This window comes from Perca flavescens, chromosome 1 (genome assembly GCF_004354835.1).
Source record: "Perca flavescens isolate YP-PL-M2 chromosome 1, PFLA_1.0, whole genome shotgun sequence".
In the NCBI taxonomy this organism is placed as follows: Eukaryota; Metazoa; Chordata; class Actinopteri; order Perciformes; family Percidae; genus Perca; species Perca flavescens.
Genome location: NC_041331.1, coordinates 9259746 through 9548103, shown reverse-complemented (window position 1 = coordinate 9548103; position 288358 = coordinate 9259746). Strand labels below are relative to the sequence as shown.

The 288358-nt window shown below is 40.2% G+C and overlaps 6 protein-coding genes and 4 long non-coding RNA genes across 15 annotated transcripts; 3 read left to right on the top strand and 7 right to left on the bottom strand.

Moving 5' to 3' along the window:
• Positions 1-4240: 4240 nt before the first annotated feature.
• LOC114559562 (uncharacterized) lies at positions 4241-5403 on the bottom strand. The gene is made up of 3 exons (XR_003693128.1): positions 5265-5403; positions 4480-4539; positions 4241-4356 (listed from the first exon to the last, which is right to left on the bottom strand). It is a non-coding gene; the product is annotated as an uncharacterized LOC114559562 (long non-coding RNA).
• A 14578-nt stretch (positions 5404-19981) lies between these two features.
• LOC114559770 (uncharacterized) lies at positions 19982-28645 on the bottom strand. Of its 4 annotated transcripts, XM_028584861.1 has the most exons (10): positions 28563-28645; positions 26801-26894; positions 26262-26399; positions 25820-26004; positions 25612-25736; positions 24888-24980; positions 24414-24752; positions 24169-24334; positions 23951-24075; positions 19982-22785 (listed from the first exon to the last, which is right to left on the bottom strand). In XM_028584861.1, the coding sequence occupies exons 7-10, from the start codon at positions 24570-24572 to the stop codon at positions 22462-22464; spliced, it is 774 nt and encodes a 257-aa protein (XP_028440662.1). In that variant the 5' UTR covers positions 24573-24752; positions 24888-24980; positions 25612-25736; positions 25820-26004; positions 26262-26399; positions 26801-26894; positions 28563-28645; the 3' UTR covers positions 19982-22461. The 4 variants fall into 4 exon arrangements, with proteins under 4 accessions (XP_028440662.1, XP_028440489.1, XP_028440581.1 ...); XM_028584688.1 differs by having other exon boundaries at positions 24888-25736; XM_028584780.1 differs by lacking the exon at positions 26262-26399 and having other exon boundaries at positions 24888-25736.
• A 5906-nt stretch (positions 28646-34551) lies between these two features.
• Positions 34552-93455, top strand: ano9b (anoctamin 9b). 2 transcript variants are annotated; one of them, XM_028577618.1, is made up of 24 exons: positions 34552-34783; positions 41352-41417; positions 43327-43449; positions 43583-43722; positions 46191-46240; positions 46438-46496; positions 46951-47030; positions 47718-47852; positions 53869-53962; positions 65297-65357; positions 67269-67351; positions 68200-68304; positions 68403-68567; positions 75858-75894; positions 76982-77093; positions 84203-84257; positions 84359-84456; positions 84625-84821; positions 87622-87774; positions 90793-90937; positions 91098-91217; positions 91335-91428; positions 91520-91632; positions 93080-93455. In XM_028577618.1, exons 1-24 carry the CDS (start codon positions 34763-34765, stop codon positions 93111-93113), a joined length of 2340 nt encoding a protein of 779 aa, XP_028433419.1. In that variant the 5' UTR covers positions 34552-34762; the 3' UTR covers positions 93114-93455. The 2 variants fall into 2 exon arrangements, with proteins under 2 accessions (XP_028433419.1, XP_028433428.1); XM_028577627.1 differs by lacking the exon at positions 68403-68567.
• A 4191-nt stretch (positions 93456-97646) lies between these two features.
• On the top strand, positions 97647-103398 carry LOC114560588 (uncharacterized). The gene is made up of 3 exons (XR_003693203.1): positions 97647-97720; positions 102714-102757; positions 103218-103398. It is a non-coding gene; the product is annotated as an uncharacterized LOC114560588 (long non-coding RNA).
• A 26655-nt stretch (positions 103399-130053) lies between these two features.
• Positions 130054-149525, bottom strand: LOC114555009 (intestinal mucin-like protein). The gene is made up of 21 exons (XM_028577104.1): positions 149446-149525; positions 149251-149324; positions 146265-147191; positions 145016-145278; positions 143858-144029; positions 141510-141757; positions 141164-141347; positions 139952-140168; positions 138399-138571; positions 138179-138248; positions 137662-137783; positions 137511-137542; positions 137262-137427; positions 135422-135517; positions 134920-134960; positions 133502-133960; positions 133183-133281; positions 132775-132903; positions 132625-132664; positions 132354-132474; positions 130054-130307 (listed from the first exon to the last, which is right to left on the bottom strand). Exons 1-21 carry the CDS (start codon positions 149523-149525, stop codon positions 130106-130108), a joined length of 3915 nt encoding a protein of 1304 aa, XP_028432905.1. The 3' UTR covers positions 130054-130105.
• Positions 149526-152285: 2760 nt separating this feature from the next.
• Positions 152286-157813, bottom strand: LOC114554993 (50 kDa gamma-zein-like). Its single transcript, XM_028577103.1, has 2 exons — positions 157739-157813; positions 152286-152405 (listed from the first exon to the last, which is right to left on the bottom strand). Exons 1-2 carry the CDS (start codon positions 157811-157813, stop codon positions 152286-152288), a joined length of 195 nt encoding a protein of 64 aa, XP_028432904.1.
• Positions 157814-157899: 86 nt separating this feature from the next.
• LOC114554979 (mucin-5AC-like) lies at positions 157900-265940 on the bottom strand. Its single transcript, XM_028577102.1, has 30 exons — positions 265796-265940; positions 264281-264376; positions 241929-241982; positions 241545-241806; positions 190004-190118; positions 188884-188968; positions 187012-187118; positions 186340-186550; positions 186128-186253; positions 185898-186015; positions 184195-184333; positions 181520-181630; positions 181334-181403; positions 180908-181045; positions 180593-180757; positions 180380-180474; positions 180163-180289; positions 178157-178459; positions 176440-176549; positions 176194-176345; positions 175255-175393; positions 171204-171314; positions 170777-170953; positions 169897-170136; positions 169303-169459; positions 169065-169193; positions 164088-164235; positions 159430-159473; positions 159168-159291; positions 157900-157921 (listed from the first exon to the last, which is right to left on the bottom strand). The coding sequence occupies exons 1-30, from the start codon at positions 265938-265940 to the stop codon at positions 157900-157902; spliced, it is 4020 nt and encodes a 1339-aa protein (XP_028432903.1).
• LOC114562084 (uncharacterized) lies at positions 224432-225605 on the bottom strand. Its single transcript, XR_003693441.1, has 5 exons — positions 225483-225605; positions 225077-225227; positions 224938-224981; positions 224619-224847; positions 224432-224515 (listed from the first exon to the last, which is right to left on the bottom strand). It is a non-coding gene; the product is annotated as an uncharacterized LOC114562084 (long non-coding RNA).
• LOC114561963 (mucin-5AC-like) lies at positions 235841-241632 on the bottom strand. Of its 2 annotated transcripts, none has more exons than XM_028588182.1 (6): positions 241423-241632; positions 240094-240247; positions 239057-239167; positions 238789-238858; positions 236891-236988; positions 235841-235927 (listed from the first exon to the last, which is right to left on the bottom strand). In XM_028588182.1, exons 1-5 carry the CDS (start codon positions 241461-241463, stop codon positions 236897-236899), a joined length of 468 nt encoding a protein of 155 aa, XP_028443983.1. In that variant the 5' UTR covers positions 241464-241632; the 3' UTR covers positions 235841-235927; positions 236891-236896. The 2 variants fall into 2 exon arrangements, with proteins under 2 accessions (XP_028443983.1, XP_028444063.1); XM_028588262.1 differs by having other exon boundaries at positions 240094-240232.
• A 15767-nt stretch (positions 265941-281707) lies between the features above and the next one.
• On the top strand, positions 281708-283118 carry LOC114558496 (uncharacterized). Its single transcript, XR_003692968.1, has 3 exons — positions 281708-281846; positions 282574-282633; positions 282757-283118. It is a non-coding gene; the product is annotated as an uncharacterized LOC114558496 (long non-coding RNA).
• The last annotated feature ends 5240 nt before the right edge of the window (positions 283119-288358 follow it).

Here is a 288358-nt window from a genome sequence, read left to right as displayed (position 1 = left end):
AGCCGCAAAATAAATCACAGTCTATCTGTGTAGACAGAATGTAACGTAAAACACTTCAGAAAATAAAATATGAGAGCTTAAAACACTGTTTGCTACCAGGGGCGTAGCACAAGACCCTGGGCCCTATGCATAGGCAGTCCTGATGGGCCCCCATGTTCCTCAACACCCCCCCCCCCAAAAAAAAAACAAATAAAATAAAAAATATAATAATAATAATCGGGCTTCTGTACACATGAATCTGTAGGCCTATATGTTTATAGGGTGACAACTTTTAACTGTAATGCTTAGAGTAGCCTGATAACACACATTTCAAACCTCCTTTCTCAACATTCTCTAGCCTACTTTACTGTGGTTAGTGCTACATTTTGTTTGTTTTCTCTGTACCTTTACTTGCCAACCTGCATACTATGGTGTCTCTCTGATCATCTGGCAAAAACTGGTCTGCACTGCTCTGCCTACTTTCCAGTTCCTCAGCTCTCATTTCCACACTGTGCTCAGAGCAACACTCGTGCTCCCAGGTGTCTTCGCTCCCATCATCCTCAATCAGATGTTCTCTATCATCTTTCTCTATGAAGGATACATTTGATGTTAACCTCTTATCCTAATTGTAACCTAATATAATAAAACGCACTAAGATGTTAGTGTTACTTAACACCTTTCAGTCAAAATGGCTAAACATGGTTTGCTTTAATTTTGATATTTGCTCACCTTGTCTCAAATCCAAAGAGGAGGATGCCCCTCATCCTCCTGTTTGGTTGCTGCTTCACTCCCTGGTGGGACAATTTTTGAAACTGAGGGCCATGTGTTTCACAACGTTTCTACTAAATCTGACATACAGTACAGGCCAAAAGTTTGGACACACCTTCTCATTCAATGCGTTTTCTTTATTTTCATGACTATTTACATTGTACATTCTCACTGAAGGCATCAAAACTATGAATGAACACATATGGAATTATGAACTTAACAATAAAGTGTGAAATAACTGAAAACATGTCTTATATTTTAGATTCCTCAAAGTAGCCACCATTTGCTTTTTTGATAGCACTGCAAACCCTTGGTGTTCTCTCAATGAGCTTCATGAAATGTCACCTGAAATGGTTTTCACTTCACAGGTGTGCCTTGTCGGGTTTAATTAGTGGCATTTTTTCCCTTATTAATGGGGTTGGGACAATCAGTTGTGTTGTGCAGAAGTCGGGTTGATACACAGCCGACAGCCCTATTGGACAACTGTTAGAATTCATATTATGGCAAGAACCAATCAGCTAAGTAAAGAAAATCAAGTGGCCATCATTACTTGATGGCCACTTGTTGACAAATGAAGGTCAGTCAGTACGGAAAATTGCGAAAACTTGGGTGTCCCCAAGCGCTGTCGCAAAAACCATCAAGCGCTACAATGTAACTGGATCACATGAGGACCGCCCCAGGAAAGGAAGACCAAGAGTCACCTCTGCTGCTGAGGATAAGTTCATCCGAGTAACCAGCCTCAGAAATCGCAAGTTAACAGCAGCTCAGATTAGAGACCAGATGAATGCCACACAGAGTTCTAGCAGCAGACACATCTCTAGAACAACTGTTAAGAGGAGACTGCGCGAATCAGGCCTTCATGGTCAAGTAACTGCTAGGAAACCACTGCTAACGAGAGGCAACAAGCAGAAGAGATTTGTTTGGGCCAAGAAACACAAGGAATGGACATTAGACCAGTGGAAATCTGTGCTTTGGTCAGTCCAAATTTGAGATCTTTGGTTCCAACCGCCATGTCTTTGTGCGACGCAGAAAAGGTGAACGGATGGATTCTACATGCCTGGTTCCCACCGTGAAGCATGGAGGAGGAAGTGTGATGGTGTGGGGGTGCTTTGCTGGTGACACTGTTGGGGATTTATTCAAAATTGAAGGCATACTGAACCAGCATGGCTGGCATCCGGTTTGCGTTTAGTTGGACCATCATTTATTTTTCAACAGGACAATGACCCCAAACACACCTCCAGGCTGTGTAAGGGCTAGTTGACCAAGAAGGAGAGTGATGGAGTGCTGCGCCAGATGACCTGGCCTCCACAGTGAACCCAATCGAGATGGTTTGGGGTGAGCTGGACCGCAGAGTGAAGGCAATAGGGCCAACAAGTACTAAGCATCTCTGGGAACTCCTTCAAGACTGTTGGAAAACCATTTCAAGTGACTACCTCTTAAAGCTCATCAAGAGAATGCCAAGAGTGTGCAAAGCAGTAATCAGAGCAAAGGGTGGCTACTTTTAAGAAACTAGAATATAAGACATGTTTTCAGTTATTTCAAACTTTTTTGTTAAGTACATAATTCCACATGTGTTCATTCATAGTTTTGATGCCTTCAGTGAGAATCTACAATACTATACTATAATACTCTACTATAATGTTGACATGTTATGTATCTACTGATGAGCTACCAAGCCTATGACACTGATTAGCCTATTATTGCTAATTATAGACATTATAGCCTATAAATTTAATGTTCTAAATTAGGCTATTACAATGGTGTGTTGTATGCAAACAGCATTGTTAGTGTAGTTTATTTATTTAGCCTTTACCTCAGATTACATGTATAACCAAATTATCTTTTTAACGTGTATGTTCTGTTCCTTCAATGGGTTGTCTCAGTTCGTTTTTAGCACTAACAGTCGCGCAATATTGAAGCAGTTTAGCACCATGGATTTTGTTTTTTTAGTTTGTGCTCACCTTTCTTTAAAAAGAAGTCAGTTCCCAATTGTTTTCCCTCATTTTGTTTTCTCTACTTCACCTGTCTTTCCTTTCTTTTTTGGTAGCATGATTTGACTTTCTTTGAGAAAGACATTTCTACAGCAGAAGTTTGCGCTCCACCCAAGGGGGTAAGCTTCGCTTCAGAACTCGAGCCATCATGGCGCCATTTTGTTGCTAACTCGCCATCACCTCCTGTTAGCATTCCGCTGACCGCCATTTTATTTTTACGTCACTTGACTGCGAATAACTTTACATCTGAAGCGTTCAAAGACTCTATTTGTCCGTTGTTTAGTTCCAAAGAAACACGACAATGTATAAAAGGCTCCATTACCTTGTACCTCACGTTATGGCTCCGTAGCAGACGTTTTTGTAAAAATAGGCTAACGATTGTGTCATAACCAAGTGACTTACTGTCGCATAGTAGAGGAATTACCGTATAGTACAGGAGAAGCTCGCAGGCAGTTTCGACTTACATGAGATGTTTAGGTTTAATTACTAATGTTAACTAGCATGTTAGTGATCAATAATTAGCCTGTGCCCATGTTATCTCCTTACATACACCTACAGTCTCCGTATCTGTAAGATTGGGAATGATTGAGATTTCTCTTGGCACAGCTACCAGAAGACTTACAACTTTCAGACACGTTGCTCACGTCACATTCTCTCAGTTGGAGGCTGCGCAGTAAAGCTGGCCATCACCGGAAAAGTGCTTCTAATAGCCTTCACTGGTCTCCGTCCAGAGCAACGGGGTCTATTGGTCCATTATATACTGTCTGTGGCTCCACCAGATGCTCAACTGAACTAACATAAACAACATGCGTGCAGATGGACTAAACCATTTGGCACATTAGCAAGGGGTGGGTGAGACCTTAGTCTTTTTTGTATACAAAATGTAGTCAGTCAATCAACCAAGTTATTTTAATTAATTTTAAATTTAAATAGGAAATGAAAATATCCAGGTAAAATCAAATATATTGCAGACTTTTCAAGGGCCCTCTCTCCCCTTGTTCCCTGGTAATCAGTACTGGTTTTACCCAGGGCCGTTTGAAGGAATTTGGGGGCCCCAAGCAAAATTGACATGGAGGCCCCCCCAACCCCCCGCCCCGCACGCACGCAAAGCCTACAGGAACCACAGCATAGCCATAAAGTTTAAGTTCACCCACACTTTATATAAATAAAAAAAGGTTTACAGTGCATAAACTGCTGTTGCATAAACTGTGCATAGATCAAAAATGTTTAAAGTGCAAATACTCGTGTTGCATATACTGTGCATAAATAAAAAATAAAAAAGTTTTTATTAATATAATCCATCTGTCGAGGTACAGAATGCATCACTGAGTGTCTGACACCTAGAAAATTGACAGGCACTACTGTATATTAAAAATTCTGAAATGTCCATGGGCAAAAGTGACTGGTATTTACACAGTTTGGTGGGAATTCAATAGTGATTTGCACTGTTTTTTTTTCTAACAATGTGACAGCACACACTTCTCAGTTTAAACTCTGGGCTGTGCAGGATATCAGCTATAATTATAGAGATTGTGGTGGTGGTATTGTGCTATAGAGGAAACATCAGCACTGAGAAGTGATGCATCTGTTGATGTTGAGGATGAAGTTGATGGTGTAGCTGGAAAAATAATTGAAAGAAAAATCTGAAATTACCTGTGAAGTACGTTTTACCATTTCACTGTTAGCATATTGAAAGAAGTCACTATTAACAGCTCAGCTCAGTGAGAGAAATTCACTCTACCTTCATCAGTGGAGGTATCCTTAGGAAGAGCCTGAGGGCTGAGAAATTTAAGCAAAGCACCTTGAGGGAGAAAGAAAAGATGGTAACACTTTATAATAACAATCATTAATAGATGGTAAATTGATAGTTAATTAATCTTTAGTTAATTGTCATTTAACTGTTAGCAAACAATCTTTTTACTTTTAACAAACAATGAAATTATAATTAAATGTTTACTAATTATTGGTAGTGCTGTAATTAACAGTTTATTGTAACACGCATTATATCTATCATATATTAGGTATCGGGTAATGATTAAAAAATGTTTGTAAACCTTTAAGAAACCATTTTTAAAACATTACATAGATAGACGGAGCAGATATTCCTAACACTTTGTTAAGGGTTACTAATGCTTAAAAACATCCCAAGCAAATTTTTTTGATGCACGGAATTTATTGTGTGGTTTTCCTAACCCCCATTTGGTAAATAGATTATCACGGTGGAATAGTTAGTATAGCATGCAAACGTTATGCCACTTTCATCAAAACCTATTACAAAGCTATAGCAATGTCTGGAACAGATCTGCGTCTTCCTCATCCCGTTAAAAAACATATTACAGTTGTATGTAACCATATTCCGTCCGTTCGAAAAAAAAGTTGCACTAACTGTTCGTTACAAGCAGCATTTGCCGTCAGGCAGGTTACAGGTAACGTTAGCTAACATAAACATATTTTTGCTAGCCTACCGGCTGCAAAATTACACCAAGACAAGTAGAGCTATTTTATCCAGTGTAATTTATCACTTACCACTATCTTGTTTTTTCTTATCCTCCTCTTCCTTTCTCTTCTTCCTTTTCTGGCTTCCTGAAGCATAATTCCGTTTCATGAATGACTGCCGACCGAGGAGGTTTTGTATTTTGCCGGCAGCAAAGATCACTAGAGGGGCCCCTTGAGGGGGATCCCGATAACAGTGTCATTGCACTTTACTGCATTGACTATCAAAGGGGCGCTCACAATTTGTCGTTGCATTTTATTCTTAACCAGTTGTTGTCTTGGGGTCCCAGGCCAGCTCGGGGCCCCAAGCAATTGCTTGGTTTGCTTGCCTTGTCGCGACGGGCCTGGCTGTGTGTACGTTTTGAAACCAACTGTTGGAGGGACACCTAATCAGACTGTAAGCAGAGGCGTAACTATCGGTAAGCAGGCTAAGTGGTGCTTACGGGCCCGGACCAATCAGGGGCCCGCCCGACTGGAAGATATTGATTGACAGCCGGGGGCCCCTATCTCATATTCATTACTCGCGACCAGGCCCTTTCACTTTGACTGTAACAGCTAGGTTCCTGCTCAATGGTGTGTCCCTCTTTAAGAATGTCATCTGACTACATGAATACATATATAAAGTAATTAAGCAAATTTATTTGAATAAATAATATTATTTATTCATATAAATTTGCAACAACATATTTTACTAATGATTAAATACATGTTTGAAACGAACAAAGATGGATTTTGATGTAATTTGTTTCAAATTGGGACTGGGATTGTGGGATATGGTAAGTGAACATGCGTATTGCATGCAAAACAGTAAAAACATTGAACGTGAGACAGACAATGTCGATATGGAGTCGTTGTCAAATTACAAACACAAAAGTGGCTTTCAAAAGCGAAAACGAAAACAAGAATTGGAGAAAGCAACGAGTAAATTACCAAAAATAGGAAGCTTCTTTAAAAAGATAGCACAGGAGGGGGAGAGTGAAGAGAGTGAAGCACCTGCAGCGACCATTGGCAGTAGCAGCTACAGCTCCCTGGCTAATGCTAGCACCAGTGGATCAAGCAGCATCGATGTAGAAGGTGAAAATGTTGAGGAAGGGAGTGAGGCACCCACTGCCAGCTTGGTGGCTTGGCTAACACCAGCGGGTCATCCGACGACAGCATTGAGGACAACATTAGCTTGGAAGAATCGCTGCCTTCTACCAGCTAGACTCAGCCACAGCTAACGGTAGCTAACGTTAACTTTAGCGAAGTTGTTGTGGAAAAAGACAGAGATGAGGCCGGCGGTCATCAGCATTACAGAACAAGGTAATGGCCCCTCAGGTACCATCATCTCTGAAGGCCCTGCACTACGGGGACTGATTACAGAGACCGTCCGGGAGGAAGTTATACCCAGAGGGATATTAGCCTTTCAGAATCGGCGGCTAAATGTCCAGCATCTCGGAGGGGGGACGAGGCTGGCGGCAGAAAGACCCGCTCTCTCACTAACGAGGCACTGACCCGACACCTTCACAACGGTGAAACGGTAACCCGGGAGTGGATTCTATATTCACTGTCCACCGCAGACATTTGTCGCTTTGCCTGTAAAGTGCTACCAACACACAGCAGCGCATGTGTAGTAGGGGTTAGTGAACTGCTGAGGGAGCTGGACTTTGAGGATTTGATCTGCGACTTTGCGAAGAAAAAGACAAGAAATTAGAACTTCTAAAGGTTAGAGCTATTATGCTATCTGTAAATTGAGTAGGTTAATATAATCTGTTGTGACCGTGTGACCAGATAATGTACATATTTTGTTTAGTTTATTGAAATGCCATGCATATCAGACGTATTGCATCATAATTTTGTGATGCTGCTATAGGCCTGTATGAGACAGTTGTCAAGTGCAGTAGCCTATATGTTGGCTTTTGCAGTTTGTGAAGTTGCAGCTGACTAAGTGACTGTTATTTTACAACCTGCACTCAGCTGTGTTGTGTGATGGCATTGTTGTATCTTCAGTCAATCACGTTTCAGAATTACTATTGTGCTTTCTGCTTGAGTGATTTTTGTGAATACTATATCGCCATAGTCTTGAGCCATACAACACTTTGGTATGATTTAATTAATTGTAACATTGTCTTGTGATGTGTTAATCAGATGGCAGTACTTGGTTTATTGAACTGGAAAGGCATACTTGATACCTGCTCAGCTGGACTAGTCATTCATCTTTTTTTTTTATTTTTTTTTATTCGATAGTGACAGTGGATAGACAGGAAAGGGGGAGAGAGAGGGAATGACACGCAGCAAAGGGCTGCAGGTCGGATTTAAACCCGGGCCGCTGCAAAGGAATCTTTTGACCAGTAGTGATTGGCATGTGATTTAATGCCCATTTAGTTTGCACCATATGTAGCGTACTTCATGGAGGGGGGGGAGGCAGAAGTAGAGTCGTTGTCGTTGAGTCACAGCTCTATTGAGCCATCTATTCCTATGGCTCTGAGTAGTGACGACTTCATGAGCTTCTTTAATGATAAAATTATAACAATTAGAGATAAAATTCATTACCTCTTGCCCTCAACTTCTAACGGTTCACCTTTAAACGCAGGACCGCTAGAAAAAGAACGACAAGACCTGACATATACTTAGACTGCTTTTATCCTATAGACCTTCAACAATTAATGTTAATGGTCTCTTCAGCTAAGCCACTTACCTGTCTCTTAGACCCCATCCCAACTAGGCTACGTAAAGAAGCGTTACCCATGGTTAACACTTCATTACTAGATATGATGAATATGTCTTTATTAACAGGTTATGTCACTCAGTCATTTAAAGTAGCTGTGATAAAACCTCTTCTGAAAAAACCCACCCTCGATCCTGAGGTCTTAGCCAACTATAGACTTATATCTAATCTTCCCTTTCTCTCCAAGATCCTTGAGAAGTTAGTTGCTTAACAATTATGTGACTTTCTACATAGCAATAGTTTATTTGATTTTCAGTCAGGATTAAAAATGCATCAAAGCACAGAGATTGCACTGGTGAAAATTACTAACGACCTGCGAACTGCTTCAGACAAAGGACTTGTCTCCGTACTTGTCTTACTAGATCTTAGTGCTGCATTTGACACTATTGACCATACCACCCTGTTACAGAGACTGGAAGATTTAGTTGGCATTAACAGAATCACACTAAGCTGGTTTAAGTCCTATTTATCTGATCAAGCTCAATTTGTTAATGTAAACGATGAATCCTCCAAGCACGCTAAAGTTAGCCATGGCGTACCACAATACTTGGACCAATTCTATTCACCTCTAGGCAATATTATTAGGAAACACTCAATTAACTTCTCCTGTTATGCGGATAACACCCAATTATACCTATCAATCACATAAGTTAGCTAAACTTCAAGCGCATTAAAGATATAAAATCCTGGATGACATTCAATATTCTGATGTTACTCAGACAAAACCAAGGTCCTAAACACCTCATTATCTAAAGATATAGCTATTCTGGATGCCATTGCCCTGGCCTTTAGCACTACTGTCAGAAATCTAGGAGTTTTTTTGATCAGGATATATCCTTTAACTTAAAACAAACTTCAGGAACAGCCTTTTTTCACCTTCATAACATTGCCAAAATCTAGCCTAGAGTCTCTAAAAGTAAAATGGGAGCCAGAGCCTTTAGCTTTCAGGCTCCTCTCCTGTGGAACCAGCTCCCAGTCTGGGTTCGGGGGGCAGACGCCATCACCACATTCAAGAGTATACTCAAAACTCTCCACTTTGATAAAGTTTATAGTTAGGGAGTGAGGAGTTGCAGCGTTCGCCTAGACCGGCGAGGGAGGGTGTGTAGCCACAGTCATGGCGCGCCCCCTCCCTATCTCTGCTTTTCTTCATAGAAAGCTTATATTTAGGGAGTGAGGAGGTACAGTGTTCTCCTAGACCAGCGGTGTAGTGTGTGTAACCACAGTCATGGTGCGCCCTCTCCCTATCTCTGATTCTCTTCAGCTCTTAGCTATGCTGTTATAGTTTTAGACTGCCGGGGGACTTCCTTTGACATACTGAGCTCCTCTCTCCTCTCTCTTTTCATCTGTGGCCAAATGCTTGTTACTAACCTAGCTCTGGGGAGCTTGTTCCCCGGAGCCCTTATGTGTTCTTGCCCCGCAGTTTTCCCTGGATTAGGGTGGCACCTAAATCATGGTTGCAGCTGTCGCCGTAGTCCTGCTTGGCGTCCTGCTATTGGCTGCAGAGACACTTTAAGCTACGAAAAAAAAAAAAATTATGTTGCAATAGGGTTCCCAGCACCGCTGGTAATGGGATCTGTGTTGCCTTGCATACACAGGATCCCAGCCCGCTCAGGCTTGGACCCTTTAGAAGTAAATATTTAATTATTAAACTAATTGTGAAAAGTGTATACCCACAGTTACTTTTTTTTCTATAAAGGGTGCTATACTCTACCTATACCCTAACTACCCTGCATAGATAATTCTTTCTTCTGTCCGATAGCTGTAAGAGAAACAGAAAGAAGAGGATAGAATTAGAGAAAGAAAGAATAAATATCCATGATGCTACACTGTGGCCTCCAGCAGTGACAGCATCTGCAGACCTTCATCATCAAATACTTGCTGTCCATGAACAGAGGTAAGTATGCTTCTTAGTGAGTAATCAGTAGCTCCCAAATGCCACCTTGATGTGAGGCTGCTGGTGTGTTGAAGCAGGGGTATTCCTGCATAGAGAAAGTTTTGGTGTCCCCCCCCAAAGAGGTTTTAGCCTGCGCCAAAGGAATATCACGAGTGCCAAAATGACTGATTTTGTCTGACACGGCGAGTGGCGTTTAGACAAATAAGCTCTATTTTTGTCTCATCAGACCACATGACCTTCTCCCATTCCGCCTCTGGATCATCCAGATGGTCATTGGCAAACTTCAGATGGGCCTGGACATGCGCTGGCTTAAGCAGGGGGACCTTGCGTGCACTGCAGGATTTTAATCCATGACGGCGTAGTGTGTTACTAATGGTTTTCTTTGAGACTGTGGTCCCAGCTCTCTTCAGGTCATTGACCAGGTCCTACCATGTAGTTCTGGGCTGATCCCTCACCTTCCTCATGATCATTGATGCCCCACGAGGTGAGATCTTGCATGGAGCCCCAGACCGAGGGAGATTGACCGTCATCTTGAACTTCTTCCATTTTCTAATAACTGCGCCAACAGTTGTTGCCTTCTCACCAAGCTGCTTGCCTATTGTCCTGTAGCCCATCCCAGCCTTGTGCAGGTCTATAATTTTATCCCTGATGTCCTTACACAGCTCTCTGGTCTTGGCCATTGTGGAGATATTAGAGTCTGTTTGATTGAGTGTGTGGACAGGTGTCTTTTATACAGGTAACAGTTCAAACAGGTGCAGTTAATACAGGTAATGAGTGGAGAACAGGAGGACTTCTTAAAGAAAAACTAACAGGTCTGTGAGAGCCAAAATTCTTACTGGTTGGTAGGTGATCAAATACTTATGTCATGCAATAAAATGCAAATTAATGATTTAAAAATCATACAATGTGATTTTCTGGATTTTTGTTTTAGATTCTGTCTCTCACGGTTGAAGTGTACCTATGATAAAAATTACAGACCTCTACATGCTTTGTAAGTAGGAAAACCTGCAAAATCGGCAGTGTATCAAATACTTGTTCTCCCCACTGTAAATATGTACTACACTACTCAGGCTTGCATTGTCAATGCTACTATAAGCATGTGGTTGTTGTTACATGTTCTGTCCACTAGGGGGACTTCTAACATGGCCTTGAAGGGGACCTACGTCATGGCGCATTGCATTTCTGGCACACTGCTCTCTGTTTACATTATTTTACACCACGCACACAGCAACAAAAAGAAAATAAACAGAGAACTCTGTAATGAAACATTATCTAACAAGTGTATGGAAGCGGCTCTGTTGTAAAGGCTAATGTTGCTTGGTTAGCACAATGACATCATGTTAGAAAGCACAGCCAAAACGATTTGACATACTAAGTAACAACAGTGATGCAGCAATGATGCTAATGGCATTGATAACTAAGCCAAACAATGCTGCCACTACTATTTTTGTGATTTATAAGCAACCTGTTTCTTGCAGATTGCCACATTACTGAGAATACAAATGTTAGAAGGTAATATGAATTCAAAGCTAACTCTGACAGTTGTAGGGCAGCTAACATTAACTTTAGCTAGCTGTCTCCATGAAGCTCCCAGCTAAGCTCCTATAACTTGCAACGCAGTTAGGAAGCCAGAACGAGCTAACTATTGATAACATAAGCATTTTGGCTCGTTGGTTTCTAAAGTCATTTAAATCTATTACTCATCCTTCTGAATTCCAGTCTATCACTCCCCCCTGTACTAACATTACGCGGTAGCTCACAATGCCTTGTGTTTCTCACTCCCATAACTTATTGTTCATCAGACGTGACATGAGAAGAGGGAACTAGCAAACGTTTGTCAACCTATTTATAAAAAAAAAAGATCACATTCGATTAGTAATTTCAGCATTCGAATAGTATTGATTTTTTTACTATTCGAATTATATTTGACTTTCGGAATTTGTTCCAACAGCCCTAATACACATGTGGCTGGCGCCAATTTAACTGGATCTGAACGCTCCTATATAGCGCTAATGGGATCTCTGTTTGCAGAGTCAGGCTATACCGGACTCTCCCGGTGACCATGCTGCCGTCTTATCAGTATTAAATTGAGATAGTTTCATAACCTGTAAAAACGTTTCAGTTTAGTTTTGAGTCTAGTTTATTTTAAACATGTAAAAAAAATAAAAGATAAATGTACAATGATAAACATGTACTGTACATTTCAGCACAATCTTCCCAAAATTACTTTTTCTGGTCCTTCTCCCTTTTTCTATTTTTATACTTTAGTTAAATAGAAAAAAATTTGATGCTTCTCATAGTAGTGTTAAATACTTTTTCCTGTGTTTTGGTACAGTTTGTTTTAACACTTGATGCGAGCCGGACGTTAGTACGCATGAAAACCAAAGTGCTTTAGCGGCATTGACCTAACTCCTTGAACGCCGTCTCGCTCCGCCTTTCTGCTGAGCCCCATTCAAGTAACTGCAGCAGATAAACTGTATATCACACTATGATGGTTAGCCTATATTTGCAATTAATCACACATGCAGGCCAAACCGTAGTTGCAGTCCGTTACCCTACTGTAGGCCTATAGTAATGTATTAAATTTGATGCTCAAAGCTCTACTTAATTCCATCTTGAATCAAGGCACCTTGGATTTTCACATTATTCCAAGCAGCACGACTTGGCTTCAACTCTTTGTTTGCTCTGACAAAATGTGTGCCATTATCAGACCATAAATTTGACACAGGACCTCTTCTACAAATGAATCTCCACACAGCATTAATGCAGTAGTGTGTATTAAGTGAGTGACTTCCAGGTGTACTGCATGACTGGTCAGGTGAAAAGTCCTCCATACCTTTTTAGAAGACTTTGTTCTCTTTTTACCAGTAGGGGGCCAAAATAATTAACTCTCACATTTGTGAAAGGAGCCTTGTCTGCCATCTTTTGCTCTCCAAGTTTTCCTCTGTAACATCTACACAGAATGCATTCTTTAATTGTCCCTGCAGCAGAGTTGGCATTAATTATCCAATATCTCTGTCAAAGTCTGTTCAACATTTGGTTTCTACCAGCGTGTCCTAGTTGTTGATAGATATGATGGAAAATCAGTTGGGAAACATGCAGGTCCTTTGAAATGATTGGTTAGTTTCTGCTGGTAGTGCTGACCTGTGAAAGTGACCACCAACTCTGAGAATGCCATCCTCTAGTATAGGACCAACCTTGTACATTCGACTGTCCTTGGAGACATTACCTATCTACAATGTTTTCACAAAGTTTCTGTTCGACATAACTTTAAACTCCTGTTTTTGTCACTTTCAGCTTTAAGTTCTTTTCTCTTTCAAAAGCAAAACAACTTCTTCAGGCTTGAGGAACCAGGCAACATGTTTTAAGTTTCCTCCAAGATGGGAAGTAGTTGATAAGTGGATTTGTGGGATCTTCTGAGTTTTTAACCATTCTTAACAAGCATTCACTGATGCTTCTCTTTTGACATCTGGGTCATCATCTGAAATCACAACTGGATTCATGTCAGATCTATATCTGGCCTATGCCACTCCTTTTCTGGCAAATAGAGGAACTCTGGACCTTTAGCACGATCTGATATCACCAAGTAATTAACAGTCCAGGATCAATGACAAAGTTGTTTGCCCTGGATTAACATTTTAACCAACCAATCAGTGGCACGTTTTGCTTGTGATGTCATTAATAGTGCGACGTGATGGCAAATTCAAAAAAGAAAAAAAAACGTCTGGCAGTTTCACTATCGTAACAGCCGTCCGTTCCAGAGCTGCCGCCGATGCTTCACTATCGTGCTTAAAAGGTAAGATTTAGCCTACTTCCAAGAGTTTGAACGTCTTCAAAACATTATAGAGTTGATGTTTAGCTAGGCTAAACAAGTTAATAAGATAACTAGCATGACCAGCTAGTGTGCTAGCAGTTATTAAATTGGAAAGGGCTGAGCTACCAAGTGTGATATTAATAAGAAATAAAAATGCCCAGTTAGGTTAACTTTAGCTGCTGAGTTATTTATTAACTCTATAATGGAAAGTATTGTAAGTAAAGTCTGTGGAGGTAAAACCATGTGCTCTTTTCTTTCAGAAATGGAAGATATTTAAAAAGCGGTCATCAATGAAGAAAAAAGAATGTGGATCCAAGAAAGCCAAACTTGATGTTTTTGTGATGCCACATCAGCAAGGTTCACAGTATTCAAATGGAAAAACTGCAAAACCTGGACTCTTATTTTAACCTGCTGCTGCATTTTACCTTGACCTCAATTGCTGTCTTCCAGGAACACCACCCTTTGGAGTACAGGACAATAAAGTACTTGAACTTGATTAGACAGTCTTCTTGTGTGTATTAATTTGCACATAGATGAAAATGGATGAAATGATAAAAAAAACTCAGAATGTTTATTAAATGTTTTCATTTATAAACTAAAACTGTAATTGGTCCAATTTCCCGATTAGACACCAAGTGTCCACAATCCACATCATAAACTGTTGTTCTCCAACATCTTCAACGGAGGTTGTCTGTGGAAAAAACACAGCAAAATTAGTTGGAACCTCATCTGAAATTTACAAGTCCTCGAATAGTCTTGAGAGAGGAAAATTGTGTGAGGTCCGCACGTTCCCACAAGGTAATCTAATAATAAAAAAAAGTAAAAGGATATCTTTAAGGATATACTTTGAAATGCACTAATGGTTAATTACACTTTATTACGTAACCTTTCACGCTTACCAGACATCCAGACAATCTATGTTTTCTGAAACATAGATTTGAGTGATTACAATAAGGTGTGGTCAAGATAAGAATGAATGTCACTCTGTGTCGGTCCAGGATGAATGTAATACTGTAGTGGTCCTGGATCAACACTTAATGACAGCACAGAATAACTGACTGATTGTCCAGGACAAACAATAAAGAACTGTCCAGGATGTATGTGATGTTGTAGTGGTCCAGGATCAACACTTAATCACTTGCAGCTAATTGTAGCATTGCACATATAAGTTGCTAATGTTATCAATTAAAACACATTGCAAAAAACGTCTACAGACTCACACAGGCTTAGCATGAACATTTTAGTAGTAAGCTACCTTTAGGCTAGTTCATACCACCACAAGTCTGCTAGCACACTAGCTGGTCATGCTAGGTAGCGTGTTTTCATAGGATTAAAGTGGTTAGCCTAATGACAGACATTCCATCTTGTTAAGAGATAGAACTGGACAGTGATATTTTATTTCTTATCAATATCACACTTGGTAGCTCAGCCCTTTCCAATTGAATTACTGCTAGCACACTAGCTGGTCATGCTAGTTATCTTATTAACTTGTTTAGCCTAGCTACACATCAACTCTATAATGTTTTGAAGACGTTCAAACTCTTGGAAGTAGGCTAAATCTTACCTTTTAAGCACGATAGTGAAGCATCGGCGGCAGCTCTGGAACGGGCGGCCGTTACGATAGTGAAACTGGCAGACGTTTTTCTTCTTTTTTGAATTTGCCATCACGTCGCACTATTAATGACATCACAAGCAAAACGTGCCACTGATTGGTTGGTTATAATGTTAATCCAGGGCAAACAACTTTGTCATTGATCCTGGACTGTTAATTACTTGGTGATATCAGATCGTGCGTATGAGGGCGTGCCATGCTAGTAGCTTATAACGTGTGTTCCGTGACGCATGCTCGTCACGGAAGTAAAGGCTGGACTACAATAGAGCTGTTTGGAGCAGTTTGTGAACAATGTTTTCTGTTGGAGATGATAAGTCCCTTTGGGGTGGACTTTGGGCTTTTTCACTTTGTAAACCTTTAACATGCACAAAAAGATATATAACACAATACAGGAAAGGGGAAAAGCCAGAAAGCATAATATGAGTACTTTAAGATTAATGATTTATATTGCTAGACTTCACCAATATGCCTGAGGTTATTTTAGACAGCTTACTGTTATTGTTATTAAATGCATGCCATATATTGATTAATTTGGGCTTTGAGAGAAAAATGGAGGAAACTGTGTTCTATTTGATACATTTAACTTTTTACAACTTGTGTGTTCAAATTTAAAACATTTGCTATTCATCTAACCTCCATACACACAGAACAACCAGCCCCACTGTTCTTTTTGAAAAAACACCACTAAACATCAGGTTCACTTTATAACTTCTGCCAATATAAGTGAGCTGCACAGAAGGGTTCCAACATTTCGCTGTTGCAAATAAACTAAGGCTGCTCACTTATATTTTTTCCATATTTATAACAGGGTATGCCATTAACTATACAACTACAATTTACTTGATGAAGATAACTTCAGAAATCGTTATTTGAACACTCATTTCATTTCACCCACAATATCTTCATTTAAAAGGATTTTTTTTGTTCATAAAAAACAAGTAGGTACACATTATTGGTCTTATCTAATTCATGTATTTTATTTTATTATTACACTGTAAGCGCTATTTTACTTTATTCAGGTGCTCTTCTTGTTACCAAAAGACTGCCAAACTGGACATGTTCAACACTTCCATAAGCCAATACATGGGTTACTATTATAGGTTTAGATTAAATTGCAGTTAAAATGAAATCATATGCAGTTTTGTATGATATGATTGTTTAAATATGTGAATAAAAAAATCAGTTAATACATGTGTGGATCTTGCATTTTTTTTTATCCGTTCTTACAAATAGTGTAGGACAAACAAAGTAATTTGTTGTGTGTACATATATTCTGTTAGAAAGAATTGAAAATATTTAGTACATCTTTGATGTGTGAAATAGCTACCATTATATCTGCACTGTCCTCGAATTATCTGTACTTTCTACTCCTTACATTTTAAAAATGTTCTCGTTACTCCTATTTCAGTTTGGCTTGTTTTCATTCCGGCTTGTCATTGTTAAAAAAAACACACACAAAAAAAACCTATCCAGATAAATCGCACCATCCGGATAGAGTGAATTTAAGTATAAACCCTATTGGTTTGTACACGATCCATCGCACCTGCTAATATGGCACCAGTGCCTTAACGACCGTTATCTACCGGACCAAATAGCAACACGGATTTCGGTGCCTTATTAGGTGCCACTTAAATGCCTGCGCTTCTCTCGGATGCTCCTGAATGGACGTTAGAGTCAACTGAAACATCGCTGCACGTGACGCTAGTTAACAGTACACTCGACAGCAGGTAACGTTAGACTACCGTTAGCTAGCAGCTGGAGTAAACACGGTAAAATACTGACAGCTAAACGGTGTAAAAGTGTGTCTGTATTTCACTGTAGAGGATTGTAACACCAGACTGTAGCTGCCATTGTGTGAAAAACACAGACTCAGCCTGAAATAGGTTATCGTTATAAGTTATTATTACATTTTTAATAAATCATTTAATTTTGACCATGTGGCCTTAGCAATACACAAGCCGTTCTTTAATGTCGCCTTGTGCTCCTTTTTTTTTAGATCAACTTTTTATTGTTTTATATTTTTGAACAAATACAATTGAACAAGGTACTCCTTTTTTAAATAGAGAGAGAGAGAGAGAGAGAGAGAGAAGAGAAGAGATGTGTCACCTTTTTCAGCCCTTCTGAGTTTGCAGGTATGATTTTAATATAATATTATAGTCATTATGGCCTTTAGAAAAATGTTTTTTTGTGGAGGTGGGGTTTTGTCTTTAATGGCATTTTTTCCCCGTACATGGGGTTTACTTTTATACTTTAAGTAGTTTTGAAACCAGTACTTTTACACTTTTACTTAAGTAAAAAGCTTGAGTTGATACTAGTATTACTTGAGTAATGAATGTGAATACTTTTGACACCTCTGATCACATGGGAAGTCCTTGAACACGCACTCTTCAAGGCAGACTTGAACCTTCTCCAGGTCCACATGGTGCAAGCAATCTCTGCTACCGTACAGTTGAGGGACTGCATGCATTATGCAGGGACGTCCATGAGGTGATTGGGAGTTGTGGACTTGATGGACTCTGTGGTTGTTCCAAGTCAATACAACCTCATTAAGTTCTTCCTACAAGGAAAATAATAGTCAGTGAGGCAGATATTTCAAAGCCAGTGTATAAAAAATATTGGGCATTGGTGAAGTAGTCCTGACCATGGTTTGTTTAATGTGAAATTTGTCTTCTGGTTGTAATATGGTGGGTTGGAAAAATAACATAAATATCTGCAAAAAGTAATTTGCTGTAGTGCAACTAATGTTGCAATTACATTTTCGCAGCTATCGAAACGTGGTGTATAACCCAAAATGAGAAAAGGGGCTTTGGCATCATGCAATTTTTTGCACAGGGCAATTCTTAAATAATGCCTACTTATTTGATGCAAAGCTACTCTGAATACTGTACCTTAACCCACATATTGTTTTTGTCAAACAGAAAAATAATGTATTCATTTTCTGCACCAAACACATGCAATGACTTTACATGGTAATTTGTGGCTTTTGTGTGCAATCCTTTATCTCATAACGTGACAATTACCTGTATTGTTTGAAGAAAGCAAAACTGGATCAAGGACTTGTCTGAGAAGTAGCCATCTTCTCTTAGTTTGTCTTAGTGCATTCAAAACTGGACACACTCACTTTGCAAGATCAACCACCATCGTTCAGTCCGTTGGTTTCCAGTGCTTGGACCAAAGGTTACACTGTCTGTTTCAGCTTGGTTTTCAGAAAAGTGCAAAAACCGCTGCATTTCAGCCATATGGCCATTTTCTGTTCCTAAATCAAGTCTGAGTCTGGCAGGGCACCCACCAGCATTGATCATAGAATCCATAAAGTAGCCAGCAATGATTGGTCATTGTTTGTTTTGTGATGAAGACCTTCATTTTTGTTGAAACCTTTATGGTTTATTTGTTATTTTGGTTGTTAGGCTCTAGGCAGCCATTAAGACACCTTTGCTGCCTAGATTTGCCTGAGATTGAAGTGGTTTTTCTATTTATTTTCCCTCCCAATAATTGGATGTTATTCTCCCACAGTTGCTGAGTGCCGAAGGTGGTGGTGTCTCCCTCCCGTGTGCTGTGTTTTCCCCCGTTTGGTTTATTTAGAGTTTTTCACCACAGTGTGTGTGTGTTCACGTGTTCACGTGTGATTGGGGTGATCCTTCCCTGAGACCCCACACACCTTGACCCTGTCCCTCCACCGGTAAGGCCTCGAGCACTTATTTCCCATATTTAGTAGGTCTGGTATTTTAAATAGTATTTTATATTTGATGTTTTAGTAATTGTATTAATAAAATCATTGTTTTAACGGAACTACCTGTGTGCTTTCTGTATTTTGGTGATTTAGCTATTTAACTAGTCAAATCCTATTCTCGGGGTGAATTTCCCCGGGTGGCGTTGCCGGTGTCTTCCTTGGGTCTGGTTGTTGAGCGGGCCAAAAAGGTGCTCCACACCAAAAAGAGTCCCACTCGCCACAATCTGGCGTTGTCGGCAGGATTATGCATTTTTGAAAGCCATAGACGTTTGTTCCTGTTTTGTTTTACTGTATTTGTATAGTGTAACTATTGTATTGTGGGTTACTGTGTTTAACCTTGTTTTTTTGTGTTTTTTTTGATTTAGAGACAAAACAGCAGCTGGCTTCTTCCCACTTTTGCGGCTCTCGACGAACTGCTGTTAATTTCCTGTTCGGCCCCATTGTATCAGTAGGGCTTAGTTATGGGCGAGGAGTTACAGGAGTTGAGGGATTTAGTTGCACAGTTAAGAGCGGATAATGAGAGGATGCGCCAGGAGCAGAATGTCAATGCGCCTGGTCCCAGCTCTGCGGCCCCTACACAGCAAATTTGTCGGTGTTAAATTAACACCCACAGTGTTAATTTTAACACCAGCAAAGTGTCTATATGCATCCACACTCTATCGTGTTAAATTAACATTTTTGAAAGTGTTAGAAAAGTAACACCCAATTTTAGTTGATTTAACGCTCTATATTGTCAAAACTTAACACTACACCAACACTATACAACACTTTATGGTGTTGTATTCACACTACACTGGTGTTAGTGTTAAAATAAAATGTTAAAAAGGAACACTGCTTTCGTCAACACCAACACCAGAGTAGTGTTAAGACAACAAAACTCAGTGTGGAAAATGAGTAATAGTTAACACTACTAGGTGTTAATACCAATAACACTATCGGGTGTCAAATTTCCCCATACCCCACTAAATGAAATAAAAAGACAAATGGCAGAAATCTTAGAGAAAATGACCTTTGTATTGAATCCATTTTGACAATTCAATGCACATTTCAGACAAAACTGCAGTAGGGCACAATATACATTCTTTCATCATTTTCAGGTGAAAACTGCCTGTCATAAGGTCTGTAATATATCAGATCAGCCACACAAATTACACTGAATACATCATCCACCTCCTCAATGATGAATGCATTCAGATGATCATCGAAATGCATGGTGATAACTTTAGTGGCCAAAAGAAACACTTCATCATCTTTGATAATGATATTGATAATCTTATCAAAAGTAGGCATTTCATTTTCAACACTTGTACAGACAAACATTCCAATCTGGTACTCCGTTCCATGGATTTTCACCCAGGAAGTAGTGGAGACAATAGACACATTCAAAGTTTGACAAGACCTCAAGACCACACTGCCCTCCAGATCACTAGTTGAGACATGTTGAACAGGACCAAACTGTAATCTTTTGAAATAAAAATTCTCCCAATGAAAAGCCAACTGATGCTGATGTTTCTTGACTAATGTTTTGGTTAAGTTTTTTAAATTCTTCACCGACTTCTTGAAGAAGTTGTGCTTGCCTTCGAACCGCATACACCACATGTGTATAAGTGGACCTATTTTCCTAATACATCTGGGGTAGTGTATCATCAGATGATGCTTTGGGATGAGCCTCTTATCTGTAAACACCAACTTAAAAAGTTTGTGATGGTCAGAAATGAGGTGCTTCAAATAATAAGTCATACCATCTGTTATTTTTGGTGAGAATACAATGTTGACGATCTGAATCAAAAGCATTATCACATTCCAATAACTGTTATTCTGGTCAACTAGGTCTCCAAAAATCAAGGGAGTATTTCGCAGGAGGCACCAAGACTGGATGGCATTGAGCCCGAGGTCATTGCTATCATCATTAACTTTGACTCCACTGGGTCTGTTCTTTCTCTCACTGTATCCATAGTTAAAGCTCTGAATCCTTTGAGAGAGGGCATTTAAAGAAATGAAGTCCTTCACCAAATACTGAAAAAGAAGCTTTAACTCATACTGTACTACACCTTCTAGTAGGTCGTGCATAATATCCACTGCATAATTGTCTGAGGAATGAAAGAATTGCAGTGCATTTAGGGGACAGGTTCTCTTAACACCAAATGAGTGAACTAGAGTGGGATTTTGTACCATGGCATTGCAGTGTTCTGAATAGAGCTCCTTTGTGCGAAGAATTAAGCCTGGATCATCCTCACTAAAGACTGACTGCAAACAGGTTTTGTCAGTTAAACAAAATCGACAACAGTACGTTGCACTGAACGATTCAACCATACCAAAAAGTCCATGCATAGCTAAATTATCCCCAGTAACCTGAATAACAGACCCCTTTAATGGTGTATCTGAAAAGGGCACCTGGATTCCCTGTGTCTCCAAAACTTTTAAGTCATGAACAAGAGGCTGTAGGATTGGATCAAAACCATACTTCTTCAAGTCCTCTGAATGAAAAAGCGCCACAAGATGAATGTTCATCAAAACTGAATTCAGCTTCATTGGCAAATTTCTTAAAATAAAGTAAACACAGCCAAGTTTGTGAATTCCCTTTTTAGATCCTAGCGGATTGGCCGTTTCAAAATCATCATAATAAAGCTGAATTTGAAGAGCATGTTCTTGCTGTGAAAATAATGGATGATTTCTGAAATATGAACCATCATTAATGTCTTTGAAAATACCATCTTCATGATGCTTTACTTGCTGGAAACAGTTGCTGAGTTCCCGGTTGGTAAACATTGACTCAAGAGTTCCCAAAATAGCACATAAACAAATTTGTCATTAACAGGAATTTGACTGTATACACCAGTAGTTCTATCCTTGCGTAGATCATAACGCACACCAAGAACATGCTCTTTTGGTTCAACGATTTTCCATTTTTTCTCAAAATGTCTTTGCCTCTTAGTTTCAGTATTGAGGAATGAAAATGGATTTTCAAGATGCTCAAAACACTCTTTAACTTTATGTAGAGTTTGTTCAGTTACCTCAGATGAAAGACATTTAAGAACAGTGTCCTGTGCTTGGACATGGATGTCATTTACAAATTCCTCCATTGAACCAACTAAAGACTGCACAGTACTTTCAGAGACTCCAGATGCTTTTACTTGAGCGACAATAGAGCTACACATATCCAGTAACTTTCTCTTTTCAAGAGGAGCTGGGTAACTGACGAGAGAAACTGCACTTGGCAGTGGATAAGAAACACAAACATTACTGTCAACATTGTCCAAAGGATGAACAGAACTTGAAGCTACACAGTCTCCATGTACTCTCAATAAATGTTTCTTGAATCCACAATGTGTAAAAAACAGAAGAACACCCATTCTGGCCACATTTCAAACGCAATGTGCGTCCTGGGTACAAAGCATGACTGAACTTCAAATGTTGAAAAAAAGCAGAACAACTTTTGTGCTGTACCTTGCAAATGTAACAGGTGAACATCTTCAAACCTCAATATGATCTACTTTTGCCCGGATTTCCTTGACCCGTGGACTCTCTTTTGTAGTGCCGACGTCAATCCCATACACTGTAGTCTGAATGAAGGTGTAGAAGTTGCACAAGGACTCATCGTAGGATACAGCAAAGACGAAGTGGGCCTTAAACAGTTTGTCGAAGGCAGCCACAGCTGTCTGCGCCACGCAGGGAATGGCCTTCTGATCGAGGATGACGTAAAACTTCTGGATACTACTCTTCTTTTGTCCAACACAGATGAGGAAGGGCTGTGCTGATCCAACTCTTTCAAGGACTGTCACCATGCTTGTCCCCACCTAAAAGTGTTGGAGGAGAAATTAGGAACAGTATTTTGTTATTTTGTACACACCAAATTGGCAGAAAAATCATTTAGCTGGATGGGCAGGTAACACCTCTAAATGACATGGCACATAAAAAGCAGAGCTTTCTGGGATCTATTGAATGTCCATTCAACCAAGGGAAACATACATAAAAAAAATTCTATTATCTTGGCCTCCTGGATTACAGTGCCACCACAGCAGTGAATAAAATATCACCAAATCATTTTATGTAAACAATATACTTCAACCATTTGGTCACCAGACTGCAACACTAAAATATATGCAATGAAAATTGAATGATGGATTAAACAAGATGAAATATCCCATGTCTACCTATCTTTCACTAAGAGGAGTTTTCTTTTAAAGGAACATGCCAATATTTTAAATGTTATCCCCCAGAGTTGGATAAGGTGATCCTTACCCTTCTCGTCACTGTGCGTGCAGTAACTCAGTCTGATGCACCCACCATTAGCCTAAATTAGCCTTAACTCATTGACCAACTAGCCTATCTCCCAAAAGTGACAAAAGAACGCCAACATCGTCCTATTTGCATAATGTGACTAATATAATTACAGTGTGTACAAATTTAAATCTGAAAAGAGACTCAGCTATTTTTGAAGTGTGTACATGCTTGGAACTACATTCTCATTCAGGCAAAGCACTGCTACTTGGGAATTGCAGAAGTAACACAGGATTAATAGTACTTCGCCTGAATGAGAACATAGTTCCAAGTATGTACAGTATATGCTTAGAAAACGCTTAGTCTCTTCTTACATTGGTATTTATGTTGTAACTCTACAAGCCACAACATGTTAATGGGAAATGTTGGAGTTCTTTTGTTACTTTTGAGAGCTATAAGGCTTGTTGCTTCTGCCCACCTCAATAAGCCATACTAAACTAGGCTAATAGTGGGTGTGTCAGACTGAGTTACTGCCAGACAGAGACAAGAGGGGTATGTATCATCTTATCTAACTCTGGGGGAGATGATGAATAAGCTAATTTCTCTAAATGTTGCCGTGTCCCTTTAACTGCTGTAAGGGGGAGACACACACAGCTGACAAAGAAAGTGACAAATCATGGGTCAATTAAGTGTTCAAAGAGGTGAGGCAACATTCAGTCACCATCTATGTCCTGAACGTACCTTCATGAACTTGACCACATGGTCATTAGCTTCAGTGGCACTGATTTTCCCATGTCTTTGTCCTTTTGCGGTTGGAGGCAAGAGATGAACGAGCAGGAGGATAGCTGCCAAGTCACTGTCCCAACCTAGTGGATTAGTATGACAACACCCACATCCCATGAGTATACACAGTCATAGCTCATGAAGAACACTGGCAAACACAATCTGTGTACACTTACCATAATCATTTGATTCTTCTTGAGCAGACAGAAGGTCATCCACATGAGTACCAGGGCGAAGGCCTTTGCAGACAGTGATAATCCTAGGTTTGTAGAACGTTGGCCATTTTGCAATAAACTTGCCCGAGACGTCTTCTCCAAATAGCATTGTGAAGTCTTGGTTAATCTAACACAGACAGAAACCATGTCAAAACATTTAACCCATTTCATAATTAGTACATCAAGCTAGTCTCTATATTTCTTACCAAGCCTGGTGTATCCAAGAATCGGGGGAAGTCATCTAGGATGCCTGAAGACTGGTCTGGAACATGTAGCATACTCTGACGGTGCTTGAAGGTTGCCTTCATTTTCTCCTTAATGACTGGTTGGTCCGCTGAATGCTTCATCACTGACATCGCTGACATCGCTTCTCTGCATTCATCACCTGACAGCTGCTCAGATGTTGATGTCTCACGCAGGGTCTTAGGGCCACGTTGTTCAGCAGACTTGGAGGTCCTCTTGAAGTCACTTGTGGTATTGCGCTGAACCGTTTTCAATCTGTAAGCCAGGTAACCTTGGCCACTGTGAGGATCGTAGTAATGTTCCTGTCAGACGAGAAAACAGACAAGACCCACTGTCAATATTAAAATCCATCAAAGCTGGTGTCTGTATCAGGACGGCTTTTCTCTATACATAACCAAATTAGACTAAATGAGAGGTTCCTGTTATGTAATACTCACATAACCAGTTGGTGAAGCCGTGTCCTTCAAATTGGGGAAAAGGGTGACTATTCCAAGGGCATAGGTCACGCGGACATTGATTGGTGGGACCCTCTACACCATAGCAAGATAGGGTCGGTTTGAAATGTAGTTCAAATAAATTAACATGGCTGGTGTAAAAGCTTAAGAACAGAGAATGGATATTTTGACAAGTATTTCAGTTATGAAGTAGACTATACAACCCCAATTCCTAAAAGGTTGCTGCAAAAAGGACATAAATGTTGACAAATACAAATTTGAATATTTCATGGAAAAAATAAGCACATTTTGATTTGGTTGATGAAGTTGTGTTAACATAGACAACAAAAGGAGGAACATTTCACAACTAGGTTAACTGGCATCATGATTGAGTATTAAAAAAAGCATCTAAGTCTATCAGAAGTGCAGATCTGGAGGTAAAGGTTAACCTTTTGTGTGGTCAAATAATGAAACAATATAAGAATGTTTAACATGAACTTGAGAAGAAGTTTAGGGGATTTCATCATCTACAGTACATAATATCATGAAAATATTCAGAGAATCCAGAAAAAAAGCCCATGTCCCATCTTTTTTGAGACGTGTTGTTGGCATCAAATTCAAAATTAAATATATTTTCCAAAAAACAATAAACCTTTTCCTCTTAACATAATTTGTAAATAATAGCATTCTGTTTTAATCAACATTTTACACAGCGTCTTTAACTTACCCATGACTCTCAATCATATCTCTCTCGAGTTTCCTTCTTGTTCGATCAGAAAGGCCTTTGGTCGCATTGTACTCTTTGAATATGTCTTCACCCCCGGTTTTTTGATGTAGAGCTACATAGACCATCTGTAACATAGAGGTTGCATGTAAACGTGCTATGCATTTTGAAAATGGTTTGACATTCTACCAACAACCTAAGAACAACTTACATCTTTTGCTGCCTTACTGTCAGGTGGTCCTTCTACCAGTTGCCTTTTCCGTGCTTTGGTGCATTCTGTAATTACAGTGGAGCCTGAACTCACAGACTCAACTGATGAGAATGACCTCAAAGACTCAATGGGTGAGAATGACCCCTCATCTGAGCAGAAGGAGGCCTCAGAGACCTCTTTCTCAGCTAAGGGAAGAAAATGGGGAGGGGAGGCAGTTTTATAATATTTAACTTTATTTGGAAAATATATTTTACATAAGGCAACATCACCACAGTGGCCTGATCTTGCATATTTGCTCTCAAACATGTAGAGTTGTACCAATAGCAATATTGTTGTTTCTGTTCCTATTGACAGATGTACTAATTTTAAGTCACTCTGGACAAAAGCGTCTGCTAAATGCCCTAAATGTAAATGCAATGGGAGGAGCATTTCTGTGTCTTACCAGAGTACTCATTAGACACCTTGAAAGATACTGCAGCAGATCTCAATAACTCATCAAAAATGTCAGCATCTACATCAACTCCTGAGGAGTCCTGCAGGTTTACATCAGGTTCATTTGGCAAGTTGAATTTAGCTGAAACTGAGATCCAAAACACTTACTGTAATTTCCCAACTATTAACCGCAGTTGATACAGTAATTTTGTAAAATTCCTGCATCCCTGCAACTAATACTCGGATGCACCTTATACATGGAAATGCCTTTTTATCTCATTGGACTATAAGACACCAGGTTGTAAGTAATTCACTACTGCGAGAAGGTGGCAGTAATGCACTTAAAAGCTGTTTGGCAACAGCACCACAACCACATCTATATGATATGATGAAATAACTTCGGATAAACTGTCTGGTTCTGTTTTAGAAAATTACATAACATAAATCATGAGGTTTATACACTTTGCTGTTAATAATCAAGAACTGACTCATATTGGCATGCAATAATAGGTGTGATGTGAAAAATTGGTGGGTTACCGTTTTACTTACCTTCTTGAATGAACTGAAAGTAATCGTAGCTGTCATCCTTAACTGGTATTCGAACCCATTTCAGGACACCCTTGCACCACTTGAACCAGCATTTCTTTGTTAAAAAATAAATAAAATACAACACAAATCTCAGGCCAACAGTTAAACATGCCAATGCACCAGTTTCAAAGATTAAGAATGATTGACATTTACAGGAAACAAGATATTAAAGAATATCAGCGGCTATTTTCAGTTCATTATATTTTTCTAGATTTTGTATTATGCACTGTCATATTTGCAATTAGCCTGTATAACAAGTATCCTGCAAAATTTGGCAAATCCAAATATGTCCATGGTGACCTGAGCCTGACTCCATACTCCCTAATACTACTACTAAAACAGCCCATTTTCACTTCCACGAAACCCAGCATAGCCTAATCAAATATATTCATATTTGAAATATCTGACTGATGGTCAGTGGGCAAATGTTTTTGTTTTGTACTTTAGATTGTATTCTGTCAAAATTAGCAGGCATGCAAGTCAAGCTGTCGTTTACTACAGCTATATCAGCGTTTCCCACACATAGACTAATTTATTAACACTATTAAAACACTCGTCTTTATTATGGTCTTCCACAGGCAAATTAGATTTACAGTGAAGCAATTCCAATCAATAACAATCATTACCTTGGAGAAACTTTTGACATAAATGATTGCATCTTGTGGATTAATTCACAACATTGTTGACAGTTGTAAGTTGTTCCTTTGCAGAGCAATGAGTAAAGCCATCTACAATTATAATAAATAATAATAATTTCCTTTTTCGTATTCGTTCAAAGCATGTCCTTTCCCTGCTTTCCCTCCGTCTCTGTCACTAACGCGTCTCTCTCTCACTCACTCACTCACTCACACACACACACACACACACACACACACACACACACACACACACACACACACACATACCCTACCCCGTGCACACCGCTTATGTCTCCATGTCTCTCACTACATTCCTTCTCAAACTGCAATCTCAGAATGCCATCCTGTTCTTCCTTTACCTTTCTTTGTTGTTGGTATATTTACTTGATGAACTCGGTGGTTGGAAGAACATTCTGCTTTTTCCGCGGGCCCTTGACTTCCAGAGACTAGCGAGTGCGTGAAATAGCGCAAAACCGCTAACGTTGATGGGAGGTGTAGTTTTTAATGCTGCATTTGCAACGTCTTTCTACAATTCGCACCAAAATGCTTCTCGATGTTATGGTGTAGTTTTTGTAGACAAATATGGACACGGTTAGATGATAAATCAGACCAATCCTGTCACTGATGGCTAGCATACATGTTTTCACTATCTCAGTTTGCAGCAACCAAATGTGGCTACGTTAGCTTATCTTTAGCCAGCTTGCTTAGCTAGCTAGTTAGCAATAACGTGCTACTCCCGCCCACTCCACATTGCAACTTTCAAATCTGACATAACTAGTACAGCCTAATAACTTCGCTTTTTTTTCAACGATATATTCCCGCTTACACACTAGGTTCATTATCAGGGAGTAAACTGTTCACTAACGTTAATGTTATAACCTGAGAGTATTGAGTCATGCTAGAATATTTGCTATAACCTAGCATAGCTAGCTAGCTACTACCTAACGTTACCGGATAGTACCGGATATAAGTGGAATTCAATACAACAGACGGTCACTTAAATAAGCACAACTTATGAAGCAAATATAAATTATCATAAAATATCATGCGTGTGACTCAGTCAGACAGTCAAATTAAGCACTTACCTTCTACCGTCTTGCCGTCTCGCGTGTGAAAGAAAATGGCGCAGGAGAAAGTTTGTTGTTCTTGCTCACGTCCTGGACAACCGTTACGTGAGGGCGTGGCTTAGATCTGCCTTAACACCGTTGGCTGTATAAAAAAGCTTAACACCTTGATTTGACAACGTAAATAAGTCACAGGCAACACTAGCAGTGCTATATTATCACTGTGTGGTGTTAAAATAACACCAACACTCTTTATTCAACACCGTCCCTAACATTTTAACACTCATATATTTGCTGTGTACTACTGCCATGGTTAATGCCCCTGTAACTGAGCGACTGATTGTTGTACCTCGAGATAGAAAATGTCCTACGTTCCGGGGTAAATCTGGTATAGGGCTCACAGAGTGGCTTGATGAGGTGCACGCCACCTGTCTTTTTCCGATCAGGCCTTTTTCTTGTTTGATCATTTGGAGGGGGAAGCGCACAAAGAAATAAAGCATTGGCCTAGTACAGAGCGAGGTGACCCAACCAAAATTATAGCGGCATTACAGGAGTTGTATGGCTGTTACGAGTCTTACGTAGCCCTCCAGGAAGCTTTCTTTTCTAGACGGCAGCAGGAAGGAGAGACACTGCAAGAGTTTTCCCTTGCCTTGATGAGTCTTATGGCATCCGTAAAACAGAGTGCCCCTAGTGGCATGCCAAATTCCGAAGTATTGTTGCGCGACCAGTTTGTGGAGCATGTGCTTGAAGGTGCTCTCCGCCGTGAGTTAAAACAGTTAGTGCGCCGGAAGCCTACTGCGGCTCTACTCGAGGTTAGGGGCGAGGCGATCCGGTGGGAGCGCGAGGGTTTGCCTGGGGGTGCTAGGGGCCGAAGTCATTCCATCCCCTCTGCCTTAGGCATGCAGTTTGGAGTCCAGTGTGGTCCTCAGGGTTTGAGTACTTCCACCCAAGCGTCTGATCTGAGTGAGATGAGAGAAATGTTGAAGCTGCAGCAAGAGCAACTAAACCAGCTTACTCAAAGCATTTCTCTCCTACAAAAGCTCCCAGCCATGCAATCGGCCATCTTATAAGTGCCCTGTTATATGTCGGCGCTGTCAGCAACCGGGTCACTTTGCTAGGGAGTGTGAGGGGATAAGTGCCCCACCTAACACTCAGCCTGTTCTGCCTGCTCACCAACAGTCTAGTAAGCAATTGCGTCACCTTCCGGCTTCGGAAAAAACTAGCGCCCGCCATATTGCAGAGTCACAATTCGGAGGGGGCAGCCACTGGTACGGAGGTTATCCCAAGTGTTTTGGAGGAAGTTCCTAAGTTGATTTCCTCTTGCCCACATCTGGATGTGACTATGGGAGGGGTTGATGTTCCTTGCTTGGTGGACACTGGATCCATGGTGTCTACAGTTACAGAGAGCTTTTTCCTCCAGCATTTTGAGCCGTGGGGTAGAGAGAAACTACAATTTTGCCACTGGCTGCAGCTCCGAGCAGCCAATGGGTTGGCCATCCCTTATATTGGCTACCTGGAGTTGGATGTTAAACTCTGTAGTAAGTCGATGGCAAGGTGTGGTGTGCTGGTGGTTAAAGACCCTCCCGGTGATATGTCACTTCACGTCCCAGGTGTGTTGGGAATGAATATCATCCGCAGGTGCTACAGAGAGCTTTTCGGCCAGCATGGTTTGGCCTTGTTCAATCTGCCCTCAGTATCTAGGGCTCCAGAGCCTGTTGTGAAGGCATTGCAACGGTGTCACCAGACCAGCGAGCAGTCTCCCCAGGATGTTTCAGGCAAGGTGAAGGTTCGGGGTAGGAAGTCCTGCCGCATCCCTGGTGGCATGATGAAGACCATCGCTGCAACCTGTTCAGAGCAGTATTCTGGTTGTACTGTACTGTTCGAGCCTTTGGCTCTGGTTTGCCTGCTGGACTGCTGGCTTCTCCGGCCCTGGTTCAGGTGGTCGGGGGTACTGCTTACATACCCATCGTGAATATTGGGGCCATTGATGTGATACTGTACCCTCACACTGTCGTGGGTACCTTGGATAAGGTCCGTGTTGTCAGCTTGCCTGCAGGGGTCACTGAAGTACCATCTGTGGTTGCCACGTTGAGGTCCCATGCTGTTCTTCCTGGGGTGCAGGACCAGATTGAGGCCATGGACTTGTCCTCACTGCCTGCTGAAGAGCATAGCCGGGTTCGGTCCTTTTTGCAGGACTATACCTCTGTCTTTGCCACCCATGATGGTGACCTGGGGTGTACAAATCTGACTGCTCACGACATCCCTCTTTTGGACGATGTCCTTGTTCGGCAACGCCATTGGCTGGTCAAGGACCACATTAACCAACTCTTGGAGGCACAAGTAATAAGGGAGAGCAGCAGTCCCTATGCCAGTCCCATTGTGTTGGTAAAGAAAAAGAATGGGAGCCTGCGTATGTGTGTCGATTACAGGCAACTTAACAACAAAACGAGGAAGGATGCTTTTCCTCTTCCTCGGATTGACGAGTCCCTGGATGCCTTGACGGGTGCCCGCTGGTTTTCCACTTTGGATCTGGCCAGCGGCTATAACCAGGTCCCTGTTTCTGAGGCGAATCGACCCAAAACAGCATTTTGCACCCCATTTGGCTTCTTTGAGTGGAATCGTATGCCATTTGGGCTTTGCAACGCTCCAAGCACTTTTCAGTAGGCCAGTTGGTGTGGTTGCGGAACTTCAGTACATGAGGTCGTCATAAGATCCAGGATCTGTATGATCCTGTGTCATATAGAGTTCTGAGGGCACCAGCTGAAGGTGGAGCGGTGTAGACAATCCGACTAAGTCCCGGCATGTTAATCGTGCCCTGCTGAAGGCTGTGTTCGGGTTAGACCCTTCTGGTGACCCTGCTGCCTTTCTGTCACCCTCCTTAGATCACTCCGAATCAGAGGAGGAGTACTTTGGTGACGGTGATCTGTTGGTTCTCAGGCAGGAGCCTCCTTTGGTGGTTACAAACTCAAACCAACCCAGTGTCCCCGGTTTTGGACTTTGTTGGGGCTCCCAGCACTGCGAACGCAGTCTCACCAACCACCCATTCTGACACCAGTGAAGTTGCAGTCCGTCGGACAGCCCGGCCAACAGCAGGCCACCATTCTAATATCAATCACCTCCCGAGGGCCGTGGGGGTACCGGCAGGTGGTGCAGTAAAGCTTCCGGACCCTCTGGTCAATTCTTTGTCAGCCCTCTTTAGACCATGGGATTAGTTGAGGCCAAAACGGTTGGGTTTGCTCTATCGTCGGGGCGACGATCCAAAAGTTGGGGTAGATTGTAGCAGGTTGATTGGTCGAAGGTGGTTTCAATCACACTCACTCTCTCTGGACCAATCTGGAAGTAACTGCATGCTATATAGGCACGGGGTTTGACCTCTTGACACTCTTTGTTGCTGGAAGCACATTTCCGCTCCGGGTCCTTTCGCGTTTGCGGTGCAGTCACGGTTGTGAAACAGTGTCTCCCTGTTACAAACCTGATCTTTCCTGTAACGGAACCGGGTTGAGTGTTGCTGCTGGCTCTGTGTAGCTGTACTATCGGCACTGTCGGTGTATTGGTGCGAAGCTCCCTGACAGGGTTGTAAAATTGCTTCGCTTGCGCTGGTATCTGCACTAGCCCCTCCCTTCCACGCTGCTGTTTTGTCTCAACTGACTTCTGTTTCAACCACTGTCAATGGGTTGTAGCTACACCAGCTTACTCCAAGCTTTGAACACCTCTACGCGCCTCACAGCGCCAGGATCTGTGGCCCAAAGTGTCCGACAGGGCTGTTTGAGTGATTGTGACACGGACAATAGCTTTGCTTTATTTGGCTTGACCGTGCTTGCTAATACGTGTATGGAGATTGGGGTCTATGTTTATGGGTTTATTTGTTAAATTATGATTTAGTAATTTTTGATTAATTTCTATTTCTTTAAAGTTTTGATAAAAATACTTTCGTTTCTGTTCTTGGTTATTTTTGTTGGCTCTAGGCCGCTAGGATTAAAGGAACAAGCCGACTTATTGGGAATTTAGCTTATTCACCGTAACCCCCAGAGTTAGACAAGTCGATACATACCCTTCTCATCTCCGTGTGTGCTGTAATGCTGTCTGACGGCTCCAGCAGCATCAGGCCAGCACAGAACATGCAGGTAATGGTTCCAGTAATCCTACTGCTCCGAATAAGTGACAAAATAACGCCAACATGTTCCTATTTACATGTTGTGATTTGTAGAGTGACAGCGTGTACAAAAAACAACATAACATGAGACACAGCCATTTTCTAACCGTAAACAAACCGGGAACTGTATTCTCAGGCGGAAGAATATAGTACTTGGGCGGAGTGATATGCTCGCAGCAAGCCTGTCTGAGAATATAGTTCCCAGTTTGTTTACTGTTAGAAGATGGCTGTGTCTCATGTTACGTTGTTTTTTGTACACACTATGACTCTACAAATCACAACATGTAAATAGGAACATGTTGGCGTTATTTTGTCACTTTTGTCACAATTCGGAGCAGTAGGCTAGTTGGAACCAGTTACCTGCAGAATCTGTGCTGGGCTAAGCTAATGCTGGAACCGTCAGACAGCGTTACAGCACACGGAGATGAGGAGGGTATGTATCGACTTGTCTAACTCTGGGGGTTACGGTGAATAAGCTAAATTCCCAATAAGTCTGCGTGTTCCTTTAAGTGATTTTTGGTTTTTCTGTTTAAGTTGTGATAAAGACCTTTATTTTTGTTGAAACCTTTATGGTTTATTTGTTATTTTCGTTGTTAAGCTCTAGGCAGCCATTAAGACACCTTTGCTGCCTAGATTTGCCTGAGATTGAAGTTGTTTTTTCTATTTATTTTTGATTTATTTTCCCTCCCAATAATTGGATGTTCTTCTCCCACAGTTGCTGAGTGCCGAAGGTGGTGGTGTCTGTGTCCCCGGTGGTGGTGTCTCCCTCCCGTGTGCTGTGTTTTCCCCCGTTTAGTTTATTTTTAGTTTTTCACCACAGTGTGTGTGTGTGTGTATTTGTGTGTTCACGTGTGATTGGGGTGATCCTTCCCTGAGACCCCACACCCCTTGACCCTGTCCCTCCACCGGTAAGGCTTCGAGCACTTATTTCCCATATTTAGTAGGTCTGGTATTTTAAATAGTATTTTATATTTGATGTTTTAGTAATTGTATTAATAAAATCATTGTTTTAACGGAACTACGTCTCTGGCTTCGTGCATAAATCGAACCTGTGTGCTTTCTGTATTTTGGTGATTTAGCTATTTAACTAGTCAAATCCTATTGTCGGGGTGAAATTCCCCGGGTGGCGTTGCTGGTGTCTTCCTTGGGTCTGGGTGTTGAGCGGAGCAAAAAGGCGCTCCACACACAAAAAGAGTCCCACTTGCCACATAAGCTTCAAGTCATATCATCTTTCTGGAACACCCATCAATGCATCCACTGATTGCAATTCCAAATGGCTTAAGCTTGTTGTAGCCGTCAATGTGCCATACATAGTTTGGACCAGCTGTGGTAAACACGCCTTCGCAGTCTGTTTCTTGACCTCAGATCAACACCTTCACCATCCAATAACTGTATTCATACTGTTTCTCTGTCAGTCACAATTTCATGTAACCAACATTTTTGGTGCATCCATCTGTAACCATGACACTGACCAGATGTTTACAGTTGCTGTTGGTTAATATCCTTTCAAGAGTGCGTTTGCTTAGTAAAATCCCATGTGAATCAGCAAGCAAATGCAGAATCTCGTCTATTGTAAAGCCACGTTTAAAGTAGTCCTCAATGTACTCACAATCCATTTCTGTCTAACTGAATAGGAAAACCTCTGCCAAATAGCGGTTTCTCTCATAATTATGACTTTTTATCTCATAATTCTGACTTACCAAGGATATATTTTTATTATCAAGACAAGGTTTTCATCAAATGTTTTATTTTTCACTGGCGGAAATAGGCTCCAGGTGGCGTCAGCGGCGGGTGAAACGGCACACCTTTAACTGTACACGCGCGCACTCAGCAGCAGTCACCTGTAGATATGCGGAAGTGAAGCAAGTAGCATAGATATCGAAGATTTGGCATGGATCTATAATGTGAGATGTGGGCTACATGTTAAATGTTTTGTGTTTGGTTGACTTTAAATATGGAGTGAAGAGTCATACGGTCGGACAGAGCAGCAGAAGGGAACACTTTCTTGTTGGATGAAGGATACTTTTCTCTAACTGAACGTCACATCAATACTGGAACAACTTCCAACATGTTCTTCAAGACTGTCGAGGTAAACGCTGGGTCTACACATTAACTTTAATTTTGCATTAGCAAGTGTTGAAATAAAACGGAGGCTACACGGACATAAATGCTAACTTTGGTAGTTCATTATATTGGACCGAAGTATTTACTGTAGCCAACTAGATCTACTTCATACTTTTACTCCACTACATGTAGGTTCTTGAACAGTTGCAGTCACTTGTTACTCTGCAGGCTCCGATACAGACAAAACATATTCTGATCTGTTATAAAGTGTGCTTAAACATATTAAAAAACTGTTTTAATGTATATGGATGTAGAAAAATGAAATTGTCTCTCTAAATACTGAAAACTGTTTATTATCTATCAGTAATAAATCAATATCAAACGGCAAATTCAGACTGCTTGAAAACTTCACAGGCCTAGGCATTTTATTTTCTACTATTTTTCTTTATGTTATAACCCAACCACTTACAGTAATTCATATCAAACAGAAAGAACCAAAAGGGTATACTGTTGGTTTTTCAGCACAGTCTCTCAGCTTTGTCCAAGACACTAAACACATTAGGTGGGGATTTTTCTTAAATGTTAGGGTTACAAAAGTTAAGTATTCTTACCTTTTTCAAAGTGAACAGGAGAACTAAATCACATGCACACCCATTGGCTTCTGTCATTGCATTCATTAGGACAGTTTAAATGTTCCTGTGAATAAATACATTTTCATCAACATTTAATCCTAAAGCAGTTTCAGAACATCTACATCAAATGTCCTGTTTCTACTTCACATCTGGGAATGACCTGGTAATACACATGTAATAATTCATATTTCTGCATCATCATATAGTTGGTGTTGAAATAAGTAGAATAAAGCTGCAGCTTAGATACTTCCATAATCAATTAACCTGCTGGTCTATAAAATGTCATAAAATAGTGAAAATTGACCATCACAACTTTTTCAAAGCCCTAGGTGACATTTTTAAATGTCTCAAGTTTCCAGACAGTCCAAAATATTGAGTTTAATATCATAGAAGAGTAAAAACACAGGAAATGTTCACATTTTAGAAGCTATTCCAGAGACTGTTACAAAGGATTTAAACAATAAACCTGCCATCAAAATTGTTGTGGATACATTTTCTGTTGATCAACTAACTGATTAACCATCTAATTGTTTTAGATCTTCAGATAGATAGACTTTATTTATTGTCCACAAAACTGCTCAATATTTGGTTGGCACAATTCGGAAATGCGCAATTAAAAGTCTTTTAGACAACACAAAGCTACGCTTGCTGCATTCCGAAACAACAAACTCCCTGGAACTTCCCACTTGCATTCAACACTATAAATATCCATAGTTCCATACACAGTCGCACAGACACCTTACAAGATGTCAGAACTAGACTTCTCCCTCTTCTCATAATGTAATCTGACACATATAATAACAATCTGAGGCAAAACAAGCCCTTTTTTTGAGGGTGCGCATTTGCCCTATAGGGTTACATTGCAGCCTGTTTTAAGGCTGAAGTGCTCTTGCTTAGTATTGACCAATTTCAAAATGTGTTGCTCCCATTAGACACTTAGACACATAAACATGGGAAAATAGTGTCCTGGTTGAAAATTAGTAAAGTTTTCCCATAAATTCAATATCCAATCCAATCCAAATGTACCCCACAAATTGAAATACACATACTCTTCATAGTGGTACAAACATACAAATATTGTGAATGTGAGAACATGTTCAGTTCTTCCAGGCAAAGGGGCCAAGGTGATTCCAGTTTGTTAAGAATGAGTAACATTATATTATGTGTGTTTATAAATAAAACTAATCAACTAACGGAGCCGCTAGTGTCTTGTAGGGGTGCACCGATCCGACTTTTTCAGTCCCGATACCGATGCCAGGGCTTTGTGTATCTGTCGATACCCGATACCGTTGTTGAGTTAATAATACACTGTATATATTCTTTCCACAATGTGGAAGAAACTAAAGGCATCAGATTTTCCTAACTAAACATTACTTTCCTAACTAAGACAAAATAACATAGATGGGATGTATTGAATTCTTATTTATTTGTTATTTAAAAAACAATTGTGCATTCAAATCGAAAATAGAATGTAATCAAACTTCTTAAAATAAATTTAAATAAACAAAATATTGCAGTAGAAACAAAATAGTGTGATGGTCAAACATACAATAGTAATCAAACAGTTACCAAAAATTGTAAACATGTAAAAAATATATTAGGTCCAAAGTCCTGCAAACGCATTAAAAAACAATTGTGCATTCAAATCTAAAACAGAATGTTATCAAACTTCTTAAATTAAAATAAATAAAATGTAGCCGCAGAAACAAAACAGTATTGGTTGAACATACAACAATAGTAATCAAACCATAACCCAACATGTAAAAAATATATTATGTGCAAAGTTCTGCAAACAGGAATTCAAAATAAAACCTAGCAGATGAACCTGAGAATAAACTAATACAAAGTTGGTCAAACAACAATTTGGTCACACATACAAATAATAACTAAAACTTGTAAACTTGTATGTAGTGCAGTGTCTCACACCACTCACTTAACCTGTGAATGCTCACTTAACTTGTGAATGCTCACTTAACCTGTGAATGCTCACTTAACCTGTGAATGCTCACTTAATCAGCAATGTCAAATTCTTTCTCATGAAGACAAGCATTTCTGCTCTCTCTACTGTAAGTCTATTTCTCTTTTCATCCACAATGTTGGAAACTGTGCTGAACACTCTCTTGCTTTCTACACTAGTGCAGGGGGCAGAAAGGTATTTTGTGGCAGTGGCAGCAAGACAAGGTAATCAGTCTTTGTTGACTCCCCAGTACTGGTATGGGTTGTCTGAGGCAGCGATGGTTTTCTCTGCAAGATATCCATGCAGTTGGACTGCAGGGCTCGAGCTGCTTGCTGCACTGGGATCTTCACACTCCTCCACAATTTGGTCAAACTCTTGCATGAAGCTGCTTTTACTTGGTGGTGGTGCTGCTGCTGCTTCCACCTGAGGGAACTTTTCTTGTGGCTCTGCAGCCTCTGATGCTCCAGCTGTGCTGCTCCTCAAGTCTTCCTCTAGTTCCCCTGTCAGTGCATCTTTTGCACGCTTTGCAGATTGTGCACTTGTAAAGTATCTGAAACAGAAATAAAACATAGGTTAGGGTAAATATGAAAAACTTGATGACACTAAAACTTTAGGCTGATTAGAGTAATATACAAATGAAAATATATAATATAATATATATATATATAAATTAAATATCTTCATTTGTATAAACTATATAAAAAATGTAGGCCTATATCATTTATATATATAATGTACAGCATGGCATCTCATCAATTACAGTATTAGTGTTACTGTGGAAAGTAAAACAATCTATAATATAGACCTAATGTAATTAGTTAGTTTACAATCTTACCTGTCTTTATATCTAGGGTGGCAAGTGCATATAGGGATTCATCTTCCACAGTGTCAAAGCGTTTGTTGACAGCTTGAAGCAGGGTTTTTTTCATTGTTTTGATGCCAGTATCTGCATCGCCTTCTTTAGCCAGGATGCGTTTGAGGACGGTGACAGCTGGAATGACGTCGGCGGTGGAGGCAGTTGAAGGACATCACATTTCAATAGCGGTGGGACGGGGAACGGCGCACTTTGTGTTTGTTTACTAAAAATGTTGTGTTTTTGGGGTGATGAGACAATATATGACAGAGTTATTGGTCCAAAAAGAAAACTAAAACTACTCCACAGATATGGAAACCTTTTTGGATTTTAAGAGTTGCATTACTGTCACCAAGTCGGGAGTTGCTACACTGTCAATTATGGGCTCTCCCATCAGTCTCACTCAGGAGCGGTTGAGTCAAGGCACCCAATGGCGCAGACACCCAGTTTGGCTTGATATCAAACTGGTTTGAAAACTTTTACATAGGCCCAAATCTATTGTGTGTGTGTGCGCTTAGTAGGTCAGAAGTGAAACCTGTTTAAAACCTGTATCACTGGGAGCAGTGAAGGTCACACCCTCACTGCAATATATCTGGACCAGTATCTCATTGCTCTTCCAGAATAGAAACTAGGTTTATCTGTCTGCTTATCTGCAATGTAAATGGTATGGGGGCAGTTAAAGGTGTGTGCCGCCCATGTGTGTTGAACAGAACAAATCAGAGACTGCGGGTGGGAGACAACAGGAGAAAACAGACTGAGGCCTAGTACACGGTTATTTTTATAAACTAAAGTTTTTCCTCCTTCAATAAAAAAATAAAATAAATCATCCACACAAGCAAGGTTTAAAAAAACCTCTGTCTACATGAAAACGTAAAAACACGCTATCAAGTGTTGTCAAGGGCATGCCAAACCAACAGGTGGCGATATAACCCTAACCATTAAGCCATGTTGGCTAATCAGTAGCCTGAAGTTCCCGTAGAGGTCCGACCGGGTCTCCTCCAAAACCAGCGACGATGGCGGCGAGTTCTGTTTCGTGGGAGTGTAGTCATAAGCAGTGACTTGTGGAGTATTGCATTCTGACACCTCTGTTCCAATATAATGGGAGAACTGTGTGCATGTATCTGTATGTAACAAGCCCTGTTAGCACAGTAATTAGCAGCCGTATCTTAGCTACGTCCGCCATTGCAGAGATTCGTCTCATGTAAACAAAGGTGTTAGCGGCGCACAAGGAGTCAACAGTGCGCACTCCGTTGTCACAAGTCAAAATCTCCGTTTTCACTGGCTACATACACCAATTTAACTGGAGTTTCTAAAAATCTTCACCCTGGCAGGAGTTTTCCAAAAAGTGACGAACGGCCTAGCCGTATAGGAAAAGCTACAGTTTTGAAAATACCTGTGTTCTTGTGGACAGGGCCTGAGAAGCTGAGCGTGTCGGGCAGGTCTGGACTTGCAGCCTGCTAAATGTCTGTTAGAGAGGACCACTTCTGACAGCTGCGCTAACAGCTGTGAACAACCAGAGGATTATTTAAAATTTTGCAATTCGACTGGTTGAATGTTAATTGAAGATGTTATTTCACATTACCAACAGTAACTGCAGATATTTCCCCATACACAGTTCACAGTGTTTGAACACTCTGATCCGTCTTGCAAGCAAGGATATATTATTTTCCCCCCAATAAAATACAAAAAAAGAAAACAGAAAAAAAGCTAATTTCTTAATTTTGGGTAAACCAGCACTTCATTTAATAAAGAGCAACCAACTTTTCTAACAATAGCCACACATATTTGCTAATATTATCCACCACACACTAACTGGTCATACAAGACCAAACAAGGCAGTAAAACCCTTTATTTTAGCAAGAGTACATTTTATTGCTTATGAATTGAACTTTTCAGTTGAGTGAATGAGATATTTTAGTACTTACACAGCTAGCTTTAAATCTACCGAGGAGCAACAGAGGGCTCATCATGCCTTTTGTAGAGATCTTAAAGGTTTCTTGTAAACTCCAGCTCACTATTTTAACTCCAGATAAGATGATTGTGACCAGTAATATCTTAGAGTTGAGATAACTCCCCTATTCTTAATTGTGAGAGAGTAATACCTAGTTATGACTCATCATATTTAAATAGAGAGGAATGAGATTCATGGCTTTTGGAGTCAAACTGAATTGTAGCTATCTTTAAAGCCAGACTTTGTTACTTTTTTGAACAGCAGCCAATGCAACTACAAATGACAATTATGGAATAATGCTTAATGTAACAGCTGTTACATTAAGCATTATTCCATATAAAACAATCTGCTTAGCATTTTGCTCAATTGCTAAGCTATTGTTACGGTAGCACAAGTGGAGAAGAGACATAAAATCAGCAAACTGATACCTCTTTCACACACCCAGGTCTGACTTTGTGTTTGAAAGGGTTAACCCGCGTCCGACCCACCTCTCAACCTGGATCGAAGAAGCCGATGATCAACAATGTGCCGATTGGCTTGCACAAATCTCTCTTTCTCTCTGTCTTTCGCAGATGTTTTTATGTTTGAAAAAAGGATCTTACTCTTTAACAGAAAGGTTGACCTCCATAAAAATCCTTTTCTATAATGTTGTCAGACACTTAAAATAATAATCCGAGCCTGTCAATGGCAAAACAAGTACTTTTGTGAACGTAACAAAGGTGCACAATTCCCCTATAACTTACATTGTAGCTTGTTTTGCTGACTGCCGACTGCAACGGTCTTGTTTAATACTGGACCAATGTCAATGATTGTTGTTCCCATCAGTCACTTAGACAGAAAAACATACGGTGGCGATAAGTCCTCTACAACAGATAACCGGCTTTCTTCCTGTGGCTCCATGTTTAGCTGCTGTCACTCTGGCCCACCTAGCGCTATCGGCTACTTTAAGCGTCAATCAATATCCGAGACAAGTCCCTCCCTAGCTTCGTGTTTTTACTGGAAAGTTTGAATGTTCAGAATATGTCGGGGGCAAAATGAGTTTGGATTTAATTACAATCATCTGTAATATGACCCTATCAAGTCAGTATGGTAAAACAACATGCTTGTACTGTACTGTGTATGTAGATGTATTGCTAACCTAATCTGTATGTGTGTGTGTGTGTGTGTGTGTGTGTGTGTGTGTGTGTGTGTGTGTTAAAGGAAAGCATTGAGCTGTGCGATGGACAAAAGGACAGTTACAGCACTGATCCTTTACTTCCTTCAATGGTAAGAACGCACATCTCTCTCCTCCAGTCCACTTTTCATATATAAACAAGATAACTGTAGATATATCTCATCAGTAACATGCAAACAAAGAGTCTGTGTCTGTGTTAGACAGATAAACCTGTATGCTATCAGACATGAACAGACACAGAGTTTTATTTTAAAGGTCCTTCTGTCACTGTTTAAGATGAAACCATAAACCTGTTCATGTCAGCTCTCTCATTTTCATCTAGTATCTTGTGTAATGGGTCTGTTAGGTGTGCTCACTCCTGTAACACGATCTGGGCTTTATTTGTTAAGTAAAACCTAGTTTTGCATTGCCAGACCTATCTCCACAGTGCTGTGGAGGAAGGTCTGGCTAGTCCACACAACATTCTGTGATAGGCGAAAAACATGCTCTGGTTTATTGGCATTTCTTTAAACCAATCATAATCAGTGAGTTTAGAGTTTAGAATGCCAACACAATGAAAGCGGAAAGTGAGGGACATCTGGCCGAGAATGAGGGACATCCGGCAGAACTTTCGGTGGCACCAGAACAGTTTTTTTTTTTAAACTGTGGTGCTAGCTTTTACTTAGGTCAGGGCTCTGTGTGCCCAGTCAAGTTCTTTCACACCAAACTGGGAAAATAAGGATTTCTTTATGAAGCTGGAAACTGTCTTCCTTCTGTTGTCATGAAGTCAGAAAAAATATAGACAATGAAATGTGGGTAACACTTTACTTGAAGGTATCTACATAAGAGTGACATGACTCTGACACAATCATGACATATGAACCCTATCCAATCCATCGATGAGCCATATCAGCTGATAAATAACCAATACGATTGTTTTTGTTTTTCGTTAGAGGCAACTGAAACATCGCCGGACGGGACGCTAGTTAACACTAAACTTGAAAGTTTGACAGGTTGTTTAACAGGAATTTACTGGTGAAATAAGTTATTGTTAATCAATTTTTAATAAATCATTTAATTTTGAACCTGTGGCCTTAAGGCGCTGACACACTAACCCGATAATCGGCCGTTGGACAGTCTGGCGAGGTCGGTGACTCGAGTCTGTTCTGTGTGTTCCATGCCGTCGTCCGTCTGAGGGGCTGTCGGCCTTCATTTTGGCTGACCTGACATGTTCAGTCAGAGACAGGGAAGTCGGAACTCACCCGGAAATGGCGAGCGGAATGAGCATGACTAAAGTCTCTCAAAATCTGACGAAAATCTTTTAAACTGACCTTTCTTGATCTGAAATGAAGACAGATTCAGCAACTGCATGGCCTATTTCTCGCTTAAAATGTTTTCAGAAACATGTTTCAGTGAACAATTTTAGTACAATATGAGATTGTATTCAGAGCAAGCCACCATGACATGGCTTTGAATTTCCGGAGAAAACAAACCCACGTGACGCGTTTGTCCAATCAGCTGCCGGTTTAAATTTTTTGAGCAACAATACAGATTAGCGCCGCCTGATGTTATGGAGTCTCTTCAGTGTGTTCTGAGGCACTTTTTGGACCAACTCGGTCAAACTTGTTGGTTTCTTTTACTGTGAACAACATGCTTTAACTTAGTCTGTTTAATCAACAGAGCAGTACAATGAGACGGGATGATGAGCCTGTGTGGAAAAAAAGCTGTTTTTGTACGTGGTCGTTATGCACTTAATAACAGGTCAAATAGAGTTTTTAACCCTGATGTAACCAAAACCAGTGATTTTCTCTATACAGAATGTCTACAGTGCTCTGTTAAATAGTTCTGGTCACCATAGACAGCTGTGGGTAAAAGATATCTGCTTTATTTCTTTTAGTTGAACAATTGGAGTATAATACCTCTTTTGAGCTGCTTAATGTGAACAATGTAAATGTATTGTGTGTGTGTGTGTGTGTGTGTGTGTGTGTGTGTGTGTGTGTGGGGGGGGTTGTCTTTCAACAGCCCACCCAGAGGACATTTGACTACGTACTGGTGGCCCATGTGGTGAACGATGACACGGACCAGAAGGCTCAGAGACAGAGAGCCTTTATCCAGCAGCTAGAAAAGAAAAAAATCTCTGTCACTGTGAGTCTTTTCTATCTTCACTGACCAACATTTCTTCAAAACACCCTGACCTAACACATTATGTAATATAGTGTGAATGATTGTATGAATCAAATTAGACAGAATTTCACAGATGTGTGTGTTTTTGTGTTAGCGGATCGTCCATGATGAGAAAGTGTTTTTCGGTCTCCGTGCTCCCAGTGAGATGTTTGAAGACTACCAGTACCTGCTCAAAGTCTCAGACTCCTGCAACTGGTGTGGAGATGAAAGGGGCTCCGTCACACAGGCTACCAGGTGTGTACACACATACTGTATATACACTAGGGGTGTCACGATTTTGATTTTAAATTGAAAATTTATCGGAATGAGCTTTCGATTTCGACTGTTAAAATCAAAATCAGAATTTCCACAGGGCTCGACAGTAACGGTTGCCGGAAACCAGATTGAGTCATTTGGCAACCGTTTTGTGGTCTCTGGTTGCCCCCTTTGTTTGTTCAATATAATACGGACGAAATAGCAACGCAGATTTTGGTGCCTCATTACGGTGCCACTCAGCTAAATGTCTGCGCTGCTCTCTGATGCTCCGAAACCCATGTTAGAGGCAACAGAAATATTGCTGCATTTCAAGTTAGTAAACACTAAAAAAATTCTGGGGATGGACCCACAGACCCACATCATATGTCACCAAACAAATCTGGAAACACAACCTTGGCCTTTGGGTTGCCAGGCCAGTTATGATTAGGCCAAATAGTGGTGCCATCTAAATAACATCTACAAACTGGTCAGCTACAATGAACATACACTGGTTATTAACAAGCTGGGCAAGACAATCGCTGTTTTGCATTGCATTCAGTTTATTTAAATGGTCCGAGCTAAGCCCCGAATATACTCAAGTCCTAGAAACGCCCCTGCCGTTAAGCTACAGTAGTAACTGGATTAAACACGGTTAACATGCTGACAGCTAAACAGTGTAGAAGTTTGACTGTATACCACTGTAGAGCATTCCAACAGTGGAATGTAGCTATGAGCTAAAAGACACAAACTAGCACTGGTTACTGTTGTTGTCGGAAAGACAACACAGATGGGATAAAATGTTGCGTTTAGTGGTAAACTGGTAAATCTAGTGGTGCATTCAAAGTTATTGTAAAATACCCTTTTTTGTTTCTTTTAACAGCAATTTACTGGTGAAAGAAGTACTTATTGTTAAAAGTTATTGTTATTACATTTGTAATAATCACTTAAATTCCCTCCTTTTTTGTGCTAATCCAAAAATGTATCTGATTCATGTGTTTTGTGATCCGTTGCACCCCTATTTGAGTGGGATGGGAAATTATTTTGCAAGCCATTATCTCATTCTTTCATTATTAAAATGTGTGGAATAGTTACATAAGAAATGAATTGCTCCAAATATAGGCAGTTTAAAACATGGCAACCGTATTATCAATTATGGCAACCAAAAGCTGATGCCTGGTTGCCTTAAAAAGTTTGAGTTGAGCCCTGTGCCAATATTTTCTCTCTTCACTCCCGCCTACCTGTGCAAGTTTGATGAAAACAACAACAGACACAGCGTAGCTTACCGGCTAGTAGCATGCAGCTAAAGACACAGGGTAACGTTAGCATACCGGTACCCTGCAGCTGCTCTTTTCCAGAAACCATGCCCACTGTCAGAGTGTGAGATAACGGAGAAACTACAGAACTGGAAAATCTTCCGGCTTACCTAAAGTCACCGTGTGGCAACATTTTGTCTTCCCTTTGAGTGAGTTATAGAAACAAATGAGATTCCATGGTGCGCTCATGTACATCTCGGTAAACTAATGTTGTTTATAACTGCACTTCGTGAAAATTGAAAAACTCAAACTGTTGTTGCAAAGTACCCTTCTGCCATCTAGTGGCTGTTATTGTGGCATTGTTGTTATTGGTGGAAAAACACACCCACACAATGGTAAAACCTGTAGTTGCAGAAAACAGGTGACAGTTGTTCATTCATGAATTCATGAATATGTAGGATATTACTACTGTCACAACTTCTCCTTTTGCTTTTTATTAATCTCGCATTGCCAGACCTTTCCACAGTGCTGACAACGCTGGACTAAGCTGGAGAGCCTGAGTGGTCAAATCATCGGCTGTAAAACAGTTTAATTTCCTATGATTTCTCACATTAAAAGTCCCCTGTTGTTTTGTGATTTAAAAGATCTTATTATGAAGCAGCAAAATTAGGAAATTTTGGGTCTTCATCAGTTGACACTTAACGCGACTCCTATAAGTGAACTTCAAACCACAGTGATAAGGGCTGAACACACAGAGACTGTTCGGCGCCCATCTGTAGACATCCTTATGTTGGCACACAGAAAGACTGTGGGCAGCGCTTTTTCATCAGTTCTCGCACGTTTCTAATGTATGATTTACTGTATATGTGAACGATTATATGTAAATATATATTTGCATAAAGAGCGGGGAAGTGAGATCCGATCACAAATGGTCACTGAGGACGCATTTGGAGACATTCTGTTGCCATGTGTAAATACACGTACTTAGAGCTGTCCACTTGCGATCACTCAGGACGTTTGTTAAAACCAGGTCAAAACAGGCTCTTAGTTTAGTTTTCATAGACAGATGGATTCACTGATTTTAGGCTGCATGATGTATGTGTATAGTGTATAACAACACCTTTGCAGTCAAAATACATAACGTCATAATGTACTCATTCTGATCCAGCCAATAGACTTTCTTCATTTTCCTTGAACTTTTTATTATTTTTCCAGAATCCGAATGGTCAATTTCATCCTTCAACATACCTACATCAACACAGGAGGTGAGTGTAATTGGTTTAATATAATTCAATAGTATCATCCATAGATTTGTAGACCTTCAGCAAACATACAGCAGACATAACAACATATTATCCACGCAGAATCTGAACAGGCAGCCATGAATATTGAGTATCGAACATGTTGAGATATGAGACAAACAACAGCCTCTCATGCAGATATGTTCTGTTTTTTCTATCAGAAAACCTGGAGGAGCTGTTGATGAAGCATGTGTTTGAAACCATGTTCTGCCTCCATGAGGTGAGTCAACCTTTGACTGATCTTATTAAACTGCTGGAGCTTTTACACAATCAAGGTTTTTGGCTAAGATCCTTTAATATTGATTATCTGCTGATACAATACAATCTGATACTAACACAGCTGCACACAGTACACTCAACTACAACCTGAACAGGAGATTAGATATCACTTTGTTCCTTCTGAAAGAATTGTTTGTGCCCAACATGCTCAGAAAACACATTCAAAGATATGACATGTTGATTAAATATGTCTGAAAAACCTTTTTCACACCTTAATCCAATTACATTGATTCAAATAGATGATGGTGTTGTTATATCAGTTTAAGTAATTAATTTGAAATGAATAAAAGTATAATTCAAGGCTATCGTTTTGCCCAGGTGTTGTAACGTTGATGTGAAAGAGTGTAATATCATATAGGATGATGTCTGTATGTTGTTTTCTCCATGATTTTCAGAGAAAGAAGCAGAAAGATCTGAAGAAGAAGTGGGCTCGATGGTCGGGTCTGTTTACAGAGCAACCATTTAACGACATCAAGTCAGTCAGTCTTTTTTTGTCTAATTCTGTCTGTCAGTCTGTCTGTCTGTCTGTCTGTCTGTCTGTCCGTCTGTCTGTCCGTCTGTTTCGTTGTCCGTCCGTCTGTCTAACAGTGTCTCTGTGTCTGTTACTTTTAAGGATGTTAACTTAATAGATTAAGGAAAGCGAAATTTAAAACCTGTTGCATTTGTTTAGACCAGTGGTTTTCAAACTGAGACAAAGGTACAGAGGTGAAAGGGACAGATGCATGCAGGTGTTGTAAAAACAACAGGAAGTTAGTTATTGTAGTTTGGCTGCTGATTTGAAAGCTCACCAATATAGTCAGCTACACACCAAGTATCTTAATCGCTTCCATTAGGAAGCGATTAAGATACTTGGTGTGTGATTGCTGCAATTTGCGTCAAAAACTTTGCTTGTTCTGGGATCCATAACTCAGTCTTAACACAAATCTGAACACACAGACATAATACACATTTCTTTAACTTCAGCGTGACTTACACGTCTGAGGGTCATTGCTGATGTCCATCGTTAATAAATATCTATAAATCCACTTAGAAATTATAGACACATTTTTTTTCCTCATAGCTTCAGAACTTGCCTGAGAATCTTCATGTTTAAATTGTATTCACTATCAAAGTATCCAGTGATTGATTACATCATGTCTGCCTGTGCGTTTCTTTCCTGCAGGTGTTACTTTGGAGAGAAAGTGGCTTTGTACTACTTGTGGCTGGGCTGGTATACCAAACTGCTGGTTCCAGCTGCTGCTCTGGGTGTTTTAGTGTTCCTGTATGGACTCGCCTTTTTTAACACCAACCCTCTCATGTGAGTCAGATGCTGTTGAAGTTATATGTGGTAAATTATCTAAAATATGGTAAACACTGGTTAACTTTGTTAGGAATTCTTAAATCTATGAATTCTCGTGGTGGTATTAAAATACACCGGGCCTAATGCAAGAACATATGCAGATTTTTCTTCTAAACCTCACCAAACTCTCTTAATTGGACATAGTTGTTTTAAATTTTATTTTTAACAAACTCCACAGCACTAACATTGCCATATAAGTATTTCTGATCCGATCTGTGTGTGGGAAAGTTTCATTTAATCAAAAATGTTACCAAAGAGTAAAACGAATAATTTTACTCTGTGGAGCTTGAAGTCCTGCTGTCAGAAATCAGCAGACAAGATTTAGCAGTGTTGAGGAGCTGAAACAATTATCATATTATCATATATATAAAACACATATCATATATCATATAATATTAAAAGTACTGGTGTAAACAGCATGTCATCAGAGCAGAGCTCTACTGCAACAGACATAAACAGGGAAATGTTTGACATGAAGTTAAGATGTTAAAATGTCTTTCCGGAAGCAAAGCTGTACATGATTATTTATACAACAGTCAATAAGCTATTAGACGGGATATTACAGCCAGTAAGTAATGCAGCACTGTCAGGTGTTATAACAGAGGATGATATTACAGCCTACAGGAGGTGCTGTAGTCAGGACCACCTTGTCGAGTCACAAGACAAGAACTAGTCGAGACTGAGTCCAGAGAGGTTCAAGGTTTGTAACAAGTAGCAAGCAACACAGGTGTGACAAAAATAAATTGACATGTTCCTATTCTTGAACTTATTACTTGTCCTGAAGAATCCAAATATAGTTGCCAAAATATAGTGGCCAAAATGAAATTGAATGATGCCTCCGTGTGCATGAATGCCTTAAATTCTCCTACAATACGCCTATGGGCCACATAAGAACAAATCTGTTTGCGCGACTGGAACTTGCATGAGGTCCAATATCTCTTGACTCCTGCCTCTCCAACAAGTATTTATGCGATAAGTATTTCTTACCGGCTGTTTCTTACATTCTCATTCTGGAGAGTCCTAAGAAGCCAGCACTTCCGTTACAGTTTCTCTCATTTGCTTTGGCATAGTCGTCAAAATACTATTAAACTTTGTCAAACTATATGACTATTTATATGAACATTAGGTCAGTTGTTCATATGACTATAGTCATTTATAATTGCTTTGGCACAAAATGCACTGAGTGAGCCTTGCAGGTCAAAATGGTTTGCATTCATTTGCTATTGAATCCTAGCAAATGCAACTGTGCACATGTTCATTGTGTAAATCCCTACATGCTAAATAGAGCAACAACAATCACAACAACCTGTCACACATATATTAGAGACGTAATAGTTATGTGAAATACGCTTTTTGTTTACCATTCCTAAATCCCATTTGAGGAGTTCTTTTTCGCATGAAGATGGAAGGTATATGATGACTGTCCTCACGACCAGTTGGCCTTACTTAGTGCAATGGATACTGGTTGTAAGGATATCACAGCAGATTATTGTAGGGGGTGGCTGCATCATGCCAAAAGATTTTTCTCTTGTTTCATTACAAGGGAGGATATCAGGTGTGATGTCGATGAAATATTATGGCCAGACAGAGAGGAGAGATTGGATGACCCAGGAGATTGATACATTTTTAGCATTTGTTTTTACACATATTGTACAGTAGTTAGTGATAATTTTTCTGTTGTATTTTTTTTTTCTGTGCCGTACTACAACAATCAAAAAACAAAAAGCAAATGATATGACAGTATCACAGTAGCAGCTCGCCTATGTCTTCTTCTTTTACAAACCGGTCAAATGGCCTCCAGATTTTCTCATACACCCCCAATTCGTCTCTCCATTGACCTAGCTTTAAATTAGAGTTTGATATTTTCTTCCAATCATTTTCTGAAATTTACTAAGTCAGCCCTCCATGTCTCACATCTAACTATTGATGTTTCTTTAGAGCCAGATGCAAGCCAGTTATACAGTATATTGGTGAAATCAAACCAATCTCATTGCAATTGTTAAATAAAATTCCTCACTCAGAGATATTTAAAAAAATATTTCCTTGGAATGTCATACATTAGAGAGATTTCTTCAAAGATCATTAGAATCCCTTCTTTAAAGAGATTGCCTACTTTACTTATTCCTTTATTTGCTCATATCATGAATCCTGAAGCCAGCTTGCCTGTTTTAATGAAACATTGCCCCACACTGGACTGAATTGTGACAGAGAGTCCAATATGGTCATATATTTTTTTACCTCATACCATACATTAACCATATTAAGAACTATAGGAGGAGCAGTATGTATTCTTAAGTACTTTAGCTTGGCTGGATGCAGGTACAAATGCAATGGTACCTTAAAGGAGCATGGCTCTATGTCCATCTAAGAATGAGAATCTCCAGAAGAAAAATAAAACATTGTAGTTCTCAATTGTGTTGCTAAGTAGGACCAATAAAGATTTGGACATTTCAGCCCCCTAGTATCAAGTGGAAGATACAGCAGAGATAAGCGGATTCAAGGACATTTCTTATTCCATATAAATTTCCTGAAGAGTGCTGTGATTTTCTTAAACATTCCTGCGGGTGGCGCGAGAGGGATATTTTGAAATAAATAACATGAATGTAGGCAATATGTTAATTTTTAATATAGTTATTCTCATTGATATAGTTAAGGACATCCACCTTTCTATAGATTTATGTACTGAGTTTATTATTACTTCATAGTTTGTTGGTGCTATAGTTTCTAAATGAGGTGTTATTTTGATGCCCAAATATGTAAAATTAGATGAGATCTTGAAAGCAAATAGGTATTGGTTTATATATTGTCTTTCATTTTCATTAAGCAGCATTAGTGGTTATTTTGAAGCATTTAATTCATATCCGAAGACACAACCAAACAGGCCCATTAGATCTAACACTGCTGTATTTGCCTACTAAATCTAATTGCTATTGCTAGTAGTTCAATAGCTAGTATGAACAGAAATGGTGATAAAGGTGAACCTTGGGGGCAACCTCTTGTGATATTGAAGGGCTAAGACACCACAACATTTGTCAGTACCACAGCTATAGGGTTGAGATGTAATAGTTTGATCCAGTTAGGGAAACCATTTCCAAAACCAAATCAAGCTATAACGTCAAAGATATAAGTCCACTCAACCCTATTGAAGGACTTCTCTGCATCAAGCGAGAGAAGAGCCGTGTCTATTTCTTCTTTTTGGCAGTACAGTACATTGAGAACGCGCCTTACATTATGAAATCCTTGCCTTCCCTTTACAAATCTATTTGGTCATCCCCCACAATACTTGGAAGCCTCTAGCTTTTCACCAAAAAATTTACTGAGGATTTTTGTATCAGTGTTTAATAAAGTTATAGGTGGCATATTCTCACATTAAGTCTTAGGTGTTCCTGGTTTTGGAAGCAGGATGATTAAGGCCTCTCTTATTGAGGCCGAGTGGTAGCCATTTTGGTAGGATTCTAGATACATCTCATAATTTATCTTTAAAGTATTTATATAAGTCAATTTGGGAGGCCATCTGGCCCTGCTGCTTTCCCACCCTTTATTGCAGCTATAGCTTCTGATATCTCAACCATGCTTAATTGTTTATCCAGGCCTTTTTTACTTTTCCTCAGAGTCTGTTTAAAAATTCCTTCTGGACATCCACATTAGTAATATAGGCTACTGTGATTTGTAGATATTTTCATAAAAACTTTTAAAAACTGTATTAATTTCCAGTGGGTCAACAATAGTATTTACATTTGCATCCTCAATGAAATATATTGCCCTTTCGGTTTCCTTTTGTTTACCCACCATGCAAGAAGTCTACCCGGCTTTTCTCCCTGATCATATAATAATAATAATGTAGCTTTAATAAGTTTGCAGCAGCCTTATTGTATCTTATATCATTATATTGAGTTCTAAGAAGTCGTAACTGATTTTAATTATAATTTTGTCCATCCTGCAAGCTTTTGTTTTCAAGCATTTTGATTTTGGATTCCAGGGGCCTGTTTCACAAAAGCAGAATATATAAATCCAGGATAACAGATAAAGCGAGGCTTGACCTAGTCTAATCTGTGCATCCTGGCTTGGTGTGTTTCATGAAGGCCAAGCCAGGCTGAGGAGGAGCGACTAGGTTGAGCCAGGCTGAAGTAATTCAGATAGATGTGCGTCCACGGCTTTCCTCAAAAGACCGCGAGGTCGATCACAGATCTGATGCCAAAATGGAGAATACGCATTGTACATACTTTATACAGAGTGAGCAGCAGCTTCTTGTGGAAGTATGACGTGAAACACATCATTTGTATAAAAAGAAAAGAAACCCGGCCGCTGTAATGAAACAGCGAGAGAAAGCGAGGCAGACGATTGTGGACTGACTGAATGCGTAAGTAGCCTAAACATATACATTAACTGACCACTGCTCTGAATTGAAACCGTCATAATCCTACCATTCAAAGATTAGGCTACTAATCATTTTCACAAATTAACAGTTGTACTCTTTGCCTTAAAAGTAAGCAGAAGATAATGTTACTCAGAAAATTTACCATGAAGATCAATTTTCTACAATGCTAGAATATGATGCGTAAATATCTCTTTCACTCTCTCTCTCTCTCTCTCTCTCTCATGGGCTAAAATATAAATTTCCTAAGTCCTATTAACTTCCACTGCTCGCTTTTAATGCAAGTGTACAACTGTTCGTTTTTGCCAATGACAGTGACTCATTGAATGGTTTCAGTTAAGAGCAGTAGTTCATAAATGTATATTTTTACTAGCATTCAGTCAGTCACGTTTTTTTATATTTTTTTTTTATAGAGGATGAGTTTCCTTCTCTACATATTGTATGTATATGTTATTATAGAAAATAAAGACACTGAAGAAATTGGACTCTAAAATCTAGAAACTATAAAGATTATTAAATTATAAATTCCATGCACACTGTAAACATGAATGGAACAGAGTATATTCATCAGTTATTTCCCCCCAGCAAAATATAAGGTCAAAAACCATTGAGGTGTCCTCTTCCTGTTGTTACATGAATGTACATCACTAGATAGTTACTGGTCCAGTGAACTAAGACTATAATTTGAGAGGATTGTACAATTAGTATATGTTCTTAAAATTGTACAATCCTCCCATATTATAGTCCCAGTTTACTGGACAACACAAATTGTGTGCTAAGAATGCCAAATACAATGTACATGGAAAGCGGAACAAACATGATCCTTATTGTTAGAGAATAAAAAAAAAAATTAATCAACTAAAATAATTCAAGGTGCATTGGTGTATATATATATATGTATATATGGCCTATATATATATATATATATATATATATATATATATATATATATATATATATATATATATATATATAGCATTGTATGTATTGTCCTTGGTAACAGACTTCATTTAAAACACATTTGAAATGTTATCAGCCTTTTCTAATTATCTCAACAACTGCATAACATATTCATCAAATGTCTAACAACAATATGAACAGCAGTCTTCATACAGCAATATAACAGTAACAAAGACTTCTAATAAATCCCTTCAAGGCTTCATATCTAATTGTGGCCATTGTCTGGGATGTGTGTAACTCAAAGTAAATATACATTTGTCCTGCATCAATTTTATTTGAAATAACCATTTAGGAGATTTGCGTATAAACTTTGGCTCCAAATAGAAACCTTTTGTTTTGATCACAATGATTTATTCATTGATGGATTTATTTACATTTGAAACATGAGTTAATTCAGTTAATGAGTAATCACCTTTTGAAGGTCACAGAGTGGTGTGCTGAATGTACCAAGTGGTGTGAGGATTGTACTTAGTTTTGAGAATTGTAAGTTTGTTTCAGTAAATGTGCCAAATTGATTGAGAAAAACTGTAATCATGTTTTTTTTCTGAAAAAAACATGCTTTTTCTGAATTACTGGCACAACACGAGTAACGTTTTATTTCCAGGAACCTTTAACCTTTATCTCTGTGTGTGTCCTCAGTACGGAAGTGTGTCAGTCCGACATAATTATGTGTCCTCGCTGTGATAAGAGATGTACAGTGTGGCAGCTGTCCGAAACCTGCACCTATGCTAAGGTAAACTCATCTCATGTCACTTTATTCTGTTGATTTGATCTTCACCAACTGATTTCACTTTAGAAGTGTGAATATAACTCACAACTTCATCCATTACTCACTTAAAATGGATTGTAATACACAAACTAGTTCTGAAAATTATCACAAATTGAAGATAATGACAACAGCTCTGTTGGTATTCAGATATATTGACATTTTTACTGATAACACAACTTCAACTTTTAACCTTCTCGCCTGATAAAACCCATGTTTGTAATGCAGGCTTTATGATAGAAATTTTATATTTTAGGCCAAATCCATATAATATTTTCTCAGCATTTGGAAAGCTCCTCGAGAACCATTGAAGAGGACATTATATGACTATTTTGACAGACTGTGTAGTAGTAGTGCTCAACATCCTCCCGGACGCATTCTGCATAGGCCAAAAGTTTGGACACACCTTCTCATTCAATGCGTTTCCTTTATTTTCATGACTATTTACATTGTAGATTCTTACTGAAGGCATCAAAACTATGAATGAACACATGTGGAATTATGTACTTAACAAAAAAGTGTGAAATAACTGAAAACATGTCTTATATTCTAGTTTCTTCAAAGTAGCTACCCTTTGCTCTGATTACTGCTTTGCACACTCTTGGCATTCTCTTGATGAGCTTCAAGAGGTCACCTGAAATGGTTTTCCAACAGTCTTGAAGGAGTTCCCAGAGATGCTTAGCACTTGTTGGCCCTTTTGCCTTCACTCTGCGGTCCAGCTCACCCCAAACCATCTCGATTGGGTTCAGGTCCGGTGACTGTGGAGGCCAGGTCATCTGGCACAGCACTCCATCACTCTCCTTCTTGGTCAAATAGCCCTTACACAGCCTGGAGGTGCGTTGAAGAAAAAAAAAAAAAAAAACAAGCAAGCAGTTATGACGGGGCCCAAGCCTCCGATGCCAGTCGCCTCCGATGCCAGTCGCCCCAGACGCCCCGGGGAGCTGCGCAAGTCGCCCCCGATGACTCGAGGAGCTGCGCCAATGCAGGACCTGAAGCACTACGTGGGGGGGGCAAACATTGGCGAATATCGAGAGGTTTGATGCCCAAGGTCTGCGTTACTCTGCTGTTGCAAATGTAGTGGTTAACAGTTCATCTCCACTCATATACAGACTACCTTTAACAATTCTATACGATAAACAAACTTCTTAACCCCCCTGACCACAGGGGAGAGCAGAGAGAAATGAGAGAGTGATTGAAAGGGTGGAGGGGGGGGACGCAGGTGTGGTGGTTGAAGGAGCAGGGGAGCTGGTCAGGTTGTTGTAAATTGAATTGAATTGAATTGAAAAAACTTTATTAATCCCGATAGGGAAACTGGTTTGCCACCAACCATACAGCAATCGAACACAATACACAACTAACAGACAAATAAACAAACAAATAATTCTGGACTAGTAGACCAATAGAACCTAATAAGGAGACACAATTTCACAATACATGAATAAAAAAAAAAAAAAAAAAATTATAGAAGACAAGAATAATATCCAACGGTTAACATTGTAGGTTAAAATATCTAACCGCAGCGGGAACAAAAGACCTTCTCATGCGCTCACTAGAGCACCGAGGCATTACCAATCGCTCACTGAAAGAGCTTCGGAGTCCTTTGAACAGTGGGTGTAATGGATGGCCTTCAAAAAGCAGGACAATTTTTAGTTTTGAACTAATCCTCTTCTCTACAATAACCTCCAGTACATCCGGGTTAAGACCAATAACTGAACCAGCTCTCTTGATTAACTTGTTTATCCTATTTTTGTCCTCAACAGATATACTGCCTCCCCAGTACAGTACAGCATAAAAAAGAACACTAGCCAAAATCCCTTGATAAAAAACATTTAAGAGCTTTGTGCTGATGTTGAATGATCTAAGTTTTCTCAAAAAGAACAATCTCGACTGAGCCTTCTTCATTAGGACATTCGTATTCTCCTTCCAGTTTAATTTTTCGTCCAGGTATATACCTAAGAATTTATATGACTGCACAATTTCAATCAACTGCCCATTAATTGTAACTGGAAGGACCTTCTCTTTTTTCTTCCTAAAATCAATAGCAAGTTCTTTGGTCTTTCCTACGTTCAGTTTCATAAAGTTAGACTCACACCAGGTGTAAAAAGACTGCACCTCTCTTCTGTAGGCAAGATCATCACCCTGATTAAGTAGACCCACTAAAGCAGTGTCATCCGAGAATTTTTGTACCCAACAAGATGGCTGACTATGCCTGTAGTCAGCAGTATAAAGTGAAAATAAAAAGGGAGATAAAACTGTGCCCTGAGGTGCTCCAGTATTAGTTAGAACGGTATCAGAATGTTTGTTACCAATCCTAACAAACTGTGGTCGTGCTAAAAGGTAATCTAAAATCCAGGCAATAGTGGTATTATGCAATTTAAAATCGATTAATTTACTAGCTAAAATATGTGGCTGTATAGTATTAAAAGCACTCGAAAAGTCAAAAAACATTATCCTAACGGAACTGGCAGTAGTTTCTAGATGACTGTAAATATTGTGAACCATATATAATAGTGCATCATCTACCCCCACACCTTTCCTATATGCGAACTGCAAAGGATCCTGAAAGGCAGACACCTGCCTAGTCAGATGATCTAGTACAACCCTCTCGAAACACTTCATAATGTGCGAGGTCAGAGCTATAGGCCTCAGATTTGAAAGACTGTTAGACACCTTAGCTTTTTTGGGAATAGGGACTAGACAGGAGGTTTTCCACATAACCGGGATTTTAGCAGAAGACAAAGACAAAGAAAACAGTGAGTGGAGAACGGAGCACAGCTGGTCAGCACACACTTTTAGGGTACGTGGGTGCACACCATCAGGGCCTGCTGCCTTATTTGATTTAATACGCCTTAACTGCTGACGAACCTCTTCAGTGTTTAGAATAATAGCAGGGCTACAGTCCTCAGAGCTGCTCTGCCTAAGATTAAAAAGAACATTCTCATGAAGTGTAGAGAAGTCGGATTCATCAAACCTTGCAAAAAAAGTATTGGCATCGTTAGCCTGTACACCCAAATTACATAAACTGGGTTTACTGGACCCATATCCAGTAATAAACTTCATACCATTCCATAGTCCTCTTGTGTTACTACAGGACATGTTTCCTTCAACCTTTTCCTTATACTTTAATTTACCCTGTCTGATAATTACTTTCAATTCTCTTTGGGCATTTTTAAATGCCTAAATGGTGTCATAGGCGCCGATTGTGGACAGCGGCTGACACGAACACACGCGCCTATTAACTCGATAATTTAGCCGTAAAGTAGGCTTTTAACTCAGGACAGCCCCACTTATCACAAATACAGATAGGATTGGAGATGAAAAGATTAACTGGCACGTAACCGCAAGCAGATTTGTGGAAAATTAAGAATCAATGACACCAACATAATCAGTGACACCGTTGGGGACCAAGAAGCTGGTTAAACAGTCATTTGGCTCAGATTGAGCTGACGGCAGAGACACAGGGAAGGCAAGACAAAGGATCTTGGCCTACATGTGAATCCCAAAGCCAGTTTCACCAAACTCCTACAGGCAGAGTCGCCAAGATGGAGAATCTACCTTCACCACATGCTAGGCAAGGCAGACTGGTGGTGAGACAAAGAACTGCTTCACACCTGTGACAAAGTTGCAGTTTTCCCATTGGCTGTCGGGCCTTTGAATGCACCAACCCGCCACTAGGAGGCGGAGGAAGGATAAAAGCTGTCGGCTTTTGTGCTTCTGGGCTTTTCCACGGTGACCCAGGTTGCTGACAGGAAGCACTAGTCCGGACTAGCTAGCCAGCATCGCCTCGCTGGTCAAGTTTGGAGCTGGGACAACTTTATATCGGTCGGATATACAAAGGGGATCCGAGGAAATACTGGCCGAGTATTCCCTCATCTGCAGCGGGTTTAATCAGCCTGGATTCAAGAAAAGGACGGCGTTCTGTTTCTTGCTTGTCGACCTGGATCACGTCTCGTCCCCTGCTCTGGACGAAACGGATCGTTAACCTCTGGCAAGAGATTAACTGACAAACAACGCACAGTAAGGCTGTACACAGTTCTGGGCAGACGTTAGAACTAGTGCGTTTTGGTTTGTTTATTAATGAGCAAAGGGTTCGCTACCGCTTGTGCCATTAATGTGATCTGATTGTAATCATGTAAAGATCCATATATGATTATTAATCTGTTTTCTGTGAATGTATCAATAGATCACGATACCGTTGATTATGTTGTGTTAAGTAGCTGGGTATAACTGTAATCGCTACCTGCTAAATCACTTTTTTCACGGAGTTTAGTTACTGTCCGCGAGATAATCGCGATGAATCAGCTGTTAGCCACTGAGCTGGCCGTTATCAATATCTAAGATCAGAGTGTTTCTTTTCTTTTCCTCCTTTATTCTGTTCCTTTTACTAACACACACACGGACATATAAGCTAGCCACGTTGCTCCCGAGCTAACGCTGCTATCTTAACCACGTGGAGTTTGTATAGAGCTAATAGGTGACCTATCATATGGTATAAACGTGCGCGTTGCCTAGCAACCCCCACCTCGGCTTCTTCAGCCCCTCTCCGTGCACCCAGCACCACTACCGCCCTCTTGAGGCTAAATAGTTTTGTGCAGCTCACAGGAGTAGCCATTTCTGTAGTTTGTAGTTTTGTGTTAGAACTACATTTCGACACCGCCCCTCCTCTTCACTCACTCTCTCTCTCACACACACACACACACACACACACACACACACACACACACACACACACACACACACACACACACACACACAGACACGTGTCCACAACACATGCTGTTTTGTTTTTGGGTTGTGATACTGAAGAAGGTATAGAAGTTTATTAATGAAGGATTATTGATTAGCTACTGATAATTGTGACGTTAATAAATCTTATTATACTTAATTAGCAGTTGCTTGTGATTATTTTATTTGTGTACTTGTTGTAATAATTGCTGGCTAAAAAGGTCCGTGCTTGAAATGACCCCTTCCTTTGTTTCCTTTTAAAGGATTTTCACAGAAATGAGACTGTTCCACAGTTTGATTATTGGTCCCTGACTTGCAGGGTGGTGGCCCGTTTTGATTGTCGATTTGATACAGTTATTAATAACCATATTCATAACTTTATTAATATTGATAAAACATCTTTTGATAATTTGCCAATGATCAAATCTGTACCCTAAGGGAATCCAACAACACTATGACAGATTCTCCACTTAGCATGGTATCGGCGCCTATGAATGGTGTTGATTTTGGATTGAAAAAGTTAGAAAAGAGTTACATTTGTCCACTGTGAAGGTTGTAGAAACTTTGTCAGGTGGGTTAAGAAGTTTGTTTATTGTAGAACACCAGGGGAGCACGCGTAACAAAACATAACACTAGGAGATAAACATCAGTAAATATTGAGAAGTGTGAGCTGCAAGGTCTGTGGCACAATCCCATTGCAAATATGCCATTAACATTGATTAACAGGGCAAAACAAATACGTTGATTATAGCGCCCCCCTAATGCCCGATCTTTGCCAAATTTGGTACAAATCCTCAGAGCGGCATGCTGAACGAGCAACACATCTATATATATATTTGGAGTCATCCAGTGCAAAAATAAACATATAGAACATCATAATTCAAAGGGCAAACTATTTACATTTCTTACACGCAGTGTATCAATCTTGGATGTAACAGTATGGATTGATTTCACAAAGACCCGAAAAATCTCTGGACTTCAAGGCTGGATGCAAAACCTTTTGTAAGGGCAAGGAAGACAAAAAAAACAACAGCAGAAAAGGGCCACTGTTAGCTTTTAGCTGCAAAAAGACCCTAAGTTTTGACAATTTATAAATAATAACTTATAAGGTTATGAATCAGATGTGCCGTTTGGCATTGTATACAACATGCTCGACCTCAGAACGGGTTAAAAGGCCCAAACTGGTATATGTTGACTATATCTCCCCCTAATGGCCGATCTTTGCCATATTTGGTACAGAGCCTCAGAGCAGCATTCCGAACGAAAGTTTTGTGTTGATTGCTTTTACTTTGAGAGAGATATTGCAATATCAAATTTCCCATTTAAATCCATTGAGTTATTGGCCAATACAAATTAACGTTGCTTATAGCGCCCCCTAAATGCCGACCTTCACCAAATATGGTACAGAGCATCGCAGTGGGATGTCGAACAAGGATCTCAAGTCCTTTGCGGATAACATTTAATTTGGCCAAGATATGATATGATATGTGTGTGGTAGTTAGCTAGGAAAATTTGTTTGGTCGTCAAATTCGCATACTTTAACATAGCAAAATTCTTTGTACAAGATCAGGTCCATCTGGAGATGCTATCTACAAGGTTTCGTGCAGATCGGTCGCACAGCCTAGGACGAGATCGAAAAAGTTGGTTTTGCACATTGCGCGATATTGCGGAAAAAGTTTTGCGCGGAAATGGGCATGACCTATATCACGTAATTCAACTTGATTCAAGGATCATGTGGATGTAAGAATTTCTAATGTGTGATGTCTATTGTGGAGTTAATGACAAAAAACCATTATAGCGCCACTTAGTGGTCCACATGTGTAATATTTGGTAGGTGTGGTCCATGGCCCATTGTTCATCTACCCTGTAAATTTAAAGTTGTTCACATTAGTGTAAGTGGTGAATTAAGACATGGGTCCCATAGGCCACACCCACTTTGACCCCTCAGTACCCCACTCTAGGGTTTGCCTCAGGAGTGGCCCTAGATGGTACCCATCAAATTTTATATAAATCTGATGAACCGTTCATGAGATATAAACTTTTTGTACTGGCAGCGCCCCCTAGTGACCAATTTTTGTAAAACGTGTGGGGAACCTCCAAAGGGTCATGGCAAAAAAGAATCTAAAGGTTGGCGTTGATAGCATTTATTTTGGACGAGATATGGAAAAGTTGGTGTTTTCATAGTTAGCTACATAAATTAGTTTGTGCGTTATATGCGCAATTTTTATTGTATAAAAATTATTTTTACAACTTTAGGTCAGGTCAATCTGGAGATGCTACGGTCCGAGTTTTGTGCAGATTAGTCGCACGGTCTAGGAGGAGTTCGAAAAAGTAGGTTTTTGATAAATCGCGATTTTTCACGCATAAAAGTCTAGGCGGAAATTGGCGTGGCCTATATCACGTGATTCAGTTGGATCCAGTGAACGCGTAGATGTATGTTTTTTGACTGTCGGAAGTACGGTGTGGGAGTTATAGGGCCAAACAAATTTTTTCTGCTATAGCGCCACCTAGTGGTGGAAATGGGTCAATTTTTGTGCCTGAGGTCCTTGCGGTTTTTGGACCAGTCCTGAAAATGGCAACCCCCCACCATGTACGGTTTAGGCTGCAGTCGGAGTTTTAGGCGGAGAAGAATAATCAGTAGAAAAACAATAGGGTTCCACGCTCCGTTGGAGATGAATGTGAACCGCGTTGCTTTGCAACACGTGGTTCCCATGCCCCCTCGGGCTTGGACCCATAAAAATAAATGATGGTCCAACTAAACGCAAACCGTATGGGATGGCATGTCGCTGCAGGATGCTGTGGTTGCCATGCTGGTTCAGTATGCCTTCAATTTTGAATAAATCCCCAACCAGCAAAGCACCCCTACACCATCACACCTACTCCTCCATGTTTCATGGTGGGAACCAGGCATGTAGAATCCATCCGTTCACCTTTTCTGCGTCGCACAAAGACACGGCGGTTGGAACCAAAATCTCAAATTTGGACTCATCAGACCAAAGCGTAGATTTCCACTCAGGGGCGTAGCACCAGGCCCTGGGCCCTATGTATAGGCAGTCCCCATGTTCCTCAACACCCCCCTCAAAAAGAAAATAATCGGGCCTCTGTACACATGAATCTGTAGGCCTAGTTGTTTATAGGATAATAACTATTAACTGTAATGCTTAGAATAGCCTGATAACACACATTTCAAACCTCCTTTTTCAACATTCTCTAGCCTACTTTACTGTGGTTACTACTACATTTTGTTTGTTTTCTCTGTATCTTACTTGCCAGCCTGCATACTATGGTGTCTCTCTGATCATCTGTTAATTTATCTGGCCATAGTCCTGGATCCTCTGACAAAAACTGGTCTGCACTGCTCTGCCTACTTTCCAGTTCCTCATCTCTCATTTCCACACTGTGCTCAGAGCAACACTCATGCTCCCTGCTGTCTTCACTCCCATCATCCTCAATCACATCTTCTCTATCATCTTTCTCTATGAAGGATACATTTGATATTAACCTCTTATCCTAATTGTAACCTAATATAATAAAACACACACAAGATGTTAGTGTTACTTAACACCTTTCAGTCAAAATGGCTAAACATGGTTTGCTTTAATTTTGATATAAGCTCACCTTGTCTCAAATCCAAAGAGGAGGATGAGGGGTCTGTTGCTACTCCACTCCCTGGTGTGACAGTTTCTGAAACTGAGGGCCACGTGTTTCACAATGTTTCTACTAAATCTGACATAACCATAATGTTGACATGATATGTATCTACCGATGAGCTACCAAGCCTGACACTGATTCGCCTATTATTGCTAATTATAGACATTATAGCATATTAATTTAAAATTAAACATGTTTTAAATTAGGCTATTACAATGGTGTGTTGTATGCAAACAGTATTGTTATTGTAGTTTATTTATTTAGCCTTTAGCTCAGATTACATGTATAACCAAATTATCATTTGAAAGTGTATGTTCTGCTCTTTCAATGGGTTGTCTCAGTCCGTTTTTAGCATTAACGGTCGCGGAGATATTCAAGCAGTTTAGCACCATGGATTTTGTTTTTTAGTTTGTGCTCACCTCTCTTTGAAAAGAAGTCAGTTACCAATTGTTTCCTCTCATTTTGTTTTCTCTCCTTCTCCTGTCTTTCCTTTCTTTTTTGGTAGCCTGATTTGGCTTTCTTTAAGAAAGACATTTCTACAGCGGAAGTTTGCGCTCCACCAGACACTCAACTGAATTAGCTAACATAAACAAAATGCGTGCAGATAGACTAAACCATTTGGCGCATTAGCAAGGGCTGGGTGAGACCTTAGTCTTTTTTGTATACAAAATTTAGTCAGTCAATCAACTAAGTTATTCAGCCAATACACTAACTTTTATTTAAATTTTAAATTGAAATATGAAATGAAAATATCCAGGTAAAATAAAATATATTCCAGACTTTTCAAGGGCCCTCTCTCCCCTTGGGCCCTGGTAATCATTATTGGTTTTATCCCCAGTCCGACGCCCCTGTTTCCACTAGTTTAATGTCCATTCCTTGTGTTTCTTGGCCCAAACAAATCTCTTCTGCTTGTTGCCTCTCCTTAGCAGTGGTTTCCTAGCAGCTATTTGACCATGAAGGCCTGATTCGCACAGTCTCCTCTTAACAGTTCTTCTAGAGATGTGTCTGCTGCTAGAACTCTGTGTGGCATTCATCTGGTCTCTAATCTGAGCTGCTGTTAACTTGCGATTTCTGAGGCTGGTGACTCGGATGAACTTATCCTCAGCAGCAGAGGTGACTCTTGGTCTTCCTTTCCTGGGGCGGTCCTCATGTGAGCCAGTTTCGTTGTAGCGCTTGATGTTTTTGCGACTGCACTTGGGGACACATTCAAAGTTTTCGCAATTTTCCGGACTGACTGACCTTCATTTGTTAAAGTAATGATGGCCACTCGTTTCTCTTTACTTAGCTGATTGGTTCTTGCCATAATATGAATTCTAACAGTTGTCCAATAGGGCTGTTGGCTGTGTATCAACCTGACTCCTGCACAACACAACTGATGGTCCCAACCCCATTAATAAGGGAAAAATTCCACTAATTAACCCTGACAAGGCAAACCTGTGAAATGAAAACCATTTCAGGTGACTACCTCATGAAGCTCATTGAGAGAACACCAAGGGTTTGCAGCGCTATCAAAAAAGCAAAGGGTGGCTACTTTGAGGAATCTAAAATATAAGACATGTTTTTTAGTTATTTCACACTTTTTTGTTAAGTACATAATTCCATATGTGTTCATTCATAGTTTTGATGCCTTCAGTGAGAATCTACAATGTAAATAGTCATGAAAATAAAGGAAACGCATTGAATGAGAAGGCGTGTCCAAACTTTTGGCCTGTACTGTATGTTTACAATCTATCAATAATTTTGTCATCCTAATTGTCTATACTGTAATTGTTATATGTTGGTCTATTCTGTACACACAACATCTTTTGCATGTCTGTCTGTCCAGGGTGAAGGGTCCCTCCTCTGTAGCTCTTCCTGAGGTGCCGCTTTAAATATAATGCTTCATCATCCATCAAATCCATTCAACTCATCAGCTAAAATCCATGCAGAAAAAACAGAAATGAAAGAGCAGCATTTTTCTTGTATTGTGGATTAGCTAGTTAGCCCTAATATTAGTGTGCAGTATAAACAGGAAAAATAATAATGCAATTTTGTTCTAACACAACCCTATCTGCAAATTTAAAAAAACAACCTCAGTCACAAAGGTTGGATTTGTGCTTTATTCATGTTTTTCAGATTCAGATTTCAAACAGAATATTAATGTTGTAAGTTACAGCTACTATGTTGGAACAGGAATTTACCACAAACCAGCTGACACAAGCAGGATGCTGCAAATATGTCTTAAAGTATATCTCATATTATGGTCATTTTCAGGTTCATAATTGTATTTAGAGGTTGTACCAAAATAGGTTTACATGGTTTAATAAAAAAAAAAAACATATTTTTGTTTTACTGCAGCTCCTCTTTTCACCCTGTGTGTTGAGCTCTCTGTTTTAGCTACAGAGTGAGGCAACGCACTTCTGTTCATCTTTGTTGGGAGTCGCAATACGCAGTAGCTTGGTCAGCACTACAAGCCAGTCAGAAGCAGAGTATGAGGGCGTGCCACGCTAGCAGCTAGGCTAGCATTATAACGTTTGTTACAAAGTGACGCACAGTCGTCACGGAAGTAAAGGCAGGACTACAAGCAGCTTGGAGCAGTTTGTGAACAGTGTTTTCTGTTTACCATCTACTACAGTGTATTTTGCGATGACAAAATTACTGTTTATTTAAATGGAATTCGGTGGCTAGGGATGTTTTTGTGTGATACAAAAAGGATCTTTTCCTTTAATAAAAAGGTGGACCTCTGTTGGGATAATTTCTATAATGTTGTCAGATATTTAGTCCATATACTGTATTTGAGTGATGAAGAGGTTAGTCAGGACTTTAGACACAAACATATCCCTAGTTCAATGAAAAGCTGGTACTGCTAATTATGTGTTTGTGTGGTATTATATTTATAATATTTCCTCTTGATGGGACATATGATGTATGTATGTATCCATACAGGTCAGCCACCTGTTTGACAATGAGGGCACTGTGGCTTTTGCTATGTTCATGGCAATCTGGGGTGAGTGTGATTTAAATTAATCTGATGTATTGTGAATTGTGATCTAATGTGATCTACTCTGGTTTCTAATAGGGATGTAACAAAAATTTTTATTGGCCCTTATGCATCCCTGTGTTTTGGCCCTATTTGTAACAAGAGCTCTTCTTCCACATATGGTGTGGTCACGAATATTTAGATGAGCTGCGCGCTGATTAGTTTAGCGAATCCCCCATACACACACATTAGAGACGCGCGCTGATTGGTTGAGCGAATCCCCCAAACACACACATTAGAGAAGCGACAGAATCTCATATTCCAAACACTGCATTGTTTCATTACCAAATTCACTTCTGAGACTTTTTTATGCGAGAAATCAACTATATAAAGCTCAAATATGGGCCGTTTTACGAAAATGTATGGCTAATTGCAAATTTGGAAAGACGTGTCGGACTTTAGGAGCTCCACACAGTCTGATGAGAAAGCAGCAGCCTGCTGGGCTCCATGCCCAGGGTAAAGTCACCCTTTGTGGATTACTGCACTACAGGGCTCTGCGGCCGGCTGCCGGCATAACTATAATATATTTACAGTTTGAATTTCGTCACGGCACTTATATCACAGCTACCCCAAGGTCTTACAAAGCTAACGTTGTGTCCGTTTTCAATGTAAGCCATTTTTATGAACGTCAGGCGTTTTGGTGGTTTTGGAGGAGCAGCTAGCTAGCTATATGTCCCATTCAATACAATGGGAAAATATCGCTGCTAGTTAGCTACACTTTCGGCATAACTATAGTAGCTATATTTAAAGTTTGAATTTCGTCACGGCACTTATATAACCTCTACCCCAAGGTCTTATAAAGCTAACAATGGTGTCCGATTTCAATTTTATAATTTTTTGTGAATTTCAGAGGAATTCTAAGAGGAGGCTAGCTAGCTCTCATTGATAGCGCTAGCTCCATCCAGCCGCAGGCTGTATTAATGAGACTCGCGCACAAGAGGCGTTTATTTCACCGATTGTTTGTTTAAATAACTCAACACATTATAATTACACACATTATAAGATTAACTGGAACCTGTGGTAAGAGATTGCTGGCGTAACAAGCTCGCTGACCGCGCTCTCACTCCCACACACGGGACATTTAGCAGGAAGAGGGGAGCTGAAGGCCCTGGAGCTCTGTCCAGGCAGCGGCGTTTGGCAGTCCATTAACCCACAAAACGGTGACTTTGCATGGGTATGGAGTGCCGTGGGCTGCCATCCCTGACGGAGCTCAATCTACCTCACAGCAGGCCAGGGTCTGTGAAGGAAGGCAGGCCAGGCGGCGAGGCAGCTACACAGGCAGCACCGGCCACTAAACTCCGACACACAGTCGGACAAAATTTGCCATTAGACATAAATCTTTGTAAAATGGCCCATATTTGGCATAAAAAAGTCTCAGAAGTGAATGTAATGGTAAAATAGCAGATGAACAATGTATACAATTTCTGAGATCTGCCCGACCTAGATTCAGAAGACTAAGTGATCTCAGTCAGTTGTGTAGCCTTTGTAAATGTTGGGGCGTGACAAAGAGAGAGACTAGAGCCAAATGAGGAGGAGCTGCAGAGTAGACGTCAACTAGACGGCTTGTTGAGATTTGCCCGTTTTCAGAGGCAGTTTCAAATTGTGAGATTTGCAGAGGAAGGAGGTGTCAATGGGATTTAGAGGTTCTACGTATGTCCTAGTTACCCACCAAACTGTTATTATTCAACTATGACAAGGTAAAATCAGTTATGCATTCTATCACCCCTTTAATGCTACTTAAAATCATGAATGTAACGATGGAATCGGGAGTTGTTACATCCCTAGTTCGAATCTAAAGTTACCTACCCTGGTGTCTAATCTGACTTGATCTAACAAATCTAATGTCATCTACTCTGGTGCTCGTCTCTGTGTTTTCAGCCACTCTGTTTCTGGAGCTGTGGAAGAGACAAAGAGCCAGACATGTTTCTCAGTGGAAGGTCTATGACTGGTGTGAGGAGGAGGTATGACAGACAAATCTGAGTCTAGATCCTGTGTAGTTATCTGTAGTGTTCTGTTGCACCTCACAAATTGCACCCCTACAATATCATGATGTGCAGGTTCCAAAAAAGAAAGTCCATTCTTTATGGGGTCAAACTGAACTTAGTGGAACCTAAAAGTAAATGTCTGTATTATATTATATTTGAATCATGAACATGAACCCAAAAACATAAGAAGAAAGAATAAATCTGGGAATGAAAACCATAATTCAAAAACAAGAAAACTGCAGTCATGCTTATTTAAATGGAGTTCGGTGGCTAGGGATGTTTTTGTGTGAAACAAAAAGGATCTTTTCCTTTAATAAAAAGGTGGACCTCTGTTGGGTTAATTTCTAGAATGTTGTCAGATATTTAGAACACTAATCTGAACCAGTGGTAAAACAAGCATTTTGTGGACGTAAATTGAAGATGTGCAATTGTCCAATAACTTACATTGTAGCTTGTTTTGGTGCAGCCAGGTTGAAAATCCAGAGTTACCCTTTAATATTCAATAAAGTGTATACACGATATCCAGTTTTAGATTACTATTTTTTCATTTGTGATATATTTTTTTACGTTTAAATTCCACTGAGCTCAATTTAACAGCATAATTCTTGACCTTGGAAAAATCTAAACTCAAGGTCTACTTACTGGCTTTTCCGGAGCTTTTATCCACATCTCACGGTCTTTATTATTGCATAGAGTTTTCTAAAGAAAGTCCTCTCCTCTGCGTGTTACAGCTCTTGATAAAGCACTTGATTCCAGGACAGAAAAATCCTTAATATAACGTTAATGTGTGAGTTGGATCTCAGCTTGAGTGTGTATGTTGACAGGAGGAACTGATTCTGGAAATAGTCAATGATCCAAACTGTCAACCCAAACAGTTCAGACACTCCTACCTGCGCAGCACTCTGGTCCTCATTCTAGTAACTCTTATGGTAAGACACACACACACACACACACACACACACACACACACACACACCAGTGTCAGCAGGAAGAAATAGCGACATGTTGGTGATTGTTTGTGTTCTAGCTGATGCTGATCATCGGTCTCGCTCATGCCCTGGTGGTGTTTCGAGTGGTTGCCGCCCCTTTGATGTCTGAGGGCAAATGGGATTTTATCAAGGACCATGCCAACATTGTGGCTGTGATACTTGGAGCTGTGCTGCACTATCTTACCATTCAGATCATGACCAGGGTTTGTATACTTGTATCCTGATCCTTATGCTCATGCATTCACACAATGTTGCTAGAATAGAAAGAACAAGAAAAAAACTCCTTATTCCGACTTGGGAGTGTCAACACATTATTTCAATATCACACCAGATAAGCAGCTGGAAGCGTTCTGTTTTCTGTTTGTGATACGATTGTAGCCCAAGTAGTATATGTTTGAGCAGGCTTTAGTTGCATACAGTACCGTCTGACAACAATTTAGATTTTTATTTTTATATGCAGAGATCTGTTCATAGAGACATCTCTCTCTCAAGTCCAATTTCATTCTCACGCCTGAAATTGCTAATCTGACCCGGTGCACAGTAGAGGAAGTCTTGGCCTGGGTGTCCGCTGGGTACACTGGAACCCTTGAAATATTGGCCATCGCCCACAGAGGCTAAAAAGTGGAAGCTAGTTAGCTACAATATGGCTTGCTAACATGACACTGACTTCCACTATGTTACTTTTTATTTTATCTGAAAACCTGCTGACTCATCAGGTCTTACACACTGACAGATTAATTCACAAAGAATGGATTGCGGCCTCTGACAGCACCATGAAATGCTTATAACTTGCAACCACTATCTGCCCCGTCTTAAGGTCTGACTAACAAAAGATATTGCGCCATGGCCATAAGGTTTTGCAGCTGAGTGCAATTTTCCTTTTTTTGCGTCTGATTGTAATTATCCATGTGGAGTATTTCGAGCCACAGGTGCTAAGTGCAGAGGCATTTAAAGGTGACAGAGAGATTTAAATGAGTTTGATTTAAATGTTTAAGGGCAATACTAATTTTCGAACACACAAATATTCGATAGCAATTCATCAAAGTCTGGAGGACAATATTTCACTTCGACATCACTTACACATCACATTGGTATAGCTCAGGTATACATATCTTCAGAAATATCAGAAATGACACTGGTTTAAGAAGTTTCTTTTTTTTTTCTTAAGTCCTATTCAACTTGTTACACATCCAATAATTAACTTAAATTAACAGGAAATAATCTGCATTACCTAAATGATGTGTCTCTGTAATTTATAAGGATCTGTTAGAATACAGGTAAAATTTTACAGGTTCGTAATCATTATCCACCAGTGTCTAATGGTAGGTTAGCATGAGAGGCAGAAGACACAAAATGGTGGAGGGATATCGCACCGTCCAGCTGTGTCAGTGCATCTTTTGTCCCCGCCAGTAATTGCACCAAGGTCGGGAACCAAGATGGGCTTGTGCACTCTGGTGACACCTGAATGCGTGCCAGGAGGGGAGACATTAGGGGGACAGGGGAAAAAAGCGTAGAGAAGGGCTTTGGGCCACAGTCACTGAGAGAAGGCATCCATTTTTAGAGGCAGGTTGTACCACAGGAGAACCACAGTGCGCACTATGCATTCTCTAGTGAGGCAAACAGATCCGCTTTCGCCCTCCAGAACCTGTTCCACAGCATCCAAACGAGAGTGTGATTCAATTTCCACTCATTGTGGGAGGGACACCCCCTTTTTTTTTATTTAACCTTTATTTATCCAGGTAAGTTGATTGAGAACAAGTTCTCATTTGCAACAATAAACTGTAGTCCTTGTATGCATGTCTTTATGGTGGGAAGAAACCAGAGCACCTGGAGGAAACCCAAGCAAACACGGGGAGATCATACAAACTCCACACAGAAAGGCCTGGAACGACCTGGACTCGAACCCAGAACCTTCTTGCTGTGAGCGGGTGTTGTGGTGCCGATGTTGTGGCTGTGGCACCGCTCTTCAGGAGGTGTGTTTCTGCTTCCTCTGCCGCTTCTTTCAGGTGGGTTATGGTGGTCTGAAGGCACGGTCCAAACATCCCATCCAGGACTGCCCAAGAGCTCACACCTGGTCTCGGCAGGGAGCTGAGACATAGCCAGATGTTCCGCTGTGCTATCGTCTGCCACGCCACGATTCTGGACAGCACAACCGTGGAAGCCATGGTGAGGGTCAGGACGGCGGTCATGGCTTTGCCGATCTCGGCAGCTCCGGGGGAGAGCCCCAGGCTTAGTGGCCATGGCGAAGACAGCCGAGGGCAGCAGAGTAATGTTGTTCTGCGCCGCGATCACCTAAGCAGCACATTGTGTTACTATGGATCCTGGTGAACGTCACGTAGGGGTACACCGGCTCCTTCAGTTTCCCCGGATCGTAGAAATTCTCCTCAATGTAGGGCTGGAGCTCCACAAAGTGCATCCACAGAGGAGTTTGTCAGGCCACTTACGTCTTGAGGCGGAGGAGAAAGCATGCGCGAGGAATAAACCCCAATAACAACAGCTCAGGCAAAGCCAATACGAAATAGAACTAATGATTGACTGTGCTCATTTATTTTGTCTTGTGGATTTGAATTGCAAATAAATGAATAACACATCACAAAAACAAGAGATTTAAATGACAATGATAATATTCTCCGTATTTTCTGTCATATACAGTGTATGTATGTATGTGTGTATATATATGTGTGTATATATATATACATATATATGTATGTATGTGTGTATATGTATATGTACATATATATATGTGTGTGTGTGTGTATATATATATATATATATATATATATATATAGTATTATTATTTATATTATATTATATGTTACAATGACGAATGTTCATATTAAATGTAATTAAAAAGCTTCAAATAACAAGGTAAACATATTTAAAAGAAATCCTTGTGAGGCAAAACCTCAGATTTCACACTGTTCTGAACTCTCGGTTTCAACCCTTGTTCTGAGATGGCGCCGCTTAGGGGGGCAGCCTGTTGCAGCAGCTCTTGCTCACTTGTGAGCTTTTTCTTCTGTTTTCACTTTCTTTAACTTTTACCGAGCCGGGGCTGAGTTTCGCGCTAAGAAACATCGCTACAAACCAGTCCTTCCCTTGGTCATTATGGGGAATGTAGCTCTCTCCCCAATAAGATGGATGAGCTGGCGGCGCTGACTAGGCACCAGAAGGAATCTCGGGAGTGTAGCATCATGCTGTTTACGGAGACATACACGGACATTACAGTGGACGGTTTCCAGATGGTACACAGGACAAGTGAGAGTGGTAAGAGGAAAGGAGGAGGGCTGGCAATGTTTGTTAATGATAGATGGTGTAATCCTGGTCACATCTCTATCAAAGAACAACTCTGTAGCAGGGACATTGAGCTGTTAGCTGTTAGCATGAGGACATTCTACATCCCAAGAGAATTCTCACATGTTATTGTGATAGCAATGTATATCCCCCCCTCTGCTAATGCTGACTTAGCTTGTGATTTCCTGCACTGTGCTACAAACAGGCTACAGACACAAAACCCACAGGCCCTCTTTCTCATCTCTGGTGACTTCAACAATGCCTCTCCCTACATTCGTCTCCCGACATGCGACATGCCCCACCACAGACAATAAAACACTGGATTTATTTTTTGCCAACACCAGAAAGGCATCTCCTCTTCCTCCCCTGGGAAGATCATACCACAAAATGAACCACCTCCTGCCTGTGTACAAACCACTGGTCTGCAGGCAGCCAGCTGTCCCAAACACTGTGAAGAGATGGTCTGATGAGGCTTGTGAAGCCTTAAAAAGGGGAGGACATTCACAGTCTCACACATTGTATAACAGACTATATCAATTTCTGTGTGGAAAACGTCGTATCGACCAGAACTGTACGGTGTTTTCCCAACAATAAACCCTGCATTACTCCTGACATAACGACTTTTCTTAAGGAAAAAGGAGGATTTTTGGGTCAGGAAATGAAGAGGAACTCAAGATGATACAGAGGGAACTGAGAGGGAAGATCAGAGAGAGAAAAAAACGCTACAGGAGGAAGATGGAGGATCAGCTGCAACGTAAGAACACCAGGGAGGTCTGGAAAAGCCTTAAAACTGTCTCAGACTACAAAGAACCAAAACCTCAGACTGTGGGGGACACAAATTGGGTGAATGATCGGAATCTTTTTTTCAACTGATTTGATGTGTCATTTACCCCTCCCCCTGTCCAGTCCTCCCTGCTGCAGCAAACACCACTGTCTGCACCCACTGGGGTTTGTCACACCCACGCCATCACTTCCCTACGGAGCCCCAGAGGTGACATGGAGAAAAAAAAAAAAAATCATGTACTGGGGGCAAACACTAAACTCGAGATCTCGACTTTCAAACTTGAGATCTCGACTTTCAAACTCGAGATCTCGACTTTCAAACTCAAGATCTCGACTTTCAAAGTTATCCAGATGTCAGCGGGAGACGGAGATTTCCGTGGCTGGCGGCAGCGTCTCTTCCCCCAGGCAGGAACACAGCTTTGCCTCGTTGCTGCACCGGTCCCTGCTGATCCAGATGGCAGCGGTAGGCAGAGATTTCCGTGGCCGGCGGCAGCGTCTCTTCCCCCGGGCAGGAACACAGCTTCTCCTAGCTGCGTGGTGTTGGCCACCGGCAAAGGCAATGGAACTTCCCGCCGAAATCGACGTATAGGTCGTCCTGGACTACGTGGAAGATCCTCCCGATCACCACTGTGTCTTTGACCGGTCCCATCTGGATCAGCGGGGACCAGCGCAGCAGCAAGGCATAGCTCCGTGGCCGGCACCAGCGTCTCTTCCCCTGGGCTGCCCCAGACTTAAACCCCATTGAGCTGGTTTGGGATGAACTGGACAGAAAAGTGAAAGCAAAGCAACCTACAAGTGCCACACATTTATGGGAACTTCTGCAACAGAGTTGGGAAGAACTTTCTGAAGAATATTTGATTTCCATTGTAGAAAGAATGCCCCGAGTGTGTTCAGCTGTTATATCTGCCAAAGGGGGCTACTTTGATGAGTCAAAAATTTAGAATACATTTTGGTTTATAAATTGATTACATGATTTCTTTAACTTAAATTGTTCATTTGTTCTATTCTGTCATTTCAGAGTACAATAAGACATTGAACTGCATGAATTTCAATAAAAATCTGGTAAAATTGGGGTGTTCTAAAACTTTTGACCGGTAGTGTACCTGTAGCAAGCTCCTTCGTAGTAACAAGCGGTAAAAAAAACATTGAAGAGGAGCTCCACGCCACACAGCGCGATTGCTAGTTGTTTAAGCCGCTACAGACATCCATCACAGCTCGGTCGTATCAGCGCCTTTTAGTAGATGGGTTGAGCCGCAATAGAGTTCCTCAACACCGGGTCCGGTGCCCCATGGTGCTCTGTCAGGTCAGCAGTAGTTTGTGGTTCAGTTATCCGAGAATAAGTGACTTTGAGCACCATGAGCTGCCGGTCATTTTGGCGGAGATTACGGTTAAGTAAGTAATGAAACGACTAGTTAAGAAAATAACTAATATTAGCCGCTTTCACTGCCATGTTGTTTGTTTATCTCCATGGCAAATGCGTGGAGGGAGGGCTGGGCCCATTCGGAACTACGGGAGACCAGATGGGACCGTCAGTGAATGTTAAGGAGAAAAAACAACACTCGATTGGCAGCCGCTTAGTTTGCTTATGCCTCGGGCCGGCTTTGTCTACAGCCCCGTGGCACTGTCATCCCACCTGATGAAGACTCTGGAAAGGCTGGTCCTGGTCCATCTCTGCCCCCTGGTGGACCCACTTCAGTTTTCCTATCAACCTGGCACTGGAGTGGATGATGCCATCTTATACCTTATCCACAAATCTCATGTTCTATGATTTCTTCAGCGCTTTCAACAACATCCAACCAACGCTTCTGAGGGAAAAGTTGGAGCGGACGGGGGTGGACTTCCACCTCACTGGATTGATATTGGACTACCTCACCAACCGACCTTAGTTTGTAAGGAAACAGGGCTGTGTGTCTGACACAGTTGTCTGCAGCACAAGGGCCCCAAAAGGAACAATCCTGGCCTCGTTCCTGTTCACCCTCTACACTGCAGACTTCACCTATCACTCAGGAAACTGCCACCTACAAAAGTTCTCTGACTCCGCAGTTGTTGGCCTCATTGCAGATGGGGACGACAGGGAGTACAGAGAACTTAACAAAGACGTGGACTGGTGCCAGCAGAACCACCTCCAGATCAATGCTGGGAAAGACGAGGTGGTAGTGGATTTACGCAGGAGCAAACACTCTCCACCTCTGCCGGTGAACATCCTTTTTTGGGGGTGCAGGGGGCACTCCTGAGGACATTTTATGACTCTGTGGTGGCATTAACCATTCTCTATGGAGTGGTTTGCTGGGGCAGTGGCATTGCAGTGGCAGACAGGAAAAGACTGGGCAGGTTGATTAAGAAGGCCAGCTCTGTTCTTGGTTGCCCCTTTGATGCCGTGGAGGTGGTGGGAGACAGGAGGATAGTGGCTAAATTATCCTCCATGATGGACGACTCCTCCCACCACATGCAGGACACTCTGTCAGCACTTCTGTACAGCTCCTTCAGTGAAAGGCTGCTGCACCCGCACTGCGTCACAGAGAGATACTGCAGGTCTTTCCTGCCTGCTGCTGTCAGACTCTACAATCAGCACTGCTCCCAGTAGACCACATGGACAAAACACACACACACCAGGACTGATAAAACGTGCAATAAAACATGTGACTGTGCAATATTGTAAATCAATTTTACTATTTTAATATGTATTCTCTTTAATTATAGTTATTGTGTGTTAACATGTGTATTCTACTTTTCCTCTTATCTGTTGCTGCTGCAACTGTGTGGATTTCCCAATTGTGGGATTAATAAAGGATTTTGAATCTTGAAAAAACAGTTTTTTTCTTTTCAAGCCTGTTTTAATAAAATGGTCATCTGCTCCAGGCAGGCACACGCAATGTTCATGTTACTTACACTGCTGCATGTAGCTACATGCTGAGGTCAGGGAAACCTGTAATCTTGGTTGCAGATGTTGTCATTTTTGCCCCAATGTGGGATCACATTCCTGCTGATTGTGTTGTTTTTGGTTGGAAGCCGCTATACTGTAAGTAATTTTTGACGGTAGAAAGTGTACACGGTAGATTCAAGAGATTGTGTTGCCATTTGCACAGGTACAGATTGATCATAGAGCCCAGAAATGAAATTAAATGCATTAAGAATAGAATGATATTAATATACAATTGATACATGATATAATAAAGGAAATGTATTAACTGCATGTAGTTTGAAGTATTTGAAGTAAATGAAAAAGAAAATTTAGAGATTGAAAAAAGATTTTCATACTAATTAACATTTGCAGTATACTATACAGTTATTTTCATGTTATATGTTGTGGATGGTCATTGACATTTTATTATGGGTCATGAACAAATATTGAAAATGTGTTGGAACCCTGTATAAAGTTCATGTCTTTCTTTGTCTCTCTCTTTCAACATCACGTGTAGGTCAACAGATGGGTGTCCCTCAAGCTGTGTGACATAGGTGAGAACAAAGTAGGATACTTTATTGATTATGTTGTAGCAGGTATACACATGCAATAAAAGATATAGAAATGCATTGATTTCTTTGGAAGCCAAAAAGTGCCATCCTTGCAACAATTTATTTTAATGCCGTTATCATAATCATTATTTCGTTATATTAATAAAAGAGCTTTGTTATCTAGACCCACTGGGTCGTTGCTGACCTGTTATGATAATTTGGTTTGTTTTAGCATTGTGCATTAAAATACAAAAGTCTTCTTTTATTCAATAATTCAATACATTTTACGGAAACCATGAGCATTAAAGCATGGTTAATTCATATTTACCGGAATAATAAACAAATGAAAGTCTATCAAGGTATCCATATACAGTAGGACTGTTTTCTTTATTGATAGAGTGTGAGAATGCTTGATTTTCAGTATGGATGTAGTCAGAAATGTCCTCAACGCAAATGTATCGTTATTAGGATTTTTATTTCACCAACCCCAAAATCAAAGAATAAAGACATTTTCCTCATGATTTAGTGGTATTTTCTTTTTAATTTATAAGGGACACAGGTAACATGTTTTATTTTTATGTTTTATATCTCATGAATATAATGCAATTATTCTTATTTCCGTATTTTGTATATGCTCTTAGTTAACACCTTATTTTGAAAACTGGACCGTAGTTACACATCGTATCCTTAGGCTAACTTCACCAAGTCCATCACCGTCAGTTCGATCTAGGCCGTTTGAATGCATTTACTGTCTGCTGATTTGACCATTAAGATGCGAATGACAGTGCATGACTGGAATGGCACTCCTGATCTCTGATTAACATTAAGTAGGCCCTAATTAAAGGAGATATTCTTTTGTTTTCTCTTGATATTGGGTTGATTATCTTATTTTGTTTAGATACAAAATCATGATCTCGAGATTATGGCATTAAAAAAAGCAAGCAGAGCCTTTGTCAGCTTCCATAGATTTCGCCATAGATTAAAAACGAAGTCTACTCAAAATATCAAAATACATTCTAATTTTAAATTTAAGACAAAATCAAATATTTAAAGCCATTTTCATATGCTTTTTGTGTGTGTTTGTTTTCAGAGAAGACAAATTCATTTGCTGCCACAGAGAGGAGCTTTACAGTCAAGATGTTCACCTTCCAGTTCTTCACTCTCTTCTCCTCACTCTTCTATGTGGCCTTCTTCCTGGGCAGGTACTGTCCGTCCGTCCGTCCGTCATCAACTTTGCCATATCTCGGCCAAAATAAATGCTATCAACGCAAAACTTTAGATTCTTGTTTGCCATGACCCTCTGGAGGTGCCCCACACATGAAAATTGGCCACTAGGGGCGCTACAAGTACAAAAAGTTTATATCTCATGAACGGCTCATCCGATTTTTACAAAATTTGATGGTTACCATCTAGGGACACTCTTGAGGCCACCCCTACAGTGGGGTACTGATTGGTGAAAGTGGGCATGGTCTATGGGACCCACGTTTAGATTCACTACTTACACTAATGTGAACAACTTGGACACGTGGAAGGTTGGATGGATCCTCATAGACGATAGGTTGATGATGGACTCAACCTCAAAGGGACCCAAATACCGGGGCGACAGTTTACGGGACTCGGGAGTGCACAGGGGAATATTTCTGGAAGAGAGACAAACTTTCTGACCCGGTTGGAACTGGGGAGCAGAAATCCTGCCTCTGTCCGCCACTCTCTTATGCCGCTCAGTGGTCTGGAGAAGAGCCTCACTGGTGACATCCCAAACCTTGCGGCAGCGGACAAAGGTTTTCTTAAACCGACGGGACGGCCAGTTCCTTCTTCTGCGATGGTAACAAAGGAGGTTGGTATCCCAAAGACACCTCGAATGGAGAAAGGCCGGTGGCAGAGGAGGCGAGGGAATTGTGGGCGTACTCAACCCATGGGAGATGTTTAGCACGAGTGGAAGAATTCTGAGCTGCCACACAGTGAAGAGCAGCCTCCAGGTCCTGATTGGTTCTCTCAGTCTGGCCCTTGGACTGTGGGTTGAAACCTGAGGAGAGGCTGACAGCGGCACCCAGAGCAGAACAGAAATCTTTCCACAAGCGAGAAATAAACTGTGGGCCTGTATCGGAAACAATGTCCACATGGGGACCGAATACATGTAGGACAAAGAGGTCAGCTGTCTCACTGGCAGACGGTAATTTTGGTAATACAACAAAATGGGAACAAAATCCACGATGGTAAGTATTGTGTCATTACCTTCAGACTTTGGAAGACCAGTGACAAAATCCAAAGCCACATGGGACCAGGGATGACCTGGGACTGGGAGAGGATGCAACAGGCCCGAGGGAGACTGGTGAGATTCTTTATTCCGAGCACAGATGGAACGTTCCGCCACATAGGACATCAGCTTCGACGGACGGCCCCCAGAAGTGTCTTTTGAGCAGTGACAGCGTACGGTTCATACCGGGGTGACAGGAGAAGCGGGAGGTGTGGATCCAGTTAAGTACTTGAGACCGTACGGCAGAGGGGACAGAGTAGGTTGGGGGGGTCCATCGGCCGGCCCAGGTTCTGTTTCTTCTGCCGTCCTGACCAGGGACTCAATCTCCCAACGGACAGATTCAGGGTTACTGGTCTCTTCAGAGTCTGTGAACTGGCGGGAGAGAGCATCAGGCTTGATGTTACATGTGCCAGGACGGTACGTTAAAAACATTAAACCTGCTGAAAAAACCGGCCCATCTGGCTTGATGAGAGTTTAGTCTCTTGGTTGACTGGATGTAGGCCAGCCAATGCCTCCACTCCTCCAAGGCCAGCTTGACTGCAAGTAGCTCCCGGTTTCCCACATCATAGTTCTTCTCTGCGGGGGATAGTTTCTTAGAGAAGTAAGCCACAGGATGAAGCTTTGTATCTGTGGGTGAGCGTTGAGACAAGACTGCTCCCACCCCAGAATCAGAAGCATCCACCTCCACAATGAACTGCAAACTGGTATCAGGATGAATCAAAGTGGAGAACAGTGTCTTTAGAGTACTCACGGCCAACTCTGCTTATGGTGACCATGGGAACAGAACCATGGGGGAGGTGAGCTTAGTCAGGGGGGCTACCACTCAGCTGAAGTCTTTGATGAAGCGGCGGTAAAAATTGGCAAAGCCCAGAAAACGTTGCAGCTGTTTCCGTGATGTACAGTACAGGCCAAAAGTTTGGACACACCTTCTCATTCAATGAGTTTTCTTTATTTTCATGACTATTTACATTGTAGATTCTCACTGAAGGCATCAAAACTATGAATGAACACATATGGAATGATGTACTTAACAAAAAAGTGTGAAATAATTGAAAACATGTCTTATATTTTAGATTCCTCAAAGTAGCCACCCTTTGCTTTTTTGATAGCGCTGCAAACCCTTGGTGTTCTCTCAATAAGCTTCATGAGGTAGTCACCTGAAATGGTTTTCACTTCACAGGTATACCTTGTCAGGGTTAATTAGTGGAATTGTTTCCCTTATTAATGGGGTTGGGACCATCAGCTGTGTTGTGCAGAAGTCAGGTTGATACAACTGTTAGAATTCATATTATGGCAAGAACCAATCAGCTAAGTAAAGAGAAACGAGTGGCCATCATTACTTTAACAAATGAAGGTCAGTCAGTCCGAAAAATTGCAAAAACTTTGACTGTGTCCCCAAGTGCAGTCGCAAAAACCATCAAGCGCTACAACGAAACTGGCTCACATGAGGACCACCCCAGGAAAGGATGACCAAGAGTCACCTCTGCTGCTGAGGATAAGTTCATCCGAGTCACCAGCCTCAGAAATCGCAAGTTATCAGCAGCTCAGATTAGAGACCAGATGAATGCCACACAGAGTTCTAGCAGCAGACACATCTCTAGAACAACTGTTAAGAGGAGACTGCGCGAATCAGGCCTTCATGTTCAAATAGCTGCTAGGAAACCACTGCTAAGGAGAGGCAACAAGCAGAAGAGATTTGTTTGGGCCAAGAAACACAAGGAATGGACATTAGACCAGTGGAAATATGTGCTTTGGTCTGATGAGTCCAAATTTGAGATCTTTGGTTCCAACCGCCATGTCTTTGTGCGACGCAGAAAAGGTGAACGGATGGTTCTATGCTATGCTTCTATGCTTGGTTCCCACCGTGAAGCATGGAGGAGGTGTGATGGTGCTTTGCTGGTGACACTGTTGGGGATTTATTCAAAATTGAAGGCATACTGAACCAGCATGGCTACTACAGCATCCTGCAGCGACATACCATCCCATCCGGTTTGCGTTTAGTTGGACCATCATTTATTTTTTAACAGGACAATGACCCCAAACACACCTCCAGGCTGTGTAAGGGCTATTTGACCAAGAAGGAGAGTGATGGAGTGCTGCGCCAGATGACCTGGCCTCCACGGTCACCGAACCTGAACCCAATCGAGATGGTTTGGGGTGAGCTGGACCGCAGAGTGAAGGCAAAAGGGCCAACAAGTGCTAAGCATCTCTGGGAACTCCTTCAAGACTGTTGGAAAACCATTTCAGGTGACTACCTCTTGAAGCTCATCAAGAGAATGCCAAGAGTGTGCAAAGCAGTAATCAGAGCAAAGGGTGGCTACTTTTAAGAAACTAGAATATAAGACATGTTTTCAGTTATTTCACACTTTTTTGTTAAGTACATAATTCCACATGTGTTCATTCATAGTTTTGATGCCTTCAGTGAGAATCTACAATGTAAATATTCATGAAAATAAAGGAAATGCATTGAATGAGAAGGTGTGTCCAAACTTTTGGCCTGTACTGTAGGTGTAGGCCACTCAGTAACCGCTCTTATCTTTTCTGGATCTGGTAAAACTTGCTCCCGCTCAACAATAAAACCCAGGAAGGGGACTGATTGACGGTTAAACTCACACTTCTCTGCTTTTACATACAGTTTGTTCTCCAAGAGGCGTCGGAGGACCTGATGGACGTGGGAAATGTGTTCTTCGTGGGACTTGGAAAAAAACAAAATATCGTCTAAGTAGACAAACACAAAACAGTGGAGGAAATATCTTAATACATTGTTTACCATGGACTGAAAAACTGCAGGGGCGTTGGTGAGACCGAATGGCATGACGAGGTACTCAAAGTGAGCAAGAGGAGTATTAAACCTCATTTTCCATTCGTCCCCCTGTCTGATCCGGACAAGATGTTAGGCGTTACGCAGGTCGAGTTTGGAAAATACGGTGGCACCCTTAAGGGGTTCAAACGGCGAGTTAATGAGAGGCAGGGGATATGTATTCTTGACCGTGATGTTATTAAGTCCTTGGTAGTCAATGCAGGGGCGTATATTATCTTATCCTTCTTTTCAACAAAAAAGAAACCAGCACCTACAGGGGATGATGAGGGACGGATGAGGCCTGAAGCTAGGGAGTCGCCTTTGTAGGTCTCCATTGCTTCCCTCTCAGGCCGGGACAGATTGTAGAGCAGGCTAGAAGGCAAGGGGGCTCCAGGCAGTAGATCAATGGTGCAATCATATGGTCTGTGAGGTGGTAAAGAGAGTGCCTTGGTCTTGCTGAACACCTCAGTTAAGTCCAGGTATTCCTCGGGGACAGACAAGAGATCAGGGGGTTTGTCTGGAGGAACAGGGGAACTTTCAGAGGGCAGAATAGCAGATCCGAGACACACAGAACGACAGTGAGTGCTCCAACTGTGGATCTTGTTATGTTGCCAGTCAATATGGGGATTGTGAAGGCTAAGCCAGGGGAAACTGAGGATCAGTGGGGAGGTTGAGGAGGTAACTACTTTAAACTGAATAGTTTCTCTATGATTGCCGGACAGAATGATCCAGAGTCAATTAGAGCAGATAATGGACTTTTTTCACAGCAGACATTTTGACTTGTCATAGTAGGAAAAGCACAGCTGAAATTGATAACCTTAACAATGGCTCAATTCCATCAAGTGTCCCAGTAAGCTATTACAGTGAGTCAGCGTGCACAATACCAGGGCCTCTCCTAAGTGGAATGCAGCCATCATTAATGGTTTTGCATACACCTGTGCTTTTCCTACTATGACATGTCAACATGTCTGCTGTGAAAAAGGTCTATGGAAGAGACAGATTTTTGAATTGGAGTGTAACTGGGATTACTAGTTGGGGAGCTGTGGGTTCCAAATTAGGAGTAGGGCTCGCAAGTACAACCACATTTACCTGTGAGCCTTGTCTTTTGGCCGAACTGGGCAATTGGCAAGGAAATGAGTGTCGTCCCCACAGCACATGCACTCACCCGCCTGAATGCGCTGTAGTCTCTCTGCTGGGGACAGTTGAGCACAGCCCAGCTGCATGGGCTCGTCTTGTTCCTTAGTTGAGGAAGCAGAAGTGGGTGAGCGCTGTCCAATAGGACGTGTGGCCCGGATGGTTGAAAGTGAGAGATCTCCACCCGCAGTGTGAGCCCTACCGCTCCTCTCCCGTAGCCTGTTATCAATCTTTATAGCAAGGGAAACGAGAGAATAAAGATAAGTTGGCTCATCTCGGACAGCTAGTTCATCCTTCACTGTGTCACTCAAACCATTTCCGAACGCTCCCTGAAGAGCCTCCTCATTCCACTTGGAATTGGCAGCTAATGTCCAGAATTGCCACACTGCCCGTGCCCTTCCTCAGCTTCAGGAGTCTCTTGGAGGCATTACAGACATGGTCCGGGTGGTCAAACACAATTCTTAATTTGAGAGAAAGATAAGATAAACCTGCAATCTGCTGATTAGTACAAACCCCCTCTGCCCAGACTAGAGCTTTTTCCCTGAGACATCCTAAAGCAGGGGTGGCAAACCTGTGGCTCTTGAGCCACATGCGGCGCTTTGCCTGCTCCTTTGAGGCTCTTACTGTGTGGCTGGGGGCTGTGTTATTGGTAGATATATTTTTTACTTTTTGAAACATTTCAGATAAGTTTAAAAAAAAAAAGCATTTGAATGATACATTTGCCAATTATTTTAAAATAAAAAATAATGCAGCAGAGTTTTTTTATGGACAGATTCTGCAACCTGAGGAAAAAAAGCGGCCACAGATCACCTTCCTCATTAACCCTTTTACTGCTGATTGTTTGAAAGCCCCTCTAGTGACAAATGAGTGAAAGAGTGGCCACAACAGAGTACAACCAGACTTAAAAAGGATTGTGGATAACAAAGACTGTCAGGTTTCCCACTGAGTCAATCTAAGTAAGAAAAAAAAAAACTATGAAAACTGCTATGTATTATGACTTTCATTAGATCTGGAAGTCACTGTTGCTGTGTATGTGTTGTGTGGCTTTGGATGGCTCCTCCCCTAACGCATGCAATCTCACTCCAAACTTTGATAAAACTTGAGAACCCTGGATACCGCATTGGCTGCCATTTTCAGACAGACATGCTATCATATTGCTTGTGTGTCTATCCACAATTAAAAAATTAATTTCTCGTTTAATTTCCAAACGATTTTCAAGCAGTTTGCTTTGCTACAAAAAAGACATGTATTTATGATACAGTACACTTGGTTGAATTAAAAATACGGGTTTTCAAACCAAAATACCTTATCTTGTGTAGATAGTAACAGTACGCGGCTTTAAGCCTTTATATAATTAAACGTGTAAGTTAAAAAAAACAATTCAGCATTCAGCAAAATTCAACAGCTTTGGGCTGAACTGCAGTCCTCGAGTGGCCGCTTGAGGCATGTCAATCCTCATAGTCCTCAACTTATCAGCTGAAATAAACGGCATGGTTCCAAAAACGGTTCCGGTCTCTATAGCTAATTTCACCCTTCATAACAACTGTACGGGTTTGAAGTTTTATATAACTCACCCGTCTAAATAATATTAAGGCTAAAAGTTGCGTATACTGTTACTGTCTACACAAGAAAGGGTATTTTGTTATCAAAACACCGCTTGAAAACCGTTTGGAAATTCAGCAAGAAATTATTATTTTAATGTGGATAGAGATCCTGCCTCGATAGACATAGGCTACATGCGAGCGGCATGTCTGTCCCAAAATGGCAGCCACGTTGACGTATCGCTCAAATGAACAGCAGCGGCCAATGCGGTATCTACGTACATATATCTACGCCAAGATCAGCTCTTTTGTCCGAATATGGCGACGGTCAAAATGCTAAATGCTGGGCTATAGAATGGCAGTCCGCAAACCAATGGGTTTGTTTCTTCTCAGATTTCTGTGTTTACTGTGTCTACTATGTAAGTTGAGATGGCTACAGCTCATTCGTTTAAAGCTCCACCTTTTTATATATAGTTGCTTGTATTGTTGTTAAACTAGAAAATCTGTCTCCAGTTTAGAGTTTAGTTTAGATGGTTAAATGTTGATTGTTGATGTGAAGCTAATGTTTTGTTGTCACAGGATAAACGGCCATCCGGGGAACTATGTGCGTATCGCTGGATGGAGACTGGAGGAGGTGAGGAGATTTGAGGACACTTTTTAGCTTTTAGTCATTTATACAGCATGCATGCACGCACCACAGTACTAACCCTTAGATGTGTTCTGTGTGTGTTATAGTGCCATCCTAGTGGTTGTTTGACAGACCTCTTCATCCAGATGGCTGTGATCATGCTGCTCAAACAGACTCTCAACAACATCTTTGAGTTTACTGGGCCGTGAGTTTTCATTCTTAAAGTGCTGTGTTTTCATTCAACATCTCCTGTAGGCAGGAGGTGGTGATAAGTTAGTGTCCAGTCCTACATAGTGTCAACCCAGAACTCTTTGGAAAACAAAGTGTAAACATGTCAGACTTTGCATTCATGTGAACATGTTGTGTTTTCCAGCTGGTTGAAGAACTGTCTGAGTAGAAACCATGCAAAGAAGCTGGAGAGGAAGTGTGGTCACTGTTACAGGAAGGCCTGCCGTGATGAACAGGGACGTGTTGAACCATGTGACATCTGCAAACTTCGGGACTGGCTGCGTAATTACCACCTGGCAAACACGGATGCCTTCAGTCTGTTCAATGAGTACTTGGAGATGGGTAGGTCCACAGTCTCCCCCTGACCCTCACACCTTAAAACCTGACTCACTAGGTTGATAGTATCCTTGCACAAAGTCCCGACAGTACCCTGACTAAGACATGTTAGCACTAGTGTTAGGGTTAGTTATTTTTAGTAGTGTTAGTTATCATTAGGGTTAGAGTTAGGTTTGGAGAGGGATGGGCTACACTCCAAGAATTTAGTCCATGGTACAAGTAAAACTGAATATAAAAATCAGTGCCCTGTCCAATCCTCTTGGTTTTGTTCAGGCGCAAGTCTTGGCATGCTTGAGTGAACCAGTCCTTGCTGCATTATTAGCGAACAGCATGTCCAGGATGATAAGTGGTCTGTCCTTTGCTTTCATTCGAGTAAAGAGTTTACCGGTGATTCTGGGTAGACAGATGACACTGTAGTTGTTACAGTTGCTCCAGTCTTCCTTGTTATTGTACAGAGTGACGATATACACTCACCTTAAAGATTATTAGGAACACCTGTAAGATTTCTCGTTAATGCGATTATCTAATCAACCAATCACATTGCAGCTGCTTCAATGCATTTAGGGGTGTGGTCCAGGTCTAGACAATCTCCTGAACTCCAAACTGAATGTCAGAATGGGAACAAAAGGTGATCTAAACAACTTTGAGTGTGGCATGGTTGTTGGTGCCAGACGGGCTGGTTTGAATATTTCCCAATCTGCTCAGTTACTGGGATTATTTTTTGCTGTTTTAAATGTCTTATGTATCTGTAGCAGGTCCCGACTAGGTCTCTGCTGGCAGATATATAGATAACCCTCTGATAGGAGTGCTCTGGAAATATTAGAAATATTACAAAGAAATCAGTGACGCAGGACAACAGTTGCTCATTCTCCATTCATTTATTTTCAACTTCATTTTAACTTCGTATCTGCAATCATGAATTATTTTCTGTTATTTTTGTCTGCTTTGCGTTGAAGCACAGGTTATATCCACATTTGGATAACATGAAGCCATATATTCTTCAAAGGTCTGTTTTCACATAAATTATCCTCTCATATTTCCAAACATTAACTTATCAAAATCTGTATGAAACCAAAAACAAACATTTTCCCTTTAAATCACATTTTTGGTCTATCATCAATCATATCTGCACTTCTTCCTTTAGACATCTGTCCTTTTTGTTCTCTTACCCAAAGAGTATTTTTGTAATAACTGTATATTTACACAGAATAATTCTCATTTGCAGTTAAGCTGTATTACATTTACACTATAAGAACACAAACTTCAATAATATACACATCTGCCTCATAACTTGGCGCTCAACTCTATGAACTGAATCTGTATTATTGTAATATTAACACACGTGCGCCCTTAAACAAGGCCGCAGCCGTTACTGGTCTTACGCTGTACATTCACTTATTAACACACATGCGCCCCTTAAACAAGGCCGCAGCCGTAACTGGTCTTACGCTGTACATTCACATTCACTTTTTACTTTTAACATTACACACATAGCTGTTTTCCACACACACTGAAATAACCCACAAATGCCCCGGAGCCGTAAGGAACAAATAAAATAATCAATCTGCGGGCGTCGTCCGCCATTTTCTCAACTGCGTACTGTCTAACTTAACTGTTTACACATTTGACATACTTTTAGCTTACAGAGCACACATCACTGGGGGTTCATATAAGCTTATAAATATCTGTAGTCACATAAAAGATGTGTAACCAACCTGGAAATATTAGAAATATTACAGAGAAATCAGTGACGCAGGACAACAGTTGCTCATTCTCCATTCACTCGGATTATGAGCTTATCTTGCTCTGTGCATCGCTATATGTCCCAGTGTGACGCTGCTCGTGCTTACTGCCACCCTGTATCCATTTTAGGAAATACATGTAATTGGATGCTTCTTCCGTAATTTCTCATTAGTAATCAATTATATGAATCAGAATAAAATAAAATACTATTGCAATAGAAGAAAAGTAAACAAAAAGTACTAATCTCCACAAAACTTATTTTGTGGGTGTCACATATCCCTGTACGGTGTCCTTGAGTGCCGAGAAAGGCGCCTTTAAATAAAATGTATTATCATTATTTTATTGAAATACACTTCAGCAACCTCCATTGAGATCAAGGCAGCACTGAGAAAAGTCAGCCAGCTATCATAGCTACAAAAAGGTGTGATGAAGAAAGAAAAAGGACATAGGAAGTACACCAAACTGTCCATACCAGAAGCATTGAAGACTGCCAAACAAAGACTCAGAGCTCTGGCTACTCACCTGAAGAAGTAAACTACAGAACTAGAAGCCAGGAGAATAAACATAATGTTTTTTATTCAAAGTTAACTCTCAATGGTAAGGCAGTGACGGGAAAAGAACAACAATACTTAAATAATACAAAACGGAGACTGAACGGGACTCAGAAAGGAATTTGCAAAAACACCAGTGCAGCCAAACAACAGCTACTGTAAGAACAGACTAGCCTCTGACTCGATGCCGCACTCATGGATACTAAAATGCATTGGAACTTTATAACATCAACAGGACACTAGGGCTGTTGGAATGAATTCCGAAAGTTGAATATTATTCGAATAGTAAAAAAATCAATACTATTCGAATGCTGAAATTACTATTTTTTTTTATAAATAGGTTGGCTAACGTTAGCTCTTCTCATGTCACGTCTGATGAACAAGTTACGAGAGTGAGAAACGCGAGGCATTGTGAGCTAACATTACGTACCGAGTAACATTAGTACAGGGGGGAGTGACAGGCTGTGGCTGGAAATCGGAAATTTTACTAACTTATGGTCCATCCCCTACAGTGGTCCAGTTCAGCTTCACCACCATATTTGTGGCAGCGTTCCCCCTCGCCCCCCTTCTGGCTTTCATCAATAACATCTTTGAGATCCGCCTGGACGCCATCAAGATGGTCCGCTTGGAACGGCGGCTGGTTCCTTGGAAGACTAACGACATCGGTGAGCTGTGTGTTGTCTGTGTTGATATATGTGTCAAAGGTTTCTGTGTTGAGTGAGGTGCTACTGCATAACATTTACATTACTGAATCATTTCAATAATACATGATAACAACAGTGCCTGAAATGGGCCAGTACTGAGTTCCGGAACTTCTGTTACTTCTTATAGCATACCACAACGTCCTGTGGTTAGTAGGTATGCGCCCCTAAACACCTGCAAAACTGCATCTCTGTGTAAAAACATAGCAGCTTAACACTGAGAAAACAGCGCTGAAAGTCTCCTAGTTAACATGGATCATTGTATTAGAGAAACATATTATTGTAACCCTGGTCTCTGGAGGCTACTGTGCCACTCTGCCCCCGCCCGACACAGGAGGCCCCCTTTGATGCAGTGTGCAGCTGAATATTTCCTATATAGCCTATATTTAATGTAGTCTTGATTTTGGTGGTTATTTATGCCTACATTTGCAAATTTAGTTCTTTAAGTCAATTGTATCACACCACAGTCAATTTTGATCAAATAAAACATACTAATTTCCCACAAAATTGTAGTTAGTAAAATGCTGTGTGGCTAACTTTGGAAAACCACTAGCCACAGTGGCTGGTAAGCGAACAAGTTAAAGTCAAGCCCTAAATGTTTGTAAGGAAATGCATATAAAAATACATGTTAAGTGATATTTTACCAAGATATGCGTAAAATAGAAATATATCCAAGACACATGCAATGATCATGTCATGAATAAAGCTACTGGCACCTTTAACGGTCCAATTCAGGCACTGGCAAACAGTGGCTTTCAAAAGTCTGAGCCAAGAATATACCAAAACTCAGTGAAGAACATTTAATATAAGAACACAGTGCTCAAATAAAATCCATGTATACTAAACATGAAATGAAAACATTATATAAATGTAATAAATACAAATATGACAAAATAAAAGTATTTTTCAGAAAGTGTGACGATAATGAAGATTTTTACAGTAGGTCTTGTTTGTCTGGTCTTGTTAGACAGCAAGACAGCGCAACAACTAACACAGGGTTTGTACGGTTGCTTGAAATCTTTGAAAATGCTTGAATTTTTATGTTGTGTTTTCAAGGTTTGAAAAGTGCCTGAATTTTGGATAAAATGCTTGAAAATGCTTGAAATTGTAACTGTATTTATTTCACAACAAATACCTAACTTACTGAATAGTTTGTTTATTAAATGGAGAAATAAAATGTTGGAGAGCCTAAGATTAAACCTGCTCGCTTGTGCATGTGTGACTGAAATCTGCCACCACGCCAAGACCCGCCCTAGGAAGCAGCTCGATTGGTTGGGGTAAGGCATTTCACCTCGAGTGGTTAAGATTAGGATAGCCGATTGGTCACGGTTACGCTACCTTGCGTAAGCATCATGGACACCTGGCCAATAAATGGTATTGAAGGGTGGGTCTTGGCGTGGCCATAGTGGGATTCGTAATAACGCTGCCGAGTGCCGACAGGTTGTCGTTTCAATGAACGTTGGCTGGAAGATGAAAAATTATTATGGATTAAATGGGGACAAACCCTACGAGTTGCCTCTTGTAAAGTCTACAAAAAAGACATGCAGCTTTTCACAATGGGCGAGTCTGCGCTCTCGAGTCACATGAAGTAAGTTTCAAGTAAGCCAACTGAAGTAGCCTACTGTACACGTTAGCGCAAGTTAGCGCCTATTTGTTTACGCTAGTAACTTCTAGCTAGGAATTTGCAGGCAAGCTAAGTGAGAGTACTTGGTGTGATAATGTAATGTTAGTATTGCATGTTCGTTATGGCACGGTCATTTGTGGAATATGCAGTGAACATAGCCAAAGTTATCACAATAACTGTAATGTTACTACCCGCCAATTAAAACCTGCAAACATTAGCCCAATGCATAACAACAATCGTTGATTGCTGAACAGAAATCGTGTCAGATGGAGTGTCATACAAGTAGCCTACTGTAAGGTTGAGGATGGCTCAACCTTGCACTGCTCTTTTCCAGTAGATAAATGTATGTATTGGCAATAAAGTACCCCAATTAATATAGGCTATTTATCATGCAGGTGCCTGTGCACTGTCAGAGTCTTCTGGGTTAAAATGGAATTACAGGTTGTTGTTGCACTGTCTCAGATTTTGTTCAAACCTTGTCTATATCAAGAATGTGTCCCACAAACAAGGCCTGTAAAATATTTCTGTTAAAATCCTATGTCTTCATATTTTTAGCCCTTGAAATTACTTCAGTTTTACAGCCTGAAAATCACATTATCTTGGAAGCAATATTTGGACATTAATTCATAGGCAGCCCAAACTTTGTAGGTTGGAAGACAAACATGTCAATATGACTGAACCATTACAAGTTTGTACGGCATGCCCTAGATTTGGAAAAAAAAGTGTGATAGGACATTAAGGGTAACATAAACTTTGAGCAAAATCTAAGGGGGTGCACCAACTGTTTTCCTGGATTTTGACCCAGAATGACCCAGCTGCTTGTCATTTGGCTCAAATCCTCCCACTCAGTGCTCCTCTCTATAGCTGTCTTACTGTATGTTATGTTATGAACCATGAAGAGAAGGTGATAATTCAGGGTTAGTGAAGTGAACATGTCGAGGGGATTTTGTTTGGGGTAATTGTTTTTACATTGACTCAGGCAGGTTAGATAGCTTAGACAGTGATTCATTTTGAAAAATAAAACTTGTGTTTTGCTTAAATATCTGATCCTTCTGCTATTACGAAACACAATTTGGGCTGTTTATTGTATTATGTCCTTTAATGTGACAAAAACACTAAATAATAATTTTGACTATGTACTGGTATATATTTTACGGTGGTGTAAGGTGCTGGAAAAGGCTTTAAAATGGACCTTAAAAGTGCTTGAAAAGTGCTTGAATTTGATTGTGTACGAACCGTGTAACAGATTGTAATGAGATTTAACTTTTGGGGTGCTGATAGTGTGTGTGTGTGTGTGTGTGTGTGTGTGTGTGAGAGAGATATCACTGTGTTCTGTGTTCTGTCTCTCCTGTCTGCAGGTGTGTGGACGAAGGTGTTGGAGGTCATCGGTGTGTTAGCAGTGATTGCTAACGGTCTGGTCATTGGAATCACATCAGACTTTATTCCACGCCTCGTCTACCGTTACCTTTATGGCCCCTGTACCAATGGAAGCACTCAAACACAGTCAGTCATGTTTAATTTAATTACAGTTTTTAATTTATACTTTTTATTGATCCCCATTGGGGAAATTACAATTTACAAGTTACAGCTGGTAGAAACAGCTAATGACACTTGAGCAGCCTGTGTTGTATCGCATCATGATTGTTTTGTGCTCTTGTTGCAGCTGCATGCAGGGCTACATTAATGACACTCTGTCCACGGCTTTTATGACACACCAAGCAATTAAAAAGGACTTTGGTTTAGAACAAATGGTCTTAAATGGCTTCAACGTCACTCAGTGCAGGTAAGAACACCTTACTCTTACTGTACTGTACTGGGTCCAAACAAAGAATCAGTCACAGTCAGATCTGATAAACAGGACAAACTGTGTGTGTGTTTGTGTGTATGTGTGTGCATGCAGCTACAGAGACTACAGGAGTGATGAGGACTACGCTCTGACTTCTCAGTTCTGGTTGGTTTTAGCTGTGCGCTTTGCCTTCGTCATCTTGTTTGAGGTTTGTACTCTTTCAGTTAGACAGTGTTGTCTCTTTGAACTGAACCTACAGTTAAAAAGTTTCTGTGTATTTCTTATGTGTTTTTCTGCAGCATGTTGTAGTGGTGTGTAAGTTCATAGTTGCCTGGTTCGTCCCCGACAATCCCACTCAGGTGAAGAATGATCGGATGCACGACAAACTGGCTCGGCTAAAAGAGGAGATACGGTAAGTCAGCAGTACTACAGGACCAAGATCAAGAGATGAAGCTAAAGCTCTGAAAATACAAAATCATGCAGTGGTAGCACTGTCAGAACATCTTCTAAAGCTGTAAAACGTTATCCGCAACTGACAGAAACTGTAGGCCAGTAATTACCAACCAGAGGTATGTGTACCCCAAGTAGTGCTTCTACAGTTGCCGGGGTTATGTGGAAAGAAGTAGAGCAGCTCAACTAATTTGAAAAAATAGAAATTATGATTTGATTGGAAGGATATATACACATATTAACACAAAGTCAACTGTAACACATGGACACTACATCTTGCCGTTATGTAAGAGTGTGTGAAAACTAGTGAGCAGGCGAGCACAAAAGTTTAGCTAAAAGTAATGTATAGTTAGTAGAAATAACTATCTAAAAGTAATGACTAAACAGTTCGAATGATTAGCTAAAGTAATGGAGAAATGGTTAAAATACTTAAAAGTAAAAAAAAAAGATAGCTATTGGTTAAAATAGTTTGCTAAAAGTAATGGCTTAAAGGAATACGCCACTGTTTGTTGAAATAGGGCTTATCACCCTCTACCCTGGCTGTAGATAGGTGGGCCAACGCATTATTTGTCTCAGTTTCAAGTAATTAGGTTGTTTTTTTGTCTTTTGTTGGCTCACTTTTACTCACAACATGCAAACCGGCAACATAGGATTCCATTCACTACGCTAAGCGAACTAGCGGCGGCGCTGCCGGTGTTGCACCGGACTAAAACAATGCAAGCACAAAAAATGCGTTGGCCCACCTATCTACAGCTAGGGGAGACCGTGATAAGCCCTATTTCAACAAACAGTGGCGTATCCCTTTAAAGTAACATTAATGGATATATGGTTGAAACATTCAGCTTCACTCTAAGTAGTAGTATGGTAGTGGGATTGCTGACCAAACCAACCTCAATATTGACAGTTCAATTGTATGAAAAAATTAACAATATCCGTTTTTATTAAATCAATTGTGTTATACATTTAGAACATACATTGTGAAGGATGAAGGGGTACTTGTGTTCATCTGACAGGGCTGTGGGGGGACCTCAGACCTCAGAAGGTTGGGAACCACTGCTGTAACTGTGATGAGGTGGAAATGTTAAACGGCATGTTAGCATTAAGACAACAAGACAACCACTACATACTATTGTACATAGTTCATATCTAAAAACGCTTGTTTACTTGGTTATGGCTTGTCTTTATTCAAATAAATCATGTAAACCACAACTGTTAATCCAAACACGATTGTTTCCAGAGAGGATTAGTGTCACTATGTTCAGAGACTTTTCTCACATCTCTGTGGATCTCCACCTTAACCCAGCTGACAGTTTGACTTTTTTACATCATCACAATCTCACAGTGACACCAGTGTGGCTCCACACTCTTCTTCTTATTCTATAATGAGTGCGCTTTTGTTCTTATTTCAGTGAAATGAAACGCAGCAAATCAACAGAAGTCTGACCAACAGCGGACCTCAGATCTGCTTTCACTGATGAGTCCTGACTGGTTTTTCATGTGTCAAAGGGAAAGATGATGTATTCTTTTTATAATTTATATTTGAGACTGGACTGTATTAAACTCCAATGTGTGAGGTATCAGGATTTCATTGGAATTGTTTTACTCTGCTGATTTGTCATTACACAACCATTACCCTACATGTAACAACACCTAACAATCATGTGATGTTTTTTAGGGATGCACCGAATATTTGGCCGCCAAAAATGGCCCAAAAGGGCATTTTCGGCTGAAATACTTTTATCACCGAAACAATACGGCTGAAATGTTGTGATGACGCAAACAGAAACCGCGACCTGCACGTGTGTCAGTACCCGATCCGTTCCACCTTCAAAGCGTCTCCTAAGCAAAGAGGTTGAGACGGACCACGGAGTGAAAACAATGAAAAGTACGCTCTTAGAGTCTGTCAGCACACGTTTCAGTGAGATCTATTCGGATCCTCTGCACTTCATCGCAACTGTACTTGATCCACGTTAATCCACATAAAGACGATTACTTGGATGCGGAAATAAAGCAGCGTGCACGAGAAATGATCCAGGCCGCGTGGAGACGGAGACGGAGCAGCGCCCAGCGCAGGAGAAGGAGATCAGAGCGCAGAAAAAAAGACTTGTCTCTCTGCACCAGATGAGGGGCATGCACCCTCGTTGTCTGATATGTTAGCCATATTTCTGCCAGATATTTTTTTAATTAAACTTTAATATTAATTTATACAATTGCAATGCCTTGATTTTAGTAAAGTTAGTGCACGGTCATAGCCATAAATGCAATGGTACTAATAATTGGCATAATTTCTTTTGGTTTTTCGGTCTTGGTTTCCTCTTTTTCGGTTTTCGTTTTCGGCCAAGAATTTTCATTTCGGTGCATCCCTAATGTTTTTATATTAAAATGTAAGATATATTATTGTTATTTAATATAGTTAATAAGTTGTTATTCCAAGAACCAGGGTCAGAAAGTTATCTTGGTAGAGGAACAAATCAACAACCTAACCAGTTTTAACCAAGGTTAGATGAAAACCTCATTACTGCACATCAGGGCCACCAGCCACAGGCTTTTATCAGCCAATTTGTTTTTATCTTATAAAGGTGAAATACAGGAAATGCATGAGCATCATTCTTAAACTTGTTACACATTTTAAGTGCTGTCCAGTTAATATGATGTTTGTGTCTATGTGTGCGTATGTTGAAAAGAGTGGGGGCTTAAAAATGCCTACTGTTAGCTGGACTTCCTAAGCAAAAAACAATGGTACACACTTCCTGTCTTCTAAATGGGCATGGCCTTGTTTGAAAGTGTTATCTGTGTTGCCAGATCTCACAAGAGTTTGTTTCTGAGACAGAAACAGGTCTTAAACAAAGTTAATTTTCTCCTGATGTGTCCGTAAATATTAGACATGGGTCTAATATTTACTTTGGTGACTATGGGGCGAAAGAATCGGTCATTATCTGTGTGAACATTGAGTTCTTTCCGACCGGAGGGATTTTTGCAGTTCCTAGCACATAACATTCCTAGAACCCTTTTTTTCTTGTGTTCCGACTGGACCAATTTGGGGATTATTAAGTTCCTCTGGCTGCAGTTCCTTTAACTCTTTCAGCTCCTACTTCAGGGCAGGTTATTTTCCCTTTTCCCTTTCCTGCATGTGGTGGTTAGATGGCTGTGATTATAATAATACATACATACATATATATATATATATATATATATATATATATATATATATATATATATATATATATATATATATATATACACAGTAAAGGCCAAAAGGCGAAAAAAGGGGTTTCTCTATTGGGAGAGAAAAGTTTTTGTGGCCACGACTATGCACCGGAGATCCTCAGAAAGCGCCGGGAATACGCGGAGGCGAAGAAGGTGTTCCAAACTCCTTTCCCAGCCAGAATGAGGGTGTTTTATGAGGGAGAGACATGTCTGTACAACTCGTGAAGAGAGGCCTGTCCGTGACGATATATAAACCACCAGCGAACTGGGCTGATAGAGTTCAAAACCTGATGTGGCGCAAAAGCCGGTCCTCGGGAAGAGGAGAGCAGCAGCCAGAGGCTCCGCGGGATGGTTTTAAAAAGAAACTGGACACTTTCAGACAGACTGATCTGTAAACTTTTGTTGTCTCGGCACGGATTCCCCATGGTAAGGTGGCATAATAGTAGTGACTGTGGAACAAAAAAAAAAAAAAAAAAAACTGACATGAGAGGTGTTTGGGTTAGTTTAATGTCATTAATAATATAATATGTAGGATCGGGGAAGATCTGACTAAGCTAAAAGCATGGATTACTTTGAAGACTTGGAGGGCCCTCCACAGCTAGAGACTTAAGGAGGCTTTCCCTCCGAGCCGGCAAAACATCTCGGCTCTTTTAGGGTCACAAACAAGACCTCAAAACAGGAAGTTCAACTTGACACTGGTGAAATGTATTAAGTTCACGTTTTTCTGGATCTGTTCTATTCATGTTCTTTTTGTATATATGTTCTTACAGAGTTCGAGTGGAGGGGGGGTAGTCAGACATTTTTTATAATGGAAAGTCAAAAAGTTCCACTTAGGTTGGCTTCTTGCAATGTGAAGGGTGTACTTAATCCGGTAAAAAAAGAAGTAAAATTCTGGGCAAATTGAAAAAAGACAAGGTATATATAATATTTCTGCAAGAGACCCATTTAACTGATTCCGAGCATGCCAAACTTAAAAGGCAGGGCTTCAATCAGGTTTACTCAGCCTCATATAAAACAGGACACAGAAGGGGGGTGGCAACACTGATATCGAAAAAAGTAATCTTTGAAAAGGTAGCAGAAATCATGGACAAGGAAGGAAGGTTTAATACGGTTGTAGGAAAATTAGAAGGCTCAGAAACCACTCTCTTCAAAGTCTATGCACCTCCAGGTGCTACGTCGGGGTTCTATAGACAAATCTTTGACCTAATGATTACGAAAGCCCAGGGAATGGTGATTTGTGGTGGTGACTTTAATCTGAGACTGAACCCAAAATGGGATGTGTCAAGATTAGCTCGGACCCAGAATAACATTGTAGGCAAAAATGTGAGAATGGTGATAGGAGAGATGGCTATCTGTGATATATGGAGGGAGCTCAATCCCACAATTAGAGATTACACCTTTTATTCCTCACCACATAAAATTTATTCAGGATTGACTATTTTTTTTATGTACAGTAAAGATATCGGTTTTGTAAGGTCATGTAAAATTGGGTTAATGGACCTGTCGGACCATAGTCCGGTGTACCTAGATTTAAATCTAAAAAACAGCAAAATACTTTTTCCTGGAGACTGTTTTGAGAGGGAAAATCATTGTGAAATTGGCACTACAAAAGAAGCTCAGACAGTTGAAATTGGATAAACTAGAAAAAGAGTTGGAACACTTGGAAAAAAAGATACCCAATTGGACATTAGCCAGAAAATTGGGGAAATTAAAAATCTGATCAAAGAAATTTATGAGGCAGACATTCAGAAAAAACAAATCTTTTTGAAACAGAAATCAGCCAAAATTCTGGCATACAAATTAAGAAAACAACAAGCAGGACTATATGTCCGGATGGCCTGCAATCACCTGAATCTCTGCTTGCATCACTTAATCTCCCAAACATTACAGAAGAACAGAATAAAGCTTTACTGGCTAATGTGACTATAGGAGAACTCCAAAGGGCATATCTAGACTCAAACCTAATAAGTCTCCAGGCTCTGATGGGTTTACAGCGGAACGGTATAAGACTTTTAGTGACTCTTTATCACCATTGTTGCTCAGAACTTTCAGTTGGGTCATTAAGAAAGGAGAAATTCCTCCATCTTTGAGGGAAGCAATTATAACTGTAATACCAAAAGAAGGGAAAGATGGGACAGACTGCTCTAACTACCGTCCAATTAGTTTGTTGAACCAGGATTATAAACTCTTCACATCAATTCTAGCAAAACGCTTAGAAATAATATTTCCAGATATTATAAAGTTGGATCAAACAGGTTTCATTAGACAGGGGCAAACACAGGATAAAGTTAGGACAGAGCTGCCAACTCTCACGCATTGGCCGTGAAACACACGCATTTGATTGGTTTCACACGCTCACACGCCACACCCCCAATTTCTCACGCTGAAGTGTCAACCCGGTCAAAAAAAAGAAAGAAGTGTCAACCCTGTCGTAAAAATTACGAATCCCACTATGGCCACGCCAAGACCCGCCCTATGAAGCAGCTTGATTGGTTGGGATTAGGCATTTCACCTCGAGTGGTTAAGGTTAGGGTTAGGGGATTGGTCAGGGGCTAGGCCCTGTACATGTAAGCATGGACGTCTGGCCAATAGTAGTGTGTAAATGCTACTGAAGGGCGGGTCTTGGCGTGGCCATAGTGGGAAGAAAATATCACAATACGGTCGGCCAAATGCCTGAAAGATGAATTTATGTTTATCTATAGAGCTAACTGTCGAGCCGCTCGTGATCGACTAGTTATGCTTTCAGAGACGGTGAGAGGGTTTTTTTTTTTTTTTTTTTGAAATGTCGCAAATGTGAGAACATTTCTTCACGAGCCATCCCAGGCGCATTCCCCCGGCTTCAGGTATGCTTTGAGTATTACAGACCCGTCCGTCGCTTTGTGTCCACTCTCTCAGAGGTGAGCAGCGCGGCTGGGAAGTGTAGCAACTTCAGTTAATTGTAGTGGACTCGCTCTGATGTGGGCAGTGACGCGGTGCGTCCGTGCTCTACCTCTGATGAAGAGCAGCGTACAGCCGCCTCTACACTTTGTCAGAGACCAGAGACCCAAATGGGTCTCTGTGTCTGTCAGACGGTCTGAATGAGATACTACCATATCAGCAGAGCAATAACGTGCACAGCAGACTATATTACAACTCTCCAAATTTCGGAGAACACAGATGGGAGGAGGTTTATTTTGAATGTGCACAAAGTTGTAAAAAAATCTGATGTAACACATCTGAGCTATTGAAGTCCAGGGGTTTATAAATTAATTAAAATGACTTAATGTATGATTCACATGAATAAGTGCCACATGCACATTTAAATAGATTTACTTCCCCAGAAAAAGACGCAAAAGAGGAGGGAAGAGTAAATTATTGACTCAGCAGACATGACGTTAAATTAGAAAAGGTTGATCTACTAGACTAGAGAATAGTTGAAGTAATACAGCATGCCTGAAGGCCTTATTTTTATATATTTGCAATTGTTTCCAGCATTAATTGATGTAGAAAAGGGTAGAAATAGGTGTTAAAAATCCAGTGTTTAATGCTCAAAATTATGTCTCCTCACAAAATCTGGAAACAAAACTGATGCCATTTGGTTGCTAGGCCATGCAGCTGTGACTGGTCCAGATGTTTGTGCCAGCTCACCTCTGTGCATCTCTAAATGTAACTGTAAATAATACATTAAATGTTTCATAAAATGAAAAAATAGTCTTTCTTTTTCCAAAAGAATTACATTAAGTGGGGCACAGAGGACAAGGGCCAAACATTACTGGGCCTTGGCACAAAAAAAGTTTGAGAAAGGCTATAACACATGCACAAAATGAGCCATGCTGTGTCTTTTGTCTTGCTGTTGGTATTTTTCAGTCTAGTTTCTGCTGGACCTTTTGGTGGGGAGAGGCCTTGTTTGAAGAATGATTTTCCCTCACTGCCTAATCTAATGAGATTTGGTCTTTGGCCACCAGTCCCCTTGGTACCCAAAAAATGGTTATTTCTATTTATTTAGTTTTAAAGGATTAGAATGTAAATCAGTGGTTCTCATTCTTTAGAATTTCAGTGGTCCTAGTAAATCCCTTTGGTAGACCAATGTTAATTTAACTTTGGGTCCCTGGTCCCTACACTGAGAAGCATTCGTGTGTGTGTGTGTGTGTGTGTGTGTGTGTGTGTGGTGTGTGTTGTAGTAGTAAAGAGAGAGAAGGGGAGAAGGAAGTTTGTGTGAGGTGGACCTGGTCACCACAGACCCAAATCTTCTCAGCTGTTGATACTGTTATATGCTGCTGTCTCTTCATGTAGCACATTATGTTTGGAACATTGTATGGGTCACTTCTTATATCATAACAAGGTAATACAATGTGTATCATCAAGTGATGACTGATTAACAGTAATGTTAATGCTAAATGCCCTAATACCTGTTGAGACTACAACAATGCAAATTTAGCTGTTTTGCACATATCATGTAAGACTCGATTTCTCCATTTCTTTGCACAAAACTCTCCAGAAAGTGCTTTTTAATGGTTTATTTTCAAAAAAAATCCCGGGGGGGCATACCCCCGGACCTCCCTAGGGAGAACCCCACCACATAACCACTCACAATTTAAACCCTGACAGTAATGATGCTGAATGAGCCAAAGACATTTGCTTTGTACGTAGAAAAAGTTTGGATTCGCCCCACCAAATCTCACTCCAAGGTTTGGGGAAAAGTTGGCAGCTCTGTAACTTATAACTTATTTCAGGCTGAGTCTGTGTTTTTCACACAACGGCAGCTACAGTCTAGTGTTACAATCCTCTACAGTGAAATACCGACACACTTTTACACCGTTTAGCTGTCAGCATGTTACCGTATTTAGTCCAGCTGCTAGCTAACGGTAGGCTAACGTTACATGCTGTCGAGTGTAGTGTTAACTAGCGTCCCATGCGGCGATGTTTCAGTTGACTCTGACGTCCATTTAGGAGCATCAGAGAGAAGCGCAGGCATTTAAGTGGCACCTAATAAGGCACTGAAATCCGCGTTGCTATTTGGTCCGGTAGATAACGGTCGTTAAGGCACCGGTGCTGTATGAGCACCCAACCCGGTCTCACGGCAGTTCGTGTAAATGTCCACGTTATTCTTAATCTATTGATACGTGTTCACGGAGACGTTTTTCTCGTTTTTTACGTGTAAATGTCACATTATTTTTTACGTGTAAATGTCACATTATTTTCTCGGGGAAAGGACGCCGGGAGGCGCCCGCGAGTTGGCCCGCTGGGGACCTGCTGGACGAGGCGGCCGGGAGGCGGCCGAAAAGGACGCTCCATAAGCCGGGAGGCGCCCGCGAGACGGCCCGCAAGGCGGCCCGCTGGGGACACGCGGGACAAAACGCTACAATAACGGGATGGCGGAGGTTGGGTTTAGGAAAAACTTACGGGGAAAGGGCGCCTTAAACGGCGGGAGATGCGCCACAGTAACACAGTAACAGGCGGGACAAAACGCCACACGCAGGGACGCCATCCCCGGGAAACAAAGCGCTGCACGCGGGACACGATCCCCGCTCGCCCGGGTGAAAGTCCTGTGTTGTTTGACCCATCCATCACCCCGACCAACCTCCCTACGCGGATTTTCCGAGTGTCAGAATGGTATATGTTTATACTTAAATTCACTGTATCTGGATGGCGCAATTTATCTGGATAGGTTTTTTTTGTGTGTGTTTTTTTGAACGATGACAAGCCGAAATGAAAACAAGCCAAACTGAAATAGGAGTAACAAGGACATTTTTTAAATGTAAGGAGTAGAAAGTACAGATAATTGCGTGAAAATGTAAGGAGTAGAAGTAAAAAGTCTGCTGTAAAATACTCCAGTAAAGTATAGATACCCAAAATTTGAACTTAAGTAAGGTAACAAAGTATTTGTACTTCGTTACTTGACACCTCTGATAAGGTGTTACAAGAGGTAGAGGGGAACGATACTGCATATTAGGGCTGGTCCGAATACCATTTTTTGAGCTTCGAAGCTTCGTTAGTAATGTATCGAATATTCGAAGCTTCGGAACATATTATTATCTCTAATAAAGGCAGGAATCTCTATGTGTCTGTCTGTTTGTTTGCATTTTGATTATTTTGAGAACCTTTCATCCAAACGACTTCACAAGGGAGTGCATTGTCGTATTTGGTGCAATATAGATAGACAGACCAGACGCGTTCAGAATTAATAAACTTTTAACATCTCAAGGATCACTGTCCCGTCAACGAGACACTTTGTGACTGGGGCGTCGCTGTAACCTCGATAAAACTTCCACTCATGAGCGTTTTTATAACTTTAAAGCATTAAGTCTTTAAAATATAAAGCCATGTACACAACTGTTACAAAGTAACAGAAAATAAAACAATTCAGCCGTAATCTGCGCAGCCGAGAGTGCATACATACCTGTTTTCGTTGTCCTTTCAGCAACAAAGTGGTATTTGACCAAAACTTGATTTTCATAAATCCCCATGAGTCCAAGGAAATGTAATATCCAAGCTTTATATTCCAAAACGATCTCTTCGCCTCACAATGTTGAAGTTTCTGGCCGAATCACAACGGAAAAACGCGAAACAGTTTTCCATTTCCGCATTTGTTATCGCCGCTTCTCTGCCCAGCTTGCTAAATGCTCGAAGTGGGCGTCATCGTGTACCGACCATAGACAGTATATAAGGTACCGACAGTATCTTCTTCTTCTTCTTTGTAGTTTATTGGTGGTTGGCAAACCAACTTAAATGTGCATTACCGCCACCAACTGGACTGGAGTGTGAACGAGAGATAAATGCAGAAAAATAAATAAACCAAAATTAAAAATTAAAAAAAACAAATATTCGAATGTCAAATTTTCAAATCGAATACCAACCCACCGAACGAATATTCGAATATTCGGGTCCAGCCCTACTGCATACATATAAAGGAAAAATGGGAGAAGGAGAGTAACATCGTGATGCAGATGGTATATGTGGGAGAAAATAATTTCACAACAGTGGAGAAGTACATCTGCTCTGTCCTGGAGAAGTGTGGAAGAGTATAGTTAGGTTTTTTTCCAGCTCAAACAATTTCTCAGGGAGCAAGTACATCCTGTTGGAGATCCTGTGGTGAGAATAAGGCAACACATTTTCATGTGTTTTGGGACTGCCCGGCCATTTCAAAATATTGGAAATAAATTAAATTGACCATGGAGAAAATCATGAAAATAGTGATTCCATCAGAGTTCGTGACTTTATATCTGGGATTAAGACCGGACACTGTGAAGGGTTCTGAAAACAAATATATGTATATGCAGCAGTATGAGTTTCAGCTCATACTGTACCTGCGCGCTTCTGGCCAATCAGAATGGTGGAGCCCCGTATAAAAACAGCCAGTAGTCCTCCCACTCCCTTTCGTTCGTTGGTGACGGGAGCACGCTTGCACTTCCGGGTTGTGCTCACTGTGATTTGTCTGCTCGGGCGTCAGGTAAGGTGGTGGTTTGGTATGGGATTATTTTTGTGCCGCACGCAAGCAAAACTTCTCAAGTATCAACCAAAAAACACAAACTCAAGCAAAAAAAGTGTCACCTCAAAGGTAAAATTTAAAACTTGCAAACAAAACATTTGTGTAGTTGTAAACTATTGGTCTTATATTTGTTTGATATTACGTCCTTTTGTTTACAGTTCCCTCTGCTTCTTTCTCAATGATCAGTCTTTTGCTCTCTCCATCACGTTTGCAGTCATGCTCCCAGCTTTCTCATTTGCGCTCCCAGATTCTTTGTTTGCAAAACTTGTAGCCAGCTACGTTACTGAGCTAATTTGCCATGGGAATCATGTATTCTTCGTGAGGCCTTACTCAATGGAGCTGTATTAATTATTGTCTTCTCTCTGTAGAGACCTGCAGGACGAGAGCAGAGCTAAGAGGTAACGTGAGCTAGGTCAGTAAAGTATTCTATTAGGTCTATTAGGAAAAAATTATTATCCAGCTAACTACAAATTGTTGTGGTTGCTATTGGCCTGATAATACTGGTTAAGTTGTACAATGTAGAAGCTGTGAATGTAATATAGTATATCTAGAGGTTGACATACAGTACAAATGCAGTGCTAGCATTGCTTAACTGGTTCATCTTTATAGTTTTGTGTTCATCTGTACTTTCCTAGTTATGACAAAGACTGGATATCTTAACTCTTAATTACATGTTTTATGTTGCATTTGCAAGCAGGTCAGCATAAGGAAAATGTTCATAGTGTTTTTAAAGCCTACACATTTGCTAATGGTTACTTAAAAGCAAGTTATTTTAATTGTAAATCACCCAAGCTTAGAAGCCGCAGTTATCAATATGAACTTTGTTACCATTTGATTTGTGTAAGGAACTTTGTTATAATTTTCTATCACAGCTCACATCAGGCAGCAGGCAGCAGGCAGACCAACCAGAGGACATGGGAGCAGCAGAGGGAGAGGAGCCTTCGGTCTCTCTGTGGAGGAAACACTGTGTGCTAAGGCTTCAAACAGCCACATACACTATAGACCAATAGTGTATGTATTGATCATATTTTGCTGAGATACTCAATGAACACTTACAATAACCTTTTTCTGAAGTTATCATTGGTGTAATTGTTGTTTCTAAGTCCATTGTATGTCAATATATCCTACTATAGTATACTGTCCTGTAATTTAATTTGTGTTTACATTGTCTTACTGTAATTATATTTTAAAATGCACATAATATATTAAAACATTTTTTTACATTCAACCTTGTCTGTTTGGTTCATTATATAATACATGAAATATTGAGACTATTATAATGCTTTATTTTTAGTCCAATATAAAACTTCACATACATAATGGATATTTGAACGTATTTTGCTGGGGCCCTGGTGGTAGAAGAAGCTGGAACTCCGTGTCAGTCATTATTTGCAGTACATCACAGGTCAGGATCCGTTTTTCATTACCAACAATACACAAACATACTGAGTAATTGGGTTATGTATATATTTCACATATTCAGTTTCACCTAAGGCAAGCTGTATTTCTCTGCTGACTTGAGTCTGAGGGTGGTGCAGGAATATCACACACAACTCCTGCCCAGCTAACAATTTTTGGTTCCCAGAACGTTCTGGGAACGTTCGTTTTTGGTTGTGCGAACGTTCCCTGAACGTTGCAACCTTTAGAGAACGTTCCCCTAACGTTCCACTAACGTTGTAACCTTTATGGAACGTTCCCCAAACGTTCCCCTAACGTTCTTTTTTACATTCCCCTAAACCTTAACAACAATGATACCAATTGTATTATTACTTTAAACCGTCTGCATGAGCAGGAATGAATTATTATATATTAGAAGGAATGAATGAACAGGCAAACTTCATTGGGATTTAAAACTTTAATTTACAATATACAAAGAAGAATAAACAACATACAAAATAGATAAGGATGTAGAGTGCAAAGTAATAGTGCAAATGTATTGTGCAAGATGCATATTGGAATGATAAAGTATGTAATGTGTAGGTGAATGGTCAAAGTGGGGATGACCCCACTTATCAGCAGTTCAGGAGAGTGATGGCAGTGGGAAAGAAGCTGTTCTTGTGTCTGCTTGTTTTTGTGTGCAGGGATCTGTAGCGCCAGCCAGAGGGGAGGAGGCAGGAGGATGGCAGCAGTGTAGAAGATGGCCAACAGCTCTTGCTTCTGTAAAAAAAAAAAATAGAGCTCCATGGGTTTGAAGGCTCAGTCCTTCTCAGCTGACCTAAAAAGAAAGAAACAAAAGTTTGATATGTCATACTAAGAATAAACACATTAACAAAAGCAAGACAAATTGCCTGACTAACAACCCTGTTTTTATTCTGATCACAAATATTGATAGTTTTTGATTATTATGATTATTATTAACATCACAGAAGAATTTCAATTTACTGTCTGTGTGGGGCGAACTTCAGCACCTGCCCAAACAAGTCCTTTGCTGCAGTCAGCGCGGGGAAGTTTTTCTGGGAGACCGCTAGAGTAGAAGTCAAAATTAAGCAACGTTACAAGTCAAATTAAAACCTCTTATTAGCCAAGCTAAGCATAATACTGATGTGAACAATAAAATAACACCTGCCTGTTATAACCCTGCAGATAGTCAGGTCCTGGAAGGCCTTCTTTCCCTTTCTGCCCCGCAGGATATACTGTTTTAGAACATCATTGGTTGCTTGCAAATGCCATTGCATAACTACTCTGTTACATTAGAGAATTGCAAAAAACAAACTCACATGCAGGTGGAGGCAGTGATGTCTACTGACCTGGAAAAAAAGGCAGGAAGAGACAAATTCATCAGAACAGTCATATGATAAGCACCAGGTTGAGGGTCAGTAGTTCCATGGTAGGAATATGACTCTGGTTTCTTAAATGCATGTATAAATGTTAACTTACGGACAGGGCTTCCAGACACACGCTCCGTCCTGGAATGCTTTCTTGCTTGTGGACCAGAGTCATCTGAAATAAAAGACCATACAATTTGTACTTATTTTTTCGGCCAATAAAAGTGTTAGGCCTAGATTGGCGGCCCATTGTTTTTTTTTCAATTGACTCTGGGCTGGCCAAAAAACTCTTTAGTCAAAAATATCACATAGACTATTTTTTTCCATACACCCCCTACTTTCACATTGAAATGGACTAGTCCATAACGGTGCGCGGCGCAAAAGATAAACACACAGTGACAGGAGAACTCAAACAGAGACGAAGCAAGACGAGTCTAAACGCAAAAATTAAACGAAGTTACCCGAGCGGCTCAAATAAAAGAAAAAAGATGCCGATAAGTATTTGGCAACGCTGGCAAGAATGACAAACTTTCTTTACGACTACTGTTGGGGATATAGACATGATGAACAACGCGATGAACATGCCGCTACAGCAGCAGCTGTGAAGTGGCGCTAGGTGAGGATACCAAGACAATGAAGAGGACAGCATATCTTTAAACGGCACCCTCTTTGGGATTTCTGCATGCAGTTTCGTGTGTGCATCTGCCAGGCTAGAACAGTGATAGAGATCATGGAGAAGAAACGCAAAGGAGGTGCAGAGAAGCTGCGTGAGAAAAAGAAACGCTGCCAAATGTGTCAAATGGACAGACATGTTTTCGTGTTTTGTTTTGTTTCCGTTTTATTATTAATAGGCTATATTAGCCTGCCTTTCATTCAACAAAGTAGCCTACATATTAATAATAAGCAAAACACCACCTTAAGTTTCATCAAACTTTAAACTTGTGCTTGTGCATTTGTGTCCTTAAAGTAGCCTAGATAAACGTTGCACATCATGCAAACTTTCTTAATGAGAATTGTAGCTTTTCTATCTGCATTGGCAGACAAAAACTCATGATAGACCTCTTCAAATTAAAACACAGGGCCTCTTCAGTCATGAAATGATTATATATATATATATATATAGCTTATTTTATGATTCATGAGGAGTATACCGTTTTATTGTATTAATAAATGGCACTTTTTTGAAGTATTTAATATTTCAACTCTCACTGATTCTTGCTTACTCATTATATGGCGTTAGTATTTTTAAGGAGTAGGAGTTGCTATACATATTCAGGGGAGAGCAAGGACGGATAGTATTTGTGATCTTCTGTGGTGTGGTCTGGGCCAAAATGCCAGGGCCAATTTTTGGTCCCAGTCCGTCCCTGCTGCTACCTATAGCTCGGATCCTGCATGTGAATTCTAAAAAAGAATTCTAAAGGCGTGATGATTATGCAACAATATGTAGCCTACATGTTGTGCTGCTGTTACATTATTGTTGTTAATAACATTGTTATGTGCTGCTGCTGCTGTTTTTATTATTTTTATTTGATTCACAGTTTAGTGTATTGCACAGTGGTTTGTGTCTCAGTAATGATCAGTGGTGGAATGTAACTAAGTAGGCTACATGTACTCTAGTACTGTACTTGAGTCCAAATGTTGAAGTACTTGTACTTTACTAGAGTCTTTTCATGCCACTTTCTACTTCTACTCCTCTACATTTCAGAGATAAATCTAATACTTTTTACTCCACTACATTCATCTGTTACAGCTTTAGTTACTAGTTACTTTAGTTACTAGTTACTTTACACATTAAGATTACTGCACACAGAACACATGATGTTTGATTCTAAAGTAAACTAGCCGACAATATAATGGCTACAAGTCAGCTGAGATGATGAGACCATTAAACACTAGTTGATTGACAATAAATTTGTTTGGTTTGTTTAAAAAAATGAGGATTTTTCGACATTCAGTACTTTCACTTTTAATATTTCAAGTACATTTTCCTGATGATACTTACATACTTTTACTTAAGTAACATTTTCAATGCAGGACAGTATGGTATTAGTACTTTTACTTAAGTAAAAAGATCTGAATACTTCTTCCACCACTGGTAATGATGTTGTGATTTTGCCTGAGTAAAGCTGGGTATTCTGCACTGATGCAGATGCTGTAGCCTACCTGTTGGTTTAGAAAGCTAAAAGTGATTACCAGCTTGCTGTTGAACTGTGAATCCAGGGAATTCTGCTGCTTTGCTGTTTAGTTACATTTCCATTGTAAATGTTTTGGTGCTGTGGTGGCAGAGGATAATATCTGGTATTCTTTCCACTTACATCTCTGTTAATGTTAGTTTTATGATGTAGTTTTCTTATTTTACCTATGTGGTGTGGTGGTAATTGGTGCGTGTGTGTGTGTGTGTGTCTAAATACATTTTTCCAGTAAAGTGCAATGATTAAGGGGGGCTCACATAAAGAGCAGCCTAGGGGCCCCTGACCACCTTAATCCTCCCGTGTATATATGCAGTAGATTTAAAGCGTAACTCTCGCCACAATGCAACCTAGGATCTTTTTGTGAATGTACCCGAGTCAAACTTTAGTTTAAAACTATAATTAGGACGGAAAACGCCACTTTTAAGATTAATCGTATTGTCGTTTTCAGGTCAAATGGCCTTTTGAATGGGAGAAGTAGGGGCTACTTTTATCGCATCAAAATCACTATATGTAAAACTCTAAGAAGGCTCGACACAACATGAAACTTTGCACAAAGTCTCACCAGGGGATTTACACATGAACTCGAGCATTGACAACATTGTTTGTGCACAAAGAGTTTACCAAAAAGAAAAAGTTTTTAACAAGTCGCTGCTTGACTGGCAAGATGGCGACGAGGGGAAAAACAAATGCTGAAGTGAGTGGTTGAACCTTTTTTGGTCAACCTGATCAAAACCGGAATATAACAAAGCACTACGAGGGAAAGGGCTTACGGTTAAACCCAAACCGTTGCATTACAACCATAACATCATGAAACTTACTTTTTCATGAGATCATTTGGTGAAGCAAAATTAATCTTATTTCTTTGTTCGTGTATATCCAAAGCCGGTCTACGGACGGAAGTCCGGAGGACAGGACTTGAATCGTTCACCTGAGAGCAGAGGCACGGTCTTCCCCTACTGGCGGGGGGGTGTAATGGTTGGATTTAAACACTGAACTGATTGAGCCTATTGTTAGAAGTGAAATGAAAGAAGTGAATTGTCTTAGTTGTGAAAATCTATAGATTCTTGAAGTATTTTTACCTAATACAGTTAAAGCACAAAAGTATAGTTTTTAGCTAAATTGATATCAGCCTAAAAATAAATATATTATCTTGCTATGTTGTTTATCTTACTTAGATTTTATTAGACCAATCATTTTTGAGTGAATCTAAATCAAGTAACTGCAAACCTTTTATATGCTACTTCAAAAACGTAAATGGAGCTGGTTTAAATAAACATTTCAAAACCGCACTCAGAACAACCAAAAACAACCAAACGGGAACGTTGTGTGGAGGTAACAGTGCAACAACAGGAGAACGTTTTAGTTGGTTGGTTCCCCTAACGTTTAGGGAACGTTATAACCCTAAGGGAGCGTTCCCTAAACGTTAGTTTTTGGTTTGGTTCGAACTAACCTTTAGAGAACCAAAAACTAACGTTCCCCAACGTTCCCTAAACGTTCTGTGTTAGTGGGGTGGATGCCTGGGATCATCTGGTCTCCTGAGCTCACTGATGGCCCACCGCTCTAGTCTGAACGACAGCCTTTTCTGCAGGACAGTTCTCTGAATGGCTGGGATGTGGCTGTAGTCCATCAATTCCTTGACTTCTTATTGTAAAGCTTGAAGTACCTTACTGGATGATAAAAAAGTGTTTGAAATTAGCTCAATAATAAATAATTGTAATAAAGCCTGCACTCTAGAAACATTTGTCTAGCATTCCTGAACACTACTGGAACATTTATTTCTGGAATATTGTTGATCACACTTTCTAGATCCCTACCTCCACGTTGACTACATGTGTAAAGTAAGATATGGCTTCATGTTGAATTTAGCCAGCCACCAGGACACATGCACATCACATCAAACCATAAGGATCACTAAGCAAAGTATTTGTCAAGGGCCTGATGTGGTAGTTAAAGTACATAGTTTGGACAGTAGTAACAATATGCATTAATTCTAAATATTGTTGACATTTACAGCGCTAAAATATACAAAAAAATACATCTGTTATCTGCCATCTTGAAGTAGTGCAAAGAAAGAAGAAACAGTGTGTACAGATGGAACATTATCTAATGTATGTGTCAACCTCTAGATATATTAAAGCTGTGAGCAGCGATGGACGGGCCCTCGCGCCTCTGCGCGCGTCGGGATTAGCGGCGGACGCTGCTCCTTGCGACCGTGCATTCGAGCGGCACTCAGACGCCGCAAATCGTCAACAATGGAAAGGGAACTCCCTGCTGAGTTCAACGATAGCTGACACAAGACTCTACGTCACACGGTTCATTAGCTGTGAAAAGGGGCGTGGCAAAAGCGTAGGGGGCGGGCCAAACCATGACCAATGAAAAAAGAAGTCTCTGCTGAGTTCGTTGATACCTCACATAAGACTCTACCTTAAACGGGTCACAAGTTATTAAAGGGGGCGTGGCTTAAGTATAAGGGGGCGGGCCAAACCATCAGCAATGAATAAGGAAGTCTCTGCTGAGTTTAATGATACCTCACACAAGGGTCTACTTCAAACGGGTCATTAGTTATAAAAGGGGGCGTGGCTAAAACTTAGGGGGCGGGTCAAACAATCACCAATGAAGAATGAAGTCTCTGCTGAGTTCAATGATACCTCATACAAGGGTATACCTTAAACGGTTGAAATGTTATGAAAGGGGGCGTGGCTTAAGCATAGGGGACAGGCCTTTATTTGTCTTCAGGGTTGGACTCTTATGAATCCTGAAAAGTTTCGAGGTAATCGGACAATGTACTCTCAAGTTACACCCGCTTCCTGTTTCGGCGGCGAAACGCACAAAATGGCCGCCCCGCCACGGCCACGCCCTATGACGAAAAGTTTTTCTTTTAACAACTTTTCATCTTTAACTTCTTAAGATGGCACAGACCGAGTTTGAAGTTGATCGGATGAAATCTCTAGGAGGAGTTCGTTAAAGTACGACATTTTTGTGCGCCTATTTCCGAAACCCTTAAAATACGTGACTTTTCACCAGACTTGATGCAACCGCCAATTTTGGTGAGTTTTTGAATATGTTACGCCCCTCAAAAAGCCAATTCATTTGACAGGAAAAAGAAAGAATAGAAACAACTAGAAAATGCATTTCCTGCAGAAAATGCGTGGGAATGCTGAATAGCTAAATTGCTAAAGCTAAACTGGTTGAATAGCTTAAATCTGTAAGAAGAAGTTGAAATAGTGAAAATAGTTGAAAAAGCGGAAATCGTTTTAATAAGTATGAATTTCATTAAAAAGTTAAAAGTTTATGCTAAACTGAACTGTTTGCTTTAAAGGTTGAATAATGACAAAATATGTAGAACATTGTGAGGTCTGAGTAGATTTTCTAACTGATAATGACTCACATATGCAGAAATATGAAACAAATTAATACTGTAATACTGTTAAAGATGAAAGTTGAAAAGGCTGAAAGAAGAAATATTTTTATTATTATCAGATATATACACTGCATAGAACGAAAAAGCATCAATCTAGCTGAGATGAGATGTGAAATATATTAGGTGAAAAGAATGGGTCTGAACAAGAAGAAAGAGAGGAAAGAGCGGAGAGAAAGAGAGAAGAAAGGAGAGCAGGAGAGAAGAGATGAGAAGAGAGAAGAGAGAGGAGAGAAAGAGAATAAAGAGAGGAAAGAGAGGAGAGGAAAAGAAAGACAGCAACTTTGACTAAAATTGACTAAAAAGGCTCAAAGTGTAAAGACTTTGTATTATTATCAGCCATATCCATTGCGTAGAACAAACAAGCATGACCCTAAAGAGCTGAGAGGTGGATATATTGCCTGAAAAGAAACGGACTATATACATGGATGAAATCACAAATGACCCTGGAGGGAGAGACAGAAGGAGGAAGGGAGAGAGGGAGTGAGAGAGAGGAAGGGAGGGAGAGAGAAGGAGTGATGGAAGGAGAGAGAGAGATTGAGAAGGATGGAAGGAGGGAGGGAGAGACAGAGGGAGGGAGAGAAGGAGGGAGGAAGACTAAAGGAAGGAAGGAGTGGAACAGAGAAGGGGGAAGACAGAAAAGAGAAAGAAGAAAGGAGGGAGGCATAGAGAAAGAGAGGGAAACAGGAGGGAGGGATACAGACAGAGGGAGGGAGGGAGACACAGACAGATAAGGAGACAGACAGACAGACAAACAGACAGACAGAAGTGGAACGCAAATGATATAGCCTGATGATCATAGTTAGTCTAGTTAGTTGACTGCTACAGCAAGCCTGGAGTAATCAGGTAGACTGTCTGTGAAAGGGTTGTCATGGTTACTAAGGGCCTGGGCCATGTTTATAAACATCTCTTTGATCTGTTAACGATAGCACCTGCTCTTAATGTCTCCTGTAGCACACCGCAGCAATTCAGACACTGAGAGCAAGCTCTCAAACAAAGCCTCGGACTGGCAAAACTATACCTGCTATCAGTCAAATGACGTGATCCTGAGCACCACAAGGCCTTTGTGAACGTATCGGTATAAAATTTATATGGATAAACATAAAAATGTGGGCGTATCAGCGATTTAAAAAAGTGGTTCGCTGTGCGTTTCGCTGGGAAATGCAAAGAAAGTTATACAGGAGAGTGAATGGAGGGAGTTGTGTTACTCCTGTCATTTGGAAGCTCAACCAGCCAAACGTAAAAGGCATATCACAACACTGAGCAGACTTTCGGAATAAGAAGAAAAAAAATAAAGAACAGGATAACAATAGTTGGAATGCTGTTGAACAGCATTCCCACTAAATAAAAAACAGGATAACAATAGTTGGAATGCTGTTGAACAGCATCCCACTAATAAAGAACCGAATAACAATAGGTGGAATGCTGTAGAACAGCATTCCCCCAATAATTCCTTCAGTTTCAATAGGGCCTTCGCTGCTGTCGGCGCTCGGGCCCTAATAATTTCTTCAGTTTCAATAGGGCCTTCGCCGCTGTCGGCAAATTAGCTCAGTAACGTAGCTGGCTACAAGTTGCTAACAAATGCTAACTTACTGCTAATTTAAATGCTAACTTACTTAGCTACTAGCTAGCTAGTAACTTAACACAACGAAACAACAAACGTCTAGTAACCATGCTTGCAACGTAGATCACAGATAACATAGATGATCAATACTTACACTTTATTAATCTTGTAGGAATCCGCTGTGGAGTGGCTTGTGTGTCCTCCAGACAAGACTCTGAGTCTATAACAGGGATGGCGAACCTGTGGCTCTTGAGCCGTATGCGGCTCTTTGCCTGCTCCTTTGAGGCTCTTACTGTGTACTGTGTTATTGGTGGATTTTTTTTTTTTACTTTTTGAAACATTTCAGATAATCCATCCATCCATCCATCTTCGTCCGCTTATCCGGTGTCGGGTCGCGGGGGGAGCAGCTCCAGCAGGGGACCCCAAACTTCCCTTTCCCGAGCAACATTAACCAGCTCCGACTGGGGGATCCCGAGGCGTTCCCAGGCCAGGTTGGAGATATAATCCCTCCACCTAGTCCTGGGTCTTCCCCGAGGCCTCCTCCCAGCTGGACGTGCCTGGAACACCTCCCTAGGGAGGCGCCCAGGGGGCATCCTTACCAGATGCCCGAACCACCTCAACTGGCTCTTTTCGACGCAGCGAGCAGCGGCTCTACTCCGAGCTCCTCACGGATGAGTGAGCTTCTCACCCTATCTCTAAGGGAGACGCCAGCCACCCTCCTGAGGAAACCCATTTCAGCCGCTTGTACCCTGGATCTCGTTCTTTCGGTCATGACCCAGCCTTCATGACCATAGGTGAGGGTAGGAACGAAAACTGACCGGTAGATCGAGAGCTTTGCCTTCTGGCTAAGCTCTCTTTTCGCCACAACGGTGCGATAGATTGAATGCAATACCGCACCCGCTGCGCCCGATTCTCCCACCAATCTCCCGCTCCATTGTCCCCTCACTCGCGAACACAACCCCAAGGTACTTGAACTCCTTCACTTGGGGTAAGGACTCATTCCCTACCTGGAGAAGGCATTCCATCGGTTTCCTGCTGAGAACCATGGCCTCAGATTTAGAGGTGCTGATCCTCATCCCAACCGCTTCACACTCGGTTGCGAACCGATCCAGTGAGTGCTGAAGGTCGCAGGCCGATGATGCCATCAGGACCACATCATCTGCAAAGAGCAGCGATGAGATCCCCAGCCCACCAAACTGCAACCCTCCCCACCCTGACTACGCCTCGATATCCTGTCCATAAATACTACAAACAGGATTGGTGACAAAGCGCAGCCCTGGCGGAGGCCAACCCTCACCTGAAACGAGTCCGACTTACTACCGAGAACCCGGACACAGCTCTCGCTTTGGTTGTACAGAGATTGGATGGCCCTGAGAAGAGACCCCTCACCCCATACTCCCGCAGCACCTCCCACAGTATCTCCCGGGGACCCGGTCATACGCCTTCTCCAAATCCACAAAACACATGTAGACCGGTTGGGCATACTCCCAGGCTCCCTCCAGGATCCTTGCGAGAGTGAAGAGCTGGTCCGTTGTTCCACGACCAGGACGGAACCGCATTGTTCCTCCTCAACCCGAGGTTCGACTATTGGCCGAACCCTCCTTTCCAGCACCTTGGAGTAGACTTTACCAGGGAGGCTGAGAAGTGTGATACCCCTATAATTGGCACACACCCTCTGGTCCCCCTTTTAAAAAGGGGAACCACCACCCCAGTCTGCCACTCCTTTGGCACCGTCCCAGACTTCCACGCAATGTTGAAAAGGCGTGTCAACCAGGACAGCCCTCCACACCCAGAGCCTTGAGCATTTCTGGACGGATCTCATCAATCCCCGGGCTTTGCCACTGTGTAGTTGTTTGACTACATCAGTGACTTCCGCCTGGGAAATCGACGACAATCCCCCATTATCCTCCAGCTCTGCCTCTAACATAGAGGGCGATTAGTCGGATTCAGGAGTTCCTCAAAGTGCTCCTTCCACCGCCCCTATTACCTCCTCAGTTGAGGTCAACAGTGTCCCATCCTTACTGTACACAGCTTGGATGGTTCCCCCCTCCCCCTCCTGAGGTGGCGAACAGTTTTCCAGAAGCACTTTGGTGCCGACCGAAAGTCCTTCTCCATGTCTTCTCCAAACTTCTCCCACACCCGCTGCTTTGCCTCTTTCACGGCAGAGGCTGCAGCCCTTCGGGCCCTTCGGTACCCTGCACTGCCTCCGAGTCCTCCGGGATAACATATCCCGGAAAGACTCCTTCTTCAGTCGGACGGCTTCCCTGACCACCGTTGTCCACCACGGTGTTCGTGGGTTACCGCCCCTTGAGGCACCTAAGACCCTAAGACCACAGCTCCTCGCTGCAGCTTCAGCAATGGAAACTTTGAACATTGTCCACTCGGGTTCAATGCCCCCAGCCTCCACAGGGATGCACGAAAAGCTCCGCCCGGAGGTGTGAGTTGAAAGTCTGTTGGACAGGGGCCTCCTCCAGACGTTCCCAATTTACCCGCACTACACGTTTGGGCTTACCAGGTCTGTCCAGAGTCTTCCCCACCCTCTGACCCAACTCACCACCAGATGGTGATCGGTTGACAGCTCTGCCCCTCTCTTCACCCGAGTGTCCAAAACATACGGCCTCAGATCAGATGAAACGATTATGAAATCGATCATTGACCTTCGGCCTAGGGTGCTCTGGTACCAGGTACACTTATGAGCATCCCTATGTTCGAACATGGTGTTCGTTATAGACAATCCATGACTAGCACAGAAGTCCAACAACAAACAACCACTCTGGTTTAGATCAGGGAGGCCGTTCCTCCCAATCACGCCTCCAGGTGTCTCCATCATTGCCCACGTGTGCGTTGAAGTCCCCCAGCAGAACAATGGAGTCCCCCACTGGAGCCCCATGCAGGACTCCAGTCAAGGTCTCCAAGAAGGCCGAATACTCCGAACTCCTGTTTGGTGCATATGCACAAACAACAGTCAGAGTTTTCCCCCCACAACCCGCAGGCGTAGGGAGGCGACCCTCTCGTCCACCGGGTAAACTCCAACACAGCGGCGCCAGCCGGGGCTTGTGAGTATCCCCACACCCGCCCGGCGCCTCACACCCTGGGCAACTCCGGAGAAGAAAAGAGTCCAACCCCTATCCAGGAGTATGGTTCCAGAACCAAGACTGTGCGTGAGAGGTAAGCCCCACCAGATCTAACCGGTAGCGCTCCACCTCCTGCACCAGTTCCGGCTCCTTCCCCACAGAGAGGTGACGTTCCACGTCCCCAGAGCCAGCGTCTGCTGCCCGGGTCTGGTCCGTCGAGGCCCCTGACCTTCACTGCCACCCATGTGGCATCGCACCCGACCCCAACGGTTCCTCCCACAGGTGGTGGGCCCATGGGATGGAGAGGGAGTTGCCACGTAGCTTGTTCGGGCTGTGCCCGGCCGGGCTCCGTGGCAAACCCGGCCACCAGGCGCTCGCCGACGAGCCCACCGTCTGGGCCTGGCTCCAGACGGGTGCCCCGGGCTTCCTCCGGGCAGGGTCACTCCATCTCTGCTTAGCTTTTTCATTGGGGTTTTTGAACCATTCTTTGTCTGGCCCCTCACCTGAGACCACTTTGCCTTGGGAGACCCTACCAGGAGCACAAAGCTCCAGACAACACAGCCCTCAGGTTCACAGAGACACACAAACCTCTCCACCACGATAAGGTGATGGTTCACATTTCAGATAAGTAAAAAAAAAAAGCATTTGAATGCATCTGCCAATACATTTGCCAATTATTTTAAAATAAAAAATAATGCAGCGGAGTGTTTTTATGGACAGATTCTGCAACCTGAGGAAAAACAGCTTCATGATTAACCCTTTTATTGCTGAATCTGATTGTGTGAAAGCCCCTCTAGTGACAAATGAGTGAAAGAGTCGCTTAGAGTGGCCACAACTGAGTACAACCAGACCTAAAAAGGATTGTGGATAACAAAGACTGTCAGGTTTCACACTGAGTCAATCTAAGAAAGAAAAAAACAAACTATGAAAACTGCTATGTATTATGAATGTCATTAGATCTGGAAGTCACTGTTGCTGTTGTAATGTGGACGTGCATGTGTTGTGTGGCTTTTTGCTATGGTGCGTGTTTTTTTTGTGGCTCTTTATGCTAAACTGGTTGGCCACCCCTGGTCTATAACGTTAGTTTACCTGCACTTAGGCTGAGCTGTCACTCAAACTTTCCCTTAACACTCATTAGCCAATGGGGACGCACCCCTGTAAGACCTGCCCACGCGAGAGCTTTGAGTCAGAATCGCAAACAAAGAATCTGGGAGCGCAAACGAGAAAGCTGGGAGCATGACTGCTAACGTGATGGAGAGAGCAAAAGACTGATCATTGGGAAAGAACTGTAAACAAAAGGACGTAATATCAAACAAATATGGGTAACACTTTACAATAAGTGTACATTAATTAGCATTAGTTAATGCATTACTAATCATTAACTAACCGTTATTAAGGGTTGAATAAATTGTGTAATAAACATTTATTAACAATGCTCATGTTAACTAAGGTATTAATTGATGCATTATTTACCATTAGTTGATGCTTTAACTAACTGTTAATCACAGTTAACTAAGGTTTCTATTTTACCATTACTTAATGCAGTAATAAGCCCTGACTATTAAAAACAATTAATTAAGGTGTCTATTATATCATTACTAAATGCAATAATAAGCCTTGACTGACTTTTAATCACAGTTAACTAAGGTGTCTATTTTACTATTAGTCAATGCAGTAACAAGCCTTGACTAACTGTTAATAACAGTTAACTTAGGTGTATATTTTAACATTAGGTAATGTACTAAAAAGCCTAAAGTGGAAATAAAAGCTACACCCTTAGTGGATGTTGATGAAGGTTTTTCCTAATATTACTTGGTGGTTGATAAAGATGTTTGATAGCATGTATGTCTTAAGGTTCACGGCCAAGCCATGTCATTATGAGAAAACTTTTTTTATTGTTTATTTATGGGTTATGGTAGTCCACATACCTTTGTCCACTATATTTGTCCATCCTCCAACATATGACTTACTTTTGGAGGGTGAGATCAGGGAAAAAACTCCATAGTCTCCATGCAGAGGTTTGCTTGTTCCTTTGTCTTCATATAGACATTAACTTAAAGCACAACCTATATAAATTATTGTGCATGCTATATAAGCATTACTTAACCTTAAACGGTCACTTAATTAATGTGTAACAATACTGAATAAGCCTTAATAAACCATCAATAAACAGTTATTAATGCTCTTTGGTAGACTTATTGTAAAGTAGAGAACATATGCATCTTAACTAACACTTAATCACTACACGATTGCTGACCAAACCAACCTAATATTGGCAGTTCAAAAATCATGAAATACATTACATATGTGCCCATATAATGAAAAATCACTTTTTCTGGGATTTGGGGTGTTCTTTTGTGTCTCTGGTGCTTCCACACACATACAAACTTTGAAAAAAATCCATCCATGCTGTTTTGAGTGGTATACGGTTTCTGAATGGGTCCTGCCTTCAGTCTCCTAGTGAGCTGTTCAAAATCGGCGTCACAGTCCGAAATGAGACACACAAACACAAACGTTAGCTCGTAGCTAATGCTACATCGTTCTCAATAGCAAAGCACTGCTACAACACACACAAGTTCACCATAATCTACAAAAGAACTACTTACATATGCACCCTCGTTTAGAAGTCTCCCAGCTAAGACTAGTCCTTCCAAGGAAGGATCCTTCAGAGGCTAGGCCAGGCTCCTCCTGAACATTCGGAGAGCATGTACATTGGAACAGGCTAGCAAGTGCACGTCATTGCGTGCTTGCGTCATTGAAAATGTTTTACCGCCTTCACTTCCGCGCTGCATTTCAAAACACTGGACAAAATGTCAATGCGAAATGGATGTGGAACTGTGAAGTTCAATTTTTTTGTTGAGAAGGTGAATCAGCGTCAGTCTGCTTGCAGGAGGAGAATATTCTGTCGGCAACTTTGCCGCAACGTGCCAAGGTAGGTAACGTTACCGACACTGATAGGCTAGGTAAGCAATAGTCGTTTTCTCTCATTTATCCCATGTCAATAAAATGAAAAATTTGTGGGAGTTCATGTTTGTAGTTGTCATAACACTTAACTGGTAAGGAAAATTGCATTAATTAATCTTAATTACATTAAGCTTACAGTAGTTGTTTACAATAGCTTGTAGTTTACTGCATGTAACATTAGCTCATTGTCCAGTAGCTTCTAGCTTTCAAACAAATGCAGTGCAAAATATGATCAGCAACTACAAGGTAAACACTACCAGCTAATGAGCTACCACAGGCAGTATGATATGCAGTAAACTGCAGGTGAGAAAGGTTAAATGGTACTATAGACAGACAAGCAACAAGGCCACAACCAACATATGAAAAGTCATAACAACACCATTGATAAACACCCACTAACACAGTAAAGGTAGCTAGGTGTAAGTGTGTTAAATGGTCAACAGTTGTAAGTTAAGACTATAATGGAGACCACTACACAGTTACATTAAGTACCTTAATGTTACAGTATGCTTAGATATATTTGTGATACAATTCTAATCTTACCAGGACGGGTTGAATAACTACTGGACTAACCTAGAGCTTTCTCCTTCTGTCTGCAGTCTGGAAACACCATCATCAGCAGCTGAGTCTGATCGCCGCTTCATGTTGAATATACTTGTGTACAGTATATAGTAATGTTTGAATAAATGTTATAATAAAAGATACACGTTTCGTTAATGTCTTTTTAGAGCTTCTATACCTTACAAGTTATTGAAACAGGTACCATCTGAATATAATTATTCAGTTAGAAATAGACATTGAAAAACAGTTTATATTATATACACACCCAAAAACGTAATGACACAGACAAACCAGTTCATTTAATGCATTTATTTTCAGAATGCCAATCTCTAAAAGGTTTTAGCAAATAATCTAGCTATTCATCTCTCTCTGGCCTCTGTCTCCCTGCTTGTCTTTTGCTTTCCCATCCTCAGTGACCGCCTCCGTTTGTCCCTGTTAAAAGACAGCAAAACACAAGATAAATATGTTTACCATTATGAATGCTATAACGTAACGTTATATGAAACGTTATACTTTTTACATGGGAAACTACTCATACATTTTAGCCTTCATGTAACATTGATAGTTAAGTAAATAAGGTGCAGCGTTACCTACCACCCTGCAGCTACAACTGATAAACACACACATTTCTAAATCTCTGCTAACGTTACGCATATAGAGTAACAACGTATAAAATAGATGAAAATGCCACCGGACATTAAACTTTAAAAACACAAATGGCACAAAAAGACCGCTAGCTAGCTAGCTAGCCAACAGCCTAATGTTAATGATAGGTTCGGTTAGCTTAACGTTAGCTCGGGTGTATCTACCTAATTACTATAGCAATCTGTACCAGCATTAAAGCGTTAAGCTTTACATTGATTTAAAACATTAACGGTGATGACACATGTACGACAAATACTAAGGATACTTACGTTTAAATGATTATTTTGCCGTCAGCGATGCCGCTCCAACTCCCGCTTAGGTCCGCCATTTAATTTTTTTAAACAAACCGGCAAAGCCGCGCGCAAAGGATTGTGGGTGATCTGGGAGCGCGAAGGATACACATATGCATCCTTTGCCGTCTATGGGTATTTCTCCGAATGAAGGACTCAGTCCTTGGTAGAATTCGGAGGATCCTCGACATCGGAACGGTCCTTCGACGGACGTCGATGACGTAGCATCCTCAAAATTCTGGCTTCGAAGGATCCTTCCTTGACATTGAGAAACACCTACAGGCTTTCTTTTACTGTCTCTAGAGTTAGCTAGCTGACATGCTCTACATCTGAGCTACTGAGCATGTGCGAGTGCAATCAAAGATAGTACAGAAGAAGAAGATGAAAAGAAAAAGAAAAAACTCTGTAGCTAAAACAGAAACCAGGTGAAAAGAGGATCTGCAGCAGTGAGAGAGAGCTGTGCAGTACAACAAAAATATGGTGTTTTTTGAAAATTAAACCATGTAAACCTATTCTGGTACAACCTTAAAATACAGTTATGAACCTGAAAATGAGCATAATATGGGCGCTTTAAGAACATATGCACCTTAACTTACACTTGATAAATGTATAAGAGGGCTGAATAAGCATTACTAAACAATGATTCATTGTTTATTAATACTCTTTGACTTAAACATTCACACAGCTTTTAAACATTTGTGAAACATTGTCAATGTGAAATCAAATCTTCATGAAAACCTTCTTTTATGCACACATATTCAAAATGTAAACAAGGTTTTCATTTGATTCTGAGACAGTTCTCATCTTTCTTTCCACTGAGACTATAGAGAGAGCTGAGAGCTATAACAGTTTAAATCCTGTATGGAGATTACACTGGAAATTGTCCCGCTCTCGTCATCTTCACTGTCATGTCTTCTGGATAGTTTTCCTATCTTGAAACCTAACAAACCAAGTGGGATATATCAATTTCTTTTAAATGCATGCAAAAGTTACGGATGCAAGAATTGATCGTTCACTAGATCAACATCAAATCTTTACACATATTGTATAAATAACAACAAAACATGATAGGGCAGCCTTAATGGTACACACTCTACCTAGTGAGTGGTGAGCTACCTTGACGATCATGATTATCCATTATCTAGATAGTGTCCAGAATATTAATGCATTGATGCATCTGATATCCAGCAATCACAGCATTCAAATGTTTGTTTGTATAGATCACAGTATACTATGGACCATAAATAATCATTATCATAGTGTAGCCTCCCCAGCTGAAAGATGGTCTTCATGGTTGGATAGTTTATTCACTTTCTATGCATAAATCAACCTAAATTAAAAGCAAAATACAATATTAAAATGATTCTCCTTTGAACCTTCTGTCACATCCAATATACCTTAGTAATTGCATTTCTATCTCTCAAGTTACACACAGTTTCATGTAGCTAAACAGGCTCATTAGCCTGGTAATTAACTGCAGGCTAAAGTATGTTGACATGCTAGCTTTACTTGCTCATCTCCAAGTCCGTAAAATTCTTAAATGGCATATCATAAAGTGACTGACAATACAAACGATATTAGAGTAAACACTGACAAACCTTGTTCTTTTATCAGCCAGATGATAAACAAGATAAGCATACACCATGTTTTCTTTTGCAGAGTATCAGCAGCACATGTTGCCCGTGGCCTCAGCCTTTTCGGTTTCGATCTTTTCAAAATAAAAGCGCTAACTAGCAAGTTAGCTAGCTTTAGGTAACCAAAATGACCCTGTTCTCTGGCAGATTTTTCTGCGATTAACTTATGTTAGAGCTAACATAACAGCCAAGCTAGCTCTAAGTGACCCACATATTAGTTTTTTTCACTCATTTAATAATCTATAGCAGTTTCCTGTGTTAGCGTTTTTATTTTGAAAAGATCGAAACCGGAAGTATATCTTTGTTCCCACAAGCGGTCAAAGTGTGCAGCTCATACAAGCAAAACGTTATAAAACGGTTTTATGTTTAACTTGTTTAGCAACTGGTTGATAAAGGGATAAGGTTGGTCATTGTTTCCTCTAATATTGTTTGTATTTTGAGTCACTTTATGATATGCTGTTTAAGAGTTTAACGGACTTGGAGATGAGTAAGTAAAGCTAGCATGTCAACATATAAGCCTGCAGTTAATAGTACAAGGCTAATGAGCCTGTTTAGATAAAAGGGTAACTTCAGAGATAGAAATGCAATTACTACAGTATATTGGATATGACAGAAGGTTCAAAGGAGAACCATTTTATATTTAATTGAATATTTCATTGTAATTAAGGTTGATTTTTGAAAAACAAGTGAATAAGAATGGGAAGTAACACTCAATTTAAGCACTCAAAGGGTCATTTACAATAATATTATTATAATGTGTAAAAGGGGTTAAAATAAAAAAAGATGGATATATTTAAACTAAAAGTATTTAGTTTTTGTTGTTTTCTCAGCTTTTACATTGGTTAGATTCACACTAGGTTATCAAACTTTTTCGGTCATTCCCCACTTTGGACAAGGGGGAATTTTCAAGCCCCACCTGCCCCCATCGCCCCAACACAATGCTAATGAAATACGCAACAAGTTTAAAATGTTCCAGTTTATTGAAGTAACAAGTTGTATCGAAATACAACTAACTATCTCCATCAAATAACAGCAAATTCAAAAATAAAGAAATTAAAAGCGCAGCTGTGTCAAAATCTGTATCAAGTTCAAAAATATAAAAGAAATAAAAGTGCCACTTTGCAATCTGTTAAAAAAAGAAAAGAACAGAAATCCATTTGGCAAGACAGGTCTATTTATCCCTGCATTAATGGCTGCAGTGAGCCTGTTTTGCATTGCACAATTTCGGGGGTGATCGGTCTAATAAGCGGCAACACACAGCTATAAGGACGGTTTGCTCTCACACGCTCTGCATTTATAGTCACACACACACACACACACACACACACACACACACAGTCACTCTGTAGTCTAGTGGAGCGTCCTAAGCTGTCCCGTATCATGCCGAGGCGTATCCAACGGTAAATTCAGAGGGTCAAAAATACGAAAATCGAATTATTTTCCAGATTGAGTCACGGGTCCATGGGCGTCAGTTTGGTTTGAAATGTGCTGGACAGAGACGCATTTGGAAGTACATTTCCAGAAGTGCTGGATACAATGACGCATTTATTATTTTGTTTTTCTCTTTCACGCAGGTCATGTTTGAAAGACGCTGTCCTGTAGCTTAGTAATGAATAAAAACGTGGTTTAATGTACGTAAACAATTATCAATGATTACCAAATTTCTCTCTCATATTGCTCCTCATAACCACAGAAAACTGTTAAAAAATCGAAGCCAAAGTCCTATTATTATGGACGTTATCTGAGCTTAACGTGGTTTAATGTACCTCAACAACGATCAATGATCACCAAATGTATCATGGCCATATTGTAATGAACACTTAGGCCTGTCAAAAAAACTAAACCGAAATCCAACGATTATAACTTATCTCACATTAACATTTTATTCTTTATTGGCGCCTATGACGAGTAAACAGCTTGTGAGCTTTCTCATATTGCTCCTCATAACCACTGAAAACTGTCAAAAAATCTAACCAGAAATGTGGTGATTGATCGTTGTTTAAGTACATTAAACCACCTTAAGCTTTTTCACGTTAAGCAGAATGTTCCGACAGGCAGTGTTGTGAACAGAGATGTGTGCAAGCCAGCGCAGCAGTAGAGCGGCTGTGGGGATAGAGATTGCTGTGGATTTTTTTGGCATCTGTCGCTCAAGAATTATATGTATTAGTAATAAAGTATTAAAATATTTTAAAGTATTTTATTCCAGACGCCAGCTTTTATTTTGAAAAGTCGATGCTCGGGGACAGCACCAGGTGGGTCGGCATGAGACGGGTCGGCATGACATGGGACGCTCCAGGCTGCAGCCATAGAGTCTTGGTCTAGTGCGCGGTCTTGCTCCAGATTCCGGGTGATTGGATCTCATTTGCGGGCGTCAAGGAGCCGCTATCAATATGCGGGAGACTCCCGGAACTTCTGGGACAGTAGGGATTTCTGGATAAAGATATAAAGGCATAAAAAGGAAAATTTCCTCCTGTTTGGCGCGCCCCACCTGTCACGTCTCTATTCTCCACCAGTGGGGCACGCCCCACACTTTGAGAACCGCTGGGTTAGATGCCGTGTGAAAAGAAAAAAGAAAGAAAAAGAAAAATTAAGTCTTGGTGAACCATTAGTTAAAGAGAGCTCGACCATCTTTCACACTATGATAATGATTATTTATGGTTCATAATATACTTTGATTTATATAAACAAACATGCAAATGCTGTGATTGCTGGCATCAATGCATTAATATTCTGGACACAATCTAGATAATGGTTAATCATGATTGTCAAGGTAGCTCACCACTCACTAGGTAGAGTGTGTGCCATAAAGGCTGCCCTATCAAGTTTTGTTGTCATTTGAGTGTACAATATGTGTAAAGATTTGACGGTGATATAGTTAACGATCAATCCTTGTATACGTAGCTTTTGCATGCATTTAAAAGAAATTGATATATCCCACTTGGTTTGTTAGGTTTCAAGAGAGGAAAACTATCCAGAAGACATGACAGTGAAGATGACAAGAGCGGGAAAATATCCAGTGTAATATCCATACAGGACTCAAACTGTTATAGCGCTGAGTCTTCGGTGGAAAGAAAGATGAGAACTGAGTCAAACTCAGAATCAAATGAAAACCTTGTTTACATTTTGAATATGTGTGCATAACAGAAGGTTGTCATGAAGATTTGATTTCACATTGACAATGTTTAAAAGCTGTGTTAATGTTTAATTCAAAGAATACTAATAAACTGTGAATAATTGTTTAGTAATGTTTATTCAGCACTGTTATGCATTTATCAAGTGTAAGTTAAGGTGCATATGTTCATAACTCTACAATAAGTCTACCAAAGAGCATTAATAACTGTTTATTGATGGTTTATTAAGGCTTATTCAGTATTGTTACACATTAATTAAGTGTCAGTTAAGGTGCATATGTTCTCTACTTTACAATAAGTCTACCAAAGAACATTAATAACTCTTTATTGATGGTTAGGTAAGACTTGTTCAGTATTGTTACACATTAATTAAGTGTTAGTTAAGGTGTATATGTTCTCAACTTCACAATAAGTCTACCAAAGAGCATTAATAACTGTTTAGTAATGGTTTATTAAGGCTTATTCAGTATTGTTACACATTAATTGTTAGTTAAGGTGCATGTTCTCTACTTTACAATAAGTCTACCAAAGAGCATTAATAACTGTTTAGTGATGGTTTATTAAGGCTTATTCAGTATTGTTACACGTTAATTAAGTGTTAGTTAAGGTGCATATGTTCTGTACTTTACAATAAGTCTACCAGAGCATTAATAATTGTTTATTGATGGTTTATTAAGGCTTACACATTAATTAAGTGAACATTTAAGGTTAAGTAATGCTTATAGCATGCTCAATCATTTATAGGTTGGGCTTTAAGTTAATGTCTACATGAAGACAAAGGAAGAAGCAAACCTCTGCATGGAGACTATGGAGTTTTTTCCCTGATCTCACCCTCTACCAAAAGTAAGTCATATGTTGGAGGATGAACAAATATAGTGGACAAAGGTATGTGGACAACCATAACCCGTAAATAAACAATAAAAAAAGTTTTCTCATAATGACATGGCTTGGCCATGAACCTCAAGACGTACATGCTATCAAACATCTTTATCAACCACCTAGTAATATTAGGAAATACCTTCATCAACATCAACTAAGGGTTTACTTAGACACTTTAGTTAGCTTTTATTTCCAGTTTAGGCTTTTTAGTACATTACCTAATCTTAAAATATACACCTTAGACCTGTTATTAACAGTTAGTCAAGGCTTGTTACTGCATTGACTAATGATATAATAGATACCTTAATTAACTGTTTTTAATAGTCAGGGCTTATTACTGCATTAACTAATGGTGAAATAGATACCTTAGTTAACTGTGATTAACAGTTAGTTAAGGCATCAACTAATGGTAAATAATGCATCAATTAATACCTTAGTTAACATGAGGATTGTTAATAAATGTTTATTAGACAATTTATTCAACCCTTAATAACGGTTAGTTAATGCTTATTAATGCATTAACTAATGCTAATTAATGTATTAATTATTATAAAGTGTTAGACCAATAGTTTACAACTACACAAATGTTTTGTTTGCAAGTTTTAAGTTTTATCTTTGAGGTGACACTTTTTTTGCTTGAGTTAGTGTTTTTTGGTTGATACTTGAGAAGTTTTGCTTGGAATTAAAGGCACAAAAATAATCCCATAGTTTGGCTGCCTCTGCACTCATCATTCGCGGCCGTTATTTTACTGTGTATCAAACGTTTGTAGATCTTCGGCTGGCAGGTTCATCATAACAAAGTAATGCAAAGCGAGTTGCACTGATAGCTGTCTGTGCACGTTGCATTCTCGGAGCGTCTTCCCTCCGGATCGACTCAAACTCTGCTTGAACGGTATGTGGGCTAAATGTGGTAGGAGTTACCTTTTGGGTTTATTTGGAGTTAATCTTGTGTTAATTTCTTTCAGTTTGCTCTTTTTATTTTCAATATTGATTTGACTCTATTGTTGGGGAGTGAACCCCTTTAATTGTGTATTTCCCATTTCTCCCCCCATTTTTAGTTGCTGAGAGCCGAAGGTGGTGGTGTTGGTGTTGGTGTCCGGGTGGTGGTATCCCCTTTCCTGTGTGCTGTGTGTCTCCCCGTTTTCATTTGCTGTGTTCACTGTTTTTGTTTGCGTGTTCACGGGTGACTTTCCCTGGAATCCTTTACCGCCCTCTTTCCCTTCTCCCCCTCCACTGGTATAGCCTTGTGAGACCGTCCTGATCTCGCAAGCTCCAGTTTTCCACTCGCAGATCAGTCTGGCATGTTGAGGCAGAGAAAATTTGGAGCCGTTAGCCATACGACCGGGCCAATCAGCGTTGGTTTTGAGGTGGGTTAGGTGGTGATAGACCGATGGTTTATCCAATCAGCTAACCAGTATTATCATTATTATATTTTTTTCTCTTGGATCTTTCTTTTGGAATATGGTGCGGGAACCTGAAATGGTGCCTTTTATTCCTAAATTCTCGTTACACAAATGGCAAATATCCTTTACTGACATGTTGCATGCATGCTGAGCTTAGGAGCTATGCTTTGCCTGCAGCAGCAGGTGCGGGCTTGTGGTTGTATTTTCATACGCTTCGTGAATCTGATTTGTTGATTTGGCCCGTCTATCAACCATCTGTCTATCACCAACATAGGTGATAGACAGATGGTTCATCCAATCAAATAACCAGTATTCCGCCCCTTCCCAAAAGTTCTCCAACGGAAAGTTCCCAGATGGATATGCCGAGCAAATGCGAAGCAATCCATCTGGCGGAGTCAGGTTACCACTGGTAAGCCTCAGCCCTAATTATTATTCCCCCCCCCCTTTTGGTGTGAATGTGTTTTTAAATTGATTGTTTTTAAATTTATTGATTCTTTATTGAAATAAAATGTATTCTTTTTGAAAGTTGAACCTCGTCTTTGGCGCCTTTTGTAAACTGACCTGTGTGTCCTTAAAAATTATACTGATAGCATTACAAGTAGTGATTCAAACTAATTCTCTGGGCGAAATTCCCAGGGGGGTGTTGTCGGTGTTTGGTTTTGTCAGCTCTCGTGCCGCCACATTCTGGTGTTGTCGGTGTTTGGTTTTGGCAGCTCTCGTGCCGCCACATATAATATCTTATTACTAGCGAGCAAGAAAGCAATCACAAGGAAATGGTTGGTAAAAGACAATCGAGGACTGGATCAAAGTGGTTCAGGATGTTTTTATAATGGAGAAGCTAACCTTCACTCTCAGGCTTGAACAAGATAAGTTTGAGAGCTACTGGAAAACCTGGACAATCTTTATAAAATTTTAAGGCAAGATTCTGGGTAATGTGAAAAATCCCCCTAGTTTTTGACTCCACTCATCTGGTTCAGTTTTATTTCTTTGTTTTAGCAAATAGAGTTATACATCAACTATCTTACTTAATCTATAATTACCATTTGTGTTGTTGATTTGCCATCACAGTTATTATCACCCCACCATAGGATATTATTTGCAGGAAAAGTTTATGAATGAGGAAAGGTACATATGGAGCAGACAAATGTATTAATTTTACAGCTGTTATTGTCTATTTTACTCCCTGCTGTATGTTTACCTACTTTATTTATTCTATTTTTATTTTTGTAGTTATCACTACCACTTCTTATTTTTTGGATTCTTAGTCATGGTTGTATGTTTCCTGTTTTATTTTGAAGTCTCTGGTTTTTCTTCTTGTCTTGTTTTCCCGCCTTTTTTGATTGTTCTCCCAGCCCTAATGTGTTTCACCTGTTCCCCAGCCTAGTGTCACCTGTTGCTTGTTTTCTCATTACCCTGTGTAATTAGTCTCTGTTCTGTCTTTGTCTCTTGTTGGATTATTGTTTGCTGTTCGGTGTTCCTCGTTTGTCCTTGTCAGTGGATTGCTTGTCACTGTTCTGTATTTTGCCTGTTCCTGTTTTTGTGATGCTGCTTGTGCCTATTTTTGGATTTGCCTTCTGTTCTCGGGACACCTTTTGTTAGTATGGACTTTATTTGTTTATTAAATCCTCAAAACTCCCACTGCCTGTCCGTCTCTGCATCCTCTGAAACCGTGACACTTAAGCTCCCCACCAGTCCAGAACCGGTATAGAAGTACTGTGATGGGAGAGTGTGTGGGTGCTTTTGTAATGATGTGAATTTTTCTTTCTTGATCAATGGCATGTAAAACTAAAAATCCCTATCCTTACCAGAGTCAATACAGTGTGCAGTAACTTCTAAATCATTTTGATTACTCACTGACGTCCAGTGATCACCGGTTAATGAGACCGCATTTGCACTTGGCAGCAGTTCCAGTTGGCCTGCTTTCTCCGTGGAGTACAGGCTGTGTGCGCGAAACTACTGTCCCCCTCGACGGCAATGTATAAGAACATGCCAACCGTAGTACTTCTTTAAGACCTGAGTCTTCTACGATGCTGACAGGTCTGCAGTTAGTTGCCAGCCATTTTGCAAGAGCTTTAGTAATTTTTTGGGATTTGGTTTCAGCAGTACTCTCCAAAATAGTGCTTTGCCTGAGCATCAACCTTAGTCACGTTAACTGTACTATGCTTAGCTCGTAGATGGTAGCTCCAAGCTTGACGTGCTTCGGTGATATTTTAATTCTGCTTTACACAATGTGCATTTGGCTTTCGACTTGTCTACAAGCCGTCCGGGAGTTTTGGAAAATAAAAAGCGCCATTCAGAATTGTGTTGCTGCTTTCTCCATCATGCTTGCAGCAGCAGGATGTGTTACGAGGAAGTATTGCAGCTTTATGATAAGTAAAGGTGCGGTTAGGGTAAAAATAGTTAGGCACGACGCGAAGCCGAGTGAAGTGTAAAATAATTTACGTGTTATTTGGCCCTTAATCGCATCACGATTAACGCGTTAATGCTGACAGCCCATATATATATATATATATATATATATATATATATATATATATATATATATATATATATATATATATAATTAAATCCAGTAGCGCCATTACTGAAGTGTGTTTGCTGCAAGTTTGTCAAGTGCAAGACACAAATAGGTCAGCAACTTCCTGATTACACAAATATGAAAATCACAATTCAGTCTGTGGCCCTCGTTTCCTATTTTTTAAATTACCATAACATTTTAAGTATGAAAAACAAGCCGTTATTAGTTTTAAATGTTGTATTTACAACAAAAGTAAGTAGTAAGGTATTACATAATAGATTTGCTCTGCAGTAAACACAGGCAGTGTAATTAATAATTTGGTAATGTTTAGATTGATTAAGGACACACTCCTCCATCATACTCAAATTCCATGGAGCGCAAAAAAACCCCACATACACTGGACAGGAACTTGAATAACCTGGGCATAGCATCACACAGAAACAGCAAAAAGTCATGGACATGCAAAAAGCAAAACCTACGTCAGTTTAAGCAACAGTTTTCCTCATAGAAGACTTCAAAATGTTAATTATTCAATTAATTATTCCACATGGATCAAGAATAAAGTATCCATTCCAGTGTTCATATTGCAGAAATATTTTATTAATTATCATCTGAGAATTCCTTAAAATTAAGAAAGTTTACATCACAGTAGTATGTTGTGACACTGAAAAAGAGCACGTTAAGCTATAAATAAAACCTGACAAGAATTAGTAAGTAGTTGATCAGCGTCTCCTGCGGCGCTGTTGTTTGGAAGTTGTTCCCGCCACGCACTCTGCTTTGCTGCAGTGGCACGTCTCCACCACGATGTAGCTGTGCTGGACCTTGGAGCCGTCGCCACAGGCCAGCTCCACCTGCTTCTGACTGGTCGTGGCCTCTTGGCAACACTCACACTGATGTATCATCTCATTAGCTGCTGCAGAATATCTGCACACACACAGACAAAGAGAAAACAGCTCTTATCCTCCACTGATTACAGTAGTTCCTTCAACAGCCAATGAGTTGAACATAAAGGGTTTTTATCCGTGACCCTGTTTTATAGGTGTGTCTTGGGTCAAAATCCAGCTGTAACATCCTCTTAAATTTAGTATTGTGCTGACATGATGCTTGTTGCTAATTAGTCTCCTACAGCAACATTCTCCTAACAGGAGTGACAAAACTTTCAAATCAGGGCAGTAAAATGTGCTAGTTAATATGGAAGCTGTGGAACTTTTATTTTTTAAATATTTAATTAGATATTGTTTTGTCTTATAATGTCTGTCATATATTCAATTATAATCAAGAAATCAGACAAATATAACCTTGCAATCTAGCCTAGCAAGATGTTTCCTGTTAGTGAGCTGAGAAGTTTTCTCTTTGAAGTAAAGCTGAGATATGATCTGTATAAAACTATTAAACCTCACTTGTGCATTGCTATGTTCCAAGGTAATATGATCAGTGACACCAAAATGATTAAGGTCTTTTGACATGTCTAGTATCTCCTATGCCATGCTGAAGCTAATATAATTAATTAGTTATATAATCCAGTAGAAATATAATCGTTTGATATGACCGCTGTGGTAAACCAGGACGGTTAGTAGCCATACTCTCCAGGATGAAATAAAGTGAATTGTACACCATCTGTTGACTAGTATGTACGTTAGTAGCTAGCCGACAAAGAACTGTCTGGGTCACAACGACCCAGGCGTATTCAAGAAAAGGAAGATGAGAGGACTGTTAGAAGTAAAAATATCACCAGTTCAGGGGCCTCATTTATAAAACCTGTTACGCAAGAAAAAGTTGCATGAAGCAGGGTGAAATTTGTCGTCGCAACATTCCTTGCAATAGTCGGGATTTATAAAGAATTTCCATGCGTACAAATTTTCCCAGTTTTCCGCAACCTTTTGACCACACGTGTGATCGTGCGTAATGCTCCCAAGGTTTTAGTGAACTCCGATGGTATGCCCGTTTTCCGAACCTAACCGTTTTCCGAACCTAACCCAGTTTTTGTTTTCCTGAAGCCAACAATCCCGTTCTTGCTAAACCGACGCAGAGCCGGTCGCGGCGCCCGGCAAGGGGCTGCCAGCAACGGGGAGAGGCAGGGGATCCTCCCACACCGTGCAGCGGAGGAAATAAATCAGAATATTGTTTTTGGGTACGAAAATTCTGACTTTTTTGCGCACAAAATCTTTCAGAATAGAATCTACGCACAGTTTTATAAATAAGGACACAGGTCCATCTAAAGATGTAACAAACATGAGGTAATTGTGGACATAAATGTGTTCAACTGACACCGCCCAAAACGCTATATAAGAAGAGAGTCACATGAAACTTAGGTTCAGTTGTCTATACGATTGACTATCGCCTGTGGTCAGTTGATGTATCTGCGACAGCTTGGTTTGTTTGTTAAAATGTAACAAATAAATCAGCATGGAGTGAAAATCAACAGTCTCTGGAGTCTTCATGGAGTCATCATATGACAATTTCTTATGTACGAGGCCACTGTGGGGCATACGCAGTTAGCAAGGAAAAAACTAGGCCCTAGTAGTTTAATTATCTAGCAAAGTAAAATTAAGAGTGAAATGACAACCAGAAGTATTCATATTAAATTATATTTTGACTTATCATTAGGGCCTGCAGTGGGTATCAGGCAGTGCCATCATTAATGTACTCTGACAGGCAACACCAGTACTGTCTATTGGATTACAGCAGCTATAGATGACATGATCTTTTTTGCTCCATTTTAAAGAGCCCATAAATTATTTATTGCTGTTGGGGTGTGAGGACCATTTCATATATAAAAAAACGTGTATATTGGAAATAGTTACCAGCCCTGCCTCTAAGGAGTGCACAGTGCTGAAGCAGGCATATTGCTGTGAGGCAGCCACTGCTGACAGCCACCTTTCACACAAACTTTTTTGTGTGAAAGGTGGCTTCAAACTGAGCTTCAAATCATAGTGGTTTTGCCACTGAAGTTGAACTTAATAGACTTACATGGACGAGCTGCCACAGTGTCCCCCGCAGGACGTCACGTTGACCAGCTGCGTGCTCTTACAGTTGTTTACCTTGATGAACGTCTGTTTTCTCTGGACCTCACAGATGCTCCGCAGCTTGCCTGGAACACACAGCAACTGTTAAGCTCAAACAATGGCACATGCTAGACAGATTTGTCCTCCAAAGCCAACTTCCTATTCTTAAAACCAATTCATGATTTTAGATTTAGTAGCTACTATCTGCAGTAAATACTGTGACTTTACTAACTTACATGTTTTGCAGCATCCATTCTCGTCAGTTGTCTCGGTGCCCTGGAGGATACACACGTCATGTGAGTTAGACGGTTGTGTGTGTGTGTGTGTGTGTGTGTGTGTGTGTGTGTGTGGGGGGTTAAGATAGTGTTAGGTTTGGATAAACTCACAGGTTCACAGTCCAAGGGGTTAAAGGGTGGACAAGTGCTCTTGGTTTCCTTGGTAACAGGCTGTCCATTGATCTTCTCACAGGTATATTGCACACACTTGTCATTTGCAGGTACAAAAGTGTTGCCGACCTGTACCAACAGAAAGAGCAAAAGTTAAGTCAGATATTCAACAACAGTTATTATAACAAAGTTAACAAAGAAATCATTTTGTATTCTTTAACATAGCAACACAACTTATTTCTGTAGTAGAAAAAGTCTACCAAGAACTTATACCATCAAAAGTATTTAGTTTCATTTCAAACGTAAACAACTTAATTTTCTGAAATAAGTAATACAGTGAAAATCTCTTTGTTCATATTCCTAGTGATTACAAATGTGAAGAAACACTCACAAAGCTGCAGTACTGACCTCAATGATAATGATTGTGTTGTTAGGTGTGCTGACACTACAGCTCTTTGGAACACACTTCCCGCAGCACTTGTCAGGTACAGTCTGATATTCATAACCCTGGAGACAGTGAGAAAAAAACTCTTGCTTTGTAAAACATTTCAATGGATAAAGCATTATATATACACATACATACATATATACATACATACATACATATATACATGTGTGCGTGAACACACACACACATATATATATATATATATATATATACACACACACACACACACACACACACACCAAAGAATGTTGCCTCTGAGTGAATGTGTCCCAAACTTACTTCAGAGCACTTTGTGTTGCAGACAATGGGTTTGCAGGTAATGATGTTGAGCTTTGTGATGGGATCCATTTTGGGGCCACAATAACATTCCTGGCAGCCCCCAGGAATAAAAGACTTCTCTGATATAGGGCCCGATGGTGCTGTTGTTGTTCCTGATGGCTGTCCCGCTCCTGATGGGGCTGTTGTACTTCCTGATGGTTGTCCCACTCCTGATGGGGCTGCTGTTGTTCCTGATGGTTGTCCCGCTCCTGATGGGGCTGCTGTTGTTCCTGATTGTTGTCCTGCTCCTGATGGGGCTGCTGTTGTTCCTGATGGTTGTCCTGCTCCTGATGGGGCTGCTGTTGTTCCTGATGGTTGTCCCGCTCCTGATGGGGCTGCTGTTGTTCCTGATGGTGCTGTTGATGGTGCTTCTAATGGTGGTACTGATGGTGTTTCTGGTGTTGGTATATTGGCACCAGGCTATAGAATACAAATCAACCATTTATTTTAAACATCAATTCAGTATTTAAAAAGGAAGCTTTCACACTTGTACTTAAAGGGTAACTTTATTTTTTTTCAACCTGGACCCTATTTTCCAATTCTTTTGTGTTGAAGTGACTGAACAACAATCTTCCAAATTGGTCCAGTATTAAGCAAGACTGCTGCAGTCAGCAGCAGCAAAACAAGCTTCAATAAATTGTAAGTGCAATGAAAAATTAAAAAACAAAACAATCACCACTCTGGTTTAGTTTAAATAAAAACTTAATTTACCCATTTACATGTGAAAATATGTTGGCTCTATACACGCTAGAAGTAGTGTTTATTTGGAGTCTAATTGGATTAGTGATAGTGATTTTGGAGCTGTTTCTGCACCTAAAGTTTAAGTATGGTGTGAAAGCGTCATTTGGTGTGGATGAACAAATACATACCTCTGTTTGTGTTGTAAACGCACAAACCACAGCACTGTGATACAGGAAGTATGTGACATGAAAGTACTGAGATTAGTACTGAAATTTCCCCTCATACACCAGAAATGAAAAGGGTTTAAATCAGAAGGGTGTGTTGTGCTGTACTCATCTGTTTTTTTTTTGTTATTTGACAGCAACTATTATAATTCTCGTCCTGTTTCTACCTGTCCGTCAGTCTTGACTACTAATGCTCCTAACTATCTATGTCTTTGTAAGGTAAAATAATGTATAAGGCACTGTAAAGTCAAAGGAATAAAGTCTGTTTTGATTTCCCCACTTAGGTTCATGTTGCACTGCTGACACAGAATGACTGTCCAAGCTGTCCAATGAATAAGTTACCTGCACACCCATACGACCTCATGCTTACAACTCTTGTTCATTCATAATAAGTAAGTGTGGAATCCTTATAATGTTGTACCTGAACTTCGACAGATTGTTATTAGATATCTGGAGTTTGGACTGTGTCCTTACCTTGTACTCGGTCATGTCATAGACACATACACCTTTAGGAACTGCAAAAATAAAAAAGAGACATGAGGTTAACACTGACACTACTTTATTAGATTAGTAATATACTGTAGATGTGTGCTGCACTAGGCTAATATCTGTACTGAAAGCACAGAAACAATGATATTGATCTTCTATTGTGTGTAATTTAGATAAGACAGTGAACAAGTGCTTAGTTGAAGTGAAGATAAATATATTGTAGCTTACATATTTGACAATGTAAAACCTAAGAATCCATCCACATTCAAAAGCTTTTTTATTGCTGCTTTCAGCTATATTTTACATTTCTTTTCATTGGTAAAAACAGGAATGCCAGATTCTGTTTATTTGTCTGATATTTTTCAGTTGTTGTAGAGTTCTTTATCAAAAATCTCTTACAAGCTTACTGAGTTCTTCAGGACATAACGTTCTGCGTTACATATTGTACACCAGCAGATAATGTTATAATGTTGATAGAGTCGCATACCACACTCATAGGATTGGCAGCAGGTGCTGTTGGTGACGTCAAGTTGGAAGCCCAGCGGGCAGGTGATAGGAGCAGGACACAGGTTTACATTGCACTCTGTTGGGGACAAAATAATGGGATGATAATATATGAATGTCAAAAATAGCCTAAATTTGTCTTTGATGAAAATAACTTACAGAACCATAAAGGAAGTTCTGCTTGTTTAGATTAACTGCAAGTTAGTGGGAGACTCTGCTGAGACTGAGGCTCTCTTTTTCATGCACCGCTATTACACAGATCAACACCTGACTGAAATACCTCAAAGCCTGTCCTGAATGCTATTGTATGACATACCGTATATACAGTGGTAGGTTCTCACTTAAACAGTAGTTGAGAACAATTAAATAGTAAAGTAAGACCCAATCTCCAACTGGTATTTACATGCGACCTGTAACTCAATGGGCCCTATCTTGCACTCAGCGCAATTGCCTTTGTACACCGTATCATGTATCATTCCTATTTTGCACCCGACGCACATCGGACTTTTCCCTCCACAGACGCACGTCGGTAAAATAGGGAACGTCTTTGCGCTGCAAGGGGGCGGTTCAGTGAAAAGAGGAGGCGTGTTCCGGCGCAAACGTTACTTGGTGTATTTTGCAGTTTCAGAAAACAAAGTCAAAAGTCAGTGGCGCTAGTTTAAAGTCAGTAGCGCGTTATTCATATGCTATTTTAGGGGCGCATTTTTGGCCAGAATGTAGCGTGTGCACAACGCACATACACTTCTCTCATCTAAACGGACGCAGCAGTTCCCATTTTTGCAAACCATACATAATTACAAAGGAAACTATTACTGAAAATGCGCTTCAGGTGTTTGGATAGGTCAGGAGGCACTTTACAGTACAGTCCCCAAAAAGTCGCAGCATTCTTTGTGGCTTGTTGTGTTTTACACAACATTTCCATGAATGATGGATGTGTTGATGACATAAATGAGGAAATATTAGAGGACTTAAGGAGACGTAATGTTGAACTACGGCGGGATCTGGTCCGGGAGTAATGCGCGATGTGCTTCTGATGGAGCGGGTGGACGGAGATGGAGTGGGGGAAAGAGGAAGAGGCACAACAGGTGCAGGTGGTGCATTTGGAGGCCCACGCACCATGGCTGCAGCAATCCTCTCCAGACTTGAGGAGATGCGCCCGAGGGGCCGCAGCAACATCGCCACCTGGCCAAGACGGGCATTTATTACTTTGCCGCATCTCAGACAGCTCCCGCTGGCGTGCGCCAGGCAAATCCGCCGTCATAATAGCAATCCGCCATGGAACAAGCGCGCCTGCTCTTAAAGGGAATGTGAGATGACTCTCTGATTTGTTTATTGCAAGTTACGCCCAAACCACACCTAGCTACTTCAGACCAACCCATTTTAGATTTGCGTCGGGCGCAAGACTTATTTATCCCGCCGGTATAATAGCAACAGCGCCCGAGATCCGCCCACAAAGCTACTTGCGTTTTGCGTTTCATACTTGCGTTTCAGATCGTTAAAATAGAGTCACTGGTTAGAGAAGCTTCCGTGCAAAAAGCACAGATTCAGTCAGCGACGGTAAGGATTCAGTATATTCACAAGTAGACTCAGCTCTGCCCAAATTAAAAAAAAAACTACTAGCATTCAGTTTGCAGTGTTCTGTGTATATTTACACCTGCATTAACATGTGTCAGATGCAGATCACATTTTAATATCAAGCGCAGAAAAGATAAAAAATTCTACACCAATCCCATGAAAAGAAAGCCTTTGGGTTAATCTTTGTCTGAGGCAGATTTGACTGTTGTGGCATAAACAAAGTTACATGCTGTTCCACTACAACTGACCACATGAAGGTGTAGTGCAGCAGCCATCTGTCTTGTTGACCAGCTGCTGGCCAGGTCTGCAGTTGGGGCTCTGTACTGATGGGCACTGAACAGGCTGACATTGGATGCTCATGGAATCCTTGTCACACATACAGGTGTTGCAGTCACTTGTCCATGTGTCACCAGGCTGTTTAGAAGACAGAAAGCTGTTGAGACACACTCACGCTTTGCTAGTGTACATGAATATATGTGACAGGCACACGTTTTTACCTGTTTGGGTTTTCCATCAGGTCCAACACAATCTAAAATTCAAACAAAAACAAGTATTTGTAGATTTGAACGTGTGCTTCAAGATAATGCTTTTGAGAAAAAATATTCAATGAGTTAATTAATATTCTGGAATTATTGGATCTCCTCTTACCACAGGAGGTAACACATGTGTCATAGACTGTGTTGAATAAGATGGTGTCATGAGGACAGAAGCAACCCTCTTGAGTGTAGTTAGTCGCTGTGTGGCTATCTGCCTGGAACCTTTTGTTGTATCTGATGTCAGAAATGGAATTACTGGTTATTACAGTGGTGTGAAGATGTAAAATGTTTTAAGGAATTGTCACTTAACATGGCTCAAAATCACACATAATTATCCTTATCACACAATGACGAGAACAACAAAACAACCACCACAAAGGACATTAAACATTTAATTCACTAGTGCAGTGCCCGTTGGGAGCACGTGCCTGTTCAGAACGGGCAAAAGTGTGCTGCGTGCGACTTTTGCGCATGGATTGTTTGAAAGACACACACGCACGCACAGAGTTCTCAATTCATAGTTAGATGACAGTGGAAAAGTGAGCACATGAATCAGGGAAGATGTAAATGTTAAGATCTCTAAAATAATAAAAAAGAACATCATACTGTTAACATTCATACATTCATACCTCTCATTGCATGTAGGCTCTACAGTTGGGCCACAGGCCATGTACACCTTGTTATTTGGACACGTGTGCTCTGTAAGATGGAGATTACATTACATTACATGTCATTTAGCTCACGCTTTTATCCAAAGCGATTTACAATTGCCATATTTCAACTCCACGCAACATCTTTATATACATACTATCTAATAGTGCATTATACTCTATTGACTATATATCTTACCACATTGCCCATTGGTTGCAGTCCTCCAGTCGATACAGACACCTGCATTAGAGCAGACAGTGGCATAGGCCTCAAGGCTGGAGCAGGTGTTATTGCCATTGTTGCAAATGTCAGACACACAGGATTTCACAAATGGTCCTGGGGGTATGACTGTGTGGCATAGTGCAAAAACGCTAGAGGGAGCATACAAGCCAGAACAGTGTGTCAGGAAAGTTCTCAGAAGACTTTGAATACACCAGATTGACCAGAAAAATATCAACATCATCTAAGATGTGATGAAAGCAATTAAATGATCGTCATCATGTCTTCTTAATTTGGGCACCTCAGCTTTGGAACGACCTGCCGGAGGAGATAAAGCTTGCTAAATCTGTGACTTCTTTTAAATTACTTCTTAAAATACTTTTTTTTTTTATAGACTTTTGTGTGATGCCATCTTTGTATCAAAGTTTATAACCTAATGTTATTGCCAGTATTATTATATTATTGTTTTTATATTATTTTATATTTTTCCTAAGAAATCCATGTTCCCATGCGTGAAAACTCACCAAACTTTTATGCTAATAGTCCTCATGGTGGTGCTACAGCAGCCATCTAAAATCCTAAACTTTACAAATTCATAACAAATCAACCGTACATGCTACAAGACTGCAACTTATATCAAACTTTAGCCCCAAATAGAGCATAAACTTCCCTCTGCTTTTTACCCAGTAGCAATTTTAATGTCCATCACTCTACTTTTTGCAAAAACTGCAAAACCTTTAAACCTATCTCCTCCCACATTTTTGGCTCTATTGACACCAAACTTCGGAAACTTTATCTCCAGACTGTTCTCCACAAAATTAGTATTCAGATTTTTGATATATAAAAAATTGACCCACAGTGCATTACAAGGCTTTACTGCATACAGTAGTGTAAACAAATACTGCCCTTTCTTTCTAACTAAATCTTTTATGTTTTTTGAAAAAAATCATAACTTTAGTGTGCAAAATTTCAGAATTTTATCTCAAAAAGTGAATTTAAATTTTTTTTTTTTTATTGTGTCCTAATCTACGCCATTAAGAGTCAATTCAAAATAGAGCAACTTTAAATATCAGGTTGTCACTAATTGATCTTTGTCAAAAATAAATTACAGGCATCTCCATGTTGTCCAGACAACATACATTTATAGGCATCTCCTATCCTAAAATACCTAATTTATCGATCAATTAGTGACAACCTGATATTTAAAGTTGCTCTATTTTGAATTGACGGCAATGAAAAAATTCAAAGAATGTGTCTACAAAGTACACAAATTCTCAGAGAGCTGTTTCACATCCCAAACTGAATATTTTAGAGCAGAAGCAATGTCATAACGCAATTTCATAAGACCTACAGTGCAGTTAGAGCTATATCCTAACTCTATATAGAATCATGCAGAAATTTTAATGCAGTTGTGATTGCAAGCCAACAGGATAGGTGCATAATTAGCTTTTACTTTACAATGTGTGGAATTGTACCTCAAAGCAAGCCTAAGAGAATAAAGAGATTTTTTAATACTTTGAGGTTCCCCTCACCTGCTGGTTAGGAGATCACAAATGGCAGGTTTGCAAGGTGGCTTTGTGTGTATTGGTGTTGAGGTGGTCGTAGGTGTTGAGGTGGTTGTAGTAGTAGGAGTAGGTGGGATGACACAGGGTGTACCTGGGACATGCCACTGGCCTGCAGATTCTGAGCAGCTTTCTACCTGACCGTTTGGAAACCGGCAGTCGTTGTTCTGAAAGTTGTCACAGGTCCCTGGAAAAAAAGAGGCAGGAGGATGAAGCCAGAGCATTGGGGTTCATGCAGGAACCCACCGTTTCAACAGTTAAGAGTAAGAGTAAGAGTTGTTCTTAAATAGGACGTAAAAGCGACTTAAGATAATTTGTGGTATTTTAACAATTTTCTCTTAGGTACAAACAAAATTCACAAGTGGTCCAGACTTGTCGAACATGTACAGTACCTTTCTTCACAAACTCATTTGGCTTAAAAGGGTAACTTCGTTGTTTTTCAACTTGGACCCTATTTTCCCATGTTATTGTGTCTAAGTGGCCGATGGTAACAACAATCTTTAAAAATTGTGCACCTTCAATTTACACCCACAAAAAGTGCTTGTTTTACCACTGACAGGCTCAGATTATTATCTGACAGCATTATGGAAAGGATCCCTATAGAGGCCGACCTTTTTGTTAAAGAGTAAGATCCTTTTTGTTTAACATTAAACTGTGAAAAATTTAAATAAATAGTAATTTTATCATCGTAAAACACACTTCATTTAGAGACTGGAACATTTAATTTGCATTGAAGGAACCACACTAAGCTGGTTTGAGTCCTATTAATCATATAATTTAAAATGTTAACAATGAATCCTCCATGCACACCAAAGTTAGCCATGTTGCCAGTTACGGCCTTCTCGCTCAATACTAAACCAATTTCAATTTTGTTCACATCAGTAACCTAGACACCAATGCATGCGAAAATAAGGTCCAGGTTGAAAAACCCCATAATTACCCTTTAAAAAAGATAATGACTTAATTTGAATGAAATTGTAGTTTATATATCAAACCAAAATTAAAGATCTGGTCTTTTCTCTCTCAGCCTGATCTCGAGAGGGTCATCCACAGACATGATGTCACTGGTGCCAGTGTGCACAATGTGGACAATGTGGATAGAGGGACGGACGTCAAAGATAGCAGGAACTAGTTCAATAGGTTAGTTCAATAGGTTAAGGTTCAAGTGTTCTGCTAACTCACCACACTGTCCCTCAGTGTTTCCACCAAAGAGGGAATAAGAAAGGTCAATGCTGAACGAGGAGCCCCTATAGACCACTTTTGTGTTGATCTCCGGTATCTCCAACGTGATCACCATATCGGTGCTAGTAAGGCGTAGGACAGAATTTGTATAGGCGGGATAGATACGTTTCTGATTTACATACACCTGTAGGACAAGGAGACAAAACACATGAGGCAAAACTGTGCCATGCACCACACCACATTAATTGACAGATTAACATTAAATCAGTTCTCTCAAAATAATTAAGTAGGTGAGATACTAACACTAAAACAACAAATGTCTTCAACAATTTGAATAGTTGCTTACCACATTAAATGTTGATCCTGAAGTATTCAACTGAGTCAAAACTACTGTGTAGGATTGGTATGCAACAGTGAGAGCCTGCGGACAGAATGTGCTGTCTGAAGGGTCACAGTCATGGTTATTTACTATGATAGTCAGGTTATATTTAGTAATAATCTCTTTGACCAGGTAGTAAGAGCAGTTCTTGTTGAAATCGTATGATTTTCCATCAAATGTCATGTAGTGGGATCCAGCCCAGACACTGCACACACCTGCAGGATAAAAAGAACAACTGTAAGAAGAAGTAACAACTGGAACAGGCAGAAAACATAATTACCTCCAACAAGAAAGCTTTGTTTTTTTTATTGACAATAAATAATGTATAATACTACAGAATCACTTTAGTAGTTGATGATTTAGCAGCCACACTACGACTGAAGTAATTTTGATGTAATTTAGTGGATAGACCGACGATCAAACTATAACTCTGTGTTCTTTGAGATTTGGAGGATAAAAAAATATTGATGATATTGATGATATTTTGATAAATAAATAAAGTTATAGGCTATTACAAAGTCACTATATTTAAGATAAAGATAGATAAAACTAAAACTGATAAAAAGTTTTAAAAGATAAAACTGTCACCGCATTTAAGAATGAACTTAAAACTCTCCTATTTGATAAAGCTTATAGTTAGGGAGTGAGGAGTTGCAGAGTCCGCCTAACCAGGCCCATATGCTTCTCTTCATAGTCGTTAAATTAATAATATAACAAAAGTAGAGGGAGGCAGGCCAGCACAGCCCGATCCGGCAGGGGAGAGTTTCAAGCCCGAACAGGCCACCTCTCCTTATGACCTGTCTCTCTTAGTTACGCTGTTATAGTTCTAGACTGCCGGGGGATTTCCTTCCTTTGACACATTGAGCTGCTCTCTCCTCTCCCTTTCTATTACCATTTGTGTGCATCCCGTCCCAGAAATGCTTGTTATTAATCCTAGCTTCTGGGGAGTTTACCAAGATCTTGGTTGCAGCTGTCGCCGTGGTCCTGCTGCACTCCCTGCTAAGCTCTGCGGTGCCCTGCTGCTTCCTCCTACGTCAATCCATGGTCTGCTGGGCCACGCTACATCCTGTAACGCCCTGCAGCGCACTGATATGACATGAACTACTATACCATTTTAAGTCACTGTTCCATTATTAATGTGACTATTACTGCCACTGTTCATCGCATCCCCAACCGGCACCGTCAGACACTGCCTACCAAGAGCCTGGGTCTGTCCGAGGTTTCTTCCCAAGAGGGAGTTTTTCCTCGCCACTGTCGCACTGCTTGCTCTTGAGGGAATTACTGTAATTGTTGGGGCTTTGTAAATTATAGAGTGTGGTCTAGACCTACTCTATCTGTAAAGTGTCTCGAGATAACTCGTGTTATGATTTGATACTATAAATAAAATTGAATTTAATAATAATCCACCTGCTCCATAGTCTGCTGTGCATTACGTGACTGCTCTGCTGATAAAAAAATCATTAGTATTGTACTCCCAAACTTTGTGTTAATGGCATCAATATATTAAACTGATTTGGCTATGATTCCTCCGAAAATTACACCTTTCACAGCTGTCCTCACGTAGAGACGGTTGCTAGGTGATAGCAACAAATACAACATGTTGGTCAGACCCCGCACGTACTGTAGCTGCCCATTCTATTGGCCTGGGAAAAATATAGGCTACTGGAAAAAGTTACAGTTCTACCATGAGTTCTACAAAAACAATGTAAGAACTGCAAGTGCCTTGGAAAATATGTGTTTTCTTTATTTGCATGTGCCATTCTGGGGCTTTTTTTATTCTATTATACTAAAAAAAAAAAAAAAAAAAGATTGAGAGAGAGATCCGGGGCTATTCATAAAGCTGTAGCTGGGGGACGCTAAGGCCTAACGACGCTTCTGCCATCAATCAAATGTAAAATCTCATTAACTTGTTTATTGCCTCCTAGTGTATAAATAATTAGATATAGGCTAAAGTTGACAATATCATCATCTTATGATTAATAATTTGAGAATAGTCTAACCGTTTTTCTCTGGTAGGGTTGAACTGCGGCCAAATAACTACCTTATTTCTTTGAGTTTGGGGATCTCGTCACTGTCATGTCACAGTTGAACTGCATGAATGAGCACTTGAAGGGCTGATTGCCCAGATCGCAGGGAAGATTGCTGCCGCAAATTCTATGAAAACTGCAGGGCACATTTTCACAGTAAATCTGGTCCTCAGTGCTTTCTAGTTTATACAGAAATTTCTATTCATTTGCAAAAGTTGCGTCAAGATCCTCAGCTGCATAGAAAAGTCAAAAGTAGTAAACTGCATTTAAAGGTTTTTTTCAACTTACATTCACATTCATAGTGGAAGCAGCATCCGTTATCATCATAGACTTTGACAACTTGGCGCCCATTGGCACAGATGGGTTGTTGTACTGTGGGACAGGGAGTAGCTGTCTCTGTGACCTTGCCATCGGTGCAGGTAGCTGTGGTGCAGTTGCTGACCTTCCATGATTGTCCATTCTGGATGGATATCGAGAAGTAGTAAGTTATACAGGAAACCACGGGTGTGTAAAATAATAAAAGGTAATGCAACAAATTTTTCAATATGCACGACTCGTGGCCAGGCTTGTCTGGTGCACCTGTGGCATATTTGGATATGCGGTGGGATCAGAAAGATTATATTATCATACATTATAGGTGGGCGTGTCAGAGGCTGTGACAATCATGGCCAATCACATTCACTACTATAACCTCCCTTCATGATGACAGTTTGGGAATAGAGACACAAAGAGAGGTTTTGAAGAGACGGTCTTAAGGGAATTACAGTATTAGGGAAGAGAAAAGTTTCAATTGATCTATGATTTCTGCATAAGACAACACCAAAATATAGCCTATACATTCTCATAGAAGTATTTTACCGCTGGAAAGAGGGTATTTTCATAAAAATGGGCAGTCGAATGGGGAAAGCATTTTTTAAATTGGTGCTACATGGCCATAGCCAGAGAGGGTCCTTTCGCTCAAAAGGTAAAAAACCTACAACTACCAGAATGCACTGCACCGCACCAATAAACGCTTCTGCTGGTTGGTAATGTAATGTGAGCATGTTACAGAATCAATATGGTGGCCAGCTGATAACAATCTTGATTTACAGTTAAACAGTAAGCTTAAAATCACACTCATTCACTCACTCACTCACTCACCCACACACTCACTCACTCACTCACTCACTCACTCACTCACTCACTCACTCACTCACTCATGTAACATTTTAGGTGAGAAGTAGCCATACAGTAATAGAATCTTGGTTTATATTTGATCAGCAGTGTCTAGTTTTACAGTTTAGTCTGAGTTTAGCTAGAGTTTGAGTGAGTGATCCACTTCTATACGTACGTACATATGCGTTTTTCTGCTGGCCACACTAAGCGGCTACTGGTAAATAAAATGCTAAAATGCAAGTCTTTTGGAAACACAATCCTGAATAAAAATAAATTGTATCTATATCACACCTTTCTTGGTGGATTCACATCATTGCAGTCCGCGGTAGTTGTAGATGGGGTCGTTGATGGAGTGGAAGAAGAGGTAGGAATAGTTGTGGTAGAAGAAATTGTTTCCTTTGTAGTGGTGCCAATCACTGCAGTGGTAGAACGTGCGGTTGTGCTGGGTTGTGTTGTGGGACATAGACTGGATTGCGGATCAACTTTACAAGATGCATTGCAATATGCAACATAACACCATCCTAAGCCATCAGTGACATTATACACCAAGTCACCTGTGAAAATCAGAGTGGAGATACAAGTTTAGTATACCAAATAATAGCATTTCCTGAATATCTCTGAATTCAGGACTATATAGTAGATAACAATGAGCAGGCCCACACTGATTCTGCAGAATTCCGATGAAACCGCAGATTTTTTGAAGATTTTAAACCAAAACATTTTGATTTGATCACCGGCTATCACCACCCAATGCATGCCGTTGAGATTTGTGTCTGTCTTGATCCCGACTTGCTCTGACGTCATGCACACGTGGACAACAATAACCTCACAAGATTGAGGCGCCCGCAGTTTTTAGAGCCAGGAGCTGAAGGGGCTCTCCACCAATGCTCAATTATTACATAATAGTTCTTTTGTGGAAGATAATTTAATCTTTTGAAAATGTCTGTTATAGGGTAGTGTGTTAATGTTGTGTGTACTATTAAATGTATATCTTTGTGAAAATGAATAAAAAACAAACTGCAATTAGTGTTTGGACAGAGTTTGCATGAATAGCAAAATATGGGAAAACATTAAGAAAAACAACACTAAACTAAAATGTGCAATTGCTTAACGTTGGCCATAGATTCTACAGAAATGCTATGTTGTAAACTGTTTTAGCAATGAAAACCAAGCTTAACTGATTTTGACAAGTCTATAAAAACCTTACTGTAGGACACTGAATACACATTCATTGCACAAAATGAAAATGCGCTTCTGTGCAAAATTGTACAAATGATAATGGATGGAAGTTCACTGTTCAATCAATGTCTGAATTGTGTGAACAATAGCTTGATGCAAAAGAGAAAAAAAGACTTTAGGCTTAAGGCCTTGAATGTACTAAGGACTAATTTAATTTTAGACCTTGGAATGAGATGATTAAAAATTAAATAATGATCTGAAAAAGCAAAAACAAAAAGAATCTCTGCAAGCTTCTATGCTTAGAAGGTAATGAAAAATACAAGATTAAGGTAAACATTTTAAGAAATGAATGATCACCTACCAGGATAATGTGAAGTCCCATTGACAATGCACACACATATTAATGTAGTTGTGGTAAACAGTGATGGTGTAGAAACAACTGTGGTCCTGGCTGGTAGGGTAGTGTAAACAGTTGTGCTGCCTGGAAGAGTCTGTGTTATTGGGCCAATGGAAGTTGTAGCTTTAGCTGTTGCTCCTGTAGTTACAGTTGAAGCCACAATAGTTGTTCTTTCCAAAAGAGGTTTAGTAATTACAGTTGTTGTTTGTGGTGTTCCTGTGACTACACCAACTGTTGTCTCTGGGCTTGTTGATGGCACTGAGGTTGTAGTTTCAACAACAGCTGTGGTAGAGATTGTTACTGGGCCAGTGGTGACTTCTTTAGGTGGTTTTGTTGTCGCTATCTTTGCTGTTGTGGTTTCTGATTCTGTTGTTTCTGCAGATTTGGTTGTGGTTTCTGTAGTTGTGGGTGACGGTACTTTAATAGTTGTGGTAACCACAGAAGGTTTTGATGTTACGACTGTTGTTTCTGGGCTTGTTGTTGTGACACCTGGCACGGAGGTGGTGGTTTCAACAACAGCTGTGGCGGAGCTTGTTACTGGGCCAGTGGTGACTTCTTTAGGTGGTTTTGTTGTCGCAATCTTTGCTGTTGTGGTTTCTGATTCTGTTGTTTCTGCAGATTTGGTTGTGGTTTCTGTAGTTGTGGGTGACGGTACTTTAATAGTTGTGGTAACAACAGAAGGTTTTGATGTTACGATTGTTGTTTCAGGGCTTGTTGTTGTGACACCTGGCACGGAGGTGGTGGTTTGAACAACAGCTGTGGTAGAGCTTGTTACTGGGCCAGTGGTGACTTCTTTAGGTGGTTTTGTTGTCGCAATCTTTGCTGTTGTGGTTTCTGATGTTGTTGTTTCGACATATTTGGTTGTGGTTTCTTGAGATGTTGTTGAGGGTACTGTAATAGTTGTGGTAACAACAGAAGGTTTTGATGTTACGAATGTTGTTTCAGGGCTTGTTGTTGTGACACCTGGCACGGAGGTGGTGGTTTCAACAACAGCTGTGGCGGAGCTTGTTACTGGGCCAGTGGTGACTTCTTTAGGTGGTTTTGTTGTCGCAATCTTTGCTGTTGTGGTTTCTGATTCTGTTGTTTCTGCAGATTTGGTTGTGGTTTCTGTAGTTGTGGGTGACGGTACTTTAATAGTTGTGGTAACAACAGAAGGTTTTGATGTTACGATTGTTGTTTCAGGGCTTGTTGTTGTGACACCTGGCACGGAGGTGGTGGTTTGAACAACAGCTGTGGTAGAGCTTGTTACTGGGCCAGTGGTGACTTCTTTAGGTGGTTTTGTTGTCGCAATCTTTGCTGTTGTGGTTTCTGATGTTGTTGTTTCGACATATTTGGTTGTGGTTTCTGGAGATGTTGTTGAGGGTACTGTAATAGTTGTGGTAACAACAGAAGGTTTTGATGTTACGACTGTTGTTTCAGGGCTTGTTGTCGTGACACCTGGCACGGAGGTGGTGGTTTGAACAACAGCTGTGGTAGAGCTTGTTACTGGGCCAGTGGTGACTTCTTTGGGTGGTTTTGTTGTCGCAATCTTTGCTGTTGTGGTTTCTGATATTGTTGTTTCTACATATTTGGTTGTGGTTTCTGGAGATGTTGTTGAGGGTACTGTAATAGTTGTGGTAACAACAGAAGGTTTTGATGTTACGACTGTTGTTTCAGGGCTTGTTGTTGTGACACCTGGCACGGAGGTGGTAGTTTCAACAACAGCTGTGGTAGAGATTGTTACTGGGCCAGTGGTGATTTCTTTAGGTGGTTTTGTTGTCGCAATCTTTGCTGTTGTGGTTTCTGATTCTGTTGTTTCTGCAGATTTTGTTGTGGTTTCAGTAGTTGTGGGTGACGATACTTTAATAGTTGTGGTAACAACAGAAGGTTTTGATGTTACGACTGTTGTTTCTGGGCTTGTTGTTGTGACACCTGGCACGGAGGTGGTGGTTTCAACAACAGCTGTGGTAGAGCTTGTTACTGGGCCAGTGGTGACTTCTTTAGGTGGTTTTGTTGTCGCAATCTTTGCTGTTGTGGTTTCTGATTCTGTTGTTTCTGCAGATTTGGTTGTGGTTTCTGTAGTTGTGGGTGACGGTACTTTAATAGTTGTGGTAACAACAGAAGGTTTTGATGTTACGATTGTTGTTTCAGGGCTTGTTTTTGTGACACCTGGCACGAAGGTGGTAGTTTCAACAACAGCTGTGGTAGGGATTGTTACTGGGCCAGTGGTGACTTCTTTAGGTGGTTTTGTTGTCGCAATCTTTGCTGTTGTGGTTTCTGATATTGTTGTTTCTACATATTTGGTTGTGGTTTCTGGAGATGTTGTTGAGGGTACTGTAATAGTTGTGGTAACAACAGAAGGTTTTGATGTTACGACTGTTGTTTCAGGGCTTGTTGTTGTGACACCTGGCACGGAGGTGGTAGTTTCAACAACAGCTGTGGTAGAGATTGTTACTGGGCCAGTGGTGATTTCTTTAGGTGGTTTTGTTGTCGCAATCTTTGCTGTTGTGGTTTCTGATTCTGTTGTTTCTGCAGATTTGGTTGTGGTTTCTGTAGTTGTGGGTGACGGTACTTTAATAGTTGTGGTAACAACAGAAGGTTTTGATGTTACGACTGTTGTTTCTGGGCTTGTTGTTGTGACACCTGGCACGGAGGTGGTGGTTTCAACAACAGCTGTGGTAAAGCTTGTTACTGGGCCAGTGGTGACTTCTTTAGGTGGTTTTGTTGTCGCAATCTTTGCTGTTGTGGTTTCTGATTCTGTTGTTTCTGCAGATTTGGTTGTGGTTTCTGTAGTTGTGGGTGACGGTACATTAATAGTTGTGGTAACAACAGAAGGTTTTGATGTTACGACTGTTGTTTCAGGGCTTGTTGTTGTGGCACCTGGCACGGAGGTGGTAGTTTCAACAAAAGCTGTGGTAGAGATTGTTACTGGGCCAGTGGTGATTTCTTTAGGTGGTTTTGTTGTCGCAACCTTTGCTGTTGTGGTTTCTGATGTTGTTGTTTCGACATATTTGGTTGTGGTTTCTGGAGATGTTGTTGAGGGTACTGTAATAGTTGTGGTAACAACAGAAGGTTTTGATGTTACGACTGTTGTTTCAGGGCTTGTTGTTGTGACACCTGGCACGGAGGTGGTAGTTTCAACAACAGCTGTGGTAGAGATTGTTACTGGGCCAGTGGTGACTTCTTTAGGTGGTTTTGTTGTCGCAATCTTTGCTGTTGTGGTTTCTGATGTTGTTCTTTCGACATATTTGGTTGTAGTTTCTGGAGATGTTGTTGAGGGTACTGTAATAGTTGTGGTAACAACAGAAGGTTTTGATGTTATGACTGTTGTTTCAGGGCTTGTTGTTGTGACACCTGGCACGGAGGTGGTAGTTTCAACAACAGCTGTGGTAGAGATTGTTACTGGGCCAGTGGTGATTTCTTTAGGTGGTTTTGTTGTCGCAATCTTTGCTGTTGTGGTTTCTGATTCTGTTGTTTCTGCAGATTTTGTTGTGGTTTCTGTAGTTGTGGGTGACAGTACTTTAATAGTTGTGGTAACAACAGAAGGTTTTGATGTTACGACTGTTGTTTCTGGGCTTGTTGTTGTGACACCTGGCACGGAGGTGGTGGTTTCAACAACAGCTGTGGTAGAGCTTGTTACTGGGCCAGTGGTGACTTCTTTAGGTGGTTTTGTTGTCGCAATCTTTGCTGTTGTGGTTTCTGATTCTGTTGTTTCTGCAGATTTGGTTGTGGTTTCTGTAGTTGTGGGTGACGGTACTTTAATAGTTGTGGTAACAACAGAAGGTTTTGATGTTACGATTGTTGTTTCAGGGCTTGTTGTTGTGACACCTGGCACGGAGGTGGTGGTTTCAACAACAGCTGTGGTAGAGCTTGTTACTGGGCCAGTGGTGACTTCTTTAGGTGGTTTTGTTGTCGCAATCTTTGCTGTTGTGGTTTCTGATTCTGTTGTTTCTGCAGATTTGGTTGTGGTTTCTGTAGTTGTGGGTGACGGTACTTTAATAGTTGTGGTAACAACAGAAGGTTTTGATGTTACGATTGTTGTTTCAGGGCTTGTTTTTGTGACACCTGGCACGGAGGTGGTAGTTTCAACAACAGCTGTGGTAGGGATTGTTACTGGGCCAGTGGTGACTTCTTTAGGTGGTTTTGTTGTCGCAATCTTTGCTGTTGTGGTTTCTGATATTGTTGTTTCTACATATTTGGTTGTGGTTTCTGGAGATGTTGTTGAGGGTACTGTAATAGTTGTGGTAACAACAGAAGGTTTTGATGTTACGACTGTTGTTTCAGGGCTTGTTGTTGTGACACCTGGCACGGAGGTGGTAGTTTCAACAACAGCTGTGGTAGAGATTGTTACTGGGCCAGTGGTGATTTCTTTAGGTGGTTTTGTTGTCGCAATCTTTGCTGTTGTGGTTTCTGATTCTGTTGTTTCTGCAGATTTGGTTGTGGTTTCTGTAGTTGTGGGTGACGGTACTTTAATAGTTGTGGTAACAACAGAAGGTTTTGATGTTACGACTGTTGTTTCTGGGCTTGTTGTTGTGACACCTGGCACGGAGGTGGTGGTTTCAACAACAGCTGTGGTAAAGCTTGTTACTGGGCCAGTGGTGACTTCTTTAGGTGGTTTTGTTGTCGCAATCTTTGCTGTTGTGGTTTCTGATTCTGTTGTTTCTGCAGATTTGGTTGTGGTTTCTGTAGTTGTGGGTGACGGTACTTTAATAGTTGTGGTAACAACAGAAGGTTTTGATGTTACGACTGTTGTTTCTGGGCTTGTTGTTGTGACACCTGGCACGGAGGTGGTGGTTTCAACAACAGCTGTGGTAGAGATTGTTACTGGGCCAGTGGTGACTTCTTTAGGTGGTTTTGTTGTCGCAATCTTTGCTGTTGTGGTTTCTGATTCTGTTGTTTCTGCAGATTTGGTTGTGGTTTCTGGAGATGTTGTTGAGGGTACTGTAATAGTTGTGGTAACAACAGAAGGTTTTGATGTTACGACTGTTGTTTCAGGGCTTGTTGTTGTGGCACCTGGCACGGAGGTGGTGGTTTCAACAACAGCTGTGGTAGAGATTGTTACTGGGCCAGTGGTGACTTCTTTAGGTGGTTTTGTTGTCGCAATCTTTGCTGTTGTGGTTTCTGATATTGTTGTTTCTACATATTTGGTTGTGGTTTCTGGAGATGTTGTTGAGGGTACTGTAATAGTTGTGGTAACAACAGAAGGTTTTGATGTTACGACTGTTGTTTCAGGGCTTGTTTTTGTGACACCTGGCACGGAGGTGGTAGTTTCAACAACAGCTGTGGTAGAGATTGTTACTGGGCCAGTGGTGATTTCTTTAGGTGGTTTTGTTGTCGCAATCTTTGCTGTTGTGGTTTCTGATGTTGTTGTTTCGACATATTTGGTTGTGGTTTCTGGAGATGTTGTTGAGGGTACTGTAATAGTTGTGGTAACAACAGAAGGTTTTGATGTTACGACTGTTGTTTCAGGGCTTGTTGTTGTGACACCTGGCACGGAGGTGGTAGTTTCAACAACAGCTGTGGTAGAGATTGTTACTGGGCCAGTGGTGATTTCTTTAGGTGGTTTTGTTGTCGCAATCTTTGCTGTTGTGGTTTCTGATGTTGTTGTTTCGACATATTTGGTTGTGGTTTCTGGAGATGTTGTTGAGGGTACTGTAATAGTTGTGGTAACAACAGAAGGTTTTGATGTTACGACTGTTGTTTCAGGGCTTGTTGTTGTGACACCTGGCACGGAGGTGGTGGTTTCAACAACAGCTGTGGTAGAGATTGTTACTGGGCCAGTGGTGAATTCTTTAGGTGGTTTTGTTGTCGCAATCTTTGCTGTTGTGGTTTCTGATATTGTTGTTTCTACATATTTGGTTGTGGTTTCTGGAGATGTTGTTGAGGGTACTGTAATAGTTGTGGTAACAACAGAAGGTTTTGATGTTACGACTGTTGTTTCAGGGCTTGTTGTTGTGACACCTGGCACGGAGGTGGTGGTTTCAACAACAGCTGTGGTAGAGATTGTTATTGGGCCAGTGGTGATTTCTTTAGGTGGTTTTGTTGTCGCAATCTTTGCTGTTGTGGTTTCTGATGTTGTTGTTTCTGCATATTTGGTTGTGGTTTCTGGAGATGTTGTTGAGGGTACTGTAATAGTTGTGGTAACAACAGAAGGTTTTGATGTTACGACTGTTGTTTCAGGGCTTGTTGTTGTGACACCTGGCACGGAGGTGGTAGTTTCAACAACAGCTGTGGTAGAGATTGTTACTGGGCCAGTGGTGATTTCTTTAGGTGGTTTTGTTGTCGCAATCTTTGCTGTTGTGGTTTCTGATATTGTTGTTTCGACATATTTGGTTGTGGTTTCTGGAGATGTTGTTGAGGGTACTGTAATAGTTGTGGTAACAACAGAAGGTTTTGATGTTACGACTGTTGTTTCAGGGCTTGTTGTTGTGACACCTGGCACGGAGGTGGTAGTTTCAACAACAGCTGTGGTAGAGATTGTTACTGGGCCAGTGGTGATTTCTTTAGGTGGTTTTGTTGTCGCAATCTTTGCTGTTGTGGTTTCTGATATTGTTGTTTCTCCATATTTGGTTGTGGTTTCTGGAGATGTTGTTGAGGGTACTGTAATAGTTGTGGTAACAACAGAAGGTTTTGATGTTACGACTGTTGTTTCTGGGCTTGTTGTTGTGACACCTGGCACGGAGGTGGTGGTTTCAACAACAGCTGTGGTAAAGCTTGTTACTGGGCCAGTGGTGACTTCTTTAGGTGGTTTTGTTGTCGCAATCTTTGCTGTTGTGGTTTCTGATTCTGTTGTTTCTGCAGATTTGGTTGTGGTTTCTGTAGTTGTGGGTGACGGTACTTTAATAGTTGTGGTAACAACAGAAGGTTTTGATGTTACGATTGTTGTTTCAGGGCTTGTTGTTGTGACACCTGGCACGGAGGTGGTGGTTTCAACAACAGCTGTGGTAGAGATTGTTACTGGGCCAGTGGTGATTTCTTTAGGTGGTTTTGTTGTCGCAATCTTTGCTGTTGTGGTTTCTGATATTGTTGTTTCGACATATTTGGTTGTGGTTTCTGGAGATGTTGTTGAGGGTACTGTAATAGTTGTGGTAACAACAGAAGGTTTTGATGTTACGACTGTTGTTTCAGGGCTTGTTGTTGTGACACCTGGCACGGAGGTGGTAGTTTCAACAACAGCTGTGGTAGAGATTGTTACTGGGCCAGTGGTGATTTCTTTAGGTGGTTTTGTTGTCGCAATCTTTGCTGTTGTGGTTTCTGATGTTGTTGTTTCTACATATTTGGTTGTGGTTTCTGGAGATGTTGTTGAGGGTACTGTAATAGTTGTGGTAACAACAGAAGGTTTTGATGTTACGACTGTTGTTTCAGGGCTTGTTGTTGTGACACCTGGCACGGAGGTGGTGGTTTCAACAACAGCTGTGGTAGAGCTTGTTATTGGGCCAGTGGTGACTTCTTTAGGTGGTTTTGTTGTCGCAATCTTTGCTGTTGTGGTTTCTGATATTGTTGTTTCTACATATTTGGTTGTGGTTTCTGGAGATGTTGTTGAGGGTACTGTAATAGTTGTGGTAACAACAGGTTTTGATGTTACGACTGTTGTTTCAGGGCTTGTTGTTGTGACACCTGGCACGGAGGTGGTAGTTTCAACAACAGCTGTGGTAGAGATTGTTACTGGGCCAGTGGTGATTTCTTTAGGTGGTTTTGTTGTCGCAATCTTTGCTGTTGTGGTTTCTGATGTTGTTGTTTCGACATATTTGGTTGTGGTTTCTGGAGATGTTGTTGAGGGTACTGTAATAGTTGTGGTAACAACAGAAGGTTTTGATGTTACGACTGTTGTTTCTGGGCTTGTTGTTGTGACACCTGGCACGGAGGTGGTGGTTTCAACAACAGCTGTGGTAGAGCTTGTTACTGGGCCAGTGGTGACTTCTTTAGGTGGTTTTGTTGTCGCAATCTTTGCTGTTGTGGTTTCTGATATTGTTGTTTCTCCATATTTGGTTGTGGTTTCTGGAGATGTTGTTGAGGGTACTGTAATAGTTGTGGTAACAACAGAAGGTTTTGATGTTACGACTGTTGTTTCAGGGCTTGTTGTTGTGACACCTGGCACGGAGGTGGTAGTTTCAACAACAGCTGTGGTAGAGATTGTTATTGGGCCAGTGGTGATTTCTTTAGGTGGTTTTGTTGTCGCAATCTTTGCTGTTGTGGTTTCTGATGTTGTTGTTTCGACATATTTGGTTGTGGTTTCTGGAGATGTTGTTGAGGGTACTGTAATAGTTGTGGTAACAACAGGTTTTGATGTTACGACTGTTGTTTCAGGGCTTGTTGTTGTGACACCTGGCACGGAGGTGGTAGTTTCAACAACAGCTGTGGTAGAGATTGTTACTGGGCCAGTGGTGATTTCTTTAGGTGGTTTTGTTGTCGCAATCTTTGCTGTTGTGGTTTCTGATGTTGTTGTTTCGACATATTTGGTTGTGGTTTCTGGAGATGTTGTTGAGGGTACTGTAATAGTTGTGGTAACAACAGAAGGTTTTGATGTTACGACTGTTGTTTCTGGGCTTGTTGTTGTGACACCTGGCACGGAGGTGGTGGTTTCAACAACAGCTGTGGTAGAGCTTGTTACTGGGCCAGTGGTTACTTCTTTAGGTGGTTTTGTTGTCGCAATCTTTGCTGTTGTGGTTTCTGATATTGTTGTTTTCCATATTTGGTTGTGGTTTCTGGAGATGTTGTTGAGGGTACTGTAATAGTTGTGGTAACAACAGAAGGTTTTGATGTTACGACTGTTGTTTCTGGGCTTGTTGTTGTGACACCTGGCACGGAGGTGGTGGTTTCAACAACAGCTGTGGTAGAGCTTGTTACTGGGCCAGTGGTGACTTCTTTAGGTGGTATTGTTGTCGCAATCTTTGCTGTTGTGGTTTCTGATTCTGTTGTTTCTGCAGATTTGGTTGTGGTTTCTGTAGTTGTGGGTGACAGTACTTTAATAGTTGTGGTAACAACAGAAGGTTTTGATGTAACGATTGTTGTTTCAGGGCTTGTTGTTGTGACACCTGGCACGGAGGTGGTGGTTTGAACAACAGCTGTGGTAGAGATTGTTACTGGGCCAGTGGTGATTTCTTTAGGTGGTTTTGTTGTCGCAATCTTTGCTGTTGTGGTTTCTGATGTTGTTGTTTCGACATATTTGGTTGTGGTTTCTGGAGATGTCGTTGAGGGTACTGTAATAGTTGTGGTAACAACAGAAGGTTTTGATGTTACGACTGTTGTTTCTGGGCTTGTTGTTGTGACACCTGGCACGGAGGTGGTGGTTTCAACAACAGCTGTGGTAGAGCTTGTTACTGGGCCAGTGGTTACTTCTTTAGGTGGTTTTGTTGTCGCAATCTTTGCTGTTGTGGTTTCTGATATTGTTGTTTCTCCATATTTGGTTGTGGTTTCTGGAGATGTTGTTGAGGGTACTGTAATAGTTGTGGTAACAACAGAAGGTTTTGATGTTACGACTGTTGTTTCAGGGCTTGTTGTTGTGACACCTGGCACGGAGGTGGTAGTTTCAACAACAGCTGTGGTAGAGATTGTTATTGGGCCAGTAGTGATTTCTTTAGGTGGTTTTGTTGTCGCAATCTTTGCTGTTGTGGTTTCTGATGTTGTTGTTTCGACATATTTGGTTGTGGTTTCTGGAGATGTTGTTGAGGGTACTGTAATAGTTGTGGTAACAACAGAAGGTTTTGATGTTACGACTGTTGTTTCTGGGCTTGTTGTTGTGACACCTGGCACGGAGGTGGTGGTTTCAACAACAGCTGTGGTAGAGCTTGTTACTGGGCCAGTGGTGACTTCTTTAGGTGGTTTTGTTGTCGCAATCCTTCCTGTTGTGGTTTCTGATTCTGTTGTTTCTGCAGATTTGGTTGTGGTTTCTGTAGTTGTGGGTGACAGTACTTTAATAGTTGTGGTAACAACAGAAGGTTTTGATGTTACGATTGTTGTTTCAGGGCTTGTTGTTGTGACACCTGGCACGGAGGTGGTGGTTTGAACAACAGCTGTGGTAGAGCTTGTTACTGGGCCAGTGGTGACTTCTTTAGGTGGTTTTGTTGTCGCAATCTTTGCTGTTGTGGTTTCTGATGTTGTTGTTTCGACATATTTGGTTGTGGTTTCTGGAGATGTTGTTGAGGGTACTGTAATAGTTGTGGTAACAACAGAAGGTTTTGATGTTACGACTGTTGTTTCAGGGCTTGTTGTTGTGACACCTGGCACGGATGTGGTGGTTTCAACAACAGCTGTGGTAGAGCTTGTTACTGGGCCAGTGGTTACTTCTTTAGGTGGTTTTGTTGTCGCAATCTTTGCTGTTGTGGTTTCTGATGTTGTTGTTTCGACATATTTGGTTGTGGTTTCTGGAGATGTTGTTGAGGGTACTGTAATAGTTGTGGTAACAACAGAAGGTTTTGATGTTACGACTGTTGTTTCAGGGCTTGTTGTTGTGGCACCTGGCACGGAGGTGGTAGTTTCAACAACAGCTGTGGTAGATATTGTTACTGGGCCAGTGGTTACTTCTTTAGGTGGTTTTGTTGTCGCAATCTTTGCTGTTGTGGTTTCTGATATTGTTGTTTCTCCATATTTGGTTGTGGTTTCTGGAGATGTTGTTGAGGGTACTGTAATAGTTGTGGTAACAACAGAAGGTTTTGATGTTACAACTGTTGTTTCAGGGCTTGTTGTTGTGACACCTGGCACGGAGTTGGTAGTTTCAACAACAGCTGTGGTAGAGCTTGTTACTGGGCCAGTGGTGACTTCTTTAGGTGGTTTTGTTGTCGCAATCTTTGCTGTTGTGGTTTCTGATATTGTTGTTTCTACATATTTGGTTGTGGTTTCTGGAGATGTTGTTGAGGGTACTGTAATAGTTGTGGTAACAACAGAAGGTTTTGATGTTACGACTGTTGTTTCTGGGCTTGTTGTTGTGACACCTGGCACGGAGGTGGTGGTTTCAACAACAGCTGTGGTAGAGCTTGTTACTGGGCCAGTGGTGACTTCTTTAGGTGGTTTTGTTGTCGCAATCCTTCCTGTTGTGGTTTCTGATTCTGTTGTTTCTGCAGATTTGGTTGTGGTTTCTGTAGTTGTGGGTGACAGTACTTTAATAGTTGTGGTAACAACAGAAGGTTTTGATGTTACGATTGTTGTTTCAGGGCTTGTAGTTGTGACAGCTGGCACGGAGGTGGTGGTTTGAACAACAGCTGTGGTAGAGCTTGTTACTAGGCCAGTGGTGACTTCTTTAGGTGGTTTTGTTGTCGCAATCTTTGCTGTTGTGGTTTCTGAAGTTGTTGTTTCGACATATTTGGTTGTGGTTTCTGGAGATGTTGTTGAGGGTACTGTAATAGTTGTGGTAACAACAGAGGGTTTTGATGTTACGACTGTTGTTTCAGGGCTTGTTGTTGTGGCACCTGGCACGGAGGTGGTAGTTTCAACAACAGCTGTGGTAGATATTGTTACTGGGCCAGTTGGGACTTCTTTAGGTGGTTTTGTTGTCGCAATCTTTGCTGTTGTGGTTTCTGATATTGTTGTTTCTCCATATTTGGTTGTGGTTTCTGGAGATGTTGTTGAGGGTACTGTAATAGTTGTGGTAACAACAGAAGGTTTTGATGTTACAACTGTATTTTCAGGGCTTGTTGTTGTGACACCTGGCACGGAGGTGGTAGTTTCAACAACAGCTGTGGTAGAGCTTGTTACTGGGCCAGTGGTGACTTCTTTAGGTGGTTTTGTTGTCGCAATCTTTGCTGTTGTGGTTTCTGATGTTGTTGTTTCTACATATTTGGTTGTGGTTTCTAGAGATGTTGTTGAGGGTACTGTAATAGTTGTGGTAACAACAGAAGGTTTTGATGTTACGACTGTTGTTTCAGGGCTTGTTGTGACACCTGGCACGGAGGTGGTGGTTTCAACAACAGCTGTGGTAGAGCTTGTTACTGGGCCACTGGTGACTTCTTTAGGTGGTTTTGTTGTCGCAATCTTTGCTGTTGTGGTTTCTGATATTGTTGTTTCTGCGGATTTGGTTGTGGTTTCTGTGTTGTTGATATTTGGTTGTGGTTTGTGTTTAATAGTTTTAACAACAGTTGTCAGGGCTTGTTTGATGTGGTGGTTTCAACAACAGAAGTTTTTGTTTTGTTGTTGTTGGGTAACTTTAATAGTTGTGGTAACAACAGAAGGTTTTGATGTTACAACTGTTGTTTCTGGGCTTGTTGTTGTGACACCTGGCACGGAGGTGGTAGTTTCAACAACAGCTGTGGTAGAGCTTGTTACTGGGCCAGTGGTGACTTCTTTAGGTGGTTTTGTTGTCACAATCTTTGCTGTTGTGGTTTCTGATGTTGTTGTTTCTACATATTTGGTTGTGGTTTCTAGAGATGTTGTTGAGGGTACTGTAATAGTTGTGGTAACAACAGAAGGTTTTGATGTTACGACTGTTGTTTCAGGGCTTGTTGTAACACCTGGCACGGAGGTGGTGGTTTCAACAACAGCTGTGGTAGAGCTTGTTACTGGGCCAGTGGTGACTTTTGGTGGTGTTGTTGTCTCAACCCTTCCCGTTGTTGTTGTTTGTTTAGTTTTGGATGTGGTTCCCAATGTGGACGTAGTAACAACAACTGTGGTGAAATCACACAAACTATTACTATATTGTTATATATTATATATAATTATTATATTATAAATAATTTCATATAATTGTCCACATTAGTCATTTTTGTATTTTTTGTGTTTTGTTTTGTAATTTCCATTTGTCTTAAAACATTTCCACCAGTTATCGCAAATATAAAAGCAAAATCAGTGGTTAGGGTGGTTGCATAGAGTTTCTTACCTGAAGTTGTCTTTCCAACTGTGCTGAATGTAAAAGGGGTAGTTGTTGGACTTTCTGTGGTAGGAGGTAGGCACGGGTACATACTTCTGTTTATAATGCCATCTGCCCCGCACTCAGCTATGATGCAGTTTCCTAGCCCGTCTGTGGTGTTGTAGATGGTTGCCCCATATTTGTAGGTTTTTCCATTAATGAAGCATGTGCAAGCTGCAGATCAAGAGTATAATGTTTTAAATTTTCTTAGAACATTCACCCATTTTATATATATATATATATGTGTGTGTGTGCGTGTGTCTAAATTAATAAATACATAAAGTCAGTGTTTATGTTTACTTCTTTACTTACAGTTTACATTGTAGTTGCATCTTATTCCAGAGACTGTACAGGAGCTTTGAAATAGAAAGGAAGGGAAGGGAATGTAAACCATTTATAGAGACTATGGCAGAGGGATTCAAATTTATAAAAGTTAACATACTAAACTCTCTCCCTAAACCAAATTGTTCTAAAACTATCCATAGACACTCCACACAATCACCTTCTGGTCATCAAGTAACAAAGCCGCACAAAGTTATCATGCCCTGTGTTTTATGTATAAAATGCTTGTAAATATTGTCCTCTGCCAGATGACCATTCAGGAAGCATGACTGATTTAACTGTATCAGTTTATTCATGTATTTAGCCAACCATGAGGCTCACAAATTGGAGCAGAACTTAATATTTGCAAAAATAAAAAAGGGCAATTATTAGAACACAGATCCTTCCGCTTTTTGGGGCAATAGAAAATAAAAGCAATATTCATGTGACCATGAAACAATCATGTTCCACAGACTGTATAAATATCACAGAAGTGCAGCAACAATTCAGACGGTATGCCATATCAGGGTTTTTTATCTTCATTTGTGTTCTTAAGGGATAAGTGTAATTCTTTCAAAGAAATTGGGCATTTCGCCAGTCAATCATAGGGCTAATACATAGAGATTATTGAGATTATTGTTCGACATGCCACTCTGTGGCTATATACCAGATTTGGTAATGATCGGCCTTTAGGGGGTGCTATAATTGAGGTTGGAGCGCTATAGTCAACGACCAGTTTTGGCCCTTTTGCTCAATCAATGTTAATGGGATATTTGCAACGGCAACGTACCACAGACCTTGTGGCTCACACCTCTCAATATTTCCCGACGTTTGCCTCCCCACCGTTACGCTAAGGGTCCCACTTTTGCACGCTCCTGCTTTCACACGCTCCCCGGGTCATCGGGGGCGACTGGTGCTGGGAGGCTTGGACCCCGTCATAACTGCTTGCAGTTCTAGTGGAGTTTTCTTTTAGCAAAATACTCATAGTCAATGTAATTAGTGGGAATGTTGATTCAGCAGCATTCCCACTATTGTTATTCGGTTCTTGATTTATTATTTTTCCGTATTCCGTATTTTTTGGTCATCCGTAACTTCTGCATACGTTCAACTATTAAAACCATTCAACTTTTAAAATGTCCAGCTCTTTCAGCAGATGATGGGACTTCTTCAATGGTTTTTCTACTATTTCTACTTTTTTTAAATATTAAAGTCAATGAGAGCAAGCTTCAAATCCTTCAAATCCTCTTCTGCTTCAAAATGTATCTCCTCCTACATTCTTTCACCTACAGACATGATTCAAACTTTAAACCATTCACAAAATATTCAGGTATTCAGGGTGTGCTCAGTGTTTTGATATCTTTTACAGTTTTTGTGAAAAAGCTGTTTAAGTTTCGTGAGCATTTTTGTCTAGTTTCAGTCAATGTGCTAATTATGCTACATGAGTTATACATTTGGCTCGGTGAGCTTCCAAATGACAATAGTTCCAAATCTTCCTCCATTCACTTCCCATGTTAAACATCCTCCACATTTCCCAAAAAAACGCAGTTTATCTATCCTAGAACTCTAGACGCACCCTAGTGGCAGCAAATTTATTTTGCAGCCAGGGTCTTGCAGCCAGCTTGCAGCCGTTGGCTTGGGAGCTGGAAAAAACAAATTTTGGTCAGGCCAATCACATCGTATATAGAGTCGGTGGGCAGGCTTATGGTTGCTGCTGCTGCGAACAAGGGGGTAAGCTTCGCTTCAGAACGCGAACCTCTGATGGCGCCATTTTGTTGCTTCAAAGCGATCACCTCTTGTTAGCATTACACTGACCGCCATTTTTTTTTTACGTCACTTGACTGCGAATAACTTTACATCTGAAGCGTTTAAAGACTCTATTTGTCCATTGTTTATTTCTAAAGAAACACGACAATGTAGAGGACAAACAGTAGAGGAATTACCGTATAGTACAGGAGAAGCTCGCAGGCAGTTTCGACTTACATTAGCGGTTTAGGTTTAATTACTAATGTTAACTAGCATGTTAGTTAGCAATAATTAGCCTGTGCTTATGTTATCTCCTTACATATACCTACGCTCTCCGTCTCTGTAAGATTGGAAATGATTGAGATTTCTCTTGTCACAGCTACCAGAAGACTTACAACTTTCAGACACGTTGCTCACATCACATTTACATTGTCTCTGTCAGTTGGAGGCTGCGCAGTAAAGCAAGAGATCACCGGAAAAGTGCTTCTAATAGCCTTCACTGGTCTCCGTCCAGAGCAACGGGGTATATTGGTGTATTATATACTGTCTATGGCTGTGAACAGTGGTCTTCTGGAAGACTTGGAGTTAAGCTTTTCTTTGAGAAAAGAACAAACCTTATCTTAATTGTCTGCACTGTTTTCCATTTCTGTTGTTGCTTGTTGAGGGTATTAGAGTTGTACTGTTAATTGTGTGTATTTTAATGTAATTTAAAATTTGTATTATTGATGTATATCTGTCGGAGAAGTCAAAGACAAATTTCCACTAAGGTGGACAATAAAGTCTAATCAAATCAAATCAAGAACGGCATAGAAATCATTCTTAAAAAAGGAAGATGTGTTTGGAGTTTTGCCGACTGGATACGGCAAAAGTTTAATCTATCAACTAGCTCTGCTACCTTCTTCGTTGCTCTGCCTGGTTGTAAGCGTTATCCTATTACGTGCAGAGGGAATTTGAAAGACAACCGTTCATCCCGCCCCTCAGATTGAGCCCTGTCAATGGTGAGTTCCCAAACCCAACATCTTGATGTGGGTCTGGCTTGTCAGGCTAACACACACAGACACACACACACACACACACACACAGACACATTCACACAAAGTGACACAGACACACACACACACACACACATCACTCACTCACTCACTCAAACACATACACAGACACACCCACACACATGGGCACACATGCACGCACACACATGCGCACACACACACACACACACGCGCGCAAACCCACGCGCACACGCACGCATACCTACACATGCACTCACACACGCACACACATGTACATACACAGACAAACAGACACACACACACACACACACACGCACACGCACACACACACACACACACACACACACACACACACACACACACACACACACACATAAAACACACACATCCAGACAGACACAGAAACACACACACTAACACACTACTACCTAGTACGTTCTGAAAAGGATATCTCTGTTGCTGTGTTTATGGAGCAGCTCCAGTGTTAGCAGAGCCCTGATCGATCCAAACTCCATCCAGAAAACAAGCATTTAAAAAAAATGTTGCTTGTCATCTTGATAAAGTATGAATTCAGACTTTTTACTAATCATCATCATGATGTTGTTATTTCAGCATACTTTGTATCTGTTTATTGCAATTTAAAAAACGGCAAGTCGCACTGGAAGTGGCAGATATCCAGATGGAATGTTTCCTACCTGGAGAAGGCCGATGTATGTATGACACCAGGTACTAAGCAGCAAAACTGGTTATTTTGGCCATATGACGACGGAAAGGAGGACAGAACGGACAATAAGTGTTTATGTTTCTTACATATTTTATTATTATTATTATTTTTTTAAAGCACTGATCTGGAATGGCACCTTGAATTTTGTTGTGTTAATACACTGTATGCAATGACAAATAAAGCTTGATTTGATTTGATGTGTGTGTGCCTATACTGGTGGGTATGCAAATAACGCGATTAAACACACATGGTCCAAATATTTTTCTTCTTTACAGTGAAATTGACTTTGTCTTGTAGCCTATGCTATTTTCAGTTTTTTTCTTAGGCTATTTTTTTGTATTTTTGAAATTAATATTCATTCACATTTTACAATCAAGATAGATAGAGCCACACTCACAGTATTACAGTTTAGTTCGCTTTTCTAACAATGTATTTTAGCTCTTCACTTATTTAGGTAATGCTTCAACTCTGACAATTTTCCAGATTTTTCAGCAGTGCAGTGCAATGCATTTGAGCTTTAAGATTTTTCATTTGTGAGTCCTCTCTACTTATTCATTATCAGTTACCTCACAATGTTCTGCATCTTTTGTCATTATTCAACTTTTAAAGCCAACAATTCAGTCTAGCATAAGCTTTTAACTTTTTAAAGCGATTTCCACTTTTTCAACTGTTCTCACTACTTCTTTATACGGATTTAAGCTATTCATCCAGTTTAGCTTTAGCAATTTAGCTATTTAGCATTCCCACGCATTTTCTGCAGGAAATGCATTTTCTAGTTCCATCTGGTAAACAGTTATGCAGAGTGTAGCATATGTTTAGGGCTTTATTGTAAAGGTAAGAAAGGAAAGATTGTCCCTGGGAAACACTGTCTTTGTCAAGTTTCAAAGGAGTAACAAAGTTTGCCGTCTATACAGTCTATGGTTCGCAGGTCAGTCTCCATCCATTGTGATTTGGGGTATGACATTTTCATCCATGCATTGCATACTGGCAATGCTTCAATGGTCAGTGGCTATTTCATTGGTCTGTCAATATGGCCTAAGCTGATTAGTCCGAGTAAGGATGTATTCTCTCTGTTCTTTTACACCACTACACAGCGTGCATGTCCAAATGTGGTACTATGCATCATTGCTTACTGTGTGCCAAGCCCTTAGTGTGACAAAAAGACCTACCAAGTGTAACAGTTGTTCGATGGAACCTTTTCTCCAATGCTGTAATGGGTGTTTATGTCATCATAGCAGCCACATTGGTCCCAGGCAGTGCACTTCATGGTGTCTTCATCAAAGTAGGGCTGGGTTGGGGGACACTGTGGATAGCAGCCTGCAACACCATTATAACATTTTGATTAATCTTAGTAGAAATACAAGTATAGCTACATGGTTCACTATTCAAAAGGTGGAAAGAGTACTAAAATATTGTGCTCAAGTAAAAAGTACTTGTGGAATATACATATTTCAAAGTTTTGGCCTTAAGTTATAGCGCCACCATCAGGCCAAATGGCATCATGTTTTATGGGAAGCATTAGCACATTACCATAAGTTATAGTGACAAATTTTATGTTCTAGCCCCCAGTAACTTGAGAAAAGGCATAATTTAGCATATAATGCTAAAAAGACCTCGCCCACATGCACCAATCAATATGACACTTCAGATCCTGGGTATTACTCACCACCATGGGTTGGTGAAATTCCGTCCATACATACTACATATTTGTAATATTTTTGGCGCACTCTATGGTTTATGCCTAAAATTGTTGTGTAGCCCTATTCCTCAAGACGGACTAAAGGTATGTTTATTATTAGACAAACTGTTAGTGAGTTATGGCCAATTTCCTGTTAAGCCTTGCCCTTTGCGAAGTTCTTTGATTGATGGCAGCAATGGTTTTAGGCCAATCTTGCTCATTTATAGTACAAATGTGTATCTTAGTCCTGCAAATCTGCATACTAATGTTGGTGTTGATATAATTAAAGTGCTATTCATTTTACTATTTTTGACATTATGCAAATTAGCAAAGAATCCATCATGGCGGACCTTTATGGTCCAGGAGGCTTTTTTGTAGAGCACGTTGAGTTGCATATGTGTGAGAAATTCTAAGTCAATCGGACTTAAGGGGCAAGGGGCGTGGCCTTAGTTTTTAAATTGCGTTAGATGTCAATTTATACACAAGTGGAACAGTGTAAGTTGATAGATGCACTTTGCAGCCTGCATATACAAAATAATTTACAATTATAAATATACAACCACCCTCCTGTGTGACGCCTCACTAGAAATAACCAGAAAAGAGACTGAGACAATAAAACAAAAATGACCGACAATAAATAAAAAGAACTGTATGGCTGTATACATTAAATATATATAAGTATATAAATAATATACTTCTTTTAGAATCAGTAGAACACAGTAGAACAACATCACCAAAGCAGACAACGTGGACATGCATAAACAATATAAACTCCACTGCGGATGCAGGTGGTCAACCTTCATTTTAAGGTAGAATAATGATAATTATAACTACATGTGATTTTAACCCTCTTGGATCTTAGGGTATTTTCAGATACAGATGATTTTGGTATCCTCTGATCTCTTCTCAATTTTAACAAATGTAACAAGTACCATTCAGCACAAGTTCAGCTACAATAATATCTAACACATTTTCAGAAAGCTCGGTGCCCAGGGTCTGGACATTTCCCTGAGCTATTGCCAATAAATATATTTCTAACATCAAAATACTGAGTGAAGTTTAGAAAAAATAAAGAATGCAGACATCATCTCAAGGTCCGATGACGTCATTGCATAGTAATTAGCGATGTGGATTTACCGTAAAGAGGCGAGGCTGGTTTATTTCTGCCGGCAGCTAAGATTACAAGACTTGGCCAAATTTCAATCTTTGTGGCAAAGTAAGATAAACAGTTACCCCGGATTTCCACTAGATGCGTAACGGCTGCGTAACGGCTCCGAAACGGCGGGGGTCTCATTAGGTTTCCATTAAAGTCAGTGTGTGTATTTACACTGGCTGCATAACGGCTGCGTTCAGACTCCGGCACAGCTCCGCCGGTCCGCAGCCCTCCGGAACAGATATGCAGAGCTTCTATTTTTGCCGGACGCCGGAGAGCTCCGCACCAATCAGCACACGGCAGATAGTGCGGGACAGGAAGCCGAGCACAGAAGCAAAATAAACATCCTGTTAATTTTCAGAATAAAATACACCGTACTCACGGATCATATTTCCCTGCACTACACCTTGAAAACACAGCACAGAGTTGTTTCCCCTCTACTCCTCTGGATGGAAACTAACTGTTGTTGGTTTTGTGGTTCTATTCTACCTGAATTCGCGAGAACTTGTGGGTCCTCGTGACTACAGCTGTCAGTCATGGCCGCAGCTATGCCGCAACAAAATCAGACCTGGTGGGTATTGACGGACGGCGGAGCACGCAGCAGACACGCAGCGGAGCCGGTCCGCAGCCGTTATGCATCCAGTGGAAATCCAGAGTTAGACTACATAAACAGCTTTTATCTTGTTTGTAACAATTCACTATTTGCAGAGTAGGGCCCTTTGCTTGTGTAAAACTGCGGATGAGACGAACGAAGCAGATGAAAAATTTCCCTTTTTTACATGCCTATTGAACAGATAAGTGTTGATGAAGTATTGGCTTTTTACTCCCGAAGGTTTTGTTGCACTTACAGTAATGAGAGTAACTTTAGTTAATCTGCACCAGAGATCATTGCTAATCTTCTCTCATATCATTTTCAGTTTAGTAGCATACTGTATATGTGTTTACATGTTGTAAAACACTATACCTCTTTGTTCTGTGGTGTGTTAAATGCGGACATCGCTGACTATGATTGCACTGGTAATTTTTGCACTAACGTAAGTGCTAGTCCTGGCCTGTGAACTCCATGGTGAACTCTGCACCTTTATAACATATGATTTCCAAGTGGGAAGTTACACGTTGCTGCAGCTGATTTATCTTCTTTCTTTTGTTCCATTCTCACAGAGTTTATCAGGACTTTTGCTACTTGAAATGTAACAAAGTAGAATGCTTATGATAAAAAGTACTTTTGTAAAAGTAAAATTATAAGTGCTTTGCACTGAAAGTGCGAAGGAGCCTATTGTTTTTCGTCAGATAATTTTTCCGATTCCTTCGTCGCATTTTTGAGCGGGGTTAGAATGCACGAAAACTCACAAAAATTTGCACACATGTCACAACTGTTGAAAATTGCAAAGATTCAAAATAATTACTCATATGCGTGAATGTGGTTGGTGAGTGAGGTGGCGCTATTGCAGAAATTTAAAACCATATATCTTCGCGTTCCCTGGATCCAGCTGGATCTCCTGATATAGGCCACGCCCATTTCCACCTAGACTTTTATGCGTGAAAAATCGCTTTGCCGAACTCCTCCTAGACCGTGCGACCGATCTGCACAAAAGGTAAGCATCTCCAGAAAGTTATCCAAAGAATTTTTATAGGATAAAAATTGCATATATTACGCACAAACAAATTTGTGTAGCTAAGTTTTTACAAAATTTGATGGGTACCATCTAGGGCCACTCATGGGGCCACCCCTACAGTAAGGTACTGACTGGTCAAAGTGGACGTGGCCTATAGGACCCTAATTGGTTTTAGCCCTTGGGCAAATTTTTGACAGCCTCATTATATACGAAAACTCACAAAAACTGGCTCCCACATAAACTCCTGGGAGCTTTGCGAGACTGTACAGCGATTTGGCCCTAACCTGTAAGTGGGCTCCATGGCGCCCCCTAATGCGTGGAAGGCCTTAACTTGGATAAAGTTGCTCCGATCTTCACCATATTTAATAGCTATATTGCTCTAATCATTGCGTACATATTTCCCATTTACCTTCATTAGCTCCGCCCAACCGGAAGGCGGCCATTTTTAATTATGCATTTTTCAGGTGTTTTACATTCTTTCGAACTCGTCCTAGGCTGTAATTTCAATCTTCTTGAATCTTTGCAAGTAGTATCTGTTGACCCTCATGACGAAAACTAATTCCATAGAATTTTGATAGTTGAACAAATGCGCGAGTTACAGCAACTTCCTGTCTAAACAGGAAGTTGCGTTATCTTGGCAACAGTTAATCCGATTGCCCCGAAACTTGACAAGGTTGTTCTTCATGGCCGGTTTAGCATCTGTGCCAAACTTGGTGGCAATCTGCCATTAGATGGCGCTGTTTTAATTTTTTTAAATGAATCAGCAAAATATTGATATATGGGAAACTACTCTGTTTAACTCGTCCTGGGGCGTGAGTCCGATCGGCCCGAAAACTGGCATATAGACTCGGAAGACCCTCGTGACAAAAAGTAATCAAAAGAATTTTGATAGCTAAAACAATGCGCAAGTTATAGAGGACCAACTTCCTGTAGGTGGTTGTCGAAACAGGAACGGTTGTATCTTGCCAATGGCTATTCCAATGGACACAAAACTTAATAAAGTTGTTCCTCATGTGCCAATGAGGCTGCGTGCCAAATATGGTGTCAATCGGCCTTTAGATGGCGCTGTTTAAATTTTTTTTTATTAATTAGCAAATTCGCTTTATGCGAAACCTACTTTTTTTAACCCGCAAGTTACAGAGGACCAACTTCCTGTAGGGTGCTGTCGAAACAGGAAGTTGCGTATCTTACCAAGATTTATTCCAATTGACATCAAACATGACACAGTTGTTCAGCATAGATGCTTGAGTATCCATGCCAAATTTAGAGTGAATCGGCCATTAGGTGACGCTGTTTAATTAATTTAAATAAAATTAATTATTCACATCGCAATGTATGGGAAACCTACTTTGTCTAACTCCTCCTGGGCCGTGAGTCCAATCTGCACGAAAACTTGGATAAAGACCCTCGTGACTAAAAGTTATCAAAGGAATTTTGATAACTAAAACAATGCTTAAGTTATGGAGGAACAACTTCCTGTAGGTGGCTGTTAAAACATGAACGGTTGTATCTTGGCAAAAGATATTCTGATTTACATGAAACTTAGAATGTGTGGTCTACATGTGATGTTGCGTCTGCCAGAACCCCCCGATGCAAGAAGCAGGGCCCATCATCGCTGCTTGCTGCTTTTTTTTTTTTTTTTTTTTGAAATATTCTAAAAAGTACACAAAAAACTAACTAAAATAACTTTCTAAAGTACCTTCCAGGGCAGTAATGAGGTTGGAACAGTTTCCTGATGGATTCCTACATGTCTTCATGCAGTCAGCTCCACAAGGTTTGTAGTGCCACTCACAGTCACCAGGGGAGTTATAAAAGTCACAGAAAATAGCTGCAAGAGAAAAAATAAGTACTAGCATAAGTACAAACAAATTTAAATATGTTGGCTAAAGATACAATTCCCTACAATTCCCTCCTGGTGTCACGGTGGCCAAACTTACGGCACAGCTTTGGAGTTCTCCACTTAATGCAGGCCCCAGCTTCATTACAAGCTTTGGCATATGCAGCGACAGCAGTACAGAGACACTCACAGTCCCCACCCGTGTCACAAGCACAAGAGTCTCTCACACAAGAGTCAAAGTATGGACCAGGGTCAACCTTGAACACACAATAGTGTACTGTTTAGCAGAATAATAAAAGTTCAGGGCAACAAAAATGTCCTGTGCTTGTAGTAATAGTAGCAACAGTGGCATTGGTAGTATCAGTAAAATCATAAGGAATCACTAACTGGGGCATATGAATATCCAGTCCCAATATTTGACAATCTGAAATTTAGCTTTTAAGAGATTTTGCTCTGGACCAATGTTTTGATTGAACAGATCAGAACAATCTGAAATTTAGCTTTTAAGAGATTTTGCTCTGGATCAATGTTTTGATTGAACAGATCAGAACTGATCAACATACAAAGCAATGAAGGCTTAGTGCCATAGATGGATATAAACAATAACATTTATATAATTTCCCAGTTAAAGTGATAATGATTGTGTATGTGCATTCACAAGTGTGTGTATCCATGTCCCTATCACCATAGTTACCTTTGAATGACAGCTCTGGAAGGTGACACTGGTAATGATGCTACACTGTTTCTGGGACCAGGCTGCCCGGTAGCGGTTAGAGGCACAGGGATCAGTGAGTAGTTGGGCACTTGGGCAGTCGGATGAAATCTTCCAACTGTTACCAAATTCTATAACGTCTGCCACTGTCTCCTGGGAACGTGTGGTGTAGTCATTCTTACTGTTGCCGTCGTAGTTTCCACACAGGCCACAGACTTGACCCTGCGAGGGAGGAACCCAATAACATAATTTACTGCTATGATAAGACTGGTACAGAGTAAGGCTGGTTTGTTGCCACTCAAATATCCTTCACTCCTCAAGCGTAGGTTTAGCATTTTCAAGTGATGTCTTTGCTGTCCAGTTTATAAAGTGCAAACACTGTTGTGTGAAAAAACATCCTGTCTTTAAAAGTCACACATTCACGAAAGAGCTGCTGACTACTAAATATTATTATAATAGTATTGCAACATATATGATCGATTGTAAGCCACATTTCCATAAGAAATGTAATATAAGCTAACTTAAAGCTATATTGATCAATTTTCTACAGGAAAACATCACACAACCACTATCAAAATACAGACTTATAAACTTGTTATGGCTAATGTGTTAGCAGACAGCAAAAGAATGCTGTCATGTTTTAAATTACCAGATATTATATATACCAGTTATTTTACTTATGTTAGTCAACATGTTCATCAAACGTATTGATTAATGCAAGTTGCTTTGTGGAATGAAATGTCCTGACATGTCTCTGAAAATTCTTATGGTGTATCATGACATGACATAAGCCAGACTGAAACTGCCTTAACCAACATGCTTTGTGTAAAAGCCAAGTGTCAATCATTACTTGATGTTTTACCTGGAACTGCGGGCTGAGTTTAATGAAAAGACTGGTCTTCTGGTCCCACATGAGCACAAGTCCTGGTGTGATCATCACCACCAGATAAATACCCATCTTGTGTAACTGAGCAGGGATCACCTGGCTGCTGCTCTTTATCACCTGGAAGTTCTCATCTTTAAGTTGGAATTCATTATCCTGTGGGCATCAACATCAAATAAACATACATTGTATGACTTTACCAGTTACAGAAATTGAGGTGGAACAAGTAATCACATTAATATATATCAATAAATAATTTTAACGCTGACTTACCAAAGGAATTATAAGGCTTATCAATCATAAGAAAATAATAGGTCCCAACCTTAGTGATTATCCTTTGAGCCATAGTATTCTGATGTAGTGTTTGAGGCAGAACATGTACACAGTGTACGTGTGTTGTGTTTACCTCCAGGAAGATTTTGATGGTCTTGGAGCAGGTGGTTCCTGTGGTTCCACAGGGAACATTCTCAGTGATAATTCTGAAGCTTCCATTGCTCTGACCCGTGCCACAGTAGTCCTGAGTAAGGCATAAACATGCAATTACTGGACAACCTAATCCCTAATTTGTTTTTCATAAAATTAAACCCCATCACCAATTACTGGTCTGCTTTTTTCTTGCAATAGCCATACATATATTTACATTCAGTAAATACCTCTCTATATAGTAGTTTATTGATAGTGGCAGAGTCTGCCATTGACGCACTAGATTCAGATTGCCTACCTAAGCCTCAGGGCCTCACAGGAGTCAAATGCAGCATGTAATCACACATAATTTAATCTCACTGATAACCACCTCACTTTAATTCTCCCAAAACTGTATTCGGATACAGCTGTAGGATAATTAAAGAAACGTTATCTAGCTCGGGCTGGATATTGTTTCTGCTAATTTCCTGCTGCTGCTTCGAATTTTGTGTTCCAATGGCAAAACATTAGGGTTGCTTTTAACAAGAGAAGGGTCACTATGGACATTTTTTTTTTTAGTGGATCATTTTTAAAGTGCCCACATTATGAAAAAAAACACTTTTTCTGGGATATGGGGTGTTATTTTGTGTCTCTAGTGCTTCCGCACGCATACAAACTTTGAAAAAAATCCATCCATGCTGTTTTGAGTGAGATACGGATTCTGAATGTGTCCTGCCTTCAGTCTCCTGGTGAGCTGTTCAAAATCTGCACGGCTTTCTACGTCACAAGCCGAAACAAGCTTGTTAACCGCAACCGTTAGCATGCTACCTCGTTCTCAATAGCAAAGCACTGCTACAACACACACAAGTTCACCATAATCTACAAAAAAAACTACTTACATGTGCGCCCTCATTTAGAAGTCTCCCAGCTAATCCTGCCTTGTAACTGACCGAAGTTGGAGAAACAACCTTTCTTTTACTGTCTATGGAGATTGCTAGCTGATATGATCTACATCTGAGAAAGAGGTCTCACTCTGTAGCTTAAACAAAGACCAGTTGAAAAAAGGATCTGCAGCAGTGAGAGAGAGCTGTGCAGTATAACAAAAATATGGTGTTTTTTTTTTTTAAATTAAACCATGTAAACCTATTCTGGTACAACATTAAAATACAATTATTAACCTGAAAATGAGCATAATATGGGCACTTTAATCTTTGCAGAGGACTAATGGAACAAGACAGAGCAGCCACAGTGAGATGCAGACAACAGGCTGCATTGGGATTGGGTCCCACGGGACCCAACGCAAATCTCGCGGGAGCGGGCGGTTTAAACTTTGCTGCGGGCAGCTAAAAAAAAACACAGCGGGATCGGGATGTAGCCTGGAACCCTCCCACGCCAGCAGACACCATAGATATACATATATACTGACTGAGTTTATACCATTCTCTTAAAGGGGTGATAGAATGATTATATAGGGTATTTCACAATGTTCTTTATGGTCTCCTAATGGGGTATGTAACATTGGTTGGGCTGAAAATGGCCTGGTTGATATTTTATTGGCCCTTATGCATCCCTGTGTTTTGGCCCTATTTGCAACAAAAGCTTTTCTTCCAAATATGGTATGGTCATGAATATTTAGATGAGCTGCGCGCTGATTAGTTGAGCGAATCCCCCATACACACACATTAGAGACGCGCGCTGATTGGTTGAGCAAATGCCCCATACACACACATTAGAGACGCGCGCTGATTGGTTGAGCGAATCCCCCATACACACACATTAGAGAAGAGACAGAATCTCATATTCCAAATACTGCAATGTTTCATTACCAAATTCACTTCTGAGACTTTTTTATGCGAGATATAAATATAAATATAAAGCTCAAATATGGGCCGTTTTACAAAAATTGATGGCTTATTGCAAATTTGGTAAGACGTGTTGGACTTTAGGACCTCCACACAGTCTGACGAGAGCTGTATACCCAGGGCAAAGCTACGCTTTGTGGATTACTGCACTACGGGGCTTTGCGGCCAGCTGCCAGCATAACTATAATATATTTACAGTTTGAATTTCATCACGGCACTTATATCACAGCTACGTCAAGGTCTTACAAAGCTAACGTGTCCATTTTCAATGTAAGGCATTTTTATGAACGTCAGGCGTTTTGTTAGGAGGAGCAGCTAGCTAGCTATATGTCCCATTCAATACAATGGGAAAAGATCGCTGCTAGCTAGCTACACCTTTGGCATAACTATAGTAGCTATATTTACAGTTTGAATTTCGTCACGGCACTTATATCACAGCTATCCCAAGGTATTACAAAGCTAACAATGGTGTCAGATTTCAATTTAATGAATTTTGGTGAACACTAGCTAGGGGTTTCGTTAGCTGCGACTGTCCCTTCAATCCTAACTATGTATATCACGGATAGCTAGCTTCATTTTCGGCGTAATTCGAAACAACGGTGTCCAATTTCAAGTTAATGAATATTTGGGTTTCGTTAGGTGCGACTGGCCCTTCAATCCTAGCTATGTGTAGCTACAAATCACGGATTGTTAGCTTCATTTTCGGCGTAATTCGAGTATATTTACAGTTTGAATTTCGTCACGCCACTTATAAAACCTCTACCCCAAGGTCTTATAAAGCTAACAATGGTGTCCGATTTCAATTTTATGATTTTTTTTGTGAATTTCAGAGGAATTCTAAGAGGAGGCTAGCTAGCTCTCATTGATAGAGCTAGCTCCATCCAGTCGCAGGCTCTATCAATGAGACTCGTGGACAAGAGGCGTTTATTTCACCGATCGTTTGTTGAAATAACTCAACACATTATAATTACACACATTATAAGATTAACTGGAACCTGTGGTAAGAGATTGCTGGCGTAACAAGCTCGCTGACCGCGCTCTCACTCACACACACGGGGCATTTAGCAGGAAGAGGGGAGCTGCAGGCCCTGGAGCTCTGTCCAGGCAGCGGCATTTGGTAGTCCATTAACCCACAAAAAGGTGACTTTGCGTGGTTATGGAGTGCCGTGGGCTGCCAGCCGTGACGGAGCTCAATCTACCTCACAGCAGGCCGCGGTCTGTGAAGGAAGGCAGGCCAGGCGGCGAGGCAGCTACACAGGCAGCACCCCGCTGAACTCCGACTGACAAAATTTGCAATTAGACATCAATTTTTGTAAAAAGGCCCATATTTGACCTCTACATAGTTGATTTCTCGCATAAAAAAAAGTCTCAGAAGTGAATTTAATGGTAAAATAGCAGATGAACAAAGCATACAATTTCTGAGATCTGCCCGACCTCGAGTCAGAAGCCTAACTGATCTCAGGTCAGTTGTGTAGCCTATGCAAATGTTGGGGCGTGACAAAGAGAGAGACTAGAGCCAAATGAGGAGGAGCTGCCGAGTTGACGTCAACTAGGCGGCTTGTTGAGATTTGCCCGTTTTCAGAGGCAGTTTCAAATTGTGAGATTTGCAGAGGAAAGAGGTGTCAATGGGATTTTGAGGTTCTATGTATGTCCTAGTTACCCACTAAACTGTCATTATTCAACTATGACAAGGTAAAATCGGTTTTGAATTCTATCACCCCTTTAATACATCCATGGTTTATACTATAGCCTATGACACCAGCAGCGTGTCTGAGGCTCCCAGGACGAGGGAGCTCCGACGCTCCGTCCACCGTCTGCCTGCCCCTCATCCTCTGCTCCTTTCTCCCCCTCTCACAGCAGCAAGCACCTGCCTTCGTTCCCTGCATCTTCTCCCTATTAACCTACAAAATTACGTGTTTTCTCAAGCGGGACGGGAGAAGACACAAAATCAATGCATCTCTATTATTGTGTGGGCATAAATTCTCAGAGTTTTGCGGGTGCGGGCGGGAGTGGACAAAAAATAACAAGAAAAGATCAAATCGAGGGCACGGTCTCTGCAGATACAGACACCACCACATACTTCTAGTAGGTCATAAGTGATGATTGAGAGGGATTACTTTTGTACTAGTCTATACATTGTTTTTTAGTGAAATACTGCATTTTATATATTTATTGATTCATCTGCCACTTTACCTGTAGGAGTGTGTATTCACACTCTCCATTGAAGTCAAACCTCTTGTCATCAAATGTGACGTAGTGACCGTCGCCATAAATCCCACAAACTGCATCACACTCATTGGTGGTACATGTGAACTTCCTTTCATTACAGTAGCTGGGGAGACAAACATCAGACACAAACTTTTAATTAAAACCTGTGCAAAAAAAAAACCATTGCATTTTTTAAAGGGTTTATTTTTCATCAGCAAAATCATCTGGAATTATTATTTACTAAATCTAAATTTAGAATGCAAAAACCCTTGTGCAAATTGGGGTAACACTTTTCATGTATGTTGCATTATACTCTGCTCACTATACAATTATAGTTATAAGCACTCATACATACTCATAATGCTTTACATAGCATTATGAGTATTTATGATTATAAATATAATAACTACTGCTACTACTGTATTTTATAATGACTTATAAGGTCAAGTATCATAATACTTCATACTTTATGGTCATAAGGGATTTAAGGATCATAGTGTATTATAATTATATAGTTAAAATACATTATAATCTTTTTATAATGCATTATAACATGATTAGCTTCTTGTTTTTGAATTTTAATTTGTATTACTTGGTAAAGTCATAACAGACATTTTGTGGATGATAAACCAAACTATGGTTACAGAAATGTTGTCCATGTATTCATGTAGTTTCATTAAAAAAAAAGAAGTTCCTGAACTTGAGACATATTATTTAACTATGTGCATTGGGCTTTTTTGCTTGCTAATATATATATATTTTAACTTAATGATGTTTTCTGTTTTGTTTGTTTGATTGTTCTTTAGTTTGTTAAATTTTTTAAATTAAAATGCAATCTGAAATCTTTCTTTATGTGAGCAACCTCTGTGAGAGAATTCCAATGCAGGTACATACTATAATGTGTATGTAAGGCACTGTACAAACCATGTGTTGCAGTCCACACTCAGTGTCTGCCCAGGTTGATAGACCTGTCCATTGTGCAGACATGGACAGCTGGTCTCGTTGATACAGCCTCCTGCTCCATCTGACACAAGGCCATCAGGGCACATGCAGCCAGATGTACAGCCTGTACTGATCTGTATCCAAACAAATTAGGAGGTTGTGAGCCTAACAGGGCTTGTGCATGTGTGTTTGACTTCTGTGAGTGTGTTTGTGCTATGCTGTACTTACACAAGCCATGTCCAGGGTGCTGCAGCTCTTCTGACACTCAGTCCCAGTGGTCCCAGGTTGACCAGTGGAACAGTCAAAGTAAACCATGGGGGCAACACATGATGGTGAGGCTGGGAAATGATAAAGAGTATTATGATCATGTCAAAATTCCAGATGTATTCCCTGTATTTCAGCAGGACATTTTGTTTTTTGAAGCTTCATGATGTGGAAGACAATTTAAAATGCTTGAAGAAGAAGATTTATTTATTTATGACAATGCACATTAATCAACATTTCTGTAAATGTGCCAGTGTTAGCCAGTCAGCTAATTTCCAACTGTAGTCCTAGTTGCATGCATGTCTTTATGGTGGGAAGAAACCAGAACACCTGGAGGAACCCCACACAAGCACGGGGAGAACATGCAAACTCCACACAGAAAGGCCTGGGACGACCTGGATTCGAACTCAGAACCTTCTTGCTGGGAGGCAGAAGTGCTAACCACTGAGCCACCGTGCTGCCTGAACACTCAACATTCATTATATTATTCACAAATTGAATTCAACAGTTAAAGGGTAATTTTGTTATTTGAAAACCCCCAAAGTTCACCTTTAAGACAATAGCATTTAACTCACTAGGTTATTAGAATTATAGCAGGAACATATGTGGAAACCTACATAGTAGTAGTTCTGCCCCTCCTGAGCAGCTAAGAACCCCTTGTCTGCAGACACTGTGAGAACAGGAAATGAGAAAAATAGTTAATGTCATCAGCTACAGTAGCATCCTAAATCTTAATAACATACTGTGATTGATGTATACTAGCTACAATGTCCTCTAGCTTGCCCTTTGACTGTCCCCTTTATTATTATTATTTTTTTTTTTTTCTTCTCAGTGATATCTTCGCTAGTTCTATTGGTACATTCACATCATGTTGGCAGAATTGATAGAATGGAAAACAAATTTCCTGTTATCACAAATCCAATGTTCACACATCCAATGTTATGTTGTGTGTATTAACTGCTGTCATTTATTCTCTACTGGCTGTAAAACAAATTACACCCCACTGGGATAATACAGTTTACTTAACTTAAGTTGTATTTGTAGTCACACCAAATAAATAAAAATTCAAGCTAAGTTACCTTTTTTTTTTTAATCATGTTACATATTTGCAATAACAACTAATACACACATAGCACATTTACAGTTAGCTAAATTGACTGTATTAATGTTAAGATTGGATTTTATTTAGATGCAATTGAAAGCCATGGAGGCTTTGCAACAGGCTTTGCTTCTGTTTTGTTGACACTTCTGTGATCCTCTGTTCGATGGATCGCCATATTTTTCCTTTTTTTATGAAAACTATTATAACATTTAATATAGACATTTGTGTTCCCCTCAGGATGAATTTCTGGTCAACAGTTTAATGTGTCCAATACTTTGGTTTACGACCACATGACATTGTAAGCATGGTGTATGCTAACATTTGCATCTCAAAAATACTTACAGAGCTGCTAATGTTAGCTTGTTTCTATTACTATGACTTTTCCAGAAATAATTCTCTCTATTGTCTACCAAGTACATTATGTTTATGTATACCTTTAATGTATTAAACCATTTTAGGCTATTACCCTAAAATGGAACACAATATCCTGTCCATATTCTCGATTAACAGCACACTATAAAGTAAAGTGTTGGATGTTTATAAGCTGACTGCTAAATGCCCAACTCCTGACATGATTACACTCTGTGCAGTAGTAGTAGTAGAAGTAGTAGTAGTTGTGTATGTACCATGTGAAGCCATCTTTGCTGACAGCCTGTCCAGGAGGAATAATGTTGTCTTTATCGTAGCAGGCACAGCTTTCGCTGGACACACACTGCCCCACCTCGTTCATGTAGGTTCCCTCGGCACAGCCACAGCCATCCACTGTGGTGAAGTTGGTCTGGCAGGAGTAGTCAGCCTGGTTGAGAGAACGGCAGGTACGACTGCAGCAGGTCATGTTATAGTCATACACTGTCTCAGCTGGACACGATGTACTGAATTTGCCTAGTAGGAGAGATAAGATTAGTATGAGAATTAGTATGAGAGTATGAGAATCTGCTAGATGAATCAGATTTTTCCTGCAGGTTAATTGTCAGTTGTCAATTGCAACTGGCCCTCTAAACAAAGAAATAATTTCATGAAATCTCATTAACTACGCAGCTTGTTTTGCAGGTCATCAGCTGTTTGTTACATACCCAGCCTCTCTCTCTCTATCAGGGGTGGAGCCAGACATTGTAAACATTTGTAAACAGCATCATTATCACTTATTACATGGCGTGGTAGAATTCTAAGGCATTCTGCAGTTATTTCTTGATAACAGACATGCATAGCAGAGCGTTGCCATGGACGCAGTTCTGTTCACTCTGGAGGATGGCTATCAATCCACTGAAAGAAGTCTGGATAATTTATCAGCTGTGGCAACAACGCTGATTAGTTAGCTTACATTGCAACATGTTTAACATTACAGGTGTGTCAACTGTAGCGGTGCAAAAAAGAAACAAGATTAATGAGGACATGAACGTCAACATAAATATTCCCAAAGAAGTTCCATTCACTGTGTCTCACTTCACTGTCAACGGAAATGTTCAGTTTAATGTGAATTAGAGCAGCCGATATTCAGGGGGATTCAGGACCCCTTTGCTTCACGTCAGGGTCTGATCACCCTGTTGGGGTTGTATTTGCTATAACGACCACCTTGCTGTACACACACACACACACACACGCCGTCTCGACGCACACACTAGCGCACAAGTATAAACATCAGTCCACTTACAACTATAAAACAAGACTAGTGCAGCTTCACAGTTGAACTGCAAAAAAAAATGTCCCGCATACCGTCCCGGTCGGGACCGGACAAGTGGGAGGCGGAGTGCACGGTGTGCAAAGCTGGCACATATGTTTCAGTGTCTTTATTATTTATCTTATTACATTGAAAAGGTATTAAGAGATATTTTGTTGAAGCTGGATTTTCTAACACAGAAGAGGTCATATTTAGAACATTATTTCATATTATTTATTTATTTTAAAAGAGAGCTATTGTTACATGTTGTTACAGATTTTATTTTATTACAGAAGTCATTTTTGCACAATTGAGGCATAATAAAGCATGTTCATTAACCTCTGAGAATCACCACTGTCTGGATTTGTCTCGAGGCCAGGCCGAGTGTCCTCTTTTTTGGAAATCAAAATATGGTCACCCTACATTTATGTCATCAACACATCCATGATTCATGGAAATGTTGTGTAAAACACAACAAGCCACAAGAATGCTGCGACTTTTTGAGGACTGTACTGTAAAATGCCTCCTGACCAATCCAAACACCTGAAGCGCATTTTCAGTAATATTTTTCCTTGTAATTATGTATGGTTTGCAAAAATGGGAACTGCTGCGTCCGTGTAGATGAGAGAAGCAAAGTGTATGCGCGTTGTGCAGACGCTACATTATGGCCAAGCATGCGCCCCTAAAGTAGCATCTGAATAACACGCCACTGACTTTAGACTAGTGCCACTGACTTTAGACCAGGTCTTTCCTGGTCTTTGGCGGAATTGTTTTCTGGAACTGCAAAATACATTCCCTAATTTACCGATGTGCGTCTGTGGAGAGAAAAGTCCTCTGTGCGTCGGGTGCAAAATAGGAATGATACATGCGTCGGTGTACAAAGGCAATTGCGTTGAGTGCAAGATAGGGCCCACAGTGTTTAACTCACCACAGATGGTCGCCCTCCAGCCGGTGAGCTGGATTCCTGCAGCTGCACAGGTGTAGACATAGGAGGAGACTGCAGCACACATACAGTCCTCACTTATCTCACAGTTACAGCTGTCATACATGCAATTCTGTGAGGAGACACAGTGGACATGGACACATTATTAAGGGATCAATAATTTAGATTATTTATCATTTCAACTTCATGTATGCACACTTACATCTTGGTAAATGTTGGGGCTAATGACCGAGTGGCAAGGAGCAAACACTCCCTTGGGATCTGCTAGTTTAGAGCACCAGTACTCGGCATAACTCTCTGAAACACAGAAACATACAGAAATAAAGCTACTTAACATTATAGGCTCTGAAAATGGCATGGTGAACTTTACCACTTTGGAGGAAGTGGACTACTTTGGAGGAGAGTCTAGCTGTACCCTGGCTGATACTTTGACGACAGGGGTGTCCAAAGTGCGTTGTAATGTCGGGGCAGCTGGCTCTAGTTTTCCATGTGTTGGCAAACGCTGCAGCAGTGCCCTCCACCAGCCCACTAATCACCCTGAAGTCATCACTCATTATGTCGTTGAAGTTTCCACACAAACCTGTTGGGTGAGGTGACACACATTTCCACAGATACCCATGTTAATGTGGAATTACATAAAACACCCTTATTCTGAATATAACTAGTTGATTATAATTTGTAAATACTGGATGGGTTTTTCAGATGCTGAAACAAATATGTTGAGCCATACCAGAGGTTGTTCCTTTGAGTGAAGGGTGAGCTGAGATGAAGACCTGCATCACGGGGGACAGTTGGACCATCACTTGAATGCCCACCTTTAGGCTTATGAGGATGTAGAAGGATGATGGACTGAAGGCACTCAGTTCCGCTGCAGCAGTCAGAAGACATTAAAAAAATGAGGTACAAGTACTGAGCTTAACTTCTCTGCATGTTGGATAGTAGCCATTGTCACGTTAATCTTCTCATCTTTATGTGGTGTGAACATCTACTGGATCAATAAACATCTTTAAACATGTACATCAACATTTTTATTCTGCACTTAAGTAAATAGATTTATTTACTTGTACTTAAGTAAATAGATTAATTTACTTAACTAAATCTATTTACTTTTTCAGCATGCTGTGTGTCTTCTGTAATATCATTTTAAGTAACTCACGTGTAAACAGTGGAAGCTGAGAAAGAATCTGGTTCACATAGACCTGCCCGGATGCCTGAATTTTAACAACCTGACAGTGTGTGGAAAGACACATCATATCAAACAGGAGTCCAACAGTGTTTCCAAATAATTCTTCATTTCTTAATAATTCTGTTTGATCCCTGTTTGAAGCACAATTTTGCTTACCATAGAATTGCTGTATAAACCCAGAGTTACAGCTCTGAGGCAGGTCCTACTGTCAGCCAGACCGCACTTGACCAGATCCACCAGCACAGTGTATAAGGAGCCATTATCGTGCTGCAACATACATTGGGGCACAACTTGAACTTCAATGATTCAAAGGCTGAAAATTGGTGACAGTAAAATATGTCAGAGATAGCGTGTATAGGCAGACTAGGCTATGGCCTAGAGCAGCACTTTGGCAAGGCGGCAAAATGTGGGCTTATAAAAAATGTCAACTGTTTTGTTTCGCTCTCATGTTGTCGCCCTTTGTAATCCATTGGTGAGGAATGTGTGTCTGTCATCACAATCACCAATCAGCTGAACATACAGCCTGTAAACGGACAAGGTAAGGAGGATATGACAGATCCCAGCAAATAGCCAACAACAATAACACAAGAACAGACATTCCGACAGAGAGAGGCCCATATCAGGTCAAAGGAATTGATTTCCTCAGGGATGATGCACAGAGAAAAAAACTTAAGATAAGCTTTTTTTTCTCTAGAGGTTTTAACGTGTGAACCTGCTGATATGCGCCTTGCTGGACACATACGTGTGTATGCCTGTGTGTGTGTGTGTCTGTGTTTTTTTACACACAGATTGCAATATATGCAATGTTATTACAGTCACTATTTAGATGAATTAAAATTTGATTTATGACTTTGCTGTAAAGGGGTTTGGAATCTATTGGATTTATTATGCTGCAGACCTGTTGGTTACTACATGACCATTCACATACACTGGACATGTGCCGGTGTAAACATGAAGCAGATTACCCAATGTTTTTATGTGGTTCAAAATTATGGATGTAAAAGTTGAAAAATACAGAAAATATTTTGGAGAAAGAAAAACAATGGCAAAAAAGTAAGAACAGGGATTAGCTTGGACTGACAACGAGGTGGAACTGCTACTGAAAGGTTAATCTATATGCAACTATATATATTTTACGGGATTGTTCCGGTGCCGCCGGAGGTTCCGCCGAATGTCCCTCACCTTCAGCTTTCTTTGTGGTGGCATTCTAAACTCCAGTGGATTTATGAGGACTATGGTTAACTGCTCCTCAGATATCTGCAGGGTAAATCCAGACAGCTAGCTAAACTATCTGTTGAATCTGTTTTTTTTGGAACGTACACATGTTCCACCAAAACAAGTTCTTAGAGGCTATTTTGCAGAGGCACCGTTGCTCTGTCCGGCGCTTAGCACCGCCTAAGACAATTGTGATTGGTTTAAATAAATGCCACTGAACCAGAGCATATTTTTTCTCCTATCCCAGAATGTTGTGTGGACTAGCCAGACCCTCCTCTGCAGCCTGTGGAGATAGGTCTGACAATGGTCTGACTACTGAAAGGTATATAAACCTACCTAACCAGACATGTATAAAGTACTAGAGACCCAGACTTGAGTAAAAGTACAAGTGCTCTATCAAAAAAGTGACTTGAGTAGAAGTTGAAGTGCTCTTTAAGTACCACACTTAAGTGGAAGTATTAAAGTATTCAACATTTTATTATTTATTGCAAGTAGTTTATTTTAAAATTGTACTACTCAAGTACTGAAAGTATTGTGTTATGTAGTTATTAATGAAAGCAGGTAAAAGTTTGAATATCATATTGTTTATATTATTTCAAATGTTTAGCCTAAAGGACACTCATAATTCCTTTGGCTGCAGCAGCAGTACAAGGACAGGAATGTACAACACCACAGCATGTCATGAACTGCAGGTAGTTAGTTAGCTAGCGCTTACTGATAGCTCAAGCTGGTGTGCCATTTGTGTATTATATTTGTAACTTACCTTGATATGTTTCTTCAAATTCAACGGTGAATTTTTGAAGGCCATTATTTCGCAATCTTTTGGGTAGGCACTTCATTCTATATGAATTGTCTTTAACTCCGACAAATGAAAACATGGACCCTAAGTAGGGCCAGGGGTGGTCTCCTTCCTCACCCTCACCGCCACGATCACTCCAAGTTGAAGGTGTTGAAGGTGGCGTTTCTGGTTCTTCCATCTCAAAATAAACAAAGCTCAAGTGTTCTCAATGCTTCTTATAAGACAGCTTGATCGCTTGATTCGCTCAATGATGAGCCAGCTTCATCAAACCTGGTGACAGAGCCATCTACGATTCGTAACATTTTTATAATTGTAACGAGTAACGATGCAGCACATAAAAAATGTATCAGCGTAAAAGTATTAAACTCATCGAAAATATGTACTGAAGTAAAAGTGGATGTAGGAGAAAAAAAATGATACTCCAGTAGTGTACGGCTTTTAGTACTTAAGTACAGTAGTGAAGTAGTTCTACTATGTTACTATACATCTCTGGACCTAACAGATAAGTCATGACGGATGTGCGCCATCGATTCTAAAGGTCTCCATTTCTGCAAGCAACCCCAGAGTTTTCCAACCAAAATGGGGACAGCAGTGTTTCCAAATGTCTCAATTTTAGGGGCTCAGAAACGCCAGAGTAGTGCAGACGTGAGGCATAAAAGTAGCAAAAGATTTTTAAACCAAAATGTCTAGCTTATGTCTGTCATTCTCTGTGTAGATGGTTTATCAATCCATGCTTCTGGTATTCAGTGGTATAACTCTGTTGTGTACATGTATGTGATGATATACTAGCAGGGTTGCAGATAATGATATGTGTTACCTTAGCCAGCACGTAGGAGCAGTCCCCATGGAAGGTGTAGACTTTTCCATCAAAGGTGTTGACGTGGGCTCCTCCCTTCACAGAGCAGGTTCCTGGACAGTTCTCCTCCGTACATGTCCATTGGCCACTCTCACAAACACTGTGAACACACACACACACACACACACACACACACACACACACACACACACACACACACACACACACACACACACACACACACACACACACACACACACACATGCCAGGAATAAAAAAAATAAAAAAATCAGCAGCAACAGCGGCAGTGTAATCAGTGTAATAACTGATCTGGTGAAAATTACGTTACTACAGTTATTTCACCATGGTTTTGCTACAATGCTTTAAATCAACCATTTTTCTCTCAGCTCATTGCATCACTTCAGAACAGGTGTATGCAGGAGGAAGGAATATTAAATAGGCAGATTAGGCTGGATGTAATAAGCGAGAACACAGCATCTGTACCAATTGTCCGTGATGCATGACTATGCACAGATTGCAATCTGTCACATGTTTGAAGCATGTTTCATGCAAACATACTAATACAGAGGAACATTATTGACATTGTCTCACTCCCCTCCACATACCCATAAATATACTTATGTAACAGCAAATCCTACAATCTGCATGGACCATCAGATGAGCCTTCCAGCTGTAGCCACTCAAAAAAACAACCCATATTTAAGATTATTCTAATGCTGTAAATTCAAGGTCAATTCATTTAACTGCAATTCATTTATTGTTTTTGTTTTTTAGGGCTTGTATGGCTTTTAATTGATAGGTTAGCTTGAAAAAAAGAAAAAGGAGCCATTAATGTGGCAGATACATGCTTATACCAAGGAGGAATGCATATTATATGTATCCACAGCTACAGTGAACAGAGGGAAAGTCAGGATTTGGATGCTACAACAAAACAAAGGACTTTATGTTGACGTAAACATCCACTGTGTAAGTAAAATTGTGACTTAGTGATTTAAACAAACAAGATGCACTTACAATGTAATTGTAAAAAGGGTTGAAGTAGTTGTGTTTTTTAAATGCATTAGCACTTGTAGTCATCCCATAGTCGTCCCTATTCTTTATTATAATGTTAGCATGGCACACACAAGAAAAAAAATCCTAATTTTGTAGATTATGATGAGTTTTTTTCAATCATCATTAAAGAAGAAATAAGTAAAAAGATGTGAACACGGATTTTATTCATTATCTAAAATGTTATCAAATAAATAACTAGGCTACATTTACATTGCTCGTTTTGGTTTTTAAGCAGAGTTTTGAGCCACAAGCGAACATCGTGCATACACATGTTTTTAACTCCAGTAGAAGAACTATTCTCCGTTTAAACTTACACGCACAAACTGCATATCTCATCAACATTCTCGTATACTGGGCTTGCGCGTGCGCAGTGGGCCCAGCATGTATACTCTGCTGGTAGTTGCCATGGTAACCTTAGTAGCTTAGTCTCAGAGAATGAGACATCATGACCCAATCAGGCAGTGAAACATTGCCGTAAGTGTTGGTCGATTAGGGGCTCTGAAACGCCAAAGCAATGTGAATGCGAGGTGTAAACGTAGCAAAAGATATTCATTTTTAAACCAAAACATAGCAATGTAAATGTAGCCTCAAGTGAACAACTGAACTCTTGTTCCGTTGTATTTATATGTACACCTGAGTTTTCATCTTACCATGATCCACAAGTGTAAGAGTATGACTCTCCTGACTTGTAGACGTTGTTGTTGTGCAGACATGGACACTGATCCACTGTGATACAGCCAGTGTTACTGATGTCATCAAAGACCGTTCCTGAAAGGGAGAGGAGAGACTGTCAGGTTTTATGTCTGTGAATGAGACATGATTGAGACAGCATATGCTTGCATATAGCGTTTGCACTGTAGTGTGAAATGTGTGCGGATACCGGCAGGGCAGCGGCAGCCATCGCTGTAGTGACTGTCACATGTCCGGCTGGCATGAGGGGTGGAGCAGCTGTCAGTACATGAACTGCTATACTCCAAGAACTCCATGTTGTATGGACATTTCATATCTGAAGGGACAAACACTTCAATGTTGCTGTACCCGTGACAATCAAAGACAAAATGCAAAACATGAGGCAAATAACAGCACCCTTACAGCAAAACGTTGCATTTCTCCATTGTTGGGGCTGGCCACCTGCATGGATACACTCTCTGGAGTACTCTGAGATGGTTTTGCAGAGAGCAGAGTCAACGTTTTCTTTAGAGTTGCACATATCAGCCATACAGACTTTACTGAAGGATTCCACATCCAGAAGGTTTTGGCAACTACTAAATGAAGCACTGGAGAAGATCTGGTCACAGAATAGCTGAAAAACAAACCAAATCAGTCAATTTGTCATAAATTCCAGTTTGGAGTCTTAACAATCTTTAGATACTTGGATGTAGATGATTTGCAGAGACAATGAGGTGTAGATCAGTGTGAAATTTGAGGAGCAGAGCATGGCGTGCTAGAGACGTGTGCCAATTTGAATAAAGTGTTTCTTATACTTTAAAATTATCATTAAGAGGCTTTGTCTCACACTATAGTCTTCACTCTCACAGTGGCGAAATGCAATGTTGTGGGTAAAACTGATTAACCTACAGTTATTTTCTATGCTATCAAACCACCGTAAAATAACAGCTGTAACATGTTTGCATTATAGAAAATGTAAAACCTACCAAATTTCAAGTCAATTTTTTTTTCAACCTTGGCACAGATAAGATAGTGTAGGGCCCCTCATTCTTCACACGTGGCTTTATGAGATATTTAATAAAAGTAAAGAGTTACCTTATCGCCACAGCTCAGGACTGCGTTGAGCACAGACTCCTCACAAGTCTCTGTTGGCCCATCCACCTTCCAGGTATCAGCATAGTCCATTAGAGACAGCAAAAGTCCTACAGTCAGTCACACAACAATGGACATTGTGATTATTCAGCCCAGAATCTTTCAGTTTGTAGGAAAATATGCTGTTCATAACTGTTTAAAAGCTAGGGACCAATTTGCAACCTCTCCTCACCGGTGGATAAAAGCCTTGAACTGAGATTGCACTGATTTTAGTTTCTAAAGAGACTGACTTATTTTTTATTTGAACTTATATTTACCTAGTGTAGGTTGGCTGGGTTTACTAGCAGCAACACCCTGCTTTGCACATTCACCCCTGTCCTGGGAGATTGCCCAATTCTACCCCAGTCTTATACCAATGGCCACTGTGTTTGCTGTTATAATGCCATTGTCTGTTTTAATTGAAATATGAGGTTCTTTGTTTTGGAAAATAGACTTGACATTGATTTGATTTGATAATCATTGTGAATCTTTTTATTGTCTTACACTTTACTTGCAGCCAGCAAATATCGCTCATAAATCCTCATAATTGTGTTATAGTATCATACAATAGCTAATTCCATATATACAGTGCTGTCATCAGATTCTTCTTTCAAATACGGTTGTCAATTTGACATGGAGGTAAGAAGCTAAATGAATACTGAACTTAAAATAAATTATGTCCACCACTTATAATAATATTAACCCTTGTTGTACGTTGTAATGCATGATTAAAAAAATTATAAAGAGTTTAATAAAGCCTTATAAATGCATTTTTGTCTTATAAGGTTACAATAGACACCACACAGTGTGGTACTTATCTTTTTTAATGTTTGTGTTTTATTTTTCATTGCCAATACTTGTTTCAGTGCCAACACAACTTCACTGCCAGTATTTCCTTTTTTTAGTTTAAGTTTTGTTTTCAATGCATATTTTTTTTCTGATGCCAAAATCTTCCTGTTTTAGCTCCATACAATTGTAGTTTTGAGCTGTTGTTGAGGGCATTTTAACATGTATATTATTTATTACATTTGTTTTTGTAATTCTGTTCAAATAAATCTTTCTAGTTGCTCCCACTTGTGGAAGTTTCCACCAGCTTATTTAATTTTTAATCCTCTATGTATTTCTAAACAATGATTGGCCTGAATTTAAAGCTAGTCTGTAAGTGTCCACCGATCACAAGAATCAGAAGGGATTTTGATAAAAATAAATCCAAGTTGTGCATAGTTGCTAAGCTCTGCACAGAGCCGCTGCAAAATAGCGTCAGGAAGGAACTTGTTTTGGTGGAACGTGTAAATTCAAAAGTTGTTATAGTCGTGAGAAAACTCAGATTAGACAGATAGTCAAGCTAGCTGTCTGGATTCACCCTGCAGAGATCTGGGGAGGAGTTAACCATAGTTCTCATAAATCCACCGGAGTTTAATTTTCAAAACAAAGAAAGCGGAAGGAAACGGACATTGGCGAAAAGACATGCATCTGGCGGAATTTCCGGCACCGGAGATATCACAGAAGTGGAACGTCGTGGATATAGACTAGCGCTGGAGTATGGTCACGCTACAGAGGCTATTCATTCTGAGTTAGGGCACTGTACATCTGTTTGTCCAGACTAATTGCTAACTGTCTGCTAACTATATATATCCCAAAATAAATAATAAACATAAGGTATGCTTTTACTTTGATATCAAAGTTTGATACTATTGATCAGTGTAAAAAAATACTAATTATATCAACTGTTAATGAAATATCCAAAGAGACACAGGATGTTTTAAAGCCACTGCCATTAGATGCTGCATGCCTAATATTAAAGTATCTATTCGCACATTGAGTACACTGACTTACCATCTTTCATGAAATCATTGGAAACACCGTCAAAGTTTCCACAAAGTCCACATGTCTGGTTCTGGTATTTGTTATCTATTTCAACCTGTGAACACATCCCAAATATACAGTAGTTATTGGAAAATCACAAGTTAGTAATTTATCATTTATGATTCAAAGAATTTTATAAATAAAAATGTGACATATGTCATTCTTTCTATATGATCCACTTGTAGTAGGTGAGACTCATATGCTGTGTGTGACCTCTGACATGGGTAAACTCTTTCGCAGTGTTTGATTTGGGTAATTATTGTAGGAGAGTAAAGCTTTTCTTTTCAAGCTGGTGCATGACTGTCTGCAAATTACACACGTTTACTTAAAGCAGTAACATTTACATTGTGGTTTTCAGGCTTGGCCTATTCACATTGTTTGCTTATCTCTCCAGGACATATCCTGCAAAGTGACTCGCTACTGCTATTCAGTCATATTTGATCAATAAGCTGAGGCTTCTTCCTGTTTCCTCAGTCATGGAGGTTACTTTTCTTTAGTGCAGTTTGTCTGCCTCAAATCAGAGCTCAGTGAGATTTAAATGCAGGCCTTTGGCAATGGACAAACTGATTTTGGTGTTCATATTTTCACCTTAACTGTTACAGTATGTGCAGAAACATTTCAGGACATGCACTACGGCAACATAAGACATTTAAGTGACCGTAGTTATGGCGCTCATTTTTCATTCATGTCATCTGTCAGACAGCAAGTGTATTAAAGTGCTACAGTAACTACAGAGGGTTCTTATTTATGGCCAGAAAGCAAAAGTTTTGATTTAACTGTTCATAGTTAAAAAGTGTGTCCGATTAAATTACACCAGGCCCTGAGGAGTCGATGCCTCCATCCTAAATGGATCAGCTCCAATCTATATTTAAAGAGTGCAGTTATCAGTGGTAATAATGTTTGCCTTTTGTCAGACTAAAAACAGTGGACTGCTCACCACTAATACCTTTATCAAATTATTCAGCTAGTTTGCGAACAACTGTGATAGTGGTTAATAGTTTGATGAGCGGATGGGACTAAACTTCACTGGCTGTTTTCATCATACTTATGAAATGGAGTTCGGTGACATATGAGAGGGTGTGCTACATACATCCAGGGAGTCGTCCAGGTTCCAGATAACTCTTATTCCCAGCTTAGCTTCGACAGAGATACTAGATGTGGTCTCCTTGATAGTCAACCCGAGTGTGACAAATGGTAAAGACACCCTGCAGTGAACACTGAGAGTTAGTTTGAAAATAAAACAGAAGCTGACACAAAGTCTTTTTCTAGCTTGATTTATCAAAGCTTTGTTTTGGAACTTTCATGTAAACCTTAAGTGATAATCACTACAGTAAAAAAATAAAAACCCAAACAAACCAATAACACAAAATCTACAAATAAGTTTTGTCAAATTTTTTTTTTTTTTTAAGATACAGAAAAAACTTTCAAACTCAACCTCATATTTCAATACTGTAGTGCTGAATGTGAATATTTGATTAGAGCAAAATTCCCAACATGTAAAACTCAGGCTGTTACATGGAATATATGAGGTATAATCTCTCAGGGATAGGCCTAAATGTATATGACTGGTCTGGACTGAACTTACGTCTGGCCATTGACAATCAATGAGCTGTTGGAGAGCTCCACCACAGAACTATCCAACTTCATGATGATGTTACTAATGGTGGGGATGTCGTTGACTATCTTGCGTCTCATCTGGATGTTAAAATTTTCATAGCTGTTCTTACACTGGGAGGCCACAATATGGTTACAGGTGGAGGGCAGGTTGAAGAAATTTCCATCAAAGGTCTTCCAGTGATAGTTTCCCCAAGTCGTGCACACTTGGCCGATGTGATCTGCATTAGCTACAACAGCATTAACATATTAAAACATATTTTTAACTGACAAAAGTTATTCAAAAATAATTTGTGTGCATTTGCACAGTTACCTGAACCCAGGCTCAGTGTCTGTAGAGATGGAATGATGGTTACTGTATTGAAGAGAAGAAACAATAATTTTTTAATGTAGAAATGTTTCCTACAGATATTCTGTATCAGCTTATTCCGACACTTAACTGAAACTATATAATGAGTGACCAGGGCCATCCTATTATCCTATACTATGATTGGTGGGACCTTAGTTGGAACCAACTGTTTGACATTATTTTAATACTTATGATTGTGAATAAAGAATGGAAGTTTTATCAATTTCCAATGACATTTATAAGGTTCCACTTTGTTGTGTTGTGATTGTGGGGAGTGCCCGTTAGTCCGACAGCCTATTATTCCGAAACACCAATACCAAAACCCCCTATAGAAAAATGCCACTCTGCCATTATTTCTGGTTAGGCATTTTGATTAAGCTACCGTCGTCTTTTTCCTTTAAAATCTTAGTGGTTTTTTTTTTAAGTTTCTTCAAAAACAATTATGTTGGGGTGGCAGTAGATCAGTCTGTAAGGAGTTGGGTAGGGAAACGGAGGATCACCGGTTCAATTCCCCATACGGACCAATATACAGAGTTTGGTCTGGTAGCTGGAGAGGTGCCAGTTCACTGCCAAAGTGCCCTTGAGCAAGGCTACGAACTCCCAACTTCCATGGGTGCCTGTCTATGTGCAGTCACCTTACTTTGACATCTCTCCATAGGTCCTGAGCAAGTGTGTGTATTTCAGGACTGAGTGTAATGTAACCCTAACCCTAACAACAGAGTAAAAATATTTAAATTTCCTATGCAGGATTAATAATGTTAGTGTGTGTATTTTAAGAACAATAGCACTTCGGAACAGTTAGCTTTGGTTTTTTGGGGTAACAGGCTGTTGGACTAAATTGCTTACTTTCCAATGACAAGTTTTTTGGCCTCTGGAATATTGGACTGTTGGACAAAGACAGTCCCCCCAATCATGACACAACAAAATGCCCATACAAATGTAATATAAAGCTTCCATACTTTATTCTTAAATCCTCGGAATAGTGGACCGTAAGGAAAGTTAACTCAAGGTACACGTAAATTTTTGATATGACACGGGACAAGAACAGCAGTCTTGTGCTTGTTTGACCCATCCATCCACCCTGACCTCCTCCCGTGTCACCTTTCTTGCTCTTTATTACAATAAAGTTGCTCTGAGCGTCTAATATTGATGAGGATGGGTATGGAATTAGTTGCCTTTTGCATCTTATACAGATGCTAAAGGATGCCTCTGTGAGTCGGCATCAGAAGTCGAGGACCACTGACCAAGCGTTGGTATTTGACGAGTTGGGAGTGAGAACAGGTTGACCAAAGACAATTCATTGAAATGGACTATTGTAGATATACAACTTGGAACTTATATTCATATAGTCAGAATCTTCGGAGATGTCTTGTATAGGTTTAAATAATACTTGTATTGCAATGGTAACAGATGATTGGCAACTTCTAAGCTGCTTTAAGCTTTGAATTAAAGTTTAGAAGTCAGAGTATGTGAATTATACAAAACAATATCTTTCTTATGATATTTTACAAAAAAATACAAAGAAAAACTACAAGTTATCAAAACAAAATATTAAGGATACACCAAAATGAACTTCTGTTAATTACATCCAGTACATCCTCTCTTTGACCTGTTCCAATCATCTTGTACTGTATCCAATAAGTGCAAAGCTGTAAGAATTTTTCCGGTCATCATCACTCACCAGTCTGAGTGAATGTGTTGACCAGCAGCACCAGGTAGATGAGCCATAATGTGGATTGGAGTCCTGTGGTTCCCATGTTTGGTCCTGAGGACTGACCCACTGTGAGAGCACTCACCTGGAAGAATCCCTTTATAACCAGTGAAGGTGGAGCTAAGAGAGAGAGAGAGAGAGAGAGAGAGAGAGAGAGAGAGAGAGAGAGAGAGAGAGAGAGAGAGAGAGAGAGAGAGTGTGTAAGGCATTTACATATTAAATAAATACCTGCACACAAGGTTACTGTTTGAACATGTAACATGCCATCACCTCCATCACTGCACTGACTGGCTTGTTCACCTTACAGGCAGGGGGACTGGGGGGCAAAAGGGGGCCTGAGTATACAGGGGCTCATGGGAGGAGGGCCCACAAAGATACTAGAATGAATAGCTGTAGATGCGGGGAGGGGCCCATAGAGAATGACTATGTACGGGCCAGGGTCCAGAATTGTGTAGTACGCCCCTGCCTACAGGCCTTTAATGAACTACAGAACCAACAGGAGGCTTTGATTTTATTTTTTTTATTAATACAAACACCTCTGGCAGCAAACCCTACACACCCTTATTAAAAACTACACCAAAATTAAAAATGTAGCATTTTTAAATACCAACGCAATGCTAATTCAGAAAAAAAACATATAAAATGACAACCAAAGTTCTTCTAAAAATCATATTAAAAGTTTGCCCCAAAAAGCACATTCCCTCCGAAAATTCAATTCCAAAAAAGAGCAATAAAATGTTGGCAGCGTTTAAATGAAGCTGATAAAAATTACTTGCATACAATGCTCTTCTGAGCACCAGGACATTGCAACAGTATTACATGTCATGTGTACATGTCGCAAATACAAAGACTTCAAAAAAAATTGAAAATATTATACAAGGCTTCTCTGCCTACCCAGAGGACAAAAAGCTTCCTCTTTCTTAGGAGATGTTGATATATATATATATGTATATATATTATTATTATATTATTTAATTATGATTATTATTTATTTTAGGTTCTTATTATTATTGTTTTAACATGCTACTTGACCCCTCAAGTAGCATGTTAAAACATTAGAATCAAAAAACAAAAGAATCATTTTTATTATTATTAAGATATGTCCCTCAAAGTCCCCACATTGAGGGACATATCTTAATAAAAATAAAAATGATTCTTTTTACTCTTTTTAATTATTATATCAGATGTATTTACTCCTTATTGTTGTTTGTGTGTGTTTGTTTGTTTCATTACATAAAAAAATAGAAAAATACTGGGTTGCTTCAGTTAGAATGCTGAGTATCAAGCATAAGGTGGAGTGGGAACATGCTGTTGACCGTCCTGTTGTCCTGCTGTCCTTCACTGATCAAGGTGACTAACTACAGGTTAGTCCAAGGCAACAGCCTTGGATTAACCTTACCACCTAAGCCAGTCATATACTAATTGGAAGGTCGATGGTTGCTCCCGATGCTGTGTCTGAGGAGCCACCTGCTCATCAGACACAGAATCGGGAGCTTATATGGCAGCCAGTGTATGAACGTGTGTGAATGGTGAATGATGCCTGCACTGTGTAAAGCTCTTTGAGAAGTTGTTAAGACTACAAGTTCATAAAAACAACATTTTCACCAGCTGTAGCTGTCGTCATCCCTCCCAGAATCAAACAGGGGCCCACATCTTGCTACTTTATCCATCCAAAAGGCTTTCCCATTACTGTTCTTCTTGCCATCTTGCCAAGTGCCTTCATACCAATTTCCATTCCCCTCAATGATGGTTCAGCAGACTCCTACCATTTGTTCACTAACAAAATGACTACTATATTGAAGCTCTGATGCAGTGCTTTAAACATCATTGCTACGGTATATTGAAACAAGCCTTGGGCTCTGGTATTAACAGGGTCTCAGATGAATCCCCAACAGCCTGACATCATGATGTCATGTTGACATTTTTTGGTGACACTTTCTATTATTAATATAATGTGTAGGATTGTGGGACAGAGGTGGAATGCTTTCTTTTTACATTTATCTTATTCAAGTTTGAGGACAAAAGACATGGATGGATTACTGAATGGTCCTATTTGGGACAGGGTGAGCCACGGCCTCTGTGATTTAACATTTCTTGTTGGTGAGTCAAAGGGTTTAAACTTCTTCTTGAAAGCATGTTAAGTGTGATGATGTACAGAAATCATAACGCCTGAATGAGTTGTGTGTCTACAGATGTGCTGAGTTGGAAAAAGGGCTTTTGTGTCCAAGGGCCCATCCCCTGAGTCTGAAAGAGAATCTGTGCATTATGAGTCCATGCAAGCAGGGACTATAAAGATACACAATTTTACTCCAATCACATAGTTCCACTTTGCTTTAAATTTACTATTGAGTATCAAAATACTACATGTTAATAAATAAAAATGACTTACAACTACCAAGCAGCCTGAATAAAACATTTAGATCCTAAATATCTAAAAGTCAAAGTCTTATTAAGTGCGTAAGACATCTCAATATGCAGCGGTCCGCACCCATCACTTAGTCTGCGATAGAAATTGAACACAATATGGGCACATTGTTCAAGTGTAAATATTCCGTGTGTTGCTCTAGGGAGGTGTGAAGGATTGTGTTAATGTCACAGGTGTGCGTAAATAATCCACAGTGACTCAGCTCCCTGAGACCAGGATATGCATCCTGTGGAGCATCTTTGATAAAAGCTCTGCTCTGCTTTGAGTGTTTGTGTTGTGTCAATAAAGACTTATTAGCCAATAATAACACTGTCAATGCAGCAAATGTCATGGCATACAAAAAAGAAATCTGATTTTACTTGTTGAAGTTGAATTATAGTATGAAATAACATCAGTTCAGAAGGTTATGGTTGACTGTCATTTGGATGGATAATTTTTTATGATGATGATAATTATGATGATGATACTTTTTTTAAACATATTTTTATTGGTTTTTGCGAAAAACATAAAACAATTGCAGTCGCAACAAAAACACTTTTACCATGTACTTTTGCGGCACTTAAGAACACTCATAATCACAGAAGTCAAGGCATTTCTTTCTAGCCATTACCAAATGAGAGAGTTGATAAAGTTTTGAGTTGATGAGTTTTATGGAGCCAATAGCCGATATAGCTATCTATACAAAATAGCGGAGTCCGGTGACATTTACGTGCAGCAGCTGGAGTAATGTGTTTTACATCACCACTATCTATCTATCTATCTATCTATTGATCGATCTACACTGAAAAAAAATGTATTTACTGATCGGTCCCACATGATCAGAATGTGGCTGACATACTTTTTCTCTCTCTCTCTATTACTTATTTATTGTCAAACCAACATATTTTATTCACAATAGACTGTCTATTAAAATTGTGTTTATTTAACATATAATTTTTCCATTACAGTGATATGTATTTATTGTGTACTGTTAACTAATTTCATCATGTTCAGGACAGCTGATTTTAGACTGTAACTGCAACTTGATTTCTTAAAGCTAGTATTATGTAAAGGTATTATGTAACTTTAAGGCAATTTCATCATGTCCCTGTTACCCGAGTGTGGTCCCTAAATCTAATATGAGTTGTTAAAGTTAACTGTATCCAAATGTATTGTAGCCATTGGTTCCTTGTTGTGTGTGTGTGTGTGTGTGTGTGTGTGTGTGTGTGTGTGTGTGTGTAAATACAGTTGTATGTTGAAATGATTTGCATTGACAAAACAAGCAGAGTCAGAGTTCTGTACTCAAAATTGTCTATATGGAGTATTAAAACTAAGAACATACCAATTTTACCCAAAACAAATGACTCGTGCAGTTGCCATAAACAGATTTCACAGAGGGATCAAAAATCTTAACCTCTACATAAACAGCAGTGGATTCAACCACACAACTATGCAAACCACAATGTTTTCAAATTGTTGTAAATTCTGCATACAGTGCAATGGTTTTAAATATAAGGTAACCTCGCACTAACCATCTTCACAGTGTAACAATAGGAGTATACATACTTCAAAACATATCTTCATAGGAACTTCGAACAGCAAAGACATTTATAATACTTCAAAGATATCTTCAGTGGACATGGCAAAAACAATTATATTATTCTTTTCACATTAGACTTAAAAGTGCAAATACAAAATACTGTGAACTGTTATCACAAACAGTGCTCTCCCGAGAGCAAATAAAAAAAGAATAACAACATTTGTCTGAAATAGTCTAAATCAAACATGGCACAAAGTGAATAAGGCAAAATAAGAGCTAGTACTAAGTTTACTCCTAAGCTTAAAGGTTAACTTCAGTTTTTTTTCAACCTTGACCCTATTTTCCTATGTGTTTGTGTGAATTTTTAAAAATTGGTCCAGCATTGAGCAAGATCGCTTTGAACCGGGCTGCAATGTTATATAGGGCAACTGTGCATGGTCAGTTAGTGTCCACTAAAAGTTCTGTTTTGCCGCTGACAGGCTCAGATTATTATACTAAGTGTCTGACAACAAATGATCCCTACAGAGATAGACCTTTTTGTTAAACAGTAAGATCCTAAACAGTACTTTTAGTCTGGTGGGTTTGGTGATGTGATTTCAGGGCTGTTTCATGTTAACCAAAAAGGATCTTACTCTTTAACAAAAAGGTCTATCTCTGTAATGTTGTACAACAATTACAATATTAATCTGAGACTGTCAGCGGCAAAAACAGTACTTGGACGTAAATTGAAGGTGCACAATTGTCCTATAATTTACATTGAAGCTTGTTTGGCAGCTGCACTGCAGCAATCTCGCTTTATACTGGACCAATGTCGAAGATTGTTGTTCCCAACAGTAACAATAGGAAAATACGGTCCAGGTTGAAAAACCAGAAGTTACCATTTGCACTCTGTTTTCAAAGTAGTTTTACAAATGACGAAAAAAAACAAAAAAAACTAAAATATCAAACCAAAAAAATAAACACAGAGAGAAATATGTTTTAGAAAACTCTTAACATTTTTTTCATAATGTCTTCACAAGGGAAAAAGCGGTCCATCTGGTATAGCAGTACCAAAGATGCCTGTTGGTTTATCGCTGACAGCTCAGTTCTTTACTAAAAGAGCCTGTTTTCTAGAGAGAAAACTTTTGCTTTGTTTCCAAAAGGTTATTTCCATGCAGTTTCATGCAAATCCTGTCCAGTTAATTCAAACAAACAAAACTAGTCCAAATGGTATAGCCATACCAACGATGCCTTTAGGGACAACTACGCCATTTGGCAACGGTGGAAGAGCCTGTTTTGTTGGAAAGTTTCCCTCCATCAAGTTCCATGAAACGAAGGTCAACAGGGTGCTGAAGTTCAGGGCATACATTAGTCCAAACAGCATAGCAACTGCTATGTATACATAATGGCGGAGTCCGGCGACAGTCAAACCAATTTATATTTCCACAAAATTGGCATGAATAATCATAATGGTATACATGCGTGTGTGTATGAGTCAAAACTAAATAAAGTTAAAACTTGTTTTGAACAATTTCTTTGTCATCTGCAGATTGATTTTAAGTAGGGGGGAAATACTAGAAAGTATACTAGTTTGTGGATCCAAAAGTCCAACAAGGTACATACATTTTGTACATCATTTATTTATCACATACAGCAGATTGACATTTGAGTTCCACAATTATGTCTGTGAGACAAAGCTGCACAATTCTGCAACTTCACAGTTGCAGAATTACTGTTAGCTTAGTGAGCCAAGCGTATGTTTGCAATTCATCATTGTAGTTCCTCCTTAACATACAAATGTTTAAATGTGTTACCCTAAGAACTTATTTTTTGCCATGCCATAACCATATTTAATTTATAATCTCTCTCCACCCATTAGCCTGAGAAAGATCTGACTTGTATGGGATGTATGTTGAGTGGCACCACCTTGCCCAAAGGCACTGTGTCACACTGGGAGTGTTACTGCAACTCTGTGTGTAGCTTTCAGCCAGATAGGTTTCTCTATCATCACAGTTTTGCTATGCTCTTTCTGTTATACCTTTATCTCACAAGTCCTGGGCAAATACTCAGGGTTGGGAGGCAAACTAGAAGCAGGATGTGGCCACAACATGCATGTATGGAGGTGATAGACTTCTCAGACAGCTACTGATTGATGGACTACAGCTGAATGCGTAGGACAAGGAGGGTAAACACACGCACACACACACACACACACACACACACACAAACACACACACACAAGCTTAGTTATGTTGAATAACAACCACCATGTGGCTGATACAATCACTTTGTCCTCAGAAACGTCATACATCTATTGTGTGCATATTTCCCATTGAGAGGACTGAGACAATGCATTGAACACTATAATCCAAACAAACATGGTATTGCAAAAAACGTCATTGATGTTTTAAGGCAATGCCTTATTTTACAGGGAATAATAATAATAAAGACAATAATATAATAGTAATATTTAATTTCCTAAAGAAATGTACATGTACCTTTTTTATTTTTTAAGAAATGTTCCTGGTTACTTTGTATTAACTACAGAGACTTTTCATTTTGAAAATTTTGATTAATTTGAACGACATGCTAGTGTAACCAGAGCATGTATTACTCCTATCCCAGAATGCTGTGTGGACTAGCCAGACCTTCCTCCACAGTGCTGTGGAGGTAGGTCTGGCAATGCAATACTATCTTTTTGTCTTTTTTCTCTGTAAACCAACAACTCAAAATACTCAAACAACTGCCTCCGAACACGGAAGGAATGGGAAAACTCTGGAATCAGGGCAGGGCAGACAACGGCTGTTTTCGAAACCACATTGAGTACTGATTTGGCCAAATTGTAGCATGTAGTATGCAGTATGCAGACAAAAGCAAAATCTGCGGTACTGGAATTGAGGTGAAGAAGGCGGAACCCCTCTGGCGGCCAGCAACAAAGGCGGAACCCCTCTGGCAGCTGGTGACGAAGACAGAACCTCTCTGGTGGAACCCATCTGGCGGCCGAGCATGGGGCCGACGGCAAAGTATTTCTGGAGGCCGAGCAGGACGGCTCGGGGCCGGCAACAAGGCAACTGGGCCAGGGGCCAGCAACAGGGCAGCTGGGAACACCAGGGACTGCTGAGGCAAGGGAGATGGGGAAACCAGGGACTGCTGAGACAAATTCCTGGTGATGCTGCAGCTTATCAGGGGCAGGCAGTTGCAGAACTGTATCTGGGGAACGCAGCAGCTGAGGGGAGTCAGAAAAGGATGATGAAGTAAACAGGGGCACAGGAACTTTGCACTGAAAGGGCTCTGGAACAGACTGAGGCAAGGAGCTTGGGATAGTTCACCAGGAGACTGTAAAAGTTCAGTTGACTGAGGATGGTAAAAGTCCAGATTCAGCAGCAAAATCGGGAGCTGCTTAGGCTCGACAGCAGGGTGAGGGGTCTACAGCAGTTCAGTGGGGGAAGGCGGTTGACCACGTTGCAGACTGACTGAAGAGGTTTAGACCATGATGTGGGAAGGGTGACTGGCTGAAGACTAGCATGCAGTTGTAGAGACTGACTGCTAGCAGGCTGGAGTGGGGGCAGACTGCTAGAAGGCTGAAGTGGAGGCTCACTGCTAGGGGGCTCTAGGAAGTCCTTTATTCACTGAGGCAAATAATTCCTGAGCCATGGCTTAGAAGAAGCCTTCTGGCGAGTTCCTAGTAAGCAGAGGTGTCAAGTAACGTACAAATACTTTGTTACCTTACTTAAGTAGAAGTTTTGGGTATCTATACTTTACTGGAGTAATTATTTTACAGCAGACTCCTCACATTTTCACGCAATTATATGTACTTTCTACTCCTTACATTTTAAAATAGCCTCGTTACTCTTATTTCAGTTTGGCTTGTTTTCATTCTGGCTTGTCATCGTTCAAAAAAACACACACAAAAAAAAAACTATCCAGATAAATTGCGCCATCGGGAGAGAGTGAATTTGATTATGGTTGGATGAGAAGTATAAACATATACCATTCCGACACCCTATTGGTTTGTACACGATCCATCGCACTTGCACAGACCCGGTGCTAATACGGCACCGGTGCCTTAACGACCGTTATCTACCAGACCGAATAGCAACACGGATTTCGGTGCCTTATTTAGGTGCCACTTAAATACCTGCGCTTCTCTCTGATGCTCCGAAAACGGACGTTAGAGGGAACTGAAACATCGCCGCACGGGACGCTAGTCAACACTATACTCGACAGCAGGTACCTTTAGCCTACCGCTAGCATCTTATATTTTTGAACAGACAAATATTGAACAAGGTGCTTCCTTTTTTGTGTGAAGGTGGGGTAGTGCATTATAGGCCCATGTGGGGCGGGCTACGCTTTTGTCCTTAATGGCATTTTTTTCCCCTTACATTACTTTTACTTTTATACTTTAAGTAGTTTTGAAACCAGTATTTTTACACTTTTACTTGAGTAAAAAGCTTGAGTTCATACTTCAACTTCTACAGAAGTCTTTTCAAACCCTAGTATCTATATTTCTACTTGAGTAATGAATGTGAATACTTTTGACACCTCTGCTGACACCTTAAGCTCTCTACTAGGAGCTCTCTTCCACTCTCCATAAACACAAATATGCGTATGATAAATCATAAAGTTCATCCTTGAACAATTCCACTCGATCCATCTTGGTTGGTTTTTACTGTCACAGAGCGGTTCAGACTTGGATCCAAATGCATGAAGGAGTTCAACAAAGCACACAAAGAGAACTTAGAAACAATAAAATTCAGGCACAGGAAAAGTCCAGGAACACGGGGAAACACCAGGGACACAGAATACAGCCGGCACAGGCAGAGATTTCTCGACAACAAACCAACACCAGACACAGAATGCACACAGACTAAATACACAAGGTAATGATGGTAGAAACGAGGGACAGGCGACATGAGGGCTGATAAACAGGTGGAACACATCAGGGCAGGCAGACAATCACAGAGGTGGGAAAACACAAGGCAGGAAGAAAAACGAGACATGACACAGGAGAAACAGACACTACAAAGTAAAACAGGAAACTGAAGCATGAAACATACACATGGATAGAACAAGGAATTAAAAAACAGTCACATGGTCTAATGAAAAAAACTAAAAGTCTAAAGGCCAACTGGCCTAGAGCAAGACGTAACAATCAGGGTTTTAGGCAGCCTGGGAAAAGCTCTACCTCAGTAGCTGACATACCAGGCATTGATACATATATAGAAAGGGGAACTATTATATTAGCATTATCAGGTTCATACTTGTATTTTTTGTTTGTACTTTAATGTTAAAAAAACTGCATTCACAATCTGTATTGGGACAATTTGGAAGATATTGTCAAAAGTGAAGAATCTGGATATATAATAATATCCCTGTGTGCCACTTGTTTTATTGTTGCATGTGAATTGCTGTGTTGATGTGTTCTTTTATTCATTATTTGCAAGAAATTTGTGTGTTTTTAAGGATTTTAGTGTTAGCATGTTTTAATACGGTTTGCTGTGCCCTTGTTTTTATCTCTTCTTTTATCTAGATTTAAATAAAGTGTTGTATTTAATATTTTAAGTGGTTTTGGGGTCCATTTCTATCAGTGGAAAAATATTGCTGATATATTTTAGTTTAAAATAGGAGCTACACTAGTGACATTTAATTTTTGCCGTTGTCGACAGGATACCAGCTCCACTGATAGTTAATGGACCAGACCCTAGGGGTTAGCAACAGTCCAGCCATCATGGCTCAGTTTGTCATGTCATGGTTTATGGAGGCTGCAGGGATGCTGAAGTTTACTGGGATCGAGATAAATTTGGAGAATGAGGGGGTTCAGGTGGAGGCTGTGCCAGGGGCTCTAGGACTGAGTGGACAACCACCTGACCCTACAGTGGACCCGACAGCCCAGCATGGAGGGATAAGGCTGTACGTGCTCCAAACGCTCCAATATGGGACTGCCTCTAACACGGTACCGCAGTGAGTAGGTGGTCGAGGACGACCACCATTAAAGAGGGGGGAAATGTCAAAAGTGAAGAATCTGGATATATAATAATATCCCTGTGTGCCACTTGTTTTATTGTTGCATGTTAATTGCTGTGTTGATGTGTTCTTTTATTCATTATTTGCATATGTATGCATGTTTTAATACGGTTTGCTGTGCCCTTGTTTTTATGATCTACTGCATGTGTAACTTTATTATGAATTAACTGGTTTAGTCCTACTATGGCGAGACCATGCCCCTTCTCTCTGACTGTGACACAGCACGGCCTGACTGATGAGCCGAGTGAAGACAGGTGCGGAGAACTAATTATGGATTGATGGAATACAGGTGTGGTGGAGAGACCGAAAGGAGTGAAAAGGAGACATGGCGAACAGACAAGGGAGACATGACGGAGAGCAGGAAGGAACAACAAGGGACGTAGGGGTAAAATGTGGGCCTCAGGTGGCATGGGACTCGTGGTGGAGAGGGACCGAGAACAGGACTGGAGGTGAGGCTGGACTAGAGGACGGTCGAGATCTGCGAGGCCGGTGCCGACGATCTATGGGCGTACAGGAGGATTCTGTGCAGTGAGACGTGTGGTCGTCAGCAGAACGGAAACGGAGAAGATGGTCAGAGAGGAATAGTCCCGCGCCACCACCACTACGGAGCGAGAGGGACCGAGAGACAGGACAGGGACACAGACGAGGAGGGAGAGGACAGGGAGCTGTGGTGGAAGCTCGGACTGACCTTGTGTGTTGTATTTAATATTTTAAGTGGTTTTGGGGTCCATTTCTATCAGTGGAAAAATATTGCTGGTATATTTTAGTTTAAAATAGGAGCTACACTAGTGACAATATCACCAGTTTGCAACTGCTGTTTTAATCCAGCGGAACCAACCCCTTCAAAACTGACTAATTTTTTCTGTCCCAGTTCATGCCAGTAGGAGGAGAGCACTTCCGTGTATAAGGATTGAGTGGAACGAGACGGACAGCTCCTTACTGATCAGCCTCCGTGCAAATTCCAGATCACTCCACTTCCACTTCTCAGCTGCTCACCGACATCGGTCTTCCACATAGATATATATACTGACTAGATTTCGCCTTGGCTACTGCTGTTCATTGGAACAAATCCGTCAATAGATCCACTCCTCTTTAACGCATCAGCGTCAATGTAGGCAAAGGTCTAATCACCATAAATCGTCGAAATCTCATGCGATTTTCTAGTTTTTTTTGGTTCGTTCCAAAGGTCAGACATGTATTTATGATCAAGTCCAGAGAAAATTTAAAAGGGTGATAGAATGCAAAAACGAGTTTAACCTTGTCATTGTTGAATTACGACAGTTTGGTGGGTAAAATAGGCATACATAGAACCTCAAAGTCCCATTGACATCCCTTTCCTATGCAAATCTCACAATTTGAAACTGCGGCTGAAAAAGGGAGAATCTCAACCAAGCTAAAAGTTGACGTCAACTCGTATTTGGCCAGGTCAGCCAGTTTGGCCTTTCCCATTTCGCTATATGAGCTGGACCTCTGTGAGGATCTGACACACGAGTTGCACTGTGTACTTTAGAAAGAAGAAAGTTTGGAAGCTTTTCAAGGATATTGAAAATAAAACATGGTCGTAAAAGCAGTGTTTCAGGCTGTAAAACAGAATACTGGCCCAGAGAAGTGTTTAGAATGAGTATATCGGACAATGGAGTGGGAGTTGTGGATCTAACGCAGCGGCGCAGAGGACATGCCTGCAAGGCTTCACTCTATCAAATTTCCCTGTGCTGACTAGCTACAGGGTGAGTTGTGATTCCTTGGTGGAGTTTTTTTTGTCCCAAGGGTAACGTTACAACAACACTAGTTGTAATGAAAATCCTGCAAGGCTTCACTCTATCAAATTTCCCTGTGCTGACTAGCTACAGGGTGAGTTGTGATTCCTTGGTGGAGTTTTTTTTGTCCCAAGGGTAACGTTACAACAACACTAGTTGTAATGAAAATGTGCTGCTCCGCGCACCAGGGCATGTCTATGCATGTCTGTACTTTTGGAAGTCTGTCGGTAACAGACAGTGTGTGTGTGAGCAGCGCTGTGTCTGTGTTAGAGTTTAGATTCTGGGGCCGGGCACGGGCCGGACCCTTGATCAAGTAATTTTTTATTTTTTTTTTTAAGCCTAATTGGGTGGGGAGAAAGCTATGCCATAATCAGAAATATTATAAATATATATAGGCTATATAAAAGTAACAAATGTGTACAGAAGTTAGGCTGCAGTTACAAAATGCAACACGTGTCATGCGCGGAGTCTCCCCTCTACTTGCACGCATCACACCAGGCCTGCTGTGCTGAGTAAACAAACAGCGCAGTTTACATGCTTCGTCCTTGTTGCATTATTCTAAACAGATTTCTGCAGTTCAAACAACTCGGAATTGTAGTTGAGAACGTCAGTTATAACGGCCCACGTGTTGAAAAAGTGTTGGTTTAAATCGGGCTCGGGCTCATAATTACAGTTAATGTGTCGGGCCTGATTTTTTGGGCCGATCTAAGCTCTAGTCTGTGTGTGTGTGCGAGCAGCACTGTGTCTGTGTGTGTGTGTGCGTGTGTGTAGGTGTGTGTGTGTCTGTCTCATCAGAGATCCTGAAGTCCGATGTCTTACCAAATTTACAATTAGCCATCAATTTTCGTAAAACGGCCCATATTTGAGCTTTATATAGTTGATTTCTCGCATAAAAAAGTCTCAGAAGTGAATTTAATAACAACATAGCAAAATAACAAAATATCAGTGTCGCTAACATTGCAGTGTCTGAAATATGAGACCTGCTGTCTCGTCTCCAACGTATGTGTATGTGCTTCGCTCAACCAATCAGCGCAAATACCATATTTGGAAGAAAAGCTGTCGTTCCAAATAGGGCCATATTCACAAGGTATTCACAGACCCATAGAATAGCACCTGGGCCATTTTCAGTTACCATCAATAAAAAAGTGTCAATTCTTCAGAACCTTTCTCAAGTTCCCTGATACAAGTAGATGAGGGAAAGACTAAAGTTGTACAGGCTTTCCCCACACCAAGGAATATAAAAGAGCTACAGAGATTCCTGGGAATGGCTGGCTGGTACCATCGATTTGTGCCCAACTTCTCACAGATAGCAGACCCACTTAACACTTTGAAAAGGAAAGGTTCAAAATACACCTGTACATCTGCTTGCCAAACAGCTTTCGAATCTGTTGAAACGGCATCTTTCCTCACCACCAATTCTTGGCCACCCTGATTTCACCTTACCCTTCGTTGTCTACACAGATGCTAGCGATGTTGGATTGGGTGCAGTCTTGGCCCAGCAAATTGGATTGGGAAGTGAGAAAGTAACTGCTTTTGCAAGTCGCACCTTAAATCAAGCGGAGAGGAACTATTCCACGACGGAACAGGAGTGTTTAGCGGTGGTTTGGGCATTGCAGAAATGTCGCTACTACTTGGAAGGGAGAACCTTCATGGTAGTCACAGATCATTCGTCTCTGGTGTGAGTTTTCAAAACTCAAAAACCTAGTTCTTGTCTGATGCGGTGGGCACTACGTTTGCAGGAGTTCTCATTCACAGTTGAGTATCAAAAAGGGAAATACAATACTGCTCCTGACACCTTGTCAAGAGGTCCTGTTGATAATGCTGACTGTCAGTTTCCCACTCATTCCGTCCAACCAGCCAAAAGAGAAATGTCGGAGGATCTCCAAATCTCAGATGAAGTCATATGGAAGGCTCAAGCTCAGTCTCAGAGGGTTTAAGCGCATGCACGTACAGTAGCCTATATAATAAGGTGACCATTTCTCAAACGAAACCATGGGCAATTTGAGTTTAGCACCCAATATCATTAAAATAGGCTTATCTGATGTTCTTAACAAAAACAGGGAGACAATTGCAGTTTAATGTAATCTGACCATTGTAACTGTAATAAATTGATGTGCAGACCTACTGGTAAAATTGGGTACTTGCCTAAATATTATTTTTTTAAGATCAAATTTCTATTGTTTTTTATATTTTTGAACATACAGAACAGAAACACAATTGAACAAGAACAACAACCTTCTCCCACATGCCACCCTCTGCGGTCTCGAGAAAAAAAAAAAAAAAAAAAAAAAAAAAAAAAAACAGGAATCAGGAATCACACCTTGCGCAGTCGCTTTCCTTTAATTCTTGTGATGCTGAGGTCATTAGGACTGATATTTGTACTGCTGCGTTTTTCCATAGGTCTATAGTTGATGACTTGGCTTTGTTAATCCTTGCTGTAGAGAGCTCAATCATAACTATGACCAGAAAATACGGCAACCACTGTTTTATACAAAGTGGGTGGGGGGGAGCCAGCACTGAGCTATCATTTTCTTGGTTGCGGTTGATCCAGCTAGCCAAATTTTTTTCTGTCTCCCAAGTAGGTGTAATTTAGAGTCATCATTAAGTAACAAAACAATCGGGCCAGTAGGAATTTGACATCCTATCACATCAGATATTATTGATGTTGTTTTATTCCAAAACCATGGGCAAGAAATTTCCAGTTTGTTCAGGTTGGCAAAACGTGCAATAGGGAGTAGGAATGGCTTTAGAGACGTATCTCTTCTGAGGAGTCCAATATGTCCTATGGCATATGTTGAAGTGGATCTGCTGGTGATTTGGGTTCTTGGAACAATGGGAAATGTTGTCCCAAACTGTCTCCCAATTAATTATGTTCCCCTCCGGGCTCAGCTCGATAATAAAGTGTTTTAGGCATGGAATAGAGCTTAATATCATCCCAATGAGGCTGATGGGCCTGTAGTTTGAGCACTCCATAGGCTCTCTGCCCTTTTTGTGTATGACCGAAATTAGTTTGTTGATGAAAGCTGCCCCTCTCTATGGCCAAGGTTAAAGTTTGTAAGATGGTAGGTCGTAGTTTGTCAAAGTATTGTAGCAGAAGTTATGATGGAATTCCATCCAACCCCGGTGTTTTCCCTTTCTTAGCCGTTTAGCCGAGAAATAAATATTGGTCACAGATATTCAACATACAAAATTTTTCTTATTTTCTTTCCCCCCACCCATCCCCACCATGCTGCTGGTGCAAAAAAATAAAAATAAAAAATAAAATAAATAAATCAATAAAGAATAAAAAATAAATAATGGGAGTTCTCCTACAGATACTTGCGTCAGTTTAACATACATCCTGGACACTAATCCTCTCACCGGAGAATCAACAAGCCATTTAATGATTGGGTGCATCTCAAGACTGTTCCCCCATGGTACTCCATAACATTTTAGGGCTGATCTTAAAGGAACACGCCAACTTATTGGGAATTTAGCTTATTCACCGTAACCCCCAGAGTAAGACAAGTCCATACATACCCTTCTCATCACCGTTTGTGCTGTAACGCTGCCTGACGGTTCCAGGAGTAGCTTAGCCCAGCACAGATCCTGCAGGTAACTGGTTCCAGCTAGCCTACTGCTCCGAATTGTGACAAAAGTGACAAAATAACGCCAACATGTTCCTATTTATATGTTGTGATTTGTATAGTCACAGTGTGTACAAAAAACAACGTAACATGAGACACAGCCATCTTCTAACCGTAAACAAACCGGGAACTATATTCTCAGACAGGCTTGCTGCGAGCATATCACTCCGCCCTAGTTCTATATTCTTCCGCCTGAGAAAGAGTGAACGACACTGAGGAGCTTGCGTATGTTAGAAAAAGAATGGCGCCCCCTAATAAAGCCCGTCTGATCCAACGATATTATGGCCATCACAACAGTATCCAGCAAGAAGCTTAGCTAGTATCTTAACATCTCCGTTCAGAAGCGATATGGGCCTATAGGAGATCAACTGCGTTTTTGCCAGGTTTTAACAGGAGTGTAATATTAGCTTCTGTGAGGGTTTCTGGCAAGGCTCCCTGATCCAGTGAATGATTGAACATTTCAAGTAACAGAGGGGCTAATTTTGATGAACATTTTTTGTTAAATTCGACTGGGTAACCGTCCGGTCCGGGGGCCTTGCCACTTTGCATTGCTGAGATAGAGCTGATAACTTCATTAAGTGTAATGGGCTTATCCAAATCTGTCCTCTTATCAGGGTTTATAGAAGGGACATCTAAGTTATCTAAAAAATTTAGCATGTCCGAGTCATCCTCTGGCATTCATTTCGGCCAGCACTTTAGGTTTAGCTCTTTCAGGAAATTTTGGCACTCGGATCCAGATTGCAGGAGGATTCATTAAACTTTGAATAAAAGGATTGGAAAGTGGCGGTGATATCTTCTGTGCGGATGCTGTTGATAGCAGCTCTGGATTCGCTTTGTTTTAATTTCAGAGCAAGCAATTTGCTTGATTTGCAACCATTAAAATAGTAATTTTGCCTCACTCTGTGCATTATGAATTCAGCTCTCCTTAGCAAATCATTTAGCTCTGCTCGATTTATGACTAAAAGAGTATAAGAAAAACACGTCTTTAGAGACTGTTCTAACGATTTACGTTCCAACTCCACAATCCTTGCCTCTCTCTTTTTCTGCAAAGGAAGATGTGAAATCTCTAATAAATCCTTTAGTGGCTTGCCAAATGTACGGCGGGTCCAAAACTGAGTCAGTATTGATTGATATAAACTCCGTCAGCTTGGCTCTAAACTCTATCAAAAGCGGTGTTTTGGAGAAGGGAATTGTTAAATTGCCATCTCCTAGATCTTTCTTGCTATATTGCCTTAAGCTCACTGGAGCACAAAATATAATCAATGCGGGAATGGGTGAGGTGACGTGCGGGAAAGAAGGTGTAATCCTTGCTAGTAGGATTGTGCATCCTCCATATGTCTGTAAAATGGTGGGATTTCACAACTGAACAACAAAGGCTATTTTCCTACTCCTTATCGTGGTACATATATAAGATATCCTGCTTGAAGAGTCTTTACTGCTTTTGTCTACGGTAAGTGCAGATTTCCGCGACAGAAGCACGATGGAGCCCTTGGTTTTGGTCGTCACCAGATGAGACAGCAACCTTAAAGTATTTATTTTGTAGACGATTTACATCTCTTTTACGTAGATGTGACTCTTGTATAAGTGCCACATCCCCCCGCGGATCGTTCCCAGGGCAGTGCATCAGATGAACAAGTCCGAGTTGCGTTCAGCATGCGGTGCCAGCTTGTGTTGTATCTCTTCAGGCAGCCGAAGCCGCTGGATCTTGAGTGTGACACAGTCAGACTGGTCTGGCTCACATACCATGCTTTCCTGCTTCTCAGGTTCTGCCCCGATGTGTTGCTGCGAGGCATTCATTTCGGCCAGCACTTCCTTCACTGTGCTGTAGATCACTGATTTAAGCACACTTAGCTGCTGCTAAAAGACCCGGTTGATTAATTCCTCCATATTAGAGAACGTGTTCACATTAGCCACCACTCCATTAGCCGCAGACATGCTAGTGAATTTCTCCAAACGAGTAGACAGCCCAGGCAACAACGAGACCTGCTCTTTCGTGCCAGCTGGCGTTTCACCGAGTCACCGTGACAGCAGAACAATTTTTTTGGAAAAAGAAAAAGTAATAGACCTGGTTATTTAATGAAATACGGAGGCAAGTGTAGGAGCTCAGTTTCTCGCAAGCATAGCGGCCGTCGGTCACGTGCTTCTCCCAAGCCTAAATATTTTTATGATTTTTTTTTTTTTTTTTTTTTTTAGGCTAGCTTAAAAAGTTACATTTTATAAAAAAGTGACTAATATAAAACCATATGTAGCCCTAATATTGGATGCAGTACTAAAGAAAATTGAAAGACTAAGATGTTTATAAAAGCTGCTCTAAAGTAGGCCTACAATTTTACCAAACCTTGCAGAGCAGCACAAAGCAGAATTCCTGCAGTTAAGCGGGACAGTGAACTGTTCTCACGTATGTTTGTCTGTGGGGCGATCACATAGACTGTATAAAAAAAGAAAAACGATGCAATTGAGACATCAACTCTGTTACCCAGGTTTTTTCTTACACTTTACTCAAAATAGCAAAGCTATGTGTTATTTAACACAGGCCCCCAAAAACGGGGACGTCTGATCACAATGGACCTATAAGCTGGTCAAAATACGTTCCTGCAGGGAGCTGCCAGGAGCTGGCTCAGATGTAGGTAAGGATCTTGTTTTGGTAGAGTAGCTGAGAGAAGAGAGAATGGAAGATGAACAGAAAGGGAAAAGAGCTAGCAAGTAAATTGGAGAAAAATGTAATTCAATTCAAGATTACAGAGCTGAAACGTTTAGAAAGCTCCTCAATATGATCATTATATGATATAAACCCTTTAAATCACTTAGCAAAACAACATTATATTCCTATATTATAGAATTCTTGTATCCTTGAACTAAAATTCATGATATCTCAGGTCTCTGCTGCACAGATTATGACCTGATGATCTCTAAAATTCCTGCAATTTACATAATGTAATACCTCTTTGATTGTGATAGAAAGTACAACAGAAAAATGTATTTGGCATGTCATGGATTTTTCCATGACACTAATGATTAGGCAAAATGTCATGAGGGGGACTCACAAGGTGAAGGTGCCACATGCTCCACTACAGGATGTGACATTGACCAGGTCTTTGGCATGGCAGCCCTGGCTCTCCAGGTACACAGGTGTGGTGGACACACCGCATGGCTCACCCTTTGCAATACCTGACGCAGGCAAGAGAAACATGTTGAGAGGGAATAACATCTCATTTGACCAGATTAATAGATCATAGCATCTGTGGACAAAAATCAAGACTACGCAGCGAACACAACTACACTTGGTCTTCTAGGGTGGAAAGCATGTTTACTTTCTGCGTTTTTCGGGTTTACAGGATAACTTATATTTTACTTGGATCTACTATATTACTTCTGTTAGTTATTTCCAGTTGCAGTAAAGAGGCAAAACTAAAGCTGAGGCAATTACAAAACACAAAATGTTTCAGACAGTCTTTGACTAACAATGTGTGCTGTTTAAAGACACATTTTATCCAAACACTAGTGCTCAAAATGGTGATAAACCATTAATAAAACCAAATAAAACTTTAAAACATTCTGTAGGTCAGAATTTTAGGGTCTGGGAGTCTTTTGAGAACATGCTTCAACTGAAGCATGTTCAGTAGGAATCTGCCTTGACTTTTTCCAATAGATGACTTGTACTTATACTCATCTTTATAGAATATAGGAAGGTGCTCACAAACAGATTTTGCTTAATTTCCATTCTAATAACGGAAAATCTGTCAGAGGTCAGTTTTTATGGGCATTAATGCCAATACTCGTGCTATCTTTAAATGTTGAAAAAAATCAATGCATGTTTGGAAAAGCATGTGGCAAATGAATGTGCTCATCAGTAGAGCCATAAATAACATATTTAGAATGAACTTAAAAATGAAAGTGTCTGAGTAAGTGAGGGAGGGAAAGAGAGAGAGAAAACCTACCACAGGGCAGTTTGTGTCACAAGGTATAGGCTCACAGTCTATAATGTTAAGGGGGCTGCTGGCATTAGCCTTGTTACTACAACTGCACTTCTCACATGGCTTCATGGGCACTAGGTCTCCAACCTGGACGGACAAGGTGAGAAGGTCAGATACACATATTCATGCTTGGAAACATTAGAACTTCCTCTCAATATAATGCAGTCCAGTATCACACCACTGTAAACCTCAGTAATAAACATATAGTTATATATTAATGCCTCTGAGAGTGAACTACCTTTGTAAAGGGATAATTCATGGCTGAGCTGTTGTATTGGATTAAATTAGGTTTTACAAATGTAACTAAAGTGGCCAATGAGTGTATGTTCATAATTAGTCTGGATCAACGGAAGTACATTTCCAGGATAATTGCCTGACATCTGGATGTCCCTCACATTCTGCTCTATGTGTTGCCGTTCTCAAACTCACTTCACTTCGGGAAACAACAACAAACTTCGAGCTAGCAAGCTACACGCTGTTAATAGCAAGTTTTGAAGAAAGTTTGGATCATGCAACAAGGCAAGCTGTTGCAAGGAATGATTGTAAAGATTTACAAAGAATATGTTTACGGCTTTTACTGTCTAAATGGGATGTTGTGGGACCAATTGGTGGGAATGCTATGGACTAAGTACACACAGCGATACATAAAAATGACACAATCATACAATCTGTATTAAACAAAGCCCTCATGTATTCTTTTATTCTGTAGTCAATTCACATCAGTTTCACATGAGGGTGGTAGTAAGATGTGAGATCTCACCTGGTATTTTTGATTGTTGTGAAGTAAACCAATCAAGCAAGCATTTTAAATGTGATGCAAAAAAAAGTTTCTATTGCATAAGGACATGATTAATCCTGCCTAAACACTGTCACTACATTAACAGACTATCACATGTGCACTTAAATTAACATGTAACCATCACAGTTTTCACCACATCTTTTTTCACTGTGGTAAAAATGAAACCTGGCCAGTGTTCCAGTATGCACAAGCACTGCAGGACTATTTCCAACAGCAGACTTCCTTAGTTGTGTTTAGAATAAAACCAAGAGGACAGGATGGCACAAGACCAGAGCACTGCGTCCCATCACAATCTGTTCAGAGACACAGGTGGATGAACGAAGGAGGGGATGTTCACGGCAGCAAATGTAAGATAAACATTTATTATATAAATAACTCTAAAGAGCTCTTTCACTGGAAAGCAAGTCCTTAAAAAAACCTTGGTTTTCAGAACAAGCAAGAAACGAACACGTGGCAAATCCTTTACAATTACATAGTACAAAAATGGATGGATTTACACATTTAAATACAGTATATATATTTTGGTTTGGCTACCTTCTTGGTGCTCACTTACCACACTTCTCCTTTTGACAGCAGCCAACTATTTCAGTGACCTTGACCTGACCCTCTTCATCACAGCTGAGGGACGGCTGTGCTGGACAGGACACGGGACGGCAGCTGACCTGCAGTGTGTCCTCCTCACATATATCTTTAGAGTTTTCTCTCCACATAGAATTGGCCTGAGGACACAATGTTTATTGTATTATAAGCTATTTGGGCCTTTCCAAAGGTTAATAAAAAGGAACTGGCATCGTAGACAAATCATTTACCTGTGTCCAACTTCCATTTGACAGCCGACAAATTTCTATTTGGAGAAAAATATAAAGTATATGTCCTTTCTATTATTAAAAAAAAATAATTTTCCCTTGCTAGGTTAATAAAATATTATTCTTTCTATTCTTCTTATTGTCCCACTTCTTATTCTAAACATTGTTTTAAAAACTGGATTGACAGTCCTTAAAGCGGTGATAGAATGATTATATAGGGTATTTCACACTGTTCCTTAAGGTCTCCTAATAGGATATGTATCATTGGTTGGGCTAAAAATTGCCCGAATGCTATTTTATGGGCACTTAACTACCCTGTGAATATGGCCCTATTTGTAACAAGAGCTTTTCTTCCAAATATGGTATGCTCATGAATTGGTTTGAGCGAACTACATAGAAACACATTGGAGACGAGACAGCAGGTCTCATATTTCAGACACTGCAATGTTTCGTTACTATATTCACTTCTGAGACTTTCTTATGCGAGAAATCAACTATATAAAGCTCAAATATGAGCCGTTTTATGAAAATGTATGGCTAAATGCAAATTTGGTAAGACGTGTCAGATTTCAGGAGGTCCACACAGTCTGACGAGACAGCGGCAGTCCTGCTGCCGTTACTGGGTTACGGCAGCTCGGGGCTCTGCGGAGCTGCCCGGCTGCCGGCATAACTGTAATATATTTACAGTTTGAATTTCATCACGCCACTTATATAACAGCTACCCTAAGGTCTTACACAGCTAACGCTTGTGTCCGATTTCAATTTAATGGATTTTTGTAAATAGGAGGGGTTTCGTTAGCTGCTAGTGTCCATTCAATCCTATGGGTAGCTAAAGATCGAAGCTAGCTAGCTAGTTACACTTTCGGTATAACTATAATATATTTACAGTTTGAATTTCCTCACACCACTTATATAACAGCTACCATAAGGTCTTACAAAGCTAACGCTTGTGTCCAATTTCAATTTAATGCATTTTTGTGAATAGGAGGGGTTTCGTTAGCTGCTAGTGTCCATTCAATCCAATGGGTAGCTAAAGATCGAGGCTAGCTAGCTAGCTACACTTTCGGTATAACTATAGTATATTTACAGTTTGAATTTCCTCACGCCACTTATATAACAGCTACCATAAGGTCTTACAAAGCTAACGCTTGTGTCCGATTTCAATTTAATGCATTTTTGTGAATATGAGGGGTTTTATTAGCTGCAGGATTTCCTTCAATCCTAGGGGTAAAGATCGTGACTAAGTGCAGGCCCTGGAGCTCTGTCAGGGCCTCGGCATTTGGTAGTCCAGTCACCCACGAACGGTGACCGGCTTCCGGTCGTGACGGAGATCCATTTAGCTCACAGTGAGCCGGGGTCTAACAAGGAGGACACACCGGGCGGTAAGGCAGCACCGGCCGCAGTCATGTTAGCCTGCTGAGCTCCTGCTGAACTGCGACACACAGTCGGACAAAATTTGCAATTAGCCATCAATTTTCGTAAAATGGCCCATATTTGACCTCTGAGATCTGTGTGACCTAGCTAGATTCAGAAGACTAAGCTGACCTCAGGTCAGTGGTGTATCCTATGCAAATGTTGGGGCATGACAAAGACTAGGGGCCCTATCTTGCACCCAGCGCAATTGCCTTTGTACACCGACGCATGTATCATTCCTATTTTGCACCCGACGCACAGCGGACTTTTCCCTCTACAGACGCACGTCGGTAAAATAGGGAATGTATTTGCGCTCCCGGGGGCAGTTCTGCGAAAAGAGGAGGCGTGTTCAGGCGCAAACGTTACTTGGTGCTATTTTGCAGTTTCAGAAAACAATTCCGCCAAGAAAAACCTGGTCTAAAGTCAGCGGCGCTATTCTAAAGCTCGTCAGTAGCTCGTTATTCAGATGGTATTTTAGGGGCGCATGCTTAGCCATAATGTAGCGTGTGCATAACGCGCATACACTTCTCTCATCTAAACGGACACAGCAGTTCCCATTTTTGCAAACCATACATAATTACAAAGGAAAATATTACTGAAAATGCGCTTCAGGTGTTTGGATAGGTCAAGAGGCACTTTACAGTACAGTCCTCAAAAAGTCACAGCATTCTTTGTGGCTTGTTGTGTTTTACACAACATTTCCATGAATCATGGAGGTGTTGATGACATAAATGAGGAAATATTAGAGGACTTAAGGAGACGTGATGTTGAACTACGGTGGGATTGGACACCCCGGCGGATTCTGGTCCGGGGGTGGCAATGCGCGATGTGCTCCTGCGTAGCGGGTGGACGGAGATGGAGTGGGGGGAAGAGGAAGGGGCACAACAGGGGCAGGTAGTGCGTTTGGAGGCCCACGCTCCATGGCTGCAGCAATCCTCTCCAGACTGTGGAGATCCGCCCAAGAGGCCCAGCAACATCGCCACCAGGCCAAGACGGGCATTTATTACTTTGCCGCATCTCGTGCGCCAGGCAAATCCGCCGTTATAATAGCAATCCACCATGGAACAAGCGCGCCTGCTCTTAAAATGTGAGATGACGCTCTGATTGGTTTATTGCACGTTACGCCCAAACCACACCTAGCTACTTCAGACCAACCCATTTTAGATTTGCGTCGGGCGCAAGACTTATTTATCCCGCCGGTATAATAGCAACAGCGCCCGAGATCCGCCCACAAAGCTACTTGCGTTTTGCGTTTCATACTTGCGTTTCAGATCGTTAGGGCCCTAGGAGTTGAGAAGTTGACGTCAACTTTTAGATCTGTTGAGATTCGCCCGTTTTCAGCAGCAGTTTCAAATTGTGAGATTTGCAGAGGAAAGAGGTGTCAATGGGATTTTGAGGTTCTATGTATGTCCTATTTACTCCTCCAAACATTTTCAACTATGACAAGGTAAAATCGGTTTTGCATTCTAACGCCCCTTTAACTCAGGCACTGTGTTATAGCGAGGGGTCACTACTCGCTCTGCTGCAGATACAGTAGTCAGGTGCATGGTCTGTATTTTAATTGGCTGATTAAAATACAGCAATACTTACAGCTTTGATGGCTTGAGTCTCAGCTTTCTTAAATCTTAAATCACTGCTTAAGCTAAATAAGTTTTGTTTTTAGATGTAGACAAAAAGAGACTAAACAGGTGAAGCTGAAACTTGTATCATGTGCAGACCATCAGAAAAGTTGGTAGTTCTGCAAAACAGTGGATTAAATAATTACATTTTGGAATGTTTCTTGAATCATTCTACAATCAGCTACAGTATGGCAAAGTTATGGTAAAACATTAAGGTCAAAGAGAGAAATATGTTGTTGTCATGGTGCAAACCTGGGTTTATGGCATAAAAGAGGAACTGGTTACTTAGTCACAAAAGGCCATTAAAAAGTTCATAGCTTCCATAGCTGTTGCCATATAGTATTGGGGTGGCTGTGGCTTGGAGGTAGAGTGGTTACCCCTCAACCACAAGGTTGGCAGATCAATCCCAGGCTCTTCTGGCCACATGTCAAAGTGTCTCTCATCCTAATACTTAGGATGGGTTAAATGCAGTAATATAATTTCACTACATTGTATGTGACTATTAAGAATAAAGCTTGATCCTAGTAGTGCTATCTGCTCTTACCACAGGTGGGCACACATTCATTAGAGGAGGAAGAAGTAATCTGGCCAGAAGCAACTCTCCAGCTTCACATTTGTCATGGCACTGAACTCACTGACAATATAAATGAATTTCTGGTTGTACCTAAAGGAACAAACACATACTGTGGTCAAAGCATAAATGAATGAAAATTGATTGAGTGTGATGAGCAACAACAATGTGTTGGTAAATTGCTGTACTAGGAATCACAGGTAGCCTCCACCTGAGGGGCACACCCCCGATAGACTTTGGGCCTTGGAAATGTATATTCTATTAAGAGATGAAAAGAGAAAAATTATCATTTAGCTAAGGTCACTGCTGTAATGTTGTTATTAAAGGTAATAGTAGTAGTGCTTAACTATAACATGACATATTCAGGTTGCATACCACAGAGTCTGTTGGTGGCACTTCTCCAGTCAATACACAGTCCAGTCTCAGCACAGGCATCAGCATAGGTTTGTAAGCTGGTGCAGCCAACGTGATTTATGTGCATGTGGCAAATGTCAAACTCACAGGCCACAACAAATGGAGTGTAGTCAATAACCTTGTGGCAAGCTTCAAACACACTGAGGAAAATTGGATTTATAGTCAGTATGGACAAACTGAATGCATCATTACACATTATCAAGAAGTGATTAAACCAGTATTGCTTGTCAGGTGTGTTTCAAAGCTGGAATGTAATTTGTCTAAAAAGGTTTTTTCCAAAGATGGAATCCGTAACACGGAAGGCTTCATTTATCTGTTAAAGTAATAACCTTTTGTCATTCAGACAGCTGTCTTAATTTATGCAATAGCATATTCAGGCATGACATGACAGTGATAGAATTAATATTAGGCCTCGACCCCCCCTCTGGCACCCCTAAGTGTGGCAAATATTTTAATACATTTTTAACCCAACCTTTATCTTTAAGAGGGGATATTATTCATGTGCAGTGATAAATAAAACGTAGGTTAACACTTAATGGGCTCCTTGTTCTGATGTGAGCTTCATGTTAATTGGACAGCATTAATTCAGATTTGATCTGTGTTCAAAGTTAAAATAGTCAAGGTAATGTCCACTGCTCATATAGACTGTTTATAAAACACTCCCTTACTATTGATTAAATAAAAAACTATTAAATACATAGAACATGTGATTTGAAGAATTTTTACATTCTTAAATCCACAGCGGAGATGTATTATTCAAACTAACCAATGTTTGAACCTGATGATACAGATGACTAGTGCAATTTCTGAAATGTTTTGCGCTTTTCATCCTACCTGCCCTTAATGATCTCACAGATGGTTGTATCGCAGGTGCTAGGTGTAGACATAGACATAGGCATAGGCATAGGCGTAGATGCGTATGTGTTGTTAGCATGGATCAATTTTGCCACTTGGCAACATGCAGTCATCTGTCCGGTTGTTGTCACATGTGCCTAAAGAAACCCACAGCATTATGAATCATACTGATTGCAGAATGGTTTAAATAGGTACAATAAGTTATATCTGTTCTGTTCAATATCAGGTTCACAAAATATTTAACTTCTATTCATAAACATGTCATTTATCAACTGCTGTCCAAACTCTACATTGAGTAAGATACTATTAATTTCTACTGCAGGACTCACCACACTGTCCCTCGGTGTTGCCGTCAAATTTACTATAGGGCAGGTGGAAACTGAATATGAGCCCTGAGAAGGTGATCTTGGCATGGATTTCAGGGATGACAAGCACTGTCTCTATACCGGTGGAGGTTATACGGAAGTCACCATTCTGGTATGCAGGACTCACATGCTTTCCATTCACAGTGGTCTAAAACAAAAAGCATTATGATATAAATGTCCGAAATAACCCATGATGCAAGTCTTTGTAAGGTCCAATCCACCAACAGTAAGTCATTCTTTGGACAGGTTTTACAAATAAGAATCAGGTCAGGTAGAACACAGTCTCACTCCCAACGTGTCAAAAACCGAGGCTTGGTCAATTGGTCGTCACTTTGATGAGTTGGGCTGTCAGGTATGGAGTCCAAACCAGTGGTTGAATTTGCACAAAAAAGGCAATTGCTGCCAGGATAATTAAACATTTTAGTTTGAATTAAAAATGGAGAAAGATAATAGTGTCATTTAATTACCTGATTTGTGTAAATGCCATTGACCTCCTTCTGCATTATACAAATTCTGTAGCTTTTGTAAAATACAGTGATGGACTGAGGACAGGCCAAGCCTTCAGCATAACCCCAGTAGTAGTTATCGATCATAACACTGAATTTGTATTTGGGCAATATCTCCTTCATCAGCCAGTAGGAACAGTTGCCTTGAAAAACATAGTAGGTTCCATCGAAGGTGACATAATGGGGGTCTCCCCAACCATAGCAGATACCTTCAAACAAAATGTATATATTTCATTTTTAAAATTACATTTCACGTAATCTGGGTATCATCTAAGACATCCAATCCAGTGTTAAATCAAATATAAGTAAAATATAAAAAAACTGTTAAAATGCTTTCACATTGTTTAACCTTAGGGTTTTGCAACCAAGCATCATTTTTGAGGGTCAGACTTATATTGGCATTCATAGTGGAAGCAGCATCTGTCATCATCCAGCACTTCAATAGCAGGGAAGTTATTTGCACATACTACGGCCTTTGGAGTTGGACACTGGTACTGTGTATGGTTATAGGTCACCTTGCCATTATCACATGTTCCTACAAGACAGTTACTCTCCTTCCAAATTTCACCATCCTATGGGGACAATCATAGATTGAAATAAATAAAAAAACAGAGAGGGCTGGTATTGTCATAAAATACCATATGAATTAGTCATACAATATCCTTAGCAAATTTAATGATAACATTTTAAGGATTAAGCAGTAGGCTACTACTTAACAATTGTGTATACAAATAAAGTTAAAGAATTCCCTGGTTTATTACATGGATGGTGGTCTTTGATTACTATATGACAGCTTTCATTGCAGTACCCTATATAACAGTAGCCATCATGGTCCGTCATATTGTAGACTATTGAGTCTGAAAATGAGGCACAGGGAGATTGTCGAAAAGGGGTTTGTCACATATCACACATGATATATAGTACAGAGGCTATCATATATAACATGTATGCACTATATACTGTCCATCCCATAGATCAATCAATCAATCAATCAATCAATCAATCAATCAATCAATAATTTCAGGTGTCTCTTTGACAAATGAAAGAGCAGCTGTACACTCTCACTACAAGGCTATTCCAAAGATACTGATACTTTGGAAACTAAGCTTAGCTTAACTCGTCTTGACAGTGCTGACCTCTGTGGGAACACAGAGCCAGAGTTCAAAACAGAGGGGCTTGACAACTGTGGTGTGCCATCTAGGTTAACCTTTTTCCTACTGATGGGAACAAGAATATTTGAAATTGGTCCAGTACTAAGCAAGACCGCTGCAGTCAGCAGCATCGAAAAAAAGCTAAAATGTAAGTTATTGGAAATTGCGCATCTTCAATTTACGTTCACTCAGTGTGCTTGTTTTACCACTCACATGCTCACATTATTGTTCTAACTGTCATTATGGAAAAGATTCCTACAGAGGTCCACCTTTTTTTTAAAGAGAAAGATCCTTTTTGTTTAACATAAAAACATAGCCGGAATCACTATCATTATACTCACCAGACTCTATTTGAATAAATAATAATTTTATCATCGTAACACACAAAGCCGACAAAAACAAAATAAATTATAAACCTTAGTTCGTCTTTCCACTGTTCCAACAATCACCACTCTGTTTTGGTTGAAAATACATAATTTACCCATTAACATGAGAAAATATGTTGGCTCTTTAAACGTTAAAAGTATTGTTTATTTAAATACAAGACTCCATTTAAATAAACGATACTTTTAACGTGGGTTCGGCAAAAGCGATTTTTGAGCTTTTTAAACAAAAATGATCTTACTCTTAAACAAAAAGGTCTATTCTTTCCATAATGTTGTTAGACACTTAAAATAACAATTTGAGCTTGTCAACGATGCACAAATGCCTTTTATGATTGCATTGCAGCCTGGTTTGCGGCTGCCAATTACAGCGTATCTCGCTCAGTATTGGACTAATTTCAAAGATTTTTGTTGACATTAGTCACTTAGACACCAAATGGTGTCCACGTTGACAAAAAATTAAATAACCCTTTAATTGTTCAATAAAAGTATGTTTAGTAAAGATGGTTTGCCACATGTTCAACATAAAATAGTTAAAGGTGCTCTAAGTGATGTGACGCGTTTTTTATGATACAACATTTTTCGTCACATACAGCAAACCTCTCTTCACTATCCGCGAGCTGCCTTTCCCCTGAACACACTGTAAAAAAACACGGTCTCTGTAGACAGCCCAGGCTCCACAAACAGCAAACAAAAACAAACTGTGCCAACCTGCCCCACGAACCATAACAAACAGTGTTCCAGCCAATAACCGACAAGAAGGAGCTGGTTGAGCAATCACTACAGCAGCGTTAGCATGTAGGCTACTTCCACAATGCGTATTCATGACTCAACCAGCTCCTTCTTGTCGGTTATTGGCTGGAACACTGTTTGTTCTGGTTCGGGGGGCAGGCTGGCGCAGTTTGTTTTTGTTGGCGTTTGTGGAGCCTGAGCTGTCTACAGAGACCGCGTCTTTTTACAGTTTGTTCAGGGGACAGGCAGCCTGCGGATAGTGAGGAGATGTTTGCTGTATGTGACAAAAAAATGTTGTAGCCTAAAAAACGCATCACATCACTTAGAGCACCTTTAAGTTAGCTGGCCAAAGTTTTAATGTGTCATGTAGGGATTACATTATTGTGACTAGATTTGTTAAGTTAAAATGGTGACAAGGATTTTGCACAATGATGTCTGAAATAGATACATGTTAAAAAGTGTGTGACTTTATAAAGCAGAACTTACCAGGTGGGAACATGATACCATTATAACGGCAATGGCAAATTTGAGCTGCAGTAGATGGCACAGTAGTTGGTTGAGAGGGTTTTCCTGTGACTATAGGTAACTCAGTTGTGGTAGAAGGTGTTGTGGTTGTACTAGTAGGTGTAGGTGACGGAATTGTTGTTTCAGTTGTGGTAGAAGGTGTAGTGGATGTCGTAGTTGAAGGTGCTGTAGTTGGACTTGTGGGGGAAGGAGCTAAAGGTGTTGTAGTTGGAACTGAAGTTGAGGGAGTTGAAGGTGTTTTAGTTTGAACAGCAGATGTTGGTGGCTGACTAGTGGTTGGTGTTTCAGTTGTGGTTGATCGTGTAGTGGTTGTAGGTGGCTGAGTTGTTGTTTCAGTTGTTGTAGATGGTGTAGTTGTCGTAGTTGAAGGTGTTGTAGTTGGAACTGTAGTTGAGAGAGTTGAAGATGTTGATGATGGAACTGTAGTAGAATAATCTTGTGTTGGACACCCACAGCATTTAAATTTAATCTCATAATCAAAACACTCTTGCTGAAACCCTTGTTGTTTGTTGTAGCGTATGAGACCAACATCTTTATTGCAAATCACATTTTGTCCCACCTGTGACATGGAAAGTCCTGGGTAAAGGATAGCTCTACACTGGACTTCTTCAGGAGCTGAGCATATATGGTAACCTGCAGAGATTACATTCTGGATGGATTCATTGTCTCCACCATCAGGGCCTGATGTGGGCTTGCCACGAATAATCCATTCTGACCACCCACATGTCACATCATGTCCCCCTGGGCAAGGTGTAGATGTTGATGGCTGACTAGTGGTTGGTGTTTCAGTTGTGGTGATGATGTAATGGTTGTCGTAGTTGAAGGTGTTGTAGTTGGAACTGTAGTTGAGGGAGTTGAAGGTGTTGTAGTTGAAACTGTAGTTGAGGGAGTTGAAGGTGTTGTAGTTGGAACTGTGGTAGAAGGTGTAGTGGTTGTACTAGTAGTTGTAGGTGGCTGAGTTGTTGTTGTTTCAGTTGTAGTAGAATGTGTAGTGGTTGTCGTAGTTGAAGGTGTTGTAGTTGGAACTGTAGTTGAGAGAGTTGAAGATGTTGATGTTGGAACTGTAGTAGAATAATCTTGTGTTGGACACCCACAGCATTTAAATTTAATCTCATAATCAAAACACTCTTGCTGAAGCCCTTGTTGTTTGTTGTAGCGTATGAGACCAACATCTTTATTGCAAATCACATTTTGTCCCACCTGTGACATGGAAAGTCCTGGGTAAAGAATAGCTCTACATTGGACTTCTTCAGGAGCTGAGCATATATGTTAACCTGCAGAGATTACATTCTGGATGGATTCATTGTCTCCACCATCAGGGCCGGGTGTGGGCTTGCCACGATTAATCCATTCTGAAAACCCACATGTCACATCATGTCCCCCTGGGCAAGGTGTAAATGTTGGTGGCTGACTAGTGGTTGGTGTTTCAGTTGTGGTTGATGGTGTAATGGTTGTCGTAGTTGAAGGTGTTGTAGTTGGAACTGTACTTGAGGGAGTTGAAGGTATTGTAGTTGGAAATGTGGTAGAAGGTGTAGTTGTTGTAGTATTAGTTGTAGGTGGCTGAGTTGATGTTGTTTCAGTTGTTGTAGAAGGTGTAGTGGTTGTCCTAGTTGAAGGTGTTGTAGTTGGAACTGTGGTAGAAGGTGTGGTAGTGGTTGTACTAGTAGTTGTAGGTGGCTGAGTTGTTGTTGTTTTGGTTGTTGTAGAAGGTGTATTGGTTGTCGTAGTTGAAGATGTTGTAATTGGAACTGTGGTAAAAGGTGTGGTAGTGGTTGTACTAGTAGTTGTAGGTGGCTGAGATGTTGTTTCAGTTGGGGTAGAGGGTGTGGTGTTTGTAGTAGAAGGTGGTTTAGTCGGTATGGTTGTGAAAGAAATAGTACGTTTTGGTGATGTGTTGCACATCACTGTCTTGCAACACTTTACCTTTATTTCATAATTGAAACATATGGGAGGATACTGTAACCTGTTCTCACACAGGAGTCCTTGGTTATTACATGTCACTTTTTGTTTCAATTGATTTAGGGGAGTCAGCGGATAGTGCTTCAGGATAGTCAGAATTTATCCATTGTGACCAGTAGCATAATGTTTCCTGACAAGGTGTTTTGGTAACATCTTTAGTCGTTGTAGGTATTGAAGGTGTTGTAGAAGGAGTAGGCTCTGTTGGGCATACACTATAGTCACAACACAGAACTCTGACTTGGTAGTTAAAGCACAAGGCCAATGGTCCTAACTGGTGTTCATTTCTGCAAGTCAGCCCATTCGCCAGATTACATCCCACCACTTGTCCCACATTTTCAATGGTGGCATTAGGGAATTTCTCAGCTCTGCATTGGATCTGACTTGGCTTGGCACATCTTGTGCCCTGCCTCTCTAATTTTTTCGTATGTTTCAATGTCTCCTCCTGGAGTTCCCAGTGTCGGGAAGCTGGTATCATACCATGGCGACCAATTACAAGGATTACATGGGACTGGGACTGTGTGTGGCTCTGTGGACACACATGATATATGTGTTGGTTATGTGGTGAATCTTACGTAGTATAATACAGCTTACTATGTGTTCACTTTCCAAAATGAATACCTTGCACATACCTTGTGTGGTTGATGAAAAAACAAAGGTGGTTGTAGACTGGCTGGCTATAGTAGTGGTTGTAATGGGCACATGTGTTGTCGGTGTGGATACTGGGCATCTATATGAACTGTGGTCAGTGGTACCATTATTTCCACACACTGCTGTGATGGCAGTTACCATGTCCATCTGTTGTGTTATAAATTACATTTCCAGGGGGATATTTGTTTCCATTATATGTGCAAGTACAGGCTGTCAAAAGAGGAGATGTATTGTTAACATATTAACCTAACATAAGTATATATTTTTTGCAACCAACAATCTCTCCAAATATTTGCATACCTTGGGCATCATACTGACATTGGATAGTCATTGAACTGCATGTACTTCAAGAAAGAAAACATGAAATATGTCAGTTTTGATTTGTTTTATTTTAACCTACCACAAATAACCTTGATTGGGACATGTAATGTAGACCTACCATGTTTGACAGTTTTCAGTTGTTGGCACTTTGTCACTATCATTGTAGTGTTTCCCCTATTTATCGTAGCAGCCACATTGTTCTTTTAACACACATGTCATTGTATCCTCATCAAAGTATGGCTGAGCAGGATGACATTTTGGATAGCAACCTAATTAAAAAGCAAACGGCTGTTTATACAATGCAAGAAATTGGTTACTTATTACTTGTTGGCATTATTGCCAAACCATGGATTCCACCAGTTAAAATAGTTTTTGTGATCACCTGGCCTTGATATTGATATTATTCGTCAATTTAATAAACACAACTTTAATACAGCCAATGTAAAAAAGACAATTGATGTGCATCAATTGAATTTAATGTGATTGTAGGTTAGGTCAAGTTATGAAAACGTGTCATGTTGTACCTTCTAGAGGAGGCATCTGTGGCGAGCAGCTGCCGGAGGGGTTCCTGCAGGATTTCATACATGGAGATCCACATGGCATGTAGTGCCATTCACATTCACCAGGGGGATTGTAGTAATCACAGAAGATAGCTAGGAAAAAAAACACTTAGTATAGACACATTCCAGACTGGATTATTCAGATCCATTCATGATTTTTGTGGTTGTTCATAGCCTTTTTTACCTTTATACTAGGCAGACATGGTACATTGCCCTGAAACCAGAGCATTGCAATACTCATTTTCTATTTCAATTTCATCTTTCTTGGAAATTGGTTAAAATAAAGTGGCCTGTGTGTCTGATGGAAAGCCTTTAACCTTTAGGTATCCACTGCCCTAGTTTTAAATGAAAATGATCAGCTTGATAATCCCTTTTCAGACTGGCCCTTAGAGGGCATGGACATGCTTGATAAAGCAGCTGAGCGCTGATACCCTATTACCAAGAGCAGTGTATGGCAGCCACCTTCAAGGCTTTCATGGAGTGACCAAAACATCAGTGAATCACCCAATCACAGCTTGGATGGGGTGGGACATTAAAAAAGGTTGATGTGATGTAGCAAACTTATTGAACTCATTGTTAGATGCTAATGGTGATGATTATTGATCTGTCCCTTGCTGTGTTAAATGGTGCTGAAAATAATTAAGAATTTACCCGAATAGTTTCCTAAGAAAATGATATAGTAATCATGAAATCCTTTAACGTTGTGATCCTGAAGTTTTTCTTCAGTTATGGTAAACACTTGAGAACTATGATCTCTGAAAGATTAGTCTGAAACCCCTTGTATATGGGAGTAAATTGCATGATAAATGTGTCTTATTCTTTAGTTTTAGAAAATAACTTTTTACGTTGGTTCTTACAGCAATAGTAGTTCTCAGAACTTTAATAAATATTGGTCCCAGATCTCAAAATGAATCAACAGCATTTAAGATTCCGTCTTTAAAAAGGCCTAGGGCAGAAATATAGATATTACTGATGATGACAAATGGTTATAATTGTGTTTATATTGTATGAGTTATTGATACAAGCTATTACAGATTTGATAGTATAGCGATATTACAGTACTGAGTAACTACAAAATTGGATAGTTTTGCTTGCTACTTGATGCAACCCTGTTAAACTTGTCTTTCTTTATCTTAAAAATAAGTTTCATCTTTGTTACTCACAACAAATCTTTGGGGTTCTCCATCGTATACAGGCGCCAGCTTGATTACAGGATTCAGCATAAGCAGCCACAGCAGTGCAGAAACACAGTCTCCACCTGTGTCACAAGCACAGGAGTCAAATACACATGCCTCATAGTATGGAGCAGGATCCACCTAAAACAAGTGTAAGAGTATACACTAATGAGTTATAAACAGGTATGAAAGAGCAGGAAAGGTACTGCTGCTAAGAGTCAAAAAAATATTTTTTTACTCCACTACAGTCATCCGACAGTTACTAATTACTCTACTATAATTAACTATATCAGCATTTTAGTACAGGTCATGTGAACATTTTAGAGAATATTGTCAGAGATTAAACCATGCGACAGTATATAAAATAGTTCCTCACCACATTAGACTGCATAAATGTTAATGCCTTGCAAATAATTATCAAATGATATACAGTAATATATAATTACTTAACACTGAAAGGGGGCATGATAAATGATTTTTTTTTTTCAAGCTGGACTCTATTATTAGTTTAACATGGTCTCCACTTCAACAACAACCTACAATGGAGTGGCAGGGAGAGAAGACGTCACTCTGGATAATGCTGCACTGTTTCTGGGCCCACGCCTGTCTCTATGGGTTTGCTGTGCAGGGGCTGGTGATGCTGTGAGCATCTCTGTAATTGGTGAATCCTTCCAGCTGTTCCCAAACACCAGTGGGTAATACCACCACAGCATGGCACCTTGTGGTGAAGTCATTATTTGCATTGTCATCATAGTTGCCACACAGCCCACACACATAACCCTGAGTTCCTTACATTATTATATAATATAATATCAAAGCAAAGATTGTCTTTTGTTGTCTGAACAGATCAATTGTAGTCACCTCCTTTCACATACTGCAGTGTTACCTTATATTTTGGGCTTTCCACTTGAAAGCAGCTGGTAGCTTCCCTCTGCTAGAATCAGTTCTGCACTCTAAAAAATTAACCAAAATGTATTTTGGTTAATTTTATACATGCACTGCTAATTTCACTCATCTCAACATCTCAGGAAACTGAAGTTGTTTTTTTGAAACATTTTATATGACTGTTTATCCCCAGGAAGATCTTGATGGTCATGGAGCAGGTGGTTCCTGTGGTTTCACAGGAACATTCTCAGTGACCACTCTGAAAGTTCCATTAGTCTGAGCACTGCCACAGTAGTCATCACACACACACACACACACACACACACACACACACACACACACTTTCAATTCAATTTTATTTATAGTATCAAATCATAACATAGGTTATCTCGAGACACTTTACAGATAGAGTAGGTCTAGACCACAATCTATAATTTACAAAGCCCCAACAATTCCAACAATTACAGTAATTCCCTCAAGAGCAAGCAGTGCGACAGTGGCGAGGAAAAACTCCCTCTTGGGAAGAAACCTCGGACAGACCCAGGCTCTTGGTAGGCGGTGTCTGACAGGCCGGTTGGGGGTGTGATGAACAGTGGCAATATTAGTCACATTAATAATGGAACAGTGACTGGATGTAGCGGGAAGCTGCAGGGTTCAGCAGGGAGTGCAGCAGGACCACGGCGACAGCTGGAACCAGGATCGTGGTGCCAACGTTCTCCAAGGAAATACGCTGGGGGAAAAAACATAAGGACTCCGGGGAGTAAACTCCCCAGAAGCTAGGATTAGTAACAAGCATTTCTGGGACGGGATACACACAGATAGTTATAGTAATAGTTATAGAAAGGGAGAGGAGAGAGCAACTCAGTGTGTCAAAGGAAGGAAGGAAGTCCCCCGGCAGTCTAGAACTATAACAGCGTAACTATAACAGCGTGACTAAGAGAGACAGGTCATAACATTTCAAATGCTTATTGTCTGTCTCTGCTTGCATGCAACATCCAAGAGTATGGCATCCCTTTGATTTTGTGCAGCAAACCAGACCTTTTGTAGGACAAGGTCAAAGTTAATGATTTTGGTTTCATTATTTGTTATTTAATATTATGTGTGCATTTATACCTGAGCAACAATGTATTCACAATTGCCATCAAATGTGAAGCGCTTCTGATCAAAAGTCATGTAGTGTCCATCACCATAGACAAAGCAGGTTCCATCACACTGGTTGGTAGTGCAGTGCCACTTCCTGTCTTTACAAGTGCTGTAAACAGATACTGATTAGATGGCATCATGTTTATAATAAAACACAATTTATTAACAGCTTTCTTTTCATTTGCTAAACAGTGGTCCCAACTGAAGCCACATGTGCAAAACTCTAACCACAGTCTGCATTATGAACAGTCACCTGAGCTAAACAGTTAACATCACCTGCAAAACTCATTCCAAGCAACACAACTCTTCACACATGTCAAAACAGGCTCAGTACAGTGAAACTCTTTGAACAATCCTCATCGAGACAGCACACACTGTCACTCAGAACACACTGAGAGAAAAACACTACCATCAAAAACCAATACAGAAATTATAAACTTGTAATCTTTACAGTTTGAATAAGTTGAGAGACTTCACACAAATCTATATTTTCTTTAAAGTGAACTTCTTCCACATGCATTTTTCATTTCTAAAAATCTTTTTTAACAACGTGGTCTATAAGTGTAGCCCTTATTTCATCAGAAAATGACATCTTGTTGTCTTCTTCTAGGTCTTCCTCCTCCTCCGCATTTGCACTCTCCCTACCACTCTTCTCCCTCCACCAACCTGTCTATCTTGGTACATTTCTGGAAAAAAGGCTTTCTGATCTTTTTCCTATATATATACAGTAATGAGAAAGCATGTCCAAACGTTTGACTGGTACTGTATGTGTTCACTAACAAGTGTCAAACAAGACACATGCTTAGGTTTGCAGCTTAAATTGCAATCAGCAGTGTTTGAAATGCACCAGGTTGAAATCCATTCTGTTTTGAATGTGTGGTTAACAGTTTTGACAGCAGTGTGTTAGCATTTAAACAAAGTGCTGTAAATGGTAATTAAAGCCATGGGATAAGTGTGTTAGCTTTTGAAAACTGTTCAAGCTATGAAAAACGAACTAGAGTTTGGTCCACATGAACTGCTGCTGTGCAGATTGTAGTTAGAGTTTCGCACGTGGTTCTAGTTGTCATTTAGCAATCGGAAAAAAAAAGTGTAGTACATGTCAGTCACAGATGGAGGTGTAACCAAAAGAATCAGGTACCTGCTGAAAAGTTATAGCTTTATCGTTACATCATTTCACTCTACTTGTGTTTACAGTAACTTACCAGGTATTGCAGTCCACCTTGGTGGTCTCTCCAGGCTGGTAGGAGACACCGTTGTGAACACAAGGACAAGCCTCTGGCTTAATGCAGCCTCCTTTACCATCAGACACCATCCCAGATGGACACATACAGCCGGAGACACACCCTGTGGCCATCTGCAGAAGAGATCAAATGTACAGTTCAAAGTCATAGGTTACATTTATGCACCAGCAGAGAAAATATTTAACCTACCTCAGAGCTCAGATTATCCAAATATTTGACCTAGACATAATCTTATAATCTGTATTTGTAGGTAAATGTTTCTTTATATTGGGCAAAAGGTGACTCACACAGGCCATGTCTAATGTGTTGCAGCTCTTCTCACACTCAGTTCCTTTTGCAACTGGGTCATTAGCAGAGCAGTTGAAGGCCACCATGGGAGGAGCACAGGCTGCTGAGAAGAGACATATCTGAAATTACTTTCATGTATTTCTTTTACTCCTTACATTTTAACACGAATATCGGTACTTTCTACTCCTTACATTTACAAAATTGGCTCGTTACTTTAGTTTTAAATAATTTCAGTGGAGTTATCGTTATTATTTTTCGCGTCATCAATACCAAATTCAATCTAATTGGATGGGAATATACGTTGCAGTTGACACACCACCACAAGACAACTCAACAGATTCGGCGGCATTCATTTGCGGCAAGGCATTGCGGCTTGATGGCGGTAACGTTAGCACATAGTAGTATGGACGGCAACATGATTGAAAATTAAGCAGCAAGACATTCCCGGTCATCCTTGGCCTTTTCTGAGAGAGATGTTTGAGATAGTAGGCATCAAGAATAACTCCTGGCAAAGTGCTCTAAACTCTAAAAGTATGGGGAACTTCTTAATTAATGTCTGTTTAGTAATTCTTATTTTATCTTTTCTTTTCTTTCAAGAAGCCATATTTGAGCACACACATACATGTATATTCCTTTAAATTTTAAGGAGATTAAAAAAGAGAAACTGGATCTGTGAATTCTCACAGAATCACAACTGAATTCATATCTTTCTACTCAGTCAGAATCTTATTAACCTGGAGTCCCAGTCTCTGTCACAATAATCACATTTGTGATGTTTTAGGCCTATTGGCAGACATCCATTTAAGGCAATTACATATAAAGAGCCTTTGTTCCATGTCCAATGAAGTTTCTCAGCTTGCACTCTAGTAACATTTGTGTGGTCCAGGTAGCTTTGCATAAAAAATGGTCATTCGCAAGGCTACTTTTACTTTTATATTTTAAGTAAATTTCAAAGCCTGTACTTTGTTACTTTTAGAAGAAGTTAAATCAGTACTTCTACTTTTACCAGGGTATTTTTAAACACAAGTATCTGTACTTCTACTTGAGTACGGGAAGTGAGTACTTTTGATTGAATGAGTTCCCCTTGTAACAGAAAGTGCTTCCAGTCTCTAAGCTACAAATCGTTAAATTAAAGTGTGCTGCAGGTCAATTTCCTCTGGACTTTTGTGGAATGGCATGGAATACCTGCAGAACAGGGACATGTTAGTAGTTCTATACAATTTATTTTGTAGATTAGTGAATTTGTGTGTTTGTGTGTTGTAGCAGTGTTTTGCCATTGAGAACGAGCTAGCATGCTAGCACTAGCATGCTAACGGTTAGCCCCTTAGGCCCCTCGCTTCGGCTAGTGACATAGAAAGCCGTGCAGATTTTGAACAGCTCTCCCGGAGACTGAAGGCAGGACACATTCAGAAACCCGTATCTCACTCAAAACAGCATGGATAGTTTTTTTTTTTCAAAGTTTGTATGCGTGTGGAAGCACCAGAGACACAAAATAACACCCCAAATCCCAGAAAAAGTGATTTTTTCATAATATGCACTTTAAAATAGAGATTACTGTCAGCTCAGATCTATTAAGGCCTGCTCTTTCCTAATCCACAACATTCATAGACACAAATTCCAGTAACAGCTAGTGAATACCAACTGTAATAGCACTTACTTTTAGGCTATTATATATCTGATGATTCTGTATTATGAAACTTACTTGGCTGTATAATAACCTTTCCAATGCAGCTGAGTTTGCCCTCCTTACAGGTGCTAGTGAAAAAAAAAAACTTAAAAATGCATAGGGGAAAGTGGGGTGAGTTGTGCCAGTTTTTACTCAAAGTGACTTTAAAGTGAAGCCATGACAGTAATGCCTTCAACTTAAGGATGTACATATATTGCAAGATGTGGTGCATCCCTGAGAACAATAACTTTGGATCTGAAATAAATTGTTTCAGAAATATAGCTTTTGGGAAAAAAGTGGTCTCGTGGCACAACTTGCCCCTGGTGCGGGGTAAGTTGTGCCTTTGGGGGAATACGTTGGGGTAAATTGTGCCAGTGATTTCCAAAGTAAAACAGAACATTTTAATGTTATGAACTGTAATGCTATATGAAAGCAAGACAAATGCAATATAAAATTACTAATTTAAGGTTTATTTAGATATTGTTGCCCTATTAAACTGTTGGAATAAGTCATATTTTGTAGTTTGGGAAAACGCAAAAAACTTAAATACACAATATGTGATATTTGTGAATCATTTCAGGCAAAAAGGCTTTGGCAATAAATGCCTGTTTACATACATAGAACGCTGTCTGTCAACTATGTAACATATAAGAATAAAGTGACTCGGCTAATTTTATAAACATCCTATTGTGACACTGATCCTCACTTCTTCAGATTATCCCCTGTGAGTATGTACGTCTAGGTGATCTGGATCTGGCCTACTACTTAACATCCCACTTGTCAATGCTGCAGGGGAATATACACTTCTGCTCCCTTCTGGCTATACCACCAAGTTTTTGGGGTGTGGGTAGTTTCTTGAGCACATCACCTCGAGGGATGACTCCTTCATCACTGGCACAACTTAACCCAGGCCCTTTGGCACAAATCACCTTAGACCCACAAGTTTGAAAAACTAGCATGATCCAGCAGTTAAGAGCTAACATCATGCTAACTCTATAGACTCATTGGGTAGCCTGCTAAAGCACTAAAACATGTGTCAAATGTTGTCAGACTTGTCTATAATTGTTCAGACACTACAATCAAAAAACCTTAATCATAGAAATTTTACTTTGAAAGGAAAAAAACTGTTTTTGAGCTAAAATGTGCTTACTTCTCATGCCATGTGTCTCCCTTCTTTGGAGGATGAGTAAAATGGATGGCTTTTCAAAATGATGTGGTCACATGACCAATTTATTCTATGGTTTTCCAAAAACAAGGGGTGGCACTACTTCCCCCCCTGGCACAAATTACCCCACTCTCCCCTACATATAAAACCTTGCAGGAAACTTTCAGTATATCACAAATAGGTCAAATAACAAATATTCACTTGTTTTTCTAAAGGCCCTTATTCCAACTGTGAACAAAAGGAGTGGAAGATCACAACAACTTTGAAAGCAAGAAAAAATGTGTCTTGTGCGGCTGTGACTCAGGTGGTAGAACCTACCAATCCTAAAATCAGAGTGCCCTTGGGCAAGACATTGAACCTTGAATCTTCCCTATGCTGCACCATCATCCCTATGCTGCACCATCAGTGTGTGAATGGAAGTGGCTTTGGATAAAGGCACCAGCTAAATGAAGTGTAAAAAATGTAATGTCTCTTTGTCCCTCCAGAAATGGGTCTTCTTGATAGTACTTGCCATAGCAAAGTCCTCAGTGGATTTAGACACTTAATACACACACACATACCCCAGTTACTAAAGGAGCTAGGTCTTTTAACCGGGTTATGGAAACTCATATTTTGGCTGGGTAACATGGCTTTTGAGAAACCAGGGTATTTCCTTAACTCAAATATAATTGGGTTTTTAAACTGCATGGAAACGCACTGAGGGACTACAACGAGTCAGTAATTGTAATTATGATTGGTTTTGAAACACACAAAATGCCTTTTCATGTATGAGTCAAACTCTTCATTTTCTATATATTAATATAAGCCTACTTCATTACAACATAATGGATTGGGGCTTTAAAAATAAGATATGAGGTGTAACATTTGAACCTACCAAATTCCATATACATCACTGCAATAACACAATAAAAACATTTTCCTACCACAAGACCCCATCCTTGTTGACGACCTGTCCAGGAGGCACCACTGAGCCTTTGTGATAACAAGTACAAGCCTGAGATTGGACACACTTCCCAGTGTCATCCAGATAGGTTCCCTCTGCACAGATACAGCCATCGATTGGCGGGAAAGAGAAGTGACAGCTGGGGTCTGTGGTGCTGATGCAGCAGCAGGTGCGACTGCTGGACGTGACGTTGTAGGAGTAGACCATACTGCTGGGGCATGAGCTAGCATATTTCCCTGAGGAAGACAGAGCACAGAATCAGTCAAGAACTGTGAGACTGTTGCACAATCCTGCCACATGAATATGTTTAAAGGACCATACCAGTGTTATTGTGCTACAATTTTACAGCAAGATGTTTAGCTGTAGTGTTTCAGGTTGTTGAATTTGTTTTTCTTACTCTTCAGGCAGCTACCGGTTTTAGTTAGGGCCCCCAGAGTGTTAGAACTCTATTGCTTTTGGTTGGCTGCCATCTTGTGCCCTATATGCTAGTGACAGGGCAATAAAAACATTGTTGGAAAAGAAATGTCAGCTAAACAAGAATCTTTGAGAGACTTTCTACTGCTGGGCTTGCCTCAACTCCTACTTTATTGTCTTACTGCTTTCATGGAGTGTAGTGTCCTCTGTAGACAAATGGACAATGGTCCCAACTACATGTCACACACCGTGGGGGTTCAGATGGTACAATGGTAGCTTAAAGTAGAAACATTAGTATTTTTGCTAGTTCAAGCCTGACTTAAACAGTCCACTGGGGAGTGGTATGTTGTCATGGGACCATGATAAGGGCTCATTAATATGGTCCCATGGAAACATACCGCTCCCCAGTGGAATCTCAGAGTAATAGCATTCTTGCAGTGTTGCGATCTCTCTGCCTATGCCAGGATTGTCTTTTATCTGTGGAGCTTTTCAACCCTCTCTTTTCTCTGTCTCCCCATCTGTACTAATAACGGTGTCCTCCATAGCACAGTGTTTAGATGAATTCTTACATAATGCTCTGGTTAATGGTTCAACTCCTGCTTGGTAGAGATATTTTTATCATAGTGTTTCAACATTTGAACATTGTAAACTGGTTGTGCTGCCAAAGCTGGAATAGAACACTGCAGATAGTCTTATTGCTTTATTCATAATCAAACAGTGAGCTTATATGTCAGAAGACTCCAAAGGGATGTTACACTATATTACATTTCATCTACTGTTAGTTGCTGGTCGTATTGTTTCACTTGGTTTTAATATGCTTGATTTTGTGTTGGTTTTATTGCTTCACTTTTTGAAAATGTTTTTATTTTGCTATGTTTACTGTAAAGTGTATTTGAGTACTATGAAAAGTGCTACATAAATTAAATGTATTATTATTATTATTATTATTATTATTATTATAATTATTATTATTATTATTATTACTCAAAGCATGCTACTGAACACAGTAAAAACCTTCTAAAGCACAAGTTTCAAAGCACAGCAAGATGTTTCTACAAGGTAAAAACAAATGTATCATGGTCTCACATTGCTTCCATACAAATAAAATACCAAAGGTTTGATTTGGCTCTGTTTCACAAGAACTCATTACTCACCACAGATGGTCGCCCTCCAGTCGGTGAGCTGGATTCCTGCAGCTGCACAGGCATGGACATAGGAGGAGACTGCTGCACACATACAGTCCTCACTTTTCTCACAATTACAGCTATCATACATGCAGTTCTGTGAGGAGACAAAATAAAAAAGCGGTGCAGTGTGAGGTAATGTCAAATGTCCTAAGAGTGGTCCAGGTACAGTCCACAGAAATATGTCAAATCTGTAGCTATGAGTCTTACCTCTTTGTACGAGTCAGGGCTGATCTCTGAGTGACAGGAGGCAAACACTCCCTGAGGGTCACTCAGCATGGAGCACCAGTGATGGGCATACTTCTCTATTATTGAAAAACACAGACCAACATTAATCATTCTGAAGAACCCACAGGGATTACAGAGAATCAAAATGATATCTACCATTATCCAGACTAAGACTGCAGGGAAATGGAATCTGCTGATTTTTGTTTATCAGTTTTCAGCGGTGATCCAGAATGAAAAACTACGGAATTAGATAGCTTTTCTGCTTAGAGTGGAGATTAACATTCTGTGCTTTTTTTATTTTATTTGTTTAAAATCAGCGGAAAATGTTGTGTCCGCAGATTTCGTGTGGCCCTGCTGATAATTGAATATTAATCAATATTGCCATATTCCAAAACATTAATATTCAATATGGGGAAAGTGATCCACATTGTGCCACTAGCAAATATTGCCTACTTTTGAGAGAAATATGCTCTATGCACTTGGGATTTGTAACTTTCACTTACATGCAGTTCTTTTATTAATTACAGCCAATCATGAAGTCCATCAATGACATTTTTAAGATCAATAAAAATATTAAAAATGTTGTTTAAATTTTATCAATTCTCTCAATTTTATTATTCTCTATATGTTTTGAAAATTGATCAAACCTTGAAAATAGGAATACATATTACACACTCCTGTTGGTCTAGGGTAGCTTGACATTACTGCTTCAAACATTTACTAAGCACTTCTGGCTTCATGAAACAAAGAATTACAAAAAAAGATATCAAGGCAACCAGTACTACATCATTGGATAACTTGTTTTTATGTCACAATCCTTACTAGCTTTTTCACACTTACGTTTGATGCATATTTACGTGTTTTTGTTGTAATACTGACTTTCTTTTACAATTTAACAAGCATACATGATATGCCTATGCCCAACATATTTTGCAACAACCAATTGAGATCAATAACGCCATCACTGTTTGAGTTCTGTTGGATGCTTTCATTAGTCTTTCATGTCTGATGGCACATACAGATCTTTTTTATAGACATACCACTGGTCACTTTGACGTAGAGCTGCATGACTGGCTGGAGCCAACAGACTTTTGCACCAGCAGGTAGTAAGAGGACCCTCTGAAGGCGGAGATCCCAGCTAGGGGTTACGAGAAAAGGTGAGGATGGGAGTTTGTTAAAAGGGTGGAAGGGTGGAGACAATGAAATACTATTCATCAGATAGGAAAACAGTTCACAGTTAAGCATATTAAAAGTGAAATATCTAATTTTCTGCAAGCTGTGTTCTTATCCAGGCCAGAGGCTAATCAAATAATGCTAGATCTGCAGTTAAGATGGTCAAGTTGTTGGGGAGGATTATGTGGAAACATATATGTTTATTAGAATCAGCTTCTGTAGAAGTTGGTTAACGATTCTCATGAAATGTGATATTACTGAGCTCATGCTGTTTATATCAGTGCCTGGAATTACTAACATAGTGCCAATCTCTCTCAGTGCCATTTCCATGTTTCTTTTGCACATGGCAGTCATTGTCTCTGTTAACTCTAATGTTGATCTGTGACCTCACATAGACACAAGAGGACACCAGCCACTCCTTTTCATCAGCCAGCAATGGGATTCATCACGGGAGTATAACAGAGTCTAACATACAACACACACTTACACACCCTCTTCCTATACCCTGGCCGACCAGTAGGTGTTGCTAGTGCAACAGCAAGGTCATTGATACAGCCACAGGCAATGATATTCACTGACTGCTGTCAGGAATTAAACCACACAGCTCATTTCATGGTTTTTGTCCCATGGTTGTGTTTAGATGGTAACCCAAGACTTGCAAAAGTCTCGCAAGGTGGTTGAGGTAAGCATTGATCATGATAATGCCTTGAACGGTTAAGGTTAGGATAGGTCATCAGGCAGCGAGTCTCGTGAGTTTTCTCCCCAGTGGCTCCCTGTGGCTTTGACAAAAAATTATATGGAAGTGAATAAGGTTTATTTTCATTGTTGTAGGCCTAAAGTGATTTTTACATTTTTCCTTTTCATAACATTTCAGTAAAATAAAATGTGCATCCTAGCCTACTTATGTCTACGGTACGGCGCCTAATCCTCGGTTTTGAGTTTCCATAGACTAGTTATGGATTCCAAATCCAAAAAAAGTTATGTTAAAAGATGTTTCTAGAACAAGCACACTGCATTTGTTGAAAAGTATTAAGCCGGAGTGGAGAGAGAGAAAACGATTTTGGAACTGCTGCAGAAAGCAGAGCCAGAGCACAACAAATGCAATCAAGAATTGGATCAAATCTCAAAACTCCACTACTGCTGCTAGTTTTTTGGCAACTCAGGAGATAGTAAGGCGTGTAAAGCTGTTCACGGACTGTGAATCCATCAAAGAATCATTCATTAATATAGCAAAGCCTCTATTCTTAGATAATGCTCATTGAGACATATTACTAATGTTGATAGCCTAATTATAAGGCTCAAATATATTTTACGGCTCCATGTCCAAAAATGACACTTTTGATTGTAAAGCAGTGGCTGCAACCACAATATATACATACATCACACAGTGATAAAGATTTATTTTTTAATATAATTTATTAAATTAATATTAATTAATAAAGTAATTTATATTTTATTTACAGTATTTCACTTTACATAATTCAGAAACTATGGAGTATAGAAACCAGCTCTAATTGTTTATTATATAAATGTACATGAGGAAAGATTTTAGGTATTATTTAAACGAGATCAGATATCTTTGGGTCTTACAATGAAACCTTTAGGAACTGAGAAGCTTCAGATGAAGAGAAATTAAGTGTTGATTCACTCTTCATTCACTAATTCAGCTTAACTGTAACTTAAGTATATAGAAAAATCTTTTTCTTCATACAGACAGACAGAGAGAAAGTCTAAGGTGAATAGTGTACAGTGGAGTGTCTCTCACCAGCAGAGAAGGGTAATTGAGCGTAGATGCCATTCACAAAAACCTTGCCATTGGACTGGATTTTGATCACCTTTATATGAAAGGAGATGAGATGTTATTATTTAAAACTTTACAATCTGAGTGTGTTCAATGATAAAAAAAAATAAAATAAAAGTGGACCTGATATTTACTGCGAGGGATGCAATCTAGTTCCAAGATTGGAATATTTAAATACTGAATTACACATATATTGTGTGTGTGTGTGTGTGTGTGTGTGTATCATCCTCACATTAACCCCTCCAGACAAACCCAAGGTAACAGACTTGAGGCAGGTCTCACTCTCAGTCAGTCCACACTGCTCCAGTTCTCCTTGTACCACAAACTGGGATCCACTGTAGTCCTAAACACACAAACACAAAAAAACATTTAACTACTGCTGAACTAAAACGACATACCTGCAGATAACAGTGTATAGGGTAAAGAATACCAGTAGATGTATCAGTGGATGTATCAGTCCCATTTTTATTTTTAAATCTAAGCGTGTTCTATGTATTTTTTTTACATTGTACTGGTTATCTATTGACACAGAGAGCTCATGTGTTGTGCATGGCTTCTAATCTAATATAGTTAAGTAAATATTCTGCTGTTGGCCTAATAGTTAATTCAGAGAGTATTGAAGACAACATTTACTCTGCATTTTTTGGGAAATTTAATTTGAAATTAGAGCAGCCCGGATTATTATGGGATGGATTCAAATGTAAAGGATTTGTCAGCTAAACATTTATTCAATGAACTCTATTCCTGCATACTATAACAAAAATAGTTTTTGAAGTTAGTAATGCTTACACCAAATTCCTACCATACCTACATTATGTAACCTGAAAACAGTAACATCCAACAATTTTGCTTCTTTTTAGGTGGCAAGAGTGAAAATGAGTCATCGTAAGAAAACAATATCAACTTATTCTTATGTTCAACACACATTTTATATCATAACTTATATTTAGTTGATTATTTTGTTAATGTTAGCGAGCTATTAAAACATGCCAATCAGTTGTAAAGTGATACCAGTTTTCAAGCCTTGATCTTAGGTGATTACATTTGTGTCACATATTAGATTTCCCCTTTTACATTTTAAATAGACTGATTTATTATATGGGATGGTACAGAGATCACATTCATACCTCTACTTTCTTTTTTTCCCTTACAACACTAATCACAACTTTCTATTATTAATAGCTTTGATAGGTTGATGGCTGGTATAGGCATGTGTTACCATGACAGAAGTGTGTGTGGTATAACAGCACAGATGATGATTTGTATTACCTTAGCCAGCACATAGGAGCAGTCCCCATCGAAGGTGTAGACTTTTTCATCGAAGGTGTTGATGTGGGCTCCTCCCTCCACAGAACAGGTTCCTGGACAGTTCTCCTCCATACACGTCCACTGGCCACTCGCACACACACTGTCAGCACACACACTGTCAGCACACACACAAATTAATCTTGAAGCAACATTATGTAACTATTTAACCTTAAAGGTCCCATGGCATGACAATTTCACTTTGAGGTTTTTTAACATTACGATGCATTCCTCCAGAGTGCCTATGGTGCCCCAGTGGCTTGAAATGGCGATAGGTGTAAACCGAGCCCTGGGTATCCTGCTCTGCCTTTGAGAAAATGAAAGCTCAGATGGGCCGATCTGGAATCTTGCTCCTTATGAGCTCATGAAGAGCAAGGTTACCTCCCCCCTACCAGAGAATTTGGCCCATCCATGAGAGAGAGACATCATGGCTTTCAAACAAGCAAAGTGGCAGTTGGTCAAGGCCACACCCCGACCCTCTACCTTGCCCCCCCCCTCTCTCCTCCTCAATAGCTACAGACACAGAAATGGCACATACTAAGGAAAGCTCATTGTGGGACTGGATCTAGATGCTGTAATTCTGCACCAAGACTGAATTTCAGGGAAAGAGACTTCAGATACAGTATTGGGGGAACACTAAGGTCTATATAAAAGCCTCCAAAGAGCACCATGTCATGGGACCTTTAAATAACAGCTTCAAAATCATTTTGATACTACACTGACTTGTGATTCCCCCACTGAGCCCTAAACGCCTATTCTCGCACTATGTATGATCTCCTGGGAGAAGTGCTTAACTAAAATCAGTGGCAATACAACACTGCTACATTTGAATCGTCCCATAATAATTTGGGCTGCAAATCAAGGTTCCCCAAAAATGGTGAGTAAATGTGGTCTTCAATACTCTCTGAATTGACTATTAGGCCACAGAAAAACTGAAACTGGATCATATCTTATGGTCTCTGGTTTTGAATCTGATGTCCTTCAGCTGTTCTGCCTCGACTCAGGGTGATTTACAGAGTTGACCTTTTACAAAAACACCTATTTCAGTCGCCAGGAGCAGCGCCGATTAACGTTGGTACTCTCCTTCGCAGCCGAATTGATGCATTTGCATGCATACAGAATTGAGACTTTTTGCACACCAATATTCACTCACATCCACTTATAATCACTTATAATCCCACTAAGGTACGTAGGTCCACCATATCCATCCTGTCATATGTATAAAATATGTGCAATTCTATGGAGTGTTCTGTTACATGCAGACAGACTGATATACTGTAGCCTATATCATACCATTTTTTTGCAGTTACTGGAGTAGGACTCCCCCAGTCCATAGATCTTGCTGTTGTAGCTGCAGGAGCACTCGTTTAATCGGACACAACCCTTTCCGTTTAGGGTTTTTAGCAAAAACTCACGGTTTTCCATCGATAACCACTGAGCCCTCTGAGAGCTCCACTACTGAACCCTCCAGCTTCATAATTATGTTTTTGATGGTGTGATGGTTGCCAGCCTCCTGTCTTCTTATCTGGATGTTGAAGTCCTTGTAACTGCTCCTGCATGAAGAGGTCAGGACGTAGTTGCAAGTCGAGTGCAACTGGAAAACATCTCCATCAAAGGTCTTGAAGTGGAAGTTACCCCACGTACTGCAAACCTGGCCATTGTGGATGGGATTCACACCTACAAAAAACAGATCAGACATAACACTACAACAGCAGCCATGTTTTACCCAGGTATTTACCTACATTAATAAATTGTCACACATAAGAAAACAGTTTACAGTTATTAACCAACAAACTCACCTGTTAATTTTTCCGGAATCTGGGAGGAGAAAGTGTTCACAGCAGACTTTGCCTCTGTTGAAAAAAGTAAGAGTTATTTGTCAAGTAATCAATAATTAAATCTCAAACTACATTAAACACAAACCGGCTGTAGCACATGAGTAAACATGTTAAAAGTTAACAGTCCCATTTGTTATATTTTTCTGGCTGCCTAATGGAAATGAATATACATACCGCTGTGCCAAGCAGCTACGATGGCAGACAGGGTCAGCCACAGCAGCTCGTTTGCCATAGCCATTTGCTGATCCACAGAAACTCTGAGGTAAGATGGGAGAGCAGCCCAGCTCTTTATAGCAGGGGGCAAGGTCTTAATGTGGCAGGTGAGGGAGTGGCAATCCCATAGCTTTACATGGTGATTCATGCTGGACTGCTTGTCCCATTTATTTCCATGGTCCCTGGTTCACTCCTTGTTAAACAACTAATATGAAGGGTGAGGTCACAGAGCATGCAAACAGATGCTCGCTCTACATTATCTCTTACTTAGTGACTGCCGCTTATTTTTACAATGTCTATTTAAGAGATGTTCTAATTGTTATTATTTTCATACTTTTATCTCAGCCGTTTGGCCCACTTATTTCTTTTATTAATTGATTGTTTTATCTCATGTATTCTAAAACATGGCAGAGGAAGTCTTAAGTATTAAGTGTATGCATGTCTGTAAGGCCAAACGAAAATTTCCACTGAGTGGACAATAAAGATGTCGAATCTGCTAGTGTGGAATCCATGTCCACATTGATGGCCAAATTAACCAAGTGGCAACCTCCGGGTCTGAAAAATGAAGCCAATGCGGTACATGCGTTCTTTCTAATGTCATTTGGTGGGACTCAAACCAGAAATGGTAGGTACATATTAGGGATTGACATTTTAAGAAATTTTCATATTCCAGTATTCACATTAAATTATTATAGACTACTCGAGTACTCTAACATAAGAATAAGGTCCACACTGAGGTTTTGATGACATCTTTAAGGACAGTGGGATCATGGGAGTTGTTGTCTTTATTGTTAAACAATCACCATTGCCGATCTGACATGATTCAGGCAGAAATAATGTTCATGGTGAGTTCATGTATTAAAGTTTTATTCAAGTTTTATATTCTTTATGTTTTAATATTTTGAATTGTCACCTGCTGCCTTAGTTTAGTGTTTTCTATTACATAAATAAAGACAGAAGGCTCTAGAGCAGGGGCGCTGTGTTCATTAGCGCGATATGGGTGACACACTACCAAACGGGTAAAGGAAGGGATTTTTTTTCTAACCAATACTATTGGCAACAGTCATTGTCGGTGTTCTAATCTAGACGTCTGATCTGCCACTAAATGTCCAATCAGGCTAAAGCCGTGCTTCAAATGGCCCCGCCCCTTTTGGGGTCAGGTTGAAAATCGCCCCAGAAGTCTCTCAGACTCTCATGTAAAATAAATTTTTTTCAAATATCAGAGCTTTCAATACTATCTATGGGTTCCGGGCATAGACAGTATATAAGAATGGACCAACAGATCCCGTTGCTCTGGACGGAGACCAGTGAAGGATATTAGAAGCACTTTTCCGGTGAGCGCTGAGCGTTACTGCGCAGCCTCCAACTGAGAGAGACAACGAAAATGTGACGTGAGCAACCTGTCTGAAAGTTGTAAGTCTTCTGGTAGCTGTGCCAAGAGAAATCTCAATCATTCCAAATCTTGCAGAGACGGAGAATGTAGATATATGTAAGTAGATAACATGGGCACAGGCTAATTATTGCTAACTAAAATGATAGTTAACATTAGTAATTAAACCTAAACAGCTAACGTAAGTCGAAACTGCCTGCGACTTTCTCCTGTACTACACGGTAATTCCTCTACTATGCAACAGTAAGTCGCGTGGTTATGACACAATCGTTAGCCTATTTTTACAAAAACGTCTGCTACGGAGCCATAATGTGAGGTACAAGGTAATGGAGCCTTTTATACATTGTCGTGTTTCTTTAGAAATAAACAATGGACAAATAGTCTTTAAAAGCTTCAGATGTAAAGTTATTCGCTGTCAAAGTGACGTCAAAATGAATTGAAATGTCAGTGGGATGCTAACGGGAGGTGATCGCTTTGTAGCATCAAAATGGCGCCATAGGAAGTTCGAGTTCTGAAGTGAAGCTTATCCCCTTGGTACCGGGAGGGCTTGCACTTTTACGTAACGTAACCATGAACGTAACTAAGAAAAGAGCGGGTAGCAGCGTCAATCAATTCACATACTACTGTCAAGATGGCTAGCGTTCAGTGCAGCTCAATAATTGTTTCATTGCCAATTTATCTTGATTCATTCGTCGACTAAAAGGAACTTCTTTCAAAGATGAAAGAAGTTTTAGACGGCGAACAAATCAAGATAAATTGGCAACGAAACAATTAGGACCTCCCAGACCAATTTTAATCATTCAACAGGTTTCTACTAAAGGGTGAAATCCTACACCCGAGGATTTTCCAAAAATTGGTACGAATGAAAAACCTGGCTAGCAGGCTGTGACGTAGCCAATGCAGTCTTCTGCTACCCCTGCCTACTCTTTTACCCTGAAGGCGGCACGGCAGACAGCACTGCTTGGACAGCGACTGGTGTAACAGACATGTGTAACGGTACAGATAGTTAATGCCCCACATCTCTTGTGACAGGTGTATCACCCTATCAGGAGTAGAGCGTTAAGGTCAAGGTAGCCTATCCGGTGTGAGGGGGGTGGGCAGGGGCGGATTAAGGTGGTCAGGGGCCCCTAGGCTGCTCTTTGTGTGAGGCCCCCATTTAATCATTGTGCTTTACTGGAAAAATGTATTTAGTGCCATACATGGTCCACATGCAAATAATAATAATAATAATTTTAACTGACACACACACACACACACACACACACACACACACACACACACACACACACACACACACCAACTACCACCACACCACATAGGTAAAATGAGAAAACTACATCATAAAACTAACATCAACAGAGACGTAAGTGGAAAGAATACCAGATATTATCCTCTGCCACCACAGCACCAAAACAATTTCAATGAAAATGTAACTAAACCGCAAAGCAGCAGAATTCCCTGGATTCACAGTTCAACAGCAAGCTGTTAATCACTTTTATCTTTATAAACCAACAGGTAGGCTAAGGAGTGCAGAACACCTGGTTTTACTGAGGCAAAATCACAACATCAATACCAGTGGTGGAAGAAGTATTCAGATCTTTTACTTCAGTAAAAGTACTAATACCATACTGTCCTGCATTGAAAATGTTACTTAAGTAAAAGTATGTAAGTATCATCAGGAAAATGTACTTGAAATATTAAAAGTGAAAGTACCGAAAAATCTTCATATTTTTTAAACAAACCAAACAGTACTGTCAATCAACTAGTGTTTAATAGTATTCATCTCAGCTGACTTGTAGGCTGTTATATTGTTGGCTAGTTTAGTTTAGAATCAAACATCACATTTTATAAATTACATGTGTTTTGTGTGCAGAAATCTTAATGTGTAAAGTAACTAGTAACTAAAGCTGTAACAGATGAATGTAGTGGAGTAATTAAAGTAACTAGTAACTAAAGCTGTAACAGATGAATGTAGCGGAGTAACTAACGTAACTAGTAACTAAAGCTGTAACAGATGAATGTAGCAGAGTAACTAAAGTAACTAGTAACTAAAGCTGTAACAGATGAATGTAGTGGAGTAACTAAAGTAACTAGTAACTAAAGCTGTAACAGATGAATGTAGTGGAGTAACTAAAGTAACTAGTAACTAAAGCTGTAACAGATCAATGTAGTGGAGTAAAAAGTACAATATTTCTCTCTGAAATGTAACGGAGTAGAAGTAGAAAGCGGCATGAAAAGAAAAGACTCAAGTACCTCAACATTTGGACTCAAGTACAGTACTAGAGTACATGTACTTAGTTATATTCCACCACTGATCATTACTGAGACACAAACCACTGTGCAATACACTAAACTGTGAATAAAATAAAAATAAAAAAACAGCAGCAGCAGCACATAACACTGTTATTAACAACAATAATGAAACAGCAGCACAACATGTAGGCTACATATTGTTGCATAATCATCACGCCTTTAGAATTTTTTTCTAGAATTCAGATGCAGGATCCGAGCTATAGGTAGTAGAAGGGACGGACTGGGACCAAAAATTGGCCCTGGCATTTTGGCCCAGACCGGCACACCACATAAGATCACAAATACCATCCCTCCTTGCTCTCCCCTGAATGTGTATAGCAACTCCTACTCCTTAAAACTATTAACGCCATGTAAGGGGTAAGGAAGAATCCTTGAGAGTTGACACATTAAATACAAAAAAGTGCCATTTATTAATATAATAAAACGGTATACTCCTCATGAATCATAAAACAATAATATATATATATATATATATATATATATATATATATATATATATATATATTATCATTTCACGACTGAAGAGGCCCTGTGCTTTAATTTCAAGAGGTCTAGCATGACTTTTTGTCTGCCAATGCAGATAGAAAAGCTACAATTCTCATTAAGAAAGCTTGCATGATGTGCAACGTTTATCTTGGCTACTTTAAGGACACAAATGCACAAGCACAAGCTTAAGGTTTGATGAACCCTAAGGTGGTGTTTTGCTTATTATTAAGATGTAGGCTACTTTGTTGAATGAAAGGTAGGCTAATATTGCCTAATAATAATAAAACGGTGAGAAAATGATCAGTAAAGACTCAGATACCCCCGCATGTAGCCAAACTAATGCAATGATACAGTATAGTATGCCTATTTCTTTTATTGTTGTAGTGTTATCATCAACAGTTTGTCCACCATTCAGTTTTATCAAGGGGTTAAGTGTTTTAAGGGGAGTTGTGTTTACCGCAGCCGGTTGTAGCTTACTCCCTCATCTCTGTCCCTCTCCTCCTGAGTCTCCTCCTCACTGTGCATGTCACTGTAGCCGACACCAGCACCGCTATCATCGGCCACGGGAGCTGATGAAGGTCCTGCTACTGGCCAAAACATGTCCATTTGACACATTTGGCAGCGTTTTTTTTCTCACGCAGCTTCTCAGCACCTCCTTTGCGTTTCTTCTCCATGATCTCTATTACTGTTCTAGCCTGGCAGATGCACACCCGAAACTGCATGCAGGCAGAAATCCCAAAGAGGGTGCTGTTTAAAGATATACTGCCCTCTTCATTGTCTTGGTTAACCTTATCCTCACCTAGCGCCACTTCACAGCTAGCTGCTGCTGTAGCGGCATATTCATCGCTTTGGACTGTTGTTCTTCATGTCTGTATCCCCAACAGTAGTCGTAAAAAAAGTTTGTCATCTTTGGCAGCGTTGCCAAATACTTATCGGCGTATTTTTTCTTTTTTTAGACTCGCTAGCTTCGTCTCTGTTTGTGTACTTCCCAGCTCTCCTGTCACTGTGTTTCTCTTTCGCGCCGCGCACCGTTATGGACTAGTCCATTTCAATTTGAAAGTAAGAAAAAAATAGTCTATGTGATATTTTTGACTAAAGTGTTTTTTGGCCAGCCCAGAGTCAATTGAAAAAACAATGGGCCAATTAAAAAATAATTTTTTCTTATGGGCCAATTAGGGTCTTTTTTTTTCGCGCTGAAGTAAATTCAATATAATAATAAATTGTCTGGCTAATCCGGGGCCCCTGCACACGTGGGGCCCCTTGGCTGCAGCCTCACAAGCCTGTGCATTAATCCGCGCCTGGGGGTGGGGTAAAAACAGGAAGCAAGGGTGTGTGAAGTGGAGAGCAAAAAAAAAAAAAGGTACGCCGAAGTTTACTGGAGACCCCCATTCTCGCTTGAACGGAATAAAAAAGAACCAAACTATCGTGTGAGGGACCGACAACAAGTTGGGGTTAGGCCTACTAAGCTTTAAGTAAGGGCCGAATCTGTTCGTGTCGACTTTGACACACTGCCTCAGTTGAATAAAGGTCGGCGAAGCTATTAGCAGTAGCGACGGAGTCGTTTGATGTCAGCCGCCTTCCGTGTGGCCCTGGAGGCGAAAGGTTAGAGCCGGGAACGAAGCGTTGTCAAATCTTACTCAGCGGCCAGTTAAGCTCTTTGGCCGACCTGGTCGGCGGCAGGGCCGTCGGGACTCACCCGGAAATGACGAGCGGAATGAGGTGACTACAGTCTCTAAAAATCTGATGAAAATCTTTTAAACTGACCTTTGTTGAGCTGATATGAAGACAGATTCAGCAACTGCATGGCCTATTTCTCGCTTTTTTTATTGAAATAATAAGATTTACAAACAAACATGGCTGCATAAAACTCGTTATAACAAAGTGGGATACAAGGAAAATATAGCCAGATGGAGCAGCACTTAATACAAACAGGAAATATACATGTGTCTTAGTAACAAAAGTAAGGATGGTTATTAAGGGAGAAGAGACATTCAAACATTCAAACAAAGAGAAAAAAAAAAAAAAAAAAAAAGGGGATTCCAGTCATTGTTCAGCTATTAATCTCAGTTGGGAAGTGTTTTAGGGTATCATATATGTTTTGTGCTTTAGGACTTTTCAGAGTTTTTAAGGATTTCAAGTACATTTTAAACTCATTTAAAAAAAAAAAAAATTTGGGAGAGGATTTCATAATTCTACATTTGTGAATAAAGAATTTAGCTAGACATACAATTGTATTAGTACAGAGCTCAACACCCTTGCTTTGCAATATCAATCCAAATGTTATATCGTCACAGGAGAAAGAGGTTGGGAATGAAGACATCTGTTGCTTAACCCATGTATGTATATCACACCAAAATGTCTGTATCACATTACATGAGAAAAACATATGGTCCGTAGTTTCAACATCATTTTCACAGAATGTACATTTATTATCATCTATACCAAAGCAAAGTCTCAGTAATTCTTTACAGGGGTAAATGTTGTTCATTACTTTGAAATGTGTTTCTTTCACTTTAGGAGAAATGTTAGAGTGTTAGATACATTGTTCTTAGTTTAGTGATTGAAACTTTATCAAATTTTTGTAGTATATTATTTTTATTATGCATTTTAGGGTAAAGATAATCAATAAAACAATTTCTAATAAAGTGGTTAGTGCATTTTTTATCCAGAATAGAGAACCCTTGAATTGATAGTGGGGCCAATTGTGGTTGTATCGGATAGTATGCCAAAATATTTCTTGTTAGAAGGACAAATCCTTGGGGTAGTGCTTTATGTAATTTAGTAAAGTCTGATTTTAAGGGTTTGAAATTATGTTTGATGCAAAACTGTTCATAATTTAAAAATTATCCGTTGGTATCCATTAAGTCGACCACGGACCATATGCTTCTCCCATACCAATCCTAAAAGAATAGAGATTTGTTGCGGTGCAAAATATATCTATTGTTCCAGAGTACAGATGTGTGGGGTGAGAAGTTATGTATGTATAACATTTTCCAATACAAGAGTATTTGTTTGTGAAACTCTGACAATGAAATAGGTAGTTTGTTAACATTACAGTCCGCTCTGAGAAGAAATTCTAATCCTCCAATTTTTTTGAATAAGGTCTTTGGAATACAATACCAAAATGAGTTGCTGTGTTTGATCCAAGATTCTAACCAATTTATTTTTAAGGTTCCATTAAGGCAGTCAAAGTCAATAACTTTTAGTCCTCCATCCTTTGTGTCTTTAACCATATTGCTTTTCTTCATATAATGTGGTCTGTTTCTCCAGATGAAGTTTAGGTTGATTTGGTTGATAGATTTAATCAAATTGTTTGGAATGGCATTGGAGTAGGCTGGATAAGTACATCTTGATAAACACTCCATCTTAGTTAGGTAAATTCGACCTAGTATTGATAAGTCCCTCTGTAGCCATATAGTTAGTCTTGATTTGCATTCTTTAATTTTATTTTCTACATTCAGAAGTTGGCTTTGTTTTTGGTCCTTGGAGAGGTAAATCCCCAGGTTTTTGATTTCTGATTTAATAGGGATATTACAGATGTTTTTCAGTGAAGTGTCATGTACAGCCAGCAATTCACACTTTTTTAAGTTTAATGTTAGACCTGAGGCTTTGGAGAATTTTTCAATTTTGGCAATAGTTGTTGATATTTGGTATTTATCTTTTAAGAATATTGTTGTGTCATCCGCTAGTTGGCTAATTATTATGTCTGTGCCAAGTACATTTAGTTTTTTAATATCATTACAGTTTTTGATATAGATTGCTAGCATTTCTGTAGCTAAGATGAACAGGTATGGTGAGATGGGGCAACCTTGAGGAATACCCACATTAATCTTGAAGCTTGGGGTGGTACCACTAGGTAATAGGACACAGCTACTAATATCTCGATATAATCCACCAACCCATTTCCTAAATTTGATTCCAAATCCAAAGTGTTCGAGCGCCGAAAGAATAAACGGATGCTCCACGGAGTTGAATGCTTTATAGAAGTCTAAAAAAAGAAGGAAACCATCATCCTCTATTTGGTTTCTATACTCAATGATGTCCATTACCAATCTTATATTGTTGTGGATTGACATTCCTTTTAAGAACCCTGACTGTGTATCTGCAATAATGTTTGAAATCCCTGTTTGAAGACGAGAAGGAAAGATGTAAGTTAGGAGTTTGTAGTCTGAATTTCTGAGTGTAATGGGTCTTCTGTTATCTATAATTCTGGGGTCTTTCCCGGGTTTTGGAATTGAGATGATAACTCCATGTCTCATTGTTGGTGGAAGCACACTGTTCAAATATTTCGGTAAAGACTTGTAGCAGCAGGTCTCTTAAATCCATCCAAAACTGTCTGTAAAAGTCACCTGTGAGACCATCGGATCCAGGGGCTTTGTTAAGAGAAAGACGACCAATTACTGCATCAAGTTCTGTAATTGTTATTTGACTGTCACATGTTTGTTTGAGGCCATCCTCTATTTTTGGAATATGTTTTGCTATGTCCTGAAAAAAATTCTGACAGTTCACGCTAGAAAATTTAGAGCTGTAGAGCTGGCTATAGAATTTCCAGATTTCTGAAGAGATAAATTTTTCATCTGTGACTTCATTATTATCAACCATCAGAGAACTGATGCTATTTTTTTTCCTGTCTTCTTTTTTCAAGACCACAGAAATACGCTGAATTTTTTTCACCCTCCTCTATCCATTTAGCTCTGGATCTAATGAACGCCCCTTGGGCCTTATGACTGTAGATTTCATCTAGTTTAGGTTGTAGGTTTAAAATCATTTGTCTATCGTCTTCAGATGGGTTTGGTTTATTGCAGTACATATTTAACTGATTAATAATGTCTACTTCTTGTTTTTCACTATCTTTTTTTAATTGTTTTACTGAATGAGATGGTAAATTGCCGTATTTTATATTTTATGAATTCCCACTTTTTGGTAGCAGTTATTAGCTCCTCAGAATTGGCATATTCTTTAATTAATAATTAGATTTTTTGGCAGTAGTTATTATTTTTGAGCAGGCTGGAGTTAAACTTCCAATATGTGTGTGAGTGGATGTTGTTGCCATTGGGTTTGATCTGTAGTAGAATAACACTATGATCTGTTAGTGGAGCAGCAGAAATATCAGAGCTAATATCATAAGCTAGCAAATGATTTGCAATCAACCAGTGATCGATTCTGGATTTATAATTGTGGTTTGAGCTAAACCAGGAGTATTTAGATATTTCTGGATTTAAGTGTCTCCAAGTATCAATCAAATTTTGTTTTTCGCAAAAGCTCGTAAATATTGTATTCGGGTGACTTGCAGCGTATCTGCAAGGGTACTTATCAAAAAAATCATCATGAACTAGGTTTAGGTCGCCGCCAATGATAATGTTATCAGTTGAGTGTGTTAATTTGAGATTGTCTAAATGTAAACTAATTTGTTCAAGTAGGTTTCGATTTTCTCTACCAATATTATATCCATAAATGTTGACTAAGATGAATTTCAGACCATCTATGTTTATGATAAGAATCAGCCAGTGACCAAATTCATCTGCCATGTGGGAAACAATATGACCTTTGAAGTTATTTAGGAGGATGGCAACACCTGCTGACCTTGAAGTACCGTAGCTAAAGTAAGCTTCATCTCCCCATTGTTTAGACCAAAATATAACATCATCAATCTTGGAATGTGTTTCCTGCAAAAAAAATATATTTGACTCCCTTTACAAAATAAAAAAATACTTTTTCTTTTGGTCATGTCTCTTAAACCCCTTGCATTAACAGAAATTAGAGGAATGTTACTCTTTAGACTGAACATGGAACAAAAAACAAACAAAAAATATGAATAAACAGTCACTTACTTAAGACAGCAGTAAAGGTTTCCTATTAAGAGTAGATAATAGCAGCAAAACCCTGAGAATATGTTTTCATTCAAACTCACTTGTTTTTGGGATACAAAAGCCCTGGATAGTTATGTCTATGGTGAGACTTTTTGTCCATTAATGAAAGCATGCGGGCCCCGGAACACTGCCTTTAGTCCTGCCTTCCTTGCTTGTTCAATTTTCGTCCATACAGCCCTCCGCGCCTCCCTGTCTTCCTTGGTGAGGTCTTCTGCGAAACGGATGTTGATATCCTTGCAGACGGGGTGAAGTTTGGTGATCCGCCAGAGTTCGTCCCTGAAGTGGCGTCCTGTGAACTGCATGATGATCTGACGAGGGCGGTTGGTGTTACTCGGCCCCAGTCGGTGTACCGAATCCAGGATGAAATCCATCTTCTCCTTCCAGTGTGGCACAATCTTTCCGATGATATCAGAGATGATTTGTCGTGTGTTTTCGTCTTTTCCTTCCTGTAAGCCATTTACTCGCAGGTTCCACCTTCTTTTATAACACTCCAACTCTACAACTCTTTTTTTCCACTTCTGCAGCTCTTTTTTCCAGAACTGTGTTCTCCTCTTTCAGTTGTTTCACCTCGGCATGCAACTTTTGGCACTGTTCTTTACAATCTTTGATCTCGGCAGAGTTAAACTCCACAGCTTTCACGATGTTGGTTAGGGTCAGCGTGTTCTACTTTAGCTCCGCTTTGAAGTCCTGCATCATGCTTTGAAGAGTGCCGACAGCAGCCAGGATCACAGAGTAAGAGGCGTTGTCAGCATGGGCTTCAGCAGTCACGACGTTGTCTGGTTTTGACTTTTTCAGTGGTGCTGGTGGTTTAGAAGGAGATGCTAAGATGTTTTTAGTACCTCTGGTGTTAGTTTCCATCCTTTCAGGACCGCCATAGTCGTGTTCTTGGAGAGCCTTCGATTTAGCATTAGCTTTTGTGCTAGCCATGTTATGGTTTGCAATATATCGTATTCCAGGAGGTGCTCCGGGACACTCACACGCTTCTGAATTATTATAATAAGTTCCCTACAATTTTACATCTGATATCTCAGGGTGTTGTTGAGTTAAAAGTTCATTCTGTTGATATTCAAGGCTTTGCTACTCTGAGCCATTCACAGTGCGTCTGCTCTCTCCGCCATCTTGAGCCGCCCCCCAGGTCTGAATATCTATATATCTATGTGAATATCCGGAGAAAACCAACCCATGTGACCTGTTTGTCCAATCAGCTGTCGGTTTTCATTTCTTGGGCAACATTACAGATTAGCGCCGCCTGCTGTTATGGAGGCGTATTACGTCTCGTCTCCTCTCGTCTTTTTGTAGTGTCCCGAGGCAGTTTTTTGGACCTCGGGGACGCGACTGATCATATCGACAGGGTTTTCTGTCAACGGTCGGCCGTCGGCTATATGTGTCTACACCATTAGAGAACGTTACCCTGTGAGTGAATATTGGAGTTAGGATTCCCTGCCATCCAGACGCCATCTCAGCGATCCACCCTGGTTTCATCTGCGGCACGTCGTTCTGGACATTCTGTCGCCACGGATTTTTTTGTTCACGACTTACACCAGAGACTGAGGTATGGCTTATTTTTCACTACTTTGACCGTGGACTGGGAGCGTCAGCAGCTAAGGCTGTAATACTGTCACGGACAATAGACTCTGGGAGCAATTTTCAGCAGACCCAAAGCTGCACCTTTGGAGGGACAGTGAGTGTAAACAAAAGTGATTCTGGTTGAACTTATTGATTGCTGGACATTTAAGCATAATTAGCATGCTCTGTTAAAATGTCAATAATTTACTGAAACTGTGCTTTTGGGTTTTGTTGACTGCAAACTGGTGTTTATTTTCCTCTGTGGAATATCGGTTAAAAACAGTTAGGGATTGTCTACAGTGAGAAACTTTTTTTTTGAAAAGTATATGTTTTTTTTCTGTCACATTGAACCTTATTTGGTTTCATGTAATTTTATTTTTTGGGAGTAATTCCTGCAATAGCAGAGTTGAAACTAGTCGAATTTGATCGGACTAGGTTTAATTTACGACAGTTAAAAGGGTCAATCAATAAATAATTTGTTGAGATATCTACCAAGTTGTTATTGTAAATTATATTTCTTTTATATTGCTCTGGAGTAGGGGCGTCCCACCTATCTAGCCAGGTATAGGATACAGGGGGGAAGATTCTGCAGACCTTAAATTTGGTTTAGGAGCACATCACACTTCAAGTGGTCACTGTGTTAGAGATACAAGTCCTGAAGCCCATCCTACCATACCTTCATTGCTCCACGTTGATTAGGGAGATCAGCCAGATAGGTAACAACATACTTACTGAATTAAGTACTGGGGCCAATTGCGCTGGGACGTACAGACCCAGATCTTGTACTCTTCCAGTCGTCCAGAGCAGAACTATACTAATAACACCCCTACATAGTGGGGCTTATCCTCCACTACACATGCACCATCTTTCAGAAAAGATAAAGAAACATGAGCTGTCAAAGACCCACATGGATAGGTGTTCGAGATTATCTGCTTTGGGTAGAGTGAACATTGTCGCTCAACTGGATGAAGGATACAGGCTAGCTGTCCGTCGCCAAAACGATGAGGTTAGCAAGAACCGCCACATCCTTAACCGGCTAATCCACTGTGTGAAGTTTTGCGGAGTGTTGAAACTGAGGTCTCCACCAACCCTGGTATTTTTCTTGGACTGGTCAACTTTTGGCGTTTTTCCACTCGACTCTACTCGACTCTACTCGCCTCGACTCGCTGTGCGTCCGTTTTCCATTGCAGATTTTAGTATCGCCTCAGCGTGGCTGGTCGTCATAGCGACTGCCATGGGCGTGGCTTAGTAGCTTGCTTTCCCATTGACATATCCCCGAAGCATTTCCTGGTTCTCCATCTCCGTAAACAACATGATATCAAAGAGATAATTAACGTTTACTGCTCCAGATTTCCCACCGTGGTCACATATATATGACTCTAGAGTCGCTACTCGCTGTGGAGATAATCGCCGTCACTCTCTCACTTCTCCCTCGCTCACTAGCTCCCCACACACACACATACGGCGACTCGACACACACACACATCACACATGCACACACCAGCGCACCAGTATAACCATCAGGCCACTTGTATGCGACGGAGAAAGCTCTGCGTGGAGCCTCCGGCAGCAAAAAAACACCGCTGGCTAAACTATTTAAAAATGCCGTCTCTCGCTAACAATGCAGTGATCAGTGACGCTTCTTTCCGACCAATCAGCAGCCTGCAGGGTTTCACGTCACCTTCTCGGCTCGCCTCAGCTCGCTTGGAACCTCGACTGAGCAGGTACTAAAAAAAGTACCTGTTAGCAGGTACCAGGTGCTTTTTTTCGTAATGGAAAACCAAAAAAGGCGAGTAGAGTAGAGTCGAGGCGAGGCAGGAGGTACCATGTAATGGAAAAGCGCCATTTGTGGCACAGTTAGATGAGGTGTTTGATGATCATCTTAAAAATGTTAAACTTTTCAAGGGCACATCAAAGACGATTCAAAACGAGCTACTGGAGTGTATGCTAGCGGTCGTGAGGGAACATACTGTGGAGGAGATGAAGTCGGCGAACTTCGTAACCATCCAAGCTGACGAGACCACGGACGTTTTTACACAGACACAGCTGGTGCTTGTGCTGAGGTACATCGATAGCAACCATAAAGTGCAGGAACCTTTTTTTGAGTTTCTTCCCATCTCGGAATCAACCTCAATCTCCATCGCCAGTGTGCTTTTGGAGAGACTGGTCTTTTTGGCAACAATGACAAAGTCAAACTCATTGCACAAGCTTACGATGGAGCCAGTGTGATGAGGGGAGAGAAGGCTGGTGTTAAGCAAAAGGTGCGTGAGCATTTCAAGAATGCCCATTATGTGCTTTGCTATGCACATCACTGAATTTGATCATGCAGCAAGCTACTTCTCGCATCAAAAGAGTGAATATTTTCTTTTCCAGTCTGAGCGGGATTGCAACTTTTTTTCCTATTCACCCAAACGGACCAGCATTCTTGACCAGACTGTTACACGAAGACTGTCCAGAGCTTATTCACACGGTGGAATTTCAACAGCAGAGTCGTGAACACAAAATACAATGTTTTGAAGCCATCAGGACAGGGTTCATTGGGTTCGTTTGACCAGCCCACCATGAGAGAGGCATCTGGCTATGTGAGGATGCTATATGATGAATGTTTTTCCTGTGGCTTTTTCACAAAATCATGCCCCACATTAATATTCTGTACCTGAAGCTCCAGAAGAAGGACATTGATGCTGTCTTCATCAAACATGCCCTCGACAGCTTCACAAGCAGCGTGCAGGCCATAACGTAACAATATCATTTGATCGTTTTCAAAGCAGAGTTTTGTCATTTGAAAATGTGGTAACACTTTATAATAACCATCACTAATAAATGGTAAATTGATAGTTAATTAATCTTTAGTTAATAGGTATTTTACTGTTAAGACAATGAAATGATGAGTTGTAATGTTTATTCATTATTAGTAATGTTATAATTGTTATTTTATCATTATTTTAGTGTCATATACAATACGTTTATAACTTCAGCCAGAGCTTTAATACTTTGTCAGTGGTTAATAATTGTTTTGTAAACCGTCTATAAACATTATCTGAATGGTTATTATTAAGTTGCATCTAATCCTTATAATAATAAATGAATGATTAATAAATGGTTTATAAAGCATCAAGTAACATTCATTTGGCCCCATTAAATCTTTTTTTGGCGATTTATAAAAGAGATCATTTTATTATTTGAACACTGATAATAGCTATCTAAATAATGTTTGTATATATGCTTTACAAAGTCTTTATTAACCATTAACAAGGTATTATTTTCATCAGATGAAACTTTACATTAGACATCCAAATAATGTTTACTGACGGTTTACAATTTCTTAATCATTAACAAAAAGTTAATATAATATATAAAATGTTTTGATGTGAACAACAAACTGTTAAAATAACAAATTAAAGCATAACTGATAATTAGTAAACATTATTAATTATCATTTTGTTGTTAGTTAACAGTAAAATAACTATTAATTTCAGTTTAATTAACTATCAATTTACCATTTATTAGTGATGGTTATTATTAAGTGTTACCGAAAATGTATGCATGAAAGGAGACTGCATTTGTGTTAGAAATTACATTCTCATTATATATGGCCAGTGGTGTAATCTATCTTACTTTATATACTGTGTATACTGTATATTGTGCTGAACGTCTAGGCTAGGTGAGACACAAAGGCTAACTTAAACACTAAAGACTTTATGCATCCCTGCCCATTTTAAGTGGAACTGAAATCTTTGTACTATACGTGGATAAATTGCATATACCTGTGCATGACATCGACTACAGTACTGTACATAGCCTAACAAACACATTGGTCTGTTTGCCCTCAGGGACTCCTGTCAACAGCAGCTGCAAGTAGCAACAGGAGCCAAAAGACCCAGAATGGCTTTGAGAGAAGAGGAGAAGCAGAGGCTGTCTGAAGAGGTCTGCGACACCATCCTGGATCACACCAAAGCAAGGTTCTCTTTCACTGGCCACCTTGTGCTAAGTGCTACCTTACTGCAAGCAGATACGTTTGAAGGGTACTGCCATTCATTTCCTGATGAGGCTCTGAATGCCACTGTGAACGCATACCCCATTCTGAACAAGGCAAAGCTCAAGACAGAATTCTCTCTGATCTATGAGAATCCTGAATTCAAGGGCTGCTGTGGTGCACTGGCACTGTACCAGGTTCTCATGAGCTACAACCTCCAGGAGACATTCTCTGAGACTGACTCTGTTGAACATCCTCATAACTACTCTCATGACAAGAGCTGAAGCTGAGAGATGTTTCTCAACTTTGACCCGACTTAAGACATGTCTGCGAAATTCAATGGGCCAGGAACGTCTGAATGCACTGGCCATGCTTTCCATAGAGAGGGAACTAGTCCTCAACATGCCTGATTTCAATGAGAAAGTCATTGACCGCTTTGCTGCATTGAAAGAGAGAAGAGCACAGTTTCAGCACCAGTAATGTAGCCTCTCTCTCTCTCTCTCTCTCATACACATACATATATACATACATACATACATACATACATACATATATATATATATCCCTCTCTCCCTGTCTGTCTCTTTAACACACACACACACCAAATCAGTTCAGTTGATGTTTTAAATGTTATTTTTTCATTCATTCAAAAAAAAGTTTAGAAAATATCAGTTCATGTTCATTTTTACAAATCTATACATATGGCCAGAATATGGTTGTTCATTTTTACAAAGCCAAATAGCTGTTTTTACCTTTCTAGAAATTATTTTCAAATGCTGTTTTCAGGCAAAATGTCTATCACTGTTCATGTTCATTTTCACAAATCTATACAAGAGGGCAGAATATGGAAGTCTATATAAATTGCTTATTAATAACTTGCATCAATGTTTTCAGTAGCTTCTATCAAAAGCTCCTCCTCGCTTGTTGTGAATTATGTTTTGGTGCACATATTTCCAATTCAACCATGAGGCCTTTTTGAAGTAAGTAATCCATTTGTATATCAGAATTCTTTAGTTAAACTTAGCAGCACCTCACCATTCTGGTTTGGTCTTCAATGTGTAACACCAAGATGCACAGACCACACTAGGTCAAACCTCACTTGTTCATTCACTTATTTGGGATGTAACTTTGCTTTTATTAAGTAGCACTTTGGTGACATCCTACATTCCAGAAAATGTAGTTCCAAAGATCCACTTCTCTCAACAATTTGTTTACTTGTTATTGCCATGCTGTTACTATTTATTGTTTAAAGTGTGCACTTCCCTTTACTCTAAAAGATTATTAGGCTGCACTACCTTTGAAATGTTGTAGATGTGGTAAAAGCTCTTGCTTATCCTGCAATCTGAACAAATACCAAGATGCTGTATTTTCAGCTGATATTTCATTTGTTTATGGAAATGAAGATTGTTTATGCAGTTTTGAGGACTGTGAAAGAACACCCTTAATTATTTGTACTGTGATAACTTATTTTGCTTTTATAAGCCAATACTTTTGAGATCAGTCAATAAATGCTTCTGGTATTGACTTATATGCTGCCCCTGTCTTTATGTTGTTGCTGGACATATCTTTTTAAAAATGTGTCCTGTTTAGCTATTTTACATCACACAACATTGGATTAATGTAAGTAATGAATAATTGGAATAATTAATTGTGGAGCCATGTCATTTTTGCTTATGAAGGCTCCTGTATGCTAATTTCTTACATAGCTTTCCACCTGTAACTTATGTAGCTAGAGGGGAAATCTTTCTGTTTCTTAATGTACCCATTGAATGGGTCACCTTAATCATTATCAGAAAAATTGCACCCCCTGAGAATTTTTTCAGGAGCCGCCACTGCTCTAGAGCACAAAACTCTCCAGTTGCCTCTCCGTCTGCAGAATTTACTTATTTTCTTACAAATATTAGTTGTGCTTTGTGGTTGATGTGGAGGGTTATAACACTAGGGAAATCCACTTGCCAGTCTACTGCCAACTCTGCTAACCTCCTGCCGACTCGGGTAGCTTAAGCTAGCTAACCAGCTGGCTAGTCAAATTTTCAAATGTATGTTCCCGACTATGTGGACAAGCAAGATCATCTCTGCGTCCATCTCCATCTCTACATCAAAGGCGTGTGGAGGAATTGAACACTGACACTTCTCTGCTAGGCATCCTGTTGGCCAGTATGCAGTGTCAGTGTGCTGTGTTCCAACGGGATGTCAGGAGCTGTGGTGTCCTTTTGCTGAGACTTGGCTGGATGCTGCCTGGAGATAGTCTAGAAATCTAGCTCTGCCAATGGTGTGTTCCCAGACCCAACATCTTGATGTGGGTCTGGCTTGTCAGGCTAGCCTGGAGTGCCAGTGCCATTCAACCGGGTGACTCTTTTTCTGTGTGCCGATCTGATGGCCATTCTGCTTTATAATGAATTATGCACAAGTTCAAGGACCTGATGGGATTACATTTTACTGGAATTGTTCCTTGTATGATTTCATGTGACAAATAAATGGCATTGATTGATTGATTGATTGACATTTCCACCATAAAGTGGTGCATCACAAATCATTAGAACAGAGGAAATAAAGTGGGTATCATTTGTTGTATCGTCAAGGGCCCATTCTGAGCCAGGAAAAACCCTGGAAGGAAATTATTCCCTGCACAAAGCAAAGCAAAAAGCAAAAACAGTATGAACACATACCACTAGAAAGAAAGTGTTGTTTTTTTATTTGGTTGAGCTGAGCCATTCAAAACATTACCAGTGAGTTTTAAATGAACTTTAAGGATTGGGCATAACCATTGCTTAAAACTCAAACCCAAATGTATTTGTATTGTATTTGAGTAGTTGTATTTCGTTGTGGCAATGACCAGTGAAAAGGAAAATAAAGGTTCTGTCTTTTCAGGCTCAGACATTCAGGATACAGCTTAGGCAATTGTTCAGTGTTCAAGTAGGAAACACCCACTACTACCAAATCTGATTTAGACCTGTGGGAATAATAGATCACCATTATGAATTTTGACTCAAGCGATAAAAGCTTAAACCTATTCAAGGTGTGATCAGATATCTGAGAGATAAACAATTTTGTCTTTTGTTTTCTTATCACCAGCAGTCATCCTTAACAATAGCAAGATTTAACAGTGACTCAATATGAATGGAAAGCAGAGATTACTTCAATTCACCTCAATTCATTATAGATCCATTAGTATTGTTTTACTGCACCCAAATGAGATTATGTGGCTGGGTGAAGAGGGCCTGCTAATCAGCAATTGTTTTCAGTCATGCTATTTGAATCCTGTTGTTTCATAAGAGGTTCAGCAAATCACACCCACAGCACAGTTCATTAGATTAGATCAGGTTAAACTTTATTGTTACTGCAGAGAACAGGTACTGAGACTACAAAATGCAGTTTAGCATTTAACCAGAAGTGCAAAAAGCAGTAAAGTGGTATAGGTATAGAATTATATAGAATGAAATATATAGATGTGTAATGTAATTTAAAATACACAGTAAGGGGTTTCACTATAATAGATATAAATAGTATGAGTCCCAGTTCTAAGCATGGGCACGTGGGGCACCCCCCACTCCATCCCACTCCCCCAAAAAATGCTCCGCCTACCCCAACTAACGCCAGTGTCCTTCCTTCATCCCATATTTAAAAATAAGTATTTTATTTTGTCCTTGTTGGTTCAACCATCACCATCATAAAATGCCGCATCAAAACAATATGTTTTACTAATATCTGATTTGTTGGTTTGGCCCTATAGAACATGGAGACACAGCTAGGCAGCGGTGTCACTTTTCTGATCACTAAACTTCATTACTGTACACAGTCGACCAGGGGTCCGTTTCAGAAAGCAGGTTTAGTGAGATGACGGAAAGGTTTCTTCAGAAAGGGAGGTTATTTAAACCTGAGAAGGAGGGGTAACTCCAGCCCGTTTCAGAAAGAGAGGTAACTTAACCTCAGAGTCAGTTACTATGGTAACTGAGTCTGTGAACATAACCTGGTCGGAAGCAGGTTTTCTTCAATAAATTTCAAGTTTCTCTCAGTCTCCTCCCTCTGACACAGCTCTCTTTCATTTCCTCATTCATTCATTCAGTCTGTATCAGGCGCATTTTAGTGCAGTGTTGTCATCTGTATGAATAAAAAGAAGTGTTGGTTTATTAACTGTTTAAAAGTGTGCAGAATATAAAAGTTATTTTTTCTTCTCAAAACATGGCATGTCTTTTTGTCGATGATCCTGTTGATGAAAAAGCTGTATTACTCTGCAGTAAGAGTTAAACATACGTCAGGAGATGATATTGAGGCCCGACTACATGTATTTTCATTTCCAGATAACAACCTTTTTGAGAAGTCTCGTTTTTCTTCACAGTTGATCAGATATGTAGCCTACATAACCTTATCCATCCTCATATCACTAACATCACCCATCGTGGACATGCTATTTGTGTTGCAAACGGCAGTTTTATTTACAACATTGGTGATGCGGAGCATATTAGTAAAGCCACTGTATGCAGAGCCGTCAGAAGAGTGTGCCTCGCTCTGAAATGTTTTTTAAACTTTTTTGTAGTGTTCCCTGAACACAAACCAGTGAAAGCCATTAAAAATAATTAAATGATTATAAATTATAGTTCTGTTAATGACATGGTGCTGCAGCCTCAGAATGGGATTAGTAGCTTACTTTTTTGCCCGCAGGATTGCACCTAAATGAAATTATAGGTGTTTTTTTTGCAGCAGCAGCCATGTTGCAGTTTTAACAAAATATATATTCAAACTCGTTGTATGTGTGCATGAGTAGTTCCAGTTCCAGAGGGGTAAAGTATGCCAACCGATTTGTTTGTGGTTGTTGCAATGGTGAATCTTAGTATCATTGCTCCATTAATGCTGCCTTTTTCTGTGGTGCACATGCTTAACTCTGAGTGAACCAACGCAAATCAGCTGTTCTGGAACCGAAAACTCAGAGTTTCACATCTCAGGGTAAATCAACTCAGAGTTGACTTTCTCTGTCCTCTTGACTCTCTCTGCCCTCTTACTTCACAGCAGGCTCGCAAGTCCTCCCCAGCTCCGTAGTTATCTGACTGTGCATGCTGAAAGATCAACCATACGGGCTAAATCTAAACACCCAGATGATCTGCTTACCTATCAGTCTCTTCTTTCCTACTTCGCTGCCTCTATTTCTGCAGCAAAAAGCTCTTTTTATCAAACCAAAATTGAATCCTCTTTCTCCAACCCCAACAAACATTTTTTCTATCTTCTCTAACTTCCTGGAATTCCCCCAGTCCACCTCCTTCCTCCTCCCTCCTACCAACCCACTTTGTCAACTACTTTGTAAAAAAGATAGATGACATATGCTCTTCATTCTCCACCACACTTCCTGAAATAATCTTACCATCCACCACATCCAGTAGTCTTTGCTCTCTTACCACTTTATCTCTAAATCAAATTCTGACTATAACAATTGACAACTCTGTGGTAGTCCCAACCCAGACTGCTAGAAACCTGGGTGTGACACTTGACGACCAACTCTCCTTCACTGCCAACGTTGCTGCAACTACCCAATCGTGTAGATACAAGCTGCATAACATCAGAAGGATACGTCCCCTTCTATAGCAGAAAGTTCTGGTTCAGGTTCTAGTCATCTCACGTCTAGACTACTGCAAATCCCTCTTGATTGGCCTGCCTGCATGTGCCATCCGGCCCCTGCCGCTCATTCAGAACGCAGCAGCTTGACTTGTCTTCAACCTCCCCAAGTTCTCTCACACTACACCGCTCCTCTGCTCTCTTCACTGGTTACCAATTGCTGCCCGCATCTGCTTCAAGACACTAGTACTTACATACAGGGCGACGAACGGATCAGCCCCAGCATACATCCAGGATATGGTCAAACCCTATACCCCAACCCGCCCACTCTGCTCTGCATCAGCCAACCTGCTTGCTGTCCCCTCACAGCGAGGGAGAACTAATCACTCAACGAAATCCTGACTGTTTGCTGTCCTGGCTCCTAAATGGTGGAATGAGCTTCCTATTGACATCAGGATGGCCGAAAGCCTACGCATCTTCCGCCAAAGGCTAAAAACACATCTCTTCCGACTACACCTCGGATAAACAAAAAAAAAAATTATATATATTTCTTGAAGCTGCACTTTCACATGTCTCTTTGTAGTTTTGCTTATTTAAAGCTAATATTACTTACTATTTGTTGTCTGGAGTTTGCACCTTCAAGGTTGAAAGCACTTAATTGAAAGTCACTTTGGATAAAAGCGTCAGCTAAATGACATGTAATAGTTCAGGGTTAGACTCAGAGTTTGTTAAACCTCCTTCCTGAAACGGGTCCCTGTAGTTTTTGGTATTAGCTAGATTTTTGAGTGACTCAATGAATTGCGTTGAATGCTTGTGTACTATGGTGGCACAGTTGGGCATAAACTACATCAACTTTGCCATTATCCCAACAGCTACAGCTCTTGGAGGGTAAAGCCTATATTTATAAAATCTGGGATTACAGTACATAACCAACATTTCCCCTGCTTCTTACCTTTCCCGTCTGCTGTGTGTAGAGCGCTGCTTTGTGCTGTCGGTGTTTCTGTTTGACTGACACAGCGAAAGGATGAAACTTTGCATTTACACAAAAATCAGCAATGCGGCACCTTCCCGCAGGGTTGTGCGGAGATGTGCTGAGGTTGTGCTGTGAAACAATCAGAAAATAACGCGTTAGTCCTCTGATATGCAGCTTTGTTCTTGCGAGGGCGGCTCTCCCTCTCTTTATTCAAGTAGTGGTTTTTACCCTTATTTTGCCCAAAGTTTCACTTTTAGCTGTTTGATAAAAAACATAACTAGGGTTTTAGTGCTGTTTTGAAAGTGATATCCCATAAATTATGTGAGGATGAGGGGCAGGTATATGGACAGGTGACTGGGGAAAGGCAAGACAAGAGGGAGTCAGGTCTACTGCTGGCCAGGAGGTTTGAAATGAGAGCAGAGTCAGAACTGGGGAAAAGCATGGAGGATGAGAAAAAAATACAGTACAGGCCAAAAGTTTGGACACACCTTCTCATTCAATGTGTTTCTTTATTTTCATGACTATTTACATTGTAGATTCTCACTGAAGGCATCAAAACTATGAATGAACACATATGGAATTATGTACTTAACAAAAAAGTGTGAAAAAACTGAAAACATGTCTTATATTTTAGATTCTTCACAGTAGCCACCCTTTGCTTTTTTTGATAGCGCTGCAAACCCTTGGTGTTCTCTCAATGAGCTTCATGAGGTAGTCACCTGAAATGGTTTTCACTTCACAGGTGTGCCTTGTCAGAGTTAATTAGTAGAATGTTTTCCCTTATTAATAAAAAAGCAAAGGGTGGCTACTTTGAGGAATCTAAAATATAAATGTTTTCAGTTATTTCACACTTTTTTGTTAAGTACATAATTCTATATGTGTTCATTCATAGTTTTGATGCCTTCAGTGAGAATCTACAATGTAAATAGTCATAAAAATAAAAAGGAAACGCATTGAATGAGAATGTGTGTCCAAACTTTTGGCCTGTACTGTATGTAGAAACGAAGTAAGTGGATGATAGTCTCTCATTGCCAGACCTTCCTTCACAGCGTTGAAGAGGAGAAAAAAGTGCTCTGGTTTACTGGCATTTCTTCAAACTAGAGATGCACCGATTGACCGGTTGGTGACCAGAATTGGCCGATTTTCACGTGATCGGCCATGACCGGTGACCGGCCAGTCAGTCTGACATATGCCGATTTTATGCCAGTCAAATGCTGTAAATAAATAATATTGTAAAGGCTACCATACAAAATGCATAGGAATTATATATAGGCTAGCACATAATAACAATAAACCCACTATTAATTACATTATCTTAATGCAGTGTAACTACTGTAGCATGTAAATAATGCACATAAAATACAAACAATCTAATGGTGATTGTTGTATAATTATCGACTTAACAGCCATGTGCAACCTAGCTAGCAGGTGAAGAACACAAACAACGAAATCACCAGCTAACAATGAACTGACAACATAAGTTACACGACTTACAGTTCTCAAGGATGCACATACGCGATCTCCACTGGCTAGTTATCCCTCGGACAGCGAGTTTCCTTTTCCTTTCTCTCCCTTTTCCACCGGGTGGCACGTGTGCCCGCTCGCGGTGTGAAGTGCGGTCCACGCTATTCTCCGACATGCACTCTAACAATCACTGGTTATAGACGGCCTTTTGTACAAATGCATTACCTGTTTTCCCTGTTTTCATACAGATGTTTAGTTTGCTAAATATATAAAAAAATTTTAGTTGGATATTTGATGTGAAAAGAAGGAAATGGTTCTTCCATAACATTGCACTTTAGTGTGTGAATTTCCCACACCAGGAGTAATTTATAAAGTTCTATTTTAGAGCAATCAATTATCTGTTAAAAAAAAGTTCTATGCAAGATGTAAAATGTTCTATTAAAGAAACGATAGAAAATAAATATTTGTGTGTGCTGTAAAGTGGTTAGAAAAAATGAAATCGGAATTGGCTAAAATCGGTATCTGTAGGTTAAATTCAATGAAAACTCGGAAATCGGAAGCGGACTAGAAAATTGTAATCGGTGCATCTCTACTTCAAACCAATCACAATCGTCTTCGGCGGCATTAAGCACCGCACGGAGCAACGGCACCTCTGCAAAATAGCCTCGGGAAGGAATTTGTTTTGGTGGAACATGTGTACATTCAAAGGTTGTTTTAGTCGTGCAACACAAAACTCGGATTGGACAGATATCTAGCTGTCTGGATTTACCCTGCAGAGATCTGAGGAGCTGTTACCATAGTCTTCATAAATCAACCTGAGTTTTAAATGCCAACACAAAGAAAGCGGAAGGTAACGGACATTTCCGAACAATTCACCTGAACAATCCCGGAAGTCCAACGTCTTGGATATAGACTAAGTAGATGCTAAACTTGACAAATTGTGGTGAATGACAAGACAAACTAGAACTGCAAGCAGTTATGACGGGGTCCAAGCCTCCTCAGCACGAGTCGCCCCCGACAAGAGTCGCCCCCAATGATCCGGGGAGCATGCGAAAGCGGAACCCAAAGCGCACCGGTGGGGAGGCAAACATCAGTAAATATCGATAGGCGTGAGCCGCAAGGTCTGTGGTACATTACCCTTGCAAATATCCCATTAAAGCAACACTAAAGAACTTTTCCCGCATCGGTCCCTCTACAGCTTGTAAGCGGAATTGCCATAGGCGGAGTTTGACATTCGAAAAAAAAAATAAAACTCATTGTAGCAACTGAGTAGCAACTGAGACCTGGGGAACACAGCACGATCACAAATGGACAAAACAAACATGCTAAATAAACATAGGTTTATTTTTTTAAGCAGATTTGAATTTAAATTGCGACAGATGCAAAAAATCCACAACAATCTCTGTCCCCAAAGGGCAGGCACAGGCACAGGCGCTCTGCTGCTGCGCAGGCTGCACGCTTCTCTGTTCACAACGCTGCCTGTTCTGCTTAACGTGAAAAAGCTTAACGTGGTTTAATGTACCTCAACAACGATCATCAAATGTATCATGGCCATATCTTGAAATGAACACTTATGCCTGTCAAAAGAACTTGACAGGCTATGGCAAGGAAAAAGCGAGGAAAAAGCTTGTACCTAAACAATGATTACCAAATTTCTCTCATATTGCTCCTCATAACCACTGAAAACTGTCAAAAAATCTAACCAGAAATGTGGTGATGATTGATCGTTGTTTAGGTATATTAAACCACGTTAAGCTTTTTCATGTTAGGACTTATAAAGCCCATGAGAACCGTCGGGAGTCAACCAACAGCTGCTCCGCTGCCCTGCTGAAAATGTGAAGCAAAAACGCTAAATGTCAGATAACATCCATAATAATTGGACTTTGGGTTCTATTTTTAGACAGTTTTCCGTGGTTATGAGGAGCAATATTAGAGAAAAATTTGGTAATCATTGGTCATTGTTTACGTACATTAAACCTGACCTGCGCGAAAGAGAAAAAAACGTATGCGTTATTGTACCCAGCACTTCTGGAAATGTACCTCCGAATGAGTCTCTGTCCACAGCACATTTCAAACCAAACTGACGCCCGTGGGCACGGCTGTGTTGGAGCACAATAGACAGACGGTGGCAGAATGCCCCGACACTTAAATTCAACTAACATGTAGGTTAACAGTGAAAAATCAGTGTTGGACCTCCAGTCTGTTGAGATGCCTCTCCAAACGCAGAAACCAAGCACAATCGCACCATAAAACGTTAAGACACGTTAAGAAAAAAGATCAGTATTTTGCCGTAATCCAATGACATGAAAACAAGTCATCCACAGCGATCAGTAGATTCACAAACAGAGTCACGGTGTATCCAGCAAGGCCTATACACGCGTCCCATTCACCAGTCAGCTCCAAACAGGTGAACGAGGTGAACTTCGCCGTTTAAACAAAGTGGAATAAAACGTATCAAAGTCCAAATCTACACAAAACGCGCATTCAATTAGTAAGCTGACAGCAAATTTATATACATGGCATTTAGGCAACCTTTATTGTAACGTTGGCACGGTAAGATGTCCCGACTAGTGCATCAAATTATTGTTTTTTGCGTCCTGCATATGCGTCGACAATGATCTCAGGTGAGAGGCAGAGCCCTGAAAAAATATTATTTTTACTAAAGCAGTATATGAAATCAGATGTATTACCTATCCCCATTTAGTTGTTTTGTGTTTTTAAAGTATTTATAAAATATCTGGTTATACTTATATGTCAGAAGTAATTCTGACATAACCATCCCTTCGATGATTTAGAGCCAGCTGGGTTTTTTTTAGGACTTTTATTGGGGCTTTTTGCAGGGCTTTGTTGGAAATTCTGTGAGGAGGTTGCTGTTTTGTCATCTATTCTGCAATGTTTTGGTCTCCCACGTGTGTATGCTGAGCTGTGGCGAAGCATCAACGCAAAAAATATGACATCGACGCGTCGCTACTGGCCTAGCCAAAACACATAAACGTTGATTATAGCACCCCCTAATGGTTATTAGCCAAATTTGTTACATTGCCTAGAAGAGGGATGTCAAACAATAATACTAAGTTCTGCACTTCTTACCAGATTCATATCATCAGATTCAGCTCGATTCAAGGAACACGTGAATGTAAGGGTTTCTAATGTGCGATGTGTAATGTGGGAGTTATAGGCAAATATACGTTTGACGTCATTATAGCGTCACCTAGTGGTCCATATGTGTAATTTTTGGTATGTGAGGTCCATGAACCATTGTATTGTTCTACACTGTAAATGTGAAGTTGCTCACATTAGTGTAAGTGGTGAATCCAAATCTGGGTCCCATAGGCCAGGCCAGATTTGACGAATCAGTACCCCACTGTAGGCGTGGCGTCTGGAGGCCCAGAGGGTCATGGCAGACAAGAATCTAAAGTTTCATTTTCATAGCATTTTTTTTGGCCGACATATGGCAAAGTTTGTGTTTTCGTAGCTAGTTACACAGATTTGTTCGTGCATAATTTGTACAACTTTCATCCGATTAAAAGGTTTCATGCAGATCAGTCGCAAAATCTAGGAGGAGTTCTAAATAGTAAGTTTACAATAAATCACGATTTTTCGTGCATAAATGTATAGGCGGAATTGGGCGTGGCCTATATCAGGAGATTCAACTGAATTCAGGGAATGCGTGGATATGTTTATTTTTAATGTGTAATGTGCAGTTTGGGAGTTGCAAGGCCAAAGACGTTTCTTCTGCTATAGCACGAACTGGTGGTGGAAGTGGCTGAATTTTTTTGTCCGAGGTCCTTGCAGGGATCTGGACCTGTCCTGAAAACATAACCTCTGTATTTAGTGGTAACCATGGACTTGTATGTAAAGTAAAAATGTTGCACAATATTGAGTTTTGAGTCAACCTGAGATGTGACAACATTGGGTGGGACAGCATTCAACCTCCTTTAACCAACAGTGATAAATGGGCTGAGACTTTGATGGTTTGGGCCCAATCATAATAAACCAGCGCCTGTGGTTTGACCTGGATTATTTTAGATGAAACTGAATGTATTTTTTTTATCAGAGCAAGGTCACACAGCAAATATGTGACAAGATGAAAATAAAGCTAGCATGCCTAAATCCTGTGTACATATTTAATTATTATTATTTAAGTTATCAGTGGAGACTCCCATTTTTAATCATTAAAACTTATCATTTGATATAACTTTTAAGGAGTATGACTAGTGAGTTAGCTTAGTTATTGTGAGTTACACAAGTGTCACACATTATACTTTTTTTATAAGCCGATTACAATTGTGCTATGAGCTACAGTAGTTTATGGCACATAAACAGTTATGTTATTATTATGTAGCTACTGTAAAAAGAACTTAGAGAAAATGAAACCATGTAAACCTATTCTAATATAACCTCTAAATACAAGTATGAACCTGAAAATGAGCATAATATGAGCACTTTAAATTCTGGTGTGAGATACGGTAACACATTTAGCTTACACAGTAAATGCTCATTTAAAATCTCAATGAATTTAATTTGAACAACAGTGAATACTGAACTAAGCCCTTGAGATGTTGCCCCTCTTGCCTCTTTGGTGACATTTGGTATTTTTCACACACAAAACCTGTATTCAACATGCAATGCAATACATCTGTATTCTACTCACGTTTGACCTATTCAAATCTCAAATATCACCCTTCTCACAATATACAATAAAACTCCTAAATAACATGGGAAAAAATCCATGATAACTGCCTCTTTAACTAGAAAATGATCTCAGATTAGGTGGCAGTTCACTGAGGAGTGATGGGTTAAAGTTGTAGAATGTTGTTGCAAAAGAATACAACCAGCATCATCATCAGGAACGTAGAATGACGATGGCGTCATTCACGTGCAAATTAGGTATCCACATGCCTTAGTTTTGGTTTTATAATGCATCCAAAGATTTACCGCTCCAGCAGAGAAGATGGTGTGTTTAGCCAGCAGTAGGGCTGCTCAATTATAGAAACAAATATAATCACGATTATTTCGGTCAATATTGAAATCACGATAATTTAACACTCATTGACTTCTGGAATGCAATTATTGAACTTAAAAAAGTTAAATAAATCAACAGTAAAAAAAACACATACCACTGTGAAATTTGCATTAATACTTTTCCTATTTAAACTTTATTTTTTCATTCAGAACACAAGAGAAAATAAGAGTATACTTGTAAAAGGTTATGAGCTAAATAATTGTTATTTTCGATTATTCTGTTTTTGTGATCATTGGGAGCCGAAATCATAATCACGATTAAATTTCGATTAATTGCACAGCCCTAGCCAGCAGTTAAGTTTACAAGAACTTGTCCAAATTGCAAGATTCGTGGCAAACTAAGATAAACAGAAACCGACAGCTTTTATTTAGCTTGTTTGCAAAAATTCGCTATTTGCAGAGTAGCTGTGTTTGCGTTAAACAGCGTGGAGGACGAGAGTGGACTGCGCTGTTTATGCCTGTAGACAGGTGAGTATTGATAAGTATTTATTTTTTGCTCATGGATGTTTTATTTTACCTACTTAAAGTAACTACCGTGACGTTAGTTCATCTGCGCCAGCAGCAGTTTATAATATATATCGCTGTTCAGAATCCCATCTGTCTTCCAAAATGCAACGCTTGTATCCAAACGAAGTGTGCTTGAAGCTGCATGACATTTTGTCTGTCTTACCTGGGTGTTGTCTGGTTAAGTGTGACTTAACATTAAACGCACAGGGAAGTTTGCACTCTCCCTGTGGAATGTTATCTGCTGTGAATGCTCAAAATGCTAAATACCAGAACGCATTTACTTCTTCATATTTTCAGAATTCATTATTATTCTGCGGGCCAGACTGAAAGCTTTGGTGGGTCGGATATGGCCCGCAGGCTACCAGTTGATGATCACTGCCCTATGGTGTTTTTGGCTGTTGACATTGTGGAGGTGTGTTCAGTAAATAGTAAACTCAACTCACCTGGGCCCGGTGTGCTGAGGTTTCTTAAGCTGCAGTGTCCTCTGTCTCTCCCCCTCTCTCTGCTCTGATGAGATGGCAACGAGCCACCTGTTCAATGGTATTAATTTGTAAAACCTGACGCAATCAACGGGCCTGTGATGTTGGGGCCAAACCCAGAGCCAGGCTGAGGGCTAGCAGCACTGATGTAGTGCCCACAGCTGAATACTGGCTGCAAGGTGGGTACAGGTCAGCCACAGGCCCTGGACTGTTAGCACCAGGAAAATCTCCAGGCCTTGACATGTTGGCGCCTGAGCCACATGCCGCTGCTACCGCCACATGCCTTGACCAGCCTTTTAAAGTACAAGATGATGCTAGTCATGTTAGGACAGGTGCAGTTTTGTTGCAGGAGTGGAGGGGGCGTCAGTCAATTCTCAAAAAAATTTGACGATCGAGGCGGAAGCGCCAACCACAATTGCCTTTACTTTTCTTTGTTCACTGAGTATTCTATGTCTGGGCATTCTATAAATAGGGGAGGATCCTGTCTTTTTATTCTTTGTTGAGGGGCGGGTCACCCAAAATGTTATAGTCTAGGAGGGGGGGTCACACAACTTTTGTATTCATGAAACAGCATAATTTCAAAATTGCTTGTTTAGTGCATATTTATCCATGTAGCTCTCAGTCTCAGCCCCCGCTACCAGATGGGTCTGACCCATGAGTTTGCTGGGAGGCAGAGGGAGCACTGTGCCCCTGGTGGCTGAAACGGGTAATTGCATTGTTTAAATGAGTGGAATAATTATGTCTGGCATGACTAGATATTTTATAAATATTTTAAATAACACAAAACAACTAAATGGTGGTAGGTAATACATCAGATTTCATATATTCCACCACCACCACTCACAGAGGCTAAAGAGATGGTCCTCAGTCAGAACAGTGGGTGATATATGGCTGAGGGTATCTCTGGTTGAAGCTCGTCTTAGTTAGTGCTAGTTCACTATCCCACCCATCATCGTAGACACTCAGAACACTGGTTTTCTAAAGGAGCAAATCTTGGCATGCCTAATTGATGTTCTTATTCTTGTCTATTCTTGTCCTATATACATTACAATCTATTTGAAGGTGACTCAATTCAGTTATTAATTATGGGAAATTGTGATGTGGCCTGCATTGTTGTAAAAACTAAATTTGAATTATGTTGGGCACATATCTTCATCTTCTACCAGTTACAGATGGTGTAATATGTCTGTTGGAGCCTGCTATTACAGACCATGCAGCTGTAAATTCTCTTGAAACTCCACAGTTCATAATGGATTAGAGAGTAGAACACAAACTATTTAAAATGTTTCTTACAGGAGGATGATGAAGCACATCGGGCTTTTTCCAATTCCCAAATTTGTCTCTTCCTCGACTCCTCGGCTCGAATCTCCTGTGGGCGGGACTAAAGCCCCTGACACACCAAACCAACGGCCGACCGTTGGCAGAAAAGGCAGTCGGACTGATCAGTCGGATCCCTGAGGTCCAAAAAGTGCCTCAGAACACAGCGAAGCGACGGCAATTTGAAAGTAAGTTCTGCGCGGGCGCGAGACGTAATACGTCTCCATAACAGCAGGCGCGCTAATCTGTATTGTCACCCAAGAAATTTAAACCGGCAGCTGATTGGACGAATGTATCATGTGGGTCTGGCTGCTCCCGGATTTTTCAACCAGTTTCGTTCAGAATATAATCTCATATTTTACAAGATAGTTCACCGAAACGTGTTTCTGAAAACATTTTAAGAAAGAAATCGGCCATGCAGTTGCTGAATCTGTCTTCATTTCAGATCGAAAAATGTCAGTTTAAAAGATTTTCGTCAAATTTTTAGAAGCTCCTGCTCGTCATTTCCGAGTTAGCACTCCACCAATCAGAATGGTCATTGAGTCCGACTGCCCGCCCTCCGACCCAGCAAGTCAGGTCAGCCAAAATGAAGGCCAACAGCTGGACGATGGACGACTGCATAGAACACACCTAACAGACTTGAGTCACTGATCTCGCCAGACTGTCCGACGGCCGATTATCAGGTTGGTGCATCAGGGCCTTAAGGCGCGAGGAGAGGAATCAAGGAGAAGAATCGAGGAGAGGAATCGTGGATGCACAAACTGGGAATTTTACATGCACATAATATTACATTTTTTGCCCTTATTCCGAAAAAGACGATATTCCAACTAAGCTGTTTACATGGCTAATGAAAGTGAATACTCCACTAATATTCCCGTTTACATGTTGCCGTGCAAAATAAAATTTTTTCAAAGTTCACCAGCAGTGGCGGACTGGAATGTGCGAACACAGTGTCCCTCTTTCATTCATTGAACCAGCTTTTTGAAAAGGTCAGCATAGCGATATTTATTGTTATCTCTACCTGCCTAATGGACTACAGATGGAAATTAGCCTTGGCAATCTGGCACTTTTATGTGTACTGCTGTACATGTTCATCAAATGTGCATTGTCCTGAAATAATAAATAAAAAATATAAAAATAAATATGTGCACATATCCAAAAACCTGTTGATATCTAAGTCTTTGATAATGTTTAAAAGTAGCTGTGTTTCTCCTTCTTATCAGATCTGCAGCCCTGCAAACTATTACAGCAACCATAGCAAAGCACAGAGCTGACCATAAGCCTGCGGTAAAAACCCAGATAGAGACGCATATTCCAAATGCCCTGTATACATTTCCAAAGAATGCCTCTAAAACCCGAATAATACCAGAATATCCCACATGTCATAATTGGAAAAAGCTATATCCGGAAAAAGGCCTTATTCGGGAAAATATCCAACCGGAATATGCAGTTGACATGACCTGTATCAAATTCGGAATATTGTCATATTCGGAATAATAGTGGAATATTGGTGTGCATGTAAACTTACTCAGTGTTAGCTGCCACAAGGGAAGCTACAAGATATGGGGCGGCTGTGGCTCAGTGGTAGAGCGGTCGCCTGCCAATCGGAAGGTTGGTGGTTTGATCTCTGGCCCTGCAGTCCCATGTCGAAGTGTCCTTGGGCAAGACACTGAACCCCACCTTGGCACCTTGTACGGCAACCTCGGCCACAGTGTGTGAATGGTGAATGGTTCCTGTACTATGTAAAAGTGCTTTGAGTAGTTGTTAAGACTAGAAAAGTGTTATATAAAATATAGTCTATACAGAGAGGCCTATTGAGGTTTACACCTTACCAATCTAACTGATTGTGTACCATGATAAGGTTGTTGTTAGGTATGCTGGGTGGGGATGTAATTTTGTGTTTGTGTTGAAACAGCTGTACAAGTTATACCGTACTTAGAGAATACAATTTTTTTTTTTTTTAAAGCTGATCTTGAAATGGACCATATAAGGCAGATGCAGATGAAAAAGACAGAATTTGAAATACAACTGCTAGAAGATCTCAAGAGTGGGTTGAGGTGGATGATTTGACCTGTTTCAACATGACAAATATTAAGTCTGTACTGCATTTGGCTCTCAAAAAACATTGTGATATTGTAATTTATTTTTAATAGCAGGTTTTTGAAGAAAGGAAGGAAAGGCAGGAAGGAAAGAAGGAAGGAAGGAAGGAAGGAAGATTCAAAATTATCAACGAAAGACAGAGCGGCAGTACACCACCTGACATAATGTTAAAGGCAGTCTGGCAGGTAGAGTTGCAACACAACAACAACAACAATGGTTGGTTATACAACACCACGGAAGATTTTTTCACTTGATTTGGAAAAGCAGCTTGTTGAGTATATCACTAAGTCAGCTGAAATTTATTTTGGTCTGTCACCAAGTGAGGTCAGAAAGCTTGCCTACCAGTTTGCTGTGGCACGCCAGCTGAGGTTCACGCATTTGTGGGCAGAAAAAGAAAAGGCCAGTAAAGAGTGGTTTACAGGCTTCTTAAAGCGGCATACAACACTGGCACTGAGAAAGCAAGAGGCAACTAGCCTTGCCAGGGCAAGTAGCTTCAACAGAGAGAACGTTAATGCTTTCTTTGACAACTTAGAGAAAGTGTTACGCAAATATGAGTTTGGACCAGGAGACATTTGGAATGTTGATGAAACTGGGGTCACCACTGTACATAAACCAGATAAAGTGTTGGCCAGACGTGGATTCAAACAAGTAGGGTCACTGACCTCTGCTGAAAGGGGAACTCTTGTCACACTGGCCTGTGCTGTGTCAGTCACAGGGAATAGTATATCTCCATACTTTATTTCCCCCCGTGTCAACTTCTCCAACTCTGCTCTGTCAGGCCCCAGCACCAACTCTGCTTTGCCAGGCCCCAGCACCAACTCTGCTCTGCCAGGCCCCAGCACCACCTCTGCTCGGCCAGGCCCCAGCACCAACTCTGCTCTTCCTCTTATACAAGATTCATCATCAGATGAGGAAGAGTGTTTCTGTCTCGTCTGTGTGGAGCCATTTTTAAAGCAGACCTGGGTAAAATGCAACAAATGGGCCCATGATGCTTGTACCTTAGGCCAGGCAATTTATGTGTGCCAGAATTGTGACTCTGAAGATGAGTATGATTAGTCAAATACAGGGCATCTGTTTAGTTCAGAGGTTAAACATTAGTTAAGCAAGTTATGTGCCAATGGGGAAAATTGTCACAAGTGCACATTCTCTATTCAACAGTCTACAACTCCGTAATGAGATAATTGCGTGGCTCACAAAAGTGATTGGGCTGAATGATAGTCTAAAAATATACATTTATGAACCACTGCTCTTATATACAACTGAGGTGTGTGCAAATGATTAGTAGCCTAACTCCTTGAATGTTATAATTTTGACGGTTTCAGTTCAGAGTTGTGGTCACATAATGTCTATTTTTAGGCTACTTACACATTCAGTCAATCTGCGATTGTTTGCAACGCTTTCTCTCGCGGTTTTATTACAGTGGCCGTGTTTCTTATAAATAATGCGTTTCACTTCATCCAACTTTTATTAGAAGCTGCTACTCACTCTGTGTAAAGTATGCACAATGCGTATTCTCCATTTTAGCATCAGTAAATCTGTGATCGACGTCTGTTTAAGTGCTCATATTATGCTTTTTGGCTTTTTCCCTTTCCTTTATTGTGTTATATATCTTTTTTGTGCACATTATAGGTTTACAATCTCCGAAAGAAAACACTGTTCATAAACTCCTCCAAACAGCTCTATTGTAGTCCAGCCTTTATTTCCATGACAAACGTGTGACAGTGATAATACTAGCTGCTAGCATGGCACGCCCTCATACTCTGCTTCAGACTGGGTAGTAGTCCTTACCTAGCTACTGCGCATGTGCGACTCCCAACAAAGATGGAATAGAAGTGAGATGCCTCACTCGGTAGCTAAAACAGAGAGCTCAACACACGAAAAGAGGAGCTGCAGCAATGTGCAGTACAACAAAAATATGGTGTTTTTTGAAAATTAAACCATGTAAACCTATTCTGATATAACCTATAAATACAATTATAAACCTGAAAATGAGCACAATATGAGCACTTTAAGGAAAGTCGTGAACGCGGATCTATCCAAATTACTTCAGCCTGGCTCGACCTAGTCGCTCCTCCTCAGCCTGGCTTGGCCGCTGTGAAACGCACCAAGCCAGGATGCAATGATTAGACTAGGTCAAGCCTCGTTTCATCGGTTGACTGGATTTATAAATTCTGCTTTTGTGAAACAGCCCCCTGGTTAGGTTCACAGAGTATGTTGCCATAGTAACTGACTCTGAGTTAAGCTGAACTGGCTTTGTGAAACACAAAACCCAGAGTTTCCGTCAAATCTTGAGTCAACTAACTGAGTTTTCACTAAACCTGCTTTCTTCTCTTCTTCTCTTCTTCTCTTCATAGTCGTCAGATTCATCTACCAACCCTTATAGAACTGGCTCAGGTTTACCTTGCACCAGCTCTTAATTATGCTGTTATAGTTTAAGACAGCCGGGGGAACTTTCTCTGACACACTGAGCTCCTCTCTCCTCTCTTTTTCTATCTGTGTGCATCCATGTCCCAGAAATGCTTGTTACTAACTTAGCTCTGGGGAGCTTATTCCCCAGAGTCCTTATGTTTTTTCGCCCTGCAGTTTTCCTTGGATTAGGGTGGCACCTAAATCATGTTTGCAGCTGTTGCTGTGGTCCTGCTCCACGCTCTGCTATGCCCTGCTACGCTCTGCAGTGCCCTGCTATGTCCTGCTATGCCCTGCAGTGCCCTGCTACGCTCTCCTATACCGTGCAGTGCCCTGCTACACCCTGTAACGCCCTGCAGTGCCCTCCGACACCATGAACTACTACAACTACTATTTATAGTCATAGTTCATTTATTCATAGTGCTTTATTGTGACTATTATTGCCACTGTTCATCACACCCCCAACACAAGGTTTCTCCCTGAAAGGAAGTTTTCCTCACCACCCGAGGTTTCCCCCTAAAAAGGAGTTTTTCCTCGCCACTAAATGTTGGCTCTTGGTGGAATTACTGGAATTGTTGGATCTTTGTAAATTATAGTGTGGTCTAGGCCTACTCTATCTGTAAAGTGTCTTGTTATGATTTTATACTATAAATAAAATTTAATTGAATTTAATTGAAATGGGGCCCTGGATTTTCTGCCTGCCACCATGTCAGCTGTGGCAGGACGTTATTATGATACCTATCATAACTGACTCCAACCTTCCCATCAAAAAGTAAATGAGCCCCTATTCTGTGTTTTCTCCTGTAGATTTATCTGTGTTTGAGAACAATTCAATAAATAAATTAGTAAATAAAAACGTTAATGAGCCTCACTCCTCCTCCTACCTACTGTGTGAGTAACAGTGGAACTCTAAGTCACAAGCGTCCTCGGACATGAACATAGTCGTTAAAGTAAAAAGTTTCCTCTATTGTTCAGTGCTTTCAGTTGTGTGTTAGCAACACAATGCAACTTGTCAATATTGGCAAAGTTACTGCAGCAATGACGTCTTAAGTAGAGCTTGTGCATAAAGAATTATTTTTAATATCACCACCTGACACACAGACCTGTCATTGTAAAATGCAATGTAATTATTCTTATTCACTTATTGTTGGTGTATTCATCTGGTTGTGAGACAAGTACTGTACCATCTGTTTGTCTTCCATTTTACTGACTAGTTTTTAGGATGTCAAGAGATTTTTGCAATAATAAAAAAAAAAAATCCTAATTGAAACAATATTGTTAGTGGTGTATAGCCTATAGTTATACCAGTCTTTATAGCACAGTAGTGACAAAGTAGTGTGAGCGAGAGAGAAGAAATTTACATGCAACACAGGTTCCTCAAAACCAATAATGTGTTAGTCCGTCACTCAATACTCTCAGACTTCACTATCCTGTCTAGGGCACTCAGCCCCAAGCCCATTGGTTCCTACTGAAGAAATCTTAAAAAAAACAACTCATGAATGTGAAGTTTACATTACTTAAAATGGTGTAAATGTGGTGCTCTAATATGTGTGGCAGCAGGACAGTGTATGTGGGTATGAGTCAAATGAACCAGAGTGTGTGTTCATGGTAATGAAGGAACATGTAACCCAGTGCAACAGTGTGGCTTACTGATGTGTTTTTAATAGTTTTTATTTTACAAACAATGGGGCTCTATGGCAACAATTAAGAAGATATATCAGGCTTTGATACACACAATACTTGACTCACACACTTTCTTGACTCTGCACAAGGGAGTTGTTGGCAAGAAGAAAAATGTATCACCAGTCTTGTACTTTAAGTGCATAAAACATTCACGGAATTATTATATTAGACTCCTCCAATTGGGGGCACTAATAGGTCAGTCTGAAGGGACTTAGCTTTCAAACCGAAGGGTAGCCGCACGGTTAATAGATTATCACTGCCCTTCCTTGTGCTCAGTGTATGTATGGAACTACTGCAATGTCATAATGTTGGATTTTTATGTTAAACGTGGCCAAATAATGAAGTAAATTTTTTTTTAGAGAAATCCCTGTGAGCTAAAACGTTCATATTTCCAACTGTTCTGAATGCTCTGGTTTCAACAGTTTTTTCTTCTCTCGGCTAAGTGTTACACAACTACAAGCCGAGGCCTGTACTACAAATCAAAATCAACATGCCCTAGATTTATTTCAGTTAGGGACCATTCTGTATTTATGGAACGGACCACGGGAGGAAAATAGGGTAAGGTATTTTATTGTCACATACACATACATCTAGTGAAATTTATTTTCTGCATTTAACCCACCCCTCAAGGGAGCAGTGGGCAGCCATTTACAGCACCCGGAGACTAACTCCAGATCTGAGCCAGTGCCTTGAACCTAGTACATGTTTTTGATGGTGGGGAAAACCGGAGTACCCGGAGGAAACCTACGCAAACATGGGGAGAACATACAAGCTCTACACAGAAAGGCCCGGAACCGAAGTTGAGGTAACTCTCGAGATAGAGCCTTACTTTCTTTTTTGATACAGAGCAGTTATCAGCACTGTTTCTCCGCCATGTTTCATTCATAAAATAGTGATGCCGTGGCGGCAGGAAAAATGAGGATACAACAAAATATATAGTTTTCATAAAGACTTTTGTATACATTAGATATTCTAGTGTATTATCATAATTTGTTTAACATTTTTTTTACCTCAACCTAGGGCTGGGCGATATAGCTGAAAACTGTATCGCGATATAAGTGTTTCATATCGGTCGATATCGATAATTATTGATATTTTTTATGACCTATTTAAAATAAGGACCAGGAGAAAAATATATATTAAATTTAAACATTTTTATTTTAAACTTAACCTTCCTCTGATTATAATCCCCTCAGTTATAAAGCAGGAATGTCAACACAACCATGGAAAATACTCAAATAATTAAAATGTAAACATAGGTCTAAAATCAAAATGAACACTTAACAATTATCTCTTAACATTAAGGTGCAAACTTAAAGAATAAGTAAGAAATGCTTCATAAAGTGTAATAAAATAGTGCAAAATGTTAAATATAAGAAACCTGAGAAACTATTTTCTGCAGGTTTAGTGCTAGGTTGGTAACCTGGCTTCTGAACAGACATGTCTGCCTCCGTTATTTCTTTGTATCGTTTAGTAAGGCGCAGATGCAGAGTACCTCTCCATGGCGGTCTGCTGCTTGTGCGGTGTAGCAGCTGCAGATGTTGTTGGACGTTGCTGGCAAATACGGCTGTGCTCCAAAGTGTGAGCGCGGCTAAGGTGATAAAACTAGTTTGTGGTAGTACCAGTGTTGGTGGGGACGACGGTCTGACGACATTGGTCTGTCTACGGTCAGACTTATAAAATCCCCAAAAACTGGCATGACTGACTTTTGTTTTATCAACAATTTCCTCGCTCGCTGCGGCACTCACTTTCCACTTATCACTCCACGCCGGTTCTGTTATTGAAGAACACGAGACAGTGATGTGGCGCAACCAAACATGATACTGTTACATGATTGGCTGTTAGAGTGTCACTCCCTACGTTGCTAGGTTACCAGAGAGCGAGTGCCTTTGTTCATGCAACCAAACTTGCTTCACAATCTCTGATTTTGGAACATTTTATCGACCGCATTTTCTATTGATATTGATTACGTGTCTATCGCGAGACATATCGTTATCGTTTTATCGCCCAGCCCTACCTCAACCTCAAACCAGATAAAGACTCGCGCCCCCCCTGTGATCTTTGCCGCCCCCCCTGGGGGTGCCCGGACCCCAGGTTGGGAACCACTGGTCTGACCCATGAGTTGGCTGAGGGGCGCAATATTTTTTTTCCCACCATGGCCACGCCCACACCCGCCCTTCAATAGCATTCACACACTACTATTGGCCAGGCGTCCATGCTTACATGTACAGGTTTTACAGGCAAAACGCAATACAGTCGCTGCTCCCTAAAACCAGGCCCGTCGCGACAAGGCAAGCAAACCAAGCAATTGCTTGGGGCCACAACGACTGGTTAAGAATAAAATGCAACGACAAATTGTGAGCGCCCCTTTGATAGTCAATGCAGTAAAGTGCAATGACACTGTAATCGGGATCCCCCTCAAGGGGCCCCTCTAGTGATCTTTGCTGCCGGCAAAATACAAAACCTCCTCGGTCGGCAGTCATTCATGAAACGGAATTATGCTTCAGGAAGCCAGAAAAGGAAGAAGAGAAAGGAAGAGGAGGATAAGAAAAAACAAGATAGTGGTAAGTGATAAATTACACTGGATAAAATAGCTCTACTTGTCTTGGTGTAATTTTGCAGCCGGTAGGCTAGCAAAAATATGTTTATGTTAGCTAACGTTACCTGTAACCTGCCTGACGGCAAATGCTGCTTGTAACGAACAGTTAGTGCAACTTTTTTTTCGAACGGACGGAATATGGTTACATACAACTGTAATATGTTTTTTAACGGGATGAGGAAGACGCAGATCTGTTCCAGACATTGCTATAGCTTTGTAATAGTTTTTGATGAAAATGGCATAACGTTAGCATGCTATACTAACTATTCCACCGTGATAATCTATTTACCAAATGGGGGTTAGGAAAACCACACAATAAATTCCGTGCATCAAAAAAATTAGCTTGGGATGTTTTTAAGCATTAGTAACCCTTAACAAAGTGTTAGGAATATCTGCTCCGTCTATCTATGTAATGTTTTAAAAATGGTTTCTTAAAGGTTTACAAAAAATGTTTAATCATTACCCGATACCTAATATATTATATGATAGATATAATGCGTGTTACAATAAACTGTTAATTACAGCACTACCAATAATTAGTAAACATTTAATTATAATTTCATTGTTTGTTAAAAGTAAAAAGATTGTTTGCTAACAGTTATAATGACAATTAACTAAAGATTAATTATCAATTTACCATATATTAATGATTGTTATTATGAAGTGTTACCATCTTTTCTTTCTCCCTCAAGGTGCTTTGCTTAAATTTCTCAGCCCTCAGGCTCTTCCTAAGGATACCTCCACTGATGAAGGTAGAGTGAATTTCTCTCACTGAGCTGAGCTGTTAATAGTGACCTCTTTCAATATGCTAACAGTGAAATGGTAAAACGTACTTCACAGGTAATTTCAGATTTTTCTTTCAATTATTTTTCCAGCTACACCATCAACTTCATCCTCAACATCAACAAATGCATCACTTCTCAGTGCTGATGTTTCCTCTATAGCACAAGGTACCACCACCACAATCTCTATAATTATAGCTGATATCCTGCACAGCCCAGAGTTTAAACTGATAAGTGTGTGCTGTCATATTGTTAGAAAAAAAAACAGTGCAAATCACTATGGAATTCCCACCAAGTGTAAATACAAGTCACTTTTGCCCATGGACATTTCAGAATTTTTAATATACAGTAGTGCCTGTCAATTTTCTAGGTGTCAGACACTCAGTGATGCATTCTGTACCTCGACAGATGGATTATATTAATAAAAACTTTTTAATTTTTTATTTATGCACAGTATATGCAACACGAGTATTTGCACTTTAAACATTTTTTATATATGCACAGTTTATGCAACAGCAGTTTATGCACTGTAAACCTTTTTTTATTTATATAAAGTGTGGGTGAACTTAAACTTTATGGCTATGCTGTGGTTCCTGTAGGCTTTGCGTGCGTGCGGGGCGGGGGTTGGGGGGCCTCCATGTCAATTTTGCTTGGGGCCCCCAAATTCCTTCAAACGACCCTGAGTGCAGCCGCCCTCAACAGACGTTCTAACGTAAATTGAACGCACCCTCAACGGGGCAGGGATCATTTCATTGGTCAACACTACAGCTGGCATTCTATTGGTTGTTGACTTTTGGCAGGGTTATAACACAAAAAAATCCAAGCGCGCAGGAGAGATCCGAGAGCAGAAAATTTGCAAGCGAGCAGAATCAGCCTGAGTGCGAGGAGAAGGTTCAAAGCGGAGAGCAGGAAATCTGTCCAAACAACAACATATCTGAGTCTAAGCAGAAAGTTTGAGCACAAGCAGAGCAAATCTAAGCACGAGCAGCCCAGGTGAAAAAGAATTCTATTAAAAATATACTTTAATAAAGTTTACTAAGTATATTTTCTAAATTTTGTACTATTTTCATCAAATCCAAGTATAGTTAAGTGTATTCAATTATGTATTAACTTCAACTTAACATCTATTTGACTACACTTCAAGTGTAAATAGTATACTAAAATGGAACAACTTTTTTTAAACTTCAAGTGCACTAAAATACACTAATGAAAATCAAGATTCATGAGCAATTAAGCACACTTACAGTACAATTGCATTGTATTGCCATTCTTATTGAAATACACTTAAAAAGGCATTGCAGTGCAACTTATAGTTGTGTTTAAGTATATTTTGTGCATACTGCTATCATACTTATATTTACTATAAACTGTTAATTTAGTATGCCTCTGTGATATTTCAAGTGATCTACAAATGCACTTCATAACTATATTTAGTGCTTTTAAAGTGTCCCACTATGACAATAATAATGTGTTTGAAGTGAAGTTCAATTACAACCTAAACATCATAAACACGTACTTTCAGTGCAATGTTATTATAGTGTTAGGTAGAAATAAATTGTTTGAAGTATATTTCATCTGTACTTTTATCCCCATTTTGTTATACTTAAGCATGAATGTTGCTATTACACTACAAGTGTATTATATTCAATTCAGTTCAAGTGCATTACATCAACAGATTATAAATTGCATTTCAGAAAAGGATCTTTATTATTGACACAAAAGTAAAACACAAAAGGAGATATTGACAAAAGCAGGACCCTTGAACAGTTAAGGCAGCGTCAAGAGAAAAAAAAAAGAATATGAGCGATATCCGTTGTACTCGGACATACACGCGGTTTTGGACGATGTCTTGCAAGCAGTTTCAGGAAAGTGGCACCAGTGTTTGTTTGTGTGTGTACGCGCGCATGTGTGTGTGGCGGCCCACCCCCGCTAAGCTCCGACCTGCAGAGGAGCAGAAGAAAGTAGCTGCACCTTCACCAAAATGAAGGCTGAAAAACAGAACTATTATGGTAAAAATATTTACTCGCCATGTGGCAGATAGCCACATAGATATAGATAGATATAATTTGTTATTATTTAAATGTAATATTTAGTTTTTAATAAATAATTGTTAACAGCAGTACAGAGTCTGCAGTCTATCGCACAAACACTCTAGTAATAATGCAAACATTTGACGGTCAGTACCAATTGCCTGGGGGAACATACGTGCCACAAACGGCAATTCTACAACTGTACAACAGCGTGAAAGACGACATAGCCTACTAAAGGAGATCAAAGACATATTGTGGATATTTAAAATATCTTCCAGTTCTAGTGTTAAAAATTCCTTAGAAATAAAAGTTTATTGATCTTTGAAAAAGTGTACCTGCATTATTATGCCATTATCATTATATTAGATGAAAATGGTCTCAGGACGACAAGATTATGGTTTATCACAATAATTTCTGGGACAATTTATCGTCCAGCAAAACTTGTTATCGTGACACGCCTACTCTCTTTATACTGGACCAATGTCGAAGACCGTTGTTCCCATCAGTAACAACTACAGAGGAACATAGGGTCCAAGTTGAAAAACCCGAAGTTACCCTTTAAATTGTGCACTCTGTTTTCAAAGTAGTTTTTCAAATGACAAAATTTTTTTACACAAAAAAAAAAAAAAAAAAAAAAAGAAAATTCCATCTGGTATAGCAGTACCAAAGATGCCTGTTGGTCTTTAATGAAGGAGTCTGTTTTCTCTAGAGAAAACTTTTGCTTGGTTTGCAAAAGGTTATTTCCATGCAGCTCCATGCAAATCCTGTCCAGTTAATTCAAACAAAAAAAAACTAGTCCAAAGAGTACAGCCATACCAACGATGCCTTTAGGGACAACTACGCTGTTTGGTTGACGGCGCAGTCTCTCTGGCCCTTTCACTGGAAGAGCCTGTTTTTTAGAGCAAGTGCTTTGTTGGTAAGTTTCCCTCCATCAAGTTCCATGCAAATCTTTTGGATCGAAGGCGAGAAGCAGCTGAAGTTCAGGGCATACTGTACATTAGTCCAAACAGCGTAGCAACAGGTAATGCTACATTATAAAGATCTTGCAACATCTTGATGCCTTCAAGGACAATACCAATATCCCCTGGTTCATCACTTGAAGCATGTTCTTTAAGAACATAAATCCCAACACTGGTTTCTTCAGTGGCCTCGTTGATGGCGTCTTCATCCATGCCCTAAAAAAAAAAAAAAAAAAATGCAGTCAATAAGACCAATCGAGAAACAGATACACAAGTATTAAATCATAAGGGAGTAGTAAGTAGGGCTAACAATTTTAGAAAATAATCTAATTGCGATTTTTTTCCACAAATATTGTGATTGCAATTTAATATGCAATAATTTTTTAAGCTCTTTGTCTTCTGTATTATTCAACAAAGACAAGTAATACATCCTTGTATAGTATGAATAACACAAGATTAGATAGATTAAACAAACTGTTATTTCCTGGAGGCCAGGTCTGTATGTGATGATGAAATAAGGTGATTCATGAATTTATACGAATGACATCTTTTATTTAACTACTTCAATCACAGTAGTATATTGAGCACTGACCAAGCTTGGTGTAAACGTTCATATGAAAGTCAGAAACAAATCACATAAACTAAAGTATATATGTGGCTTTACCACACTTAGTAGTATTTAGATTATTTAATTATTATTAACTGTAATAAACATATATAAACATGTGGATTGCATTGTTTTTTTAAACACTACACTTTGAAGTCAACTACTGGTGTACACTGTCATATGGGTACATATTTCTCTAAGAATATTACAACATGGTTACTACAAAGGTACTAGCCTTGCTGTCAACTTCAAATCACGTAGGAAAGAGATTGATAGTAAAGACAAAGAAAGATACAAATATGAAGATAAGTAAAAAAAAAAAAATAGAGGAAAGGTTAAAACTGAGACAAAAAGATGAATATAGTAGGAGAAAAATGAAAAATAAGTAGACGTTGGGCCTTACAATTTGTATGCCGTTCTTGCCAATAAATTGTGGTATGTAAAATATTTTACATAACCTTTCCACAATTCTAAAATCTTATAGTTTTTCAAAAAAAGAAATAACACTAAACAACCAGTTGGTGTTTTAATGTTTCTGATACTGTTAAAGTTTAAAATGGCGATATCTGTGAGAGTAGGTCCATTTTCATTTGTAAACAATTGAGAAACAAATAAATGTTTCCATCTGTAACTTTCAATTATTTTAGGAAATATACAAAGAAAAAAGAAATATGACAGCACTTAAGCATTTGATTGTGTATGCTGTTCAAATAGGATCCTATGAAAGAAAACATTTAGAATCAGTGAGGTGAAACAAGCACATTGACTCAATAATTAAAAGACCAACCAAAATAAAGCACACAACAAAGACACAACGGTGGGCTAAAAGCCAGTTTGAGTCCGACCTTAAAAACGCTGCGTGAGAGAGATTTAGGAAAATGACATGATAAAAAAAGAGTTCCCATACACTGCTAACGTTAGTTGCCCCGATACATTTTCATGTCAGCAGCACCCTCCCGCATATAACCGACACACACACACACACACACACACACACACACACACACACACACACACACACACACACTGTAACTGAATAACCGACAGCTTTAGCTACAACACAAGTTCGTTCTTACCCGACGTTACATTGAACTTGTAAGCCTGTGGTCTTAGCTAGCTAACCTTAGCTATTAGCAAACCAACATATAACGTTATGCCCAAACAACTCGACGGACCTATTTTTTGTTACATAAAGTAACGTTACAACAGCATCAATGTAATCTAAATGTTGCGAACTAAACCCGACCACTTAACACTCATTCTTATGAGGCTGACTGGCTCCTCTTCACCGGCTGCCATTAACATTACGTTAGCTACATTGAAATACCGTTGTTAGGAGCAGGACCGTCAGGGGGAGAAACCCAATTATTAATGCTAAACTAAATAGTTACTAGTTAGTGATGGTATTACCTAACTTAGTTACAAGAAAACTAATATATTTATAGAATGCACAAACAAGTGAACGGACTTTTGTAACTGTTACATGCAGTACAAAATATTATGAACATGAACAAAATAATTTTGATTGATGTTAACTTACATTTTCGTGAAGGAGACAACACATGGCTGCTGTAGAATTAATCCTGCACGCAGCCAACACATACTCAACATTCTTCTTCACATTCTTCTTGTTTTGGCGATGTCCTTGTTGAAACAGTTATTATAGACAGTATATAAACGGTTGGTGTCAGTGCCCGGGAAGTGCCACCCACACTTCCTGGCGCCATTTGATTCAAATATACCATTTACGGTAGTGACCAAACTTAATTCGATCATTTAAAATGTTCAATTCAATCAATTTCAAAAACAACTGAAGTCTACATGATTGAACCATGTTCTTGAAAGGAATATAAATGAATTGCGTAGCATATTCTAAATTAATTTTTGTAAATTCAAAGACCTGCTATTTCCCATTTTTTCAGTGTACTTTGATATGCTAATAAAAGTACACTTATATTTAGTGCACTTTGTTTACAGTGTACTAAGATTACACTACTGATGAAGTGAAATTAGTGTACACTTTCAAAAATTATACTAACTCTGTATTAAAAATAAGTGTACTTACTATAAGTGTACACTAAGTAACCACTTTACATTTT

What these genes read in the sequence shown, in the direction of transcription:
- LOC114561963 (XM_028588182.1), bottom strand. Translation starts at nt 241,463, where the DNA reads ATGGACTGGGGGAGTCCTACTCCAGTAACTGCAAAAAAATG. An exon ending in GCTCCTATGTGCTGGCTAAG is followed by an intron (nt 239,168 to 240,093) that starts GTAATACAAATC and finishes TTGTGTGTTTAG; the next exon opens with GACTACAGTGGATCCCAGTT. An exon ending in GTTTGTCTGGAGGGGTTAAT is followed by an intron (nt 238,859 to 239,056) that starts GTGAGGATGATA and finishes TTTCATATAAAG; the next exon opens with GTGATCAAAATCCAGTCCAA.
- ano9b (XM_028577618.1), top strand. Translation starts at nt 34,763, where the DNA reads ATGTTCTTCAAGACTGTCGAG. An exon ending in TTTAACACCAACCCTCTCAT is followed by an intron (nt 47,853 to 53,868) that starts GTGAGTCAGATG and finishes GTGTGTCCTCAG; the next exon opens with TACGGAAGTGTGTCAGTCCG. An exon ending in TATGTTCATGGCAATCTGGG is followed by an intron (nt 65,358 to 67,268) that starts GTGAGTGTGATT and finishes CTGTGTTTTCAG; the next exon opens with CCACTCTGTTTCTGGAGCTG.
- LOC114555009 (XM_028577104.1), bottom strand. Translation starts at nt 149,525, where the DNA reads ATGTCGAAAGAACAACATCAGAAACCACAACAGCAAAGATTGCGACAA. An exon ending in CACATGTGTTACCTCCTGTG is followed by an intron (nt 137,543 to 137,661) that starts GTAAGAGGAGAT and finishes TTTGAATTTTAG; the next exon opens with ATTGTGTTGGACCTGATGGA. An exon ending in CTGATGGAAAACCCAAACAG is followed by an intron (nt 137,428 to 137,510) that starts GTAAAAACGTGT and finishes TCTTCTAAACAG; the next exon opens with CCTGGTGACACATGGACAAG.
- LOC114559770 (XM_028584688.1), bottom strand. Translation starts at nt 24,572, where the DNA reads ATGTCAGCGATGTCAGTGATGAAGCATTCAGCGGACCAACCAGTCATT. An exon ending in TCTTGGATACACCAGGCTTG is followed by an intron (nt 24,335 to 24,413) that starts GTAAGAAATATA and finishes TGTCTGTGTTAG; the next exon opens with ATTAACCAAGACTTCACAAT. An exon ending in AGAAGAATCAAATGATTATG is followed by an intron (nt 24,076 to 24,168) that starts GTAAGTGTACAC and finishes CTAATCCACTAG; the next exon opens with GTTGGGACAGTGACTTGGCA.
- LOC114554979 (XM_028577102.1), bottom strand. Translation starts at nt 265,940, where the DNA reads ATGTCGGAGAATAGCGTGGACCGCACTTCACACCGCGAGCGGGCACAC. An exon ending in CAATGATTTCATGAAAGATG is followed by an intron (nt 187,119 to 188,883) that starts GTAAGTCAGTGT and finishes GACTGACTGTAG; the next exon opens with GACTTTTGCTGTCTCTAATG. An exon ending in GAGAAATGCAACGTTTTGCT is followed by an intron (nt 186,254 to 186,339) that starts GTAAGGGTGCTG and finishes TTGTCCCTTCAG; the next exon opens with ATATGAAATGTCCATACAAC.
- LOC114554993 (XM_028577103.1), bottom strand. Translation starts at nt 157,813, where the DNA reads ATGGAGAAACAACAATATCAGAAACCACAACAGCAAAGATTGCGACAA. An exon ending in ACCTAAAGAAGTCCCAACTG is followed by an intron (nt 152,406 to 157,738) that starts GCCCAGTAACAA and finishes CAACTATTACAG; the next exon opens with TACCCTCAACAACATCTCCA.